The 288358-nt window shown below is 33.2% G+C and overlaps 2 protein-coding genes and 3 long non-coding RNA genes across 10 annotated transcripts; 2 read left to right on the top strand and 3 right to left on the bottom strand.

The window, feature by feature from the left end:
- Positions 1-22389: 22389 nt before the first annotated feature.
- On the top strand, positions 22390-36428 carry LOC140669759 (uncharacterized). Its single transcript, XR_012047400.1, has 3 exons — positions 22390-23048; positions 27360-27397; positions 27473-36428. It is a non-coding gene; the product is annotated as an uncharacterized lncRNA (long non-coding RNA).
- An 84309-nt stretch (positions 36429-120737) lies between these two features.
- Positions 120738-272095, top strand: LOC140669652 (protein gustavus-like). 5 transcript variants are annotated; one of them, XM_072899683.1, is made up of 8 exons: positions 208472-210878; positions 211602-211707; positions 220905-220943; positions 262798-263201; positions 268838-269070; positions 269821-270151; positions 270314-270472; positions 270548-272095. In XM_072899683.1, exons 2-8 carry the CDS (start codon positions 211679-211681, stop codon positions 270685-270687), a joined length of 1335 nt encoding a protein of 444 aa, XP_072755784.1. In that variant the 5' UTR covers positions 208472-210878; positions 211602-211678; the 3' UTR covers positions 270688-272095. The 5 variants fall into 5 exon arrangements, with proteins under 5 accessions (XP_072755772.1, XP_072755784.1, XP_072755795.1 ...); XM_072899694.1 differs by having other exon boundaries at positions 211575-211707; XM_072899671.1 differs by lacking the exons at positions 208472-210878; positions 211602-211707 and adding an exon at positions 120738-121931.
- On the bottom strand, positions 189967-244322 carry LOC140669755 (uncharacterized). The gene is made up of 4 exons (XR_012047397.1): positions 244136-244322; positions 242788-242889; positions 240413-240445; positions 189967-190571 (listed from the first exon to the last, which is right to left on the bottom strand). It is a non-coding gene; the product is annotated as an uncharacterized lncRNA (long non-coding RNA).
- LOC140669763 (uncharacterized) lies at positions 198823-204160 on the bottom strand. The gene is made up of 4 exons (XR_012047401.1): positions 203283-204160; positions 200746-200867; positions 200233-200339; positions 198823-200043 (listed from the first exon to the last, which is right to left on the bottom strand). It is a non-coding gene; the product is annotated as an uncharacterized lncRNA (long non-coding RNA).
- Positions 272096-283192: 11097 nt separating the features above from the next.
- LOC140669713 (uncharacterized) lies at positions 283193-285902 on the bottom strand. 2 transcript variants are annotated; one of them, XM_072899771.1, is made up of 4 exons: positions 285481-285902; positions 284295-284563; positions 283652-283782; positions 283193-283419 (listed from the first exon to the last, which is right to left on the bottom strand). In XM_072899771.1, the coding sequence occupies exons 1-4, from the start codon at positions 285719-285721 to the stop codon at positions 283218-283220; spliced, it is 843 nt and encodes a 280-aa protein (XP_072755872.1). In that variant the 5' UTR covers positions 285722-285902; the 3' UTR covers positions 283193-283217. The 2 variants fall into 2 exon arrangements, with proteins under 2 accessions (XP_072755872.1, XP_072755862.1); XM_072899761.1 differs by lacking the exon at positions 285481-285902 and adding an exon at positions 284881-285006.
- Between the last annotated feature and the right edge of the window lie 2456 nt (positions 285903-288358).

Genomic DNA, 288358 nt, shown 5'->3' with positions numbered 1-288358 from the left:
TATCACGCTTCAAATATTAAACAACTTGCAAAGATATTTATCCTATTCCTTCGTTTATCTTGAAATTTTAAAGAAATCCATCTGTATATTATTTAATAATAAAAATAACAAAATTACAATAAAATTAAACGTGACAATAATAATTATAGTTATTTCTTGTGTGAATATTTATACATTCAAGATCTTTTATTAATAATATTAAATATAAAATATTTGATATTTTCAAGTTACCATACATAAATATATAAATATTTATTCGCGTTTATATACTTATTTTCACAAAATTAACAAAAATAGATTTGCTCTATCTGTATATGTATCTCGATGATAAAACCAGAAATGGAATACCAACAATTTGATGGACATAACTTAGCCAATGATATCGAAGATATATCTTTTTGTCATATAAACAGGCTGTTGAGAGAGAGAGAGAGAGAGAGAGAGAGTGCAGTATGCATGTCGTGTGCAACTCGATGCGAATTCAGGCATACATACGTATATGCGGATCAGGTGTACACGGGTGTGCGTGTTTTCGCGCGTAAGTGGGTTGAGTAACTAAAAGCCAAGCCTGGGTCGAGTGCATGAGTGTATCATAGAGAGGTCATTCGAGCGGAAAAACGCAACTAAACACGAGTAATTGGAAGGTTAAAGAAGGTAGGTTGTTAAGTTTCAATCCGATTAGGTCTGTCGACACCCTTACCTATGCCAGGGACGCGCGCGCACCAAATTATATTTATTATATCATTTAAATATCTTATCTGTATTTTTCACGTTATCACGTATTACAACGAATATTTTATTTTTTTTTATTTATTTATAAAACGATATTTAAAAAAAATAAATAATTATATGTAATTTCATAATAAAAAGTATATGAATTATTAATTAAAAGCATATTAAATAATTAAAATTATATTAATAAAAAAAAATATATGTATGTATGTATATTAATAATATATTATATATAAAATACACATATATTAACAAGTATTTATTAATAAAATATTAATAAAACTTAAATAAATAAAAGAGAGGGTCAAGAGAGGGAATTCTCTCTTATCAAATTAAATAATTTATCAAAAATATAATTTTACGTGACTGTTTCTGAAATAGAGGAATTAATTAATAAATGTATATCAAACAAATTAATGTGAATACATAGATATATATCATAAAATTTGTTATTTAATTAATATTGCGAGCAAGTTTTCCTTACGATGCGTGCTGCCCTGGAAAAGCGTTCGAAAACTCGAGAAAAACAAGAAAAGAGTTTCATGTCAAACTTTCTCGCATACACATACACACATACACATGTTTTAGTTTAACGCGAGAAGTGGCAATCGTCGTTAACGCCGTTTTAAATTATTTTTTTCATCAGAGAAAATAGAAACTTTGCATACATCCATTCTCGCGATCTGTGTCCGAGTAATTAAACATGATGCGTGATGAATTATAAGAAGACAGCGCGCAAAATTGTACGTAAATAAGGTACGACTGTGTGACTTAATAAGCGTCTTAAATGTTCAAGTAAGAATTGAATTTTTCAAATTGCAGATCGTGTTTCTCTCGTGCTACTGCCCGACAGTATATTCGGAGCAATAAATCCAACACAAAGAGCACCCTTGTTCTTCGAAGAGCGTCCATGTAGGATAATAAAACAGAACGTTTCGAATTACATTGCGGCTGTTTTCAAAACAGAATTCAATCTTTCGAACAGTTGTCATTATCATAAGTATCACGAACCTTTCGTTACGCTAGACGAACAGTCATAAAAAGTCTTCACCCATTGATCCCTCTTGACCATTTTTTAAACTATATTTGAAAGAATATTTTTTAATATTTCGAGAGTGTCATGTTATGTTTCGTTTAATTATTGATATATTGATAACTTATATATTGATTCATATCTCTCTCTCTCTTTCTCTCTCTTTCTATATATATATATATATATATAAAATATGAGAATTAATATTTTAGTTATATATATTTCCATATTTTTTACATATTTTTTATATACTTTTCTAAATAAAGAAAAATTATATATTATACCAGTGTATAATTTAAGATTGTTACACAACGTTAAAGTTTTATACTTTAATCAATTATTGAAAGAATAATAAAAAGGCCATTTTGCTCTTACAAACTCGTTGAAAAGTTTAAAAATTCGCTGCAAACTGCAGCCTACAATTATCCTTTCTCCAAGAATCCAGGAGCGCAGTAGGGCAGGACACAATCCTTATAATAGAATTTGTAAACCGGAATCAACGCGCCCCCTCGGCGCAGCATCAGGGGTTGTTATTCGCGAAGTTCTACATTCGACGCGAAAGTGAGCGAGATGGAGCGGGAAGTGATTTAAGACGGTCTCTTGATCCTCTCCTAACCCCGCAGTTCCCGAGGCTTCCACCCTCGTCCCCCGCCCTCACCCCTCGCTCCTCTATCTTCATCCCTCCGTGCGTGCATCGTCCTCGAAAAGTGGCAGCGGGGGATTGCTTCGCGGCCGCCGTTGGCTTTTCGTTGCGGTTCGTGCGGGGGATGTTTCCTTCCCTTGTGAACATATCCGCCTTTCCCCTCATCCCCTTTCGCCTAGGCTGCCGCCGTCTGTCTCTTTCTCCCGTGAATCATGGCATATTACTGGTACGGCGGTGCCTTCAGCTCAGTCAATGTAAACCCTCGAAGGCATTTGCTGATTCAAATTAATCACAACCGAGGTAGCCTAAACCACCCCCTTACACCTCGTCTCTGCATCGTGAGTATCACCAAGCCCGCCAACAAAAGCAAATATCTTTAATCACTCGTCTCTTATACGCTATATTATTCTACAAAACTCATTATAATAAACGTCATAAATTTAACATAAACTATATAAGTCACTTTTCTAATTATTATAATGACAACTCTCTATCTTTTGCTCTAAAATTAGAAAATAGAAAAACTAGATTTTTTTAAAAAGTATTTAAATATAAATACATATTTTGTTATTAAAAAAATGTCTTTTTCTTTCGTAATGTTTTTCTAAAACTTGAAAATGGTTCTGTAAAGTAAATTAAACTTAATTCAATATTGCAAGAACAAAAGTGATTTAGAATTAATTAGACTTTCATATTCTAAATTTACAATCACAAAATTAGTATGTCATCAATTAAAATTAAGAATCGAACAACAATGCTCTTCTGGATTAAAGGCATCATTCTATCGATTCCGATGTTTAAATGAAAAAACGGAGAGAAATAGAGACAGATGAAGAGCGCAAGAAAAAAAAAAGAGCGTTTTTCATCCTCATGACACGGCTACCGGTGGCCTGCTAGACTTTCGTCGCGCTGCATCGCCCGTTTCATAGGGTTGGTAAGTAGAGAGGGAGGGAAAGAGAAAGAGAAAGAGAAAGAGAGAGAGAGAGAGAAAGAGAGAGAGACAAAAAAGAGAATGTAAAGGGTTGGCGGGGGAGGAAAGGTGCGAGTCCAACGAGAGTGCTCTTTAGAATTAGAGCAGAGCTAGCCTCGCTTCTCTCTCTCTCTCTCTCTCTCTCTCTCTCTCTCTCTCTCTCTCTCTCTCTTTTTCTCTCTTTTCTTCTCTCTCTCTCTCTCTCTTCATTCCACCGAGATTTCCTCTCTCCTTCCGTTCCCCTCTCTCCTCCTCCGCTCGATGAATCCGCGAGGCGTCTCATCACGCAACATTACCCACCGGGCTCCGCGACTCACAGCTTCCCTTTCACTCTTCTCCCCGCCGTCATCCCTCTGCACTACGGCGTTCGCCCCTCCCTCTCCCCCCGTCTACTCACAAGCCATCCCGCGGCCTCCGTTGGCAGCACTTGCATCCCAGCCACGCAACATTAAGCCCACTCTTCCGTATTTTTCCTCGGATTCTATGGAGTTTCCTCGGGGGTGGGGGGTAAATTTTTTTTTATTTTTATTTTTCGTATGTGGAAAATGTTGTCCGCGCGTATATTGAAGTTTCGCGACAATCTCAATACTCGGCTTCGTATAGATTTGATTCCAGTGGCAAAGCTAAGTATTAATTTCTCTTGACGTCTTATATACTTTTATTGTACAAGTAAAGTTATTTCAAGCATATACAAGGTTGTGGAATCAGACGATTTTCTGATTGCAATGAGGTCTTGTCGAAATTTTACAACTCATCTTACAAAAAAATTGATCGAATTTCAATAATAATGATTTGCAGTTTATGTGTATATTTTATATTTACTAAAAAGAAATAATCAATATTCTCTATATTATCTAGAATTTTTCTGCTGCATTACAACTTTTAATTAGCCTTTTGTCTATAAATAATGACATTATGGAACATGTATATTAATCGAAACTTAAAGGTAATAATATAATAAACTATATTTACTGCAAAATTATTTAGTAATCCGCCATTGCTATATATTTCGCTATCTCTATTTTCCATTTTATCAGCCGCGAGTATCGGGGCAACGCGAGAGGCGGAGAACGTGGAGAAGTAGCGGCAGAGGAGTCGGAGGAAGGGTCTCTCTAAAGGGTGCTGCTACCAACGGATGAGGGAGAAGAGAGAAGAGAGCAGCGAGGAGGAGCGCGGAGGGTGGGAAAGAGGTCTCGTCTCCCTGTCTCTATTGATCCTCCGAGGAGGAGCCGCGCGCACCTCGTCTTCCACCCCTCCTCGGTAGCAATCTCTCTCCACCAACGGGAACGAGAGAGATAGAACGAAGGGGGAGAAAAGGGGGAGAATGAGAATGAGAGATAGGCAGAAAGAGAACCGTCATACACCAGGTTGGCTGATGCTATTCCGGAAAATGCGGCAATAAAACGTAACGTCGGTTCTTTGTATCAGACTCGTGTTAGCCGCGTCTGTTTGTTTAATAAATCGAGAATGCGCTTTCATCTCTCCTGTTTTTTTTTTTTTTTTTTTATTTCTTTATTTTCTAGAGGTGTAGACGCGTCCAATTAAATACGACGAAATCGCGTGTAGATTTCCGCTTCTCCCTTTTTCACGAAATACGTTACACTCCCAGAAGGGTCTCTAAAACGAGAGTACCGTCAACTTTAATTCACGCGTCCGCTTTCTACGAGAGAGGTTCGCGATTTTTAAAAGTTTCTGCCAGAAATCGCAGATCGAGTAGATTTCTCTTACTTGTGACGTTACGTTTTAATGTTAAAGAGCAGAATAAATTATTAAGGTAAATTTTGCTTTTATAAAAGATGTCTTTCTACATTTTTATTTCACTTTGTGCGAATAATGAAAGGAAGGAAAATTTATAACAATACATATATCACTTTAATGACATTTAAGTACTCCCTTACTTTTCTTCACATGCCCAATGAAGTAAGTAGAAAAAATATTTTCTCTGTAAAACGTCACATTTAACAGATGATTTCTATCACACATGCGCTTCTTAAAATTATCGTCGTTAATTAAACGGTTCGTTAAATGCTCATTGCGTTTTCTGCGTAGGAATCACGTGGCTGCTATTGGCGCGATGTCAGTCACTATCTTCTCCCACTGCCTTCCCTTACTTTTCACATCCCTCTCTCCTATTCTCCTCACGCGCGCACAACTCGACCCATTGTTATCTCTGTCAAAAGGGGGGGACTTCCCATTGGTCGATGATCTTCCCACTCGTGGCGATGCTTCCCTCGCTCATCAGTACCGTCTTCCTGCGCGGGCTCCTGTGTCGCTCGGTTTCTCGGGACAGTAGTGTGCGTGCGTAGAGCCAGGATTGGGCCGAGAGAGCATCCTCCATTCCTGATTGGTTCGGCCGCGGGAGCATCTCTGCTCATCTCCGCGGTTGCGCGCGCTGCCACGATGATACTCTTGGCTTTCCATCTGTCAATGGAGATATTGCTCAAAATGGAGGCCTCCTTTGTTTCGAGAGAGAGTTCTTTGCTCTATTCACGTTTCGCAAAATAAGTATAATGATTTACGGAAAGTAAAAAATAAAATCGCAAATCTATGACATTGATCGATGAATTATCATGAACATTTATTAAATATATTTCAAATATTAAACTGGATTATATTGGAAAAGAGACTGTCAAAGTACTATCGGTATTGTATAATAATTTTGCAAACGGAAAGCGGACAGAATTCAACAATAATGTCACGTTTCCGCGACAAAGTGTCAAAACTCGCTCTTACCGCTCTGAACGAAATGAACATTCTCCTTTAACGTCGTCGGCACCGACGACGAACTCGTCTCCCAGAATAGCAGAAACTGTTAGTCATACATCCTGTCGTACATCGCGCTATAACCGGGCGCCGTGACGGTCTAACGCCATTATGGTAGACACGCTAGAAGAGAAACGGGAGGGTAGAGTAGAGAGACATCGGGAACAAGAGGGAGAGCGATATTACGTGGAGATGTGGCGTGAGAAAGAGGATGAAGGAGAAACGGAGACTGCATCGGCAGGAACGGTCGTTGCAGCGGCAGTAACACGGTGCTGCTGCATCTATTCATACACACCGTCGGCTTCATCGACGTCAACGGCATTGGCAGCGCAGCTTGCGCGTATCCAACGTGACGAGAGAGAAAAGAGAGAGAGAGAGAGAGAGAGAGAGAGAGAGAGAGAGAGAGAGAGAGAGAGAGAGAGAGAGCGAATGAGAGACGGGCTTGGCAACAGTGGCCACTTCTCGGTTGTTCCTCCTCTCTCTCTATCTCTTTTTCTGTGTCTCTCCTCCTTTCTTATCTCAGTCTCTCTATACGAAGGAACTCAAAGCCAAAGCGACAGAGAGAAGGAGAGAATGGGCGGGGGAGGAGATGCATGACATCTACGAAGGGTGCGACTGAGCAAGATGGTATGATAATTGGACGAGGAGACGAAGAGGAGAGAGAGAGAGAGAGGATCGCGCAGAGAGAAACCGACGCGCAGGTGGAGAACAGAGGGTGAGGGTTTGATGAGGAACAGAGGTAGCGGAGAGTCCCCTCAGGAGGCAGAGGAGGAGCAGGAAGAAGAGGAGGAGGACGCGAAAGGGGGAGGGAGGGGGTGGTTACCATGGCTACCAGAAACCGCAGTCGCCGCCGCCGCCGCCGACGATGCGAGAGGTGTCACTGACTCCTGGCAAAGCTACCGCGCACTAACACGTACGCGCGAGCGCATTTACACGCGTAGATCTGCAGCCTATACACATACACCCATACACGCGCACATACACACGCTCGGCCACGGACAGGTACGCGCGAAGGGGGGAAAGGGGGACGGGTGGCGAGCGTCACCACAAACACGCATTGCGAGACACTGCCTGCGAAGTACCTTTCCGGTCTATCGCTGCCGCTAAGCCGACACTCCGCTCGTGACGAATTTCGTCTTTTACGTCGCGGCCGTTTGATCTCAGGTTCAACATCCAGTTCGAGTCGTTAAGGATGTTGAGGAAGGCAACGCGATTGGAAACGGCACAGGCCTTACACATAGACATTTCGCGGTACTTTGACAATTAGAAAATGTAGTTCAAAGTGGAGAGGGTTGCATATTTTATCTATATAAAAATTTAATATAGATAGAATATGCAAGTTATATTAATATATACATATCAAAGTTTTATATATATATATATATATATATATATATATATATATATATACTAGAAATTTTTCCTATGATTTTTTTTGCTGTTAGGGTATTAACTTCGCGCTGTGATAAAGTTTGTATTTTCTTTCTCCGACTTATATTTCCTGTGGTGCATCTCTCTGTTCTTAATCAAAAGCGTCATTTATTAACACGCGTAAAAGCGATACGTCCACAGTTCTATTTTTGAAAATCAACAGCTCAAAGCGATCTTTTGGAAATTTTGAAATACGTATAAGCGAATGTGTTTCCAAAAATAGGAGACGTCAAATGACTGTAATAATTTTCGACATAAAAATAGGAAATGTGGTTTTTAAAATCTTTTCGCTGTTTCTTCAAATTCTCTATTCGGGTATGTATTGTATGAATGTTAAAGGTGGGAGATTTTTAGTATACATATATGTATATACAGTATAAAAATACTAACGTATAGTAATTAATCCGCGCGAACCTAATCGCTAGCCAATAATCATAGTCTCTCGATTCTCTATTTAACAGAAAATTCGGATTTCATCGACTACGAAACATCTCGTGTTTTATTAGGATTTCGAACTATCCTCTCGCATCTTTCTCGCATCCTTATCGCATTATCTTATTTCTAATTTCTAAAAAGGCACGCTTGAGCAAACATCGCTCGACTTTTTTGAACTCAATACGCAGATAAAAGCTATAATAACTAAAAATTGATATTTTTTCACAACTTTTAGTTATTTAGATATTGTATATATATTATATTGAAAGTGTAAAGTGATATGTTTATTTACATGCCCACGTGCCATCAACTTTTTATCGCGTATAAGTGATTTATATCTCAATTTAGTTACTCATACAAATGTATTTCATACATTTTAGTTATTCATACTTGCGATCATAACGTCGATATAATTTCAAGTGTTTTCTTGAAGGCATGCTTAATATATTTTTAATATATTATATTTGATTAAAACAATCAATGTCATTTGCATAAAAAGTAATTGTTTGCACATTATTTAGGTATACCCTTTTAAGCAGTAGCATATTAAATAGCTTATTTTTTTAATACATCTTTTATATGAATATATATCTTTAAGAAAATATTATTTGAAATTTTAACATATTTATATATCTCTATATAATTTGGAAATAATATTATAACATTTGAGATACAATATTCTCTTAAATAAAAGTCAATGATTTTAAAAACTTATGTCATTGTTTTAATCAGTGATACTTTTATTAATTCAATTTAAGACATCATTTTTTTATATTTAGATATATATTTCTTATCCAGACTGCTCTTATCTTTCGGTCGGCATTCGTTCTTACTTCGCGTGCACGTAGGGGAGCGAAAATAAATAATAAAAAAAAGAATTAACGGCAATTTATGTATTAATCAATGCCGATAGAAAATTTAAAATAACAGTAATTTTAGCAGTAATTATTTTATATCAATAATTTTCTCTGTATTTTATTGTTATTATTATTATTATTATTATTGTAACGTCTCCATAAATTAAAATCAATTTTTTATATTTTAATTTTACTCTTTCTGTCTAATCTACAACTACATTGAACGTACGATACACGTTATTTTTAATTTGCACGGATTTTCGTTAATCTTTCTCAAAAATATTTTATTTAAAAATCGCTGCTAATTTCGTCGACAAAGAAAACGGGATCATCTGATGCTATAACTCGTCGACAACACGACGCACGATTTGCTGCGTGTATTCGCTTCACTCAAAATGATATTTCTGAGAATTGGTGAAAGAGACACGTGGAAAACATGAGCGACAGACCACCCACATTTTTCAATAAATTCTATGCGAGCGTTTTAATATAAAATGAATTATAAAATTTATAATTAATAAAAAGAACTTTTATTAAATAAGAAAAATTTGCATCACACTACTACAACACTTAATTCAACAATTCTTCAATCTAGTAACAAAATATATTATATATAATTTCTATATAAAAGTCATCGGATTATATTGACGATTCTCTTGCTATAAAAATACCTATTATACCTATGTGAAATAATATATTATATAATATATTGTATGCGAATAATAATAATAATACATAATTCATGAAAGATATTTTTTAATTTGAATGAGATAAATTTTGTATTAAAGAAATTTTTGCTTCTTGGAGTTGACATACGTAACATTCGCACATGAAATGTATTTCTTCTCCTTAGAATGTAATTTGTACAATTTAATCGGACAAGTACTCTGTAGAGTGGACATCAGCGTCCTTTCTCCGGAAAGGTCGACGTGACTCAAAAAGACCATTGCAAGCAGAACCGCGCACGGCAGGAAACAAAAGATTCGTCTCTTAACTACAGTTCTCCTCCTCGCTCTCCTTTTCTATATACTTTTTCTCTCTTTCTCCGTTTGTCGGAGCGCGCGCGCGCGCGCGCTCGGGACGAGAATTAAATTAAGGCTTCCGAAAATAAACCCGGGGACATTCAATTGTTTCTCGCGCGGGGGCGAAACGACGACGAGGGCGGCGGTGTCGAACCTCGTAAAAGATGAGAAACGATCTTAGCAAAATGGCCGACCTGACGATGCCTCGAATACAATCGTACGTGGCCTGATGGTGATCGCGTCAAGTAAGGGTAGTTAAGAGAACCAATAATGTTGACGCGCACTCTGTTACGAGAGCGAAAAAAAGATCTGAAAGAAAAGAAGCCCTGCAGGTCCAGCGGGAGGAATTGACAGGTGATTTCCGCTGCAAAAATTCTTTTCCGAAGATTGCTGCGTGGCTGTCTCTTTTTGGAAATTTTCTTCATTCTTATTTCCACCGTGATATTAATTCAGTCAAAATAATAAAACGCATATATGTATATAAATAAGTATATTATATTTTTATTAGAAAATATGTATATATTTTCCGCGGAACAAATAAAAAATATATCGAATAGACTTGGATTGTCAACAGCTTAGATTAAATAATTAAAGAGAAAAAAATGTAAATGCGTTTTAGGGGAAAAGATTGACTAACCAAGCCGTCGATGAGCGATTTCTATATAAGTGAGTTACAGTTTTATTCGTTCGTTCATTCGCGGCATTACGTCTGTGACACGAAACGGTCCCATTGTGCGCGCACGGCGGGAACTTATGTAATCTCGCCGACAGGAAAAGGTAGCGGGAAACGTAAAAGGGGGATGGCGCTTACGCCACTGCGGCGATGCTCTTTCCACGTCTTCGTCGCTTATCGCGTGTACAGTCCGATTCGCCTCGCGGTCTCCATGGAAACCCGCGGAAAAACCTATCGATTCTCTCTTTGGAGAGACTCCTCTGAAAGAGAACTCTTTCAAGAATCCCTCGGTCCCTTTCCGTTCCTCTCTTATCCTCGCCGAATCTCTCTCGCGTCTTCGCCGAGAGGAGAAGCTTTTTCCACTTCCGCCGGCATACTCTGGCGCGTCTTTCGCGTCTTCGACCAGAAGAAGGCAAGAGAAGCGAGAGGAGAGAGGAGAGGACGAAGAAAAGGAGAAGCGAAAAGACGCCCAAGCGTGGCGGCGTCGTTAAAAGAGGTTTATTTCGCTAATAAGACTGGACCTGTGCCGTGCTTATTGAAACAATAAAGAATCACCCTCGCGCACAGGTGGAGTGAGAAAAACCCTTCAAGATGGCGCGCCTTCCTGGTCACGCCAAGTGGATATGCCAAGAGTACGTGCACTGGCTGCAGAGTGTCGCCTGATCAACTCCCGATGGATTTATCGCGGTGATATTGCGGTCCTCTCCCTCACCTTTCTCCCCCTTCTCTCGATACTCGCGTCGTAGTTTTCTACAATCTGTTTCTACAATCCCCGATCGACGTCTTCTTGTTATGAACAAGCGCTCGAAATTTATTTAGCGGTGATAAATACAAGCTTCAAGAAATGTAACACGTTTTAAATTTTTTTTTTATTTCGACAACATGTAAATATTTATAAATTTATCGTATACGTCATAACTGGAGCGCTATACAAATTATGTTTGTCGAATTACTTGTTGATGGAACATAGAACGTAGAAATTGAAGTTGACAAAAAATTGTAATAATTTATATAATAATGATATATTTTATGGAGATAGATTTCTTTCCGAAAAATTACGGATTAAAAAAAAAATAACGGATGGCCAATTTGTGATATTAACTTTGCGGTATTTGAGTGCCTCATGTAGTAAAGAGAAATTTATTGGTTATCGGTTACTCTCGCTTCTCCTTCGCGGCATACCGGTAGTTTTATTTTCGCGTCTACTTTTCCCTTACTTCTTCCGTCATTTTCGTAGATTATTTGATACGCCGCTTCCTTTTTCTAATGTTGGATATATATATCCGATATTAAAAATATGTATACTGTTGAAAAACTTTCTTATATAAAAGTGTTTTTTTTTTTTTTTTTTTTTTTGTGTAAAAATGTTTTTTTCTCCCCATAAAATTCCCCATATATCAAACAGCAAATTAAAATTTGCTATCGCAAACACATCGAAATTTTTTTTACAAAATTTAATAAATTTTCATTTCAATATTCTGAATGCCTAATTCGAAAATTTTGCGAGCCTCAGATGCAGAGGCATTTCTGTTATCTATTAAATGTTACATCTTGTTAAAGCTCCAATCATTCTTTCTTCTATAACTCTTTTGACACATAATTAATTATTCCGATAGTACCGAAACTCGTCAGATATATTATTCGCAACAACGAAACTTTTCCATACAGATAAGTTTTATACTCTGGGATCCCGCACGAGATATGCTCGCGGAGGATGGTGTGTCTGGTTGAGAATCGATAGAGCTCCTACCGAGACTACCCCGCGAGACACGAATTCCCGGATTCCATGTCGCCACCCCTAAAAACCCCATCTACTGAGCGCGATCTCTCTCCCCCCTCGATCCACCCCTTCGGCTCCTCGAGGCACCGTATTACCTCTGGACGAGAGGACTCTGAGCACGGAAAGAGAGGACGACCGAGAGGAGACGGAGCGGAGAGTATATAAAGAGCTGGGCGAGTTGAAGCGAGATAGATGAAGAAACGAGGGCGAGAGAGAGAGAGAGAGAAAGAGAGAGAGAAGGAGGACGGCAACAACCGGAGCACGAGAGAAGGGAAGGAAAGGGCTGGGAGAGCAACGTGAGGGCCGAGCACAATGGACCGCCTCGGAGATTCGGAAATGTCGAGACCCACGACCCTGAATGGGAGACGGATGAGGACCTTGCCCCAGCTGGATCGCAGGACAATGCATCCTGGAAGACGAATGTTAACGCTGGCGATAACGTGGTTTAATGTAGGAATAGATGGTTTCTCGGGTCTTTCCTGTCAGTATCCGAGCCTATCGTGGTGTTACCACTCTATAATCTTCCCGGAACTTCCATTAATTAACGATAATCTTATTAAAAAAAGATTCACTTGCGATGTGCTACGAGAGAAATTCAAATCAAATCGAAAGTAGATAAGGTCGAGAGAACGCAGTAATATAATAATACAACAAATTTTATAAAAAAAATGTTAAACATTGTTTTTATCAATATAAATAAAATTTAAATTTAAATTCTACGAACGATGACAAGCGTCGATGACATGCTCGATAATTTTCGTGTCGTGAAAATTGAAAGAATGCGCTTAATGGAAAGACACGTAATAGCGTAATTTGTCGTAAAAGGGATACCACCCTTATTTGTCTTCTTATTTTATCGTCACGGCCGGACGCAATGTGGAAGGTTACGCGCTAATGTGTTTGAATAAATATCATCGTTTTGAGCAAGAGCAGATGAGTCTCTTTTGCGACACGTGTAAACGTGCGGCCTTAATAAATGCCCTAATAAACTTACCAAACTTATGACATATAATTGTACGTAATAATAGTATATCAAGCAATGTCTCGTATATATCTGTAATTTTATCTACTATACGGTAAATATGGAACATGAGAATTATACGACCGTTACCGATATGGTTATTATCAAATGATCAATTTGATCTCGTGCAAAGTACGATTAACATTTGGGTTAATTTGATTTTTTATTTTACAGAGAAAAATTCATGATTAGAGTGTACAAGTAAAAACATATTATTTTCATATATACATTTGCAACATGAAAAATTGAATCAAAATCAAGTTAACATGATTTTGATTAACATTATCGCAATAATGTATATGCATATTGTTCAAGGTTTACAGAAAATTATGTTTATTTATTCGGATGTTCTATTTCGACTAAAACGACTAATTGCAAAACTATATGACATTATTTGAACATGCCAGACACGTACAAAATATTATAATTTCTCCGTACTTTTATACTCTGTCGTGGTCGAAGGTACTTGGGCTTAAGACGTAACTTATATCTGATCGTCTCTAAGTCTTCCGAAATTACCTTCGGCCTCAATCGATCCTTAAATTCACGATTCACGATTCGAGGCGCCTCTCGGCAATCTCGGTGCGGGCATACGCCGCGATATTATAGGGCGAAAACGGTAAATGGCTCTAATAATGCGAAATCTCGACGGCCATAAATACGAGCGGGCGATATCAGGCCGGTGATCTCGGTGGCATGTCCAGTAGCTGCGTTGCCGTGTCTCACGGCGTTGATACCGTCCTGTGTGCCCTACACGATACCCGCGTGAGTACCGCGGGTACTCACGGCAAGTATGTACATCGCTTATCATACCGCTCTTGCAAGGTGAACGGTATATGGTCTTCCTGCACTTTATATGATTATGTGGCAGTAGCGATGTATCCCGAATGAGAAACACAAGTGGATTCAATCAGACGACACGCCTTCGATATTAATTTTACATTCTTTTTTTCAGCTACTAACGTACAACACGCCCCATTCATGTCTTTCAACCGTTTTATTATTTTAGTCATTATTATGTGTATTATGTGTATTATATTATTATTATTAATATATTTCTATAAATAAATAGATATTTATATATATTTATATATAAATAAATAAAAATAAAATATAAATAATAAATACTATTTATATGGTTATTATTTAGATTTCATATAAGCAGTAACAGATTTATGACAACAAAATTTTATAAATAACATGTTTCAAGTAATGTTTATTTTTATAATACAATTTTTATTCAAGTAGCATTTTTATTTTTAAAAAGATTAGTTCTAATATTTTTGTTTAAATAATCTTTATGTATTTAATATACGTTATAGTATTGTAAATATTTTCAAAAACTAAAAATAGGTTATGAATTATATTTATTTGGAAACAATATAATCTACAATATCAAATATCAAAAATTAAGTAAATGCCTTTAAATATTATAGAAAATTAAAAAAATAATAAGAGATAATTAAAAAATAAAATATTCGTTTAGAGTTAATTAACTAGCTGACTTTGATTGTTATGCATTTGAGAGAGAAAGTAATACGTCTTAAACGGATTTGGTCGCTGTGTGTGTGCGCTTGAAAGAATGATCAAATTACCTCATTTTTGTGAGGACAATTTTACAACATATTTTTGTTCCAAGAAAAATAAATATATTATAATTTTCTCCATTCTTTAAGAGCGATGATATTAAAGAACTCATAAGCAAAAATAAAATTACTAATACATAATATTCGAGTTGTCAAATTATACAATCTTCACCAAATGACATTCTTCTTCATCGAAATGAGTCGATTAATATGAAATAAGATGTATTGAGATAATTTAGCATAATGAAAAAGAGATAACAAGAAATTTCGATATTTTTAAACAATGGATTTGTTTCTGTTGTCTTTTTAAAAGCAAATAAATTATCATTTTAATATCTTTATATATATATATATATATTATTAAAAATTTTTGTTGGGATAATTTACTATTCAAATCTTATTTCTATTTTTTAATATTTTATCTAACATTATTGATTTTCTATATCTTTATTTGATTTTTCTAAATGACATATTATAATGTGTATATTCTTTTACATTTAGGATATTAAATTTACAGTAGGATATTAAATTTTTATGACACGTTTCTTATTGCATTATTGCAACTTTTGTCAAATAAAAAAGTGTGATTACTGCGGAGACCGTGACGAGGCGCACACGCAGCTCTCTATTGTCGTGAAGACGACGAAAAACGAATATATTAACTTGAGCTTGACGGTAAGCTAGGTTGGCGAAGAGGCGGCGGAAGGGAAACATGAGGTAGACACACGATGTGAGACAGGAAGAAGTCGCGTGTCCGTCGCGCGTACAATCTCACACGCACCGCACATGCCTGTATGAACCTTCGACAAGACGTTATGACGCGTCAGCGCATGACCCTATCAAGGGTTGGAAAATAGCCCCAGAATATGCATTTTATTTTCTCGAGACGTCTACCCCCGTACAAACATATATCTTCTCAGAAAGAAGTGTGTTAATTTTATAGAAACGTAATTTTGTAAAAACAAATTAAAAATAAGGCTTGCTAGTTTTGAATTTTTTTTCAAGTATGAAATCAGAAATAGAGCAGCTATTAATAAAAAAGAAATATTAGATAGAAAAAACTTAAAACAGTGAGATTCTAACTTAATGTTATTATGCAATTATTTATTGTAAAATAAAATATATAAATATAATTTTACAAAGAATTTTTTTTATTTCTATTATTATTATTTTAATAAAAATAAACACATACGCAAATATATGATTCATCTTAATAGAAACATTATTTTATTCATAGACAGTAATGACTTTTTTTAAATATCTATTTCAAATATCATCATAAAAGTGCAGAAGTTTTAAAATTAACATCAAATAAATATTAATTAATTTGCAAAAATTGGTTGTCCATCACAAGGTATAGTTCGAACAACTAATTAAAGCAGTTAATATGACATTTCGCATTAACGTATTGCGATTCGTATTTAGCCAAGTCAATCTACATGATAATTTGTCAATTTGCCCGTTTGTTTTGTAAATCGCACATACACGATGTCACAAATAACATTAAACGCGACGTTATTTACGAGCGGCTCGCCGGTGTTCCTCTTCGTGAGGGACTGTCGGACTTCTTGCGTGTCAAGGCAATTCTTTCCGCGGTGTAGTAAAAATACACGCGTACGTTCTTTTGCGCGCACACCACCCCCTCGGAAGACAATCTCGGCGTCTTGGAAAGCGGGGATGGCGTGTCGCAGTGGACATCATTCGGAGGGTATTAAGGGGTAAAGGGGGCGGTAGAGCGTGTCCGGTATCTCGTCGTGGGATCGCGAGAGACATTTCGTTCCCTCTCGCACTCTTCCCCTCTCGCCGAAGAGCCTAAGGCTCAGCTCCCACAAATGACCATCGCCTGCGACCAGCACACATAGGTCGCTACAAACACAAAGTCGTCAACCCCACCCGCTGTTCCCATCATCCCTTTACTCTCTTCCCCCCCCCCTCCCTCCCTCACCCTTCTTCCCTCGCTACCACAATCCACCGACCGTCTACCACCTTGCTGTCGTTCTTCCGCCATCGCTCGTCTCTCTCTGTATCTTACAGCCACGTAATGCCACGTCCACGCAGATGGAATGATAAACGAATTTATTATAGCCGGACAGGAGAAGAGAAACCATGTTTCCCTGAATGTTAACTTTAAGCCGTTTAGATGCGATTAGTGAATGAAGTTGCCGATGATATGATACCGAGAAAAGGGATTAGGAAAAGACACGAGTTATATAAGCTACGATCTGGCCTGTGGGATTGTGTGGGCGAGATTTCCACAAATTTTTCCATCAACGTCGAGAAGCGATTATAATATTTACTGCCAATGATGCTTTTGCACAAGTTACAAGATATTGATGTTGATGTACAATTTTTTCGCCATGTTACGTTATCTCATGTTCTGTAAACGGGTCACTACGAAAGTTAACTTTCGCAAACTTGACTTGGGGCAATCGACTTTTTGAGGAGTGGAAGCAAAGAAAGAGCGAGAAAACCGAAATGTAAAGAGAAGACTTTAACAAAGAGCTCTCTCGTGACGCGAGATGTTATGTCTGAGGGACCCCAGAGGTTCTCCGGTTCGATTACGTTTTCGATACCTAAACAGCATTGACAAATACACCCCGCACGCTTTATTTTGTCAGCTGAGTCAACCAATATTGCAAACCGCAGTTATAATGTAAAACTAATTCAACATTGCGTCTATATTTCACGCGACAGAATACCAATAATATTAATTTAGTATCTTGACAGTTTTAATTTGTTTTCCTTCTTAACTTTTCTAAATATTCTTGCGTGTACGTATAAACTTTATAAGTACATATTAAACGTTTTAAAATGAATGTTTCTTATTTTAGAAATTCTATTATATACATAGAAATGTAAAGATTAAATTATAAAGAATTTGAAGAATTATCATTAATTTCAATGATGCAATTTTACAAAAACATTTAATATAATATTCTATATTAAAATCATGTATAAACTAATTTATTTAATTTTGTATATTATGTAAAGAAAAACTATTATATAAATCAAAACTACTTTATTTAAAATATAATAAGTTAAGTTAATTAATTATGTTTGTAACAATTACACAAGAATATAAGAAAAGATGAATTAAAATTGTCAAGACATTAATATAACGTTTGTATTTTGTCATGACAAGTGCAATAAATATGTGTGTATTATAAAATGCATGGTTGCATAAATGTAAAAAGCTAACAATTAGTGGCATCTGTTAGACGTGACGTGTATTAGTCAGCACTTAAAGCAACATATAATTATTTTCTAGAGAATTTATTAATTATATATCACAATTTCAACATCAGTGATATATTTTATCCTATTTTATTCGCATAATATTTAAAAGATAAAAAAATAATAAATTCTTACAAAAAGAATTAAAATTCGATCGATATATCATCCGCTCTGCAACAAATTTATTAGAGGAATATTATATGAAATGTATACATTTTGAATTAAAATTGAAATAAATAGTTTCTAAAAGAAGAATATTTCTATGTTATTATCTATCTATTTAAATTGCATTTTATAACGTGTTTTTTATCCATTATCGACACACAGAATGATATTATCAACACGCTTTCTGATACACCGACGAAGTAGTGTTAAAAACGATCAGCTATAGGTAAATTTTCATTACGATCAAGTAGGCTCGATAGGAGATAATTGAAGAACAATGACATTACCAACCCAAATATATATATTTATATACAGAGAACATTTTAAATAATATATTATTTTAATATATTATTTAAATAATATATAATATACTTGTTTTTGATGATACGAAAAAATATGCAGGAAAAAGTTATACCGTTCGAGAGAGTTATGACAGAAAAAGTTTCTTTCCAAGAACATTTAAATGTCAAAATCATTTTTTTAAAGGGTCATGCTCAGTCAGAAATTTTTGAAAAAAAATCAATTTTTGGATTTTCACATTTTTTGTAAATATAACATCTGCAGAATATTCCTTGTAAGTTTCAAGTTAATCCGAATAAAATTGACGGAGTTACAAGCATTCAAAGTATGCTCCGCGCTCGATTGTTAGGAGCAAGTATAGTGCAGCAGGGAAGAGTGCTTCGTTGGCAGCATCAAATTGATGTTGGCTTATTTTAGATATAAAAACTAGTCTTTGAACAAAGGATTTTTTCATGTATATATATGTACACGGTGCGTCCTAAAAGTTCCCAGACAGAATTTTTAAATTCAATACTAGTTATCGCGCACTCCGTGTAAAGTCGCATTCAAACCGGCTTTAAAACAAAATTTAATTGCAACACGTTGCTTCATATATAATAATTTGTTGTCTCTAAATATATGTAATCTTTGGGGTGTTATATATTTAAACTATTTTACAAAGGGGAATGAATATTAACAAATAATATTATTGAACATTCCAAAAGTAATATGTATATTTAAAAATATAAAAACAAAATATTGAAATTCTACATTCTACATTAACAAAAATTAAAGTTTTATAATTACAAATATATAAAAAAAATAATATAAACTAGTGCTATATAATGTAAAAATCAAAGGATGCTAATAAATGATTTTTAGTTTCATATCATTCATATTAATTTTTTTGATATTAATAATACATATTAATTTAATATAACATTATTAATATCATACTAATATATCCATGTACATACAATAATATAGTTAAAACATTGTTTTATAACGTTTATGTTTTAAATATATACGTATATATATATATATATATGTGTATATATATATATATACATGCGTGCGCATATATGAAATACATGTGTGTATATACAAATATATGTGTGTGTATATATATATATATATAAATATGTATAGATATTAATATAAAATAACTTAATTTATTTTTAATTATTAATATAGTGTTATTACTATAAAAATATTAAGAATAAATTAAAAGTGTTAAAAAGTTATAATTTCTTCAATGTATGTATGTGTTCTCTCTTTTAATAAAAGCATTTTAATTATAAATTCATAATATATTTAATTAGTAAATTAAAAACTATATATATTACACAACTAAAAAATTAGTTTAAAGCAGTTTTATATAAATATTACTTGAATCTTTAAGTGTATTAATGATATTTGACATATTTGATTTACAGCATTAATATGCATTATTAATATATTTAATTATGTATTAATAATAATATAATAAATTTAATAATATAATAATATAATATACTAAATAAAGCAATAACATAACAATAACATATAATATATAATAAAATAAATAAAACAATAGCACACATAATTAAAAATAAATTTGGATTATGTAGATAACATTTATAATATAAATATATATAAATAGATAGTGCACGTGCATTATAAGACACACGTCTGCGCTTTAGTTTTATTAAATATTTTTACCATTAGGTAAATATATTTTTGCAAATTCTTTCAAATTATTGATTTCTTTGAAACGTTTTTCGAATTTATATCGAACTAGGAAATTCATTTGGGCATTCTACAACAAAGTATGAAATTCATTAGTAATAATAAGTAACGTATGATGAAATATAGTTATGAAAGTAAAAAAACTTGAATAATAGTAAATTTTATTATGTGGATTGACAAGAAAAAATGATATACCTATGTTTCTACATAATATTATAATTTATAAATTCTCTTTCATTGCGTATCAAATCAAATTATCAAACTTTATACATACTGTAAATCCATCTTTATCCAAGTATTCCTTCTTCAACTTCATGATAGCTTTAAATATCTAAATATTATATATATAATTAAAATAGATTATTTTGATATTTATCGTCCATAAGTAGTAATTTAACTGTATCTCGCAAGAATCATATGTACATATAATTAGATATGAGTTTATAAAATCTTTACCTTCCCAAAACGGTATTCACAGTATGTGTGATTGATAATAATAACGATTTTTGCAGGTGCGGTTACTTGTCTATGTGAAAAGAAAATAGAAAATGTATATGTAGAGTGAAAAATTTTCTGTTTATTTAATTAAGAGTAGTGCATATATTTATAAAGAAAAATATCACTTTTTACCTAGGTATTATATTGTCCAAATTTTCTAATATGTAATTAAATACATCATCGTTTCCTATATGTTTTATAACAGTAAGAAGTTGTCTCTATTCTGATGAATTATCTGTCATACGCGTCTGATCTTATTACAATGTAAATTTTTTATTTTATATTATAATTTTTATATTTGAGTTACATAGAGAGAAAGAATAAGTTTTATTTTAAAATAGGACCAATTTTATTGCCACAAATTGTATTATGTGATCACCACTATCTATAAATGTATGTAATGTGGAAAATGTATATAACAACATTCACGATCTTATCACTTCGAAAGACTATTTAAAACTAACGATATTATAACGATACGTGACCTTACAATAAGTAATGTTATGTCAACGTTTTCGATCGTTCACAGATATTTTATTGGCCGATGTTATCAGCTGTTAGTACTGTCAGTCAAATAAAATCGTATTATGTTTGATTAAATTAAAATTGACTATTTTCAAAAACATTCACAAAAACAAATTAAAAAAGATATTTTATATTTATATTTTTTATATTCAAATCGCTTTTATCGCATCTATTACAATTAGCTGATTAATTTGAGTATGATTAAGAATATAATGTCACAAATCCAACAATTTTCAATATTAAGTTTTTCTAGTTTTGTAGTTTTCATGTATGTAATTATAATTTGAATTAAAAACGAAAAGCTTCTGTTAATTTATAGATATATGATATATAAACTCGCACGAAAAAATTTTACCAGCAGTGATGAAAAATAAATTTGATATACAACAAGTAATTCGAACATTTAAAAAGCAGATGTAATAGAACTATTCTCTATATGGGAAATTTAATATCTTTACTATAGATATAAATTTCATCGAATAGCCGCACCCTGCAAACTTTTCTCTATAATATTATATTTTATATATTATCTTGTATAATTTAATAAAATAATATGTTGCGATGTAGAAAAGAATAAAATTATGTATGTGAATTATATAATTTTTATATTCGATATCAAGCATTCTGGACAGAAAAGCTCTTGAATGACTAACAAAAAAGATATAATAGTCTATGTAGGCATAATATAATTTCAACACATTAATAAATACATTATGTGTGTAACACGTCTGGGAAAAGATTTACCGCTTTACATACTAATTGTAAGTATTTTTATCAAACGATCCGATTTTCTAAAAAAGCCTGTAATATTTAACAGGTTCTGTATGCAAGAGCTCTCTTTCTCAAATCATTCGAAGCAAGGAAATTCCGCAGCCGATCGAAGCGGTCGCTGCAATAACGGCAACTTGTCAACGTGACGTTGTCACGCGTCCTCATAAACTCCATCGCCATCTCGCGGCGACCGCGAGTAACTAGCTGGCCGTTCGGCGGTTTAGCTGCATACAGTGATGCCAACGGGATGCAGGGTCAATTGCAGAACGTACGCGGTGCCGCGTCGTAAACAACTACTCGCGCTTCCTTCCCCGAATTCAGCGTGGACTCGGCCCCCGTTAGTGCGCGATCGTTCCACGCGAATCCTCCTCGACCACCGGAAGTGAAGTCCGAGCGCGTCGCGGCCGTGCTAGGATACTCCGCGACTACGTTATTCCCGCGGTCGTCCTTGTTTGTTCGTGTCAGTGCGCGAGTTGGCAGCGTTGGCCTGCCCGCGAGTACAGTAGGGCTGCCATTTTCCGTGTGTTGTACGGTGATAAAGAAAGGTAGAGTGGGAGAGCGAGAGAGAGAGAGAGGAAGTCGTGGTGGAAGAGAGAACGCGCGGAGGGGTGGGGAAGAGAGCGTTTACCAAGAGGAAGATTCGCGGAATTTCGCGGTGCGAGAGACAGATTGTCCCCGTCTATCTTTATACGGGGTCGCGAGAAGAAAGGGCAGAACCCCTCTCGCGAGTGTCGATCTGTCATCGTGATAAGTCCTCGATAAGAGTCCCGACAACATCATTTACAGCTGCGTCTACGCCCGCTCGCAGGTGAAGAAGAAGGAGGAGGAGGAGGAGGAGGAGAAGGAGGTGGTGGCCCACGGTGACGCGGGGGTGTACATTCGAAACTGGACCGACGATCAAGGTTAGTGCATCAGCATCGGTCCTCCTCGCGACCAAATTCTTCTTTCAATCTTAAGCCGCGCGAAAGCCACGCGCGCGAGATCGCGTCGCGATTCTCCTCTCGGATGTTCCGCGTGAGTTTTCTTCCGCGACTACTAACGGTATTTTAAATTTTGTTTTACTTCTATCTCATCTATCGTTATCAATTTGTTCGAAGTTGTTGTTGCGAGCGGCTCGTGATACAGCAGTGTCGCATTTAGCCATCCTGACGTAATCCTATCTTGTTCTCCTGAGGTTTATCTCCTTCCGACACAATTCAGATTCTTGAAAGATCTGTGAATATTAAATGTCTTATGCATTTAACTCAGATGTATTAATCTTGTTAAATGAGTAGATCCCTCGATATAAAAGTTAAGGCTTTATTCCTTTAAAAATATATCAAATCTCACACAGATATTAATTAATCGATTTTACAAACCTGATAATTTATATTTACTTTTATAAACTCAATGATAATATTATCGGCTTCGTAAAATGTTTTCAGTTGACTAAAATAATATATGCAGAAGAAAGAGAAAAAGAGAAAGAGACGGTTTATATAATTTTTGCATACAAAAAAGTATAGATTAGATAATTTCTCTCTTCCTCTTTCGGACTTAATTACAATGAATTTATGTATTACGTGAATATGTAAAGGATCTTACATTATGTATTAGGTTTTTTTCACGGCCATTCTTTTATCGCGTTTTATACGTAGCAATATGACAATTGGCATACAATCAAATAATATGCATATTTATGCGTTGTTTTCCTCTCACGATATAGCTCGTGCAAGAGTTTGAGAAAATTATTAGAATCGCGAAATTGTTCGGTAAAAAAAAATGTCAAAGCGCATAAAATTTTGCACAAACTATAACGTATCCTCGGAACGCATATCACGAAGGATGTTTGCTTTACGATTATGCATAAAACGACCTACTTGCTACTATTTATTTTCAACCTAATCGTGCAAGACATGCATAAAAGAGATCTCATTCTTGATCGATGCGAGCAGACACATAGTATCTCGACACAGACAGATATACGAGTTTAAACTTAAAGATACATCGTAATGACTAACGTTCGGAATCGGTAAATCACATATGTTCCGTTATACACATATATACATATATATATATATATATACACATCTTATATATTTTATATAAATCGAACGATCTATATATATATACACCTAGTTTCGATTAAATGCGCCGCTTTTTCGTCTTACGCGACGATGACATACTTATCGCGTGGTGACTATTTTCATTTATTTTTAAGTACTGAAAAATTCAAAATACAGAGTGATAAGAACAAGTATTTTAAGACTATTATTCAATAATGTATTATTAAAATCTTAACAGAATATACGGTAATTTTTTATATGATTTTCGTGATATTTTTGCACAAGTTATTTGCGATAATTTTTTTTATAAAACTGATAAACGGGAAATAATATGTTCACTGTAAACATTCTATTTGTATAATACATGCGTTATTTTCGCGACTGATATTTTAAGTTTGATTAAATTAAAAATCTCCAGAGTGATGTATAATAATTCTGGAATAATAACTCTCGGAATAAATAATAGCGTATAAGATATTATTTACTTTCCCTATGTTTTTATTTAATTTAAATTAATCTATTTTAACGGAAATTAATCGGCATTGAAAGAGATGAACCGCGTTGCTTTCTATATGCGTATTGATTTCTTAAAATTCTGTGCGAATGGACGCTCGGATGTTTTTTCTCGATCAGCTGAGCGCCACACGCATCGCATTCCTTCCGCCGATTTATTAAATGCGTGCTGAACGTTCGCGTGTTTTGCCAGACCGATGTTAAGGAAGTTTCTTACGACTTCTACTTCTCACACTCGCGAAGGAGAAACTTCTTCGCGAATTAACAAGATTGTTATGACGGATAGTAAGGGATAGACGCTAGAATGGTGGAAATCATCATGAGAAGTATCTTCGCGTAACATTCATTGTGTTACATGTAAGTGACCAAAAAAGCAATTGAAAATGAGTCATTTTTTATTTGGACAAGAAATTAAATATAGAATAAAATAGTCAAATTTTTATAAGTTTTTTCTTTTATAATATATATATTATACATAATATATATTTAATTAAATTTTAAATTACAATTTTTTTAGTTTTTTGAAATTTAGAATTTATATATATATATATATATATATATATATATATATATATATATATATATATAATATTTTATTATAAACTATAAAATTATCGAATGTAAGTTTAAATATTTTTTAAATTAATGATTATAAAATTTTTAATAGTATTAGGAGGTATTTATAATATGTTATACCTATTATAGAACATTTTGGTATATTAGTTATAAAATTATACAATTTAATATTTTTATTCAGACATAATACTTTTAAATATAATTGTTTTAATTTTTTTATAACAAATTTTATTCAAGAAATCATAAAAATGATGGAATTGGTTTTTTTTGGAATTTGTTTAGTCGAAATAATTGCTACTTCAAGAAGAATAATTATTTTTTTCTGAATTAGAATTTTGCAATTTTTCTTAATTGATTTTTAATTAATTATTAATTAATTAAGTTTATAATTCAATAGTTACAAATCATGTAAGAATATGTTTATTATGTAATATGTATTTACTATTATAGGTATATATATCTATATATGTTTTCAGTTGCCTTTTATAATTGTTGCATTTCAAAACTTTCTTACTTCATTAACATTAGGATTTCCTAACATCAAATAAATAGAATTACAAATAAACAGAAGTACTACTTTCTTTTCTATAGTTTAAGTTCTTCTCGGATTAAAAAAGTACTCGTTATCAAATGTTTTTTATTCGATTTTATTCACGATATGTATTTTACTGGAAACATTTTATTGGAAACTAAGAAATTAAGAAAGGAAAGCATAATTTTATATAGGCATGAAAAAATATTGACATTAAAATAATCAGCTGCACGAATATCTTACAAAAATCTAACTTCGAGAATTAAGTATATACATATCAGTTTTCGAGAATAAATAAATCCATCAACATTTTCCTAGTTTATTTGCTGTTAACAAAGTAATCTTTGCATTTAGCTCAAGCTATTGTGAAAATCGCGGTGTACCTTCTAACAGATTAAGTATAAAGCAATTAACTCACGATAACGTAATAACGCTAGTTGTGCACTATACTCGTACACTGAGAAAAAAAGTCGTTAACTTAACTAAATGCGTTTAGTTGGTTATAATTTTTTCAATTCCAATATGTAGATATTTAAGTCAAATATAAAATATAAAATATATAGTTAAGTTAACGACTTTTTTTTCCCAGTGCATAATTGTAACAAATACATTTCGCAAGGATCGCGTATCTCGTGGATATTGCGAGTAACGTGACGGAGCGTGCATCTTTGCATTTTTAGAGCGATACTTATGCCGATAATCTCTTTCTCATCAAGAGGAATTCGCTATTCTCATCATGATGTCGCGATTGCAGATTTACGTAAGCGTGAACGTACCTATGTTTTGTCAGAATACTAATTGCGTTATTAACTCGCAACGATTTTCGCCGCTTTTCTCTCGCGAAAGAAATCTCTCAAGACGGTCGGTCAAACACCTTGTATTCGTATTTCTCGACTGAAGCGAGAACTGTGATATCCGAATTACAATATTATTCTCATAAGTATTAATTAAAATTTAGTTTAAAAAAGTTAAGGCTTATTCTTTCTCTCTTTTTAAAACTCTTTTCAAATCTGAATTGATATGAATCAATGGAACTATATATATATATATATATATATATATATATATATATATATATATATATATATATATATTTTATATTTTATCTTAAAACTCTATTTTTTTAAATATCAAATATATTACGCTTACCACGAGTGTTGTAATATCGCGAAGCGAAAGTTACAAGCTAAGACCAGGTTGAGCCGAGTTCCAAGAGGGTCTTCAGCTAAAAAGACCTATAATCATTATTTCGTAGTCTTCTCTGTGTGTGTAATTTCGTCCTTGAATCTTTAAACACCGTTTCCGTTCCTGTTCGAAGCAATGATCACCCGATACCCTCATCTTTCGTTGCCCTTAATTTCAACTTTAACTTTATCTGCAAAATATCTGAGCCACGAAAAGCAATTTTAGATATAACATTCTCGATAACGTGCGAATAAAACAAAAGTATAACGTACTATTCTTAAATGTGAGAAAAATCGTAAATGTCTTTTTCATTTTTTTTTTTTTTTTATTTTGTATTTTTTTATTTATTTTTCTTTTTTCAGAGAATCCGAGGGATACGTGGCCAATTTTTACATATAACGTACGATTCTTAAATGTAAGGAAAATCATAAATGTCTTTTTTTTTAATTTTTAATTTTTTAATTTTTTTTTTTAGAAAATCCAAGGGATACATAGTGAGTTTTTAAATAACTTGAGACATAATCACCTAATCAATTCGGTGTGGAGCGATTCTGCGAATTTTTTAAAATTATATTTTTATTTAAAAATACATTTTCTAAAGGTCATGTAACGTAATGAGATTCACGCTGAAACACGCACGTACATATGTGCGAAACATTGTTGGAAAAACGAGATCACTCTTCTCGTCTGCAATTACTTTTTCTGATTCAGCAGCGCGTCGCGTTAAAATAAATTACCAGTGCATCGTCAGACCACAAATTCAGGTAATGTCACCGCAGTGGTTGATTTCGCATAATTAGGCAGACAAGATTACTGTCCTCGACTAGTTCAGCTTGCGAATACCTGTCACCACAAACACGTGCTTTAAATTAAAATGCGAATGGAAAAGAACAAAAATATTTTTTTTAATTCTATCGAAAAAGTGTTTGGTAAATCAATTATATTTGTTGTTTGTATTGTATATTTGTCTACGATTATAAAATGTAACGATTTTATAATTTTATAAATTCATAATGAAACGAAAATTTCTATCTTGTAATGTTTTTAATTAGAATGTTACTATCTTGGTTACTATATTATAATTACTCTCATATCTAATAAGCGTTTGAATGTTTAAATGATTTAAGGGAGATAGAGTCTTCATAAAATATAATTAAATGATATAATTATATTATTACGAAGCTATTTAATAAAAGATTTTAATGAAAAATGTAAAATAGTTATACGAATGATACATATATTGCAAGTAGGTCAAATAAAAATTGTTTTTGTAATAATTTAAAATAAACATGTTTACATCTTTTTTTTACATTTTATTTTTATTTATTTAATTATATAAAATCACTTTCCTCTTGTACAATGCCGTCTACTATAAGACGACGTAATGTGACTTGGATCCCTTCCAGAGAGCTAAGCAGTAGCTCCTCTTGCTTCGCGTTATAATTCACGATTTAAAACTCATAAGAACCACGTTCGCAGAGCTTTTTACGAGTCTCCGCGGCGGCGCCTCTTCTATTCCCATGGAAAGTTTGTATGCGAGAACCCATGCACTCCCTTAAGCATTCTTTGGGGATAATATCGCGCTATAAACAAGATACGCTACTTCTTCCTTAAGTATCCTTGCTTATTTTCAACGATCCAACCCTGAATCGGAAAATTTCTGGAGATAGTTTAAACCGCGTGCGATAAAACTGCTCGAAAAGATAACAGGACGGCGATTTTCTCGAGGCTTCTCCATCAAAGTCGTCTACCGTGATGAAAAAAAAATTGAGACCGTCTTGTAAAATTTAGTTAGAAAAACGATGATTTTCGATGATTTTATTTCGAATTCACACGCAAGAAATCACAGGTAAACTAAACTTGTTTTTAATAATTTTTTGAAGATTTTTTTTTTTTTATTCTTTTTTCATAAAAATCCTTCTTGAATGATATGCGAAAGTTATATCTGTTACGACAGAGGCACAACGAATACAAAATTTTAAAGTTCCAAGATGTGGAAACGTTTCGTGACGCGAATAATGGTGATAGTACGTGGTCGTCGCCGAGTCATCGAAATAATGCTCAGTGATTCTTGACTCGACCCCGCAGGACAATCTGGAAGCAATCTTGTCGCGAGTAGAGTAACCCCTATTCGTACGGTATGGCGACGTCATTCGATATATACGTTCGAGGAGGCATAAAAGTCGCGTCATGGTCGTTGATGTCCTGCTTTACCGAGTTGACAGTTATTACGCTGTCCTAACGCGTTGTCCTTTACGGGAAGATCTCTCGTCCAACGCGCGTCTCCTGTGTTCCAGCCAGATATCTAGCCAGCACGCCCACGAACACGCACTATCGTCCGTCCGTCTTGGCGAGACACGCTGCTGTATCTATATACGCCTGCTTGTCCATCTTGTGCGTGCATGCGTGCGTATGGACATACGGTTCGTGTAGCCAGACCCCGGCGGGTCAACGGCTTCAGACTTGTGTCGGAGAACCGATAAGAATCGAATAGCTCGCGCTCTTGGAACGAAATTCCATGTCACGTGCCGACGACGTACCGTCCATGACATTCGCAGCCGAACCACGATGTCTGAGAACTTTATCCCGACGCTTCCGGCTCCCGGCTCCCGGCCGTTACCCATCCATTCCATTATTATGCGTTAAATAAGTTTTACAGTACGAACATATTATATAGCGATGACATTTTCATATTTTTAAAATTTCATATTAAGTTAATGCGACATACTTTTTTATGTTATTTTTTTTTTTTAAATATTGATACGTGGTGATGAGGAAAAAAATTCGTTATTATACATCCGAAATAAAAAGAAGAATTTAGTTGTAATATGTAAATTTTTAATTTTTAATTATAAAACTTTGTTTTATAAAGATATCTTTTATTTCTGTACTATTGTTAAAAAGTTATACGTATTTATTACGTCTTTTATAAAGGGTGAGAAATATTGTAAAAACTAAATAATGTGTTGTCGAGATTGGAGGAAGAACGAATTTGCAACAGTTTAATTAAAAATGACAAAAAATTTTCATGTTTATTAATAATACAGTGCCGATTCTTTCGCGACAATCTACGCATCTTGAAATTTATTACGTTTATCACGATCTATATTTATCGCGGATCTCGAGTTCATATTTTCCGAGCGGATATACAGTTTGCATTTTCCATCTATTTTTTTTTATATAGACCGTAATGATGTCGTAGGCTCCAAGATTTCTCACGTGTCATTGGAGCGCTGCGTCCTATGAAACAGCGATAAAATGATAAACCTTTGTTCTTTCATGCGTTACTTCGGTCACCGTACCAGCATAATGCACTATCCCCTCGTTTGTATCATAACGGAGACAATAAATCGCCCGGTATGCCACTTGGCATGCTACTGAGAATAAGCGAATCTCAGAATTCTATGTTGCTTTTAAAAAAGCGCAAATATCCTTCCCGAAACATCCGAAAACTTCAATAAAAACTTTTCCGCGGAAGTAGCAACATAAGTAGAACTACACACTCCACACATATGTCATCAAATGTTATTCAAGATTGATAATCTGATCCAGATCTCGCGCTACGAATATATTTTCCTTTGCCTACGTAATTTTTATCAATGTGGATTTATTGCGAGTTTGATCCAATTTATGATACGAGAAAGTCAAATTTAAATAAATTTATCGCGACGAAATTTATTAAACAGTTTACAACTCTGAATATATTGATGCAATGTGTATCGAATTTATTATGACATAATTTTGCTTCGAGTTTCTCTTGCGCCACGTGACAAAAAAAAAAAAAAAAAAAAAAAAAAAAAAAGAAAAAAAAAAAGAAAATGCCGATCCACTGTAGAACGCGAGGTCGTCGTAAATCGTATAAGGAACAACTCGCATAAATAATGATTCCGACTCCTGTACGTTCATCGTGGAAAAGCACAAGGTTGATAACATCTCGCCGAGGATTTTCCGCCGCGCGCAGCTAGAATTCGCCTCCGTCTCTCCCTTTTTCTGGACTTGAGCGAGCGAAGACGGGGTTGAGCGGAACCGACGTCGGGAAACGGGTAGCACTTTGTACAAAGGCCGCGGCCACTGTGTTGAAAATGACTGCTCCTTTTTCTCTGCAAAATGCACTCCTCGCCCGAGTGGAAGCGACGTGCGAGTTGTACTCACTGCAAACCGATGCGGAGCTCGGTACTTTAACGCCTTTCGCACTGGAGTTTCGATCAGGCGTTCAAATGCGCTCTCGATAACGCCGTAATTTCGCTCGAGTCTCACTTTCAGTTCGTTCTCTGCCCCTGTCTATCTATTTGATTTCGATTGATTGAAAACACCGATGAGGTCGAAATAAAAATTAAAAAAAAAAAAAAACTCCATCTCTTGACGAGCACGAGTATCGTCAAATTGCCGATGTTGGGTCAGTGATATCGAGGATATTTTTTTCCCTTTTTTTTTTTTTTTTTTTTTTTTAATGAAACGTTTAGAGAGAAAGATACGGATCCCCTGATTCAGTACATGTACATATGCGTCCTTCCTTTCACTGGCAGATACTGTAATAATATAACCGGTGTCTCAGAAATACTTTTCCTATTAGATAACAAAAGATACATTGTGAGAGGAAAAATAGTTGTTACTCTCTTCTATATATTATTTAATTTTTATTCGTCAACAGTGAAATTTTGTTCGCAAAGTTTTCTACCATAAAAATTATCGCTAATATTAATATTGACTAAATAATTAATATTAATGATAATTGAATTAATGTATTGTTATTATAATAGAAAGTGCTATTTAAATTCTCTATTTTATGAAGTTAGTATATGAATTGTTGATATTCCATCTCGAGTGGATTTCGCATATTTTTTCAAAGTATTTTACGCACGATGAGAGTTCGTAAATCCGTGAAAGTGCCAAGATATTTACGTTGGTCACGAGCGCTTTAACCCAATTGCCTTGACCAACATACGTATAACAAGTCTGCCATTACGCAAGTACGGCAACTCGGTCGCCGGCACAGGTATCGGCGGCAGAAGCTATAAGTCACGTCTCCACGTTGTGTCACAATAGAGAAACGACGGCGGTTGATACTTTATGCTCGGCTATCTGCCTGGTTTCGCTAGTTTGTTTCGCTCGGTACGTATTCATACGTGAAACTTTTATCCTGTCGATTTCATACTTTATTTATCGTACTATCGGAATGATAGATCACTTCGGTTGTTGCATATAATCGAAATAGAACGGTAATTGAATGTATTATATGATCTGCGCAAAATATTGAGCGTCGGTCAGTTGGAGCTAATCGTTTTTTTCACGCGAAACCAATGAGTATGAGCAGCTTGAAAAAAAAACTATCGGACCGCAAATAGGATGTTGCACACACTCGGGAGAGACACTATTCATTTGATGTGTTCAGTTATCGACCACTGCCAATACGATAATTACTTGGCAGAATGGAGTTTCCTGTCGTATGATTGCGAGAGAGAGAGAGAGAGAGGAGAGGATAGAAATTGACAAACGACGACGGTCAACAGAAGCGAACGGGTTGACACAACAGGCGCTTGGGAAACACCGGTTACCATTAGAATACCGGTGACGCGCGCCTGTAGAATGCACGATGCAGGTGCGCACAGTTTTCTTCGATGTATAGGATGTTCCACGTGCCCTTTACTTACATAAATTTGCGCTGGAACTCTTTAAATTGTTCAATAAAAAATTTTTTTTATAAAAATTTAATAAAAAAGAACAATACCAACCATTTTTTTTCGTTAAAATTCACTAAAAACGGAAAAATTAATTAATGTATACATATTTATGATATAAAATATAAGGAAATTTAATAAGTATGTCAAGTAAACGTTATTTTAATTCAGATCAATTCTCTCTATTTTTATATAGGGTATATATTTATTTATTTATCTATGAAAAAAAATTCAGCTAATTTTTTCTATGAAAAAAAGATTGACTTCAAATTAGAAAATGTTATATTTGTGGATGAAAGCAGGCGCGCGTTCTGAGACATTTTGTAGTTAAATTCAAATTGCACAGTGTATGACATGAAAATTCCCACGACGCGTACATTCCTCCTGATTTCATGGAAATAAAATAAAAGCGTCGAGAGCGAATGACCTAAGAAAGAAATGTGAGAGAGAAGGTACGGGTTGCAGTGGTTCATAGTAATAGCAACGAATCAGCTAAATTAGCCAATAAATATGACGTTTACGACATCGTTAATGCGTCCATAAAACTCATTGAAACACATACAATCATCGTGAGGGCTCAAAGGTCAGCAACGAATCTGACAATATTTTTCTCAATAAAAAATTCCGAAACAAAACCGCGTTGAAAGGCCATTCGAGGCCGTCTGTCTCTCTGTCCATCCATCTGCTATTCGAAATATCAAGCACTTGGAGTCATTATCATCGCAATTATCGCTACAGCGTGTCGAATTATTCTCAACGAAAGATATATAGTTTTTTATCCGCGAATGCTTGGGTTATGAGTGCTGCGCTCAGATAAAAATTGAAAGTCTACACGTGTACTTTTTTGCAATAAATCTGCATACTCGGAGAAAATATAAAAATTACAATATAATTTTTGTAATCGTGAAATATACATATCAGAGAAATCATACACGCGACGTTTTTGTTTAATAATAATAATATTATCTAAATAAAGAAGTATCTTAATTATTTAAATATTTTGATGCACAAAGAAATGTATAATTGATAAAAATAATGCATAATTTATAATTTTTATGGTATTAATATTCTAATGTCGTTATTCCAGTTTTACAATAAATGTTGTAGAAGAGAATATATTTTTCGTGTAATTTATATTGGAAAATTCTCCGTAAAAAATGGTCTATATAATAACTCTTACTCCGTATTGTTATTTTTGGCACCTTCTAACTGTACAGGTGGGTCAGCGTATTTTCGATAAGCTTATTAATATATAAAAGTGTTTTTAAAAATCCTGAAAAAATGTATATACCTTCTTTGAACTTCTTTTATTCTAAATAAAAACTAAAATAATAAATTTGAAAAATAATTTACTTAAATATATTATTTTATGATTATTTGTTTTCGAGAAATTGACGTTGCTAGAAAAATCACAGACAAAAATGATCCATCAGTACGGAATAAGGGATAAATATGTACTTACATTTTAAATATACATTTATAAATTCTTCATATCGATGAAAAGCGCATCTATATGAAATCCTAAACAATATTTTTTAAATTCGCTGCTTAAAATGGAACGCAGTGCGCATGAAATGAGTTTGAAATAAATTATGGTCCGCACCGAGTCAGTCATGTCAAATCGTTAAATCGATCACGGACAATTAGCGTCACGTTTGTGACGATTGTGTTTCTCAAACTACATGAACATATTCCCTTGTAGTATGGATTGTCTATTTTAGCTGCAATATAGGTCCATATGTTAAAATTTTTTTGTGTGTCACGTGTTTATTACTACTGTAATTGTATAAAATCAACAAACAGCTAATATGTTTTTATTTTTATTTTTACATTTTCATGTGTTCCATTTATGTCACCATCATAACTTAACACTTTGTGTGTGTCTGTTAGAAATGACATATTATTTTGAGCGTTTTCTATCTCATCATTAACAGTCATTTCAAACAATCAACATATTTTAAGTCAGTCTAACAATCTAGAAAAAGTTAAAATAACTCTTTGAATTATCATGAACTTTAAATTCGATCAACATTTTTTACGAGTTATTGTAACTATTCTTTTCTATAGGTTTTAATTAATTTGTGTGTTATATTTACATCACATTTAAAGTCACAGTAATAAAAAAAATATAAAGTTTTGCGTTAATTACTTAATTACTAGTTTATCAATAAGTAACAAGCGATAAATGAATTATTTTAACTTAAAATTTAGAATGGACTTTTTGGGATCTACAAACAATTTTAAAATTAGCGTTTTATTTTTTACTGTCTAATAGATTACAATTATTCATTATATACACTATATATACTCTATAATTGTTATTATATACATACATAAAAAAAGAATTATTCACTCTTATATCTCATCTAGACTTTTGTTTGTTCTCTTTCAATGTGATTTTATTCATTCAACAATTTTCTCAATCATTTTATAATGGTTTGAATTAATAATCTTCATTTTGCATGTGACATAAAAGTATTGTATTGGTTCTATTTCCGATACGTCCTCGTAATTTTCAAAGTTTTGTAGGTCACCGCATAAAACGAGCGTCGCGATAATTTTTTACTGACTAGTGTTTTTTTTTTAAAGGAGCTTGAATTAATTGTCTTGAATTTTTTCTGCATGTAACGCAATTTCTCTCATTTACATCGTATTCGATGATTGAAAGCAAAAGCTCACGAGAAGCTATCTTACTCGGGGAATCCAGTTTTATGACACAAATTTAATGACACCGCTAATAGCATTATGTTTTTGGATAATGACCTAACGGACGCGTCGTTATTATGGCCATTATCGTCGGAGCATCGCGTACGCGATTGCTTTATTAGCGCAAAACGGAAATCTCATTGCGACAAATCGCGGTACACGATTCGCTCTATTAGTTGGCCGGTCTGCAATTTGTTTTCCGTCGTCGCCCGATACAACCCTCTTTGACGAACATATCGATTCTCCAAATGAATCGATCAAGAAACTTACTTTCCGTCAGATAAACGCGCGTACTTTTGCAATGAATCGATCGCCTTTTTCTCTTTTCTGTGTTTTTTTTTTTTTTTTTTCTGGAGCGAAATCCGTAATTTCACTCTAAATTCGTAAGTTCTAAGGATATTCCAGCTCAAGCTAATTTAAATTTAATCGATAGACGACTACGTTTACCTTGATCAGCCTAAGTTATTGTGCGATTACACGCTAAGAATAGAATATATTTGTCGTAATTTATCTTCATATCGCTTTGTCTTTTCGATTTATTAACTCTGTTAATACGCTCTAATATGAATTTGTATCACTTATCGTTTTAATGCTTATTTTCGACACTCTTTTATTTTTTATCAATACAATTTATACATATATATTAGGATAATAATGCAACTCGAAATACGATTTAATTTTTTCTTGCAAATTATACATATAGGTTCTTCATTAAATTTCTTTATATTAAAGGATCTCGCACACTTCTTATGGAAAATGTCTCTCGGTAGATTTCATTCTAACTTTAAAATCTTGTAGTTTATGTGACGCTGAACAAAAGTCTCAGTGGGCACAACTCTTTAGTTTAGTTTGTAGAGAATGTTGAAAGTTGATAATTTTTCTTGAGAATATTATTATAAATTACTAGTATAAAATCTTAAAATTTGAACGAAATCCACCGAGAGACATTTTAAAGAGTGTGCGAGGTCTTTTCCTTTTAAAACATTTGCTATAATTATATAAAAAACACACTGAAAAAAAAATTTATTTAATCCAAAAAAATATTTAGTTCAATACGTTCAAATAAGTATTTATTTAAATTAAACAAAAACATATTTGAATTAATAAAATATATTGCTGAATAGTAAAATAGACAATATATTTTACTAATTCAAATATATTTTTGCTTAATTTAAATAAATACTTGTTTGAACGTATTGAACTAAATATTTTTTTAGATTAAGTAAATTTTTTTTCAGTGCAGTAATGCGATATTTTATTGTAATCAAAGATGTAGAAATTAATTTGGGTTTCTCGCAAAATTTCTTGTGACATAAAGACTCTTAAATAAACTATTTTTTTAGACATTACATATAAATCAGTTATACATACAACTAATTATATATATATATAAATTAATTAACAAGAATTAAGAAATTAGAAACTTAAACAATAATAACGTTGATGAAACTTCTATAACTGTGTAGCTATATCTCAACCGGATTATTATATAGTTACAATAACACGAGTTCTCCGACTGTTTGACCAGACTTTACGTTCATGCGTAAACGCGGCCAAAGGTAACCAGAACCAGCGAGCTCTGCACACTCTTACAAAGTAATAGAAGATCTACTGCGACTCGTATATTCATATATACGTCTGCACACTCGGTACACTCGTCCCTACACGACTGTACCTCACTGCACAAGTCTCGATGACACTTCACGGTTCGTTTACCCTGGCCCGAGCGAATACTGGCGCAATAGAAGCCCCGAAACTGCCTTTAAAAGGCCTTCGACCTTATCTTTAATCGAGACGCGCAGTCGAGTGTCTGACCAATCAATTTTTCGTCGAGCTTACTTCTCGTCTTTTTATTCACAATTACATTCTGCCTGTCGACGCAGAAGTCTTTACAAGGAAGATACGTGAAACTATATAAAAATTTTTTTTTTCTTTTTTAGTAAATAAAAATTTTAAACACGTGCCTCGGTGGTCTCTATAAAATTTGCGCTTGTATCATTTAAACACACGCGAGAAAGTTTCTAATTTCGTAGACCTTTGTAATTACACGCAAACATATAACGCGACTTTCACAGCACTTTTACAGCACTCTCGTTCAAAATGCATCGCGCTTATGTTTTTGTCACAGTTTGTAAAAGACAGGCTGATAATTGCGATCAACCCTGATCTGTCAATTAATTTTCATTACGGAATTCAGCGTTGAATGCACACAATTAGAATACTGTTGTAAGCGTTCATTAGCCTGCCCGGCAACGCCGGGCGAACTTCTCTCGGAGTGTAGTACATGAATAAACTTAACATAAAACCGGTTTTTAAAATATCTGCGGGCCTGATACGGAAAGGTCGATCGCGCGAATGTACAAGCCGACGTACTTTATATTCTGAATAGCTCAAAGCACTCGTGCCACTCGCGCGTTTGTCTTGCGAGAATTTTCGGAACGATACGTGCTCGCCGAAATCGAATTTAAAGTCGAATTCAAAGACATGTGCATATCAATATCTGAGTTAAGGTAAATTCGTATTCAGTGTGACTCGAATGTCCTCGTCTGCCTCACCGACAATTTTCGATGACAAATGTTTTTCTGCTGGCAAAAAGAAGGTAGTGAAATAATAATGAAACGATTTTTTCATTTAGCACTTAAATGTATTAAATAAATGGCTTTTATTGTGCCCCCCCCCCCTCTCTCTCTCTCTCTCTCTCTCTCTTTATGTGTTTCTCTATCATTTTTGTATATTGTATGATAAAAGTTATTGATTCAAAATTAAAATTAAAATATTCTTTTATACATACTTTATTAATTTAAACAGAAATCTATTGATTTTTCAGCATAATGCGAGGATATAAATTACGAAGAAATTAAAATTTAAATGTTAAATTAAATTATAAATATGAAAATTATTTTTCTTTTAATGTCTATTTGCGTTTAGATAAAATAATTTACTTCATTAAATTACAAAGTTCTGAGAAAAATTAAATTAAATTTAATAAAGATAACATCAGAGTGGTTCGCGCAAATCACAGAATATTCTCTATGAACTTTCGATGAGATGGACGGTTTGCTTAATTGGAAAATATGAAAGCTAAAGGTGCTGTATATCGATATTCGCATATTATCAGTCGACCGATGATCTCACGATCGTAAAGTAGCCGCGTACGACCTCGTAATAGTTGGTACTAGTCATCCTGGTGAATGCAACATTAATTTTCATTGCTTCGGGACCTTGACTGCCAAGTATCTTTTGTCGACGTCCCATTAACAACAATGTCGTCGGATATTACGATTCATTCTACGAATGAAAGCGCATACAAACAGTTGCATCACCTTTATCCGAAATTTCTTCCATTCCGAAAAATTAGATCATCTAGTATAACGAGCAATGTAAAATCTTTCCACAGAAAATGTACTTAATTTTTGTAAGATAAATCGAAACGTCAAAATAGATGACGTTTCTGTATATGTGCATATATAATTTTGAATTAATAAAGGATTTTTTATTATTTCTCTAACAATGAAAAAGTTTTCTTACTAAAATATTTCTACATTAAAATATTTTAAAATATTAAAAAATATCGGGTAATTATGAAATTAGATATTAAATTATTAATTTTCTTATACTTGACGTCATACGTAAATTAATAAAATTAACTATTCCAAGTGGCTTGAATCTTCTTCTTTAACATTTAAATAATAATCTAGACTTAGTCTTATTGTAAAAAAAAAAAAAAAGACTATTGTATTCCGTTTTATCGTCATATTAAACACATTCAAGTCTTTGAACCGATTAGAAGAAAGTGCATCTAAATTTGAAATGCAGAATATTCGTTAGAAACCAGATATAGCTTTCATTAACAAAGTGCGGCAAATCTCTTTACATGAATACGTTATGACCTAGGGCACTGTTTCTTATAACGTTGGATGGCTCTCTCGCAAAGATTTCCCTTTCTCTTTCTTTCCGACAGTCCAACGGTCAGCGAAAGCGCGTTCTCCCTTTCTCCTTATCTCAGAACAGAATAAGGTAAAACGTAAAAAAAATCTACAGTCAATGTCATATTATGCCATACATACGGGAGTCACATGTTGCGGACGCGCCTTAAAAACACGCTTAAGACTTATTTCACAACGCATGTTTTTCTCCGCCGCTTGACATTTGATGTATAAAATCCGATATAAAAAAAGAGATTGTTGCGTCCGGTACGAATAATCACTTAATAAATGCCACACGTCTTTACGCACCTGCGCGCCACTCGACATTTATTCGGCGCAGGTTTCGCCTGGCACGAGCAGGAAAACCGATTGTTACCGGCGTGCACGTACGTGTGTCTGTGCGTGTATTCATTTCTACGTGTATGTGAGATCCGGCAAGAGTTCACTTGTTAGACTTAGGATATACGGAGGTATACTTTGTGATAAACGTCACACGCCTAATCGCGGCTTCGTCGCCGTTTGAACAGCTGTTTACGAGATTTACGATTCCGCAAAAATTTTTAATATCGCATTGCATTGTTATGTCAGCGCTTTTTTAACGCGATTTTTGGGCGGCTAACACTTCCGGTCTTTCATTGTTCCGGTCATTCATTAATGAATGTTTGTTTATTCTCGCAGCAAATTAAATGGCACGCGCGATTAAATTACTTACGTTTGTTCCGCGTGTCTTCGATTATACGCGGCCTCGAAACTGCTCGGTTAAGGCTGACTTAACGGTGCGTGTGAGCGAGGGCCAAGAACCTTCGTATGCACGCGTGGAATATATTACCTTCTCGCAATTCGCGCCAGTCATCAAGCGATTGCTGACAGCTGACAGAGCTTGCGCGCATTGAGAGAGAGAATGCTATATATTGAAATCTTGCCATTTATTCGAAAGATTTTGGAAATTAAATATTGTATTATAAATATATTAAAAAATATATTATATAATTAAACAATTATATAATATTATGTCACGCGAGAGCTTTATTTATTTAACGCTGTCAATTCATAGTTATAAATTTGAATATATAATTTATTATATACGAAAGAATGAGAACACACACACATATATATATATATATGTATATTAAGAAAGATGGCATATTATTATGGTAAAAATATCGTTATATAAGAATTACATTTCTGATCCATTTTTTCTATTGTAGAGAAGTCGTGGGATTAAATTTTCTACCTTTTAAGTTACAGCTTATGAAATTAATATCAAGTCAAAAACGAAAAATACAAATTTCTGGGAAAATGTTTGCGATCCCTCTCTCGTAGATATTTCGCTCAATTTCGAATATATCTTGGAATGTTATCGAGAAGGATTCTGCTGTAACTTTGTGTCAACGCTCTTATCCTTCGAGTAGAGTCCGTGAATCGCGCGATTTCCTGGTGATTAAACCGCGCGCAGTACGTCGATTCACTTAATTCCATCTCCATGAATAGACCACGTAGTGACTTTAACTGCAGATTACAGGATTTAGACGCGGCGAATTACCAATGAAACAAACGAATTAGCTTCTCAATTTATTTCGCGTTTCGTTATGTAGCGAATTAACCGCTAATTACTCTCATCTGAAATCACTTTCCTCGAAACGATCTGTGAAGATAACAACTGGTCTCTGTTTTTTCAACGAACATACTTTCTCGTATAAAGAAGATAAGATTCTTAATGTCATTTACGCTTTTAAATATATTTGAAACATAGTAAAATTCCTCGGAGATACGCATTTATTAAATGTATAAATCTGAAACGAAAAACTTTCTGATTTCTTCTGACAAGATTGCACATACACTCGCTGCACGTATACTACGTATTGAAATTCAATATTTTTTCAGTTATTTCTACATTTTTGTTTATCGAGCGGTTAATCTGAAACCTGTATTAAAAAATCTGTTTCTATACTTTTCTGTTTATTTGAATTTTGTGAATATTGACATTTATTGATATATACATATATTCGTCTTTCCGCGTACACTGCAATATCCTTGCACAATATATTATATAGATGCAATTCAAATAACGTTTGCAGTTTCACGATACACTCCAGAATTCAGCCACGATCGCATCGGTAAGTGGTTCTTTTATCCCCGAAATAACCCTGTTCTCTCGAACCGGTGCAGGTGTGGCCGGATTATACATACATATATACATGTGTGTGCGTGTGTGTGCGCGCGCGAATATGTGTGTGTGTGTGTGTGTATATATATATATATATATTTTGAATCGATTTTATATCGATAAACAACCGTGCTCGACCAAGCGAGCCCGCGGGGAAGTTCCTATGAGAATAACGAAAACGCCTTCGGTTGTTGCTGGGTTTTATATCTCTGACTTTATCACAAGGGTCTTTTTTTTTTTAATTTATTTTACTTTGTTTCTTTCAGTACAGTTCCCCAATTTAATCTCGCTATAGGGAGATTCTCTGTTGGTTGCCTCTTTTTGGATTGTTTACGCAACACACAAACAGCGTTCGCGAGTATCGTAAATGCTGGGCCAGTTTTCCAAAATGAATATGTTTGATGTTTTTTTTTTGTTGATACGAATTCCAGAATATGATAATAGCGACATGATAATTTCTATCAGTAATATGCGCCGTCGCGCATTTGTTTAATGAATAAATTGCGATTTTATTGCAAGATAGAGCTCTTTTTATCATGATATCTCACAATAATCTTTTTTTTTTTTTTTTCTTTCGAGCAAATCCACATGTTATATCGTGAAAAAATACAACTCTTTCAATTAACATCAATAACCAGTATTATCTGTTAATAATGGTGACAAAATCTCTGGTTTATTGTAATGAAATAAATTATTAAATCGTGCAATATACTGAACGACGAATCGTTTGACAAGTAACGATTCGATATGACTTTTATAATACAATTTCGCTTAATTTTAACAGGATTATTAATTAAACTACAATTTATATTTTAATTCAAAGAGAGCTGCTATAAAACACAATATTAAAAATCCAAAATTGGAAAGCATCCATCCGTCGAATTTCCGTTTAAAACTCATTCGCACTATCTCGCACAATCACATTTCGGATCACGTCTCTCTCTCTCTCTCTCTCTCTCTCCCTCTCTCTCTTAGCACCATCATAGTAAACCGCCACATTTCCGATCGAGCGTAACTGCGGTTCTCGACCCGCACCTGCATCGAGCGAGCGTATTACCGCGAAATACGTATCGATAAACAACAGTAGCCGGTGGGAGCGAGCCTGCGGGGAAGTTTCCACGTTGCGGAGCCGGCGGAGGCGCCGCGGGCGGCGCCTCCGCCCACCCCGCGTACCCTCGAGCGGCAGTCAATCGGGCTCCGAGCGTAGCCTCGGCTGTAGCCGCCGAATTCAGTTCACGGTGTCGCTCCGTGCGTCGCGCGTAGCCTCTCCTCCGCTCGAGGTTTTTTCCCCCCCCCGAGGTGCGGTTTCGTTGTCACGTGGTCGGCGCTCAGGAGAAAAAGGAAGGAAGAAAAGGCACCAACCCTCCGCGGCGTGGCAGTTTTTCATCCGCGAGGAGCAAGACGTTGTCCATGCGTGCGTTGTCCTGAATGGAAAATATTTGACATGTGTGTCGGTCGGGCGTGAAAGACAAAAACACGCAGGCTCGTGTGTGTGTGTGTGTGTGTGTGAGACTTATTTATAATAAGATCACTCGCGAAGATTCGTTTGGAATAATTGTTATTGACTCGTGTGCGATGTAGTGAAGATGCCGCGATATTAATTGCGGAATTTACGAAATTACGTCTTTTGCTGAGAATCATCATTTCGACAGACTTGAGTGAGTGTCCTCAATATATACAGTATTTAGCAGCAGTACACATTATGTAAACCCTACTATGGTTATGAAAGTATGATTAAGTAATTAAATTATATTCATACTGTATGAAATGTAGTGATAGTAACAGATAATTAATTATTTAAAGCTGTAAAAATGTTTTTTACAATTTTATTAATATTTGAACAGATGAAAAAATAATTTAAAAATAAAAGAGTTTACTTGCGATTGAAAATAAGATAAAAATTGTGTAAAGTATCATCTTTTTTATTTGAAAAAGTAGATAATTTTTGGAATATTTTAGTTATATAAAATGGTTTTTGTCTAAATGTCTCAAAGAAATGTTGAATATATAAATAATGATGTCTAAACCTTTGTTTTGTAAAATCATGTTTTTCTATACTTTAATGCTAAACTTTTAAAAAATTTATTTTATTTATGTCACAATAAAAATTCAGAAAATACACAGCAAAAAGTATCTCGATCAAAGTGTAGTCAAACGAAATGAAAAAGAAAGTGAAAAAAATTATTCTATTATATATTAACTAAGTGTTGAGAAAAGAAACATAATGATAGATTATTCTGCTATATAATAATGTCGTACAATTTTCGATTTAATCTTCCCTTAGATTTAATCTAAATGACAAACACATTCACTTTCAAGAGAAATTGCTGAGAATACTTTTTTATTGTCTTTATATAATTATTTATATCATTATGTTCTTCAATTAGTTGATTAGTTGACGTATAAATGTTAGTGTTTTCTTTCAATGTATCTTGCGAAATTTTAAGCTCGATATTTACATGCACTAATTCTAACTAAATTTCATATGCTATTGCGCTTTAAAAAAATTTGACTTTAATAGATTGAATAAGCGAACTGTTGACAAGGTCATTATTGAAAAACGCTCGGTCTTCCTCCAGCTATATATTTTTGTCGACTTTCCGGCAGTGTCCAGCGAGAAAAATTTTTCTGATGAAAAAGTCCGCTTTCCCTTTGAAACGTTTTGTCTGATGTATTGTACATTTTGCTCTCGAAAAATGATGCAATTTTAAGCGTTTACATATCGTCGTTCATGGCATGTCTTGAAATTCGGTTTTTTAACCTATGATTGCTTATTAGAATAAAAACAATGCGATTGCAGAACAAATAATTATCACATGATTAACTCTAATAGGAAAATTATATTTTTTTCTCCATGAAGAATCTAAATAATCTGTTATTTCTTGATCACAATAGTATTATCCGAACAGCATAAATACAGTTTATATGAAAAAAAAAACCTCACAATGTAACAATCACTCTGATTATTTTAATAATATCTAGATATTTTTTTAAATTTTATTGATCACATTCTGTGCTACATTCAAGTTAACGTGGTAGAAAATTTTCTACATTTTTCACGAATATCGTTACCTACTTTTGAAGTAAAATCCCCTTATCTCTTTTTATTGCCGTGTCGCCAATATATTTTTTATCGTTCCTTACAAAAGAGCGACGGTATTTGTGAAACAGCTGTAATAGCAGTTTTCTGGCTTCTCAATAGGCAATGTTGATCGCGGCGTCATCGCTACCGAGTTTATTTATCCGCCTGCAAGATCGCAGTAACGTACTTGAGCGCGAATTCTCGAGTTCTTCTCGGAGTTCTAATGAGAATTTATCGGTGAATTCATGAAACGGCGGGTGGCAAACTCTAATGAATTGCTTCGTTATTAACAGCGACGCTACCGCGCAACGCGTCTGTTGACTTCGAGAGTACGAAGTTGCATACTTTCGTGCTCTTGCAGTGATGTAATTTTATATAAAAGAAAGGAAAAAAAAATAAAAATATTAAATTTCTGATATATTTATGACTGTCTAATTGACATATTATTTTCTCTCGGACCTTTCCAAAGGAAACACATTTTTTTTGCTAAAAAATAACTGTGTAAAACATGTTTAAAAAAATGGCAAAGATATTTTATAAAATGGTAAGGACATTTATTTTACTTGTAATAAATGTACTTTATTAAAATATATTATTAATCTGATATATTTTTCAGTCTAAGGTGTTATTTCTTTTATTATTACATTTTGTATGCACGTTAGTTTGAAAAATTGATTTTTATAAATTGGCAGTAATGAAAATTAGTTCAAAATTTCTTTGAATCAAACTTTTGCGAATTACGTTTCATTTATTTTCAGCCTTTGCGATTAGTGATACACCGAAGGTATACGTATGTGCGTATGTTTTTTTCTTAACAGTAGCGCATGTATGTACCTGACGCTCATGACTAATTACTCTGTATTCTCGCGTGAAGGTTTGTGGGCTTTGCCATGTATAATTAATCAGAAGCTTTCTTGCCGCAAGTGTATGCCATCTTGCATATATAGTACATATAATATATACTACAAGCAGTTGAAATTTTGCAAAATTTTTATGATATCAACAAAATATTGCAATATGATTTCAAAGAATATTTATATCGTATAATGATGTAATTGAAAAATTATTATAGAATTAATACTGAGGCTGGAGCAATATTTTATTTTTTATACTATTTAAGATTTCAATACCGATAATAATTTATATAAATAATATTCTTGAGTACTTTATAGCACAAAGATTTTTTTATTGTATTATCACTAAAAATAATAACTAACGATATTAATAATATATAAATTATTAATTAAGTACATAAAATTTATATTTTTAATGATTCTATAAATTTGTTATAACTGGATATTTACAACGTTATTATTTTATAAAAAATGTTTTGCACCGTGTTAATCATATACTTTGAGTGTCGTTATAATTTTAATATTTGATTTATCTTCTTTTTACATTTTAATTTCTTTGAATGACTTAGCATTTCTTTTTAGCGACTCTATTTACTTTGTTATCTTTATCTGTATATGTATATGATACCGTGTCACAATGTCAGCTATGAGTCATAAATATTAACGATACAAGTTACTAGAAAAATTGATGACGACATTATGGTACGAATATTGAAAAACTTATAGCATCTCAGGTCATGAATATAATGGACAAATGTTCGTCACGAGTGTCTTTTGAACTTTACTACATCGCGCATTAAATATCCACAATAACTTGAATCGCAAATGATGATGTATCACATGGGATTTTTGACATTGGACGTATACATATATATCTTACGTATAAAAACTATTTTTGAAATATCTCGGAAACGACGATACATCAAAAAACAATAGCGGTCTCATTTCAAGTATTGAATCGAACGGGACGAGCCATTTCGAAAATCAGTAGCATTGTAATAAGATCATACCTAACAGTATAATGAGATCATATTCAATAGTATAATGAGCTCAGCAGAGTAATTAGATCATGTTTCATTTACGTCGAAATGCAGCCAGCTCTAGAAGTAAAACATCGTTTATCGCTTACTTGTCTTATTAGTCACTCGCATTGTTTGGTACCTTTAATTTCACCCAACATTACTTCCGCCTCAATTTTGTGGTCGTTTCTTTTCAAACGCTTTGTTCGTTCCTGTTACACGCGTAATGGGCCGTGATACAGAACTACAGTGTGATTGTGAACTTTTTCAATGGTGATCAACAAATCTTATTCCGAAAGTTTGCTGGCGAGGCGTGTTACATAATAGAAATCTTTATTCTTTTTTTTTTTTTTTTTTTTTTTAGAGTTGCAATTTCGAAGCAAAACACTTGAACTAAGAGGTACCCTAGAGGGACTAGTAATGTTTTTGATTGAAATTGAACTGTGTCCGGAATCCAATCCGATTATCATAAATTTATGTTTGATTAAAAACGTATTTGACACGGACATATTGAGTAATTAATACGTAGTTTTAATTAGATATTTTATATTAAAATATTTAATTTTATATGTAATGTAAAGCCTCTCGAATATATTTTCTAATAAAATATGGGCTGAAAATCGAATTCAACTTCTCGTGTTTCAAATCACTTTAATCGAGAACGTTATTAAAACCATCTAATTAAAATTTCTCTTTTTCATTTTTTAATTTTCTCATTTTTATTATAGTAATGTATATGATATTTTAGAGATACAATTAACGATAATATATATGATAATATATCACGTAATATACATATATAACGTAAATAATGTAATTAAGATATATAAATAGGATAAAAATTGCTGTAATGATTTTACATCTCTTGAATCTAAATTTAAAAAATTTTTTTCAAACATTTACCGCATTCGACATATCGCAGAAGTATTAGTTTGTTTTCAGTATTATCACTCACTATATTTTTGATTCTGAAAAGTCGCATACCTTAGCCTATTGTTGCCTCATTATCTGTGATAATAAATAAAGAGGATAAGAGAAGAGAAAAATAAATACAGAGGAAACATTGATAACGAATGAAATTCGAACAAGTCGGGAATGCATCGTACACTGTCAACGGAAGAGGGATATATTACCTAACAGGTAATAATGTTTCTGTTTTTCCTGTCGGAAAACATGTCATCGATTATGGCCGGTCGTTCGGAGGAGGATATCGTTTCGAGGACGTTTCGAGGAAGTTACGCAGCGAGAGCCTTCGCATCGATCTCCCCCGCGTTGCACGTTTACGCACTTATCACGGCGTAGAAAATGAGCTGTTAGCGTCCTGTTAAAGCTATTAACGGTGTTCCGTGCCGTATACATATTGCACGGTGACATTATCGTCGAAGGTAACGCATTAACTATTACTGTCTCTAATCTCGTGTTATAATATCCGTTACGATCGTGACAAGTAATCCCGGCATCCAATACATCATTCGTCTGCATATTATTTAATCTTTGTTAAAGACAGTTAATTAAAGTTATCCCATATTAATATGTTTTTTTGCTATTTTCTGAAACAGTTAATATAGAAAATTATAAAGAAACATATAACGAATGTATGAAAAAATTCAGTTTATTTCGACAGCCATTAAGAATCGAAGCTGCGTTGGTTTTTTTTATTTAATAAAATTTTTGACTTTCTATTATTTTATAAAATTAATTTTAATACACTTTTTTTTTCCTTCTATCCTTCTATCCATATGACATATTATTTGTATTTTTATTTCGTGTACGGCATCTCGTATACGTATACATGTACCTCGAGTCGAACATGCAGCAAAAGCTATTTAACATCGCGTAATAATAATAAAAAGTCAGCGGCCGCGCGCAAAGTGCAACGGCGTGCAGCAAAATAGCGGTTATATATCAAGCGTGCGAGCGTTTACGCGCAAAGAAATCAGATACGAGCGGGCGGAACCACGAGGCCAAGTGTTAACAAAAAGAACGGAAGCGGATCCTAACGACCGCGGTGCCCCGCCGCCATTAATCACAAGTAACAAACGTTTTAACTCTCTTTCGTGCACTAAATCCTCGAGGAAGAAGCAGACGCACGCTTATTTTTCCTCTCTCTCTTGCGTCTCTTCTGTACCTTGCTGATGCTTTAAGATACGCGTTCCCATTGTAAAACTAATGCCCGGCAAGACGCGTACACGCGTGTACGCGTATATATTCGGGCAGAGACCCACATCGTGACCGCAAAGGTGATTCCGACCACTCGCGCCAGCCATTTTTCTCAAAAAATGGAACGTCACAGGAAGTTAAAGAAAAAAAATCTTCATTACTAAAACCACCTAAGTATTATTCATTGTGATGGTTCCATTTTTCGAGACAAACCGGAAGTGAGGTCAACTTTGACAACTCAAATGGGAACGAGTGGTGGGGTACTATTGAATAAAGCTTTGAAAAAAAAAACTTTTATTAAAAGTTAATTCAATTACTTCTTACAAATGTATGGATGCAATAATTTATAACATAAGTGCTCGAAATATAACGTAACAGGAAGTTAGGAAAAAAATTTCATTAATGGGCAAGTTTAATACTGACAAAGAATAATTTATAACACGACGTACCTATGAATATATATTTTTTTTTTTTTTTTTTAAGGAAACGAGAACGTTTATCTTACAATTAAATGAAGATTTACATACATATTTTTATGTAAATATATATTTTTTTTTTTTTGTATTATAAAGTGTATTGTAATGTTAACCACACACGGAGCATGAACTGGACCGCCGTGACCCTATTTATACAACTCGAACTTAATTTCGTCGTTCTTCAAAGCTGCCGCGATAATGATTCGACCAAGTCTTAGACCGAGGTTACGAAGACATTAACGTATATATTACACACACACACACACACACACACACACATACACACACATATACATAAACTCGTACTGTTTCCTTTAGCAGGAGATGCACTTCTCGCGCGTCGCCGGATTTTGTGTAAAATAACGTCTATCGCAGACACAATGACATGCCGTAAAAATGTTTTGCATAAACCAGCTTGAAATGACTCTCTTTCAACATTCTAAAGAATAATGCATTCTAAGAAGTGTCTAGGTTTTTTTTTTCAGGCGATAAACGTACATTGATATACATATATAGTTATTCTTTTATCATATAATCACATACATTACATGTGCTGTACATGTACGTGTGTATTAAATATTTAATTTTTTTCTACTTTCAACGTTTAAACACGTAGTCCCTAGGCGGATCGCAATTTTGGACAGAGCAGCAGGGACATATTACCTCTCATTAATTTCGGGACATCGGATAATAACGTTTGTGCTAATTCACATTTGCAGCCAAACGCCGACGGATATATGTAGGACTGGCTGCACCAACTAGGGTCGCTAACTGTGGTTAATTAAATTTTCCGTCTCTGTCTGCATTATGGATAGGATTATGATCTAGGTAGGGTATCGTATCATTAGATAGCGTATCATTACCTCATAATTAGACCTTTGCAATCCAGCCACAGTTAAATGCGTTTATATTTATCTAACCATTGTCGCGACTTTAAATAATCATAGCTAAACGTTAAATATATATGCGACATGTCACGAGATGTTTATAGAAAACTGCGGATATTAATGAGTGTTTTACTAATGAAACTTTTCATCTTATCAAAACAATAGTTTTATTTAATAATTTACTATAATCTATTGTAACAATAATATTATTTTTGCGTCCTCGATTCATTAAAAATTTTTTTGATTATTGTAGCGAAATATCTATCTCAAAATGATGATGATGTAAATTTGAAAGCAGATCTAATTAATCAATACATGTCGTAACTCTCATATTAATGGACATCATATGATGTAACAGCGACAAGGAGTTTATGACCAAATTATCTAATGAATTGGTAAATGATTATTAAACTAGAATGTGCCTTTTGAAGTAATGGAGACTAATTTTACGTTCAGTCACCTTGCGTTCGATAAGGAATCACTTTAAATTAATATTGTATATATATATTATATATATATATATATATATATATATATATATATATATATATATATATATTGGTTTCTATGTCGTTTCAAGAACAGTGTCGTGTGTCTAATGAGAAATTAAATTATCCGAGACACTTCATACGCTTGCGATTAATTCCCGCGAGTAAAATTGATTGTGGCAATTTCGAAGAGAGGTATATTGCCAAGGGAGTGTGAAAAGCCATTTATCGGGACGGGAAAATTCTTCCCGTTCGTCGTTCATTAATAATTAAATTATTGGATTCCTCTAGAGAGAATTTGCGCGACAACTGTGGATCGAGAGAAAAAGAGATAGAAGAGAGAAGATATTTTTATATACTTTATATTTTTCCTACATGTGATAGAAATATATTGATTTATATGTCATTAATGTCAAAATTACATATGTATATATATTGATATAAATTAAGAGAAAAATCTGTTTTTGACAAGAGAAGTATAAACGTCTAGCAAAGATTAAAGATCTTTTTATTATTGTTAGTCAATTTTTTGTTGTAAGTTAGAATACTTGTGAAGCTCTTCGCATCGTCATTACCGTTGAATTTCGACGAAGTTATTAGCACGTTTTATCGCAAAGCAAAGCTGCATCACGGTCGTCTTTAAGCGGAAATAACCCTGCTAGAGTAGTTGCACGTTGCATCTCAACCGTAATGACAAGAAGCGAGAGAGGAGAGATAGAAGGAAACGATGCGCATGCGCATTTTTACAGCCGAATAATTCGTGGATTACACCCGACATTTATATAGTGCATAAAAATATCCGTATTTACACTTGCTGATGTACAATGTGATTATACGTAATATTGTCGAAAAATATGTATAAACAGTGTTTTTATATATATATAGGGAGGAATTTAAATATACATCGCGTGAATTTTTAAAGTTGACTTTTGCTCTCTGAAAATAAAAAGATTAAATATCTATTATGTTGAAACTCTTTCGTTTCGGATGAATTAAAAAATATAAGTTATCTCTTATTTGCATTCTCGGAAGAAGCTTAATCCGCTATGATTTAATTTTTTTCGAGAATAAACAAGTTCGATGGTCTTTTTACTGATTTTACGCAAAAATATTCTCACACGTACATATATATATATATATATATATATATATATATAATATATACAGCGTGTTCCAACGCGGGAATCGTATAGATTACTGCATCTCTTGCCGCGTACCATTAGTTCGATCCCTTTCACATTCAATAACGATATGCGAGTTTGAACGCATGGTATTGCACAAGGATGGCCAATCTGAAAACTATTAGCCGTAGTGCTGTGCTACATTTCTAGTTTTCCAATCCGCCATCGGCGGCGTGTCGGTTTAATGGGCCTCGTTGGAAAATTCGCGGTTCGTTAGCGAAGATCGATAGTAACCGAGACTCTCGTAATATTGATAGCTGGACAAATTATTCCGCTCGCAAAGTAATAAGCTAATTTGTTAATTCATCGAATTATCCATTCGAGACTAATACAGTGAAATATTCTGCACATAGTATTGCATTTTGATATGATAACTATTGTATTGTAACAATGTCAAAATTTAACGTAAATCATAACTTTGACCATTTTAATCCTTTTACGAAATCGATGAGATAATATAATTACATTATTTAATTGAAATGTTACAACGAGAGTATTATTTTCTCAAATATTTTTAATTGATTGTATAATGATTATATACTTGATTATATTTGGATATATGATATAAAAAAAATGTCCTTATTACTATTTCTTTATCACACATCTTATTGTAACTTTAGAAATGTTCGAAGAAAAAGTATCAACTAGATATCGTCGTTTTTTCTATTAATGTGGAAACGGCAATCGATTGAAAACCTTTAACTTCTAGCAAGGAACGTTTCCATAAACTCATATATGTATACCGCGGACAGAGTGTATACACGAGTCAGCTGTTTAACCACGGAGGATCGTGCACCCGAGGGTCGAGGCAATTCGCTCGTAATAACGGAAGTGACGCCGGGTCGACGTCGGTTAATCGGATGTCGTCGGGAGTGCTCCATTGCTGCGATGGAAATGCCAACGATATATTGCGACCAACATTTATCGTTGCAGCAATTAAATCAGTTTTTGGGACATTTGACAAAAGAATAATACTCTGCGGTCAGCTGGAAAATAAATAGAAAGATCGATAGTTATCGTGCTAAAGAAAGATTTTTTTTTTTTTTTTTTTTTTTACATACCATAGTAATTTTTAATATAAAATTTTCTCCGTGAACTTTTACGTTTGTTTATTGCATCGTGGCTTTACAGTTTATGAAAATTGCATGACTTCCATTTCTTTTTGGCCCAATAAATATAATAGATTAGAACAAAACTTATACGTAAAAAAATTCCGATATTTTTATGCATTTATTCCTTTTAAAGAAAACTATTATTTAAAAAAAATCGTGCAAGGAGTTTTTTAATCGACTGTCGTTTACATTGAAAATAATTTACATAAATTCTTATAACTCAGTCTTATTACGTTGTGATCACGTGTGATAACAAAGTTATACTAATTTTGACTGTAAAAACTTTTAATCCTTTCCATTAAAATAAGATTAGAGTGTAATGAAAGTAATAAATGGTACTTTATATTCCGCACGTACTACGACTGTGAGATATAGAGATTACCAGTATTCCCCAAAGTTTACGCAAGTTCTGGTGCTAAATTATATCTAAAATAAGAGCGAGATTATGGATAAACGGATTACAAAGAGAAGATTGAATCTTCTCTATAAAACACAACAGTATTAGCCATCGGACGAAGTTTAATAAATATTATATTCGAAATATGTCTTTATTATTGATCACAATGTTCGATTATATATTTGTTACTCTTTTAATAGAGATTTTGCCTCCATTGTTCTACTTTCGAAAGAAATAAATAGAAATGTCGATGATTGGAACATTAATATAGATATCTTTAACAATTTATCGTCGATATTCACAGATAATAAAGGTGATTATTTGAATCCCAGTGAAATCAAAAATATTACCAATAACCAAGATTACATAATCATTTTATCGAATACGAATACTGAGCTTAATGAGCTAATTGCTATACATTATTGACACAATAACCTGCACTCATTACTTAATTGTATAAATTATTATATATATTATATCGTATAAATTAAACAGATATACTATTAATAATTACTCTTTAAATAGTGATCAGTTGGAATTTATTCGAAAAAGCTGTCGGTTATTCTAATAAATATCAATAGAAGAAAGAAATTTTTTATATTTCAGATAGCATAATATAAATTTTTTTTCGATTTATGCTGCCATTTATTATATATCACGCGCATGCACATTTCCAATCTATATTAATAATATAAAAATAGCGGCAAAAATGGAAAAAAAAATGGTATATTACATCGAATACAAAAATTATTTCATTTTTTCCCCGACATTTAGAATAAGCAATAACTTTTTTTTTAATAAAAATTTGACTTATGTCAAGTCAACGAGATGGAAGTACGATTTATATTTCGAATGAGAATTCATTCACATTACATAGGACACGGGATATATTAATAAAACAACGTTGTCGCGCGCCGAAGCATACATATACATTATCGTGCGTAGCGTCGTCATTATATCAAACGAAAACGATATCTATCTCATCTCTCACTGACACTGACACGTTCACGTAATCCGGCTTTTCATTCGGACGAACTCGAAGCGCGGAGGGGAGGAACTGTGTCGCACTACGCGCTACAGCAATGTAGACGATTTGTCGCATTTAATTGGCCGCTCTCGTCCGGGTAATTAATCGCCGCGAGGGGCCCATCCGCGGGATGGGGGAGAGGGGGGGGGGAATGCACTGCAATTAGCCGCGACGGCTAGGTAGATATTCACGGAATATCGTGTGGTCGTTCCGCGTTCGGCAAGAAAGCTCCCTCTCCCTCTTTTCCCTTTGCAATGAGACGACGCTCCTCGACAAGCGGCCCCCAGACAGGTTGCTCCTTCAGGGCGATTAATCTCACCTGCGAGCTGCCGAGCGACCCCCCTCGGAAATTGAATTGGCTTATCAGCAACGCAATGAATCAACCGCGCATTATTCGGCCGCAACCATTATTCAAACGCAGTCTCTGCGTTATGTACCTTGCGTGTCTAAGCGCGTCGCGAAAATTTCTTTCTTATTCCACGGATAAATAGAGCGAGCAAATTCATAACGTTCCGTATCATACGGTTCTCTTGCTCGATGCTAGTTGAATGAAACGTTGAAGAAAAAGAAGAATTATATTAATAGAAATATTAATAATATAAATATAAATTTAACATAAATTAAATAATAAATATTACTTTTTTAATTGAATCAATGTATGTGTATGTACTTGTCACTGACAAGCAGTTATAAGTATAGCATTGTAAACAGTGAAGATTTTTATACTGGAAAAATTCTAGTGGTAGTGACTGTTTTAATGAATTGATTTTATAAAATGCATTATATATATATATATATATATATATATATATATATATATTTATATATACATATAATATTATATATGAAATAAATTTATAGCGGTATATTTTGTTAAAGAAATATCTAAATTTTTGACCAAGAATCTTTATTTTTTCGATTTCACATCTTGAAGGTAAAGATGTAATGTACATATAATTCTGAATTTGGATACTATATGAAATTTTATTGCCAACACATAAGACAGAAAAGTGTAAATGTTTTCACTAAAAATTAATTAATATATTTACCGGTTTTTCACGAAATCTTACTCATTGACATTTTTACTAACTCACTTTAAGAACATATATTGTATATACGTATAATATAGTAAATTAAATATATATAATATAAATATAAATATAAATATAAATTAGAAATAGAAATATATATAAAAATAGAATGGAATTTTCTCGCGAAATTTGGGACATTCCAGCAAATACCAATCGATGTTCCACTCTTTGATCATCGATTCTATCTCACCCGTACCCACTACTCTCCAGTATTGGTTGATTGGTACGCCCGCGAGTTCCTTTGTTCTTTTGATTCCGGTGAGGGGCACGGCGTTTCGTACCCTTTAAAGAAATTGTTTCGTGTCGATGTGCATTTTTACCGCGAGAGCTGCGCCGCGGCATTTGGCGATTTGTATTGCTGTGTATACGCGCACATCTGTTCGCTTTCCAATTTACAGTTTATCGACAATAACGGTCAGACTATGGGAACTTTTGGGAATTTATACAATGCAGTAATTTCGTAAATAAAATACGAAAAGAAATTCCTTTTGCATTTACACGACGCGAGACACTTGAGATATCCAAAAGTTAAAATAAAAAATCCGTTCCGATGAGAAAGGATGCCACATTTTATTTCATGTGTGCAGCGCCAGTAAATATAACACACAAGATGAAAGGTTTAATATATCATTTATCAGGAATATATAAGAAATAATAAATGGAGATGGTCCATTTCCACTTTTTTTTTTCTATCGATAAACGTCGCTGACACGGCTGTCAGACACCTATGATAGTCTCGTTTAATTTTCGTCATCGAACCATTTATCCTGCTCTCCTAAATTTTTCGAATTATTGCGCACATAAAATGGAGAACACTCGTTTCTTCGAATAATTCGATTATCGATGTAGGGAAGCATCTCGTTGGCTTCATTAAAACGCCGATAAGAAAAAGGAAAGAGGATCGATTAAGGACCAAAGCCGTCCAAAGCCTGAAAGCTTTGTACTTCCCACGATAAATTCTTTTAGCGATAGATATTGTGTTATCTTTCTCGTGTACCCGAAAGGGACAGATCTCTTTCTTTCTCTCCCTCTCTCTCTTTCTCTCTCTGTGTTTAAACGACGTTCCATAAGATACACACTCTTGGTTAAGAGATAAGAGAACGAAAATTGCGTGAGTGTGTATATATTAAGTACAAGATAGATCAAAATAATTCGTTCTCTGTTATATATTTTATCTTTATTTTGTCCTTTTGTCCTTTGTTCTACAAAAAAAATTTTTATGGAAGAAACTTTTGACTTTTGACCTATCTTGTGGGCATATTAAAGGAAGATAATAATAATGTGGTTTGAATATTTAAGCGTAATGAGGAAAGTTTCATAGTATATAGCTCGGCGAATTTTGTAGATTATCGACAATGTTGAAGTTGAAAAGTAAGCAACGAGCAAAAAAATATACATAGTGATCATAAACTAATTTTTTTCCATAATTTTAAGAGCGTATTCATGAAACGAATACGCTCTTAAAAATCGATTAAATATCAGTTTGTGCTACATTATATGCAAATAAATTTAAAAATGAGCTGACGAGATTTATTGTTGCAATATTATAAAATTCAATTCAATTAAACGAATCTGGCTAACTCTAGTCTCACTCTGTATCGACGATACGCGATGATTTGCACAAATAACACCGTGCGCACTGTGTTTGTATAAACCATCGTCAAAATCTAAATGTTTTAATCAATCTGTTGAAGCATTACGCATCACCGGAATAGAATTATTTGCGCCTACTGCTAAATTGTGTTGTCATGGAACTGCATTGCGCGATTTGAATTGCCTTCACGTTGCACCGACTAGTATATGTATGTGCATACAACTTGCACAATTTACTACTTTAGGCTTCCATCAGATGACCTCTCGCGCTTGTGACGGAAGTGCTGCGTCATGGCAGTCGTTTTATTTTTTTTCTCGTTATTCAAAACTGCGATACATTTATATTTCGATAAATGTTATCGCTTTTTACATCGTCGAATGTCAATAGAAAAAAACGAACAGCAAAAAGCTGTGAGAGTACTATACATACACATATCTATAAATGTAAAAAAAAGCACAAAGTGTATAAATGGATCTTATCATCTAAATAAGAATTTTCTATAAATTAATTCTTTTAAGAATATTTGTGACATTTTCTTATATAACAAACATAATTATTATACTGTTAAATCTAACTCTTTAGACGCATATTATAATACTTTTAAATAGCTTTCTTCATCTGCTAAAAGATTTGTAGGAATAACATTTCCCTATAATAAAAGAATCGGACATGTTTCTTTATTTTTACCGTGAGATTTCTTCCTTCTTTTTATTTTATAATAAAAATTATCTTCAAACTTTTCGATAATTATTACTGTTTTTCTTCGAGCTTTCAAGGCGTACATTTATTTTGTGATTTCATTACTTTCGATCTATATTTTTTATCGTGCAGCACTACTGGTACATTAATACAAAAATACAATGCATCTTTTGTATAATCAAACTAACGCTATGTCACATTAATATTACGATGCGATTCTTTGCATAAATACAATGTGTATTTTTTAATAAAATCTGCATGTATCTACCTATAGTCCATTCAATATTAAAATTATAAATACGATATGCATCTATCGGATTATTCGCCGTATTATGCTTCTTTTTTACGTCGAAATCATCCTCCGAAGCTTGACACAAGTATTCGATCGGAATAATGAATAATTTAAATTTGTCATAACTCATCTAAATAATTACAGAGACGGTTTATGTGGACAACAATAGTCGACGAGCGAGTCTAATCGAATTACAAACAGAACTCTACTTCGATTCAGAAGCGACACGGGAAATCTCGCGGCAATAATATCGAATGATCGACGATTTACGATGCTCGATAAGTGAATCGTTTGTGCAGTAGCACGGTTATTACTCGCACAATCGAGACAATCCCGTTGATCGGATAGTATGTCCGGCCGCCTGCAATCCGCGTTAGCCCTTCAAGGGACGTGACGTGACGTGCGAGCTCGAACAGACGCGCGCCTCTTCGAGATTAAGGGCTATTCCAGTCTACTCTAGCAGTGTGAAAAATTGATGATTTAATTTTTTTTCTTTTTTTTTTCAGAAATATTAGAAATTGATCTTTTTATAGAATTTTACATATATTGATGTTTAAACAGTACGTCAGTATTTTTAAATTTTATTTATATTTATTATATATCAGCTTTTTTGTTCAATACCTACTAATTTTATTAGAAAAGTAAAAATAGTGTCATAAATATTAATTTTTTAAATTCTAATCATTAAATAAAATAAACAAATACATAATATAAGTCATATTAGATAAAAAAAAAATAAATTTCCAAAATTTATTAACGTGTTCAAACATCAATAAAATCATATGCAAAATACGAAAAGAAGATCAATTTCTAATATTCTTCAAAAAATTCAAAATCATCAATTTTTTTTTATATTGCTAAGGTAGACTGGGTCCTTAAGTAATCCGGTGTATTCGACATAGGTTTTCTCCCTCCCTCTCCCCTTTCTCGTGATTGGAGACCCGAGGGACGAGAATGTACGACTCGCCGAAGAAAACGGAAATGCACTCGCCAGGTTGGGAATACCAATGCGAAAATTTCTCCGCAGAAACTTCTCTCGAAAGCGCAGTCTCGCAAACACAAGTTGCTTCTTTTAAAGATCAAGTTTGAGGGCTCTCCTTGTGAACGAAACATCGTGTAAACAGGGACTGGCCTCAACTGCGTTGGCATGTGTTTGCGTATGAATGTAGGCGTACAGAGAATCGTGCAGTGACGTAGTTTCTCGGGCTTGGATTCAACACTTTCAAGGTTCCTCGCCGAGACCCAGATTGTATATTATTACGAAACATTATGACTTTCGCTAAAGGAATATTCCGTAATATTTAATCGGTAATTAAATTTCGAAATTTATTTTGTCATCATAATATATTTAAAAATGCTCCTCGGTGATTTATTATACAACTTTGTTTTTTTAGTTAAGCGATATATTGTCGGAATATATCTCGTTTATGATGTTATAATTTCAGTTTTTTCAGCACATGTGGGATTTATTTTCATATCGTGCGGATATTTTCTTAGAAAATATTTTGAATTAATTTGTTCACATAATATATTTTAATATCGCCATTCTGATTACTTTATATTTTTAACTGCTGTCCATCGTAAGTTAGTTATATCGTTAATAATGTCGTCATGCACACTTAATATGTTTTCTTGAGACCATTATTCTATTAAGATTTTATTTAGTTTTAATGTCTTGTCGATATACATTACATTTGATTATAAAACGATCATGCAGGCACGTCTGTTATTTGAAACGTGCTGAGTCTTAACATGATTAACGATCGTATCTAAAAAGCGAGTCATCATATTTTACTGCAGTTTTATTATACCGATTATGCATTTATAGCTTGTGCTATGAGACACGCAGAAGCAGTATCTATTTATGTGTAATCGTAGAAAGTCACTAAGCGCAAATCTATTTTGTTGTGTTTTGATGCAATATACAGTGTCTGTAAGTACATCTACGATATAAAGATCTCTTTCATCAAGTCAAGTTTCATCCATCTATTTACAAAATTACACTTACTCTTTTCCTATCTTTTTGCTAAAAAAAGATTACATCACTAACCTTTTCATCACTTTTGCGTGAATTTTTGGTCTATGGAATATACGCTATTCAGAGCTTATTACGAATGTAGTCCCGTGCATTCATCATTATTTCGCAACATTTGTCCGGTTATTACAGAGCGCTCGTGAAACAATTAAGAGGAATATTTGATGCGAATATCGTATTTTTCGCTGTATTTTTACTTTGAATGGAGAAGTCTTCTACGATAAAATATACAGATATTACTATATGCAATATATATATTTTCGTCTGTATGCGATATCTCGTACAGGATTTTCTTAAAATATTCGGGAAAATTATAGCGATCGCCGTTTGCAAATCAAATTATGCAGAGGAAATAATTCAGACAGATCTAGAAGATGCTTTGGATATTCTTTTTTTTTTTTTTTTTTTTTTTTTTTACGAACGTTTCATGAATTCATAACGGCATTCGCAGGATATATCAATCGCTGTAACTTAGCTTAATTATTTTGCTTTATTTATATGAATTTGTTCAAAAGAGCTAAAATATATAACGAACGAAAAGTGATTTTTTTAAAATTAGTTTGCAATTGCTAACATTTAACAGATGTAATATTTAATAAAATTTGAAATTTACTTTATTTTTTTTATGAAACAGTGTAAATATATTCTGCATTTAAATGTTCTATTCACACTTTTCAATGATGTATGAATAGAAATAAAAGCGTTTATTTATTGTTTCGCTGGATTTTTATACGCAATAAAAAATAATATATTATAAAAAAATATTTATATAACGAATTGGTCTTTTTTTTATGTAATAGGACATCATATATCGCTATTATTCAAACGCATAATCTTGTGCTCGAAAACGCGTTTCCATATCACTGTGTATATTATTTCCGCATATCGCACTGCCCTTAAATCCGAGGTGTATATATTGCAAATGGGAAACAAATGAAAATTGCTATTAATTCTACTGAATAAACCTCGTATTGTCTCGATATAATCGACGCGTTAAGCCACATTAAAAAGTGATGCAGCAAATCGATTAAAAATTTTCCGCGACATCGGCGCGGCATCGGAGCTGCTGTCCGATTTGTAGATAGCAGTTATCAGCGCATGAATTTAATTCTCTCACCAAATATTTATTGTTTACAAATATAATAGCACTACGTGCTCCGACGTTCCGCTTACATCACGTAAACAAACACGAATCCGGCAATTCTCGCGTGCAATCTCACATACGCTGCACAAAACAAGACCATCTCTTGTTTAAATGAACGAATAACAAAATTATATAATATTACACTGGAATACACTAGGTATAATTAACGGGATGAAGGAGCATTGACATTAATAATTCTGTAAAGACATAGATAATTCTACTACTTTGTCGCTTAAATATCTGTAAAATAATGTCACGCAATACCACACACATACACAAATTATTTAATATTATTACGGAATTTATTTTTTGTGGGATATTTAATGTCGAAAAATGGGAACGAGTTGGATTTTTCCGTTAACTGGATTTCTCTCCCGTGCAGAGATTTTAATCGAAAGTTAGCTTATAGTTTCACAAAGCGCTTTACGTTCCGCTCGACTTCAAAGGAACTTGGAGAAGAGTAAAAGTTTCCAAGCTTATGGCTTTTCCATCAGGAACTTACGCATATGTCGAGTATTTTGCGCAAGATACTTCCATAATTCTTCATCCTCTGAAACTGATAATCTCTCAAACATATTGTCGCTTTATTTCTTGAAAACTGCTTCTTCGTTTTCGTTGTAATTTTATTCTATTTTTGCAAGTTTGCAGATCGCTGAATAAAGAAATCTTTAATAAATAAATCTGGTTGATTTCTTTAAAAAAAAGGACGCATAAATTCTTCTTATTTTAATAGAGAAGAAGCGGAAACAGCGTTCTCTTTTCGCGGATCGTTCTTCTTCCGTTCCTCGGAACAGATCGGGATTTTATAGCTTTCGCAAGTCATCGATATTCTCGTAATTTTTTTATGAAACGACCTATATATGTTTTATTTTCGTGATTATCTTTTCGGTCATCACATTCGGAAAGTGTCCTACGGGAATTTATGTCATTGCACGACGGAGCGTATCTGACTTCACGTTTTCCGCACGCAAAGAAGAAAAAAAAGAGATATGAAGCACAACGTGCCGCCCCGGCCCGGGTATGAAAATTTTATTCGCGCTGTCTCTATTGTGCGAATACCTCCGGCACTATTTTGTTCCTCTATCTGCGAAAGCTCGCCCTACCTGTGCCGTGCTATTTTTCACGAGGAAAACTCCATTACGGCGTAATAGCGCACGATGAATCACCCCTTCCTCCCCGCTCTCTTTAAAAAGCGCCAACGTCGCCAACTCGGCGTCCGAGCTGTAAGAGACACCGGAAGTAAGAGGATAACGCTGAGAATGCAAGGAAAAACGAAACTCCCGTTACTTCTGTTCTCACGTTTTCGCGAATTAACGACAAAGCGACGTGTCCTGGTCCGAGTAGTAGTTTCTGCACTTTTAAGTTAGATATAGACATTCCAAAGTTATCTTTGTCACCTAGTGATTTTATAAGTGAATGAGAACAAAAATATTAACAAATACACAGATATCTATTTTTTTTTTTTTTTACTGAGGCTCGAAGTTATTTTTTTTATTAAATTTTATTTAATTTAATAATAATAATTATTAATAATAATAATTTATTATTAATAAATTATTAATTATACGTTAAAATTTATTATTAATAAATTATTAATAGTTAATAATTACTAATAAATAAATATTAATAATAATTATATAATTAATTTAAAAATTTTATTTTACTTAGAAAAATAATTACAGTTTTTTATTAGAAAATATTGCAAAATATGTGCTGTTAGACAATAAATAAAGAAATACGGCAACTTTTAAATATATATAAGAGAAAGGCTGATGAAAAATATAAAATATAAAAATGTTTCTAAAAAGAGTATTGTATATATTTCTTTTTTAAGGGATATTCGATCGCAAATTATTTAACATCTTAATTATTATGCACAGTTTGATTCGCGCGAAAACGGTTAACACGCTGAGTGTTACAAGAATAAATTTTCGCTCAATTAAGCAGCCCATATTGCAGCCCATATACCATTTCGTATTTGCCTCGTAGACATTGTTTACGACCTAACTTTGATGCTCTCATTAATGCCTTACGTTATGTTACGCTCTTGAATGTTTCTTAGAACATGTGCCACATTCCATTTTGCATAAGACGAGCATACTTTTGAGTTTGATCGTTATGTTCAACTCTACCCGTCCGTTCTACATAATTTCTCAACAATCTTCCACACCTATGAAACATTACAGCCATTTTGGGAGTCACAATCAAATTGTTCGTGAGGACAAATATTTGAATAGCTTGCACAAATATATGTAACTAATAAAGCACTTCGAGAAAATGAAGACTACAGGTATGAGTCAGTAATAATTCTCTAATTTTTGTCTTATTGTTAATTCAAAATGTTATAATTATTTTACATTGATGCATAATTTTCTGGAGTGCTTTACTTACGGCTATATTACATTAAATTTAATTTAATTACTTTTTATTTCTCTTTATTTTCCTCTTTACAATTATATTTCTAATTTAAAATTATCCCTTTATGTGCTAATTATAATTATTTTAATATATTTAATAACTTTACAAATCGATAAAATATTTTCATTCATTTTTCTTGAATAAATTTGAATTTGCATTTTGCTAATTAACATTTATATCTGAATTTATATTTAAGCAGATTTTATATTTTGATTTACATAATCTCTCTCTAGTTTATTATCGTTGCTTGATTTTTTTCTTTAAATATAAAAATTAATTTAAATATTTATTAGTAACTATTAGTCATTTTTTGTTTCATCTGGTTTATTCGACTTCGCTGCAGACATAACAGATATAATACAACGGAGTTTCTGTAAATACTTCTTTCTTTGTCGGAATTTTATACACAACCATAGTAAAATGTTTCTCGGTTAATATGCATTGAGCAAACATGAATAAGTACAAGTATATATAATATAAATATATATATCTTTTTTACTGCTCTTTTTTAATGTTCTTTTCGCGCCTCCCTTCAAAATCTTCTTGATCTTCTTTTCATTTTTTAGTATTGCTCCTGAAATTTTGAGAAATTTTGCTAGTCTTTTTCTTTGAATTTTTTCTACCGTTCTTACATTTTAAATATTCTTTTCCTTTGTCGCTATATTGCTTGGAATTGCGCACAAGACGTTGAAAGTCTCAAACCTAATGTGTGTGAGGGAGTTTTCTTTTGCAGAAGATTCGTAAAAAGACATAGGTTGGAAGATATAATAAAAATGAATGTTTAACGCGGACACGTATTGCATACAATTACATCATGAAAACGCGGCAATATTGCATTATCCTTTTATGAAAATATCTCCGGGCATTCTGGCCAAATATTAACCAACATTTGCCAGTATTAATCAAAATCTCGCAGTATATGTGATTTACTCTAATTAATATTGATTTAATATTTATAATTGTATTCAATCCCAACTATATGTATTTACATGTAATCACTATTCCGTTTGGTTGTGTGTATGTATTTATAGTATCGTGTATTTTTTTCTGCGATTCATATTCAGAACACATTTTTATCGATAAATACGCGCATTTAACATATACTATAGAATTTGAGAAATAAATACGCGCATTTTATCGATAACAGCGCGTTCTGAATACAAGTCTATATATTTTGTGAAATATTACATTCGAATCGACTCATCTAAATTTCCTTTACGCTCTAACACAGATATTAGATATGTATGGAGAAATTATTATCGATGTAATTACAATTATATATGCAATTTATTTACTTTTAAATTGCGAATATCAGAAAAATAATCATACGATATATAATCAACGTATGTTTGCCTTTTAGCATTTTTTTTTTTTTTTATCGCGTGTCTAGCGTTTCTAACAATCCCCCAAATGGCGAGAACGAATCGAACAAAATCCGACTCGTGAGCAATATTCCAGGATTGATACCTCAATTTTGCAAAGTCCTTTTAACTCTGGGTACTCGTCTGAAAACACCAAGCTGTAGAATCCAGTTCGCCGGACCATCGCGCAATGTCTACGTTTGAGATCGCCGAGAGAAAAGCCCTTCTCCTCCTCCTTCTTCGAGTGGTCCATTTGAAGCGGAGTAGAGTGCAGCGAGAAGAGCTACCGCGAGTTTTTCTTCTGTTCTTTCGCATTTTTCTCTCGACACCGGTATATCGACGAGAGAAAAAAAAAAAAAAAAAAAAAAAAAAAGAAACAATGCAAACATCGCGCACGAAGATGAGGAAAATATTCAAAACGTTATCAATGCGAGAGATGTTATATTTTTCTGCCGCTCAAATTTGATAAATTCCTGCTTGATCATTCCGGAGATTTTGAGACAGCGGCTTCTTCGGATTCTTCAGAGCTGAAAATTGAATTCTTCTCGTCGATTCGTCTGTGACGGCAGTTTCGTTTCGTTTCGCTTTCTCGTGCTTCTCCCTACATTCGACATATTCTCCTCGAATCTCTCGTCTCGTCGTCTGCTCTTCTTTTCTTTACCCTGTTTTTCTCTTCCTCCCCAAAGCCAAGACACGAAGGCAACTTGCCAGTTTGGAAAAAAAAAAGTTCTTAAGAAATCCTACGCGATTTTAGACTGCTTCGTGTAATTCCCGTAAGAAACTCCGATTTCTTGAACAGTTTCCAATCAGATTGGCCGCGTTTCATCTTGTAAGATCAATGATACTGTCTAAACTATGTCTAAACTGTCTAAACTGTGCTTCGTCTGAATTATATAAGTCGAAGACGCATGTATTTAGATTTTGGGCGTTCAAGTGTAACGGTTTGACTTCTATTTATTACCTGTCGTGTAATGTTACGATTCAAAGGAATAAATTTATAATCAGATAGCTACTTTAATATGGAACATGAATATGAATTTACATAACTTTAAAATTAAAAATAAAATTTATATTCTCTTATTGTAAATAATTTTTATATTGCAATACATTGCACTCTATATTTTTTAACAGTATTTATGAATTATATAAGGAAATTGCAAAAATGATTAATAATCAGATCTGTCTGTATTTTTTTCTAACGCAGACAACACATGCTACATACTTTTATCCTGTATTACACCGTTATTTACGATTGATTGATGGAAGTTTCTGAACATGCACGTGCTAAAGCGACAGCTCTCTAAGCGATCGGTAATACGTCAATTATGTAAATGATTGCGCAGTCCGGTCTACGTGCAACGATCTGCGGGACCATTAGTGACGCGTGGATTTTCTTTAACGTGCTCCAGGCAATCGTAGAACCGGCCACGATATATGACGTGTAGTATGGCTTTTTAAAATCGAGACGGTCTCCTGCTAAGTATATCTAACGATAAATACTATCTCGCGACAAAATCGCGGAGTCTTCGTCGCACGCGTTTCCATTACGTCAAAGTGAAACTATCCGATAGGCGAGGTAGCCTATCGAATATAACCTATCGATGAATTCGACCGCGCAGCAGGAAATTGTTTTACGACACACGTGCACTAGTCGTACGTGGCTTTCACTATCCTTGGCCATTGTCGGAGCACGTGTCGATGCGATATAACTGCCGGCCGTGAACATCGAACCTTGAACACGAATTTAAAGCGTTGCCGCTCGTCAAAAGCGCGCTCATCGAAAGCCCACGCGTGGTCGGGTCGTCGATCAGATCATGGTGCCGTCCGACCCATCCCGAAGGTCGTACTAATCGCGTTAACCAATTGATCCCCGACATGTCAACGCTCCAATATTGCACTCGACTAAACCTGTTTTTTCAACGACAAGGTTTGTCGCGACTCATCCGCGTTTACTCAACGAAAGGTCAAAAGCTATAGATAGAGGAAAGAAATTCTTATCTAATTTTATTATTAGTTACTAATATCTAATTTTTTTTATCAGTTACTTTCTATCGAATTAATTCTAAAACTGTAACGAAGGAATATGTAATTTTTATTTGACTGTCGCAAAATTGGCAAGTCCTGATTCGTCAGATTATTACGATTCTTACTTCAAATATGAATTTCTATTTTATCGCTACCTTTTTGTGATAAAAATTAACAGACGGACTTGGTTAAACGTACGTTGTTTGCAGTTCGCCGTGGTTGCATATGAAGCACGACTCGAGTTAGAATCATCCTGCCTTTGGTTTTATTACCGTAGAAACATAGTTAACGCAAAAGCAACCGAAATTACGTTGCAGTTCTCCGCAACGACACGAGTATTCTGAAGCGCTCTAGGCGAGAATATTTCCTTAATTAGTTCAGCTACATTTCCATACTTGTGCGACGAGCTTGCATTGCTGCAAGTCGGCCACATTTTCGTCGACGTGATACTTGTTGCTAACTTGGAACTTTGTAAACTCACAATCAGACGTGGTAAATTTCTTTCCGTCTCTTTCTACATGAATTTGTTAACACATCAACAGCAAAATATAGTAATTTTCATATTCCAAGAGTCTTAAAGTATTGCACAATTAATATGTAAAATTCATGTAAAGCAATCTATTATTAATTTAATAAACCTATTACTTTGTTACAAAAAAACACGTATTAATATTATACAACAATGACCGTGATCGATCCAGTTTTTATCACATCTTACAAATGATGCCTATAATAACATTGGATTACTTAGTTGTTTACTCGTGTTTTGTCGGCATGTAAAGAATTCGCGCTTGGTTTAACAACGATGCAAAATATCATGATTGTAACCTCCTTTTATGACATAAATTATACGTAGATAAATTATATTCTTAATTATTCTCTGTGCAATGTCAAGCAATTGGAAAATGCCGTTTATAACTCATTCCCGTTGAGCAAGATTTCAAGATGGCTTTAGGCATTTATTTCTCAACAATATTATTACTAATATTAATTTTTCAAGAATCACAATTAATATACACATTAAAGTCTTTAATTTCTTATATTACAGAATATAATTATATTTTAATTATTAGAATATAATTATTTTTTGTATTTTTTTATAACTATTTTTTATTATATTACAAAATAAAATCATTTTTTATATAAGTATATTACGTATGTTTATTATACATATATACATGTGTGTGTATATATATATATATTTTTTTTTTCTTATTATTATTATTTATCAATAATTAGTTTGCACTGCAGAATAATAAATTATATTTTTTTTCTTTCTCTCTCTCTCTCTCTCTCTTTCTTTCTGTGATGAAATGATACAGTTTAACTTGATATCGAAAATCTTTATTTAATCTTTATATTTAGAATTGAAATTTTTGTTTTTCAGACTCACACACACAAGAATCGAGAATGTTAAAATATGTAATATAACGATAATATAATGCCTCTTTTTCTTTCTCTCTTGTTTCTAGTATCAAGTTTGTATAATCAATAATCTAATATCTCATTAACGGCTTAATTGTGTACACTCAACTCTCTTATTGAAACGAATATGTATTACTTGGTGTTAGTGTTTGTTGTCTGATAGTTGAGTGATTAATAACAGGTTTTTCCAATTAATACCATGCCTGAAAACTTTATTAATTTCACATCCTGAAAAATTAGACTCTAGATGTTAATTTAATTAAGTGCTGCATTATTACTTATTTGTTGCTTTAATTCTTCATTTGATGATAGAAAAAGCTGTTTAATATTAGAAAAAGAAACCGAATAATGCTTGTTTGCTATAATGTATGTTAAAATAATTATATGCTTTTTTGAACCTCTTGTATTAAATCTTTGATATTAAAACATTTTCTAAAGTAATTGCTTTCAAGATATATTACTTTCGCAAACTTTATACTCCCGAAATAAGTTTTCGATTATCTTTTATACTCTTATATCGAAGGATTAAGGGGATCCTAAAGCTGTTCTATATTACCGACCAAAATCTAACTTAATGATATATTTACTTATAATATAAAAGTAATTTATACACCTAAAATAAAATAGGTTCTCAATTCTATAAGAATTGTACGAAGGAATATTTGTGAACTTTTAGAAATGAGTTTAGAAGCCTATAGTAAAAATATTTTTTTCAACGAAATGTTTTTTATCTAGACTTCTAAGCTAATATCTAAAAGTTCATTAATATTCCTTCATGCAATTTATATCTAGAACCTATCTCAATTTGTTGATACAAACTGCAAAACGTTTGTATCAACCAATTATTGTTACCATCTGGCTCTAAAAGCCGATAACAAAACTGTAATGTACATCTTGGTATAATAAAAATATATATCGATAATACAAGACGGTTTAGGATCCCCTTAAGATAAATAATTTAACATTTTCAAAATAATTTAACCAAATTATATACATATTGTGTATATATATATATATTTTAAAATATAAATTATTTTAGATATTAAATGTTTTATATAATTTAAATATATATTCCATGAATGTGTTCTTACAATTCTGTCGCTTCGTATTATATTACATGTATAATATATATATATATATATATATATATATATATATATATATATTATACATGTACGACAGAATTGTAAGAACACATTCATGGAATATATTTAAATTATATAAAACATTTAATATCTAAAATAATTTATATTTTAAAAAATAATTATAGAGCGTACAATCAAATTGGTAATTGCTTCTTAACAGATTAATTGCTTAAACAGATATTTTACAAAAGAAATTACAGAATTTACGACAAAAAATTGTTTTGATATAATCACTCTCTTGTATAAAATATGATAAATAAAAAGATATAATTCTTGTATAAATAATCTAAAGGGAATTATAAATTTTAAACAAAATTCTGAAATATATATATATGTATATATATATATATATATATATATATATATATATATATATAAATTATAATAATAATTAATGATAAATATTTTATTAGATATTTTAAGTATTTTTGAAAACAACTTCTGGAATATTTCATATAATCATATTTTATGTTAAACAGTGATGAAAAATTGATTATCTCCGCAAAAATAAATGAGCGATTAATTTTACACAAATAACAAATAATATATATAAATTGATAAAATTATTATATTAATCAAAATTATACTTACCTTATTATTTTGCTCCACCTAATGTTTTCCTTTCTCTGACTTTCCTTTCTTGATTGCTCGCTTCTTCTTTGTAGTCAATACTTTCTCGCGAAAATACTGCTGATTACAATTGCACAATCATCAGAATATAATGATCGTGCTGCACTTATTGTTAGATATAGTCTTTCAACGCAATTATAATCGCACACGACTTCAAGCATCACGTAAAGCATATGACTTTATTTTATATTGTAACTGAAGAATGCGAAAATTTTTGATAACACAAAACTGTCATTCGCTCGGTATTAGAAAATTACATGGTTGAAATTATAGAATGTTATTTCTGCTACTAATGAACAATATATGTACAAATTTTATTTGCAATTATACTATTTATCTCATTAGAACAGAATCAAATAAATTACATATAATACGTTTCAATTAATCATCGACGTATAAGCTTCAAACGTTCTGAATTATCTAAATATTACTAATTATTAATAAATATTATAATATATAGATGGGATCATAATAATGATTATATTGATTAATTAAACATAATGATACATCAAATCAATCTGTTGTATTCTCGCGATGTTTTTTTTTTAATGATTGAAAAATTGGAAAATAACCTTGGCAATTTTACTCTAATACTATGCGATAATACGCGATTTATGGCTACACGAGTTAATGGCTAGTTGAGAACTGATAATCGCGAAAGGTAATTTAACAGGTTGATAATTGCTAATTGTAATAATCATAGGAATAATCGCATTTCGAGAGATAATATGACGCAACGCCTCGCGTCGCTACCTGCTCGCTCGAATCTTGCAACGCGACTGACAAGCAGATAGCCGTAAACAATAATGTGCTGCTAACATACGTAATACACGATAACATACGATAACGTGAAAAGCAAAGATCAAAATATTATGTATGACAAATAATTTGTTGCTACCGCTACAGAGAATGTTTAACGCACTATAAAATAAATTTATATTCTATTCCTCGAATTTCAAATAATAATTTGTAAAAAATTAGATATATCTTGCCATGTGTCGCTACATTTTCTCAATACAAAAATAATTGATAGATTAATAAACATTTAAATCAAGGAAGAATTTAAAACACAAATTATTAACATCCGACTCTATTTAAAAAAATAATTATCATTATTATTATTGTCACAATAAAATTTGAACAAAAAAAATAGCGAAAAAGTGAGATTCGTGAGCCTATCGAAGCGATAATTATTTGTTGAACTATTTCGTATGATACATATAAATAAAAATATAAGGCTTATTAATTATCGTTTTATTGTGATTTCTATGAGCAATAATTGTTCTTCTTTAATAAACTTGATTTCGAACATTTTTCACCGCACGCTTTGAATTTTTCATCAATTTAAATGTAACTCTCATTAACAAAACATGGCGAATATACAACAGATTGATTCAAGAGTCATTGCGTTTAATTAATAAATACATACGCAATTATTATTGGCCGCGCATATATACACATATATATTTTTATATTTATCGATTACGTATAAATAAATTCAATGCCTATACATCAATGATAAATTAAATGAAACGCGTGTTTTATATAATTTATTTGATTGTGTTTTAATAAAAGAAAGATATTAATAAAATTATTACAAAATGCGTATGTATTTTATATATTATTAAATAAAATGCGCGTCATATACGATTAATCGCATCGGGGGTGCTATGTAAACTGTCATACGATAGTTGTGATAGTCTAATGATTAGAGTGCACCGATCGTAATTAACCGTATTTTTTGCGAGTGCATATTATGTGTGAGTGTTATAAAAAACAACAACAAATAACAAATAGAAAGAAAGACGTCCAAGAAAACATTGGGCGACAATGGAGCATAAATATTTATGCAAAATTTAGTCCAGATCGGTCAAAGGGTTTATAGAGAACATACAGACAGACTTCTATTTTATATATATTTATATAAGAATTTATTACACTTTTGTTTATATTTTATACAAGCTTTTTTATATCAAAACAAATTCTTTAATTTTTTTTTGCAAATTCTATTTCTTTTATTAAACAGTTAAAGAGACGAATAAAAATTTAATTGTACGTATTATTTATTTTTTGAGATATTAATTAATCTGGACATTAATTTTGCATAATTTAAATATGTTTGTATTTACATATCAACGTTCTGTTTTATTCCTCTCGTGCGGTGAATGGTTAAATTATTTTTTATTTTAATCCTGTTATAAATTTAAAAAATAACCAAAAACTTATTTGGCAAACATTAAATTGGCTTAAATTGACTCATATAAATATTTAAATATCAAAATATATAATGTAATTATTAACACATACACACACACACATGCATTTGTTAATCATATAATTATTAATACTTATACACGCATACACACACATTTATGCGTGAGATAGAATTTTTTTTGGACAAATACTATTCATATTTTTACATGAACACATTTTGCATAAATATCATAGGTCATATTTTACTTATTTAACGCTAAATATAATTTCTATCTCATGTTTGAATTTTAACATGATTATTATATTTATATAATAAATTATACGATGGAAAATTTGTGAGGGTTATCTCCAGGTTCAGTTTCTCAACGTTTTTTAAATTTATATTCTTGTCACGTGACTATCGAAATACTGTCTTTAAAGTTTTCGTGTCTGTCGTCGGACTTTGTTTGCTCAGCCGGAAGTTTGTCCTTTTTTTTTTTTTTTCTTCGTTCCACATATAAAACTTTTTTCATAGGCGCTTTCTTTCGTATCTTCCATAATCGTTACCGCGCTCGTTCCGACAATCGTTCTAGTCAAATTGACCGTTTTTACGCGGTGTTACGTCATGATTTGTGTTTATTTATGTGCTAGATGCGACGGCAAACCCCTGTCGTCACTCGGTAACTGTACACATGGCCACTCTCGAACCCGCCGAATCGATATCGCATAGCCTAGTTTTGAGATAGTGCCGAGGAGGTTTTAGAACTGCGCGATTCCACGGTTTCCAAGCCAACCATCTCCGTAGTACCAACGAACTTTCATTGCAATTGGTAGCCATCATGATTCATGGTATCTATTTGCTTCTGGGTATAGAGCATCGGTATAATGAGAGCGAGGTATAACGAGATGAGCTTCTATATTGAAAGAAAGCTGGCAATTATCTTTCTTTTTGATGATGAAAAAAGGATCCATTAACGACGCGAATTTTTATCTTATATTGATATTAATCGATATTAATAAATATTTCAAATTGTTAATTTAACTGCATTAGCGATAAATTTCTACATCTATTCTTGATATTAACGAGTCGAAAAATAATTATTAGAACTTTATAATGAAAAAATTTTATTCTTTCATTCATGTGCGAAGAAATAACATTTTGACAGAAATAACACATTACAATAAACGTTAAAAAATATAAGCATGTAAAGATTTAAAGCGAGATTCGATAGTGCTTCGATAGAGAGAGACTTTGAGTCGGCGTGCCAGACGAATCCGCCGAATCAGCGAAATCCTTTTCGCAGAAAGTACGTTCTTTCTAACGAAATAAACTGCGTCCTGCCAGCGGCATCTCGCGAGCTTTTGGAAGTTTGTGGCAAAAGAGCGTTCGCGCCAGACGGCGCGACGCTTTCTTACGATCCGGACTCGGCACACATCTGTTGTTCCGGTCAAATCGGCATCGAACAAGGCGCGTCATAAAAGAAGCATTCGGTAGAGAAACGATCGTGTAACTGTCGGTACGTTCAATTTAACGGGAAAGAGTCTGACGCTAAAAAGCAGAAACTTCCCTCGAAAGAGCGTAGAAAGGGATATGCAAAGTGCAAATTAATTATGCCATTATATTTTCTACCTTTTTCCAACATTTCATTATTCTTTCTTGATCGTGCGAGTAAAAAACGAAAGCGCATACAATATAGAGACATTTATTTTAAAAAGTTGTTCAAAATTTTAATTTTTTTTTTTCTTTACCTGTATAATACTTGACGTTCTTTTTTATTGCTAAATTTATCTTTATTTAAAATGTACATACATTACTAAATTTTTACTTTACATTTCTCTCTTAAGTTTTATTTATTCCTAAAAGCATGTAATAAATGTATTTTTATTTATGTTGTTTATAATTTTTCTTTAAACACGTAACTATCGACTTGACAATGAGAGCCATGCGCGAATGTTAATGTGTAAATTTAGAAATTAATTCTTTCTCGCGAAAATTGAACCGTGCACAGGGCGCATATTTTACTTGGTGTATTTACCAAGAAATAGATTCTCATTCGCCCCGATATTTCTTCTCGTCTACATCTCTTAGAGGGATAAAAAGGGGTTGTAGAATTCTCAAAAATGAGAATCTCTCATTGCCAAGTCGATAGTTACGTATTTGTAAATATTAAGAGCCTTATTTATTCGAATTATTAATGTTTCTTTATTTTTTTATTATTACATTTAAATTTACTTTTTTTAAATGTCATTTTACCCTCACACTTTTTTTAAAACGGAGTTTCTCGATTGATTACTAGCGTTCATTGTGTACGCTACGATTTGTTCTACTCGTACCACGAGCAGAACAGAGCAGTGGTTTCGCGGTGAAGCGGCCGGTGTTATCCATTAATTACGTATGCCCGTATTTGGGTTTAGCAATTAAATATTCCGGCAGGTTTATAACACTCCGCGATTACTTTTACAAATGCAAGGGCTATATTGTGTAACAGTTACTACGCGACATAAATCACGGGCGTGATACATCGTTACCAGGCATACGAATAATATGTATTTCGTATCACGCGTATTCCATCCTAAATATAACTCGACATTGAGTTTTATTCGTTTGTCATGAAAATTTTCTATTCATTGTCAGTGTATCGTGAGCTACAAGATCAAATATCTCACTCAACGTGTGTCGTCCGAATTCACATCTTCCCTACTACTGTCTTATCAAAGTAGTAGTATTTTATCATGATATTTCGAGGAATATAAATCAATATATATATATATATATATATATATATATATATATATATATATATATTGATTTATATTCCTCGAAATATATATATATATATATATATATAGGGTATTTTTTTAAAAATAACCTACTCGATCGAACAAATAGAAGATTATATTTAATTCCATGAATATATTTGTAAAAGAAACTATTTATAAAATAAATGTTTTTTTAGCAGTACTTTAATATTGATACAATTTTTTACTACATTTTAAAAGTAGACATTTAATTTATTTAATGCTATTTTTATATAATTAGCGAGGAGAGAGAAAAAGAAAGAGAGATGAGTAATTGTTCTTCTTATAGATATTTTTTAATAACCAATATACAATATTTATGTGCAATAGACTTAATATAAACAAAACATTAATGTAAAAAGTAATTTTAAACGATTACATAGAACATTCGTAGCTATAGATTATAAATTTTATATGTGAAATTTTGAGTCTATATATATAAAATATATATTTTTTATGTCTTATTTAATTAATTTTTTATTTATTTTTAATAATAACTTGCATGACATTATTATTGTTAAAGATGGCAAAGAATGGAGACAGAAACATTTGATTATTACATATTATCTTGATCTTATTAAATATATATTAAATATATAATATATATACTGTACACATTAAGCATGCTGACTCTTATAATCCTGTTTTCTTGATTTATAAAATGAGAAAATTTTTTCGCTATTACATCATTATTTATGTCGAATATTTTTAGGGATCTTTTATCGTTATAATTGTTCGTTTTATCGTTTAGGACGAAACGTGAACGATAATAATCAAGTGCTCACACTTTTGTTAAGATATTTTTTTCTGTTACCTGAAATTAGCTTCGTACTTTCTGAATTTCGTATTTTTATTGTGCTGGATTGTATTGCGTTTGTATCGATTTATGCTATAAATTGCAATAATTTAAACCATATTTCAGGAAATAAAATAAATAAGAAAATAAAACATATTTCAGAAAATAAAAAAAACTATGCTACTTTCTTTTATAAATTTGTTTCACTTGTACATTAATCGATTATTTTACACATTGGAAAATTGTTGTATACACTTATCCAATTGTAACCAGATTACCTAAAAAAATATTTACACGTTTGTTGCATACGATGATATATATATATATGTATATTTAAATGCAAATAATTTTTTATTTAATTTTTTATTTATATAAATATTCTTTGTAGTAAAATATCTTTATTGCACAGCGCGATCTATATAGAAATTCACATTTCCAAAATTGCGGAACACAAATTTCGTTGATTTTAATTTTCTAAAACATCGTTTATTATGTTATCGAGCTTGTAGTTTCGGTACAAATCGGTACAAACGTAGCACAATGCAGCATAATTAATAAAAATACAAAATTTAAAAAATGCGGGGTTAGCTTTACAAAGGTAAACAATTCGGTCAATCGAATATAAGCTACAATAAAAACAACTTTGGTGCGAGATTATCTGTATTACAAACGGAATCCTCAATATTTGGGCAGCTTTTAGTATCGACTTTCTCGTATACGTTAGTGTGTGGCAGAAAGCAGCACGTTTAAAAATAGCATTTCCATCGAGTTGTTGAAATTACACAATTGATTGACGAATGGAATCGTTTCTCGCCAGATATTCGTCGACACATTGGAATCGATTCTGGTATTATTATTCAATTAAACATGTACACATGAATTTTTAAAAGGTATTAGTTACAAATACACACAGATATAATATAATATGAATTTAGGATTATTTTGCAACGTATATGCATATGTATAGATCCATTCGCCTTACTGGTCGTCGTTATGTAAATCGCTATGCATCGGGACAACGCTCGCAGACTTCGCCGAGCATCTCGATGAATTTCAAACATTACGGAAAACGGCTTTGCCGAGGAAGGAAGCCATTGTGCGACTGTCGCGGAGCAGAGATAACAGTAAATGTCTTGGCAGCGACTTAAAGTCGCCCATCTCTTTTGGCCAACGTCTCGGGTAATCGCGCGTATAGTGTGAAGCGCACATATCTCTTCAAGGTCGGGTCGCATGTAATAAAGCAGGTGAACGTAGATTTGCGCAATCGCTCTGTCATGTGTCGCATCTGCGGTCGCGATGCACCACGGACCGACAGTTTTAGAACGCACGCTGAAATCTGCAAAATATGCACATGTGAATGCTGCGCATTCGGTTCTTCGTGAATATAATCCAGCGAAGGGAAATAAATGTCGCGATTTTTTGACGTTTCTCTTTCCCTCAATTTAAATAATCACGGCTCTCAATTTTATTCATTGTTAACTTTAGCTTATCGTCGATATGATATCTCATCTTCTAATAATTTTTTTTCGAAAAACTAAGAAAAAGCGACGAGTGAGTCTAGCTATTTAAATGCGATGAAAACACGAGTCTTAAAGATATAATATTAACAATAAAAACTATCACCGATATACAGGAAGATTTGCAATTTCGAACAGGTGATTTTCTTTTATCATTGATAAGCGTGTCCGGCATTCAATATAATAAAACGAAGAATTTGTTGGCCGTATCTAAAGATAGAATCAAACTGTGACGCATCATCATTCATCAATCTTGTGTAGGATGTATTCGTGCAATATTTCGTATGTGTCGGCCGCAGATTTTTTTTTACTCGTGACAATCACCAAATTATTTTATTTCGCGAAAACATACGGCGCTGTCTTTCATTCACACGTAACGATATTAATTAAACGGATCGGCAAAACGAATGTCGCCATCAAATTCAGCCAAAGTGCGGTGATTACATCGCCACATTCGCGTCGCGTTAAAAAATACGCGGCTGATGTTTCAGGTACGTAAAGTAAACCGCAAATACGCATGCAACGCGGTTTTTTATTTGCAATTACGATTTTCTGTTTGAATATTGTTTACAGCTTTTTATTATTCTATATTTGCAAATATCTTTTCTGCGAGATAAGAGTATAGTATCTAAATATATAAATGAGCAAGAAAAACAATTTATTATTTTATTATTTATTATATTAAAAAATACTCTGTTTATGAAAAATTTATGAGATTAGTTAATTAGGAACTTGTTACAAAAAGGTACTATTTATTTTTTTAAAAAGTTTTCTCTCTCTTTCTTTCAGTTAAAACGTTTAAATTACAACACATAATTTTCTGTAATCATTTCTAAAAAATGTTAATAAACTTTAATATAAACGCTTTGTAAATGCAATTATTTGAATAAACGACTGAAAACACGAATGCATATTATTCGCGCAATTTTCCATTGTGTGACAATCGTTTTGTTTTGGATACTTTCCAAAGGGTTCTCGCTCTAGCATCGGAATGACGTTACAGAGTGCTTTCACAAGCACTCGATAATGCACAATATCGATATCTTGATATATTCCGTATAAGCGTATATGAATATCCGGAATGAGATATCGAACAGATATGTCGATGTGACTTTTTGATATCTGCATCCCAATAGTTCGCTCACCCGAGGTGGGAATCCGCGCGTACAAGAAAAAGAGAGAGAGAGAGAGAGAGAGAGAGACTCTCTTCCTCCGTTTTCTCTTCCCCCCTACCATCACCGCGACAATGCCTTGCCTCTGCGATAATTATGCAATTCCTGCCGGAAGTTTCGAATTGGAATCACGAGGTCGCCGCGGAGAATCGGAATAAGTTTCTTGCATTTGTTCCGACGAGCGGTTCGATCTTTCCACCCCCGTACTTTATCGTATTTTACGTTGCCTTCCCTGTTTCTCGTATACGTTAAGTCTTCAGCGTGGAAAATGAACTAACCGGATCTCTCCTTTGCTGTACGATCAATAAACAGAAGGTAATCTGAAGAGGAAATACTCTTCTCGCTGGGGAAAGTTGCGAGTGTAGAAATTTCTTATAATTAGAATTAATAATAATCATAAGTAATAAAGTAGAAAAATAATAGAAAAAAAGAGTAGAGATTATTTAGATGGCCCGCATGTGGTTTTTAATTATGCGATTGAATATAACGAGAGTATTATCTTAATTAAATTTGTATTTATTTTTATCTGACACGATATTTGACAAATATTTAACATATTACAGAAAAAAAAGAGAAGAAGAGGATAAATAATCTTTGTTTATTAAAATTCTTTTACATGCTGCAAGAAATTATAAAATGTATACGTCAGATAACTGTTATATTTTTATAGAACTAAATATAATCAGAAAAATAAAAATAATTTTAATCAACTATGAGTTTACATTTATAATGATATTAAATTTTAACATACTTTTGCGTGTGATATAACACGAGAGAAAAAAAGAGAAAGAAACAAAATTATTGTTACAAAAATTTATATGATTAAGATGCAATTCAATTTTCTGTCTTCTAGTCTACCGTCTATGTTATACATATATATATATATCCATTTCTTACCTCTTTGAGTCGATAAGTCTAATAACGAATCGTGAAACAAAAAGAGAGCGAAAAAAATTATGTCGTCCGCCACGTTCCGGGATCTCTTTTATAACATTCTCCATTTTATCTTTTACTTTAATACCACGCCCGTGCAAGAATACGAGCAAGCGTAACGTTTCATTTGCATGGGAAGCACTTCCCGGCAATGAGGGAGCAAGAAGAGGAGAAACGGAAGTAAAGTTGCCGAGTGCGAAGGAGTCCCTGGCCGTCTGCCGGGGACTACATCCCCGTAATCGTGGATTTTGTCCAGCGATATATTTCGTCTCGTATATCGAGTATTTTTGTGCAATTAAAGCAGTTACATAATGCACGCGGTCGCTCATTTATGCATGCTCGGATTTCCGCTCGTAAACAACGCGTGACATAGAAATACGCACGTGCAGTTACACAAACGACATTCATCGCACACTGGTGCTCTCGTATCAGGAACATTTTTTTCGTATGCAGCTCGTTCCCGCCAATTTTTCCAATGGGTCAAGTCCCCTGACAAAACGCAGTTTTGCAGAAAAATATAATTTTAAAGACATAAACTTTATATTTTCTTATTAGTAATACACAGATTGTGTCAACAACAAATTTGCAATTATATAATAATATCGATCTTTTACATATATATATATACACATTATTAATATGTACATAAATTAATAATTAATCTACATTAATAAATAATTATATAATTATTAAATATATAATTAATAAATAATTTAAATAAATTGTTCCTTTTTTCTCACATTAGTGTTAAATTGTTGTGAGCAAAAAAAAACAATTTATTATTGCAACGTTAATACGAATTACAACTCGCTTCGTTTCACGTTTTTCGTTCGAAAAATCGATAAGAGGAAGAACTCGCGAAAAGTTATGACCGTTTAAATGCGCCGACTCAAACTTTTCTAATCTTCTCAGATGTCGTCTTCGCGAAAACTGCCTTGAGGACGGAATTTGATGCCACTCAAGTGCATCTGCCCACGCCGTCGCTCATAAACAAAACGGTGTTCCATAAATATTCAACGCCGCCCTCATCGTAGACATCTCGCGCCTTCGCGCGACAAAAGTTTGCGCTCGCAATCTGCTGCTCCTTTTCGCGATGTTAACGAAGCTTTCTCTCTCTCGAACGATATGCAAATCGTTACGGACCTCGATGAAGTTAGTTCATCGATATCAACGGCGGAGAAGTTTAAGCATGCCAGATAGATTAGCTGCGCTGTTTCATCGGCGCGTTTATTCGTCGTAAACGACGAATTATTTATTGAAATCAATACGTCTTGTGGAAGATATGCGATTAAAATTAATATTGATATAGTTTAATAAATGAGAAAGCTTTTATCACACGGATTAAAAATAATTATTCATTACTTGACGCATTTAAACGATATGAGTTTAGTTTGGCTTTCTGGCAACTACTCGATATTCATTAAATTAATGTTCAAACTGATCAATGATATTATTATATCATTATCGATAAATTATTATAAATAAATTAATAAATTTAATTAATAAATTATGGTATATATCTATTATAATTAAACTAATAAATTAATGTAAACTAATATATGTTAAAAAGCGAAAAATATTAACGCTCGATTTTAATCTGTTTATATATGATAACACAGTTTAATAAAAAAGAAACACGAGAAAAACAATAATTATTTTCCGTAGTTTTTTTTACACTAAAACATGATTTCGGCTTTCACATTGCTCTAGCATGTCAGAGTTTTGAGAAATTTGTGATAATTAAAGTTGCAAAAATAAACTATTTTAATGTTTTTAACATGTTATGATTTTAATATATCATGTGGAACAATTAGATTATTGCTGATTTATCAAATATAATAATTTTCATTTATATTTACTTAAACTTGAAAATAACTTATAAATATAAAATATCGTAAATTTAAATAAACATAATTAAAGATTATTTGATAAAGATAATTTATGGTAGATATTCAATGATATAATTTACACTAGCAAATATTTTAACATATGTATATAATACACTATATATGACAATTTAATTATAACAGAACTTCTTCAACATATTGTAGCTATAAAGTTAACAACAAACATTAAAATAATTCTTTTTTGGAGTTTTAATGGCAATTTTTAAAATTTTAACATGATAGAAGAATTTGAAGGTCGGGATCATATTTAACATAAAAAAAATTACAAGAAATAATTACTATCTATTTGTGTTTAAAAAATTGTTTTTTATTAAATTAATTAATTTTAATGGATACGAAAAAATCAAAAGAATATGACAATGATGAAGAACTAGAATTTGCATGAAAGAATTTAAAGATTTTACGGAGTTTCTCGAAAGAGGTGCGATGTAAAGCGTTTTGAGATGCAGCAGACCATTAGGATTTTGCTTTTTGGAACGTTGTTAACACGATATTTGTGTTTACTGCTATTTCGCGTTTAATTTCCTCCTAATATGCAGGCTATTATCGCGATAGAGCGAGTTCGTCTCTTTCCAACCGCAAAATTCGATAATGTCGGGAGATAATTTTTGTGCATTAGCCCGACCGTAACGATGGCGCTTTACGATGTTTTCCAGTCGATGTAAGTACATCAGCATGTACGCTTCGTGCGCACATCTACTTCTTGTATTTATACCCAATCTCGATATACCAGGGTTGATAACGAAATTAGATAGCTAACGCGATAAGTACGTTCCAGGTCGACCGTATTGTATATCGCGCACAACATTCGGGGACGTCTCATTAATATTATAGATTTAAAAAAATGATAAATCACGACACACCCATCATCTTATTAAATTTTGCTTACATCTTTTGGCGTAAAATTCAATTATTATAAATTAAAACTTGTTTAGCCGGTTATATATAGATTTAATTTTTAATGACTGTTAACGATTTCGTAAGAGATCTTGAAGTCAGTTTATATTTAAATATGTGTTATGAAAGAGAGAAAGATTAGACGTATATTACCATATTAAATTAATATTTATCAGAAAAAATATTTTAATAATCAGTTATTTTTAAGAAATGATTATATAAGAATATTTATATACGTAGCAGTATTTGCGTAAACTTATCTTATCGCATTTCGACGCAGAATGCTCCTCGAATGATTGCTATCGATAAGACTTCACAGCCATCTTTTGTTCGATGCACTTGCATTTCCATAAACCTCTATTTATCTTTCATGCGTTCGACGCAGCGTTCAATTTTGCATGTAATTTCTTATCTATGTTGATTAATTATTGGTTCGGTGATGTCAATCGGCGCGATTATGTCGTCCAGTCGTGATTGAAACGTTTGACATGCCGAGTCATTAATTAACCGTATAATACTAATGCGTGTGCGCGCGTATATTTTATAATAGTCTCGTGTGTGTTTGTACATGTGTATGTGTGTTGTAACACGTGTGTTTGATTTGTTCAAACCGAGAAGGAAAGAGAGAGAAAAAGAGATCTACAAAATAACTGATTGGAAACTAAGTAAAAGAAAGAATATGCGTACACGCATCGCACGTATATATGTGTTTACGAAGAGAGAGAGAGAGAGAGAGAGAGAGAGAGAGAGAGAGAGAGAGAGAGAGAGAGAGAAGGGCGCAGTCCCCGCATTATGCAACTCTCGCGCACGCACTATGCAACACGCATGCATAAAAGAATAATAAATAATTCCATCGCGCGGTAACTAACTATGTATTTCCAATACAAACTATTTGCGCATTTGAAGCGTGCAATGATTATCATCGCGCCATTTTCCTTCTCATGCTTTCGCCTCGACATCGAGCTTAATGATTAGCCGTCCGAGAGCATTTATAATTATGAATAAAAGTCATCCAAGGAAAAACTGCAGTTTTCAACCGACTTTGTTCTAGTGCGTTATGCGAAGTCTGGAAATGCGAAATCCCGAATAACGACATAGGAGAGAATGTTGCATCCTGGGCCACTTCTCGCAATTTATATATATTTCACTGCTAACCAGCCAGTCAACTATATATCTCCAACTCGCAACTTGAATTTTCATCACGTACACAGCTGATATTTTTCACTCGCGTTTGTTTCGAGCGATTTTAATGGTTTTATAACGGAATATTAATTTGGCAAATAATTCTTTCACTGTTATTTGACAGAGACATAAATATATATAAATGTGTGTACATAAATTTACATATATATTTTGATTAGTACTGAATATGAATAGTGTCTTACACGGTAAAAAATTTTGTGTTAAATTTAACACATTTCTCGTGTCCCAATTTATCCACTCTAATTTTAAAATGTTAATTTAACAAAAGGCAAATATGTAAACAAGTAACACAAATAATATGTAAAATATTAACACAAAAATGTGAATTTGTGTAAGATTTACTTGTTAACTGTGTTGTTTTAACCGTTGGAAACGGTAAATATTAACTCAATGCAGAAAAATTAAAACAACATAACGACAGTATATAATTTCTACGTAAGAAAATTTCAACAAAAAATACAAAATGTTTTTTATCCTGTATGCATATAGTATTTTTGCTAGACTTGTAGAGACTTTTGATAAAGGGTAAAAAAATATTCAAAATCAAATGTTAATGCGATCCAAGTTACAATATCCTCCCACTCACTTTAATGATATTCCTACAGGATTTAGATCCTCTGGCATTTAATTTTTCATGATCTGTTGCAGTGATCAGTGTTCGAAACAAAATTTTATTCACTTTATCTCTGTCACATTGCGCTTAAAACCCTAGCTCTATTATCATCTCGATTGAAATATTACGTAAATCCTTCGGATGAGGCGGAGAAGATTTTTTACCAGGATTATTCGGCTTTTAAAAAGCGTAAATAAATTTGATCTGTCGAGAATCCAGTGCCATCTCACACGCGGGCGATAACAATAAATTAAGGGGAATTATGGTGAAAGAGCTATCAGAATGCCACGTCCGCGTGATCAAAAAATCGAACAATAAATATATACGACGACGAATACGACGGATGGGGCCGGTGGTATATCGGCGCAGCCAGACGTATCGATGTTCATCGCTCTTTACCATTTTTTAATTCGACGATCACGTAAATATTTACCCGCGCCGCCGCGAGAGAAAATTGATTTTGAATTATTACGCGCCGCGGAAAAACAACGCGCAACAACTCGCGATGGGATGTGAGCGGAAGAATAAATTTACATTTAAAAAAGAAAAAGAAAACTCTGTGTTGTTACGCTGTCGTATCGAGCGGAATCGTTATAATGTAACACTGAAAGAAACATGTTAGTAGTTATCAATGAACAACGGTGGAACAAACCGTGTAAAAATGTACGACAGAGAAGTAGAACGAATTTTGCTTTATTTTAATTTTAATATATATATATATATATATATATATATATATATATACATGTGTGTGTGTGTGAAAAGAGCGTGTAATAAATAAAAATGTTTTTACAATCTCTAAAAGCGCGAATCGAAATAAACATTATCGTATTTATCCATTATTCAAATGCAAGAATATATGCGAGGAAATACTTTTTAGCATTTTTTTTCATTGTAAGGCAATGTAAATACATTCATACATTCACCTTTATTTACATCATTATATCGCGAAACTGACAAACACTTTACCAATCTCTCCGAAAAAGGCAAACGTAGAGGGTAAAGGTAATAAATTTAAACGATAATAATCTTTTATTGCGCTAAAAATTGTTTTGATCCTAAGAAAACGAAGAATATCAGCGGATCACAGTGACAGCATCAATAATGAGACTGACATTTAATGCAGAAGCAACAACGCGAGACGGGTGCGCACGCGCCTACATATCGTATACAGTATCATTAATAAAGTATTAGGCTTTTCATTGAATCATCGCGCAACCTTGCTTTCATAATTACGCAATCGCGCAATGATTGCATCGTCCTCGAGATGTGTGCGGAGAAAAGGATCGTAGGTGCACCCCCTATCCGATGTAATAATCACGTAGACACTATCACTAAACACGAATGGGCGTAATCACAATACACTGAACATTTATTTCTTTACATCTCTAAGTTTTTTTTATTTTTTTCCTTCAAGAGATTTCTTATAAACTTTCTTTCTAAGTAAGTAAAATTTGTAATTAATAAAAAAAAAAAAGGATTGATCAAATAAGAAAAGGAATTGATAAGGATGGAACTCGGAAAAATTTGCGTCTGATGTAAAGTAAAATTATTAGAACAGTTTAAGCGATATTTGATTTTTTCATTTATAGGAAAAGTTGCGAAAATTTTTGTTATTTTTTTACACAGACTGTGACGAAAGCCAATTTTTTTGAGTATAGGTATGCTTGATATATGCGTGAGATGAAACCTTTACTGTGTCAGCTTATAATTCCTTCTCTCCGATACACATAAATCATTTGTTTCGTGACATTACTGTGTAAAAGTTTACAAAATTAATTAATATGCACGATGTCGTGCAAAAGTATATTTAGAGGGCGGACTCTAATGTATTATATCGACTTGCCGCAAATTACGAATTCCTCGTAGCTACATCGATGTTTTTTTATTTGCCACGAATAAATATGGAACATTACGATATAAAATCACTCTTATCCATTACTCAAAGAGTGTAATATATAGATGCATACGACATGTTTAGCAACCGTCGAATCGATCTTTCGAAAGACTTACGATCATACATTTTTTATTCTTAGCTCTTGCGGTTCGAGAGAGAAGTTCTTCGTTTTATATAAAGTGACAACACTTTATTTTATTAGATTTACTTATTTAGTTTATTATTTTTATAAAGGAAGAAAGAAAGAGTGATATTTATTTAAAAAAAAAAATTATACGCGAAACCGATTTTAAATGTCAATATCGATATAATTATAAAATATTAAGTCTTTGCGAGACGCATATAATCAGTTGTATAAAAATGCAACTTAATTTTCTTTGTTCTGAAAGTACAGAGAAAGAGAAAGAAAGAGAGAGAGAGAGAGAGAGAGAGACAAGAATCACGAGACTTTCATGAGAAAGTTAGTCTCTTGCGGTTTGTCTAGAAGAGGATCACTCTCCTCTCTTTACTCGCTCTCCTCCTCGACCAATTCGTGTTTCTTCTCCTTCCTCACAAACGCTCGCGTACTTGCCGCTCCCAGGACAAAGTTACCTTGACAAGCACGAACGATTTGTGTGCATTGTTCTTCGTCAACGGCAACACGTTCCTCGAACGAAAAGGGTGGAGGAGGAGGAGGAGGAGAGTACTTCTCTCCAACCCCACGTATCGTCGCGTCCCTGGTAAGAACTCGTTCGTCCGAAAGTTTTATCTTCCGCTCGCGCTAACGCTTTTATCCTCTCGAGAAAGTACGCGTTTGCCGCCTTCCAGCCACTCGACTAACCCAAGAGATATAGAAAACGAGACAGTCCTGATAAAAACAATGACTTTTGCGTTAGCGTTTCATTATTATGTTAATCTGAGTTCTGTAAATGTTCCATTTATCTTTTCCCGCATTTTCCACTGTATTTTAGCACTTAGATTTGAAAGAAAAAATATTTATATTTTCAAATACCCCTGTATTATATATATCATTACATATCTAATACTAAATATGTCTACTGTGCGTAAATTATTTAAAATGAGTATAGAACTATTATTGATACTAAAGATTTTTTTATTAAGCAAATTAAATGTCAAACACGCGTGAATAATGGACAAATCGAATTACACAACTTGTTCTATCGCGTAAAAAAAAATTTTATCTCGCCAAACAATACATTGCTAAATAATTCCTTTGTTAGAGGAGAAGGCACGCTCTATTTTTTACATAAAACACACAGATGACGACAAATTGCAAAATCGTAGAATATTTTTAATTATAATAACTAAAGTAATAAATAATAATAAATTATAATAACTAAAGGAGGGGATAATTGCAATAAAAATAAATCGCAATGGGGTTGAATTCGTATCTCCGACTTCTCTCTTCTATTATACATATGTCAGCTGACAAAAGAGATTACTGTCAATGACTACTTCCCCTCGTTTGTTTTTCTACGACATCCATGATCGGAGGTCATTTTTCTTATACCCTCTTCGTATCCCAAGGCACACGGCGCTAATGACACTAAATGGCCGAACCTTGAATCGTGACACCCGAGAGCTATATATGTACATACATGTGCGCATCGGTAACGCGTAGGTCGAGGTGGTTGACCTGTGTCCACCCAGAAGTGGAACTCTCGAAGGTAGAGAAGAAACTAAAGAGAGAAAGACAGAGAAAAAAATAGATGGCCCCCAAGGTCGCTCGGCAAGACTAGCACGTCCTCCTCGTGTTATCGACGGATATCCGTTTTTCGTAATTCATCCGCGACGTGATCGATCGCGCTTGTTGATAACACACCGGCATTACATAACGATCGCATAACAGATGACACAGCTTTCAATTGCTCTCGATTCCAATTTAATTTCAATTCGATTATTCTATAATTTTATGATTTGCGATCACGTGGATGCGCGTTTTATATATTATAAAAATAGAATCTCTTTTTTCAACAAAGAGAATATTTTTATATACTTTTCGAAAATTAATTCTTTTAACAAATTTTTAATCAATTATACGGAAATATATCGTTTTTAATTTTTAATAAAAAATGCAATATTTTTTATTGCGTCTAGCAAATATAAAATACATTTGTTATTAAAATAAAATTTAGCTTAAGAAACTAGAGAGAAAACGAGAGAGATACAACTTTGTATAATCCGTTTAGAGTTTTTTTTTTTTTTTGCTATTTTTTGCTAATTTTCAAAAAGAATTTTACTTAGTTTTATCAACAAACTAGTTTTACTTTGAAAAATTTAATTCTGATCGATGAGAATATCGGTACAGAAAAAGCTTGCGGTCAAAAAAAGAATTACGTTTATTTCATGTTTGTATATCCTTTAAAAAATTTTTCCTACGAATATGGAAAAAAATGTAAAAGCGAAATGCGTACGTATTTAAACAATAAAAGAAAAAAGATAATCCTTATAGTATTAATATATATATATATATATATATATATTGAATAAAACTTTATTGTCATATTTTTCGAATGTATATTTTTTGTTTCATTTTTTTTACATATTCTCACAATTTAAAAGCTCGAATAGATAGACATTTACGTACACATTTATACATACATATCACATATCATAGGATTACTTCACGGAATGAGCGGGCAAAGAATGAAGGGGGTTGATGGCACGAACAATTCGAGGTGCAACCAGCCCTCGAGGGAGAGCAACACGAGTTTCTTCCAGCGATAGCTTCGGTAACTTGCGTGTATGTCGTTCTGCCTTTGCTCGCCTCATCCTCGGGTTCATCCTCCGCTTATCCGCAAATTGTGTTTTCAACGGACTATTACCCTCAATTTCCGACTTTCTCTTTCAATCCTCCGCGCTATTCTTCTTCAGGATCCTCGTCCGGAACAAGACGATATTGTATGCCGCACCATCATGCCGCTTCATTCCGTTCCCCCTTTAAGTTTTAGCCTTATTTTGCAAGACACGTTGCTATGTAAATTTCGTGTTATATCAAGTGTTATATATCACGATAAATATGCATATTAAGAGGATTCTTTTGAAACTCGGGCCATATGATAAAAATTTGATTAAAGAAAGATGCCGCTTTCGTCCTAATTCGAAAAAGATAAAACGTTATGAGAGAAACGTCGCACGTACATTGCACGATCCCAAAGTTTCTGCAATCTTTTTATTCGCGCAGCGTAGAAAAGTTAAGCCTGGGGAGGGGCAAAGAAAAAAGAGAAAAAAAAAAAGATAAATCAATGGCGTTCGAAAAATGGCTGTTGCACGGCGACCCAAAAGTGTACCTCTGTTTTCATTGGTAGGAATCGAACGATCCGATAACCGCGGTGGAAAATGTCACCGCACGTCCGTGCGATTCTTTTTACCGCGACAGTCTGCATCCACGCGTTTATCTATATAAAATGCCACTCGTTTTTCAACTGGCCACGTTCGTCACTCGCTGTGGATCGATTCCCGCTCCTCTCCTGTCATTGGTCTCTCTCGCGTCGAAGCGAACGCCGATGTGTGTTGCATCAGCACCGGCTGATTACACTCGTAATTAGGGATCGGCCAGAGATCTAGCACAAATGCAAATTCGCACGTAGTCAAATTAAACGATGCGATTTCGAATCGATGGGATTTATCGCGCACTGTGTGAAGGTTCAATATATTCCAAAATTAAACATAATGTTTAGCGTATTGACTGATGACATAGGTCTACAAAGATCAATTACAAAAAAACCAAGTATAAGTGATTCTTATAGAGATACATAATATGAAACTTCAGCAAATCGCTATTTTAGTTTTTATAAAAAATTGGTTCATTTGTTTATTTGGTTTTGTAAGTTTCAAAATTGTGTAAACTCGTGTAATTTATTCTTACAGATCTCTCAATTGAGAAATTCAATATAACTTTTATATCAACCTCTTTTATATTACTCTTAAATAATATAGGTTGTCTTTAATAATACAGCACATGGGTGTATAAAAATATATGTATAAACTACGATATATATAAAATTTTATTTTTGCGAAAAAGATAACTTGGCAATATAGCTCTACAAATAAAACGATAATATATTCAATGTACTTTTTTTAGAAAGATCAATTTTTTGAAAGCATTAGTTGCTTTATTTATTGAATGTTTTGATTACTTTATTTACAAAGCTATTTCTCTATAATGAGGAATAAATATCTGTCAATGCTGATCGATTATTGCTGCTTGTAAACAAAGTGGAATTAATTCAGTTTACGCTTGACATCTGGATAATTGTAGGTTAATTTTCGTTATTATGGAGACAAAATCGCTCATAATATTATTATGTTCGAAGAGCCGCATAATAACGATTAGCTTACTCAAACTCCAATAATTGTCATCTCAGTTGATATCTAGATTATATTGTATTGTACTTTTTTCACTGAGTCGCTAATTAAACGTCGTTGATTATAAATTAAAAATCCAAAAGTGTTTGACAATAAGTATTGGAAATATTTTCCGATACTTACTATTTTCCTTTTCATTTCCTCTCTCTCTTTCTCTCTCTTTATCTCTCTATCTCTTGTTTACGTAATTTGATATTTGTTTACAACATCCAAATGCATTTTTGTAATATTTATTTCTACCGTTATTTTATTTTATATTTGTATTTATATATCTATATTTATAACTGAAATGTGTTTCTCTGATTATACATGTAAAAGATAATCCTTTTTCTAGATATTATATATACATATGTATATGTATGTTTATATAAAGATATAAAATTTATATATACATATATAATTTTTTTATTATGAGATTATTATGGGATGTTAAGAATTTATGCTAATTATCAATAAACTTCTGTACGTACTAAAAAAGTGATATATAATACATTGATATATAATACAGATTATAATTATTCTATTATAAGCGTCGCTGATTAAAAATCACGATGTGAATTATGATACGACTGATCCGCAGATAAACGTGGGAAAATGATTAACGATAATGAGAAAACGATAATAATTGGGCATTTCGTTGTTGCAAAATGAAAATGAACGGGATCCGAGTGAAGCAAACGTTGATGGAACATCTAGCCAGAGTTTGCTTTTACTGACTCGCTAAAAATGCTCACTAATTACTCGAATAAATACGATGCACGTTGCACCTCGGCATATTGAGATTTCAAAATGGTTTAGTGCATTTTAACACACGAAGTTTCATAATTATTCAGAGATAATATATTTTTCTACAAACTATTTCGTCAAAAATATACGCGCGATTTATATATTATAATTATTTTTTTTTAATTCTCTCACAAAACATATTTTGAATATATGTATTATTATATACATCGAAAGTTATACGACGACATAAATTGCAACGCTTTTAGCAACTTCCTGACAATTTGATGAATTTCTTTTTATAATGTTTAATCGTGTTTAATTATAATAATTATAATATAATTATAATATAAAATATTTGACTTAAATATCTACATATTTAAATTTAAAAAATTATAACCAACTAAACGCATTTAGATAATGACTTTTTTTTCTCAGTGTAAGGGGGAGGCATATTGAGTAACTAGATTTATGTTCCAATCTCGTGCGATTATAGTAATTTTTCATTGTAGCCTCTCTCCCCTCACAATTATCAAGGAAAAATAATACTATCAATGCCGATAAATATTTACTAGTGCGTTTCGATCGTTTAATATTTTAATGTGATTTAATAATCTTCTGTGTAAGTTTATTACATTGTACTACAATTTCATACAAAAGGAATAAAAATATGTTAACAAAACCAATTAGAAAATTTATATAATAATTTCAAGTAATTTGGACCGAGGTTAACCGAATGATGAAATAAAGCAAAAAATTGTTGACTAAACAAATATTGTTAGACGTGAGTTTATGAATTAGCATTATTTTAACATGAATGTTAAACGACTAGAATAAACATACTTCATTTCTTCAAAACAAATATGAATATTTAATCGATTTACAAACAAAACCTTCTTTATATTCATGATTTCTATTTATTGTAAAATATTTATATTAACTAATATTTTTGTATAACAAATCGACTTTATAAAATTATCAGACTAAAGTAGCCGAAACAATTACATTTCAAAATTTATTCATTTGCGTTTGAAATACACGATTTATAGTTTTAGCTAGGTTTTTCGAAAAAACCTATATTAGTATCCTACATCTTTACGAACACTCTGTCTTCGATCGTGCTATTTCGCGACCTGTGATTACGCGGCTGCGCAAATAAATGTTCGGTTGCGTTGAACCGTGACCCGAGAACTCTCTCGGAGGTTGTCAAAACTGGCGCGTTGCCTTGTGCCTGGGAAATTGGGAGAATTCGTATTCGCCGCGGTCTCGTAATCGTGCCGTTTCTGCATAAACTCGGCTTCCGTTCGCGTTCGGATTCGTTCCCCGCCGAATACTACTTTCGCGCGAGTAAACAAAGCGAGGACGGTGTTTCAGTTTCCGCCGGTTACACGCCAAGTCCATTTGGGCGAATTTACTTATGCGCGAGCAACGAAACAACGGGAATCGATCGAAACGATCGGGCTTTCTCTCGACGGGAGGGGGTTTGATGACAATAGAAGATTTCGACACGATATTTTTCGATTACAAAGAGCACCCATTGCCGAAAACGAAACAGCCTGAAAGATTTAGAAACGCTTTGTATGTCGCGCCTCTTTTCCTTCCCCGTCTCTTACCCAAATAGGACGGGGCACGCAACAGAGGACAGATGTAATAATGAAAAGAGTGAAAGCTTATGAATAATATATATGTACACGGTATATATATATATATATATATATATATATATATATATCTACACGCGTAAATAATGTAGCAATGAAAACGTAGTTGTGAATAAATGAAAGCGTATGCAACGATATGAACAATACGTAAATTTCAAGCGAAATATTTAACTGTTTCGATGGAAATTCAAATCGCATATACGTCTTTGTAGATACACGAGCCGTTGTTTTCGGATAAATGAAATATTAATTCGTTTACACACTGCTTTGACATTTTATTTCATTTCAATCAATACCTTTTTATACAATGCAAGATTTCGATAAAATTTGACAAGCATCTCATGCATTCCATATTACCGATCAGAAAAAAATAAAACATAGAATCGAAAATTTAGACGATGCGATTTTTATTCGGAATATATGATGATAAATTTAATTTTTAAACATGACAATATGAAAAACTGAGCCGATTTTAGCAAAAAAAAGAAAAAAAACAATGACGAGATTCTTTCGCTGATACTTGATCCCTTCTGAATCAAGTAATTGTGCCATATAATAAGGCATCTTGTGGAAGTAGCCTTGACTTTTTTTCGTTGATTTTTGTAACAGAAAATGAAAGCCGTGAACGTTATTAATCATTATTCGGTATGGCAAAATCAGTCACTGTTTGGTATCGAACAACAGGCTCGCCGGTTGTACGGCTGTTGGAAATTTTGATGTCGAACGTGCCCTTCCGTCGCGGCGAGTAGAGTCCCTTTTTATCGACGTCAGTTATCCAACGGCTCGCCTTTGTTGCAAGGAACCTTGATCCGGCTTTGCCTTGCCCTTTCTAAATTATACGGCACGATATTAATTATGAATCACCGTTTCCTTTCTGTTACAGGTAAGAGCGCCGATCAAAAAAGTGTGTAAGGTGAATTGTCGCAACCTGACCTTGACAAGAAGGTAATACAAATCTTAAATTATCGGCTAATAATAGCACTAGACTTTTCTTCAAAGAATACTATTACTTTCATATGTACATACAATATATATAAAACACTAATAAAACACCATATCTATTATTTACAATGTATCTGTAACCGGGTTCGAAAAATATAAGCTTTGCAAATTAAATGACAGAACAACACGTGTTCATTTAAACTCTTTAATGAAATCTTTCCAAACGTGTTTTCTTTCATAATAACAAAGTAATTATATCTATAAATATTACCTTTCGTTATGTAACACTGATAAGAGATTTAGTAGCGGATGTAATTTTGCAATTTCGCAAAGTAGGTCGTGCATGTCGAGACGCTGTTTTCCAATCACATCGTCCGCTCGTTTGTTGCATTTATTTCTTTTTTTTTTTTTTTTTTTTAAACAATTTATATTTTCTTTTCGCGTTACCGACAGAGATCGGAGGGCGAGCTCTCCTTTGCGATTCGTCCGATGGCGCCACCAAATCCACTCGGGCCGGATTGTCGGTCGTTAGGTATCGACCTTCGTACAGTCCTTTTCATCTTCCTCGGGCGTGTTGCACGCACGCGCTCGCGTGTCGCGAAATAACGCGGACCGATACAAATTTCTCGATTGCATGCGAAGGACCGATTAACGATCGGCCAACGAGCACCATAATTCCCGCGAAGAAACTGTTACATTGCGTGCATACAATTTTACGCACAAGGTGACATCGTGATTTTGGTAAGAAGCTCTCTTGTAACGTTATTATATATGAAATATATAATTTTTTTTGATATGTGTGATTTTTGAATTATTGATTTTGTCCACTGCGAGATGTTTATCCAAAATGTAAAGAGCTCTTTAAAAAGGCTCGATGAGATGCATTTATAAAGAGAGAGTATCTCATATATTTTGCAAATATTAGAAATTAAAAAAGCGATGCGTATATAATATAATTGAAAATGAATATTTATTACGTGGAGATACATACATGTAGGTATATCGTTATCGCGTATAAAAGAGAATAAGTTATTTTCGCTTACAAACCGCTGCAATTTACATGAATGGTGTTACATGTGTACATAGTAACTGCGAGTGAATGGAAGTAGAAACCGAATCGGATTGCAGCTAAAAACTCGCGCTCTAGAGAAAGTATATAGCGATTGGACAAGAATAACTACTTCCTGGCGGCGAGGAGAGCAGCGAGTATGGCAAATCGGCGTCGAGCGATAGCGAATCAAAAGAACGAAAACGATTTAGTTTAAAATTCGAAACGTCCCCCGTTGGGTAAAATATTTTTTAGCGGAATATGAGATGAAGTTGAAATTTATTAAGAAACACTAGTTGCGTGTCTCCGAGTTGTCTTAATAATTTAATATCAACTTTATTTCATCTTTCGTTAAAAAACAGAAGCCACGTGACTTTGATAATTAATTTAATTGTAATAAGATGTCGGACCGCGTGCGCGCGATTTTTCAATCCGACCCTTCTGCCGTTACGCATTCGGCAGAATTAAACGTATTAAATTACTAATATCCTTCAGCGTGTATTAGAGAGCGGCGGGGGGGGGGCGAGGGGGAGGACGAGAGGGTTGTAGCGCTGTCCAATCCGGGAGTCGAATTTGCCCCCCCCCCTGGGGGAAAACGCGGTCGTTCCCCTTCAGCACCCTATTCTCTTTGACGACGAGAGGCAGCATGTGACGCTCAGCTGTATGTTAAATCCCGAAATTATTGCGGCTCGATGTACTACTCTCTCGAAGAGCGCTCGGGACAATTATATCCGGCGCATAAAGCGCGAAGCGACGACGATCCAGGGGACACGGGCGATTGACCCACGTGATGGGTTAACGGCCGGGTGGGGGGGGAAAAAAATTGAGGATCTCGAAAAAACAGGGGACGCAGGGGATCGCGGATTTATCAATCCGCGGCGAAGTAAGGGGAAAGGGGGGATCGAATTAGCGCGAATTCGGATATTGCGCGGGAGATAATGTGAGATTGGTCAATCTTACTCTATTTTACTTTTCGATTTCTATCTTCCAATTTTATTTTATTTTTATACATGTATATAACGTGAGGTACTTGAAATTCTCATAGTTATCGCAATTTTTATTATTATAAAAAAAATTTTGTTTCATCTATTTAATATTCCTTTCAAAACCGTGCAACTTTGATTTAATTCATGTTTCTCTATAAATAATAATATATTATAACACGTAACTTGACGTAATAATTTCAAGAGCTCCACCCTGTATATATACATGTATAAGGCTTTATATATATTTATGTATTTGTGTATATATATATAAATATATATATATATAAAAAATAGATGTAGATATAATATACAAATATATTCATATATTTGTATTTTATATGTACATATATTTTATATTTTTGTATAATATATATATATATATGTATATAAATAAGAATTTTTTTGTCGATTAAGTTATACCTTTAAGAATGTCTTTAAGAAGATAGTCGACAAGACTTGGTCCTTAATATTTACACTTTCATTTAACATATTATCCGCTTAGACGTTAAACGATTCTAGAGTTCGATAACTTTTTCTTTCTTATATTGCTAAAGTCAGCTCCATCGCTCTCACCCCAAGTCGTGGCATTAATATTGCGCGATGAATTTCTCTGGTTTACGCGCCACGCACGGGCTCTCGTCATGGTATTTGCTGTTAAAAATAGCCTTCGCATGCCATATGGGTCGGTAAAAGTGCATCGATTCATATGGCATCCATGTCCTCCTTTCGTGCGCTTTGCGGTGGTCGTTTCTTTTTTTTTTCTTTTTTTTTTTTCTTTTTTAAAAAAGACAAGAGAGGAGAGACTGCCCTCTTGGAATCGTATATTCGGCTCCGACTTCTCTAAACGGTTAAAACTTGCGATACACGCTAACGCTAAACGAGAAACGACTCATCGTCGGGATCATTACATCAGATTACCTAGTTATTACAGCTGTTTGTTGATTCAAGAGAATTACTCAAGCAATACGCGCGTCGGTGTGAAATATCATAAACCTCCTCCACACACGCGACGCATGATTGTTCACACGCGCGTTTCTCGCGAGGGTGAACATACACACCTGTGAAAAATAATCACTCGCACGTTTGTGTTATGGGAGGAGGAGGAGACCTTAAAAACGCCAGACACGAAACGCGTTCTTCGTACACAGGTTCGACACACAGTTGTTGCGCCAGCCAGTTCATTACGCAATGCATCGCACTTTCACGTTGTCATTCATTACGTCGCGATAGCTTCGCGGATGCGTATACGTATATTGCATATACGAGAGAACCGTGACGTGACAGTCGATATTAATAACGCGCTCGTCGATGTGTGGTGGAAGCCGAGTGAACACGAGTAGCGAAAACCCATTGACCGTGACCCTCTTCGTATTTCTAGTTTAAATGTAAACTATTCGAAGCTACACACACGTTAGTCGAATATACGGCTCGAATATATGAGGAAAATTTTACGATAAAATTATATCAGCGTGGAAAGAAGTTTTAAATTACTTATACGATTGACAACTTAAACTTTGCCCTGTTCTTTGTCTCGCGACACTTTTGTGCATTTATCGACGATTGTAACGTTCAAGGCTTGGCTCGAATTGTTTCGAATGTCGATCGTGCATTTATTAAATATTTCCATTGGCGCATATAAATTAACGAAACGGAAGCCGCGGCGACTTCGTGAATTCGTGAATTTTGCGAGCATTATAATGCGTATATACGCGCGACGTAAATAATCCAGCGAAATCGCATTGTCACGCGCGAGCCCGCCTGGCGGCAAGGAATGCCGCTCGACCGTGGTTAGGTCGTAGTGTCTGATAAATGATTGCACCCGCGGAATATTAAGACTCCCCGGCGGCCACGTACAACGATACGAGCTACGCAAACAAATGTTCTCGGCCGCGTAACTGCAAGAAGGAAAACCAGCGTGTTCCCTCGCGCAGACAAATCGCACGATCGAGAGAGGCGGTGACGTTCGTCCGTCATCATTTCTTACGACTCCTTAAACACGTGTAAATTCATTCTGTCTCGCGTATAAATTTCTTAAAGGCACGATTTTTAACGAGAATTCAATCCCACACGAAAATGTCGCGTCTTTAACTAGGGTATGATCACCATAGGCTGTAATTTTTTCAATAATCGCTACATAGTGCGCTTTTTTTAGTCATTATCAAAGATAATCGATATTTACAGTAGTTTATCTGCATACATTATTCGAAATAACAATATTGTGAATCTTTTATCATATTTTTACTTTTGACTACCTCTACAAAGTTTTTAATTTGTCCATTAAAAACTGTTATAACGTCGAATAAATTACAGTTAAGCTATCGTAATCGACGTTAAACATATTATAAGGATATGTAAATTGTTATATGACTTGTATAATTTTTATTTTTGTTTTTACTATTTTTTTATAAATATTAAGGATATCTTTCCGTCACTATATGGTCATCTTTTCCTTAAAAAGTTTAGTAAGATGGCCAATGCTTATGTTGTACTATTTGGATAATATAAAATTTCTATTAAATATTTTCCTTTTAATTTCAATAATATTACGTAATTTAAGCTTCAGTGAAGATAATATGCCAAACACTATTAAAAAATAACAAAAATAAAAGTATGTTTTCTGCATTTTAAAAAACTATAACCATCTTACCCGAGTTTACTCTACGTATTGCCATCCTTTCTCTTATAAGATAATTTCTCGAAAACTTGTTAAAGGAAGGGAGATGCCATTTGAACTTTCCAGACAATTATTACTATCGAGATTTTTAGATCGAAAATAGACGAGAGAGCCAGACAGCGAAGGAATGAAAATAGATGGGAGCGAGAGAGAGTCTGATCAAAAACGAAACTTGTCCTATTCATCTTTGTACATAATTGAAAGAAGTGAAGAATCTTATCAATACACGTTACACGAGTGGTATCAAAGGTGCGCTTGCGAATTTTCCGACTGAAAGATCGCTCTTCACGATAATTTCCTCGCGAATCATTTCTCAAGTACGCTGTCGACGAGATCTATCAAAGAAACACGTTAATTCCGACATGGTGATTTAAATAAGAAAATTAATGCTAGGAATATTTTGCCGATCCATATAATGTACTTTTCCGAGTTTGCACAAATAAAGATATTTCCAATATTTAATACTTTTTTCATACGATTATATTTTAAAAAATGATATATTTCAATATATCATTTCAATTTTTATTAAAAACATTGATTTTGCAAAATAATTTTCTGTATAACTAATAATATTTCTGCAATTTTGTATAAAATCTCTCTCTCTCTCTCTCTCGTGATCAATCATTGTTTTCAACCGCATTCATATAATTATATTTCTGATAATTTCAGATAATTGCTAATAATTTGTAATACAGCAATTAGTTCCTTCAATTATTTACGATGTCACCAGTGACGATACGCATATCCCCGATGATTCTTATAATTCCCTGGATGCTCACGGATGTTGAGATCACTCTCGTCCATTTGTTCTCGAGCAGTGTACACGCCCGTGCATGAAAGGCAGCCTTCAAAGTCCCAGGAGGTGGCGCGCCCGAGAGCTTTCCGGTTGAAAGATCACCCGTCCGCGGTAATTTTCCGGGACCGGTTCCTTCTTCGAGAGAAAGACGAGGAGAGGCGTTTGCGTCTAGCGTGGCATGCGGCAGAAGCGAAGCGAGAGAGGAGAAGAAAAGCGAGGAGAGAGAGAGGAGAGAGAGAGGAGAGAGAGAAGACCGGTCGTGGTGGTCAGCCGGATCGGGCCAGGCCGGGCCGGGCCGAGCCGAGCCGAGAGGCACGTCCAAGCGAACAGGAATCGCCTGAGCGACGATCGCTCGAAGCGTCTCCTTGGCTTCGGTCAGTGCCTGGCTGTACGGCCAACTTTTCTTCACCTTGCGGGCGAACGACCGTTACGTTTTTTCGTTCCAAGGTTGAACGTATTCCTTTCGTCCATGGAGGTCTCTCGACGCGTCGCGTCTACTAGGGACGCAGAATATACCCTGCAGAAAATATCGCAGAATCTATCAATTGTTTTTTAAATTTAGGAATTCAGAGAGAGAGAGAGAGAGAGAGAGAGAGATTTTTTTCAATGTACGATTCATAATTATTATATCTAAAGTCAGCAAATATTTATTTTATTCTTTGCCATCTACCTTTTTTTTTTTTTTTCTACATCTTGCTCGTGAAAATTGGTGCTTTTTTTCGGAAAAAAAATTCATTTTCTTGAGCAAATATCGTATATAATTAAACGGAAAATCAGAAATTAAATCTGCGAGTAATTTTATTAAATATGTTTTCTTACTAGCGACATTTTTGGATAAAATTTTTCTCAATGGCACTTGTCGCGTCGCGTCATCGGGTCGTTTTGCACGAAGCCAACGACAAAATCGCAAGTAGGTCCATCTTTTCCCACTATCGATTTATCTCTCTCTCTCTCTCTTTCAAGATTGTCATCCACGCAAGACGATATCGCATTCTCCGATCTGATTTATTCGAGGAAACAAGGTCGAGATGTCGCGACTGGAAAGAAACACGAATAACCGTGGAAAAAGATGTTTAGGGTCATGGAAACTTACGATTTAAAAGCTTGACACACAGGATTTGCGCAAGATTTCACGTCTGACTGAGTCGCATTCAATGTCTTCATCATCTATACACTCCCACATCAAAAATCCTTTTAATTACATACATATTGCTGTCTCCTGACAGAAGATCATAACGTCACGTTGAAAAATTATGAGCGGATCAGTTGCGTCAATATATGAAAAATCTTTTTACAAATTTATAGCCGTTATATACAATTATAAGGTATAATAGCGCTCAGTGCATAATATATACATAGTATAAAATTTATGACGCATCTCCATTATGACTAGCACAAATAGTAGAATATTCTGGAGTACCGCCAATTTTCATTTTTACTTCGAACTACTGCTAGCCAAATAAGATTTATATCGCAAAGATTTATATCGCGAATGATTTATCAAACTCAGCGACGTCGCCGGATATATCGATATCTTCCAATGTCTGCAGCTCTCAATTCGGATTCTAGGATATATTAAAGCATTGGCGGAAGCACATAAAAGTATCGTTATTTTATTGCTTCTTCTGCTAGAGAAATCTGAAGGCAAAACATTCTACTATTAATATTTATTACAAATATAAAAAATATTAATATTAATAATATTAAAATTAATAATATTAAAATATTAACGACTTGAAATACATAAATACGTTAAGAATTACATACACATATTTTGCAAAATATTTTACCTTTTATTTTAATCTATTTATTTGACGGACATTGATCTGAAATTTCTTTGCTGTTACGGCTCATATATTTTTAAAGTGACCTTCACCTGAAATTATGTAGAAAAAAATAGTGTTTTGCTATTTATCTCCTGCTCGAAACTTTAGCAGACTATTCACAGAAATTATATACATGTGCGTGGGTATTCAAGTTAGCTTTCTCTCTCCCTCTCTCTCTCTCTGCCGCGTGTGTTACAAAGCTTGCGATAAGTTCGTAGCAGTCTTGTATAATAGAGCTACCGTTACGTATGCGAAAAGTTCGGTAACAACCGACGATATGGAAATGTCCGGAGACAACTTTTCCGGGCCACGATGACGATGATCTGCATGTTTTATGAGTTGCATACCCCTCACGAGCGACCTCGCTGAGTGACCGACAGCTATCTGCGGCCCATCTTATGTACCTCGTAACAGCCCCGACGGCACGATCGTCAATTCCAGACGAATCTGTCGACGTCACGCGAACCCGCCGAGCTAAGAGCCCGTGCGCACGCGATTATACTTTTCCGAAAACTGCCGAAAATTACTAGTTCGACCAGCACGTGCTCTCTCCGAAGTCCGATATATATATATATATATACCGCCGGAACTTGAGTTTATGCGCTAAACTCGATATCGTTGAAAAGAGAAAATGTCGGAGTAATGTGATCAAAATAGTCATACGCAAGGATTAACTTGTGGGCTTAAAAATTTTGCAAATTACAGAATGTTTCTTTTAATTAAAATATATTAAATGAGATAGTGATGTTGTTACGAGAATGTGCTGTTTTTTTTTTTTTTTTTTTTTTTTTTTATATAAGACAACTATGTTTCGATTAAGCCGTATGTGCCGTGTGGTTGATGGCAAAGGCTTTGGTGTTTCTAGAATTTTGCTTTTTCCTTCTGGCATCCCGTTTTTTAACGAATTGGCGCTCAGGTCCAATCAGCTAATTGAAAAACGATGAATCGCGACGTGGCAAGAACGCAGGGAGCGTCATTAGTAAATGCGTTTCGTGATTGAATTTTTCATGTACCGCAATTTCATGAAACTTCACCGGCTGCCACTTCGTTTACATTCATACACGGCTTATCGATAGCATTCCAGCTCAGCTCCAATTAGCTGATTAAACTGCCAGTTAATACGCGAATGATGTTTGTTATTCCTAATTAATTCGCGGCTCTTGTCCTCTTCATTAATATCCATTCTCCCTTCATTAATGTCGCAACGTTGTTAAACAAAATGCAGACCCACTAATAACGATGCTTTAGTAACCGTAGTTCTTGTAAATTATCCGTAACATTTGTCAATTTACATCTGGGATCTGGGCTACACGCCCGCACAGAATGACGTATATCATGAATCATTGAATAGCGTCATCGAATACAATACAATATCTAACGAAGGACTGTCCATTCGTTTCAAAAACGCCCAATATTTTAACGTTTCAATGAGGGCGAATGTCGAAACATACAATATTTCTTATAACTATAGGTTTGTTCGTTTTAAAGATTTTGATAGGTATTTATTTAGCTTTTATTTTGTACTTCAAATAGGTAGCAAATGAACAATTTTTCATTTAGAGATTTAAAAGAAAGGCGCTTTCGACAAAACTATAGATTAAATAGTTTCAAAACTTAAGTACTTGAAATATCAAAGTAAATGTTAGATTGAAGTTAATAGTGAGAAAAAAATTTCGATTCGAATCATTTCATTAATTTAATTGATAAATTATCTGTTTTTATTAATATACTGCTATTTTAAAATAATGCATCATATAATAGTTATCTTCTTATTGTTTTGATTTATAATTTATGTTTATCAGAGATGAATATGGTAAAACAGGTCAATCCGGTTAATAGAGTTAGTAATAATTTATTATTTAATTATTTGTTTGATTTAATTGCAAATCATATTAGATTAAAATTATTATCCGGTGATAAACTAAACATAATATTACAATTTTATATCTTCCTTGAGGATGTAGATTTACCTGAATATTTCTCTTTTTTGAGTTTTAAGACTGATGTATGTGTGTGTATGTGCTTAAAAATTAATATTAAAAATTATAATTAAAAATTAATATTGAATCATTAGTTTTTTGTAAATGAAAAGTATACCCCTTCCGGGTATTCATTTGTTTATATAAAATTATAATATAGATTTTTGATTATATAAAGCTGTAAAATATTTTGCACATATTTGCATTTTTTATTAAACAGAAGAGTATGCTTTATATGTGAGAATACATAAAGTATAATTTAACAAAAGTTACGATTTTGTTGAAATTGTTCTAAAATAAAGTTAAAATAAAAATTTACAATTTAAAGCGTAATTATTAAAAAGTGCTTGTATGAACCCTGTCCTATAATTTTAATTTATGTTTGAAATATTTAAAATTGAAAGTAGAATATTTAAAGTACGTATTGTATTTAAACTTTTTTTTTTTTTTTTTAATTTTACTTTTGATTACGTTATTTGGAACTAATCTACTATATGTTGGAGAAAAAGAATCTAAGTGCATGCAAAATGAACAGGTCTTCTAACGCGAATGCATGATTTCGATAAATTTTCATTTAATTATTAAAATAAGTATGACATATACTAGTAAATAAAAATTGATGAAAAACGAACATCCATTCTACACGAATATCGAGATGTTTGCGGAGTATTTATGTCGACTGGATGTTTGGATGTATTTTATTTATATACTCGTGTCTCGCCCGCATTTTCATTCATCAATTGGCCTCAACGTGAACGATGAATCATCTTGTTCGTCGATAGACATACAGGTACAAATTTATTCGACCGTTTGCGCACGACACGATACATTTCGCTCAAAATACGGATACACATATTTCGTATATATTTATTAATTGTAAATGCACAGTTGTCGAAGAAAATCGAAAGCTAATTTTTGTTCTTGTGGATTTATGATTCTTTTTCGCAAAATTTAAATCAGGAACTATCAAGATACTAATATCTTCTTATTGCGATGGTATCTACTTTGTAATGTATACAACGTGTACCTACATCTTTGCTAAAATTTAAAAAAAAGATGAAGATTTGATAATATTTACAAATTTACAGTTTTTCAATTTTTAATAGCAATATTTTAACTGATTGAAAAGAAGATTTGAAACGCAAAATCATTATAGAACAACTATCAGTTTGACATTTTTTTTTTGTATATAACTGGAACTGCTATTTTTTCCAAAATTCTGCGGGAGATATTACAATCGGACATAAATACTAACGAAAAAGTGTGCTTCGGGCTTTCTGGATTGCAAACCGAGTTGCATGGAGTTGCTGAATGCGCGAAATTAAAGTATCCCAGCTGATGTAGGGTGATGTTGGGCTCGATAGAACAGAGAGCGGAAAGAGAAGGAGAAAGGAAGAGGGTGTTTTCGACGGGGGTGGCGCGGTCGACGAGGGTTCCACGGCTTTTTCATAACCGAGACAAGGGAAGGGTTGCGCCAGACAATGGGTCTTCATCTAAATTGTAAATTCTACATTGTAAAATTTTAAACGGCCGTTATTGCTCGCCGATATATGTGGCTATCGGTTCTCGTCGCGCAAGAGAGTTTTATTTGTATCAATACTCGTCGCTTTCAAATTTTTATCATTCCTTCACTTTACAATTTAACGCGACTTTAATTTGATAAATACTTGACAAAAAATTGAAACTTAATTATTATCTAGTTATTTTATAGAAAATAATATCTTGTGCAATCACAATCAATATACATTTGATTAAGCTCACTGTTGAAAAGATATGGAAACATTGTCTCCTTTTTATTCCTTAGAATATCTAACAATAAGATAGGAAATATACTTTAAACAACTATATTTTGCATTAACTTTTATGGACTAATTATGTAAAAGAGAGTAGTACACTTTTCGAGGCTAGAAGTTCGTCGTTCCTGAATATACTCCCAGAACGAAGAAGAGATATCGATGATCGCTGGGGTCTGGCTCGCGGACAGGATGCAGCGACGTGAAAATCAGATGAAGACGACTCGAAATGAAAGGAGAAAGCAGGATGAACGGCAGAGGAGCGTCAGAGAGCGGTCTAAACCGCGGTGTCACAGCGAAGCTGGGAAAACGACAGATCTATCGAAGCGAACATAGCGAGAGGGAAAAGAGAGAGAGAGAGAGAGAGAGAAAGATAGAGAAAATGCCAGAATGGCGAAGATGGAAGGAAGCCGAGTCGGGCGGAAGAAGATCGGGCTAGGTCGCTCTCTCGCCGGATTTGCATTTTGATAAGAAATCTCGCGGAAAGTTTTCCCCGATCTCCCGTCGTTTCCTATCTTATTCTGTACCATCCCCTTCCACCTCCGTCTAGTCTCCAAAGGATAAGAGAAGTCTTCTCGCCCTTCTGCTGCTCTACCTCTGCCCTCCTCCTCTTCCCATATCCCGCTCTTATTCTTACCTCATTACGCTGGATTAGCTTATCCCGGGCATCCCGTTCTGGACTCAGCTACCGCGACGGAAACTTGTATTCCCGTGGAAGATGTCAATTAAGGCGACGCGACGCGGCGCGGCGGAGGAAAACGCGAAAGGAAACGAACGAGAAAGTTAGAGGGAATCGGCGTGTCGCGGGACAAGATCGGGCTCCAATTTGAATTTTTCTCCGGCGGAAATCGCGCGCGACCTACTTCGCAAAGTGTCTTCTACGTACGCGATCGGATCGGAGAGACGATATTTACGTGTGTCTAAACATTTTCTTTGTGAAATCTGCCAATATCTCACTTGTTACTCTCGAGCAATATAAATACATATAATCCCAATCCGAATTTTTGCACCTACGCTTTGAAAGTTTTTTTTTTCTATTATGCAGATACTTGAGAACTAATAAACACTTTTTTCCTTTCAAGGTAATTATAACTTTACAAACTAATAAAAAATAGTTTAATATAGGGATATTGTCTCAAGTCACATTATGCACTTGCTATTATTGGAAACATATATAAAGAGGAGGGCATGCTAATTAGTTAAGATAGCGGAATATTCGTTGAGCCAACCGCCATTATCACTATAGCTATTAAATAAACGTACTGGCATGAACTTTTTGATATAAAAAATTCAGGTTACCGTATGTAAAAATCATAATTTCTCGTAGAAACTTCCAGGATGTACCAACTCGTGGTTCGTCTACGCTCTTTCTTTATTATAGCCGATTGGATTAGCTAGCATGCCATTGGACGCAATTTCCGTTATGGAAAATTTTCGATCTCCGGAAAGATGTCAATTAAAAATTGGAGGGAGGAAAAAACACTGACTAGACCGTCCGGAAGGAATAAAAGCTGGATTTCTAGTACATTCTCCCAATGACGAGCAGAAGAACAAAGAAAGAGAGGAGGAATATTAATTTCCCCTTCTGTCTCGAGCCTTCTTGATTTTATCTCTTCAGGGTCGAATCGCATGTTTATCTCGCAAAATTTTTTATTAGGAATGACTTGGATATAATCTCGATTAAATTAATTTTTAATTTAGATTATTTAGTTTTTTCACGTGACCATGGAAAATACAAAATGTATCATGAGTAAAATATTCCGAAATTATTTTTGTTTCCGCGTGCGTCATATTCGTATTCCAAAGCATCGGTTTCGATATCTTGGAAAATTTGCCGATGAAATTTTTAAATTATTCGTAATTATTTTAACGTCGATTTTCAACGAATCGCTTGACACCTTGCGTCATAGACGTCTCGTGACAACCGATCAGTATTATGGAAGACGTGGCATTATCATGTCGACGTCAGCTTTCGTTATTATCGCCGTTATCTATTGTCGGCAGCACGACAATCACACATCGTCTCGCTGTCTCATCAAATATAGCAGCAGCGATCTAATAGTGATCGAAATGAGAGAAACAATTTTCTAAAGGATGATGTCTGTTATATAAAATTATTTATTATTAAAATAAAACGTTTCGAAAAATACAAACAATCGTATCGATGAAATTCGTTCCAATTTCGTCGTCTGACCTCAGACATTCAAATTAAGAATCATGATATCCGCGTGGAAAATCACAATCGTCGCACGACTATAAATCATTAATTTACATAAATCTATCGCGATGGACGACAAATATAATACTCGTCGACTCCTGCGTGAATCCCGTCCACAAATCCTGTCGCTAATCTCCCTCCCTCTCGTGCCGATTGCGAAAAACCGAAGGGTTACTTACGAACGCCGCTCCCTCACCCCCGGTTGTTACGCTCTCTCCTGGAGCATTTTTTTCCCTGGACCATTTTGCGCGCACGCGTTTCGTTCCACGCACATACACACACCACATACACACACACACACACACACACACACACACACACACACATATGTACACACAAACGAAGCGTCCGTTCGTGCGATCGATGGTTGAAAAACGCAACCATGCCGTTGCTACCGTTGCCGCAGCAAACTACCCTCTCTTTTTTTCTCTTTCTCGCTCTCTCTTTCTCTCTTTTCTCCCCCCCCCCCTTCTCCCGTAGCATCCTCGTTGCTGGACACCCCGTCTCGCTCTCGGCGATCCGCCATTTGTATTAATGAACGAGATCGCTTGGTTTTGCCATGCATCCCTGGACGCATTGATAGGTCTCGTATCGGTTGCCCATGGGTGGGAAAAAAATAACGAGAGAAGCACAAGCGCGGTGTGTGCGACAAACCCGGCGTTCTCTCGGCTGTTTATTTAGCCAAAATGAGAAAGCGTCTCCGTAATCGTAACTGTGAGAGAGCTGCGTGCGAGCGGCGACTTTCGTTAAATGAAAGTAACCGTGCGTTGTTCGCGAGAAGAGGCCACGGCTTTGGTTCGGACATGAACTTTAAATCCGCAACGCGAAGAGAAAGAGAGCTGAGCTCTGTCACATCACGCCAGCGTATTAAAAAGTAATCGTCGCGTGGAGTGCAATAACGTAAGCCGTAAAGTAACGCTTTCGAGGGAAACGAATATGCACAGAGTTTTTAAAATAAATAAAGCTTGAATGAAAATACCAGACAAAAATGAAGTGCGCAGAAAGATGCGCTTAATAATTTGACAGTACATAATACTTGAATGTGCATATCTAAAGCGTTCGATTTTTTTTTTAATTTAAATTTAAAAAACAGATAATTAATATTATTAAATTTTTTTTTAACGAATTTGAAAATGAAAAACAAAATATTATACACACACATATATATATGAAAGTATGTATACATATGAAGGGACATACAATTTACTCTGTACTATTCAAATACTGTTATATGTATAGATTATATATATATATATATATATATATATATATATATATACATATGTACAATCGCAGCAATCTATGTCTGCGGTAACGATCTATCTAAATTGCGTGAATTTTCATTGCGGTTCAGCATCGTCAATGGCAATCTCGATGTCGCGATTCCATCAGACATAGTGTAACAGCAATATTGCTATCACGTATATTTCAAATAAAATAGCTTTTATTCAGAAACACATATTTGAACAACGCTGCCGGGTCAAAATTTTGAACGATTGCGATATATATGTGTATATATATATATATATATATATATATTCTGAACGTCTAACACTTTGAAAAATGACGATGCTTTCGACTTTCCTGCGCGGAAGGCAAGATGGGAGAAGAAAAAAGCAGAAGAGTGTGGAAACAATGCTTCGATGCGGAGAATGGATCAATGGAAGAAGAAAGAGGAAAGTACCCTATGTGAGAGGAATGAAGAGGGTGGAACTGTTTTACATGGAGCCATTCACCCTTGGTACTTTGTGTACACCCTCGTCTACCCTTCATCCCCGTAGCTTATTTTCGACGAAGAAATCCCCTTGCTTCGATACTCGCACTATCATGCTCTATAACTATGCAATATTCTTGACGCTCTTAAAAATATCGTCGAATAACGTCGCGGTAACAATTTGACTTATAAAATTAATTACTTAAATAAATAAATTCTTATTGCACGCATTTTGGTCATATACAGATAGAAATTCTCGAAATAAAACACAGATATTTTATTAACTGACATGTATCTATTAATTAACATCGGAACAAATATATTTATAATTTTGAATTTTAAATTTTGACATGATGAAACAATGGTTGACACAATCTAGTTTCTGCCACGGCAGATGTATGAGAATAGAGAGAATAGAGAGTGTATTGAAATCTTTCCATCTTATTGAAACTGGAAACATCAATCGTATGCGGATCACATTTTCCGCAAAATTCACTTTAGGCGATATGTTTGTTTCCTCGTCACGTTTGGATATTTCATCGGTCACAAGCTTGAATCATTCGTCGCGACAAAAAATGACCCAGAAACGTTACAGAAATGGACGACAGTGACGAATCATCATGTTGCATTTGTAATATTTTCGAAATAGTGAGAGAATATTTGCGGAAAACAGCTGATTACTCGTTTTTTTGCGAGATTAACTGTTTTATTACAGTAATATCATGCTTAAATAACTTAACGAGTTAGGCAAATTTTCATGTAGAATTATTTCCCGATAAAATTAACTAATTCAAATACTCTTACGTATCTCTGTACAAGCAAACGATTAAAAACTCTATTATGATGTTATTTCAAAAAAAATTTCACTTACCAATATATTGCGAAAGAAGTTAAATATAAATGGAAAGTATTTAAATATTTTGTTAAATATTTATTTTAAAACAATCTAAGAAACGGTTAAATACAGGAATCTGACAATAATTTACAACTTTGGAATGAAAGTATGCCATAAATAAGGGATAAAAGTTTAAGTCTTTCATTAAAGCACGGTGACTTTTCTATCGAGAAAATTAAGTTAATCTCTTGAGCGACTTTTTTTCATCTTCATCGTCTGATTTATCGCACAATAGATTTGATTAAACCTCATTCTATTTTAATCTCATCGTGACGCTTAGACACAGATCAAAACGTAAATAATTGAATAAGTCTCGATGAAATATTTTAATTCTTTATTTTTGAAAATAATGTTTTAAATTTTTTACTTATGTGTTTTATGTTATGGAAAAGCCATTTAAATAATATCTTTTTAACTCGCAAGAAGCGAATGTAAATGTTGCATTTTTATTGAATAATTTTAATTGAATTTAGAGAAGAGAAATTAATTAATAAACCAACAAATGTTCTCAAAAATTACTTTGCTTGCATTCTGACTCTATAAATGGATTGGGAACAGAAATATACCTGACACAGATATGTGCAATAAATAAAATTTATGTTATTCGTAAAATCGATGATGCAACGGTTTTGCTACATGAAGAAATTTCCACGCATCATCCAATATGCATTTACCTGATTCTGCTTTACGCAAAAAATTGTCTTGACTATTTATTTATTTTTTTTTATCATCTTCCGCTATTAACATCAGTTTTCATACTTTATGGAACACATGAAGCGAATGAAAGTTTGGCGCGTTGAGGTGCATTTTCCATTATCGGCAATCAAGGAACAACGGTACAGATTTAACCTTCGGGCGAAAATAAAAGGAAGATGGCGGGGGAGTCTTGCAAAAGGAATCATTCTTCTTTCTTATTCCTTGTTTTTCTTCGCATATATATATATATATATATACTTCGTCTCTTAATGGAGAAACAGCGTTCGATTTTCCACGCGGAAGAAGCATGGGACTTTTAAATATTCAATCTGCCAACTTCGTAGGTCTACTCATCCTTCGTCTTGAGAGAAAGAGAGACAGCCTTTCCTTTAAACTAAACGAGTCCTTTGATTCTTTCCTTTATCTTTCAGCGCAAAACTTCGCAGTTTCGCGTTTTCTTTACAATCAAATTACGAATTTAAAGAGCGAATTAAAGTCTACAATTCTCAGTAATTTTATTACTATTTAAATGTTATTACAATTCGTTGGATCGTACAACAAATTTGATAATGTCAAAAAAAATCTCACGCTCATTAAATGCGTTAAAAAGTTTCGCAACCATTGTATTGTCGAACTTCTCGGATTAATACTTTTATTATATTCTTTTTATTACAAAACACTCTCTGAATATTAACATTATTATCATATACTATTTTCATAATATGTTCTCGTGTATTACCGCAAATTGCCGTTGTACAAGTGCACTAGTTTTAGCATCTGTCAATTACGTTTTGAGACAAGCCGGTTCGGTTATCTAATCTATACCTATCGCTTGCTTCACGCAACCGACATGTCGAAGGTGCACTTAACGCTGCACTTACAGCAGCTGTATGAATCAATTCTTGCTGAAAATCCTGAAAATTTTGAATAGGAATAGTACATTCAATTATTTCACAAAATAACACTGTTTTCAACCTATCGCTATTTTTATGTGTACTCGCTGCGTAATTTTTTCCGTCGCATTTTAAATTGTGCAAGAAAACAATTGTAATAAGAGAAACGAGGATACTAAAGTGCGACATATTTAATAAAATTAGATTTTGAAATATCTTGAGAATTAATTTCTTACGAACATGTTCTACTAAAACGTATTCTAAAAAATTTTATTTATTCTAATTAAGCGCACACACAAACACACACATTTTAAAACGTTTTAAGAGATTATCATACAAAATCCAGTTTTTAGATGAATGTATTTTTTTAAGAGAGAGAGAGAGAGAGATATAGTATAGCATTAAATACATTTCAAAATTATCACAATTAAAGTAACTTCAACAATTGCAATAAACCGTAGCGATAAAAAAAGATAAATACATTTCATGTGCGAGTTCAAGCGGTAAAAATTATGCAACAGATAATATATATATTTTTTAAATTATGCGTGCGAAATGAATATTGAAAACTTTATTATGGAATTTCACGAACAAATTGAAACACGCGTGTGCGATGGCATAGCAAGAAGCATATTTTGCATGGCATTTTTAGAGATACTTAAAACACGCAGTTAGGCTCTTCGTATATCGACATATACGTATCGTGTTTGTAATGCATGATATAACTGGATTACGATATCGAGCGCGTCGCCTCTTCTCACATGTCCAAGCTCTAAAACGCAATTGGTGGCAGGTCGCTGTCCCGTTTTCTACTTTCCTACATTGAAGACGGAACAAACAAGCTTCGAAACTTGCCGCGCATTAAACAAGTTTCGCTCCTCCCCCTCCAATCGATATAATTTCCATGTGCAACAAAACAGACCAAAGTGGTAAAAGTGTTTATCTCTGTCTCCCACTCAAAATGTTGAAATAGAGAAATTTTAAAAATATTATTAAGAAACTTTACACACACAGTAAACGACCGTAAAATACGACACTGCTGTAAAAACAGTAAAAAAAAATTATGATATGTCATTACCTTGTAAACACGGTAAATTTCCGTATAACAAGCGACTGAAAGTTCCAAATTTTTTTATATTTAAATTTTATTTTGATGTTTATTTTTCGTCGGATTATATGATGGATAAATTATATAAAAGATTACATAATTTAAATTATAATGAACAAAATTCTGTTAAATCTTTCTCTGTTTTGTTTTAAAATAAAAAATATTTTATATAATATATGTATTGATACACAAAAAAATTTGTATGCTTCTATTGCATGTAATAAACAATGTATTTTTTTTTAACTTTATATAACGAATATCGTATAACGCGAAACGTTATATTAGAGATATTTAATATATGTACATAGATATACATTAGAACTTTACACCGCTTTTAATAAATTAAACTTTAATGATTTTTAGAATGCTAAGTTTGACGCGGTATAATTCATTAAATACTAAACGCAAAAAACAATTGAAGCGACCAGTGGATTTTAATGGGTTAAGGGTTAAGCACAGGAAACGAGGCGCACTTTGTCGTGACGGCGGCGTCGACGAAGGCCGTCGGCAACGGCGGCGCAGTTGCGGTCCACGTCGTATCATCGGGGATCTCGCGTGCGCGGGTGCGCGCCCCCGTCATGCGAAAGGGAACGAGGGCGCACGAATCGGGGGTAGAGGGCGAGGAGGGCGAAAAGGGTGGAGGAGAGCAGCGGCGTCGTCGTCGTCGCGCGACGGATCGATAGGATACTCTTTCCAGCGACGCGCATGCGAGCTCGTGAGCCAATGGTCGCGCGAGGGTTCTTTCCACGATGCGAGTCGCCCTTGACGGCCCGGAGAGGGTAGGCGGAAGGGGGGTTGAGAGTGGAGAACGGGGCGCGGGAGGAAGGCCTGGCGCCCCCAGGGCCGTCGGCCGGTGCCCCTCGACGAAAAATTTCGCGCACGGTGCAACCGACGCTTAATTTTTCGAAAGTTTTAACGAGCGCACCGCGCTATTGAAATCCGTGAATTCGCGAGTCGTGTCGAATTTGCCGACGTATATATCTGCCATAACACGTATCACCCCCATACGTGTCTGCTCCCCGGGAAACTCTGGATTTTTCCGGGATTTCTTTTTCGTGGAGAAAAACCAGAAAATTTTATTGGGATTCGGAGAATCTTTTAAAAATATTTTGTTATATTATTTTTCTCTTATATTGTAAGTATTTGTAAATAATCCGCCAAGTCGTGAATCATCATGTATTGTTTTATAAATATATGTTTTTTCTCTTTGTTTTTATATTTGCAAAATGCATTGTTTATTGCAATTTTTAATGTCAAAAATGAAAATATGCAAAAATAAAAAAACGTTTGTCTTATGAAAATCATTCGATTCTGTTCAGTACTTTTGTTTTTAAATATAACATTTAAAGTGACTATTTTTCTTTCATGTGAATGAAAATTATTAGAAAACGTAAAATTTCTAAAATGCTTATTTTAAAAAATTGCAAAATTATCTGATTTTATCTAGAATTTTGAACAAAAACATTTAGAAAATCAAGAAATTCTCAAAGAATTATATTTTATAAAATTTGAATAGATATCGTCTTTAATATTACAAATTTTATAAAACTCTTTTTTATTATAGATGATCTATGATTTGCTACAAGATTTAAAATAAAATTCTCTTTACAATTTTAAGTCCACTTTACACGCTCTATTATTATAAACATAATTATAATAGAAAATAATTATAATACTTAGAAAATATATCAGGGTACACACATAAAATATATTAAGAATCTTCTAAAGAAGTTTTAATGTTATTCTCAATAAAGTGAGAAATAAACGTAGTATATTAAAGTACTTTAATAAGGTATGAATACAAATTGTTGCAAATTTAATGTAACAACGTTGCTGATATTGGATTAACATTGTGAAAACACTATCTATAATTTTCAAACATGTAAGCGGAGAAGTTTAACGATAATAATTATAGTTTATAAACGTCATATCGATATACCCGTCCAGAATATCACGTTAACCGAGATTGACATAATCTTCATGACGAAAGCACGAATACCGCGTCACTGAAGGAAATGGACACGACGTCGCGAACAAAGGACAATTCAAACTCGATCTGTGCCGGATACATCGATATATGAAAACGTGTTTCGATATTAAAATCGTATTCGTGGAAGTAAACCGAAATTTAATAATCAATTATAATTTCCGCGCCGAAACATACTTCTGTATTCCACAATACAGGTTGCACGCGCGTGTTTATCAACAAATTTTATCTCAAACACCATTTCCAATGTCAGACAAGGATAACGATTGTTGTTTCTGTAAGGACATCACGTTTCGAGCGCAACGCCGGGCATGCAGATTTCTTGCATCCCTCCCTTCTTTGCTATTCGTGCTCACGCTCGCGTCGCAAATCTCGAGGTCGTTTTGCGCGAAAAGCGAACGGTGATTTTTATTTATCCTTTGTACAATTATTTTTCCTGCTCTTCCATTCGCGATATGTCTGACAAAGCGTTGCTGCTCGTATCGTCGATTTCGCTAAAATTTCGCGCGTACAAGAGAGAGATCGGTATATCTACACACTTTATCCTCACAATAAAATTAAAATAATCTTAAACCGTGATATTCTACAAGTGATTTGAAATAATCCCAGCATAATCGTATAACATGAGTGAAATATTAATAAGTGCTCTGTAATAAGCACTGTAACAAATGCAACGAGGCGTGATAATTATATTCCGCAAATGTTATATTACCTCCTGTCGGATACATCCACAGTTTATTCGGAAGCTCTCTTTAGTACTAAAAGTTTTCAAACAGTTGAATTCACCTGCTTTACATTGATACGGACCGCTGGGGGATTAGAGTAATTACGGAGCAACTTTATTTGAGAGAAAACTATAATTTTAATATTTTCCTAAGCGCTTTTATTTTTCTTTTTTTTTCGAAGAATCGCTCAAAGAGTCGCGAGAAAAACAGGGAACGGGATATGTTTGACGTGAGAGGTACGCGTTCGTTGACAGTATACGGGCTACATAATAAAGCCCTTGAATTTCGCCTCGGCCGGTGTGTATATTATACGTCGCAAAGGGATTGGGCCTGCGTAATAGAACATTTATCGTATTGCCGGCGTCGTTACCATGGCATCGGACGCACGCGTTTCTGACGGGGACCGCTTAGAAATCACGGGAACGCACGCTTCCATCACACGCGCGCTATATATGTATTCGCGTTATCTACCTGATCGAAATTTGGCTCGAACCGTAATTACATACGCTTATCTATATCCTATCTATACGGTAATTAACGTTAATATCGTTACTCGGAGCTAAAATAGAAATTAAGCAAGTTCATAAACACATCTTACGATTTATTTATTTATTTACTTTATATCTTGCGTTTTTTTATATCGTAATTTATTTCTTCAACATTATTTATAAATTAATACTAATTTCGAATGTTCTTAATTTGTAAGCAAGCGTTTTTTCGTTATTTTTTTGTACAATTTCCACGATTTTATCAATATATACGTCGTACAATGCACGAACTGCACCGGAGCGAAATGAATTGGTCAAATATAATTGGAAATATTTTTCGTGTACGTAAGAACTCTCGACTCGGGACGAGGTATTCTCTATGCATTAATAATGATTTGCTTCATAAAAAACTATACGAATTGTAACCGTATTATTTTCTGAACTCTCTTCGTTATCACAATGGCTTGGCACAATATAATCTGGATGTTATTTGCGTCCGTAGTTTTAGAAACGTAGCTATTTTGTAAAAAAAAAAAAAAAAAACAAACCGAAATATGCAAGATAAAATTCTTACTCGCGCGGAATAATTTTATTTAACGCTTCCGTGTTATATTTATTTAACGTTGTTTTTCCATGTTTATATCGCGCAATTTGTCAATGACATAATCAGTGTAAAACGATTCGGTGTCAACATGTCACTAACCGAACGCGAGGAAAACTCTACAGAGTTTTAACATCCCTCTTGTTGACAAATTACTCGCAACAACTCTATTACACTATGCGGACGGCCACTGAAAAATTGATTCGTTCCGATATCGAGACGTCGATTGATGCTGCCGTGTTAAGGTTCGGAGAAGCAAAAGTCGTGCGTGCATTGCATCCGGCTCTCTCGAAGGAGTGCGTGCAAATTAATCCGCGATAAGTTATCGGTATAATTATATTGCCTCATCACACCGCCACGACGACGCATTACCGGTTGCAATCGATAAATATTATTTGCACGCGAAGAATACAAGCTGCCCTGTCGAAAAAACTTGCGGTTTCCGTGGCAATAATTGAAAATCGGTATTGAAAAGAGCGTTCGCGTGCGTCGACTCGGGCTTGTTTATCGGCCGTCGCGATCTTTTCCTTACAAATTAGTCCTTGCCATAACCGATAATTATGCGAGATCGGATGATCGATCGATTTACCGATCACCGACCAAGGTCAGCGCGACTCGATCTGTTTGTAGCTCCTCCGAGTATCAATTTTTTTTTTTAGTGAAACACATTTTTTATATTATAATTATATATATATATATATATATATATATATATATATATATATATAAATTAAAAAAAATTATATAATAAATCCATACACAGAATAAAATCATTTTTCTAACTCGATATTGAAACAATTAGAATTTTGCTTTCATCTCTCAAGTATTAAATATGCTTTAGCATCGCGAGAAAGTTTTAATGAAGTACGTATTTTAAATAATGGTAGTAAACACACACAAATGTTAATCTCATTTTAGTTTGTTTCACAAGCATTTAAATGCTGACATTTTCTGAACTGATATAAACATCTATCATGTCTGAGGATTTGCAATAACAATAAAATTGATTGATTTACGAATGACGAAGAAGGTCAGTTTGACGTATTTCTTGGAAAGGAGAATCTCACTTCTTTTTTATTTAATATCCATGTGACCGAAGAATGCACGCGGATCTTTAACTATGGCTGGATATATTCTTGGTAAGGTAGAACGAAGGAGAATTTCTTTGCGCAGAACAGACGTGATATGTCACCGCCAACTTTGTTTTGGATCGATGATTATGGTTATTCATTTTTGCAGAGGATAATAAAGTTGAAACCTTTTTCAAGTCGTCCTCCAGGTCGTAAGTTTATCTATCGTCGCGCAGGAAAATATTTGTGCATCTAATTAACATGCTTGGCCGTGAAAAGTGATTAATTTCGATATTCTACAGAAATTGTAGGCGCGCATGACCTTAACAATCGATCGATCTACGTCTCTTTGCTAAAAAAAATTAAAGAAGCAAACATCCTTAAGATTCAGTACGAATGCCTCTGTCTTTTCTTCGCGAAGGAATATTATATCCAGAAATTAACAGTTGCATATGCATTGTTTCATTCGACCATGAGGTGTTTAATTTCATCGGGAATCTTATGTAACGGCTCAATGATTATTATTCGCGCATTATGCGAATGACTATTGCATTCATCAATGTTTAAGTTGGGTATGGATATTAACCGATGAAAACAAACAAGTAAATATTGCTTGACATGTATTACAATACAGCGTTTCGTGGGCGATGTAATTCTATCTTGATTAATACATTAATCAATTAAGCGGTTAATTAAACCAAATATATCTCTAATATTATCGAGGGCTGATTAATGGCACGATATTATGATACCTAACATGATAATCGCATTTAAGTTTAGTCAGCGTTATTACACAATGTAAATTCAACTGAAATTATAACTTAGGCGTACAAATGAGATATTTTGTGCGAAATAAAGAAATCGTATGCGGAAAAAAATTTATAAAAATTGAATAATTATTTTGAAAAAGAAAAAAATATATAAAAAATATACGATAATACAAATAATATATTTTGGCAATTTTTGATGAAAAACTGTGCTTCTTGTATAATGTTATAAAAATAAAGAACGGAAATAAATTATTGAGGTGACCTTGATTCGTAATTCGCCTTCGAAATGCACCTGCAAAATTGCACGGCATGCAAGGGGTTGATGCCAGTCGAGCAGGTGCAAACGACCTTCCTGACTTTGTTTAGTCTCTCTTCTCCTGCGGAATTTTTCAATATTTTGATCGCGATGGCGCCGATTCAGGTGCAATGTCATTCCGGATGGAACGATATCGGGTTAACGGCATCGCATAATCGGACACGCATAACCGTATTAATTGAGATTTCATGACTGAAATTTCGTGCTGTTTAACGATGTTACCGACGCTGATTAAACGGCCGATTGAAAATCATCGCGAAATTTAATAAACATACAATATATATAATTTTGATACTTTTGTAATAAAATGACTTTTATTGTTAATTATTATCGCTATTTTAATGTTTATATAGATGCTGGTTTCTTTGTACAATAAATTTCTAAGTCCTTAAATTTATTATATCAAATCATTTTATGTGACAATAAACAATTTTTGATAATGTTTCGTTTTATGATTTATTAAAAATTATTGGAAATAAAAGATTGAGATTTTCTAATCTTTTCTTTTTGTTAGATTTATAGTAAACCGAGATTTTTTTTTACTATCTGCATTATTTTACTATCTTAAATCAATTGCATTTGCATGACATCGATTGCAATCGACGGAAAGAAGTGATAAAGATAAAGGAAAGTTTGCCGCCTCTTATTTGCATGCATGTTTTATCTATCTTGCTGAAAGTCTCTCGTGTTAGAATGACTAACACGAAATTTCAATGCAACTTTTATCGTAAAAGATATCTGCGAATTCTGATGACTGACATTTAGACATTGCTAAGTGGACGTATACTACTAGCTATACGCAGTTTGTATCGTTTCTTGCAAGAGGTAGCTTTTCAAATAGACAGTCATTTAATTATCCTGTCGTTCAGCAATAAAGTATTTAAGTTTTATCTAAAGAAGACGGAATAACCACCGCGGCAACGTCGATTTCGCCAAGCTTTGTGGTATGTTATTTGAGTGTAGTCCATGCTATATAACAACTGCTAAATTAAAACTTTTTACTTGTGTTAATTTGAATTTTTGTATACATTTTAATTTTTTTATATTGTAATTTTTAATTTTCAATTTTAAATATTAATTTTTTATTTTATATTTTGTATTATCTTATAATTTTTATTAAATACTTCAAAATATGAAAACAACTATTTTGTACAAATTTTTTTTGTAAAAAATTAAAATATTTATATAAGTTTTTATTTTTAGTCGGCGCAACTCTTTTATATGTTACTATTATTTTTGTAGGATACATTTTGCAAAATAACTAAAATAATTGTAGAACAGTTTTTACAATATAAAATAATATTATTTTGTACAATATAATTAATAGTTTTTGATAACTGATGCGTGACTTGGCGTCTTTTTTATCTTTTTTTATGAAAAGATATTTTTAAGGATTTAAGTTATTTGCTTGAGATATGTTGGATATATTTGAGAATTATTATAATACATGGATTATACATTCAAATAACGTACTAAATATCTAAAAAAAAGTGGACCAAATTGGTGTTTCAGTGATCATGTCGTTTCTTGTTAGTCTGATTAATTCTAGCAAATTATTATTTTTTTTTTTCTTTAGTCATTCTACGTCATTTTTCCAAATCATCTATAATTTAAGAGTAAAGAAGACACGGCCATTAAGATTAAGTTAAGACAGTAAGATTGTAAGATGAAGTTAAATATATCTTTGAATAGCAAATTAGCTATCTTTTGTCAATGTTCACTGACGAATGTGTTTTCCTCTAAATTGCAAGCATAATTTATACTACTGATTCAATTCGCGAATCAATAGTGCTCGTTTGCGTAATCGCAATGATAAATAATAAACCCCATGGGATACCATTGTTTACACTGTGTAAATATAATCTAGAACTTGACATTGTTGAACACCAATACTTCCATTCGCTTTAGTGTAGCAAATAATTACGTAAATTGTAAAATTTGTAGAGGAGCTACAACAATGTTTATCTACAAATAAAATGTTACATCAATATTTTTGACATTTTTTATAACAAGTTTGATAGTATTTTATTAAAAAAATGAAAAATATAATATAAATATCATGCTGTTACTTATTATATATTAATTGTTATTATTCGTAGTAATTATTGAAGTGTCGTTAGAAATAATAATATGTCACCGATATATCTGTCATTCTTCTGAAAATGTACGAGCTTGTTCGCTTTTGTAGCTTCAACGTTCCCTGAATATTGATTGAAAAATTCAGCGTGCCAAAGGCAACCTGTGTGTCAAAGAACGCCGATGGCAGCATTTTGATTCTCGACATTTTCACAGTCCCGACCGAAACACCTTTCCTTTGAGACAGCCCTGAGGCACGTAAATTGCGCGCGCAGCCCGGTTTGAAATTCGTGGCGCGCAGCGGAGGATCCTTGGGGGCTGCGTTCCTCTCTCGCCTTTCGTTCCACGTCCGTTCGTACGTTCGTTCGTTCGCTCGTTCGTTCGTTCGTTCGTTCGCTCGCTCGCTCGCTCGTTCGCTCGTTCGTTCGTTCGTTCGTTCGTTCGTTCGTTCGTTCGTTGGGTTCGTTCGCTCTCTCCACCCGTTCGGCTCCGGTCGTGGAAGTCGATGCTAAGGTCGGAGTGCTCTGTCGCGCGAGAAGGGAGTGTCTCGGGCGCCTGTCTCGCCGCCCTCCTCCGGTCCTCCCAGTGATCCCGAATTTCCTCCGCGGGCACACGCGCTTCCCGCTGTTCGAGGATGACGCTCCCGAGTCGTCCGGTCTCGCCCGAGTCTGATACGCCCGGCATTATTCGCGAACGAACACGTTGGATTAAATGCGCAATTTAAGAAAGTAATAATAATAAATAATAATTATAGTAAATCGAAACTAATAATAATAACAATAAATCGAAGTTTGTTTTTGAGGAAAAACGAGAGAGAGAGAGAGAGAGAGAGAAAGAGAGAAGGGGAGGACCGTATTACGGATGTCCGCCAGGTATCTCTCAGTGGCAGCGAGTGCACCAAGACTATCGATTGCCAAGTGTATTTAAACGGCTGCGCGTGGAATCGCTAATAACTGCGTTCTCGCTCGAGAAGCGCTATCTTCTACCCTTAACGGTACATCACATCGTGACCGTTGACGACAGTCCGCCCTCTCTCGATTGATCGATCCATACGTCATCGTAACGCGCGTAACTCGATCTAGTTCGCTCGAGCGTCCCTCGAAGTGCGAAGGACAGTGCGGGATATCCTTGACACTATGACGAGACGCACAAGGAGGAGCCGGTAGTCCGCGGTTGGCAGGGATGTCCTCGTGACATGTTACCCCGTGACCTTGGCTGGCGCAACTACAACGTCCTCCGTGGAGAGGGTCGTCTTCTGGTGCGCGGATCCACGACAGGGAATACGAGCGGCCGATCTTTCAATCCGCGCGAGATCGAGTATCGCCTGCTACCGCTGGTGCAGGTCAAACCTGACTTTGTGATTCCATATGTGCTCTGCTGGAGGGTGCCGGGCGCGATTCACCGCATCCAAATTAATCCGTCGATTGTCCATCATCATCATCACCATCATCATCATCATCACCACCAACAGCAGCACCAGCAGCAGCAGCAGCAGCATCACTACCAACAACAGCACCGTCAGCGTCGACGACACTTTGAGGGAGCGTCGCGACCACGTCCACCACCTTCGACGGAGCATCGTCTCACGTACGGCGTGCAGCGTGACATCCTTGTTGAGTCTGGTATGGAAACAAGGTGAGTGATCCTGGAGATCGTCATCGAGGTCGCAGCGGATTGCGCGAGGTTCTGAGGTTCTGAGGTCTGTGGTTCTCGGGCGTGTCGTCTGCTCGGAGCCTGTCACGCTTACCACATCGATTTGTAAAATCATTTTTTTAAATTACTTCTAACCTGCTTCGGACACGACCCATCCTCTTCTCAGACGTATAATTGGTGATGTGTAATTAAAGGATGGAGTTTTATATTTTAGGAATCGCATTCCAGATTTTTTTTCATCGATGAAGTAAACGCGCTAGCTCTTCAAAATCTATTCAACTAATGAGTTTTATAAAATGATTAATTATTAATAGTGTCAATTTTTTATGTGAACAGTTTTTTATTAATTATTAATTATGTCAGTTATTTTATAACAAACAACAGTAATCAATCAGTATGATACTTGTATATACAATAATTTAATATAAAGATTTTCCACAATTTCACGTCATTGAACATATTTATATATAAATATATACATATTTATAGTACAATATAAATATATTTTTATATAAATATACATTTACAACAAGATGTGCGATAATGTTTGAATTTCGTTAAAAGAATATGATACTCTGATGCATTTTATAAAATATCGAATTAAATCTCTTTGCAAAAGGATACTTTTGGCGTTTTTTTTTTATTTTTTTATAATGGCCATTGATCAAACATGATTTTTTGTATAAAAGGATTTAAAACAAACAAAAATGGTTTATAATGCATATAATTTTCTAAATCTCTTTTCAGATATATAAAGCCTTATAATTCGTTTCCTAAATCTAGTTGCCTTATAAATTAAGTTATTTACAATAATGGTTTATAATATGATGTTTAAATCGATTTAAACTATTATTGTAAATAACTGGGCTCCAATGCAATTTAGGGTATTACGTATACAAAGCATTCTTATTTTAAACACCTTTAAGCAAAAAAAATCATGTTTAATCGATGACCGCTAAAAAAAATTAAAATGTACCTAATGTATCGCATATATCTCGACTTTTTATGCGATTAGGACATTACATGTCCTAATCATTTTTGTTTTCCGGCTCTTTATACAGAAAACCATGTTAGCTATTTTTTTTTTTTTTTTTTATAACGCCACCTTTCATAAAAGTAATCATATCCTTTTATCAGAAAATATATCTAGCATTTATTTTTTTTTTTAATTGTGAATATCTTTATGCATGCGTGAGCATAGATAGACATGCCACGCGCGGATAAACCCCGTCGTAATGCGGCCGTAAAGCTTTTCGGACACGCGACGCATCACAGTTCATTGCCCGTATCTCGTGCCTCTGTATGGGGCGCACCCTTGTCCGACAGCGAAATAGAAACATTTCGTCGTCACCTCGACTCGGCTCGGCTCGACTCGAAATCTGACACCGTGCCAGGTGTTCCTACAATAGCAAGAGAGTGCATCGTCGATTAACGTATCGCGCAGTCAACTCGCGACTCGCGGTCGTTATCGAATATTCATTGTGCAATTATGTTGCGTTCGATTCGATACACATGTTATTCAAGATATTAGAATCTATATTTATTTATATAAATACATGAAGAAAAGGCGAGTTGGAATTGCAATTGCACTAAAGGAGTTTTCAAGTGCGCCGATATCTCTCGGAAGAGATTTATAATGCGTGATATGATGCGATGTTAATACAATAGTGCACCATAATCTGATCTCTCATGTCGAGATATTCCTCTTTTTTTGCCCAAAGAGAGCGGCAAAAGCTCGTAAGCAGCTTCTTTCTGCTTGACGACCTCTCGCTGTCACTGACACCGGCTTTAGCCGACGGATTTTTCTACGAAAATCTAAAACCATACGCACAAAATAAGATTTATCTTTATGACACGTATTATATTATGAGAAGACAAGGAAGAAGAAACACGGATAATATAAATTATAAATTGTTTAAGATCTTATAATTTTATTAATTATTAATATATTTATGTATTATTAATATTATTAATATCTATATATATTATTAATATATCTATAAATGACTTTTTGCATAAATTCACTATTTTATCGCAAAATCGAAGCAGAAATATTGAAAATTTTATTCAGTCATTGGAGAAAACCAAAGACAATTATGCGACATTGACTCTCGCATGTGTGTAAAAGTCGTGTCACAGTGGACGGATCGATCCCTCGCAAGTGATATGTTCGTCACAATGCAAATGTACGTATCTCATTGGCCGAGGATATATACGTGTATGTAACGCGAGATTGCTCGTCAAATCCCAGAAGCATCGCGTATCTTCGGTTCGCCGCGGGGCCCTTTTTATAGCTTCGAAATAAAAAGGCCGATCGCTCATAAAAACGTACTCGCACGTTGGGGGAAAAAGGTTGTGTGAAAAGAGGAGGATTTTGTGCTGACCGTTCGTACGGGAAAGCCATTTCCGGCGGCTGAGAATGGCGGTTTCCCATTTTGCGTAGAGATGCCTTCGGAAAGCGCAAATACAACATCGAATAACATGACGTTCTTTAACCTTTTGCAATCATCCTCGTAATAGAGGCATAGAAAAGAAATGTCAATGACTCGCGTCGATCATTCTTTGACTTAAAGATGAATGTATAATATATTAAGAACATAAGAATTTTATAGATTTATTTTTTTATCTCTTCTGAATATGTTTCTAAAACCTGAACATATAATTATCTACTTGTCAGTTTAAAAAATATTTAATTTTTATATTTACATTAATTCTTGTGGGATTACGTATTGTAAAATTTATTGAAGATAAATTTGAAGAAAAAACATTAGTAGTCAGATTAAAATTTGTATATATGTACTGTGCAAAATTTCAGATTTATTTGAAAATTTTATTACATGTAAAACTGTGATGAAACATGATGCAATTATTGATCTACAATAATCGAAAAACTTTTGAGTTTCTTGCAAACTATATTCAGGTCTAAATATTTTCTACTATTAATTAGAAGAAAAATTAATTACAATTATGTTATTTAATAAAGATGTTAAAAATTATTTTGCGATGTATTTTTAATTTTTTAATTTAATTCTTTGCATAATTTCAGTCTATTTATGATTCAAAGAAAATCCTTAAAAAAATATATTGATTTAAAATAATATTTTACTATTAATTTTTGAATTACAACTGAACGAAACTTTATAAAAACAAAATGATGGCTGAATAAAGTTATTCTTTTAACTCACTGTATAATATTGTACGGCTTATACATTCTTAAGATTTCGCGAGAATCAAAAATCAAATCGTTTTACAGTCACGAGAGACCATTAAGAATATCCATGATTCATAACGTTATTACTGCTTAATAAATCTTTGATCACGTTACTATTATAAAGTATAAAGCAAAGAAATATTTATTGGTCGATGTATATTCTTTTCCAATGTCCGTTCATATGTATTAAGCCATAGATTTGCTCCCAAGTGACACAAATTGTTCACATTGATGTAGTAAAAAATGCAAAAAGCAAATGTCGTTCTGCAATGTATGGTCGACGAAAGAACCCGTTATTCGTTCATTAAAATTAATGCATTGTCATTGTACTTCAGGGAATAAATTATAAATACATTGTGCGACATTGAACGGTTTTTCTGCCTTCATTCATAATACTTTATAAAAAGGTAAATAAAAAAATTAAAATGTAGAGATTTATTGTTTTTCCAAATTTTTAAACACGGAAATTTAAATATTTAAGTGAAGTATATTTTTAAGGTAAAATATATCTTCTATAATATAGCATAAAAATGAACAAAAATGAACAAGAAGTCATTTTTATTTTATTTTTGAAAGGAAGTGGAATATTTAATGCAGCAAACCATTTTCTGGTGGTTTAAATTTTTTAAATCTTCTGCTCGCTTTTGTAATTTAAAATTTTCCTTTCCAAGTAGAATCTTGTTACTTTCACGCCATTGTAAAGCCGGAAGTTGCTTCAGAAAATTATCTACGGTTATATTGTAAATCAATCGTGTCTAACAAGTAGTAATTGTGACTTATAATAAAAGATACGTTTTCAGTTCAATCAATCAGTGCGAATACATTCGTATAAATGGATAGTGCTGTAAACATAATTCGGATCTAGGACGAGGCTGTAAGATCGAGGTTGATGGTGCAATGAGAAACAGTTGTAAGAAAACAAATAGAATCTACAAGATAAATAAAACGAAGAGATATCACTAACAACAAAATGAAAAATAATCAGTTAATGTTTGGCTTTTTTTGGGGCGAGGGGGGGTTACAGAAATGTCTCAAATTGTTAAAGAAATGAGTTATAAAACATGTGGCAAAATTATTTATCTTTATGTTTCCTTTCCATTAAAATTTCCATTAGAACATATCTGAATAATTTTTCTTTTGCTTTTTCTCTCATATATTTAGCTATATTTAAATCGATGTTTCTTGCTTAAGTTTAAATAAAGTTTTTAGATTTTAATGTTGATTATAATTTTTGATAAAATTACAAATTTCTTCCCGATCAACCGATCAAATATATTTGTTTATTTCTGAATAGCATAAAAAAGATAATTGAACCAATAATTTTCAGAAAAGATAAAAAATATAATTTTACAAAAGAGTATTTTACAAACGCTATTTTTATATAATGTATTTACACATTTTTTAAGTAATTAGATATATATTTAAAAACCATTTTATATAGCTCGAAATATATTGTGAGCGGCGAGATTATTTAAAAATAAATTCTGATATTTTAATAAATTTTTAAGTGTACTTGCTCCCTTAAGATATTAGGTTTTTTTCCAAGATTTATGGAAATGGACGATTTCGCGAAAAAATGTCATTATATAAAAAGCGATATAAAATTTAAATTTTTGCGAAGGCACACTCAACGACTCTCAGATATTAAAAGAAATGAGATCATCGAGTTCTCTGTTTACACAGTCATGGATGCTTGTGATTTATTGCAATTCGTAGAACTTTCAATATTTCGAATGTAAATCATTCATGTAAAAAAAAAAAAAACTCTGCATGCTTCTAAACAAAGTGTGTACAATTTACATAAAGATATAAAGTGTCGAGATAAAATCTTGTACACACTGTAATAAAATTGCTTTCATTTGCCACAGAAATAAAATCTGATAATAGCATATTACATCTACTCTTTGTGAATTTTATTAATATAAAAAAGTTTGCAATATCGCAAGATATTTCTTTGATTTTACATAATTTAAAAATTATTATAAAATTTAACAAATTATAATTATTATATATCTCAGTCATTCACTGTTTTACAAGTATAATTAATCAATTTTTTTTGTATGACATCAAGAATGTTTGTATTTGAAAGAATACATTTGGAAAGAATGCCAAATTCTTATAAGCATTTATAAGTAATAAATAATAATAAATCGTGTCAGAGATATTTCGTGATATGCAAAGTGAGGCATTTTGCTGTCACGTATAATTTTTCGCGGCGTTAAAATTAAGGAATGGGAATTCTAATTTTTACTTATCTTTTCAAGAGGATGCTTATTTCACAAAAGAAAATATCGACGTCGTCATTACAATTAAAGTTGCAATGTTCGAAAGTAACTGTCATCATTGTTCTGTCATGCATGCCTTAGACATGTGCAGTCGTTATCATTATTCTAAATTAATTACGTTTATCTAGATAAACGGGAGAGAGAAGGAAAGAAACGGTACGATAAAAAGAGGCATAAAAAGAGACAGATTGTTCAATTTTTTATTTCTTCGCAAGTAGAACAGTTTCTTGTCTTCGTTTTGAAAGAGAGATACGTTAATCCGTAAAGAGAAGACAAATCGATTTCATTGTAGAAAACAGATTATTCCTTCTATGCAATAATTAATAGCAAACCACGTTCAGAATATTTTTTATTTGCATCATCAGCACCACGTTCTCTCGGTGCAATAAAACACGCCTATCTGATGTCATTATATCTTAACGTTTCGCGTGAACTAGTTTAGTGCGTGTTATTAATTCACAGAAAGACCCGAGGAGGAGAGAAAGAGACAGGGAAAAGCAGTCCCGAGAAGGAAGCGAACTTTCTCGATCACGTAGCTCAGATCGTTGCACAACAATTAATATTTGCAATTTTCATTGAATTCCGTCGCGTGTAACCTTTTGCATAAATACATCGATCGTGAATTATTATCTTGCGATTAGAAATTCATTAAAGACGCTGTAAAATGGAGATGCCGTTCTTCCAGATGATTTTTATTAAAAGTCAAGGAGCTTTAATTACGGAACGACAGAATAATTTCCTTTTTTTTCACGCTTGCAATGTTGCAGGTGCAACGTGTAATTTGTTAAGCTAACGAGACTTAAAACGATGTAAGATACGATGTGAACTTTTTATAAAAGTTTCCTATTTTACACATCAATAGCAAAAGACATGGCAACTATTGAAATTACATATTATATAATGTGTATGTACATATGTATATGCAATATTCATTTAATGGAATATCAAGTGGAATTTCTGATGTCTGGGATTTTTATAAAATTTAATATGATTTTTACACATTGTAGTTTTTTTTCCCTACGATTTGCAATATTTATGACGAACCATAAGTTTACTCTCAATTAATCTTTACTTCAGCTACGGCAGTCTTTTTATAGACTGAAAGCTCCGACAAGTATTTTTTGTAATTTCACGCGCTATACATGCATTATTCGGCATAATAATGTAAAATATGTTTATAAATTTATAAATTTTGTAAAATCTGCGTCAATGAGAATATATAAAATTTTACATAATGTGTGTCAGCAAAACATAGGCAATATTTATCGAAACTTAATGCACGATGAGATTAAAATATACAAAATTTTGTGCTCGTTAATTTGTGTTTTTACATATCGCGTTACGTTCGCAATTTATATTTTAGATATATTGCTCTTTTTGTCAAAAACAATACAATTTGTACCAATAAGAAAAACTATCATACGTTGTCACATATCATCGGAATTCGTGAGCTTTTGCGGAAAGGGAGGATTTCTTCGTCAGTTTGAAAATCCTGACGAACGATCGCGGGGACAGAGAAAGCTCGCGAAAGAACAGCGAGGGGGGTGAAAAGTTTTCAAAGACGATTTTTCTAGAGCAAAAAAAAAAAGATGGCGCGTTGTTACAGCTCCCAAGATATCTTTTTCTCTTTCTTTGTCTTTCTCTCTCTCTCTTTCCCATTCTGACGTACACAGCGATAAAAACCCTCGGATTCCCCGGGACTTTCCTGGGTTACACGAGTCATCAAAAACTACCCCGTAAAAGAAAGTAACAGACATGTATGTGGAAAAAAAGAGAGCAAGAGAGAAAGAGAGATAGAGCTCGTCGACATGGCGCGTCGCGATGTTAGATTTAATTTAAGCATGTCGGTCCGAATCTTCAGCGTCTTTGCGATGCCGCATTGCTCACATTCCCGTCGACTTCTTCCGGGAGAGTTGATAGCAACAGCGACGCCGTGCGACGAATTTTAGGAGCGGAAACAGGCTCGGTATCGGTATCTCGGGCTCCAGTTTGTCTCCATTAAAGAGATATAAAATACTCGCCGACATTTTGTTCTCTCGACGAACAAAATTGCATTGAAAATGTACTTGAAATTAATTCCTTAGTTCCTTTTCACCCTGTTTTTCCGAAAAGTAATAACAGTTACTCTTTGCGATTTACACAAATCTTCCAGTGAACATTTTTGCCCCGATAGCTCTTGATGAGTTTCCTGAATAATGTATGCGCCCATGATTTATACAGGTTTACTTGAATGACAGCTCGACATTTTTTTATAAAAACTATTGTGTTTCACATACGTTAAAGATCTTGAAACGCCTTTTTGTTTTTACACGGTACGACCGCAAACACCTGCAAGGCTCATTTAGAATTATATGTTTCCTGCATACAAGTCGTGCATCGTGGTGTTTGCCTCCTTTTCAAACATACGTTTTCCGAGACATACGCTAGGTGCCGACAGTCGGCCATTTCTCACTCATAAATTATTAATTTCGCAGTGGAAGGGAAAAAAAAGTTTGTTCTGAATGACTATACGTATTACTAATTATACAGTTGAGCGTACTAAACACTGGATAAAAGATGTTGTAAAGAAATGAAAACAATTGGGGTACGGAAATAATTTATATCTATCCGCGATATATATGACAATAATTACTTAATATTTTATTATTGTGTTTGCAGTAAGCTATATTTATAAGTATATACACGATACTTTTCAAAATATACATATAAGATGTTAAAATGTACTTGCATAATTTTTAATAGCGTACAAAAAAATAATTTTTTTAATTATAATATAAATATTAATGTCAAATATTAAAAGAAAAATTCTAAGTTTGTTTTCACATTATTTCGCATGATGTTAAAAATTCGTACTTTATATAAAGAAATGTAGTTTAAAAATATATCATAAAAAATATATCGTTATTATAAATATTCTATTATTGTATTATTGTATTTATATATTATTCTATTATACATATAATAAACTTATTCTCAAATTATATAGAACAATTTTATACATAAAATTCTTCAATATTATAAATCGGTCGCAAGTGATGTGAGAATTATATCGGTATAAAGTCTTAAACATATAAGTAGTTTCTAATGTATATTAATAGATAAGATATATAAATATATGAGAACAATTTTGTGAAAATGAAAATTCTTTATTAACAGTCTAAATAATCATTTTTTAATTGAAAGATTTATATCTCTTTTCTTATTATTCCAATGTTACAAAAATTGAACAGTGAAGAAAAGGGGAAAAATAGTATAATTGAGTAGAATATACTGAAATATTTATTAAATTGAATGTATATATACATATAATACATATAATGGCTGTACATATTCGTTAGCTTGAGTCTTTATTAAACTAAAATTTCACAAATATTGTCAGCTTTAAATTACCATTATTATACAAAAAATTCGCACTCCGAATATCCGGAACTCAAAGCCGCGTGCCAATTGACGTCACGTGTGATTTAGCCATTTCGTGCAAAACGAGATATCGGACCAGCTGTGTAAAACAGATTATCCTCAAAGCCGCGCGGCATGTTGCCCCTGCCTCTCTCTCTCTCTCTCTTTTCTTTCTCTCTCTCTTTATAAATACATTTTTTTATTACATTCGCTTAATCATAATCGTTTAAAACAAATTATTGCACACATCGCCGTCAGGCTCGACCGCTGCCTTCTCTCCGCGTTAACCATCGTTCCTCCGCGTACGGAAAAGTTCGAGCCGCAATTCGCAAACCGGTTCGGTAAAAAAGATCCCGACTTGAGAGATCGCAACCTGATCGGTTTCCTAGAATATCTCTACATCTTGGAGCTTCTCGAAGCTCCAACAACGTCTGCGTACTTCAAAAGTTGAACTTTTTTCCATACAACTTTCATGCTACGTGCGGCTCCGCAAAAATAAATCCAGGAATGTGAGAAAAAGTTAGAAATCTTACTTCAGCAGACGTACAGCAAATATTTCGGTGCACTTGTGAAATTTGAAGTAATTTTCGAAATTCTTTTCGGACGAAAACTCGACAAAGTCTCGTATTATCTTCTTTCAGAATTTTGAAGAAAATTTCCAGTATTATAGAATAATATATAAATGTGTGTCTTAAATTTTAAATATAGAGTCTGCTGAAACCCATTCAAATTAAATTTTATTGAAAAAAAATGATAAAGTAATATTTTAATATTTAATTACAATTATAATTTTACAATCTTTCAATATTTTAACAACAAAATCTCTTTTCTCTTGGAAAAACTTTTTTACATTTGTAATACTTCTAATATGTAATAGAATGAAGAAAATATTTAATATATATATGTAATAGTAGTTTTTATCTTCTCTTCATGTGATATTAAATTTAAGAAAAAAATATAATCTTCTCTCTCTCTCTCTCTCTCTCTCTCTCTCTCTCTCTCTCTTTCTCCTCTTGATTATAACAACCAATTAGTACGAGATAGAGAAATCAATATTGAACTTAATTTTGATCACTTAATACGCTGAAATAAGCCGAAATTTACAAGACGCCCAACGCGAACAATTTGCACGATTTCGTGTAATGTTTTTTTCAAAGTACAAAATGTCAAATATTGTTTTACGAGTTTTTAAATATTGTAAAATCGTTTTTTAATGTTTAGATAAAAAGACAAATCTCACATTTGTCACTAAAATATTTTGTGAGTAGTATTTGTGTGTATATAAGACACGGCTTGAATGAAAATTTTCATGTAATCACGATAAGAGCAAAAGAATGTAGAAAAAATTCAAGCAGTGAAACTAAAGGAGAAATTCGGCCAATCTAGCAATCTCTTCCTTTTTCTCTTCTTCATTTAATCTATCATTCTCAAAAATACTCGACTGTTGGTTAATTAGCTTATATTTTTCGTTCTACTAGTTAAGTTCTTCTCGCATGCTGCAGAGTTCTAATTCCGGAAGCAACCATGTTTTCTCGCAATCTACTATATTCGACAAGAAAAATAATAATTCCCCTTCGCAATTCTCTCGAGATCCGAATGAGAGCCACTGCATTAAAGCAGACGCCTCGCGACGTTGCCGCACCTCGCAGATCTCACTCTTCTATCGACCGGGCGGCGTTGCCGCTCCTTTACCATGCCCCTTTATCGCCCCTTTCCAACGCAGCCCCCTTTCCTCCCCTTTCTCTCGCTCCCGCCCTGTCTGTCTTTTTCTCCTCGCCGATGGCTGTCCACATTTCTCTCTTTATCCACTTGGAAGTCGGAGCCCATCGCTAGATGGCTAGACCCTTCTCTCCCTTTTTCTCTCCCTTTTCTCTCTATCTAACTCTATCTGTATCTTCTTCTCCCATTTTCTTCCTTCTTTATTTCTCCTTTTCTCCTTCTCCTCCTCTTCTTCCTCTGTCTGCCCGCTTTACCTCCTTCTAATACAGCTGTTCCATCTTTTCCTAGGACAGATGCCGCAGCTAGGTGCAATGTCATCTTTATTATCCCTTTTTCTCTCTTTCCTCTCTTCATCTCTTCTTCCTGAACCTTCCTTCCTGCCCGACAATCATTCGATAAAAGCAAGCCAATCGCGAACAGCTCGTCTGTCGATGACGAGGTCAGTCTTCTTCTCCCTTTTTGGATCCGGCTCAATGTTGTTCGTTGTTTGGACGTAACCTCCTGATACTACACCGATATTTCGCGAGTAGTTTCAAACTATCGGAGTAGATCGAACAGCTCGAACTTTCTCGCTTGCACTAGTCGACCAAGTTCGACGTTTCCCCGACACTTTTCGACACGTCTCGCGAATGAAACATCGCAGGGAGCTCGGTTGGAAGTGCACGTACGTACGAAATGTACGTAGAACGAAATCGATTCTGATTAATATAAAACTCTAGACGAAAATTCCGAGGAAAGTAATATTATACCGATGTTTTATTCCGTAAAATATTGTTACTTTTTCATTTTGTACAATAATTAATTCCTTTCTCGATCGTTAAATGAGGATTTTATCGTATCAATTTCATATTACTCTCGTATATTGCTACGCTGAACGTATACTTTTCATAATTGAACATCTTTTTCATTTCGCGTTCATACCATTTCACAATTTCCAGCAGACTCACGAAATAAACTTGGAATCTGTGTAATCTGCGCGAGATATGTTTTTCATCAACCTGAATCTCCGTCTTCGAGCTAGTCCGTAGCCGCGGTGGTCTCTCCCAGAGGTCCGCACTTCTGACTGCTTCTCTTCCCTCGGATCGTCAAGTATTCGACTTCGTGACTCACCAACGTGGACATCATCCAACGGTCGGTGTAGGTCGAGGGGCATCCGAGATCTGGGTCGGTTTCCGTTGGAATTACAAAACGAAAAAAAGAGTCTACATGCTATATGAATTCCCTTCTTAACATTCCATTTGTAAAACCGCCGCTTTTATACGCACTCGCTATTATCTGCCTAACGTGATCTCAGATTTGTATCGAATACTTTGTTATAAAAAATTGAGTTACATATATATATATATAAACACTTTTAAATATTCAAATTAGTATTATTTTAATTTTGTTAGCTGATAATTTAGAATTTACAATTTAATACTCAATGTTGATAATATTTATATTTTTACGACTTATATTTTTTTAGATTAAATATTTCAAGACCCTACACGAAATGCGTGATATTTTTTTATTGAATGCTTTATCAACTATATCTTCCTCTTCTGCTTTCTTTTTTATTATGACCATTAAGATAAAAATTCTTTTATTATGACTATTAAGATAAAAATACGGGACAACTTAGTTTATAAAAAAACGACATCACAGGATTTGAAAATTTACATCTTTCACTGTCCATTTTTCTCGTGAAGCAAGTTAGCTTTGATGAAAGGAGATGATAATAAGAAGAAAGATACGATCTTTGTTCGTGAAACATGAATAAAAATCCACAGAATCTTGTTTTTTCATGAAATTTTATGAAACTTTCTGAATTGACAATGTTCAGAAAAGACAATTTTGAATACGATATCTCGCTATATCCGACTTGTCACTAAAAATACATAAAAAAAGCAAATACAAGGCTTTATTTATGCACTGAAAAAAAATAATAGCGAATCAACATTATCAATAAATACATGACATATTAATTTGATTAAGAAAGTTGTTGAATTAATAAAATAAATGTCAACTACTTGATTGATGTTTTTAAAATTCAACATTTTTTTTTCACTTTGTCAAAAATGACAATTTTTCATCGATCCTGCCTTATTAATCAATTTTTAAATTTGCAAAATAATATTGAATTTATAAATAAAGAAATAAAATAATATTGCAGATACACAATTGATTATTTTGCTATTTTTAACTAAATTTAATTTTAGAAGTTTTAGAACAAATTCTTCAATAACATGCTACTATGCTTATCTAAAAAAATATATGCAAGATATTTATCTATAAATAAGATGTTTATTTAAACATCACGAACATTTGTCACGAAAATTCGCGTGCTTATATTTGCAGCGTCTTGACGTCAGTGCACATATTAAACTAAATAATTTATAGATATGTATATTTTCACCCATCTCACAATCGCTTTCATATCAAACCTATTTTACTTATTATGTCTGATTATTATTAAAATAAAAAATATTACAAACATTAAAATCAAAGAAAATGCGTGTGGTTGTTTCAGAGAATCAAATGTGTAAGAAATTAAAAAAGAGGGCGAGAGACCCTCATTTATATTCTCATATTCCTCACGGCTTACGGATTCAAGTTCTTGAGAAGAATCCATTCCCGTGAATCTATGTTACTCAAGGATCGTTTCTCGAAAACGACCGGACTGATCTTAATAATGCGGCTACCTACCTACCTACCTACCTACCTACCTACCTACCTACCGCATACTACGATCCCTTTTGCACGACAGGGGCAGCAACCAGACGGGATAACGTAGTGTAATGAAGATTAATCTCGTCTAGCAGGCGCGCACCGACCGTCCCGCGCATTCATAAATCAATCATATCCATCCGATTATCATTCAAATCGGTCCTCGATCCTCTTCGTTGCTTGCCGAGACTATATACATACATCGTTGCGCGGAAACATCGACAAATCGGCCACGATCGGTTGGCCATGACGACCTAAGAACCTAAGAACGATCACAATTGATAGCGATTAAATCGAACAGATTGAAGTTACAAGAAGAGAGCGCTTCATATTCCATATTTATACTCTTTGTCATTTCAATAACTAGTCATCGCGAGAAAATTCGATCGTTTGCCTTATATCATTTAATTGCCAATGACAATTTATTGTACAATTACAAAAATAAGAAAATAAGGCTACATAATTATTCCTTATTTTTGTAATTTACATTACAACGAGCTTCGTCATTATATTTATATATTATAAATTTATTGTACAAATTATGGAAAATATATGCTCGCGCAAAAAATACTGTTGAAATAATGACGATTTAAGTGAAATATCGCAAGCCGAGAAAATCCACCAACCGTAAAATCCCTCTTAATTTCTTACTGTTGACGTTTATTCGCTATTATAAAGCTTATGATAATGAAGATGCCTCTATATCTTTGCGCATTCCCTTTGTAAAGGAGAGAGCTTACCGACATTTTACGCGAGGCGTCGCACGCTTATTGCAATCTTATACATTATGGAATCCCTAAAGAGAAAAAACATTTCAACTCCTCGGGAAAGCTCGATTAACATAAATCGAATCGGTCTAATCCTGCGATATCTGCGAAGGATACGATCGAATAGATATGAGGTTCATTTATGCAGAAATCGATTACCTTTTTCCGAGGAAAATTAATTATTGCGGTTGATACTGGAAAAAAAAAAAAAAAAAATACAAAAAAAAATAAACACTCGTCGCGAGAGTGAAAAAACGTTATCGTGTCCCCTGAATATGAGAGGACACCATCGCGACAGTTTCGAAAGGCCACGTGTCCCTTTCCCAGCGCAATCACGTTGCTTTCCCCTCGTTCGCCGACGACAATAACAGTAACGTTCGTGCGATTCGCGAACCTCGGAGTCGGACAACGCAAACGTGTACGCTTCTTTTCGCTGTGCACACAGATCGTGTGTGTGCCGTGTGCGCGCTCAATGTCTGCCCCTGAGATTCCCCGACCTATCATCATCGGGGCAAAGTAACCGCAGACCGATCGATTCGGGGAACTCTCTAATTTGCCTTTTCAAGTTCGCCCGTTGCAGCGAAAGAAGGGCCGAGTATGATGTATCAGGTAGCGGTCGTGTTAGAATTTATGGTACGCTTTGGAAATATTTCCACAAGCAATTACGATGTGTCCGTAAAGCTTGGGGCAGGTGCCGACGTAGCTTTTATCGTTCTTCTTCCCTCCTGAAGGTTCGGTATCTAATTTAGTATCTGCGTGTGTTGCAAAGTATTTCGTCAAATATTATAATAATGCTTTAGTTGCAAATCAATTATTTAAATGAAGCATTACATATGCATTTATATATCCATTTAAACGCATTTTTCTATGCGTCATATAATATTACACAAGTCTTATATTATTACATATTTTATAAAATTTAATATAATATTCTGATGCTAAAAACTTAAGAAATTTATAAAAAATGAAGTTTATTAGTTTGACTTCGGGAAATACTTAGAATAATCTTGTAAATATTTTTTTTTAACATGGTTATTTGTATAATAAATATTACACTCCGATTGCGCAGAGAATATATTAACAGCTTTAATTACAAGTTGATTCAAGATCGAGCGTTTGTTGGTCTAATGAAAAATAAAAGGATGCAACAGGATAAAGTCATCATCAATTATGCGACAGTCGCGCAATTCGAGGACCGAATGTAAATCCGGTATCTGTCCAATGACCACAAGCATACCGGTACATTTAATATGATAATCGACGGTGCACGCATATTAGATCAAGCTTCGGTCTGTCTGTGAACGGGAAGACCGGTTCCATGATGCGATGAAGACGGATTAAGGTTGATTCATATTATGCGACATGACGCGATGCATATGCTTGTAACAAGACGACGAAATGTTCGAAAGTGAAATAAAAAAATATCAGTGTCTTTATTTTCATCATAATACTATAGGGAAAGGCATTTTAATGAGTCGCGAGTGATGTATTATTCAAGGAAAATTAAAAAAGTTTTTTTTAATATTTTTTATATAAAATTCTGTATTTTATACATAATATATAACGGGTTACTTTATTCTTCTTGCATAACATCATATGTATAGTGATAAAAAAAGCTGATAAAAAAAGTATATCTACTTTTTAAAAATAGCAATATAAATATTAAAATATTAATTAATATTAATATATATATATATATATATATTTATATTTTATATGTATATATGAGTTGATTTTTACGCACTTTAAGAAAAGTAAAAATATAAAAAAAATTTACATAAAAATTACGAATTTATTATATTACACATTTCTTTAAACGTACTAAATAAAATGTATACGTATTAAAATGAAATTTAACATAAAAAAGTTTATAGTATAATATATATTAATAAAATTTAATAATGTATATAATAAAATTTAATATAAAAAGTTTATAGTATAATATTATATATTAATATATATAAAGTGGCTATAAATTCTAGTCTTTATTTCGATTTAAATTCGAAATATTTAAAATCGAAAGAATACTTAAACACGTGTCATACACGTTTTTTTTATTTTTAAATAAAAATTTTATGTAAAAAAAAAATTGCACAGCGGGATTGGCAGGATACTTTTCCCGCTGGCGAGGAAGAGGCGATCGAGATTCGTCGCCGGAAAATTACCAGGATGTAACGTCGTTGTACGCAGAGTCGACTCGTAAATTTAAATTTCTAGCCGATCGAACGATTCGCCCGTACAATGCACGGCAGCATTATGACAGTGCACGCCAACTTTGTGCCGATTCTCTGGCGAGCTTATGCACGGTAGATAAGTTATGGGTGAGCCGCGATCGATTGACCCGGGGAGGTGTGTTCGTATTGTGAGAGGACCGTCGTACTTAGATAAGAAGTTACGTAATTCTTAACGGTACAAAAGACACCGTTCGGTATCTGTCTTTTTTATCGAAAAAAAAAAAAAATATTGATAGGAATGACATAACTTTGAATGTGTGACACATAGGAAAAAAGAAAGGATAAATAAATTTTATAATCGTTCATTTTCATTAACGCACGTGGATTTTATCAGACCAGATATTCAATTGTGTTTCGCGAATAATCTCAGTCTATAGTGTGATTTTAGATAATGTTTTTCTGGGCATCAAGGTTAATTGGTATAATGCATGTTGGAGTTGCACACTTGTGCAAATGAAAGTTTTTCATGCGGGCGTATATTATCTCTCACTTTAACACCTTAATAACGACGTCGCAGCAGCGGTCGTTAATTAGGAAGTTAATTCACCGGCGGCGACTTTAACATGCGCTTCCACACGGCTATGCACGCCCATACATTTCCTAAGATTCGCATATTAATTAAGACTGAACGTCTGCAACAATCGTGATCACCGCAGTCACCTTGGCATTTGTGTCGAAATGGATACGCGCGTCGAACAATGGCTATCGTTAATGAGTCGCGCGTAATAGTCGGCAAGTATTAGCCTCGCTATCGTTAGGTGACGTTTCATCACAACGAATAACAATGATGCGTACTTCGGGTTATACGTGTGTATTCTTTTATCATTTGCAGATGAAGATTTTATATTCTCGATAAAAATTAACATTCTCGCACATCTCGATTAAATACTTGTAATAAAATGTATAGTTGAGGGAGAGAGAGAAAGAGAAAGTCAATAAACATTAAGCAGAAAACAAGTCCATTTTTAACCTACATTTTTTTTCTTCCATATATTTAAGTTAAATACTTTGAATCTTAATTAATTACATTTGTTTGTTCGTGAAGTCACTTTTTATTTTGCGCAAGACTTTAATTTTACTGAAATACAAATCTGGTAAACTTTTTTCTCTCTTTTTGCAATTTTATATATATCCTTTTTATATATTTATATAAATTAATATTAAATTAATATTAATTGAAATTATTATTTTACATTGTAGTAGAAATATTTTCGCTTTCTTTCTCTAATATCATTATTTAAAAAAATTTTCTTTTCTAAAACATCACATCTCGTTTATGAATTTCAAAGTTGACGGAAAAGAGAAAATGTTGGGCAACATCTATATAATCTCCACAAAGAATAAACTCCGGAAGCTACCGTTAGAAATTACTGAATCTGTAAGCCTTTTCAGTTACATATAACGTGTTACTGCTGTATATTTTTTTATTTTTTTACACGCATTTACGTGTAAAAAATGGCGATGTAAAGAAGATGAAGATGATATGTGGCGCGAATGTTTATTCTCAAAGAAAAGCAGTCACGTGGCACCGTATGACGATGGTTTGTTTGGAAAACGAGAAAGAGAGAGAGAGAGAGAGAGAGAGAAAGAGAGAGAGAGAGAGAGAGAGAGAGAGAGAGAGAGAGAGAGATAAATGAGAAAGAAAGGTAATGAGACTTGGTATCTTTTTCACTACCGCCCCGCCATGTTGAAAACCTCCCTCGGGGCTGTCGTTTACAAGGGCGTGGGCGTGCAAACCCGGGGAATTTAATTTTCTGAAATATCAGATGTCGAAGGTAAAATGTCCTCGTCGATGGCAATTGCAAGTGCGTTTTTTCTTTCATTTCGTTCCTCTACTTTATTCTCTCTTCCATCTCCTCCTCTAGTTCTCTTATTATTGAGTTTATTACCTTTCTTTTTTTCTTTTTTTATTTACAACCATTAAATTATTAAAATTGAAATAAAAGTTGTTAAAGGGACTTTATTACAACGTATTTTCCTTTGTCAAATATTATTTACAAAATCGTGTCTTAACAGAAGCGCTTTAATTGATATTGTTACTTTTAAATCGGTAACTCTGTACTCTTATAGTCAGTAAAATGCATTATTCTAGTATTAAATGTAGTCATTCGATAACTTGGATGTATTCTGTATGTACAGGAATGTAATAATATAATATTACAATCATATAGTGTGTCGGTCATATTATCGAGATCTAACAATTGTAAAATAATAACTGGTGCATACATTATATAAGGTGAAACTAGGATAATTTGCGCATTTTTAAATTCTGGTAAGTGGAATAAGATGTGAGCAGCAGTGAACATTATTTATAGAAGCTTCGATTAAATTCATATGTTGATTCACGTATTTATCAGTGCGTTATTGACAATTTTTTGTTTGGTTTGTTGAAGAGTACTTGGATTTTCAGGAATGTTTTGTATCTTTTTATTATAAATATTTTATCTCTAAATAATTGTAAATAAAATGATTTCTAGTTAATTCTTTGTTTAGACTATTTCATAAAATTTTGAATTATTTGTGAAAATTTCTATTCGCCGATTACGTGAATGCAATTTTTCCTACCTAATAAGGATAGTTTGCGCAGAGATTTCGTGTATTTTATCTTCAAGAAGAGAGATTAAAATGAATTTGTTTATTCAATTAATTTCAAAATCAAACATTTTTTTTGTTTTTATCTTATCTACTATATGTATTTAATTATATTTTACATAATGAATAAAATACATAAAATAAAATATGCAGTTTTTAGTTTTTTTTTCTTTTTCTTTTTTGGAACTATTTTTTTGTACAAGGTACCTTTTTATTTGTTTCTTTTCTGTAGTCTACTTAACTCTCTTAAAATAATAAAACAATTTCTATTATTTTTCAATCTATTATTATTACCTATTATTATTATCATTATTATTTATTATATTTGTAGAGTAATAAAACAAATTCTAATAAATTTTGATAGAACTAAGTAATTTACATTTCTATTCAATCAAAAAATTATCTTTCTTACACCGAAAAAATTGTATTCTCTATTTTAGAAGAATTCCTTCTAAAGCTTTCCTCCAATAAAATATTCTAAAAAATTCAGAATATTCTCCTCTAATGATCTTTTGTTAAAAATAGTATATGAAATAAAGAAAATATTCTTAAATTGTATCATACAAACCCTATTTGCGCTTACACCACTAGAGGGCATAACGGTATATTTTTCCCGTAGATAGAAAAACCTTTCGCAAAATATAAGAACCCCAATCCACAAGAGAGCTCAGTATCGGGGCTCAGCCCTGAAGATGCAAACTGCAACGTTTGCGAAACGTCATTGTGTGCATTACGCTGTTCAATCACGCGGCATCCATCCGAAAGTCCCCAGTTTAGACAATTCTAATGGCCACGAAAGCCTCAAGACTAGAAGTGTATATATATTCTTACATATTAAGAATATCTAATACTTTTCTATTTTTTAGAGGATTTCTGTCTTTAGTTAAGAAAATCCTCTTGGCGCTTATTTTAGAGGAAGATATTCTAAAAATAAGTGGTATATATTCTTAAAATGAGAATTTGATTTTTTTGGTGTATTCTAACGTAATTTCTCCTACCGCAAAATTGAATTTCTGAAAAACATTGCATTATCTAAAATTGCTTAACATACAAAGAACACATTTGTAAATATATTTTAAAAATTAATAAAGTTTCGATAATTATAATAATTAATAAACATTTTTAGTGATTTTTTTTCCGAAATATATCCTAACTTTACCTTATAGATATTAGCATATCGATGTGTACACGTGCAACGCGCATTCGACATTATTTATCGACGGATTATACGAGCAATTGATACGACACAGCTATACCATGTTCCCCGGGCTTTCGGCAAATATTTTCCGAAGCGATTCCATTGTTGAAGAGTATAGCCCCATCGCGTTATGAAAAAGCCAACGAATACAATCACGAGGTACTACTGCTACGCACGTGTTCTCGTTGGAATGCAATGTGGCATCGTCGTGAAAAAGATTACCACATGAAAATATTCGATGCCTCGAATTACTCGATCGCATTCATTCACTGATAAATCGAGTGTCGTAACATGAAATGAATTCTTCTCGTCATTATTATTTACCTAAACATCGCATATAGTTTGGTGCGCAGTTGTAGTATCTTGTGCTTTCTAGACTTATTTTTGTTCATTAATTACTACGAATTTGTAACTGATATCGATTATCTCTGTTGTTTCAGGTAAGAAGGATACTATTGGTGTTCTAATCAGATTTTCCTGGTTTCACGTAAGTAGCGCGTTATCGTGTTCCATTGCGATAATGTACGATCGATCGGCGACATAAAACGTCCACGGTTTAGAGGATAAAGATGACAAAGGGTTTCTAACGGGCTTGCAGAAGCAGGGAGAAGTCACAAAGGGAAGAACCCGCGACGCGTGTAAATTTAAGGGTTTCACTCAGCTTTTTCTCCATCGTCCTCCTTCGCGTCCCACAGTAATATTCCCGGTGCCTTCATCCGCCACGATTGTCATTGTAAAGATACATACGCGTGAAAGAAGGAGAGAGAAACCAACATCCCCTGGTGTTCTACGAGAGATCATTCACCTCACAACGAGTTTTCGCGCGAAACTTTGCGAACCCATTGTGAATGGAACATTTAATACGGCGTGCGATTATATATTTCTCCCTCTTTTCCGCGGTGAAATAAAAATTTTATGACGAGCAGCATTTTTTTTTTTTTTTTTTTTCGGTTAGATTGTCAACGTAAATGTAAAAGAAGAAGCGCGCACGAGATCGATGAGCGTCATGTAAGTTGCATTAAAATCCGTATATTTTTTCGACGGCAAGATTTTACGACTGATGAAAATAATGTTCGTCGCATCTTGGGAACGAAGTTTCTCATTAATGAGCTCTTATCGAGAAACTTTGGGATCTCATTGTCAGATGTGACATTTTTATCGCGATCGAAAAATTGCGAAAGAAAAATTCTGCAATAGCACTTTAGTTTAAGAGCACGTTGTATTTTATGCGTTTTTACCGGTTTTCGATAACGTAAAATGGTAGAACTATTTATATTACTGTTTTAATACACCCAAGAGAATTTTTGTCGCGAGGAAGCGGGTACTGTAAAAAAAAAAAAAAAATTACCGTATACGTTACTTTTATGCATGTTGCACGGGGAACTCTTCGGATACGCGCCTTCATTTGCAGTAAAGTCGCTACGTTTTTCAGGGCGAACGTCGCCATTTGCCTTAACCCATATCTCGTGAAACTTTTTGCATCATTTCTATACGCGAATGTATAAAACAATATTATAGCCAGCAAAGGAAATATTTTACGTGGATTTTGCCGCAGACAAGTCGTGCAGAGACGCGCAATTCCTTGGATATATAAATGGTGCCAAATCATCGTGAAAAATTTTGCGGAATCAGTACGCTATTCTTGCGCGCGATGGAAGCCAAGAAGGGGATTAATTGTACCCAAAGAGTAATTTATCAATTTCCCCGAGGTTCTTTGCTTCTTTTCGCGGAGATGATCCCCATCGGAGAAATCGTAGTTAGGATCTTTTGGGGTCGTACGTTAACCCCGACGGAGGGATGAGTAGTCGAGAGAAAGAGAGAGAAAGAGAGAGAGAGAGAGAGAGAGGGAGATAAGGGGGGAAGGAAACGAGAATGAGAGAGAAGGAGGGATGGAGGTAAATGCAATCTATGTATTTGAGTTGTATCGGCGGCTAGAATCGTTGCTGACGTCACGTATTACAGGCATGCGCTTACTACCAGCTGTTTTCGACATCTGCGCGTACACCATATTGAAAATTATGCGAAAAGTTGTGACAAATGTGTTCACGTTAGCGTGGCACGTGCTCATTAATTCGCGTACTTTGCTACGCTCAGGAAAGGATATCGACGAGAACATATTGTGACTTTACTCGAGTTAAGCAGCGCGTAAATTTAGATGTATAAACATACGTTTCGCGATGTCAAACAAACGTAGCGCGAAAGTTTCCGGTTATTTTTATTTAAATAATTATGGAAACAAAATTCTCTCTCTTTTAATCTTCCTAGGATTCTGTTTTTATAATGCATATTAAGTGAAAGCTGAAACAAACTTTTCTCGCTCAATTAAATCTCATTGCGTTTGCGCTTTTTACGAGATATTAGATATTTAAAGATATAAATTTATGTGGCGATATTTGATTTTTTTTTTACCTATAATAAAGCAAAGCGTGATCTTTTATGCGTCAATTAACGCAAGATCTGAGAGAGAGAGAGAGACGGAAACAATTAAATGGTTCGTAGATACGGAAGGTAAAGTTTTCCCATATGGCCTGTAAAAAATATCGAGCGTAACGTCACCGTGTTGCGTTCGTGCGAGTAATGATTATATTTTATCACGAGATAATTTTAAGGATGGTAGCCTTCATATAATAACAATGCGTTTGCTTATTCGCACGCTACTTTAATTCAATGTGCGTCAATTCTCACGCGCACCTGCCTCTGTACTTTAACCGTCAGATCGCTTACGATAATCACTTTACTTTCAATGCGATACAGATATTTTGAAAAAAAAGACACATAATTGCATTGCTTGCTTCGCATTATCTACGTTATATATTGTTGATGTAATTGTTATATCGAGTAGTTATTTAAATTAATTTTCCGTTGAAAAAATCATATTACGTCGCGTAAGAATAGGGTAAACTAGCGTATGATGGCCATACGGAAAAGATGGCCATAGTAATTTTTTCAATAATCGCTACATAGTGCGCTTTTTTAGTCATTATGAAAGATAATCGATATTTACAGTAGTTTATGTGCATACATTGTTCGAAATAACGACATTGTGAATCTTACATCATATTTTTACTTTTGACTACCTGCAAAGTTTTCCATTTGTTCACTAAAAACTGTTATAACGTCGAATAAATTACAGTTAAGCTATCGCAATCGACGTTAGACATATATTATAAAGATATGTAAATTGTTGATATGACCTATAATTTTTATTTTTGTTTTCACTATTTTTTTTATAAATATTATGGCCATCTTTCCGTCACTATGGTCATCTTTTCCTTAAAAGTTGAGTAAGATGGCCAATGCTTATGTTGTACTATTTGGATAATATCAAATTTCTATTAAATATTTTCCTTTTAATTTCGATAATATTACTAAAATTTAAGCTTCAGTGAAGATAATATGTCAAACATTATTAAAAAATAACAAAAATAAAGGTATGTTTTTTGCATTTTGAAAAACTATGGCCATCTTACCCGAGTTTACCCTATAAGAGCACTAATGGAGATTCTTGATAAATCTCGTAGAAGCCGTCGCCGACCGGGTCCATAATTTTGTCGCTCGACGCCCGCGCCGGCACGACTGTCCGGTCATAAATTGACTCTTCCGTTTCAATTATTTTCCGCGATTATTCAAACTGCATCCGGCAAAGACGGGCCGGAAAGTTTTTTCCCTTCCACGACGCGAAAATTCTGAGATTCGCGCTCTTTTTCCCGCGCCTTCGCCCGGGTTAACGAAGTGTCTTCGAAGTTTCCGCGGACGAGAAGTTGTCCCTCCGCCTCGAAGTGGAACGTGAACGTTTGCATTTTTCATCAAACGAGGTCGAGGAGAGCAGGAAGCGAAGGTAAAGACGCGACAAGACGTGCACGTGCGACAAAACGCGCGAAAGAATGCAGATCGGACATTTTAGCGGAGAGGAAGTCCCGTGATTCTTTTTATCGCGGCGGAACACGAATGTGTGTATGCACGCGTATCTTGCTCGATTGCGTTTTTTTTTTTTTTTTTTTTTTTTTTTCGAAACTACTGGCACGTGCGTCACGACGCATGCTGTCCGTTCTCGGTGATAGATCACGTGCCATCTTCCGCGCGTGTTTTCCGCCGCGCTACGCGCAACTAAACATGAAAGAAACGTCTCCGAATTCCTCCTTTTTATCGCTACGTGACCTTAAATCGATCGGCACGTATAATCGTAACGGCAGCGACTCAACGGTATCGCTTAAAGAATGTTTCTTCTCGGAAAACTCGTGGGGAAAGACAAATTGACTTTCATACGTTTACTTTCTGCAGCTTATTAATTTGTAAATTCATAAATTCAGTCCATTCAATGAAATAAAAAGTTTTTATTGCAAAATATGAGAGACGTCTTATCTAGATAAGCGTTCAAAATACAAGCAAAAGGATCTTATATATGGGTTACTTATAAACGTGATAACTGGCGAAAGAAATTTATTATCATCGCCTATACTTACAGTCGACAGCCATTATCGTGGATGTTAGAACTTGCGTCATGTTTTGTCGATGCTGCCAATTTCATGATATTGTCTGGGAAAAGCTTCTACCAAATTTACTATCAGCGTTTCCCATAGGTCCCTGTAGCATTATGCAGCCTCCATTCGATAGGAAACTTCCTATTCCGCGTGCCTCGGGATATTTAATCTCGAAGATGGAATATTTATATATGACTTGCTCTCCTAGGGGATCATCTGCCATCCTATAACTATACGCTCCGTCAAAAGTGTACAAATTTATGCGGCATTTAACATCGTCCAATTGCTTGCCATCACGTACGATTACAATCGTTCGGGGACGATTTCTTTTTTAATTTTAATCTCACGCGCAACGAAATACAAACTGATCGTTCGAAAATTGAACCAAGTTCGCGCGACGAATGGAGTGGCGAATAATCGGGAAAGATTAAAGACGAAGAGCGACGGTGCCTTTTTGGGCGGATAATTAATCGTCGGCCGGAATCATTGATTAATTTGCACGGCGAAGTTCTCTGAGCGAGACTGAAAAATTCAACGTCTCCGCATCGCGTATTCCTGAAGGGTTCTGTTCGTGTTCGTTCGATCGTGCACATTATATTATACATGCCTACCTACGTCGGATCGTTAAACTTTGAAACCCTTCTCTTGTTGGGAAAGTCATCCGTGTCGTTCGTGGAAAAGCCATGGGAACCCGTAAGCAAATAGCACTTCGTTAGCCAATCCTATTCCGCGATGCGTTATCGATCGCCGGGCCGATTCATGGCAACTTCGAATGCACTGCTGACCGCAGGATTTGTCCAACCTGGCGAAACAATTGTGCAAACAAGGTGTTTCGGGCATACATATTCTGTACAATTCGGAATACCAACCAAATTCGATTCAAGGTCCGTGCGATTTTCATCATGATTTCTGAATAATCTTTCTTTTTTTTTGTCTTGTTTTTAATTAATATTTTAATACTTAAAATTCTCTTATATATATAATTTTTAATAAGCAAGAGTATAAAACTATCGTATATTGTGAAACAGCTGTAATATATTGTAAAACGATGTAAATTAATTCGATATCCTTACATATTTATATTTTCATTTTGTAATCTCGTTTAATATCTCGCATATATAGGATATTTTTATTAAATTTAAATTACGACAAAATATTTTCTCTCAGCACTTTTATATCTCTAATAAATTGACTGTTAATAAAAATAAATTAAAAGATTAACATGTGCAAAACACGGTTTGTTCGTATCGAATACGACTAATTGAGTTTTTTTATCGATTAATCATTAATTACGTAATCAATCAGCTAGTTTTTAATTCTTTGGTTAATTATTGTAAGATAAATGTTGTTTATTGTTTTCTCAATTATATCTGTAAAGTAATGCAGATTAAAGCCGATAAAGTATTTAATAAAAGAGTGCGCAATCTTTTTGATTTGCGTTACTAGCACAGGGACAGTGTTTATAAATAATAATAAAAATAGTTAGGAACTACGACTTAGAAGTTACATTTTAGATCCTTGTAATTTGCGAGAGTTGCACTTTATAGACCACTAAATTATGAATTATATCGCGCATAGCAAGCAACTCTCCCTTTCATGAAGCGAAATCGCGTGAGAGAGTAAGTTTTAACTTTTAACATTGTATCAATGCAAAAATAGGTTCTTGATTAATTAAACGTATCTTACTAACGAATTATAAAATGCAAAAATTCCAATTTAGACGAAATCCTTACGCCAATTTCCGTCTTGAGTATCTTTTTGTTCGACGTACATCATGTAAAAAAACCGATATCGCGGAAAATGAGAGTATGGGTGTTTCTTAATTCTTATGTATAATTCATAAATTTCGTCATCGATAATCTTTCTTCATACCGTAATTCTATTATTTTATTATCGTTCACGATTTTATGAATGATAATTATAAGAATCATATAACATAACGTTTTTGTGTATTTATTCGAAATAAGCCCAACTCTCTACGCTCGCGATAAATTACGAGCTTTTTTTCTTCCTCGCAAAGTTGCTTTGTTACGATCGAGCATATTCGAAATGCGTCGTTAATTAAAATTTTTAATGAATTTCCCCTGACGCTTTATATTGTCGAGATAAAACAGTATTACTTTTTTTTTCTGCGGTATTCTGACAATGTATCGACGTGAATTTTACCATCGTGTAACTTTATTTTTGCATTAAGTTCGACTTTGGGGAAGGGTCATGCGCTCATTAAATTTTTTAATTGCATTACGATACTCGAGTTTTTCAGGAAAATTTAAAAATTGTTTTTATGATTCCTCTTTCATGGATAATAATTTAGTGACGCAATAATGGTACAAACATACTTATTATTTATTCAAGAACAAACGACAGAATAAACATTTACACAACATAAGTAAAAACACATTAAACCTCTAATGTTTTATTTATAATTGCTGGAGCTACAAAAATACAATTTTCTTTCATCAGAGTAGTTTTTATCTGCATATCTTTAAGATATAAAGAATAAAATAGTTTATCTGTTTATTCTTTACATAATAATTTATTAAGTTTATTATTGTTTGAAAAACAACCAACCCTCTCTACCAATTTCCGAAATCTTTTCAGCCGACAAGCACGGAGAGTATCGGTAACTACTGGTTCGTATTGATCCTCGCGGGGGTGTTCAGGGATTGAAAGAACCGAGAGCAAGAGGGATGAAGAGAGAGAGAGAGAGAGAGAGAGAGCTGCACACGCTCTCAGAGCGTATATATGCTTCACAATGTGTGAGGCGAAATAACAGAGAGAGAGAGAGAGAGAGAGAGAGAGAGAGAGAGAGAGAGAGAGAGAGAGAGAGAGCTCGAAGAGGGGAATAACGAAAGAGAGGAAGAGAGAGAAAGATAGTCAGGGAGGAAACTGTCGGGAGAAGAAGGGTGAGTTTAGCAGTGGAACATCCCCCAGTGACTGACACACACCCTAAAACCGAACCAACCCCGGATCTAGTTCTAGCCTAACCTATACGCCGACGAATATCCATGCACCATCGCTTGCATAAGAAGTCAACTTAAGCGAGTCCCGGGGGCCGCCTACCGCGGCAAACCCGACGAGAAAATTTGCTTAGTGTGCAAGCCCAAAATTTATCGAATTTCTCTCTCTCTCTCTTTCTCTCTCTCTCTCTCTCTTTCTCTCTCTCTCACTCTTTATTTTAATATATATTGAAATAAACATATTTATTTATTTATTTCTATCTCAATCGCAAAACCCATCGTAATTACAAAAATATATTTGTATTGGGACGGACGATCGCATCATGAACAGCCGCGCCGTGAAAGCATTTTAATCGCTTTTTGCGCGCTTTAGGAGGATGGTCAGGCTGTCGAATTTTATGCCGACACATTGGGGCGTCGAGTATGAATTTGTGTAACGTAACGCAATGGTTGATGTTGCGCATGTAGGAGATGCAACGATGTTTAATTTACAGAGACATAAAAAGGTTCTGGGATATTATGTTTCGTTATTATGTTGTTTCGTAATAAATGTTAATTATCCAAAATGTAATTGCTTGAAAAGAATCTTGTATACACAAATAACAATAAACATAGTTACACACGATGTAATATATGTACGTTTAATTGCGCATCGAAATATATTTCGATCGTATTTTTGACGTAAAAGAGTAACAAATATTATATATAAAAATGTATTTATCCCGCGGGAAATTTTTTTTCCGTTTGACAAAATGACGGTGTCCACCTCTCGTTTCGAATCGCACCACGAATCTCGCTTATCAAACGCCATATGGCGCGTTAATATGTCGTCCAACATCAGGCGTTTTTTTATGCAACTATGCAAACGACCGGCCAGAGTGCATTTCGGAGTCGGGATTGTCGGTCGTGTCGAAATGTCCCTCGGTAACGACAGCAAGAGGGTTCCGCCGAAAATACATGACGAGACTACCCCCTCTCCCTCCGTCCTTCCCCATCCCTCTCTCTTTCTCCCTCCCTTCTCTCTCTCTCTCTCTCTTTCTCTCTCTCTCTCTCTCTCTCTCTCTCTCTCGTCTGTATCTTTGTCTCATGGTGTCGATGAATCTCCTATCCTTTTCGCTCTTCTGTTTCGATACTATATCCGTCCAGCTTGCGTATCCTGTGATAACCATTGATTTCCCTGCCGCTTGAATCTGCCGACCAATGTCCGAACGTGTATGATCGAATGGTCATCGTAATCCTGCGATTTCCTAGTTTCGCGACATTGATTAATCGCGTCGATTAAGATCATCGATATTCGCTGACAGCGTCGACAATATCGTTTAAACAGTATTCAATAGGATCGTGCAAGGCATAGTTGAAGTTTCAGATACTTTTAAAGTAACGCATATATATTTGTTATACTTTTTTTCAAATAAGTTTGAAGAGATCGTGTATATGATTATTCTTAATTTTACTAAAATCCATTATTTTAATCTCCGTAATCTAGTTTCAATAAAAAAAAAAACGGAGTTTTTAACTTTTATCACAAAGATAGGAAAATTTCATCGAGGTGCGAAAAAAACTTTTAAATTATTTTATTGTACTTATTATACATATATATATATATATATATATATATATATATATATATATATATATATATATATATATATATATTACACATAATCCTTTATCCGTGAGGAAGAAAAAGAGAGATAATATTTGCTTTGAAATTTTCGTTAAAATTAATCTTTAACGTAATATACGGAATGTAATGGAGATACGTAGATGTATTATTTAGCATTCAAATTTAGAAATTTTTGAAATAACGCGCCTCATACAAGCACACCTGGCACATATGGCACCTGAAAATTCCGCTTTCCATTACATCACGATTAATTACATTTGGCCAACTAGCGGTACGCGATAAATTAGTTTTCCTGTCCTGTAACGTACGAATCGGCAGCTTTGTAACGAAGGACTAACAATATACGAGACGAATTATCGTCAAAGCGTGGAAATTCGCGTCGACGACGTTTATTAGATCATTTTACGCGCGTGTCCGGATAATTCCTCGATTGATTTTGAAAATCGCATTACAGCAGATTCCAGGGATCCAATTTGTATTTCCGACGAGCTATATGGGAGAATCAATTCTCTTCGAATGAATCAATCGTAGTATAGCGTAGTTCTGAAAATGGGACATAATCTGTCCCATCGCGAGACGTCACATTACGTCTCTACATCAGAATCGAACCGAGCAAAATTAACTCTATCTTTCATGAAAAGTAAAAGTACAATATGTAAAACGTTTCTCAAATTTTATTCTCTAATTTAATACCTTTTGAAATATTTTTTTCTTTTTTTTTTTTCTTTTCTTTTTTTTTCTTTTGTAGATCTCACATTGTTCGAATAATGCTGTGAAAGTGTCCAATATCGTATATATCCATCGTTGCCTGAAATTCTAAGATCTTTTGAAATTTTTCTCTTTTTGAACACCGACCACAGGTTTAGGCGATAGCATAACATCTTGAGTTACATATATATATACACCGCACATAATTTTCACAGCAAGACTGAGTAGTGACATTTGCAGGTTAACGTCGATGTCAGACTCAGTCGGGTCGTTCACCCTGGGTCGAGAGCCTCCGAAATAAGCGGCAAATGCAGACACACACACACACACACACACGCGCGCGCGCGCGCGCGCACGCGTATATGTGGGAGGAGATATTCGTAGCATCTTTTAGGCAGATTTTTCGAGGTACGCAGGCCAAAAATTTAATGAAGCTTATGATAAAAACGTTCTACATCCTGCGTTTCATCGGGTCAGTACCCTGCGTCGCAAAATTCCACTTTGAATCTCTGAACTGAACTAATCTCTGAACCGAACGTCTGAAAAGGCATTAATTCCATCCCTTCACAACGACGTTTTATTCAGGTACGTGTTTGCAGACAGGTACTTGCAAGCGAGCCCGACCGCCGCCCTATAAATAGCAGCTCGGTCGTCGTGCTCTCGCCGGTTATCAAGGAACGCTGCCCTCAGCGTACTGTCGACCGCGCTGGGACTACTTTCGTACGATGTCCTTTTTTCCTTTTTGCCTTCATCGTTCTTTTCTCACTCGCCGTGGATCTTGCGCGTTCGTTTTACTGGCTTACGAAGCTCGTTTCTCACCGAAACGCTTCTCCCGACGACTGTTTATCGATTTTTATAATTAACTCTACTACTTTCTCTGCACACTTTTTAAATTAATTATATTACGTTTTAATTGCACAATGATCACTTGCGACATTCCAAATTATTAAATTTTCTTTCTCAACGTATCACACAATTTATGTATTTTAATTATCTATAAATTATCTTTGTGATGGCTTATCTATTTATATAATTGCTATAATTATAAATCAATATTTTTGGCTGTATAATGATTAAAAATATAATATTACATATGCTATATAAATTTATATTACAGTAAATTTGATATATTTAGTGTTTCTTATTATACCGCGTTACTAAGGACAATTTTAGCCTCACTGTTATATCTTCGGGATGCCCTTTTTATCCTTAAATAAAGCACTAGATTACGTGCAACGCAAAAGATGTAGTTTCTCGAGTTCTCTTTTGTAGTTCGCGCCAAGATAAGGTCCCGCATGACGTACGCGCTCATTTTATCGCGACTCCCCCCCCCCCTCATTAAGTTTGTAATAATAATTATTCGTGTCAGAGCACACGCGCACGTGTTATCGCGAGCGTGTTTCGTTAGTACGCTCCGCCTTCGCCGTCATTGTCGTCGACGACCAATTATCGGTGTATGAATTACCAATTGCTGTTAATTAAAAGGGGCAGGTGCGATCACGGTGCAAGCAAGCGCAATCAGTCCCGTCGTGTTTGTTCTTCATTGATACGGAAGGAATGAGAGATAGAGGCGAGACCCTCGAAGAGCAATTGCAACTCCTTTGTTTCTTCCAGAAAAAAAAAAAAGCACCGGAAAATATCACGTTTAAGCGAATAATATCAGCATAATTTTCAAAAATAATATGTGTTCGATATAAATTCTGTGATAAAATATATATAGATATCAAAGACACGCACAATATTTATTATGAAATTTACTAAAAATGTCATACTATTTGTGTTTTAATAGTAAAATATCGGGTAATTTAGAAGTCGTGGGAATTTGTTTAACACACGCGGAAAGAGTCTCTCTATAATTTTAATTTTTCTTGCAATAGCGACTGCAACAACGGACAGACACAAGTTGTTGCATTAATTATGCATACGAGACATAATCGATTCGCAACAGTATGTGTGCTGCGACAGTATTTAATTTACATCTCTGCAATACTTTTTCTCATTTCTCGTAGTTCGTGATGTTAATAAGATTTAGTGTTATCGTTGCCTGTCCTTTTCATAGTGTTACACTGATAAATAAAATCGGACACACACACACACACACACATACATTGGAAGAGAGCATGCTCTACACGAAATGCTCTCTCCCCCGTCTGTCATTCTGTACGGAAGAACACTGTATTGCGCAATTTGTCTGATGACGCGATACTACTCTCCGTCCCTTCCATTATCGATCCCTAAGAGAAGTGTGACGTATCGTTCTCACCCTTTTTGTCCGCACAAAAATATGTACTCTCGCTCGATTCGAGCGAATATCCTGAGAGTAATAACATTTGCGAACGAATGTCCTATTCAAAGCTTTCTAATATTAGCTTAAATATGTTTTAATCTATATAATAATGTATCTTTTTTATAACAATATAAGAGCGCGAATAATACATGCAGTTATATATAAAAAAAACTAATAATTCACAAAATGTTTGTCAACGCCTTTAAAAGAGAATTTTTTTGAAAGGCTTTTTTAGGTATCTTTTTCACAAAATTTAAATCCAAACGGTATATATTGATAAAGTTATTCAACATTCACGATTATAACTTCATGTAATTCTCTTTGATATTTTAATTATATAATTATTATAGTAAGAAAAAAATATGTAAAGCATTGGCTGATACATTATTTCTTTTATAAAATTATTCACAAAATGTATATGTGTATATGTAAGTGTGTAAATTTTTAAGATAGTTTGACAAATAAAATTTTTATAAGATCTTTACGAAAAATTTCAATTTCGTTTTGAAAAAGACCTTGGGAATATAAAGTTGCAGATAAACCACGTGCCACGATAATTTCGCAGTGCAAGACGACTGACGCATAAGCCGTAATCGACCTCATTATTCGCTGAACAATGAACAATTGCGTATAAGAGTAGAAATAATCAGCAATGCACCGGCGAAACTCCGAGGACAGGCCGCAAGCTTTTTCATCGCCTTTCGCAAATACAAATCGCACGTACGTATGTTCTCGTGCTATACGGCTTTTCCATCACGTACTTTATATAACATCCGCGAAAGAAACCTAATTGTTATAGTTCATCGAGTGACGCATCCTATCAAAATGCACGGAACGAACAAAAAAAGACGCCAGTAAAAAGAGACGAGGAGAGAGAGAGAGAGAGGCGAAAGGAAGGATTCCTCATCCTTCCTTCTGAGGAATCCTTCCTTTCGCCTCACCCGCGCCCGAGAACCTCGGTGAATAAGCGGCGGAATATTTTTCTAACCCGCTCTCCTCTCTCTCGGTATTGCAACGAACGAGGTATTCAAATATTTAAACACGAAAATATAGTGGAAGGCACCATGCATGAATTATGCATAAGACGTGTCCACCGTCGTTGCGTCGCGTCTCTCTCCTCCTCCTCTCGGTCTCTGTCTCTCTCTCATTCCCACGTTCTTAAGTTCTTTCTTCAGTGTGTGACCCATGGCTTCCTTCTTCGATGCCACGCGAACTTCTGTCAGCATCGTTACCTCGTACTCCAGGGCATTACTTGAGGAAAGGTGACCCCTGAACATATATATTCCGCGTGCGAAACGCCACGATATTACGATGATCGGGAGATTAAATGGAGCAAGAAACATTGCAGTGTGCATTTAAATTTCTTACATATTTTTACGCGAGACCTTAACACACATTTAATAATTTAATTTATATTTAATATATAGGAAATTTCTTACTCACGAAGCTCTTGTCAAATGAATATTTTTAATTGCAACGGTTGTAATAAAAAATATTTTTTATCTTGATGAAAAAATAGAATATATGTTTGCCGGTAAGAATAAATAAATTGGCAGACGACTGAATGATTTATAAGAGAAACGTGACATTCTAGTATACGTATGTTAGATCATTTTTACCGTCAATATTGCGTGCAATAATGGATGAGAAAACATTCCCAGCGAGTGGAGGAAGGGCGTCGCGCGGTGAGAGGAGAGTCGGAAATCCTTGATCTTGATCGCGCATAAGAATGGTGGCGAGAATAATAGGATACCGCGACGTTGTCCGGCCACGCTTATGACTGCTTATTTTAACATCAATTCGCCATGTAATACCGACAATGTTTAGTCATGATTTCTACCGGAAACCAGTTTTCATTCCGTCATCGATTCACACGTATTGTTCGTTCGCAATCGACACGCGTAAATTAATAGGTTCGTACTGTTCTGCTAAGAGCAGAACAGTAGTAGTAATCATTTTTATCGAGAATAAAATAATCAAACGAATAAATTAATCGAGTGAAATTTTACGTGTATCTTCAAAGAGTTCAAATATATCGATAATTTTCACGTAATTTTTTATCAACTATTAATTATTAATGTTTAGCTTCAAGTGATTATATCGCGCGTACATTTAATTTGTTGTATAAAATCATTTGTAAATGTTTCACATTTTAAATATTAAATATTAAAATTTAAAAAAATTCTGATAATGTTTACACACGCTTATCATCGCGTATATCGCTCGTTCACGAAAAAATATTTTTTTTTTTTTTTTTTTAACCACGATAATTTCTATTAAAACGCCAGAAGAAACCGTTTCTAACTTTCAGAGACGACGTAATCAAATTCTGACTACATTACGTTAAAAACCATGAATATTGCATCATAAATGAAAAACGATATATCTAGAGTTAAATCCAGGCAGGAACGTGTGATCGCCTTTAATGATTATTTTCTCGTTTCTTCGTATTTCTCTTACATACGCATATGCATTTATAGACGGATATCAGGTAGCACAACAATAATTAACACGCAGAATTGAAATTACGTCAACGCGTCACGTTGAAAGACGTTAAAATTAATTGCCGAGATTTTAGCCGCGGGCTCTTGTATATTTACCACGAATTTACACTTCACTTGCGAATTGAAAGCGCGTTGTAACGCGCCGACGTAATGCGCGGTTACTCGGGAAGGGGAAAAAAAATGTCGCCGGTTTAAATGAGTTTAATTCTGGTAGTTTCCAACACTTACGCAAGTATGCGGTTTAAGCCGAGCGGGAACAGGAAGGCCGATTCTCCGCGAGTTTCGTCCGTTATATCTGAGCGTTTTAGCGCGCTCACCAAAGCGCAAGTGCATCGAGCATAGTTCCTAATTGTGAGAAATAACGCGAACGTCTTTTAATGATAGAGCTGTAGGTAGGTCTCGATGATGTAACTTTCACAAGGTTCTTTTCGCGCGCGCGCTTTGTTACTCGCCGATACGATCCAATTTTCCCTCTTCTTTCCGTTTGAGCGTCTTTCTCGCTTTATCATCTATTACAGCGAGTTACTCATCGATTGAGAGAAATCCTCCGTGTGAGTACGTATGTGTTTATATTTCTTTCTAACGCTCTTGAAAATCTCGTGCATTTTTCCTTTCTCCCTCCTTGTCTCACCTTCCTGTCGAGCATTCGATTAACCGCACCCACGCTTCCCTTCATTCATCCTATTGGCGCTTTCGACGCGCGCGTGTGCCGCTTAAGAAAGTTGCACGTTCATTCATGCGTGGTCGATATCTCGCTTCGAGATTTGATATAAGAATTTCACTGGACTTGTTTGAAATAATAATAGCATTATTTCGTACTTTTTTAGGAACTTGAATATCTTTCAAAATTTCTTTCCATACTTTCAGAATACATATTTGTAAATACATATACGTGTTTATTATGTGTTGTAAAAAAATAAATAGAAATAATAAACAAATAATGAAAATAATTAAAAAATAAAATAAAATGTAAATGTAAATAAATATTAAATGTTTTTCCGTATTATTATTGATTAACGATGTTCAAAGATGGTAAAATTAAAATCTAATCTTTATCATTAATTCTATTATTGTACGATTATATTCCTATTTTGAATATTTAAATGTTACACGTGTACATCCACGCTGTATTACAATATTTTCGCCGCTCCATGCCGTGACGGGCAAAACTTTTACTCGTCGTGAAAGACAGTGATATCCTCGAGCGTCCATCTATTTTCTCGCTGTCGGGTAATCAATCGCGAGTATCGATTTAATGCACCCACGGACACTTTGGTTGTCACCATCGTTTCAACATTGACGGGAGGATTTTTTCCTCCTATCTCTCTCTCTCTCTCTCTCTCTCTCTCTCTCTCTTTCTTTCTTTCTTACATCACATTTTTCTTAGAAAGATTTCCAAATACGTAGGTCGCTTTGTTGATCGGCGATACGACAAGATTGCTTTTTCTCTTTTGCCGAGTTCTTAGTCGATTACTAGCTGATTAAGTTCGCCCACACGTTACGACTCCTTTTTCGTCCTGTTTTCTTTCCTCGTGTAGCAACGCTGACACAATTCTACACGTCTAAGTGTCCTTATTGAATGTATCACAAGCCATCGTCCAACTTCTCGTCCCAAAGTTCTCGATGAAGCGTAAATGTCTACATTGTATGAAATTCACATATAGCTAAAAATTGCTTCTGCCTCTTCTTTTACTTCTATCTTTTCCTCCTCTAAAGCATTTTTCTTTACAGTTTAGCTTATTTCTAATCTATTTCAATATATTGAATTTTTTCTTTCGTTATCATAATTTTCATAATTTTTACCTTGTATTATTTTGACAAAATATTGACAAGTAATTTAACATTTCGATATTTTATAAATTAAAAGATTACAACAATATAACAGTATTGATTTAAAATTTATATTTTATCTTTTAGTTCGATGATTTCGATTTCGATCGATGGTTTCTATGGTTTGTTTCTATTAATTTGTATCTCTTAATACACACAAATGTGACATGATTTTTTTTACTTAGTTTATTTCATTAATCTCTTAATTTTTATTTTTTTGTAATTTGAAGTGGGGTTTCGAGAATTTATAATAATTGAAAAAATTAAAAGACATAATGCAGACAATATTAAAATACTCTTCACATTTATCCAAGTTTAATGTTGCAGCAATATTCATATCATAAAATTATGTTGTCTACAATTAAATATTATTGACTACTACTGTGAGCATGCAACACGACACTACGGTCCCATTTAATATTTGTTTAAGAGAAAGTTGTTTCTTGATTTAAGCATAAAATATTAATCTCGGGAATCTTCGCTAGGGAATTCCGTCGGCCAAGAATATTTAAAAGCAAACCGGAATGGCAATATCGACCCGTGATACAAATTCGGTGGGATCGCTCCGAACGTTGGCCTTCTCGTTCTTTTGTTAAGTCCCCGACAACTTCGCCGAAACGTACCGATTATTGGCGTTTTCTATAATTACGTGTATCAAGGATATTCGTGTTTTAAAGGAGCCTACCTGCAGACCATATAGTCGCCCTCAAAATATCTAACGCCAAATGCCAAGGTTGGGAAGTATAGGTATGTCCTTACGATTCCGCTCGACCGGCCGCGATCTACTTGGGCAACCAGAAGAGTTGCCGCGAGTACGTTTCTATCACATAATCGTATATAAAACAGCGAAAGGCTCGCTTTCTAATTGTTTTAAAAATTTAATTTGCAAAAATTGAAAGTAGACATAAGAATAGACACATTGCGTGAAATATTAATATTTCAGTATAACTGCGGATAACTGAAAGATCTATAAAAAATGTTGAAAGTATAAAAAAAAAACAAAGATTATATGAATAAGATTCTGAAAGGCTTCATTACAAAAATAACAGTTGTTTTAAAATGAATAACTGCATGACACTTTAATCATTATCGTAAACACAATAACAGCTTTAAACCTTAAAGAAGATGTATAAAGTGTTTCTTTCTTTATGAAAATGTATATTTTGTACGTCTACGTATGGATAGTCGTATGCAATGAAAAATAAGATTCTATCTAACAATTTTTCTATAAAATAATTAAAAAATTTAATTAAAAAATATAGGCAAGAAAGATATATATTTATAATTAATAATAAATCTCAATTTTAAAGAGCGGTATTTTTGTAACGTAAAGAGGATTCTTTCATAATTCTGATTTCTTTTTTTTTTTTTTTTTTTTTTTTTTATTTTGATGCGTAAAACTTATCTTCAAAGTTTGTATCTTTCACTTATATTTTGTATACAAGCCTTCATATTGAATATTTACTTAAAAATTTTTGGGACATTTGAACTAAATGTTAAATACATAATAATATATATTTATATTATATGTATTACATTATATTTATTTTCAGTTTTTCATATGATATTTATTTTTAAAAAATTGTGGAAAACTTTTATCGAATATAATTTGATACAAATTCTCTCCGTTTTTGGGACTATTCCATAATTTGTAATGTCAATGTATGACGGAGATATTTGCAGCATCTCCTTAGAGATACATTCGGAAAATTGACAGAAACGGGACGACCTGATTTCGTGCTGGCTATAAATATCATTCATATTGGCGCTAAAATCATCTTGATCGCATCTGAATTCTCGATGTACACAGGGCATAGAGAACTTCGCAAATTGCGATCGCATAACTCGGCCGATTAATTACACGAAACACGAGCAGATTGAATCGCGGATACGCGATTGCAAGAGAACTTTACGGAGAAAAACCTGTTTGCCACACTTACCCGCAGCTTGTCGAGTCTATACGTATCGACATAATGTGCGGTTAATTTTCGCGAAAAATCCGGAGAATAAAGTACACCGCGCCGACATATTGGATAATTGTCCTGAGCGGTGCTTTTTTTTCATTTGCCTGTCCGCAATTCCGTTGATTAACTCCGATAATTAGCCGCGACATATTTGCGGTCCGCGTCGCACCGGCCAAGAATTTCCAGCGATTTTCTTTTTCGTAACGTCCAGAAGCACGAGCTGCGGTTATTACAAGGGAAAGGCGCGAGTTATATTACAATTTTCGCGGAGAACGGTGCGCTAACTCGCCTCGGGTGAAAGAAAACTTCCGTACGTTCTATTTACGCCGGCAAACGTAAACAACTCGCGCGTAAGTATGGCGTATCGCATTGCGGATTTAAGTACCGCGATCCCTCTCGTTGGGTAATTGCTTTTATTTTTAGCACGATTACACACGATGTTCCAGAATCATACTTTCATGCAATTTTGGATTTTTTTTATTCCTCTCTGTCTCTCTCTCTCTCTTTTTTTTTTTTTTTTTTTTTTTTTAAGTCAATTCCTTTTATTTTATAATTTGCAAAATTAGAGAGCACTGCACAAAACTTATACTCGAATTATGTATTTCATGTATTTCTAGTCATTTATTTTATTTGTAATTGTATATTTTTAAAATATAAAATCGATGCTATTTGATGTTTGATGTTTCAAATTATCCTCGGTACATTTCGTTAATTTTTTGATATTGTCAAATTTTATATATGATATTATTACGGTTTAAATTCAAATAAGATATTAAATTTTTATAATAAAAAAAGGAAATTAAAAGCATTTAATGTTGAATAATTTGATCATGTATGTTTGATAAATAATTTTCAAAGGACTCATTTATTCCTTAAGAGAGTTAAATTAATTTTAATGAGATAGACGTACACAATTTTGAAAAGAAACGGAACCTTTTTTCTCAACCATTTATTTTTAAATAAAAAAGATTTTGAAAAATAAATCTAAATAGTAAAATAATAAAAACCTCAAAATATAGTTCGTTTCTATTGGTTTATTTATATTGGTTTTCTCTATTGGTTCATCTCATACCATACGGCTTCAATCGCATACTACAGCAATAAAAGAGAGATTGATCTTATTCTCTATATCTTTTTTTATTTCATATTGATAAAAAATTATATTAGTATACATAAATAAAGAATAAATTATAATGATATTTTAAGTGGATATTGAAGTACAATAGTTTTGAAATTTGAAATAAGCTTGTTTTTTTTCTATAACATTTTTTAAAAAAAACACGTGGTTTATCTCCAATCTTAAATTATACTATAATTTTACATTATTATTCTTTACTACTTTCTAATATTCAAAGTTAAATATCTTGACGATTAGGTTAATATTAACGATAATAAACGATAAGGTAAATACAGTTTAAAGTATCTAATATTCAAATTAATCAATTTATCGATAGATTAGAATTTAGCTACTCGTATTAACTATTTAACAAACTCAGTGATTGTAATGCTGATATCTTGTTCAATTATTACCTTTGGATAAACAGTTTCATGTGAAATTATACGTTGTCGTACTGTGACAACGCTATATATACTTAGTTATCTAGATAACAAGTTAGTTTGACGCTTTATATTAACTCTCCGTAACAGAGCATACCTATTATTATTTTTTTCTTTTTTGTTATCTCGTTTTATTGTCTTGATGCAATGCATACTAATGTTTACAGAATATTATACGTTTTAATGTTTACTTTGAATGCGCTATTTTCAGTTTGAGGTCCTTAAAAACGGCCTTAAAAATAATGAAGATGATTATAATATTTCCAGAACAATAAAATGCAAAGAAACTACTTTACAATGAAGTCCGAATTAGATTCCTAAGCAAGGAGGGGGGGAGAGGGGGGTAAGATTGCCATCTATGTCGAAAGTTTGGTCTTGGGAATGAACTTTGAATTAGGTTCCGAAGAAGGGGACAACTAGACTTCCGAGGGACGGTTGTACTTAAGCACAGCGGAGAGGCTTTTGTCGCGGGGCGAACAGACAATGCCGGCCGCCCTTATATCGCCCTTTGCTCGTCCCGACACCCTCCGTGCTTCATGGTCAAGTTGTCCCTCTAATAGTATTCTCGTCCTTCTCCGGCCGTCGTACTCTACCTGAGGGGCTTCTACCTCCGCGAACCCCTTTAAGGGAAACTCCCTTAAAGATCTTCCTCGCGTGCTGTATGTAAACCGTGCATATGTAAAGCGTAATCTTGTCCCTCTCTGCCCTTATTACGATGTAGTAGAAGGGGCTTTTACAGGCGTTGCACGTTAGTAAGTATTCATTACGGTGCGCTGCGTAACTTACGTAATAAAATCGTTTAAAGCGTAACCTTCAGTAACCTTTCACCGCGCGTCGAAGTGCTTTTGTCTGAAAAATAATATCGCCGTATGATGAAACGGCGAACGCGAGACAACGAGCGATTATTGGACACGACTTACGACGGCTAATTAATTCCTCGGTCCACGCCGCGCGTCGAATAAAACGGGAGATAGAATGTATATTCCTGCCGCACAGATGTTATTAAACCTGGAGCAATAAATAGAGTACCTAGTGGAATAATAACGACGATAATGACTGCGCGATAGTGACATCACAAGTACCACAATCGATCTCCATTCGCCGTTAGAGGAATCTTGATTGTAATTAAGAGAAGCGTAATTTGAGTGGCGACTTTATCAGCAAGTAAGACTTTTATCAGAGAAATAGCTGTCAAGATAACGGATAAAAAAAATGTGAAAACTTATCATTCAAGAGAATTCAATTGATCGAGCTTTGATGATCTATTTTTTGCAGCTCTATATTTTAGAAAAATCTGTATTTAACTCTCAATTCTATGAAACAATAAAAGTATTGTTTAATTGTTTTTAAAGTTATCTTAAGAATTTAATATTTCTTGTTACTAGTAAATTTATTTCCTATTTTATTAAACAATTTTCCTTTCTCTTATATTTTATTCCATGAGTTATTCAAAGGAAGTGAAATACACAAAATACATTTAATAATATTTGTATAGTTACATACAGTTGGTTGCGCAAAAGGATAATAATAATTCTGATCAAATGTTTTTCTTCTTTTTGGTAAAAAAAAAGTGAAGAAGCGAATGATCCAACAATAACATCTAACGGTATGCTGACTGTTGATACAGATAATAAAGTAAATTGAAAAGGAAACATGAAGGAAATTGAAGAAAATAAATGTAACAAAAAATAAGACACTAGAGGAGCGATAAATTTTATCGAATTGATATCTCAATTTGACATTGTGTTTGCTTAATTTTTTTTAAATAAAATTTCTACATTTCTTACTTTATAACTTTCTTCTTTTTTCTATAACAAAGTTTCTTTTGTCAAGATTCGCAAAAATGCAATTGTTTCGAAAAGTACTAGATTTACGATGATAAATACTTAATTTTAAATCATATCTAACCTTTCAAATTCCAAACATCAAAGAGAACGATTGCTTTCTGGCAGATACATTTAATTGATTTTTTCCATTAATTTTTTTTTTTTTTTTTTTTTTTTTTTTTTTTTTTGTGAAAAATTCTTAATGCGTCAATATTTTTTATCGGCGTTCGGTCTTGTCCATTCTCAAGGTAACACAATGGAGTAAACAAGCGGAACATGGAAAAACGTTTCGTGCACCTGCACGCTTGCAAGGACCAACTTCGCAATTTCCACGGTGTCCTAGTTTCCTTCGTGGAAGGCATTGCTATCGCGCAAGCTACGGCGCGCGGACGTGCGGTACTTTTGGCTCGGCTGAAAGTTGCTGGAAAACTCATCAACCTCGTTTGTGGATTTTTCTACAGCTGGCCCCGTTCTTCAATGAGCATTCAGCGCGCGCATAACCTTCGAACCGTCGCGCGATATTGTATACACAATGCCTGCCATTAAAACGATCTTGCGTTTCCTTCATTTCGCTTTTCTCTTTTCGCACGTCTCGCATGGTTTCATCACCGAATAATCTGATAAAAATATGCGTCTCAAAAATAACCAATGCTTCTTTTATAAAAAGTACATTATGCAATTTCTTGTTTTGTTTTTTTTTTTTTTGTGTTTTCTTCATTCTTATATTACTGATTTTGAAATAATAAAGTATTTGTATTTGTGTGATATATAAAGGAATATATGTTTTAGAAAATATCAAATGGAATAAATATTGTCTAATTTTTTAGAAATTTTTTATAATGGCAATTATCACTAAAAAAAATATTTTGCTAATGTAGATAGATTTCTAGATGTCTCGATTAAAATTTATCGCCACTTTTCGTATCTATTAGAATATTGTTTGTCACGTATAAAATTTATAGCAGCAATATTCTAGCAATACCTCTAGAAAATTTAGGTTCCATTGCCAAATATTAATCACAAATATAATTGTCCTTGACAATAGGTCTTAAAGGCAATAGGCATCACAGGAGAATTTTCTGTCTAAATTACACTAATAGTACAGATATAAATTCTGTCTCTATCATTTAAAATTAATTGATTAAGTGCAAAATATATGCAGTATCACAGTATTTGCTAATAATTTATCTGTTTAAGTTAATTTTTTACACCTAGACAATTTTTGTCAAAATTGCAAGATTATTTTTTTGAGTGTAACCTTTAATAATCGAGATATAAAATTGCTGAATAAATTTTTTGGATAAATTTATTCTTCAGAAATGTGTCAGGTAATCGCACACATATCGTCAGCCATTTTTATTACCAGTATCCACTAAGTGCTCCGAGTTGTGATTCTGTGAAAATTGCAAAATGTTTGCATTTATAAGTACATATCACATGGTAATATCGTACAATTTACATATACGTTCATTTAATAACTAGAATAGCTAGAATAACTGATTAGATTCGACAAACATGCTAATCAATAATTTCTATTTTAAAGTCTTTTTATCTCTCTTCGACTCTTATGTATTAAGTAGAAAAAAATTATATTAAAAAATTAATTGAACTTGTTAAGTATAGATACATTTGGAGAATGAAAAATTAATACGTAGTCGAGAAAATGTATTAATGAGAAAACTACTTTTAACTCTTTCTAAGAATTCAAGAAAATCAGTGAAAATTAGTACTTAAGTAAAATTTTCTGAATTATGAATAACATAGTAATATATACAAAGCTATATTAAAGCGTCAATTTTTATAAAGTATTATTATCAAAAATGAATAAAATAATTATCGAAATGTTTTTCTCAATGAAAATTAAAATGATAGAATAAAATAAAATAGAAATTACTTATATTTCATAAAAATTTGATTCATGAAAATTTATTTACATATGTGTATAGTTTTTCGTAACTTAAAAGATAATAAGATAGTCGTGATTTTTATTTATTGAAATTGAAGATTAATCCAAATTTCCAATCGTTAAAATTCTCACCTTCGAGAATATAACCTTCATAGAATCGACAGTCATAACCGAACCGATTGGGAAAGAGCGTGTTAGCTGTACTTCAAAGTGTTAGAGTCCTGTCGCAACTGTGAAGTCTCCTCGGTTCTTCGTTCGAAAGACGTGACCTCGTCGAAACAAAAGTTACCTTTCGCTGTTCGAGAGGACGAAGAGAAGAAGAAGGAGGAAGAGAGGGGAGCAAGGGGCAACGCGCTTGCGAAGAGGGCCCTGGGGCTTTTCTTCGGGAACTGAGAGAACCGGTTGAACCGGTTCCATCCGAAAACCACCCGGTTTTCGAACCGCCTTACCATCCACAGGGTAAAGCCCCGGATGGATGGGGTTGGGAGCGGGAGAAGGTTCATGGGAAACGCGGTTAACTGTCTTTACTTGGCGGGGCATCGTCCGTCGCCCTCGTCTGAGAATCGTCAAAGCGATTAATCCCGTCTCACTTTCTTGGTCTCCTTCTCGCCACAGAGTGCTTCGTTTCATGATCGTGGGCAGGGTCAGTTATGTTGTTTGCGTATAACTTATACGACGAGAAAATGATACCACATACTCGATTAAATTTGTCTCTCTTTCTCTCTGAAACGTAGGACGTAAAAATCTTTGAGTGATAATCACATAAATCATGTGTTTGCCTATAAAGATCAAAATGAATTAAAATAAAAAAAAAAAAAAATAAATAAATAAATATACTAAAACTTTAGCATTTTTATATTTGATTTTAATATACAATAATAAGGAAATAAAATAATATACATAAAAAAAATTAGTGGACGATTCAGTTTGCGTTCTCTTCGGGAAAAAGGCATCGGCAGTCGCCGATGGTTTTGTTACGATCTGCGAGGCCTTCATCGCAGAGCAATCACGCGTATTGCAATCGTCAACCTTTTGTCGTGGAGAGATCGGCAATGGGGAGAACCAATTGCTTCCCTTCCTCTGTTCACCTGCGCTTTATAGATTCTAGCGCCTTTCAAACGGGTTGTGACATTGGTCGGCTGGCCTTTCCTAAATACCAAACCGCCAACCATGTCACGTCGCATACTTAACTAGCCAGTCGGCGTCTACACCTTCCGTTTACCGGTCGTCGATCGAATGATTCGTAGGCGATCGGTGGCACAATCCTCCTCGATGACACGTTGACGTGGCGTGGTTCCGGGCCGTTGCAGCTCGAAAGATCACGCCTTAGCTGAAGAAAATTAACTCCTCTTTCACAGAAAGTGTTTATAAATTAAAGGATTCATGTGTCTTACAGATTTATCGTAGACGTATAATTATTTAATTATTGAAGCTTTGTATTTATTTCGACTAGGGTTTTTTTTTCAATGTTTATTCATTATTGAACTTTAATTAATGGCTATAATTTATTTCTATATCAAGTACTTTCTAATTATTTTACCTTATACTTGTACTATATTATTCCGTGTTTTATCTCTCTTAGATTTTTCTTTCTCGTTCGGGGTGTGCAAAAGTTATTAGCTTCAAGTTTCGTAGAGTCATCGTGCTCGTCTGCCGACAAAGCTCGCAACGCTTCCTACCTAATCTGCCACAGAAACAAATACTACGCGTACTCAAGACAAATATCCGTGACAGTTTGGAGCATGTGGCAAAGTCGCGTAACGCAAGACAGGTAATTAATACCAGTCATTTCTATCGACATGAAAGGTATAAGGACAAAATGGGTATTACTATCCACATTTCTCACGGTACTAAGACTACATTTCTAAAGTAGCCGTTTCTTTTATGGTTTTTAGTTATACAATATATCCTTTAATAAAATATCCTTAATGTTTTTAATTTTATTTTCATAAATATTATATTTTAATGGTTTATCATATTACCATTTTTTTCTGTTATAAAATGCTCTGATATTTTACATCTTATGAAGAGATTGAAAATTCGCTTAAATTAAAAAAATCGGTTTCAACCTGTGATTATCAGAGAAAAATAAAATTTATAAATACAATCATAATTATTTACATAGAATGAGAAATAATTTAAAAATTGTCTTGTATTTAGAGAGATTTGATATTTTGCATATTAACTTTTTTTTAATACAATATTTAAAAATAGCGACATAGCATTTTTTAAGAAAAAAAAACCATTTAGAAAATTTATAAAAATGTTTGCAATTTTTTTCTCCTATTTTATATTGTAAAATGATATAAATTTAAATAATTATAAATGTATTTTAAATAAAATCTTCTTGTATGTCTGTTTTTTTTTTCGCTCTTCATCTTCAGTTATGGTATTTAAAAAAGTACGTAATTTTTTTTGCATTTGTTAAATAAGAAATATACGAGAAAGTGCAACTATTACTTTCTTGAGTTAATCAACAAGAAGGAATTTCTCGAAAGAAATATTGAGAAGTCGATCGTTCACCCTTTCTCTCCGGCGCGTAAACACGTCCAAGTTTTGATACGAAGCGAGTAAGGAACAGCGAGAGCGCTTTAATTCGTAATTGAGGGGAAAGAGAGGGAAAGAAAGAGAGCGGAGAGTCTGGGGCACGTTCGATTTGTTGCAATCCGTGTCCTTGCACCGTAGCTCATTCATTGGCTGCGGGACTTGCGGCCGCGTGTGACACTGCAATCTGTCTCTCCGTGCGATGAAGTTAATCCTATAAATACGCCGCAAAAACGTGCACTGGATATATGTACTGTAATACGATTAGCATTTTTAGCGATCGGCGGTCTCTCCTTTTTTGATGATGATTTTTTTTTCCAATAATTTTTACAACTGAATATTTGTGGCTTTACAGTTGCTACGACTTGTCGTTTGCTGTTATTTATTGCATATATATATATATATATATATATATATATATATATATATATATATATATATATTACTTGAATTTGTTTTGGATTTTATAATTTTTATAATAGAGATTGTTTCATATTTTTTTATATATTATTTTCCGTATCTTTTTTTTTAATTATAGTGATAATTGTTAAAAATTTAAGTAATATATTTTGTTTTTTCTTGCAATAACAGCGATAGTAGGTATCACAAGAATTATAATAAATAGTGATAAACACGGGATTTTTTTATAATCGAAACATATCAATAAATAAATAAGTAATAAATATATAATTAAATAAAATAATCAGTTTTTAAATCTAAATAAATTTACTTACATTTATTTGACATGCTTACGTTTTATTATAATTTTTACTATTGATAATAGAACATTTATACTCGATATTTGATTAAGAAATATCTTAATTACGTCATTGTTTTTCAAAGATTTTTCTCGATTGATCAACACGATCCGGAAATCCAGAAATACTCGAAGATTCTTTGCGGTTATTTATGACGTCGTTTATGTGAAAGACTTTGAAAAATATATCTGCTTAGAAAGACGACCCCGAGAGATTGTGCGTTTCAGAAGCCCACACGCAACCCAGTTTTCTCGTAAAATTGGGCAACGCAAATTTGGCGCTACGCCCAGACAACGCAACCTTGCGCAATTTACCGTCACGTAAATTCAAGGTCGCTCGAACGCACATCCTTCCGTCAGTCTGCGCCCGCATTGTTGTTTCTTCCGTTAATTACACATTTTTCCAAGGTTACTTTCGCAAGGCGGCCCATATTGCGCGATTACGATGGTCAATTTGACGTATACAGTTCAAAGAATATATATATGAAACTAAAGATCTCAATTAAAGATTTCAGAATTTAAGTGCGAAAATAACTGTGAACAATGTTGTGTCATAAAATTTACATGAAATTTACATTTGCTTATTTTTTTTTACACTCTTGCCGATGATTTAATTTTCTTGCGATGTATCTTGACATTTAGACTTCAAGTCAACATCTTGGTAAAATTAAAACTTCCTCGCAGTTAAATGAAGAGTAAAAACTTGTTATTCGTGCCAAAATACTCTCTCAAGCTAAATTAAATAATAATGCAATTGAGGCTCTCGCGAATATGTTGTATTTGTTTCATGAAAATTGCAAGTTTAATTTGATGTGCGCGCTCGTTTCTTAATTTCGAAGTTTTATTCGATTTTTAAAACTAATCTCGCCTCGATAAGAGAGAGAGGAGAAGGGAGCGAAACGTACGGCCGATTGAGAATACGAAGCCGGGTGAATTTTTCGCGCGAAGGAACGTTTTCGCGAGAGGCTTTTTACGGAGGTGTAGGCTACGATTTTGCAAGCGGTGACTCGCCGACTTACTTGGCATCGCCGAGATAATGTAGGCACGCTCTCTCACACGCCGGCGTATCGCGTTGAGTAACGTCAAACCGTGTTAACGACACAAGGACACGCGTACGTCTCGACGGTTGTGTGCCGCGAGAATCACGGACTTTCCATTAAACGAGCACGCACCCGTTCCTCGCGTAAGCACGGTTTTCCGAACGATTGACGGGATCGACCTTTATAGCATTCGCTGCATCCAAGCGTTGTATCAAACTCGAGGAGAGAGAGAAAGAGAGAGAGAGAGAGAGAAATGTGTTTGTGTAATTTTGTTTAAAATATGTAAAATAAAAACTTTCCAATTTCCAAATCTCATTTAGAATTTTATGAAAATCCCATAATGTGATCTTTCTTCATCTCGAATATATTATATCTGACAGGATCATTATACGTATGCAAATTCAATATTGAGCGCGTTTAGCTAGAAATAGAAGTGAGGAAAAAATATTTTTGCAAAAAGCAAACCAGCTAATATCTTTGAAAGAAACATTCAATTGAATCGCACGATGAGTAATTTGCCAATTGTATTAAATTTACAACGGCTTGGCAAGATTTGCGCCGCGCGTGTGCAAATTTAATCGCGGGTCTGACCGTCTTCAGCCTGTGGGGAAAAAGCGCATAATAGCCGGTAGTTATAGAATGTATGTATATGTATATGTATATCTATTCGCGTTAACGATGCAAGGACGAATGTAACGTTTCTGATTCGCCGGTAATCGACGACTTTTGATCGCAGACACGTGCGACAGGAAACGACATATTAATATATGTTTTACGACTCGAAACATAAATCAACAATTAGTTACCTTTAATAAAATTATTTAATTATGAAATATTTTTAATAATTTTTTTAAGTATCAGAGCCTCCCTGAACTTTGATTGTATTCGATTTCTCATGATAAATCATATAAATATATTTGAAAATATGTAATTGTTAATTGCAAATTTGTTTTTCCTTAAAAACAACTATGCGTTTTCTTCACACTAAATAGTTGATTCCTCTCATTATTCTGTGCATAAAAATATTGACATAAGATAATTGAAAAATGAATATGGTACTTTACGAGATATTTCATTACTTATGTAAAATTATGTCAAATTAATTATGTTAAATTCTAAAATATCTCGTAAATTATTCGAGTTTTGGTCATCATGCTCTAATAATTTTTTACATAAAATATTGTGAGGAATTGATTTATATATATAAAAAAAAATCAGATTGGATCCATTAAAAAAAATTAAGTTGATCTTGAAAATCTCCTTAATGTCTTCACTTAAAAAAAAATTGTTTTCATACAGCGTCTTTCTTTATTTCAAACATTTTTGTATAAAGAATTTTTTTTTATATATTCTCAATTTTTGCAAATATTTATTGATCACTTTATATATGAATCATCTTGTATATCGATAAAAACTTGTAACAACAATATATTTTTTGTAAAAGAAATATTTTTTAGTTTGTTCGTTCAATTTTTCGTGGATTTATCGCAGCTTAAGAAGTTAAACACTCGCTGATCTTTCAAAGTCGCGATCAGGATTTACTATCGATCTCTAGCGCGATCGGTTTCCTTCTTTCGCCGATCGGCGAATCGACAGTCTTGCGCCGATTTCACGGCGCTCACGGTGCCCACGCACGAAATGCGCGAACGTAACCGCGAGGTGGATGTAATCACGGGCCCCGTCACGGGCCATTAAAGTTAGAAAACTGGCGTTAGATCGGCGGCTCTAACAAATCGCCACCACACCACGGCACGCCAAGCCGGCTCGGCAACCTGGTGATTGTTATTAACGTGTCGCCACCAAATCGATTTGCGTTCACGGCCCGTCGAGCAAGTCTCACAGTTTGTCTCAATTCCGCGCGCGGAATTCCGCGACGTGTATTATCCGTCAACGTGACATGACGACGACCAGCGATGTTGAACATGTTCTTTTCGAAAGCGAAAGACAGTGCTATTTAACATTAAATTCTTTAGTTTTCGCGAAAATTATTATAAACATCGTATTATTGAATTAGAAAATTTAAGCGTTTTGTAACAAGTGGGTTTTTTTTTTTTTTTTTTTTTTTTTTTTTTTTAGAAAAATTCAAAATTTTAAAAAATGTTTGAAATATTTCGAAATTATATACATAAAATGAATAGTTAATTGTAAATTTCTAAAAATATATATAAGATTGACATTAAAATATTTAAAATACTGTCTTGTAACATTATGTTTCTTGATCCTTAGCTACCTTTCTCTCGGAAACCACTAGTCTGATTCTTGATCATTTTTTAAATCTATTCAGAATAAAGTACGGTTTAATCATTCGATTTAAAAAAAAATTGTAATTTTATACTTTTATTTTATTTTACATGAAAATAAAATACATTAAAATTGTCATGGGAACTATTAATATGCAACATACATTTATACATATGTATTAATACCTTCTAGAAAAATATTTGTAGTCAAAGGTAACTTGGGGAGGCTTAAGTTTGCGCAAAACACCGTTCCCTCAAGGACACAATACGCCGAGCTCTCGTCATCAGTCGTTACAAATGACTGGCCGATTTTAATTTTAGAAGTGCGTAACGTCGAGAATGCGCGTGTTTACCGTCGTCGGCGATGGTTTCCTTTCACCTGACGAAAAAGAAGCCAGTAATGGGAAAGAGAGGATAATGCCGTCGTCCTCGAGCGAATTCGCGCGACGACAGGCGGATTCTTCGTCGCACGGGTATTTCGCAGGCTATCGAACCCACGTCCTTAACCTTTAACGTTAGTCCAGAATAACTCGGTGAGTTTGTTTATTTCCAGATTGTCTAGACGAGCTATCGCGATGCGCGTTGCATTAAGTTTTTCCTCATCGCATTATTCTGTCGCGTCAACGGAGAAATATATCTCTCTTTCTAACCCTGACAGATACTCTCGTCAGAAAGAAATACCGTAATACTTAACGTCATATAGTAAGATCAATCGATAAAAATGGGATAGGACGTGCAATAGTTTATGAATAATTATTTCGAAATGACATCGAACTTTCTCTCGATAATGAAGCTTAACTTGCATAATTTATCTTACAATTTGGAAAATTACATTGAGTATATCGTTTTATTTATAACGTTCGCGATGCCGAAACAAACATCGATGAACGATGATCTGTTGAACGAGCGACGTGCGTATTTCTGTTCGAAAAAAATAAGTGTCGATTCGAGGACCATCGGCCAGCGCTTTCCAATCTAATCGTCGTCGACCGTTCGCTCGCCGACATTTACAGCTGTTTCAAAATCCGCGCAATTCACTTTGCATAGCGGGCTCCAGCGAGTGCTTTGCTTTTATCGTGATTATGACAAAAGGTCAAAATGTGGCGACCGCTGACGTAATGGATACGCAACGAGAGAAACGGGGACTTTATATACTAAATTGTCACGTTGCAATTTCTTTCTCTTTAATACTTGTATAAGCACTTAATTGCCTCTATTATCAATTTAAGACACTAATGTAAGAGACTCGAAGTGGCTTACCGATAAATTACAGCGAAAACTCACACTAACATCGTCGAGTGACACGCATTTTCTTATTCAATTGCAATCTCCTATAGATTTTAAGTCTCAAATTCTTAATCTTCAATTTTCAATTTTTTTTTTTTTTTTTTTTTTTTTTTTTTTTTCGCAATCTATATAACAATGTCACATGAGAATTTCACCAATATCGCCACGATAATCGGAATTATAATTTATCGTGAGAAAAACAAGCACCTTCATTTCTCGGAGAAATGGCAAGGTAATTTTTAGTCGCATCGTGAAAATAAATTTGCTCGCGCCTCTCGTAATTCATCTCGAGCATTTCGAGATAATTGGATGCATAGAATCTAATTTGCATAGCGGAACATTCGTTTTTTATCGCACCGAGAGCGAGTGGCAATCACAAAAAAAAGGTCTCATTATCGTCGTAGAATCGTACGCTAAGTAAAGAATGGCTAAAAGCTTCGGGGGTTTGCTGTCGCGCGTCCTCCCCCCTCCCCCTCCCTCTCCTTTGCTTGAAAAAAATGAGACCTGTTTTCCCGTTTTCATTCCTACCGTTTTATTCTGACGAGAGCGAGAGATCAGCCTCACTCCCTTTCCCTTCGCCTGTGCCGTTCACATGCAAAAGTTTCGCAAGTACAAAAGGGCGCGCGGGGATAAAAAAAGGTGCGCGCGGGCAAAAGGAAAGACGGCGAGATGATCCTCTCCGTAGCTGCTCGTGACACGATGCGAGACGATCGGCGTCGACGCCGCACGACTGGCCGCGCTTTTTAATATTTTGCTCCGTTTCAATGGACGTTTTACCATCACATTGCGACGCAAATGCACCTCTCTCTTTAAGTCTCTCTCCGATCGTCCCGAGTTAGTCGTCTTATTAAGACTTCTGCCCATTGTATCGCGCATTATCTCACGCCGTAATTCTGCCACATTGTTTCCGCTCTTGCATTTTAATATCACTAAATACAGCTTTAGAGCAATGATCTCTATCTTGTATGTATGTTACTGTTCGGTAATCATTTTAAAAATCTTATTAGTGCATAAGAAATATACGAAAGCATTTTGGTATTACATTAACTAGCTAGCGATATCCTTTTTTTTAATTTATATACTTATCTTTCTATTTAAGATCACTCCTTCTTTAAAAAGCTTTTAGGAAAATGTTTATACCTTATTGTAAAATTACAACGTGATCTCTTGCGCGGATAATTCGCAAATCTGTACGATTTCCTTCTTGCGAATTATACTCGTGAGCCTGCATACGAATTGCATCTTGCAAGTATACAGGTTCTGATTCGTGTCGTTTAAATGCACCGACGAAAACGGAAATATGTATGTATGTACGTGTATTGTTTCTAAGATAACATCGAGACACGAAATTAATAGAGAAAATTTTATCAGACTGCGCGTTCTTGCTTTTGATTTATGGTACGGCATGAGTGATATATCATCCAATAAATCTGTTGCTAGTTAGATATGTCATTGCGAGTCCGAGATAAGTGATGTAATATAATATTAAAAAAAAACGAGAATTACATCTTTGAAAAAATTAAATTAATTATTTCAAAAATTTGTATATATATTTTTTTTCTGGTTACAGGTAAGCCCGCAAGAGGAATCTATGTATGTCGTTCTTACGAAACACGAGACTGAGATATCATCGACAGATTTGATAAACTAGTACCAAGGTATGCCTTATTTTAATTTGTTCCTCATTTCTGAAATAAATATTTTATGTTACAAAATTTAATTTGTTTTATTTTTTTTATTTTAAGGTAAGTTTTCTTAAAAATAGAATAAATAAATATGTATTTTTTCATCAGAAAGAGAGAGACCATATTTCTTGCAACGTAATCTTTTTAAATGAAATCAATACATATCATTGAAAAACAGTAATTATAACAAGTCAGTAAAACTTTACTTTGAAAAAAATCGTTGTTTTAATCTCACATTCAGTAATATTGTAAAATATGTCTTATATTATTATATTGAGATAAATTTCTAATAATATATTTTGTTAAATAAATATCTGAGTTTTTGATCAAGAATCTTGTTTATTTTTTATTACTTCTTATCACATCTTAAGAATAAGAAAGAATAATATATATATATATATATATGCATTTTTCTAAATTTTTCAAATGTATTCTAAATTTTAATATTAGTTACATGTATTTTATCCTAGATATGTGTTTGTATATAGGAGGGATTTTTCTTCTTCAGAAAATAACAATCTATAAAATAAATAGAAAAATTGTAAAAACTATGCAAATATGTTTATTATTATTACTTTTATTTTTGTAAAATTTTACTACCATAATTTGTAAGACATACATAAGACGGAACAGCAAAATATGAGCGTTTGAATAATCTTTTGTGAAATTTTGTATAACTGTTCTAATCAGTAATGTTTTCATTGATTCCATTTAACATAATGTTTTAATTTGTTTCTCATTTCTCTGAAATAAATATTTTATGTTTCAAAATTTTATTTTTTCTTTTTAATTTTTATCCTATTTATCCTTTACTTTTAAAACTGCAGCGAGTTTCTTAAAAATCAAACAGATAAATAAATATGTACTTCTTTACCAGAGAAAGAGAGAGAGAGAGAGAGAGAGAGAGAGAGAGAGAGAGAGAGAGAGAGAGAGAGAGAGAGAGAGAGAGAGAGAGATATGATATTACGTAGAGTACAAAATGAAGAATCTAATCATTGAATAAAGAATCTTAGAATCGCATTACAAACGCGCCGAGATAAAACATCGATAAAAGTTTCAAGCTGTGAAAGTGAGATGCGCGCTAATGAATACGCAAAGTTTCGTAAAGCAGATAAAAAAAAGAAAAGGAAAAACCGATTTCGCGTCGGATGTGACATCGTCGCCTCTGGCTCGTGACGGGTGAAGAGAATCGCGCCGCGCCGGTGGCCTCGCGGCTCCTTGACACGATACACCGCCCACGATATTAGCGAACGGTATAAAGCGCCGCTCCTCTCCCGCAGGAGGTCAAGAACAAAAAGAGAAAGAGATCTACGTCGGCGCGAGATCTCTCTCCCTGTTGTCGTCTGCGCTGGCGCTCTTGGTCGAGAATCGCGGCCAATCGATAGGCGACGACGCGAGTACCGCGCCCCGCCACATCGAATCCACCCTCGCGAAAGAAACGCGACGAAACGTGAATGAGGGAAATACATACGTTGTTATAAATGTAAGGCGACTCTCTGTCAAGCCACGTGCGTGACGCACACGCGCGTCCACCTTTCATCGTCTCTTTCTATCCTTCGCATGCGTCGCGAGCGTCAATCAGCTGATTCATCGCACGCGCGAAGCTTCCTAATAAAATTTGATTTATTCAAAGAGCTCTGAGAAGAAAAACGTCAATAATCACGTGGAGTCGACTCTTGGAATATTACGAATTTGTATTTTTGGATCTAATGCTGGTATTAGTTAATATCAGCATTGTATTAAATGTATAATAAAAATATTTATATATACATATACATATATAATTTTAAACAGCTGAAAATTCTCTGTCTGTCTCTCTTTCTCTCGAGTATATTTGTAGTCGATTTAAAATTCTGTTAAAACTATTTCTCTGAAATTGAATCTATATATTTCATTCATATATTCTATTCGTTCTATTAAATAATCTAACATTTATCTACTTGTTAATTTTAAAGCGACGTATTTAGTATACGTTTTTATTTACCGACAATAGATATCAATATTGATTGAGATATTTAAACTCTAAAAATCGATTTAGCCATAATATCGGAATTCGGGAATAATTTCAAGGATTAATATAGGTAAAGATTAAATTAACCAAGGTAGATCAACGATTATGAATGACTGACCTTTATACGAAAAGGAATCGCGTGCATTATAATGCTATACGAAAATACATATCTTCGATCACCGGTTATATGAAAATACATATACATTTCTCTCTCGCTAAGCAAACCAACGCTTATTCCGCTCCGAACGATAATTCGTTCCGATAATACTAGACTAATAATTATGTTATTAACCGGCCATGTTATAAAACCCAGATAAGAAGTGCCAGCAATTAAGCATACATATTATTATTTATTATTGTCACCTGTTTCACGAAGCAATTTTTCATTATCTTCTCGCGGTTAAGTATGTGATTTTAGAAAGGGAGAGGGAAGAGATATAAACACTGGAAAACTTGAAGTTTCTTGAAGAGCCAGCTAAGCCGCGGTAGAATTAAGTGTGCGAAAAAGAAAAAACGTAAGTTTACAGGATACACTTGGCTTTCATCGATAAGGCACGTGAAACGACGCGTTCCCGCTCAAAGAGCACACCCGGTAGAACGATCGGTGCGTGCTTCCGCGCGGTATGACCGTGCGCAGACCGCGTATATCCTCGCTCCATTATTAATTTCAGTGCGACTACGCGGGAGAAGGGAGGCGTACACGTGCACTCGCGTTCACGTGTGTGTGGGTGTGGACGAATGCGTGCACGCGCGTTAACCTCGTGCGAAATAGACGGTCTGTTCCCGTAGGACCAATCCTTAACAAATAGCCGATAAAAAAAAAAAACAAGCGGATTAGTATTGTGGGTTATATTAAAGCTGATAATATCATTTGTCGTTACGAGTCTTCCCGACAGTAATGGCAACTTTTTTTTCCAAGAAATTGAATTTTGAAAGAGCGAAAATATTTATTGCATAAGTAATAAACGTAGAAATTATAAATTATGAAATAAAAGATGGGGAATTTTTAAAAATCCTAAATGTTACTCAGGCTATTTTGCGAAGTAATTATAATCACGAGGCTAATGGCTAGAGACAGTGAAAGCTTATTCTATTATTTTTTAATAATCGCAAACAGAGATTACCCATTCATCTCGATCAACAGATTGTTCCTGCTTAATTAAATACATGTGAGAAAAAGTAGAAAATGTGAGAAAAAGTACCAACAGCGTTTCAACAGCACTTATCTAACACCACGTTCTAGAAAAGCCTTATACTTTTTGGATCCTTTCTTTAATTTACTCTTTGGAATAAAGCAAAATAATTGAGCAACATAATTTATTAGCGATAAGTTAAAAAAAGCATATTCCTTAGACAATAATTAAAGAAAAATATTCATATGCAAAATCTTGTACTTTAATATATAAATGAATATTTTTTATATGAATTTACTCTTTCTTGCAATCAAACGAAAACTTTATTGTTGCATATTAATTGGCGTGTAATAATAGATCGTTCCTCTTTTCCTTATTCGAATCGATCATCGAACAAAAAAAACTTTGCTACAGAATTATTACGATCAACTGTCCACGCCCAATACACCGTAAATGTCAACCGTAATTGCAATTACAATTAGATCAATTTTCATTGTTCTCTCAAGCTATCTATAGCTGCTCGAGTGCGACCGAATTATCTTATCACCCTCGGTAAGTATCGACTGCTTCGATCGCTCGAAATATTCGCATTCTACGCTGTAATAACCGACAGGAAGCTGTAGACCAGATCTTTATCAGCGTCATAAACGTACCATATAATAAATATAATTTAATTTAACATTTATTCATAAGGTTCGCTGATTCTTCTCAAGGCTATGATGTTTTTCTTACCCCAAAAATGAAACGTCTTAGGGTTCATCGTCCTCCAAAGTATTTTCAATTGTACATTTTCATTTGTGATCCCTCGTCTCACAATAGTCCCTTTTTCCTGCTCACTTCTCGCTTCTTGTTTGTGACCTCGGAAACGAGGTCGATGAACTTCGAAAGTCCTGCCGAAAACGATCCCGTACGATTTTTGTCTTTCCGTCAGCTGCAAATCTGCTCGCTTCTTTCTCCTCGTTTATTTCTCGTTAGGCCGATTTCTCACGAACGGGGAAATGTATCTGAAAAAAATCGCCACGCACTGATGAGAGACCAATCGTAATATTCGGAGCACCATCCCGAAAGTACATTAGAGAATAATAAAATCCATGGAGCCCGCGAAGCATCGATTTCTCTTTAATTACATAACATTACGTGATGTTATTGTCCGAAACACACAAACTGAGCAATGAGAAAGGCAAATTTTCATGAACCATCTTTTATCAAACATATAATACAAGCTGTGGCTGGCCTTTCGCGATCGCCTTTGGCAATTCGTATATACTATATATTAACCTACCACGGATAGCAAGTCTCATATCTTGAAGAATCTTTTATAAAACTCGTGCGAAAAAAATATTTTATGCATGCATTGTACAAAAATAATTTTTATTTTGAAATATTTTTTTTCTAATTATTACATACAAAGAATATTTTTAAGACAGAAAGATATTTATAAGAATATACACTACAAAATTAAAATTTATTATATATATATATATATATATATATATATATATATAAAATTTTATTCTGCGATCTGTATAAAAGAAATGTTGCTTCTGGGCCGAAATTTGAACCAGCCTCCACAATTGACTTACGTCATCCGCTATCCGAAAACGACTGAATAACAATATAAATAACGTAAAAAAGAATGAAAAGCGTAAGATTAATTTAAGCCTATTTCGTAAATCACTTTGTATCGTTTTTACCTTGAATTAACGTAATCCACTAGGTTCGAATGCGATATATGTAAGGTTCGTTAAAAATCGATGTAAAGTAAAAATGATGAAATGGAATAAAAAAAAGTTAACTCTCAGCACATTAATTTGATCTTTCTATCAAATCCCAAGGCTCACAAATGTGATTCCTTCGCATTACGGATTTAAAGGCTTACCGTTTTCCAATGTCAGCGATATTTCCTTCGCGTTTCAAACTTTGGTCAGCATCAAAAATTGATTAAACAATGGGACGATAGTAGAGTTCTTTCGATCGTGATTCGATATTTAAATTAGAAAAATGTATATAAGAAGAAGAGAGCTATAATTTTTTCATAACACATGTTGCGAAGCGGTAGAAAAATTTATACTAAAAATTACTAGAGTTGTCGAAATTATATAACATATATAAAAATTAGGGAGTAAGTATATTAATTTAAATTATATATATATTAATACTATATATAATGAGATTTTTATATATTATAAAACAGAAGGAGAAAGAGAGTATAAAAAAAAATTACAATTACTATAATATATAAAATATATAATATACGAGATATAAAAAATTACTATAATATGTAAAATAAATAAATAAATAAATAATAAAACATATATAAATTAAAAAATATTAAAACATGCTTTATATGCTATTATTGCTAACTATTCAACTATCTATATTTTTAAATTAATTACTAACAATAAAAAGATTATGATGCACAAAGTAAGTGCGTGTTTCTTATCTTATTCTTTTCTATTTCTATCATCTGTGCATTTAACTTATTTAGACTTTTTATAGCGATGTTATCATATCGCGTACGACGCTCGTTATTAACACTTATCAACGCACATGTCAGTAGAGAGACATTGGTACTGTTCATTTACGGTCGCGGAATGCGAGCAATGAAAGCAAGGTTGATCCCAAGGAGATTGCGAGATGATAATTTCTGATCGATTATACGCGCGTGCTCCAGTTTCCTCTGGCTCGCAAATTTTTCGACACTTCTTTCTTGCCGTCACCAGTCGAGTGAAAGTCCCCCTATACGCACGACATTTTTCATCAGATGCCGGATCCTGCTCGGACAATTCAATATTATACCATGACGTGATATTATCGCGAAAATCCTCTAATCGGATTAGCTTAATAATTCATACATATATAATTAATTCACGTTAACTTTTGTATTATTTTTTTATAATTTTTAATTAAAGTTTAAATTATGTAACACAAAATGTCATTTTTATTGTAATGTCGTTAAGCATCGTTAAATCTATATAAGTAAAATTTATTAAAAATTTTGAGTATATATCAGTTATCTATTTTTTATAAAGCCAATACGTACAATTTTACAAATCACTTGCCAAATTATAAATGGTTTAATAAGCTACAATTTAAGCTTTCACGCGGTAGTTTATGCAGAGGTTGCAATTAACGTACACTTGATAATAATTTAACCGGAGGTCAGTGAAGTCAGGAGCCAAGCATAGAGATCAGAAATATTATATCGTAAATCGATAGAGTTTATTGGACAATTTAGCCGAGGACTTAACGGTCACACAGGAGACAAGAAGATGAAAGGGGCGACATACAGCGGATTGTGTAATGATAAGAGCGCGATATTGAATCGAAGAAGAATCTTAAGGTCGCAGAAACACGCGAACGCGATGCGATCTTTGACTTGCGACTTGGCCTTAGGCTCTTTCAGGGATCATTAATTTCACGCGATTCGATTCCGACCGCATTTTTGCAACCCGCATTTTTGCGCTTATCGTAAAATCCTATTGAGCTCTTTCCCCGATCTTTCTCAGACACCGCTTTTGCGCAGAGATAATTATCGATTACCGTTTCGGCCGGATTCCGCAATCTCGAATCACGTGATACGCCTTTTTCGCTATCGTCGAGCATAAGTCAATCTGTGTGCGAATATTAATATACGTGATGTTATAGAGGCACGTCATGAAGCTGCTAAATTCCGTTTCGTTTGTCCAAAGGTGAGCAAGAAGAGTATTTCGAAATAATCCTTCTAATACTTCCATTATATTCAGCGTTATAAAACATCCGGAATATTAAGATTTAATTACGCACACATAGTATCTGATTTTAAATGAATTTTTGCAATTGTGTTTCTTTTTTAATTTCTTTTTTTATCATAAATATTTCCAAGTTTTTAATCGATTTCTAGGAAATAAATGATTTAATATCATTATTAATATATATTAATATTATTATTTAATATTATATATTATAAACATGAATATATTATTGTTAAAAAACATATACTTATTATTAGATACGTCTACAGATGAAATAATCGACCTACATTTTGTTCGTCGAGAAAATCAACTCTACGGCTGAAATAGCGAAAACGAAGGGCGCTGACCAGGAGACGACCGTCAAGAGTCCAGTCTCGCACGCTAAAAGGAAAAGGAGATGGAAAGCCAGGTCGGATAGAGAGCCCGGCTCCTTCGTATATGTACAAACGCGTAACGCGCGTTTCTCCACGCGCACACGCTTAAATAACGGTACAAAACACGGAAGCGATCGGCACGCGACTCGCCTTATCTTGGCGCACGATCCGCGCGTGTACTCGCGAAAGGAACACGCCCGGTGCATTCTCTCCCGCCGAACTTTGCTTAAGTCACCGTCCCGTTCTCCGAGATTCCAAGAGATCGCGCGCGATTTACGGCCTTCTTTTCTCCGACGCGACAGTCACGCGTGATTGCCATTAACAAAAATTATAATTGTCGAAAAAATTAAATAAAATAATATTTGTTGTTTAATTTCTTGTTAGCGATATATATCTCGGATGTATGTACTCATCTATATGTGTTAATCTCGCTTATGAGCTTTCTTCGAAAGTACACATCCTTTCACCATTTTGTCTAAACGTACATATAAAATTCCATCTATGTATTAACTTAGCGATCGCACGACACACACTTTCAACGCGTCTGTTTATGATTTATGAGCGGCTGACGTATGGAAAGGTAATGGGTGATAGTCGTTAAGGCTCGATCGTACCTGTCAATCTCCACTCTTGGACTTTAGAATCTTTCTAACGAAACTGAAATGTTCGAACCTTCATCATTAAAATGTGCCTGCAGTCGGTTTTCCTTTCATATTCTTAACGATTAGGCCGAGTATCGTGCATTAATATTATTTATGCCGAACATTATTATGAGGGTTTAATAGAGAAATTTTTACTGAAAATTATTAAAGATGTCGAAATTACTAATATATTACTTTACATTACATTAAAGAGAGAACATTAAGCTAGAAAACGGTCCCAACTGAGAGACCGTTTATCTGTTGAGATTCCAGATAGAAGGTTCCAAAAAAAGCAAAATCCTATATCAGACAGCTAGTTCTAGCATACGTTAAACATTCTTAGATGGCAGGAAGCTTGTTTTTTCCAGCGATTTTCCAACATCGGCAATTCGGCCTGTCGCTTAGGTCCAACTTATATAAGTTGCGAGGTTGAGAGCATCACGTCCAGTGAGTATTTGGTCATTAACCCCACGTTTGCAAATTGACCTGATGCAGGTAAGAAAGTCCTGCATCCATAAAGAGAGGACATTCCTAGATGGCAGGAGGCTTGATTTTTCCAACATTTACAATTCGGCCTGTCGCTTAGATCTATTTATATAAGTTGCAAGGTTGAGAGCACCGTGTCCAGTGAGTATTTGGGTCATTGACCGATTAGCAAAAGTTTCCTGATACAGGTAGCAATTTCTCACTTGACAAATCACCAGGCAGAGATCTGTTTGTACCCAGTCGCACTTTTCTTTCTTCTTCTTTCCATGACTAACAATAAGTGTTGGCCCTGCGGCCAATGACCGAGCAATAGAGAACCTTCACCGCAGACTTCTGTCCCGAAAGTTAGAATTGTGATCTTTTTCAACAAGGATATACTATTGTAATATACATATACATATATATTTACAATATATAATTATAATATACCTTATACTAATATATAAATATGACGTTTAAAATTCATCTTTGAAATTACAATACAGTGACTATTTTATTTATTTACAGTCTCTTATCATATACATTTCAAGAAATGTTATAATATTTATATGTAACTCTCACACTCTTTTTTATTGTTCACTTATATGTATACATACAATATAAACATCACGTTTCATTTGAATATAATATCTCAATTGAATAATATTATATTTATTTATAATAATAAATTTTTGCGTGTCTATCGTCGTCCTCAAGAAGAAAGAGATCAAAGAAAGACATTAAATTTATTAAAAACTTTATAATTTAATTATTGTATGTAAATATTGTGTACTTAAGATTACACTTTGATTAAACTCTGATTAATTTAATTCGTGCGATTAATTCAATTGGCAGAATTGTCCGTGAAATTTCTAACCGTATAATTCGTTATATTTAATCATCTAATCTTCCTTTCCATATGTCAAAGAAGTTGATAATTCTATTTATATTAACGGAGTACTGCACAAATATTATTGATAAGTTAATCACCATTTATCGGTAATAGAAGTCTCAGAAATAAAATGTTGTACGCATTAAACTCATTAATTATTCATGTTTAATAATTTTTTCTGTCATTTTGAAAATAATTATCACTCACTGTTTCTTAAATTTATAAAATTCCGTACACAAAAAAAGAAAATTGAAATTTCTATATGACAAGTCTAACAATAAAACGTGTGCATATGTGTGTATTTTAATGCTAATGCAAACGTAGTTGTATATATTATTCTTTAACCAGATAAGCGACGCGAGACACTCGGCTCTCATACAAGGGAATTAAATTCATCTTTTTCCCCACAGTATACTGAGCGAGACTCTCTGTCAAGGTTCGATGCAATTTTTTTTTTTTTTTTTTTCAATAACACCTCAGCGACCCTTACACTTTTTTACCTCGAACCCTTTCGTAGTATGACCCGCGTTATTACACCCGCGTAAGCGGCCAGTCTTTAATGGGTTTGCGCCTGCTGTACAAAGGTTCAATGACTTCTCTCGAGAACTTTAAAGGTGAGCGCTTCGTTTGGCGAATTGCATTTTTGCAAATGTCCACGCTGATGGATGAATCATCGTCGGAATGACGAAACCACTTTCCTGTCAAGTCAGATATACGATCATTAGTTAACGTACACTTATCATAAGTGCGTTTATAAATAAATCATTCATAGTTATATGTACTCTATTTTACGCGTAATTAGCAGCAATATTTATGTCTCATTGCATCTATCGTATAAAATATTTGAATTACAGATTGGTCGGAATTATTCAGTTCAATTATAAAAATCTGCCAATTACTATCTCTTGGAATATTTATTTCTGTAATGGCCTTGTAAGGCAGTGATTATTTTATCATAAAAAGTTCCGATGTAGATATTCCACTTTATATATATTCATTGTTCTTACTAATCGTTTCTACTAAAGATTATCTGAATCATTTAAATCTACTTTAAATCACTTCTCATTCGCAATAAAATTTAGATTTTATTTATCGTTTTATGTTTATTTTTTATGCGTATATATATATATATATATATATATATATATAAATTTAGATTTTATTTATCGTTTTATGTTTATTTTTTATGCGTATATATATATATATATATATATTTTTTTTTTTTTTATATGAATTCTATACGTGTGCATGCTGATTCTATAAATGTTCTTATTATAGATAGAAAATTCTTTCATATAACTATATAATCTTTTAAAGTCAAATTTATATAATAATGTAAATTGTGTAATAATATATTAATTATGTAATGAATATTATAATAAAATTTTTTAAAAAAATAAAGAATATGTAATATAATAAAACCGGTAATATATATGGTAGGCAAATGGTTATTTGTTTGAACACTATTTATGAAAATAGAAACAAAAATTATTTTGTAAAGCAAAAATAGTGGATATTTAAAAAAAACTGAAAAGTATACTTAAAAATATATATACTACTTTGATATTTTTACTCCTAACAATATATTAATACATAGTCTTGTTTTAAAATACATAATATATATTATATAAAAAAGAAAAATCTCAATACAAATTAATAACAAATTTAAAAAGCGGGTGACAGTTTATGATAAATATGTTTTATCGCAAACATTTTCTCTTTATGCTTTTTTAAATTAAGATTTTTTGTTTCATTAATTAACTGATTAGAAAGAATAATGTCCTTGAAAAATATAGAATTTCGCTTACAAAGATTCGTTTTGTACGTTTTGTACGTATGGAAAATCGAATATCTAGGTCGACGGGATTTTCCCGTGCGATCTACGTGTATTACATACGACACGTATATTTACTCAAGTCTACGAGAGACGACAATGGCCTTTACGTGGATGGGGATATTTCAAACGTACTACCTATCCATCCACCTATCTACCTATCTATCTATATCTACCTATGTATACAAGGTGCATCGTGAAATCCCAGAAAGCCTATCAAAACGCCGCAGCTGTGCGCCACGATTCTTTCGTATAAAACGAATTCGGCTTCGACAACGTCGGTTTGAAAAAGCGTGGGTGCCTTTTCTCTCACCTCCCGCATTTTATCCCCGCCTCGTTCGTGCCTCTTCTTCCTGGACCTGACAGATGTTCCCGACCATCGACCGCCCGTTCTGTGTAAGATCCCGGGGATTGACCTCTGTGAGCAACAATACTGCCTGAAATAGTCCCAGCGCACTGCGGTTCCTACGGCCCTGATGCCGTTTATCGTCGCCGTTGCGCGGTAGGTCATTGTACTCTCCTATTCTCTCTCTCTTTCTCTCTCTCTCTCTCTCTCTGTCTCTCATCTTTTTCCGTTTATCACCTTCCTTTGTTGAAGGAACGCACTTGGTTGCCGAGAGAAATTCTGGTAGGTAGGTAGGTAAGCGGGATAGCTCGTGATGCGTTCGGCATACTCTGAATCAACTTCTTTTGGGGATGAGAACTCGTGGGGAAGACACGTGCATTTTTTTTTTTTTTTTTTGTCATGTAGGGAGAAGCGTCTCATCGTTGATCGTCTCACTGTAGCCCGACCTAAGCGTAAAATATCGTCGAAAGTTAAGACTCTTTATCCGACAAGAATGATATAATAAAAATATATATTTCATATTGTACGACCTTCTTTTCTTTAATCAAAAATTTCTTAATTTCAGTAACTGTGTTTGTCAAGTTATAGATTTTTTACACGATATTGCAACAATACTTTATTTACTGTAAAATACCACTCTTATAAAGAATTTTGATATTTTTCATTTAAAAAAAAATTTGAAAAAATAAAATGGAATGCTGATAAATGTACGCATGATATCCAGATCTGCTATTCTGTTGCACGTGTAGCGCGGATTTGAAGGGAGCCTCGAAACGTCCCTCTTCGTTCCTGCAACAATGAGGCGGTAACATCGTTGTTGGTAGCGAGGCCATGTATCGTCGTTCCTATACGGCTGGGCGTTTGCTTCGCGGCGCTTTTTTTCGTCTCGCCTTATTTACACGTTCCTTCGCGCTTCCTCTTTTTTGTACTGAAAGAAAGAAAAACAGTCGAGTACAGAAGTTTGTACGCCGTTTTTACGTACGGTTCGAAAGCGCATACATACCCTCTCTGCACTTGGGAAAAATATCACGAGTGTGCAGGCGTGAAAATATAGCGAATTTTTATCTTTCCGTTTTGAACGAAAATACCTGACTCTGTAAAAATTATTATTTGTTTCATATATATATATATATATATATATGCTTGTTGTAGAAACTGTCTTATGCTTCTGTTTTTATCACAATCTTGCGTTAACTGCAACCTTTACTTTGAGACAATTTGTTCTTCGTTTTACCTCAGTTCTCTCGAGTCTAAAGTTAGACTGGAGAAATGACGTTGGTGTCGCGAAAAAGCTGCCATTAATAAATCTAATAAGCACATTCCCTCGCACGCCATCAGGTGAAATGACAGTCTCTTCCCTCCCTTCCCAGCCCTCCTCTTCGATCGCGTCGTAAACGCAAATCAAAACGAGCAGGTTCGCGATAGACGATATAACGTAATAACCAGCCGTTCTTTCTCCGATAACCGGCGGATACCCTAATCGAAACGAGCGTAACGTTTCGAGCTCATGCACGCCGATATCGCGGTCTTTAACGCCTCTCAACATTGTACACCGGAGATTTATGGACACCGTTAAACTCGCTACTTGTAATCAGTCGCAGTCACAAGCGACCGAGATAGGAGGCAGAGCGGTAGGCGGTAAGAAAGGAATTATGGCTTCTCGGGGCTGCGTTTTCTCGCGCAACGGCCACTCCTTTCGCGGCTCCCTAAGCTCGCCTAAGGACGCATTTACATAAGTAAACCTTCCAGCGCGCGCGCAATCAATGACAGGTGCGCGCGGTGCGACAAACGAGCGAGTGTCGAGAAAATGGTGGAACGTGGAACGCGCGACGTCGAACCTTGTACGGAGAATATGCCTTCCTCCCCTCCCCCCTCCCCTCTATACCCTTCTCTATCCTCTTCTCCGGGAATAAATTGCGGGAAATTGCAATCGAAATTCGTATCTCCTGTACCAGTCTCTTTTCGTCGAGCTTTAATAAAAACATCTTGGCGCCGGTAAAAATTATTCATTTTTTAACTCTGAAAAAAAAAGAAAAAATACGTCTGAATTAATATTAATTTTTTACGATGTGATTCGATTGCGCGATTTTATGGTACAAGACGACAGAAGATTTTAAGGCTGTTTTAAATTATAATTTAGAGAGCTTTATACTTGACAATAAAATTCCACCTCTCTCTTTGTGAGGCTTACTTACAAAGTTGAAACTAAATTGCGAAAAGTAATGGTATCTACTTATCTAACTTCCGCTTAAAGAAACGATCACTTCCGGATTGCGGTCGGAGGAATTTATAAACATAATATCTGCAGAAAATTGGGAATGGGTCCTTCGATACTTTCTCACTGATGTCTAAAGTACAGGGGTATAATTTACACCGCATACGAATATAATTCAAACCGCATTTCCTGGAATATGGATTAAAAGCGAGTTGACGATACGAATTACAAACGACAAACACGCATTATCGAGCCTACTTGACCTCCCGTCACGCAAACTTCGACCATTTTAGCTCCCGATTTACGTAAGCAAACCTTGCAGCGAATACAACAGTCGGCAGCAGGCGTAAAACAATGACGTGGTTGGTTTCCGCCCAATTACAACACACATCGACAAAGAAAAGTCTCTAGCAAAATATCGCTTTCCGAAAAATTCCTTGCAGATATTAAAATTCTAGAACATCAAGAGCAAAAACGATTTATCCAAACGTTTGTTCTTTGCGTTACGAGCAAACATTTTGAAAAAGTTCAAAAGATGCGACGAATGGAAGCTAAAGTTCGCTCGGAGCGACCGTAACCGCGTAAGATAGAGAACTTGCACAATCGGAGAACGAAAACGCTGAATGAGAATTATTCAGAACAGGGTTCTGTCTGAATAAAACACGTTTCTTTCATATGGCTAGTACTCAAAGAGCTGAACAGAAGGACCCGCGTCTTAAAAGAATGATATCCAGCTGACTTCAAACCTTACTTTGCTGCGTGTGTGTGATAATAAAATTATTTTAAAATATCTCGACATTAAATATTTCTCAAAAACATAAATGCTATATTGTATCATTTATTGATACATCAATCTTATATTTTATATTAACGTGCGCGTTAATATTATTACGTAAAATCAAATATCATATCTGATAAAATCTAATACAGCTTGAAAGTATAACTTTATATAATTCGTTCGAGTTTAAATTTACTTCGATTTTATATGGAATAAAAAAAAAAAAAAAAAAAAAAAAAGAAAGAAATAAATCCCGAGGTATTATTTTAATCTGCGCTTGTGGAAAATTATCAACGCCGATCTATGTATACGTGCGCGTGTCCTCGATTGCACCTTTCACCTCTGGTCTGTTACATAAAGTTACACTTTGACAAACGCATCGTATATACTTCTCTTCCGCCACACGTACAATATTTTCGCAACGTTTTCGCAAGAGACAAGCCGGACGAGCGTCTTCGTCCGTTGTTGAGAAGCGAAGGCACTCTCGCAACACTCGTTTCGTCGCTCGATAAGGCTGGCTGGCTCTCGATGAAAGGAAGGAGCCTGTTCCACGTCCCTGAAGGTCTTCCTCGTCGGCCTCGGCTTCGCGAAGCGAGTCAATCGACCGGTCCGTCTTTTTCTCACGGCCGTGGATCGGCCGTACGGCCGACATACCTAAAGCTTCCATCAACAGCTGGCCAATCCCTTTAGGGACCAGCTGCACTTCCCGTCCCGACGATACAAGTCATATATGTACACCGAAAACTCTCCTTGTCTCTTTTTTTCTTTTTCCATTTCTCTTTCGGCTGCTCTGTCACTCCCGAAGTCACGTTGGGATAGTCGTCAATTTTACATGAGGGATCAAGTGCAAGGAGACCTTTTTGAGTTTTTATCAGTGTCATTTATCTGTAAAAATTTTTCGAAGAATTAAAAATCGATTTTATTCAACAAGAAAAGGCATAATAACATTTTATTACATTCAATTATTGAAATATATATTAATAGTGAAAATTTTTTTAAATAACTTATTCCATTTTTGTGTATCGAGTTACAAGGAAAAAAGGTGTTTGAATATCCGTCTTTCTCTTGGAAAGCGACAGATTATTTTTCCATGCTTGTGCGAAATTTTTAGTTTTTAACTTGTTATGTAAGTAATTCTGTTTGCACAATCGACGCGGTCGGTACATTTTTAAATTCAATTTGCGCGTATCCGTAATTTACTTGCGTCTCGGCCGCGTAAACACTTCCGTAAAACATTCAGATCCGGTAAACGTTGCCGGACATTCACGCCGGCAGCGGCGGGTTAATAGAAAACTTCATCAGCGTTGCCACGTGGGGCGCAAGAGCGGGGTAATAATCGTAATTGCATCTACGAGAGTGCGACTGCGAGATTAGCCGGATTTCACTTTTTCAACGAAATGTACAACAGGAGATAGCCGTTCTCTCTTTCTCTCGCCCTCTCTCTCTTTCGCTCGCGCGCGGCTACTCTCTTTCGTAATTTTCGCCAGCTTTTGTCGGCGTCGTATTTTACCCATCGCGAAATTTATTAATTTTAAAAGTTGCAAGACGTTACGACGGCCGATACCGGCAAATTGCACTTCGGAATCGGTGTCGGCGCCTCTCCTCCATCGTCCGTCCGCCTTTTTGCACCTAGTCGTGCGAAAGTTCCAATTATCGGATAATGAACACATGTAATTTTGTTTATTCGGGAGAAAATCGTTACGTCAGCGATTCCTCGCGACACGAACGATTTTTCGGCGCCAAGTGGCCTCATAAAGTTATTTTCGATAATTAAAGCGCGAACGTAAAATATTGGATAATTAAATTGCTTTCAATAAGTTTCATTAAGTTATTACAAGGATGTTATCAAAGTTGTAAAAGAGGCCACTGATCTAGAATTATATATTCCTCGAGAACGAGTTCCGCGAACAAAAAGAGTAACAAGAAAATCAAAAACAACATGTTCTTTATATCACCAGAAATTTGATCTGATGTATCACACACGTATGTGCGTGCGTGTGTGTGTGTGTGCGTGTGTTGTAATTCATTATTATTATCCTGCAACTGTTGATCCCACAAACCCGATGGACTATCAAGCCGACGTTATGGCGTTTTGCGTGGCGGCGAGAGTGCGCGAGATGAAAATAGGAGCAAATTTCCGTTATATACGCAGTCCGTAAGCTTTACGATGATCGACGAAGTTCGGATATTGTGCGACGCCGAGGCATTTATCGAGGACCGTTATATAACGCAGGGAAACGTCATAAAGCCATCCGGGGATCTTTGCGATTAATGGCACGGATAAAACCCCCCTCGTCCCTCCGCCGAATTCACTCCATGTCCGTATCGTAAAACCGTGGAAATTCGACGGTGCGAAATTCCCGAAATGTCGTATCGTCCTTTCGCTCGACCGGCGATAGATGTCATGCGCTTTTCTCCAGAATTGGCGTTTATCTGACTGAGATGGAAGTTGCGAGATGCAGTTAAAAAAGCAGGAAAGAAGCGAGATGACATTCTAACATCGTGCATCTGGCGAGAATACGATTACGAATGGCAAACGATGTGTTTGGGTAAGCAACGGTGCTGTATATATTTCCCGGGAAATTACACGCGAACGATCCTTTGAAAGAAATCAAATTTCTTTCTTCAACATGATGTCTTTGTGCATATCGGGAGCGCGAAGAAAACCGATGTTTTTGCCATAAGTTGCGGTCAGTACGATCGTAGCCAAGCCGAGACATTTCTACAGTTTTTGCTGCACCGGAATTCGGCATTTGAAATTTTCTTTGCCTTTACATACGCGCGATATAATATTTTTGCTCAAATGACGAGAAGAAAACGCGTATTTTACGCAGTTGATTCAATGTTTCTCTATATTTGTGTCTTGATAATCTCCTACAGAAATTGAATAACAAGCGCCATACGTTAGTAGTACCGGACGCGGCTGAAGTAGTTTTTGTCTTCGGGGGATATACATATATGTATATCCTCTCGCGTGTAAAATTGTATAAATTATCGGCGGCACGTTCGTAACGTGTTCAAGTGTAACACATGTGTTTCGAATATATAGTATACGTTCTCTTATGTCAAGAGTTAATTCAGAATAAAGAAAACGCGTCCTTGAACTTTTTCTTTATACCACTATTTTTAGCATTTAATGACTACTAACAAGAATAAATAGAACAATTTTTGTATTTCTTAATAAAAAAAAAGAAAAAATCTAAGATATCTTAAAATATATATATTTATATAGTATTTGTATTTTTTTATATTTAAATTTTATTTCTTATTAAAATAATTAAAAAAAAATATATATATACATATGTATATACATATCTTAATAAATTCTTTTTTATATAATACTTATACATAAATAAAAATACGATATAATGATGTATATATAATTATCGTTCTTTTTTTTCAATAGATTTAGATTCCAAATTTCACCCAAACAAAATCATTCCCTACTTATTGCATGAAAATTATTCTTGTCGAAATTATCTCTGTTAACTTTAATCAAATTGTAATCAGTAAATATTATTGATACAATTATCGAATAAGCAGTCTGAAAAATATTAACGGATGACAAGAATTTGATTTCCTCTCATTTCTATTGGTATCAACGATAAAGAAATGTCAACAGTTCTAAAATTAAATCGGAAAAACATTTCTCTAGTTAGAAATATCGCGTTCTCAAAGTCTACCTGGAAAGGAAGATAAGTCTAGCGATAAAGAAGATGGAAATTTCATCTTAGAACTATTAATATTATCGACATGCTCAGAAATTGTATTTCGTAGGAGTATCTCGAAAGTTCCACATATTTGCGTGGTCTTTAATCGTTGTTAAGGGAATGCCGAATTATCAACTGAGTTCTAACCTAACAAAACAATATATTTATTATGCAGCACATTTTTTGCAGGCGAATACTTTTTATCTAGGGTTCTAAGCTCATTTCTAAAAGTTTACAAATATTCTTTCATGCAATTCTGAGAGGGGAAAATTTATTTTATTTTATGTGCATGAATTGCAATTTTTATATTAAGCAAATATATTGTTTTGTTAGGTTAAAACGTGGTCGGTAGTTCGGTATCCCCTTAAAGAGCGCGCAATTTATTTTCTAATTTAATAAAGTAAGATATTCGACTCTTATTTTAAAGGTCAATCACCACGGGCGTCGATTAAACTTGACTAACGACTTAATTAAACGTCGACAAGTCAATTGGACTGTAATTGGTAAAACGTGCAACTGAAAGAAACCGACTTAACTATCGCGTTCAAGAAAAATAACCAATTTTTTATATCCTCAGAGAAGGACAATTAAATTAAAAAGAAATATCCTTAACGAATAATAATTCTAACAGAGTAATAAATAATAATATGTAAGCTAAAAGAAAGCAATATATAATATATAAAATTGAAATAAAATTATTTTTCAATAACACTATTTTGCAAGACATTTTTTACACTTGGAGATGTCAAATGCAATCTTCTTTACACAATTTATAATTTCTGATAGAGCTTATATGTATATTACGTCACGCATCTTTTGAATCTTGAAGTTTACAAATAATCTCAATAATTTTCTTTTTTTCTTCTGCAAAATATCTATCTTTTTCCTGTATTTTATAATCTTTTGTTTTTTTCCCTCTATTTTCTTAACTTTTTCCTATATTTACTTCTATTTTCTTTAATTATCGCGAATATTTTTGAAGATTCCGCTTTAAGTAACCAACCATCCTAACTCTTTGCGTCGAAATCGTTCTGCATCTGTATAAAGGTCGTTAAAAATTAATAAATTACTTACTCAACAAATTCCTTATATCTTTTTGTATCATCTTGCAGATATATTTTTTAATCCCGCTCGAATCGAAATCGATAAATAATCAATTGACGTACTTCGAAGCTCTTCGTGACTAAACACTTTCCGCCATCTTACTCCTACCTAATCTAACCATGTGTTTTCCAAACTTTAGTGCCACCATGTTGTCATCTTTATATTTAACAACAATGAGGACAGGTCCTAACTTGGTAATGAAAACTTGGTTTGGAACACAGCCATGATCTCTCTCTTCCAACCGTCGATTCGAAATCTTTTGCCGGATGCAGGTATGAAGTTTTCCTCTGTATCTAGGTGAGCAGAATTGAAAGGGAAGAGTGCTGAAAAGGGCAGGTGCGTATCTATACGTACCTATTTACGCATTTACGGTCGCTGCACGCAGTTGCGGCCCCTCGGCGCTCGCGGAGAGAAAGAATCGAGGCTATATCCAATTATTAAAATTAGAGGCTCCGTCGCCTTCGGTGAAACACTCTGGTAACCGATCCCGCTGCAACTCGATTTCTCATCCTCATCCTCGTCGTCTCTTCTTCTGCTTCTCCTTTTTCTTTCTTTTGTTGCCGGTTTCTCTCTCTCTCTCTCTCTCTCTCTCTTCGCTCATCGTTTTTGTGGTTTTCTTTAGCTCAGCTTCTTTTCGCTTTTTTCTCTTGTCTCTTTTTTTATAAATTGATATCAATTTTTTCTTCATTATTTTTTCCTTCTGTGTTATCCTTTATTGATTTCATAATTAATAATCGAAATAATTTTCCATCAATTTCGAACTATCATCTTTTTACATGATTCATAATTCGGGATAAACCTCCATTAAAAATTTATCTAAATATATTTGAAGAATTGCATAAAATGCAATAAAATGCACATTAATGCGAAACATCAAAATACGCAAATATATATTTAGATTTCTGTCGCGAATAATAAATATTCAAAATGGGTTTGAGAAAATGTAGATCTACTAAAAGAGAACATACCCATATTCTCTGTTCTCGTCTATTTTGCTTCCCTCTCTCTCTATAATATCTCTGTAATCTTTAATTAAATCAAACTTGAACATGATAATATACAGCGATAGACATATTAGTGCCGCAGTCACTTATATCTTTCATACTTTCTTCAAGAGAGTCTAATTTCATGGTATTTAATAAAGGCTTTTTTCTTTTTTTTTTTTTTATTCCCTACACGTACCACGAATGGGAAGAGCCTTTGCAGGAAGCCGTCGTTTCATCCAGCCTTTCAAACTGCCATTTTTGTTCTACTTTTCCTCGGTCTTACTGGTTATCCGTAGGTATGATGATCGATACGTGAATAGACGCTTCGCCGATTCCCACCCCATTTTCTCACCCCACTTCACCTCACCTCACCTCATCAATCCAGCAATGTCCAGAACGATATCGACGCAATGAGAGACGGCAGTGATGCAGCAGTTCGCAATATGTATTTTCCGAGAGAATTGCAAATCCGCACTCTCCCCGAGTTGCATTCTCGCCTCCGCCAAATCCCGGTCATCCCCGGTAGACAGGTTGTTTTTTTAGCACGAATCATCACGCGTAGTGGCTTCTGAAATCGTGTCAGTTTGACGAAAACGCGACTATAAAATTCGATATGGAACAGAATGGTTGAAAAAAAGAGAGAGATAGGGGAAAATATTGTTAAAATAATTAGAGCTATCTAATATTACGTGTAATTTGACGCTTCGTCGAGATTCCGTTCGTATCGCGATATAGTTGTTCGTTATATGATCTGTTATATTTGCGCGATATTCGCATCAGTAGATTTAATATTTTCCGGAATGCACGCAAATATTATCTGCGGCATTGAATACGATAATACAACAGTTAAATGTATTTTTAAACGTATTCTTTTATGGGATAAAAGCTAATCGAATTTTTATTTATTGTTAATTATTTGGCATCAATATTAGATACATATTACGTATTTTTAATATACCAGTTGAATTTAAATTATATTTACTTGACACACATTATCACTTTTGTAATAAAACGAGAAAAAATGTCAAGCGTCATTAGATTTAATATTTTCTGAAATGCACAAATATTATGCGGTATCAAATATAATGATACAAGTTAAATCTATTCAAATATATGGGGTGTGAGAATGGAATTTAAGATTATTGTTATTTAAATAATATTATAGGATTTTCATAATTTTTGACAATTATTAGATTTAACAAGCAATAATTTGCTACATTTTTTTGCTATCTTTGTATATAATTAATTTTTGTTTTTAAAATTTTTTTTTCTTGATTTTTATCAATATCTCCTATACTTGTCGTAATTACAATATGGAAAGCACCAGAAGCTACGATTTGCGAGTTGTACGTATTCTGCAACAATATGTCATTTATATGCGTTATCTAACAAACATGGCTACAAATTTTCAAATTCTCTGACGTCCTACGCGAAAATAATCGATAGCCTGCTTTCAGATGCAATCGCAATTCGATGCAATCCAACGTGGTTTCCGCGATGGATGCGACTTGTTTATTTTGTTGACCATTTGTAAAGCCAATCCACAGAGATATTTGGCGCTCACACTCAAATTAAACATTTAGGGAACATTTAGTTTGTAAATTTGCAGTATTATTTCTGAAACATTAATCAGTTGTTTACGTTAAATACATTCTAAAGAAAGCTCGAAATTTTCTTATTAATTCAAATAACTTCTTTTTTGTCTATTTCTTCTCTTTTGCTTTTCTGCGAAAAGCTTTACTATCATATTATAACAAATTCAATTTTGTACAACTTCAATATGAGAAGCTTAAATATTTTATAACTGGATAAATATAAATTAAATTAAAATAAAATCTTAAAATAAAATTTACAATAAAGTTTAGATGAGGTATATTTTAATTGAAATGTAAAAATATTTTAGAAATATATAATATTATTATTAACATATATCGAGCAAATAATTAATAAATAAATTAATATAATTAATAGAATATTAATTAATATTAATAGAATAGATAATGATTAATAGAACTTGGCTTATATTTTACCAATTTTTCCTGAAAAATTCAGTAGAATCTAAATATATCAAATATATATAAAAAAAGCTCTAAAAACTAGGTATATTATATCAAAATAAAAGAGCATCTCCGAGAGAATTTAAAATTTAAAATGAAAAATGAAATTATATACTTTTTCTGAGATATATATATATATATATATATATATATATATATATATATATATTTATTTATTTATACAATATAATATCAAGATTTATAAAAAATTTAATGCTATTAACGGACACATTAAATAAAGTTATTAATCAAAAAGGATTCTCTAACATTATATTTTTTATAACACAAAAATTTTCTTTTATATCAAATATAAGCTTTTAAAAAAATAAACATTTATTACAATTAATTAATGGATGATATATGTTACATTTCTGAAATTATGATATTTATTTAAATAAACACATTTATTTAGCAATTATTAGTTTAATTATAAATTAGTTTTATTATAATTCTCTCTCTCTCTCTCTCTCTCTCTCCCTCCCTCCTTCCCTCCCTTTCCTTCCTTTCTCTCTCTCTTCCTCCCTCCCTCCCTTCCCCTCTCTCTCTATCTGTCTATCTATTTACCTAGTTCTGCATACAAATTTTACATGCTTTTGTTCTACTTCCAAGTAAGAGAAATTTTAAATTCTGAATCCTGCGAATGCACGAAACGAAAAATGTATATGACATATTAAAGATTGACTTTTGAAACTTGGAAAAATTCAGGTAACAAAAAACGAAGATATTTTATCATTCTATAAACAAACTGTATATATGTCGGAAATCATAATACAATCAAAAATACAATATTTCTTTAGATAAACATGAATTGAAAATGTAGAGAAAACTTATCTTATACGAGACTCTTTCGAAAAAAAATAACTTTAAAGATTGGAAAATAAATAACATGTTTTTTCTAGTTTAAATAACTTCAATCTTGCGTTATTTATTTTTTAATTTATCTTAATAATAACGATTGTTAAGATGATACATTTTCTTTACTAAAAAATTGAAAGTTATGTATTTTTTACATTTCGTTTATTTCTCTTTTTTTTTTTAGAAAACTTAAGATATTTTAAATCTTTTTACTAAATGAAACGTTACTTTTTTATCCATTAGTTCTGTCGAAACGAATTAGATGATATATGATATAAAATCTTTAGAAATCAATCAAGTTTTAAAAAGTGTAAATGTGTTTTCAATTTTCAATTTTCTCGAAAAGTCTCGTAAAAAAATTTTATTCTACATTTTCAACTTATTTTTCTTTAGAAAAATCATTTATTTTATCATACTATGACACAAATACGAGGAGACGCACTATTCTAAAAGAAGCCGAAGAACAAGGCAAGACTTGGACTGAACTAAAGGCGTTGGTTATGAATCACACGTGCTGGCAAAACTTTGCGAAGGGCCTGTATTCCTCGTAGGAGCTACAGCAACACTATATACACTATGACACTGATTCTATATTCATAAATTGTTAAAAACTGGAATCTCTTTTAGTTAATAAAATCAATTTTCGAAACGCTGTGATTGAGCACATGTTTTTGCATTTTACTCTTCCTTTTTCCTGTTTCATGTAGTGATGACTTTATGTATTTATCAACAAATATTTTGAATATCCAGGCCGCGATATAACAATAAAAAACATAATTTGTAAAACAATTGAAAAAGAAATAATTCTTCACTCATACTAAAAATAAAATAAATCAGAATAATATTTGATGAAATATTCTTTTCATTTATATTTTCAAGAATATTGTATGGAAAATTCAAGTCGAGTACGAGTAACTAACGCGTTCTGTATGTGTACAAATTATTTACTTTTTTGTTATTTCCATAGAAATGTTAAGTTATACAAAGTAAAAGAATTTTATTAGTTATATCAGATTAAGATAAAAAAAAAAAATAAAATAAAGTAGGTAAAATTTACACATGTACATTAGTCGAAGTAGACAAGTTTTTCAATTTATAAGAGATAACACCGCTTAAGAAGAATTCATTGTGAGTGTCGGACTTCAGACTAACTTGCGAAGATAATGTATTTTACAATTAGCGTGCGTCTAATGTAAGAGATAAGCAGCTGCTAATAGTAAGAGAAAAGAAGATAGAGGTATAGTATCTAAACCATCTCCTCTCTTTAATCCTTGCGGTCTGACCTTGAGACTTTTTTTTTGAGCTTTCTATACTTCTCCTTCTTCTTCTTCTTCTTCTTCTTCTCTGCGCGTTATCGTTTTCTGCGTTTTCTTATTTCTCCTGGACCGAGCTGACGCTTCATCTCGAAGATCGGATGGGCACAAAGACCCGTCAGTCCAGTCGATCCTTCTCTTTCCTTCTCTTCGTCATTACGTCGCGAAAGCAAAGCTCGCAAACTGCTGCGCTGCTTATATTGCAAAGGGCATACTCGTTCGTGAATAAAACACACTACTTGCTAGACAGAGCTGTCACATGTAGAGCTTTTAGCCAGGTACTCTTCGATCAGCGTCATCTTTGATAAATCCTTGACTGATATGCAGGGTTCCTAAATAAGTACAAAAAATTTTAAAGAATATTCCTTGGCTTATTTTATAAAGAAAATCTTATGAACGTATGTTCTAAAATAGCTATTTTCAAAATACAGAAAAAATTGAGAAAAAAAGAAATAAAAATTTCGAAAATTTAAGAAAATGTTTAAAGATATTTTAATGGACTTACTAACAAGTAAACCTACCCAAGTGTTACACTCCGATTTTGATAAGTTTTTCATATGCTGCAGTCTAGCTCAAAATAAGAGACACATATTTTTTTATACGTGCCCATATGGAGGTGAAACACCCTCTTGAAAAAAATCGGTTTTTTTAGTTCTTATATTTCTGAGCGAATTTTATTCAACATTAAAAACCATAAAATTTTTATTAGAAACTTTTTTTTATATCTCTTACCGTCGAAACGGTAAGAGATATAAAAAAAGTCTCTAATAAAAATTTTATGGTTTTTAATGTACTTTAAAATCATAATCAGATTTTTCGAAAATGGCATATTTTTCGAAATCCTCCTTCAATGTTTAAAAAATCTGATAAATCTGTAAAAAAAAAATAACAAAAATATGGGTAGGTTTATTTGTGAGAAACATCCTGCAAATGACTTTTAGACATTCCTTCCTTTTTTGTGGAAATAGGTCTCTTATTGTTAGTTTTTTCTTGCATTTTCTTTTCTTTACTGAAATCGTTTGGAATTTTGTTACCTAAGTTCTTAGTTTGCAAGTTTAATTCAAACTCTGCGTTCGAATTTCACTGCCAGTAATCTGCCAGTATACACTGCCAGTATACTACAGAAAGATAAACGTCCTTCTTGACACATTCGCTTCTGAAATATAAAAACACATTAAAAATTCTTTCAAGATCTTTTTAGAATATTTTTGCATTTATATGCATTGTAGAACGTTTAAAAATTGAAAGGCATAAAAGATATCTTTGTAAGCAAAACAATTTTTAAGTTATTTTTAATTATAGAAAAATGACTGCTTGAAGCACACATCGAGTTCCGGGAAGTTCATTGTTGCGCGAATTTGGTCCCAAGTTTTACCGCAATTGAACGCTGCCCGTCTTTAACGGACCGCACCTTGTGCAGATGCGTCAACAGCGAAAAGCAGATCTGGTTTCTAACGGTACCATCGGGTGCTCTCCTTTTTATCTTTCCCGTTTTAAAGGACTGTGACAACGAAAGGGAACATGTCTTCCTGTGTAGATATTTTTTTTATCGAAAAAAATCAATCAGAAACGAAATACACTCACAGGATCGTCAAAGATTGTTGGAAGTAAAGTTAAAATTAACGGTTAACACATCATGACGTTCTCGCAAACTTTACTCGAGGAAAATATTACATCTGCAAACTCAAAATGCGTGTCATCTAAAATCACTAAATGAGTGTACACACAAGTCGCGTCTCGTCGAGAAATGTCGGGAAGGAAATAAAGTAACGAGAGAATCGCGAAATTTAATACGCGCTTTAAAAAGAATTTTTGTAATTTTTATAATCAATTTGTATTTGCGAGTTCTCTTCATCATTTAAATCGAAGATTTATTTAATTAGATATCTAACGTAATGAATTTGCAAATAGATATCTAACATGAAATTTTCGCAATAATCGACACAAGCAAAGTTCTTTCGTCACAATCTTATGTGCGTAACAGCCTGTAAAGATGAATTTGTTGAAGATTCTCGAATTCGGCACATCCACATGTGTGCAAACTAGAAGAAGAAAATTTTTTTCTTCGCAATTCTTCTATCGCGGACAAAAAAATTATGGAAGTGAAATCCTGTCGTGCATTTAGTAATGCTATGACTTCTAGTAAAAAGTTTTCTGGAATTATTGTATTATTAAATGTACATCATTGTGTGCGTTTTATCTTTAAGATTTCCTGGTCATTACAAATTTCGACAATTTTCAAGTATGATATTCAACTATAATATAATATATAAAAAATATATAAAAAAGAATATCTCTAAAAAATTACCTTTTTAATAAAAAGGTAAAAAAAAGCGTTCAGTTCAGGGACGTACTATACAATTGTGCAAAATAGTTATATTAATTATATTAATTGTTTACAAAAACTAGTGATATATTATTATAAAGAATTGCGTTAAGTTGACAAACATAAAGTAAAATTTTACAAAATGTTATTTTAATTATAAAAAATGTAATTAGAACAATTCAACGCTACCAATTTTATTGTAATATAGCTTTGGCAGCGCTGAGTTGTTCTACATTTTTTATAATTAAAATAACATTTTGTAAAATTTTACTTTATGTTTGTTAACTTAATGCAATTCTTTATAGCAATATATATCACTAGTTTTTGTAAAGAATTAATATAACTATTTTGTACAATTGTACAACACACCCCTGAACTCAACGCTTTTTTTATCTTTTTAGTAAAAAGGCAATTTTTTATTAATTAAAACCCAGTACGCCGCCGACTAAAATCGTTATAGTTAGATAAAAAAATTGTTGCCCGCATGTATATGGTATTAAAATAATCTGTGGACAAATATACTATCGATGTTGGGGTCCAGCTTAATAGGGGATATGCAATAGCATCGATTGCGCACGTCTAGTACATATGAGGACCTGTGACGAGTTTGTTTTAATGGTAACCACTTTTAACACGTGGTAGATTTTTCGTGTATACGCCTAGAAACGCCAGACTTCTAGGTTTTAGTTTAAAAAATCCAGGAATCCAAAGAAAAAAATTCCGAATCTCTGAAGAAAAGAAAAAGAGTTATTTAATTTTACATAATTTATTCATGAAAATGATAATTAAAATGAAAAACTACCGTACTTCAAAAATAAAAAAAAGATTATTTATTTAAGATTTGTTTAAGATTTATTTAAGACTTTTTGATTGTAAAGATTCTAATAATTTTTCATTTTATTGTATTTACAAGTCGAAAAATTTCACAAGTGGTAATTAAAATAATTATTAATACTAAATTCCAGAATTCGAAATGACACTACGTTAGATTGTAACCGTACTTTCGTCCAACTCACAATGAAACCTTGCAAACTCGAAAATTCTAATTTTGATGAAACTTGATCACACCGTGTTATATATTGCGGCTAATTAACATACGCATGCATGTACACTGAGCAATAAAATTATCACAACAAAAATTAAATTAGTTGAAATTTTGGTATAAATTTTATTTAGAATCGCGTATTTTGTTTTATGATCACTTGTGATCTAACTACCGTCAACACCGTCCACGAGTAAAACTACCTTGAGTCAATTTATTATACACACGATGAGACTGTTCAAAAACGTAAGATAGTTTCGCAATCGTCTAGAATCTAGAAAGAACCATCTTAGAGCGCTCGCTGATCACAACTGAGGACCTAGTACTCGGTCGCGAATAGTTATTTAGCTCGTTGTTAGGTGACGGTTGCTAGGGGGGTCAAAAATATATCCCGAGATCCTTCTCGAAATTCTTTTTGAGATTTTTACAAATATACAGGGTGTTTGAAAAGTCGCTAAAGTCAGATCGAGATCATTGAATTTTTTAAATAAAACCACCTTTCATCGCATATTTTTGTAGCTCTCTTCGAAACCTTTTTAAAACATTATTATCTATTTTGGATCAGCCGTTTCAAAGTTATTCAATTATTCTTCCGACATATTTCGAACACTCTGTGTGCCATAGCGCTGTAACGACACGTTTCCTAGGTTCATTTGCGAAAAATAATCTTTTGTGTCCCCCTGACAACCTCTGAAAGTTTGTCGATTTAATTTCTAGGTTTTAGTTTAAAAAATCCAGGAATCCAAAGAAAAAAATTCCGAATCTCTGAAGAAAAGAAAAAATTTTCAGTTCATTCGGATTTTACAATAATTGTAAATATAAGCTGGCGTATCCAATATTCAAAATATTTTTTAAACCGCATTACAATTTATATATACTACATAAAACGTATAATGTTTCAGACAAAAGTTATAAGGTTGCAAGTAAGTGAAATTTTGGTATAAATTTTTGTTGTAATAATTTTGTCGCCCAGTGTATACAGAGTGGTACGATTTTTCTTTAATAAAAAATTTTGTCTGAAGCTTACTTTTAAATGACTAAAAAGACGCACTACGTAGCGGACTTAGTATCGAAAAACTTACAGCCTATAGTCATCTTTTCTGTATGATCATCATATCCAGTTTACCCTGGGTCATTTTGTAAAAAAACCAGTTCTTTCAAAACTTTGTCGTTGATATTAATCTTAATAGATTAGCCGAAGCTATTCTAGTAAAAAAACTTGTAAGAAACTGGTCAAATTTTTTACCTTTCTTTTATATTTCTTCTACTAAATTCTTTTTGACAATCGAAAAGGAGGATTTAGGATCAAGTGGAAAATTTTATATCAGGTTTCCTTTTCTTCTATCTATTAAACATGTCAGACACATGACTTATTAGTAATTTTAGGCATTTGAACCTATTTGTGTGTTTTTCTAGAAGTTTTCAAAAAGTTTTTAATCATATAAAAATTTAAATTGTTTTGAATCTTATTCGATAAGAGAAATTTTTAAAAGATTTTACAAAATTCTGAAAAAAAATTTTTAATTTGGAAAGCTTTAATATCTAAAAAATTTTATTTTTTATAATATGTATGTATATATAATAAAAAATTAAAATTATTTTAAATTTGAAGTTATAATATCGTGTTAACAATTCTGGCGAACGTTTCGATCAGATTTTTCTCATTCTTTTCAGCGCATAAAATAATTTACAATATGTATCGCATAGTGTTGTATTAGAAAAAATTCGACTTGCGCATGGAAAGATCTATGGTTTTTTGTGACTGTCACTATTATATGTATTAGTGAGTCTTTATGGTTTGTTGGCTAGTAGTTGTGTTTTATGATCAGTTATACCTAATGTTAAAACAAATTATAGCTCTAATGCCAAATATTTTATACTTATTATTATAATTTTATAGAGCCTTTACGTTACTAATGAATATTGAATATTTTTAAAGTATTTGCGAATTTTTGTAAATATTATACAATTATTATTTTGCATTTATATATAAAATAGAAAATTAATTAAAATAATAACGTAAGTTATAAAAGAAAAAAATACAATTTAGTTACGGAAACAAAATCTTGGATATATTACTACATCTACGTATCTTTTTATTAATATTTGCTAAAAGAAAATCTTTACACATACATTGAAGGCACTCAATTTTTATATCATTCTTGTTTTATTGTAATAATAATATTTTACTTTGTAAGAATATTTAAAACTTGCAAGACTTTCAAGATTTTCTTAGTTCGGTTAATGCGGACAAGGTATATAAGAATAAAAACATACGCTTTCGTAACCTTGAATTCGTTTAACTTTTAGATGTCCTTGGTTTAGCTTAATGATTATAAGGGTAAAAGAGAACGAAAAAGACAAAGATGAAGGATTTCTTTGGTTCGAAAAAAAATGTTTGGAAATTACGCAGGTAAATTTTACAACCTTTTCTGTTTCTACATGTTTGGTGGTTCTGCACACTGCGTATTTTTTACGCAAGAATTCTGCGTAAATTTTTTTATTTTTATTTCTTTATTTATCGGCAAAAATGTCTAGTGAAAAAGAGAAGAGAAAAATATGCGATATTAATTATAATTATTTTACATTTATATATAATTTTATGAATTTATTTTACATTATCTTATCGACAACTCGTTTCGTTATTAAAAAAAATTCAAAAAGTTCTAATGACCAATGAATATATATATATATATATATATATTTTTTTTTTTTTTTTTATTTACGATTGTTTTTCGTGTGAGAAAGATTCTGAGGGTGTCAATAAAGTATGGCACTGGTAAAATATCTCGAAAATTAGGCATTTGAACTCGAAAAATAGTTAATGGAAAAATATTTTATAGTATTTTTGAAAAGTTCTTGAAATGAGCTACAAGATTATTGAATAAAAATGGAGATTTTTCTGTTTAAAATTGACCTTGAGATCTCCTCCAGAACTGCGTTCAAGATCAAATAGATATCGCTATTTGATGTATTTTATTAAACCGTACAACTTTTGTATGGAACATTTTCTTTTCAAATGCCTAATTTTCGAGATATTTCACCGGTCTCATACTTTATTAACACTCTGAATGATGATCTTTCAAACAACGCGAGTTCAAGTGGAAGTTCTGTTCACATATGTATAAATAAATGGAACGGATACAAAGCAAGATTTTTAATCTTTTTAAAAAATAATACGCCGTTATTAATATAAAAAAATAATAGATCTTTAATTTATCTGTTCTCACATTGTGATTATTCTTATGCAGACAATAATCACATTTTCTCAAGAGTTTTTAACTCGTCGTTGTTGACGTAAATCTCACAGACCCAACTTTAAATTTTAATTAATTACAAAACTATACATAATGATTAGATTCAAATAAATAAAACACACATATAATGAAATTCAAGAATGTTATCATTTTTTTCACAAGGCAGCTAAGAAAAGTTACAAATATATAAATTTTTTTACACTTCTGATTCAAAACAACATAATAGTTCTTTTTCTTAAATCAAATTAAATAATATCTTTATAAATAAATACTAAATTAAAAAAAAAATAGTTTTTAGAAATGAATCGATTATTTTAGGCTTCTGTGTTTTCAGCTGCTTGTCACGGGCAGAGATGCGTACAAATTAAAAAATACCTAGCTTTGAAAATCGTCTCACGTCTCTCAGACCCGACATCAACGACGACAGGTTAAATATCTTTGAACTTCTGAAAATCTAAAGTTTCCAAGTTGCTTCAGAGTTATTTAATTTTACATAATTTATTCATGAAAATGATAATTAAAATGAAATATATATAAAAACTACCGTACTTCAAAAATAAAAAAAAGATTATTTAAGATCTGTTTAAGATTTATTTAAGACTTTTTGATTGTAAAGATTCTAATAATTTTTCATTTTATTGTATTTACAAGTCGAAAAATTTCACAAGTGGCAATTAAAATAATTATTAATACTAAATTCCAGAATTCGAAATGACACTACGTTAGATTGTGACCGTACTTTCGTCCAACTCACAATGAAACCTTGCAAACTCGAAAATTCTAATTTTGATGAAACTTGATCACACCGTGTTATATATTGCGGCTAATTAACATACGCATGCATGTACACTGAGCAATAAAATTATCACAACAAAAATTAAATTAGTTGAAATTTTGGTATAAATTTTATTTAGAATCGCGTATTTTGTTTTATGATCACTTGTGATCTAACTACCGTCAACACCGTCCACGAGTAAAACTACCTTGAGTCAATTTATTATACACACGATGAGACTGTTCAAAAACGTAAGATAGTTTCGCAATCGTCTAGAATCTAGAAAGAACCATCTTAGAGCGCTCGCTGATCACAACTGAGGACCTAGTACTCGGTCGCGAATAGTTATTTAGCTCGTTGTTAGGTGACGGTTGCTAGGGGGGTCAAAAATATATCCCGAGATCCTTCTCGAAATTCTTTTTGAGATTTTTACAAATATACAGGGTGTTTGAAAAGTCGCTAAAGTCAGATCGAGATCATTGAATTTTTTAAATAAAACCACCTTTCATCGCATATTTTTGTAGCTCTCTTCGAAACCTTTTTAAAACATTATTATCTATTTTGGATCAGCCGTTTCAAAGTTATTCAATTATTCTTCCGACATATTTCGAACACTCTGTGTGCCATAGCGCTGTAACGACACGTTTCCTAGGTTCATTTGCGAAAAATAATCTTTTGTGTCCCCCTGACAACCTCTGAAAGTTTGTCGATTTAATTTCCAAACACTCTATATATTTTTAAAAAATCTCAAGAATTTTAAGAAGGATCTCGGCAAACATGTTTAACCGCCACGATGACATTTCCTAACAACGCCCTATTATATTCTGTTGATTATTTCACCTACCAACGAACCTCTGAAAGTTTGTCGGTTTAATTTCCAAACATCCTGTATATAAGTAATAAAATATTTAAATAAATTTTTTTTTATATATTTTAAATAAATTAAATCAATTATTTTTAAATCCATTAAAATTAATTATTATTAAATTTAATTTAATATTTAAATAAATATTTTTTGTACAATTTAAATCCATAATATCATAGTATTAGATTGATTTATGATTGCTTTCTCATTTTCTCGTGCATGAGTGGTATGAGTTCTACACGCAACATTGTCTTGTATCAAAAATTCGATTATTTAAACTGTCGTTCCCATTGAATTTGGAATTCTACATTAACGTTTATATCACGATTAAAAACATACGTGAAGTATCGCGAACGCATATCGGTAAATATTCTACCCTAAATTCATCAAAGAATCTGTCATTCTTCTCCGGCAGAATTAAAATAGACATTTACACATTTGTCTTCGCCTAAGTATTTGCAATCAGATGCAACGAGAAGAGTTCGCTAAAAAAAAAAAAAAAAAAAAAAAAATATGGAATGAAATAAAACGTAACCAATCTAGTTGGACAAACAATACCAATATCGTCCAGAAATATTTCACGTTCTCGATGGAGTGACGTTTATTTGTCGCAAAATATTCGTGGCCAGAACAATATAGTCGTGTCTCTTGAAATAGCAAGGAATACTATACGAATTTCCATTGAAAAAAACTGCTTGTCACGGATGGTCTTTCCGGCGTTTACATCACTCTCTCGGGTTTTAGACGGAATTAATTATTAATCGGCCGACGGGCGCGCGCGGGTATATCGGCGCGGCGGCACATGTACATTTTTTCAGAGATAATTCGATGTGTCCGACCGGCTGGTAGATTCGAGAGAGGTCTGCGAAACCCCTCTGCAAAAGGGAGAACCCTCGTATTCCGTCTCAAACACGGTCTCCGTCCATCTCTATCCGTTTCGCTTGTCTTCATATTCGCTCTCTCTCTTTCTCTCTCTCGCTCTCTCTCTCTCTCTCTCCTCTCTTCCTCTATCTCTCTCTTTTATGCTCTCTCGCACTCTCTCGCGAATACAGTCCTCTCGATAAATGCTCAGTGCTAGGCAGACTTAGGCATAGGCGCAGGGTTTGAGGGAGACCCACTCTGTATTATTCGAGTAACACATTTTATCATAAAATAGACGCGTCGCGTTTATTTAAATGCAAAGAAACACATTCGTCAGATAAATTGCATTTTAACATACGTCCATATAATGGACGTTTATTTGCACATGTTATACTCCGTTGCAGCTAGCGAAATTATAATTCATCGATCGAGTGTTATGCACATACTATTCGTGAAAAAAGATGTATTATTATCGCGTTAGTTAGTTAGTTATATTGTATACTTATATGTTAGTTATATTGTATATACTTAAAAAGAGATTAAACAGGTTATAGAGTAACCGCTAATGTGCTACAATTACGCTAATATTTCTTCTGAGATACAAAAAAATTGCGGCATAAACTGATAACTTAAAATTCACGATGTGTGTCATTTAGTTAACGATGACAGCTGTAAACTAGAGCTGATTGGTTAATAGGTTGGCAAGATAGATATTTCCAGGTAATTTTTTTGGGCAATATCACGGCCTTCGGTCATTATTGTGTACAGTGTGCTTTAGATAATCGTTGATAACGCAACAATGACATGCACGAACAGAGAGCACGTGTTCTGTTACGAATATAGTAGTAATGGAGATTTATAATAATGATAACGTTTGTTTGCGCACTCGCAATATTTACTAAATACAGTCCTATATATATTTGCAGCAAAACTCTCGAAAGAAATTTAGATAAAAACCAAAGGAAGTCACACATATACATGATCCTTTGGTAGAATTGCCGTATAATATAATTTCTAAAATCTACATAAATCGCTATGAAAATCTGCTACCAATAAAGTATAAGAAACATTAAGTATATCAGAGATAAAAATATTTCTCCTTCTCTCGAGAAAATTTCTCCCCGGTTTCTCCGGGGAATTCTTCGTTTTCGCGAAAAAACAAATATTTCCTGAAAATCTGCATATTCGCGTTCATCACGCGCGTGTCACGGGTCGCGGGTCGCGGGTCGCGGGTCGCGGGTCGCGGCGTGTCTACGCCAATGCCGACTGCATCAGCGTTCACACGGGGTGTACCCCACACGATCCCCACATGACTACCCGGTTGCCTTCCCCCTCCATTCGTCCAGCCTACAATTCCCCTTCACCCATCGCGTCCCCTCACCCACCGCTCGATACATGTGAGCTGTTCGCTGTTTCAGTCGTCGTTGGAACGTCGCCGAGGTCGTACCTCCACCTTACCTGGTATATCGACGCGTTTTATCTACGTAAACGGGAGACCGCGCGCGCGCATACATATACTTATACATATACATATATATATATATATATATATATATATATATATATACATACACGCATACATACACACCCGGTAATTTATGTTATACGCACGCGTGCATAAACGGCCGGTGCTGGTGATACGAAGCGGATAAAGTTCCGAGGAGAGAATACGACGAAGACGACACGACAACGAACGCTGTGTGTTTCGCTCCTAAAGGCTGTTGCTAAAGTGTGTGTGCGCGAACAAGTGTGCAATATCGTTATTTCTTTTTATCCGCGCGCGCGCGTCGTTATCGTGGAGAAACGGCGGCGAGCAGTTTCCAAATCCCGCACAAAAACGGCCAAAATCGCGAAAGCCCTCTCTTTCCCCAGCTGCGATACTTACTCTAATGATCTCGTTGAATTATGTCGAGGGATCGTGAAAAGGATGAGAATCCTCGATTCTGTCAGTCCGGAAAGAGTAGTGAAAAATTGACAGCTTTTTCGTAACGTTACGTTTCGCGTAACGTAAACTTCCGAAATTTTCTTCTGACATTAGGCAGTAAGTAGTATAGACGTCACACTTTTTTATTTGAGTAAAATTTATAGCGATACAATAAAGCTCAGATTAAATAGGCGTGGAATATATATATCGTTGCATACAGTTTTTTGTCTTTTTTTTTTTCGGAGTCATCTATTCACTTCTTCATAAAAATCTACAAAAAATGCTTGATTATGCTCGATCGTGATATTTCTTAATAATTTTTTTAATCCTATCAAACGGGTTTTCTATATTCGGAACTTAGGACTAAAGCACGTCGCATCGGCTGTCACTCTTGAGAGTGACTCGCTTTTATCATAAGTTTGAATTCATTTTTATCTTTACGATACATTTATAATTTTAATTATTAGATCCGGTTTTAATCATTTTTATTAATAATGTTTACTTTTGTTCCTTAAAAAAAAGTTTCACTCATTCTTGCCTCTAGTTTCGATGTCTTAAAATTTTGTATCGAAAAAAAATTAATGTAATTTCGATTGTAATCGAACAGGAAGTTTAAAAAGACAAAATAGATAACGTATCTGAAAAAAAAAATAATCCGTGTTTGTTTTGATGAGTCCGATCAAATATTGATTATCAAACAAAAAGAATTTCGAAACGAGCTACGCAGAACAAAAAGAGCAAAAACTTAATATTTCGAATCATCATAAAATTTAAAATAATTAATACGAGTCACAATCTTGGCCAATTTTTGAGGGATTTGAAAAAAACTCGTTGACACAGTAGCCGAGCTGTCAGCCAGGAGGATACGAACCAGAACAAAGTACGAGAGACATCCTGCCGGATACGTCGCACGAGATATGGATTGGTCGCTAAAAGCTCGCCGAACGTAAGTTTCCGTTAGAAATTTCGCAATCCGGAAATCGTCCGACTAATTCATTCCTTCTGATTCGTCCCAGGAAACCGCTCGAATCTGTCGAATCGATTGTTCCGACGGAAAAATTTTTTAGTGAACCTAACCAGCAGTGCAATTTAAAATACATAACTCTTATAACAATACACCTTTCTCAGCGGTCGTTTTAGATCAGCTGTTTCTAAACATGAGATCTACTTAGCGTTCGAGGGCAAGACAAAGTGACGAAGTTAAGATAGGAAATAGTCACAATTGAGGAAGTGTTAGATGAATATACCTCATGCTGTGCAAAACAAATTTGTGCTTGTTTTTGTAATGTGACTTATCAACACATGTCGTCGCTTATCAATGTCAATCCTTAATATTGACACGATTATCAGTCGCTCATTTAATCGTTATTTATGATTCGTTGAAAAAAATTGCATTGTGTATTCAGACATGTAATATTTTAACAGTTTAAACTATCACAATATGTGCGTTCACTCTCGTTCATTCAGTGTTCATCGAGTCGGTGCTTACTGACGAAAATAATACGCGCGTCCGAAGCGCGTGATCGATAGATCGTGGGAATTGACAGAAGCGATGAGATCAGCACTAATTCGCGGTGCTGCGAAATTCTCGTGGACTGTCAGCCTCGCGCGTGTTCAAAAAATGTGTGTGAATTTTGTCAAACCCCCCACCCCCCTCCCGCCTTCCTTTTAGTGACGTCAGGATCTGTTAGTGGTTGTATGCAATAACATCGATTTAAAATAAATGATTACTGAATAATTTTCACACATAAAATTCCAGGAACTAGTCACGATTACGCTCGCAGTGCATATACAGATCCAAGTTACCTATCATATTCAATATTTGCTTTGCGGAAACTTTGGAAAGACGTTGACATTTATATGACATTGTATAAGCTCTTCTATCATGTCCTCTTATAATTTCCTTTCAAAAAACTTTTGAATCGTAACGTTTGTAATTTCGGTGAGATCGTGATTTTCGATGCTGTAAATACAGATACTGTATCTCGGGTATGTACATAAATACAAACACAGAGATCACTTTCACGTATTTTTAGCATCGAGATCGGAGTTCATCGGTACGTTTTACACGCCACTTTCGCGATATGTTTAAAGATTTTCAAAATTATACGTGACGCATATCGTGACATCTACGATGAGTTAGCAATGCGTGGGATTCACTAAGGCGGGTTTTTCGCCAAAAATTTGTGTCACCAAAAATACCGTAAAATTTTTAATCTCACGTCAATTTTTTTAGCTTCTGGCGATGAACGATTTTTATCGAGCAACATTGAGATTTCATGTTTTATTTTTTTTATTTTTTTTATCGGGTTTAAGTAATTGAAGGTACGATGCACGGAATGATGAGCAAAATATGACGATGCACGGAAGAACGTAATTTTGTCTGCGGAAGTCTTCGTATTACAATGAAGCGTCGAACACAATGACTACGATACGATTACTAGCACAAGGAGTTTCAGAAGAAATTTTTCTACCATTAACTAAATTATGTTTTCTTTTTACGTTTACGAAGCTAGTAACTCAATTTATTGTAAATTAAAATGAAGCTGCAAAATCTTTTCCTGCTTCTTTTTACTGTCAATTTGAAATAATTTTTTCTCCAATAAAACATAATAAATAAAAAAATTAAAACCGAATTTACTTCATACTTCTTACAAATGTTTACACTTTAAAAATAAAATGGCATTCTATATGTGAAATAATGCTGTTTTGCAATAAATAACTCGCAAAATTGACCTCAAAAATTTAATCTTCCATTATCAGGCACTTTAAAAAGATATAGTGAATAAAAAAAATTAGACAGAGAAAATTGAATATTTTTAATAAGAAAAAATTAATTATTAAATAATAAATAAATTTAACAAGAAAAAAATGTATTATTAAATAAGAAAACATACTTGTCGATGTAACTTTAATACATTGATATGGCAACTTGAAGATTAAAAAATTTCTAATCTATAATCTATATACGAAGTATAGACCTAAAATCGTATTATACGATTGTAAAGAGTTAATATTTTCCATTTCCCGCGACCTATTCTATAAGTGTGGATTATCTCGGTGGAGAGCCCTGGCAGAAGCATACAAGCTGGCCTTTCACTCATTCATTATTCGTGCCGATTCCTTGCGTTTACTTGAAGTTATGACCACGCTCTCAGTTGCATAATGAATCGTAAGCCAACAATGCTGTCGCGTAATCGAATGGCGCAGACATTTGTGTTCTATCTATGATCCATGGACGTGCATTCTCGCCTACAAAGTTTTCATAAAATGTAGAAAAATTACACGATATCACAGATAGTAATATTATCCGTATAATTTTTATTTTTAAAAATATAAATCTCTTAAAAATACACAAATAATTCTAGAGATAAGAGAAGACACGAAAAATTATTTGTTTTATTGTTAGTGCAACGGATATTACTAAGGATGCTAAGGATGTTAAAGATCGATTAATATTAATTAGATATTTTTCAATTGATTTTTTTTCTCTTTCTCTTTTTTTCTCTTAAAGTATGAATAAATTTTGAAGATTTGGTGATGCGTAGTTTTTCGTAGTATAAACAACTCATTATTAACTATAATCTTTTTATCTTAATTTCTTTAAAGTACCTATTTTTGAAAGCCTTAAGTTTATGCTAAAAACATTTTTCTTATGGCTCATACGTAGGTACACGACAACATCTTTGTTCTATCTCTACACTAGATCTTTCTGTCAATTTTATCAAAAATAGTAAATTGTAAAAAGTGGAATTTTTTGGGTTCTTTTTTGTTCGCAGCAGGCAAGCAGAAAGCTCTCGCTTTTCGAAATAATTAGAAAATAGGTGGCGAATACCAAAAGATTAACAAGCAGGAAAAAGATCTTAAAATTTAAAATTGTTAATAACCATGATAAAATACAACATATAAACTCGATATTAATAATAACTTTAATAATAATAATAATAATAATAATAATAGTAACATTGGTAGCGATGATAATAATTACAAAATCTGATATGTAAATCGAAATAATATTAGAACTATATGGATGCTCGCACGAATATATGCAATAATAACATTTTCACGGTAATGGCTAAAACAGAGATGTGTGTGGGAAATCAAATTAAAGAAAAGCCGGTTATTGGCGCGTGGTGTTTAATAACACAACAATCGCGGGCAGGCATTAACGTCAGGCGAGTTGGTGAATTGCAAACATAGCGGGCAAATTTCGTGACGGCTGATTTCACGATGCGTGTGTGTATGCATACGCGCGCGCAGTGAGTCGGGATAACAACGCGTTCTAAATATATTCCGCGTAAGATGGATATGTGCTGTTACGTATTTGAGCAAAATCGTGACGTGCGTCAGCTGACCAATCCGACCGACACGTATTATACGTAACATAGTCGCGATAATATCGACTGAATTAAATTGTCGTTGAATATTGGACGCTCGATATTACATATGGGATTAATTTCTCCAAAACTTTTCCATGCGATCCGTGTGAATATCATATTTTGATATTGATTTTATTTTCATTTTTTAACATATTTTGTAGCTCGTGCTTACAAGGGAAGGACTAGAATTTGCCCCCCCCCCCTGCGATTTCAATGAATCTAGAGTTTAAGGTAACCGACTACCACCATGCATGTTGCTGGTCCGAATCTTTTTTTTTTTTTTTTTTTTTTTTTTTTTTTTTTTATATAATCTGAGTTTTTATGGCTATTTTGTGATTGTGCGACTTATATTTTAACACATAAAAATATTATTTAATAAAATATTCAAAACACGTGGAAAATAATAATTTAATATATTATTAAATGATATTTTTCACGTGTTTTAAATATTTTATTAAATAATATTTTTCTATGTTAACCCTCTATGGGCCCGTGTAAGTATGTACCGTGTGACCCTTCAGGTCACATGCTAATATATCGACATTTTATCAAATAATTTTAGTTTTTTCATGAGATGGCGTATACGTCTTAATTCTATAATATCTCTGAGACAACCAATACCAGACAAAAACACAGATTATAAAAAAAAAAAGAACGGTCCAAAATCTAAATTATTTACTTCTTACCATTGCTGATTCCATCGTCTTGAGTACACAGAATTGTTTTTTGACGCTAGTGCTAAAGTTGTTATTAGCTATTCGCTTGATAAGAGTGGTAAAGTTACTCGAACATGTTTAACGTTTCTAGTGTCACAGTGATCACTAGACGCCAAAAAGTAAGTGTAGAACAGATTTAGAGCAGACATGTGCAACTGGCCATAACTAATTGCATAAAATTAATTGTACAAAATAAAAAAGAAAAAATTGAAATAACTCAACCATGATATTCTCCAACAAATATCTATCCTACACTTTTTTTCGCCCTTTTTATTTTTCGGATTTTTCTAAATATATATATTTAGAAAAATGAGCGAATGAGCGCGCGCTAGACCATGGGCAAAATTATCACAAAAAGTATGATTATTTTTCGTTGCCATGTAATCCACGTGACACTTACCGTTGGAATACCTTTTTTTACCCTACTATTGGCCCATCCCTTCTCCTTTCATCCCTCTACCTATTGCTACAGTATTTAAGTAAAAGCAGACACAGAATGGAACAGTTCTTTTTGATTATTTGTGTAGTAACAGTTCAGTTGAGCAATCTAAATTCAAGTGTCGAAATGCCAAGAACAATATTCAAAAAAAAGGAAGGGAAAGAAAAAAGGTATGTAAATCAAACATCCGTTCACGTATATATGTGATAAAAAGTAATTAAGACATAAAAAGTGAATTAATAATTTCTACAAATATGAAAATTGAAATAAAAAGAATGAAATAAATTATAAATAAAAAATTAAAAAATTTAATTTTTAAAAGATATTTTTCGGATTTTTCTAAAAATATGTATTACCACGTTTTCTTTTCCACGTGGTATAATAAAATTTGAATACGCTTTTGGATGAATGCCACGTGGAGAAAACATGATTTCGACCTGCACAAACAGTAAAATTGACCGAAAGTTTTTTTTCTTAGAGACTACAGAAAAATTATAGCATGCAAAAACTAAAAATTATGTGTTCAGAGTTCAGACTTTAGACCGTGTTATGTTATTATTTATCGATAATTTAACAATGGAAAATTTAAGAAACTAAAACTATCATACAAAGATTTTTAATTATTTTTCTTATAATTCATAACTAAATGATTTAAGAAAGAAAATAAGAAATGATGTGCATGCATAATACTAGTTGTTATATTACAGTTTCATCCTAATAAATTGAGTCTTTAATATACAATGGGCAACAAAAAATCGTAAGAAAAATTTATACATATATGCAATATAGTAGACCTAGTGTATTTTTAAATATAACTATATAATTTTAAATTAATTTTTGTATTTCTGATATACAGGATGTCCCGTAAAGATTGAATCAACGTTCGTGAGCAGGTAGAGCGCCTTAAACTGAACAGAAAAGTCCTTTACCATTTTGCAATTTTTGCAATATTTATTGAAGTATTAATTAAAAAAGATTGGCGAATGAGCGCGCGCTTTTCGCAGGTAGATCATGGGCCGTACTCTCTAGGTATTCCAACGGCGAGTGTCGCGTGGATTACACATGGCAACGAAAAATAATCATACTTTTTGTGATAATTTTGCCCATGGTCTAGCGCGCGCTCATTCGCTCATTTTTCTAAATATATATATTTAGAAAAATCCGAAAAATATCTCTTTTTAAAAATTAAATTTTGTAATTTTTTATTTATAATTTATTTCATTCTTTTTAATAATTATTGTGAAAATCGTAAAATGGTAAAGGACTTTTCTGTTTTGTTCACGAACATTGATTCAATCTTTACGGGTTACTTACGTAGTAATTTTCACATTAGAGAGTCGTATCAATATTTACTTTAAAAATAGTTTGAAAACTGAGTGATTTTTTTTTAGTGAAGTTTTCATTTAGATTCTTTATTTGTGATTGAAGAATTTGTCTGATCAAACATCTCAATCAGAAAATATGGTTTATTGTCGAATTTGAATATTAATGTTCTTTTCTGCTCATTATCAGTTATGAGTTATGACCGAATGAACGATGTCGATGAACATCCCGAAGGATCGACAATTTACTCACTGCAGCACTGATCTAAAAGTGGAAGTCATTACACTCTAGCTCTCATTACTTCTCGATCGAACGATCTCTTCTTCTTCCTCCTTTTTACCACAACTTGACCCTTTCGTATTCTTCGTCGAATCGTTCTCCTCCAAAAGCTGACTTTCTTGCAGTAATGCTACCAAAAATTTATCGCATCTCGCAGTTTTTAAAACAATTTGTTCAATTTTTCTCATTCTTATTTCTCTCTTTACTCTCCTATTTGGTGGGAATCTTCTAAAAACTTTTAATATCTCTTATCGATCGAAAAAAGCATCATTGGATAGAACAATCCAATTGAATACATTTATATCGACCTAAGTAGTGTATTTTTAAATAGATATAGCTGAGAATCTAGTGGAGGGTACAGCAAACGAATACAGAAACTTGAGAGAAGGTATCGTTTATATCAATGCGCATTAATACAGAATTGGAAGTTGTAACTTTTAAGTCAATTTTTATTAAGTCTCTATATTGTCGCTATCGTTTATGTACCTGACTTCTTACCGGCTTTTTCGCATTTTGTATGATTTTTCATTTTAGAGGTACAGTTAAACGAAAAACATTAGTCGCGCATGCACATAGCATCAACATTATTATTGGGCATGATTATTTTTTTCAATGAGTACAGATAGCCATTTTTTAATATATTTTTATCCGCTGAATAGCATATGGAGTAAAATATCTCACTTGAAGAATAACGATATAAGTTGTACTTACTGTTATGTATTATATGTACAAGAAAATTTCAGGAACGGTTGAGATCGAGGATTATCTATAAAGGTATAATACCATTGTCCATAAAATAACATCAACTATAATATTTTCGATATTTTATATGTATATATATATATACACATATATATAATAGTTTTATGTCAAAGATATTTTATTTAGAAAAAATATATATATATATATATATATATATATATATATATTATTAGTTAAGTTTGTGAAATCTATTAAATTTTTTAACAAAATGTAATATAAAATAAAAATGCATGTTATTATAAGATCGTTTATATAGAAACGCACAATTTCTTTATCCATTCAAGTCACAGTATATTTCCAAGAGAATTATCAAGAGCGATTGAAAAAAATGTAAATATCTATTTTACGCGGAAGTACATATGTTTGACACGTGCTTGATACACTCAACATACTTAAAATACTAAATGTTCTCATTGAGTTAAATTATTTTTATTACATTTATCATAAATATATATCTCTTATATAGCTCTTAAATAGCTTTTAATTTCTTTATATATGTTTTTTACATATAAAAAATTTTTTTATCAATACTTAATTGAATATCATATTTTTACACGCTTACATATCTTTACGCAATTATATTTCGAAAGCAAGAGAGAATATTTTGCTACTATGTTATCGCATTCAAAGTTAAAAACATTTTATTCATCGTTATTATAGAGAGATTATAAACTTTAAAAGTCCAAACACATTTTAAATGACATTCAAAATTATAATATGCTACTTTAATTTTGCAAAATCAACTATTCCGAAGATGCTACTTTATTCTTTGCCTATTGCATCATATCCTGAAATCATAACCATGTATTTAATACGATAAAATTAAATATAGTGAGTTAACATATAATGTACCTATATGTATAATTATACAGAATTGAAATAAAATTTATTTAACGCAAAATTCTCAAATGAATATAATTTTATCTCTGAAAATTTGAAATGCATTATTGCACATTAAATTTTTACACCCTACTTATCATGAAATTATTGACTTGAGTATTATTTGCTTTCTCTCTTTTTCTTTCTGATATGTTCTCTACATCATATTCGTCATAGCAGTCTATTATATTTATATGTAAACAACATATACACACATTGCGTGTGCGTCACATTCACGTCCATTCATGAACCAAACTTTGCAAACTTTATGTTTACAATGCATCTTTGTTTTTTGCTTGAGGGATGTATCCTGTAGTATTGAATAAATAACGAATAAATAATTCTTTTTTTCTCGCTTTCACCTTCCATTATTTCTCGATATATTTTGAAAACAATTTTTCCCGAAGTAATTCCCGAGTCATCGGCTTATTTTTTACTCGCAAAATATATTAGTTCTCATGAAGAGAAATAATGCATTTGAACAAAAATCGTCAAACAAGTTCTTGGAGTATAATTTATTTTTTCTATTGAAAAAATTATGACATATTAATGACATTCAATTATAAAAATAGAAATATTTTTTAATAAGCAAATATAAATTTTGTTATTCTTAATAATATTATTACTTAATTACGCATTAAGATTATTTCTATCAGAGAAAGAATATAATAGTTAGAACATAATTATTCGGAGAAACTTATGAGGAAAAATTAAGTATGTCTTTTTAAATTTTCGGCGAATTAATTGAACAAAAGGATTTTGAAAAAAAATATAATACTTCTACTATATTTCTAACACATCATGTGTAACCGAATAGCATATATGTTACATCACTGTTCGTGTCGATTCTTGGTAATGCAACACCCGACGAAAGAAAAAAGTCTTGTTTTTTTTCGGCATTCTACTGATTGTGAAGCTTTTTTAATAGACGCCAATCGGCATCTTTGAACTCGAGCGAACGCAGACAAGCAAGTGAATTAATTTCTTTAACGAACATTTTTGTTGACGGATGTACAAGACTTAGCACCTTATTTATGTTCAAGAAACGCGACATATGCAATAAAACTTTATACAGTCATGACATTTTTTTGAAGTGAAACACAACGTGGCAATATTAATATTATTTCGTAGTGAAGATGCATCTCTGTAAAAATTCTTGAAATGTTGAAGTAATATGTACGAAACATATATCAAAAATTTGGAAACTTTAAACATTGAGAACATTTTTATAAATATATATTTATAAAAAATATTTTAATATAATTTAATCTGCATACGTTGCGTGTAATAAATGTCTAAATTTTTCATCTAAATGCAATGTATTAAACATATGAAAAATGACTACTTTTTCATTTTTTTCTTTCAGAGTGGACCGTTTCGTACCGAACAGAAATGAGGACACGAGGTACATAATACGACATTTATAAAATTCAAACCTCTCTACGTACATTCCTATAACTTTTTAAAATTATCTGTAAGTCTCCCTTATCTGTATCTTTAATTGCAATTAATAACATTTAATAACAATTTTATTTAATATTAGACTTAAACATTTTTATCACAAATCTGCAAAGTGTATATTTGAATTATTTTTCTAATAACTTCAGAAAATGCCAGTTCGTAGGTAGTTTTCAATTCTCCCTTCTAATTTTTAAAGCTAATTCTTAATCTTAAAATTAATTCCTAAAGTTAATTCTTAAAATTTTTAGCTCTTTACTTGAAGATAGAGCATGTTTAATGTAATTGCTAGTTATACTGCTCGTTTGTTGATGTATTTTATATATTGCTTAGGTATATGTTTGTATGTGTACAAATTTTGAACATCAATAGATCAGCAAGATAGATTAATTTAATCAATAGATTAGTTATACAGATGAATTTACAAATTTATATTTTTTAAATGGAATAACTTTTTAAGAAATAGGTATTCTCTAATCATTTTGATTATCATATTTGAATCTTCATATCGTAAAATCGTTATAATTAAAAAAAAACAATTTAGTCGTATCTAATTTTGTTTTTAAAGCTATTTTAAAAATTTTTATTCTATTATTATCTAATTTAAATAAGAAACGAATATTAATTAAACTTACATTTGCATCAAAATTTTCGTCTAATTTGTCAAGAAATAAGTACATCTGATAAACACATTATTTGATTTATGCCTTAATCAATTATAGAAATTTGTTTTTCTTTATCAAACAGGCAGACAAGATTAATAGCAATAAAAAATCAATGGACGAAAAAATTTATATCAGAGAATTCTTGTTTGAAAGAGCATTACTATTTAAATTACTAAAGTTTAACGGTTCCAAAATCTTTGAAATTAACACTTTACAACTATTTAATTTATTATTTCTATACTATAAAATCAAGAAAAAAATCTTTTGAAATCTGAATCTGCCGAAAATACATTGATTTTATTAATTAAAATCTTTTCAGTTATTATTAAATTGTAGTTATTTGTATATCTAGGAGATTTTTCTTTTTAATAAAGAAAATCTGAATAACAACAAGTAATATTTAAAAAGTTTGATTAAAATTTTTTGGTTAAAAGAAAAAGTCATTATTGTTCTCTGTTAGATGGAGGCAACAGTATTTTTAATACATGCTCGTTAAAATAACGGCGGTAGCTTCAGTCCAGACTCAGCGCACTCTTAGACTGTGTCGTCATCGAGTAGCAGCTGTTTCCATTCAGTTCTTCTTAGTTAGCGACTTCCTCTGCAGCACTTTTAATTAACGCACACAAGACATACTAAATATACATCGCATGTATATTTGATTAACTTAAATATCCATAAAAAAAAATTTTTTAAAAAGTTCTTTGTTTTCTTTTTATTGGCAAAGTTATATTCATTAGTCGCTTCTTTAATAAAACTTGTCGATAAGAATAATTTTATAAAATAATCCAAGAATTTTCAACTTTTTCATTAAAAAATAATACTATAAATGCTGCAAATGCAAATTATGAAATATTTTGGAATCATATTTTACAAATATATTATATATGTATATAAAATTATAATTGTATTGTGTGTTCTTATGTATGCAGGTTATCCTATATAATTTTTACATATCTATGTATGTGTGTATATACACATTTCAATTCTTTTTCATTAAAAAGTAGCTATGTAAAAATTATAAATTCTACATACATAAGAATATTTTGCACACACAATACGATTACAATTTTATTATACATATATATATATGCTGGAGGTTGCAATTTTAAACAAAATATAAAAATTCAGATTATTAATATATACATATAGGGTGTACGGTAGTCAACGCTCGTGAGCAGGTAGAGCGCGATAATCTGAACAGAAAATTCTTTATCATGTTGCAATTTTCGCAATAATTAAAATATTAATTAAAAATGCTCAGCGTGTTTTGAATTAGCGGCCAGAGTATGGAAGGCGTTTTAGGCGTAACAACAACGAGTGTCGAGCGGATTGTGCGGCAACAAAAAGTATAGTTAGAAAAAGTAAAAGTAAAGCTAGAAAAAGCTTACTTCTCGTTGCTGCGTGACACGCGTGACCCTCGCCGCTGGGTATGTTTAGAGCGTACGTCCCAGGATCTAGCCGCGCAAACGTTGGCTCATTAGTTATCGAACACCCTGTATATAAATATATATATTAACAATAATCTTATATATAAATAAAGTTTTATATTTGGCTTAAAATTGAGGCCTCCAACAAGCTAGCCTACCCCGGGGGCTTTCAAAAATTGAGGGATATGCGCTTGTCAGCGCTGCGTTTGTCAACGCTTATCAGCGCTTGTCATGTACATCTACTGTACATTCCCTACTGTATGTGTATAATCATGCTGAGAATCCTCCTGATTTTATACTGAGTTTCGCGAATTTCACTTACGAGAAAGTGGATCAATATTATATCCATCTAGTCGCGATGATATAAATCCTTAAATTTATATATATATATATAATATAGTTAATATGCAGGACCGCTAGAGACAAATAGTAGGAGGCTGACAGTAATTTAAAGGAGGCTCTACTATTTAGTAATGTTTAATTGCAGTTTTTTTAATTACAAGACATTTGCTGTAAATTTAACAATAAAATAATAAACATAATAATCTTTTAACATAAGTAAATTTAAAGTAATAAACATAATAGTTGTACACGTTTAATATCAATAATGCATAACTACTATAATGCACAAGATTTTGTTCTATTTCCTATATTTCATTAATAATATAACACACACTATATTTTTTCATTAATTTACTAACACATACATATATTCTGCATATATGTACACTATGCATGTTCTGCAATAATTTGTAATTTTTTTAAATATTTTATTCGAAGTCGAACGGACAGACATTCCTGAGATAAATTTTGCATCTTTAGTTCTTAGGGGAGGTGCAAATTTTTACAAGGAAGGCTAAGCCTCCTCTAGCGTCTCTCTAGCTACGGCCTTGTGTCTTACCCTTGTGCTATTGACTATCAAAGTTTAAAACACAGTTCACTGTTTACACTTTCGAGTCGTTCGTATGATATATAGAAAGACGTATTTATCGATAGTCGAGATTTAACTCAATCGATAAAAGACCTAAGGCATTTCTTTTTCTATCAGTTATATTAATATAATAAAAATACTTTATATTTACATTTATTACATGTATTGAATTCTACAAGATTTTTGCCATAAATATGGAAAATACCAAAAATAATAGGGAAAAAGTATAAGCAGATTGATGAGAAATGTATAAAAAGAAAATAAATAATTTATTTGACTGAAGTTTTTTATAAATAAAGATATTTTTATTTATGCAAAATATTTAGTATAAAGGAAAAATAATTCTAATTGCCAAACATTATGCCGCTGCTAATCATAATTCAGATTTGCACAATATTGCATAGCATTTTGTTTTTATTATAAGATTAAAATTTTAATTTTGCTGATCGTCAGCAATTCAGCTCTTAAAAAATACTTATACGAACGAATAGAAAGAAAAATATAGTTTAAATTTTTAATTTTACAGTGTATTTCATCAGATACATGACATTTAAAATGTTAAATTTTTGAAAGATTTGGCCATAGACGTTTCTGTTTTTCAAAATTTTAATATCAATCATATGATTCAAACGAGAATTTCTCAGCAAAAAATTGGTATATGTATGTAAATATATATAGTGTATTATAATATTTTATAATTCCTTGAATCTGAATTCTTTCCCGTATGGGAAAGGTTGTAGATTGAAATTAAAATATTATAATGTGTTTTACATTTATATACATCAAGAAAAAGAGGTGTGACAAGCTATGGTTCCACATAATTAGATGTACCTATTATTATTTGCTCCGATATAAATTGTTATCTTTCATTGCGAAAAGATAACTGTCTACGATGAAGACAAGAATACTGATAAACTTATATGTTCGTACATATAGCCATATATATATAATTTCAGTATTTATACAATATTCATTGCAGAAAACTACTTTACAACAACTGATTACAATTTATAAGAGCAAACAAAAAAGAAATCTGGTTTCTAATGCTATATGTGATGATATATGTATATTACATAAATTTCTATTATGTTACATATATATATTTCTGCTGTTTCTAATGTTTCTAAATATTTTCATCTAGAAACAAATTTTTATCAATTAAATAGAAAATTAAATGCATATGATCATTTAGAAGAAAAAATAATTAAAATTTCAATTCTTAGAAGATCATTCTTGTTTCAATTACAAAATGCATTAATTGAATTATTAGAAAGGATATCTTTGCATTACTGATGATATGAATGTAAGCCTGATTGCCATTGACAAAAATTATTTAATTACATATACTTTATACATCATTAATTCAGAAACATTATGTTTAATATGCTTAGGAAGCAACATAAATTTACGCTAATATTCGAGTAGTGGCAATTTTGACAAGAGCTATCAAAACGCATTCGTAAGTATATGTCAATTGGATCTTATAATCGCTTATATTTAGAGATGATATTAATTAGATACAATAAATTACATAAATGATACAAATTTTATAAATGATTATGAATATGACTTGACTCAATTTATCGAACTGATTCTACGAATGAACTTTATAAAAGATATCTCAAAGATTGCCTCTTTAAAAAAATATAAGTCGATTTTTCTTCAGCGTTTTAGCTGAATCCTTTTTCCCATAGATAAATTACTATAAGTTAACATTAAATATATCTTGTTTAAAATTAATTAGCTTAAAATATTAATTACTCTGAGTTTATATTATTAATATATGTCTTTGTAAATATTTAGTGTTAATAATCTTAATTCGCCATCTCTGAATAAATAGTTTTATTTGTAATTACTTATGAAAAAAAATAGCCAAAACATCGAATGTATGATATTAATAAAAACTATTTTTCTTATTATCTATTATTAAAGATAAGTGTAAAAAATTATGTGATCTATAAAATATTTTGTATTGTATAATTTCTGGAGATGGATTTTGAATGTCTTATCTAATATGACACGAAGAAATTTATCGATTCATTGACGGTCGATATATTTCCGTCACTATCTAAAAACGAATGATAGCAATTTATAATGAATTTAAATACAATCACTCTGGGGGAAAAAACACGATTATAATCTACTTTACAGTCAACGGTTAGTAATCAAATTGTTTGAATTGCTCGTAATCTTAGTTTTGCGTAAACAATCTACCCTTAACCCCGCTCAACTAAACATTGCAATCTACTTTGGAAAAAATTTTGACCGGTTTTTTTTGTAATTAAGCAATTTAACATTTTGATTAGTGCCCTTTAAGTAAAAATTATTTTTACGTAACTGGATATCGACAGAACTAATTAAGAGAATTGACTAGTATAACTTAAAAATCTTTGAAATAAATAGAATAGCCAGAATTGAGAAAGTTACTTTATAAAAGTAATAATTTTGATAACAATAAATTATTTTAAATAAGAAACTTTTGAAAAAAAAGTGTAAACAAGCTTTCTTAAATACTTTTAGATTCTGTAAATGTAAATAAAATAATATTTTTATTGTTAGTTTGCCTTCAATGGATTTGTAAATATGGTCAAAATCGCTTTCTTCACCTTTCTTCAATTATTTTTATTTTAAAATTCTAACACGATACAATAATTTTGATAATATCTAGTTCTTGACAAATCATTAAATTATCTGTCTACTTAAATGTTTTTTTAAAAGGAGAAAGATACTAGAAAGAGATTCCAGCAGTTTCTATGTGATACTCTTATCAATCAATTAAGTTCCATTTCACGCATATACGCACATGTATCTATAGTATATGTTACATGTACTATATAAAATGTACGCATATGCATGAAACGAAAAATATCTACGTTTTTTTATTTGATACAATTATATTCGAAAAAAGTATAATATATTCAAGTATATTCGAAAAAAATCTCAGACAACGCAGAAAGAACAAAAGAAGAACAAAAGAAAGTAACTGTTAATTTTGTTACTCGTTATCGAAAAATGTAACGAAATTACTTTTTCCGAAATTACTTTTTCCGAATTTACAGTTACCGAAAAAAAGTAACTATAACGGTAACGACGTTACAAGCAACGCGTCACTTCCCAATCCTGAGAATAGCTAATTGCAAAATTTAGTTACGAGCAATCCAAATAATTTGATTGTTAATTGTGGGCCCCAAAGTTGTAACCGTATTTTTTTTCCCAGAGCACGCGTCGTCGATGCGAATGACACACACGGTTTGCGATAAGCCCGTTCGTTCTGCCGCATCAATTGAAGATCACCGATTTGAGTGCATCAACTGAGATTCCTTGTGGACAAGTCTTTCTTTGCATCAGATCTGCGTTTACAGACATCGCATGAAATTGAAGTGACCGCGATTTCGTTTCGGAATAGGTGGCAGTTAAAAAAAAACCATTCGTTCTGCCGCGACATATCAATTGAAAATCACCGAAGAATGTAAAATACGATACTATTAAATACATTTAATATCTTGCTTGTTATTTGAAAGATACGGTCCCAATTAAAATTTTACCGAAATTTGAGTAATTTATTTATAAGTAGACTATAATTTTAGGTTTTGTTACAAAAATATGATGCAAAAAATTAAGATTTTGAATAAATGACCTTTCTTTCCACACTAAGAAAAAATCGACTTCATCAAATGCATCTAAGAATCTGTCATTAAAAGAACTCTGATGAATTGCATGGCAATCTAATTTATGATGTTAATTAATGATCATGACATGACAAATAATAATATTATTAAAAAGCAATAAAGATCCTTGTAAAAGTTGTTATAAAAATATATTAAAATACAAAAATATATTGTCGAAAAAAAAAAAATATTTAAGGCAGCAACAGACAGATTCTCGCTTACACTCTCTCCTTGTAATCTTCACCGCGAGACGTTCACCTCCCACATTATTATATCACCGCGAGAAGGTATTTTTACGTCCAACACTTTCGACGACGCGACTCGTGCCTCGCATAGGCGGCGAAACGTCATGGCGGTTCGTAGAGAGTAGTCTGAGCACGTGCGCGCAAAAAGGGAGCGAGAAGATGACCCTCGCCGTATAACAGACGAGGGAAGGCTCTCTTTTTCGTAAGAGACCGACGAGAAATACTACATTGCCAAACGCAACATATACGTATATATTTACGAACCGGGTCCGAATACACGTTGCTATCCTCCTGTGCCCGCTGACCCATTTGTGAAACTCGCGCGTTGCCACACCATCTTCTGCTGTGTGCACCCGATTATTACGACACTTGACGAATTACGCGGTCCTCCGTGCCAGATTTCAAGATTCTACGAGGCTCGCTTTTCGTTGATTAATCGATAAAAAAAAAGATTGAGAAATTAAAAAATTATAAATTCGAAAAATTATGATAAAACTATAATTTAATATACTATTTGCAAATATAAAGTGAGCTGTAATTTACTGCTTTTCCACCGTTTCAATGCAATATATAATATTAAAATTTCCCTTATTTTACGTTATCGAAGATTACCTTCTTGACAGCCGCGCGTCAAAGAGCGGAGTGAAAGAGCAAAGATATTAAAAATTATAGTGCAATTGTAGGGGAACGAGAAGAAACGAATTGGATTTACGAGACGACACGACAAAGGCCTTTATACGGTTTCGAGGGAATAAGGAGTGCTGGGAAGGCCGTATCGGTCAGAGCCCCCTAGTATAAGCGGCTTTATCGGACACCGGTGCATACAACGATAAAACGGATATCAACGCGTGTAATTCGCTGCAATATGCTCTTTTTCTCTCGTCTTTTCTTTCATGCCGTTTGTTATAAGACCGCCTCTTTTGAGAGTGATCTTTTGAGGTTGGAAAAAAGAAGTCCACGACAGTTATAAATAATTTTCTTAGAGAAAGAACCACGCGTCCAAAGGTATCTCCTTGCTCGATCTCTTGCCCGCGTAATTTACTGTCCGTTAATTTTATTTAGTCGTAAACATTTTTATTTTTTCATCATTTGAGACAGTTAAAAGCAAAGATTCTTGTAGCGTTCGAATTAATTAAAGATACGTACATTACAAAGAGTGCATAGTATATTTTGCAAAGTATAATTCTCTGTAACGACGCATCACGCAACATTTTAATAATTAATAATAATTTCGCCAATAAAATATAATTCTCTTAACTTCTTATCTTTCTCTGAAATCATCCTAATTAAATATTCAATCTGCCAAAATTTGTTAATATCGACTTGCAAGCACACATTCGACAGATTTTAAAAATTGTTTCTCTTAAAAATAGAAGATTGTGATTACGCAAAAAAATTTTATTCTATATTTGATTTTTGTATAAAGGATCGTCTTTTTGCCAGATACTATGATTAGACATCTTGTGTAAAGTGTCGAGTCAATTATTCCATAATAATGAATGCGTATAATCAGGTGCACATTGAAAAAAAAGGGGCGAAACCTTTAGCACGCGAAAATTCAATTCGCTCTCGCTTGATCAAATTACATTCTACAAGATAGTTACAAGAGAAAATTAATTACTTGGCGTGAACATATTGCGAGGGTCCTTGCGTAATTGAGAAACGTCCGCTGCAGATTTTTTTGGGTCGGTATTGTGGAGCGGGAGGGGAATACACGCGTACACAGTTGAAAAATTTGTGTTAAATTTAACACAAATCGCATGTCCCAAACGGTCCACAGAAATTTTTCTATTAATTTAACATATTAGGCATACGTTAAATAGTAACAATAATATTATGTTATATTTTAACGTAAAAATAAATGTAAATTTCATAGTGTGACATAATTTTTGTGTGAAAATTTAATGAGAAAATAATGTTAATGTAACATATATAACATGTTACATTAATATTATTATAATGTTAAAGTTTGTAGTATTATATAGTATCTATTATTTGATGGTTAAAATCAAATATTAGAGATATTATATAATATTACAAATTAAATATAAAAATTAAGTTTTATAGCAATGTTCTGCATATAAATTGCGATTTTATTCTGCGTATGCATATAATACATATATAATAGTTTAATTCTTTTTGTAATTTTGTGTACGCGTAAACATGTTAAGTACTTCAGTTAAAATATAACAATAATTAATAATAATATACAAACTTTATAAGATAAAACAGATTTTTTAAATAATTTTGGATACAGTGGCATTTATGAGACACACGTCCAAACACGTCGAGAAGTGAGACGGTATTAACAGTCACTCTTATATTATAGAATAAACTCAACATTTTTTCTGTAAATTTTAACAGATAAATTTTATCACTAATAATTCGAAACATATTATAAATATAATGTAAAATTAAAAATACATGCACATTGTGTTATTTTTACACTATTTTTCAGTTATTTTAATAGTTTAACAGTTGACTTGAATTAACATAACAGCTATATGTTAAATTAACAAGTAAATGTGTTAAATTTTAACATGAAAATTTTTACCAGCAAAACACAAATTTTCCAACTGTGTATATACAAAATAATACATATATAAAGATATATGTATAATCGCGCCTTTGCAGAATGTAACATTCTTCGTGCATTGATATCGCGAGAGGAGGAATCGAGTTTTGCATGAAAGGGGAACGAGTGGGATAAGAGACTCTGACGGTGACGATGGGTAAATAAAGCATAAACGTGTATATGTATGTAAAATATATACACATGTGTGTATTGTATATTTGTCTGTATGCGTAAGAGCGAATCACGAAGGTCGTGAGTCGTGAGACCGGTGGCATCGTTATAAAAGGTAAGACTGGGGGGCTATATACACGATTCCAGAAAGGCAAAGCTTTGAAAAAGGCCTTTCCCCGTCGTGGGCAGAGACGCGCTCGTCCATCTAGAAGGGACCTCGTCAGTGAAAGACGAGTACATGAAGAGAGGAGAGAGTGAAAAGCTTCTCTTCGAGCTGTGTTTAGCTCTTTGAAGCGAAGAATCGTGTACTAATATTGTAAAAGCGCGGCGTAGAATAACGCAGTTTTTAGAGCTCTAAACCTAAACGAAAAGATATGCATTTCTAACCCTCTGCCTTAAATACATAAAATATTAATTATTATGTATATACACGTATATATTTTTATAGAAGATATCTCGAAATTCACGATTAAAAACTACTATGACTATGAAAAAATTCTTTAAAAATTGAGTAAAAAATTATTTACAATTTTTTTATTCCAAGTAGTAGTTGTGAGATATTAAGCTAGTCAATCACAAGATATATTTAGACGTCTGTTTATGAATCGTACGTGCGTCACTACCGTACGCGACTCACGAACAGACGACCGTCTAAACATCTGTTTATGATTGGCAAGCTTTGAACTTTTACATCTTAAACACTACTGCTTGAAATAAAAAATAACAAATAATTCTTTTACTTAATTTTTCGAGAATTTTATTATCACACTTTTTAGTAACTAGATACCTTATCGCAAATTTCGACATCCTTGTATATTTATGTATGTATATTCATATTATTTTACACGCAAGAAAATTCAAATTATAAATACAAGTGACAATGTTACAATGTAATATTGTTTTCTTATCGTCCATTATTGTGACTTATATTCTTGTCAATTTTGCTAATATTGTTATTAGAAATATAACACCATAAAATTCAAATGCGCAGCTACTACTTGAGAAATAAGTTTCTTATATAAATAATAAAATAATAGCTGATGATAAATATATCAGGCAACTTAAAAAATATTTCGTGCTGATAAATAAAATAGGAAAGATACAAGATAGATGAAAAGGTAGGAGATGAACTTATCATTCGAATTCATACCTCAAATCAATACCAAATTAATAGTTCGCATAATATACACATAATATATACATAATATATACACACAGTATAAAATACATAATATAACAATACGCAAGTATATGTCTGTATATTTTTTCTTTTATTAGTATTTCTATTAATACTATTGATAAAAATTTATCATTGTATTTCCTGGCCATGATTTTTCTCAAACTCCTTATTGATAATTTATTAATATTAATATTACGTCATTATAAATCAAACTTTTTAAATTATATTTAAACATAATGAATTTAAACATATGAAACAAGCGAGATATATAGAACCATAGATACGAATTAAACAGAAAGTTCGTTCGGAAGACGACGATTAAAGAGGTTATTATTCATCAGGCGATCTTCTTGACTGCTTAAGCTAACATGATCATTTTAGAGCGGAAAGATATGGTTCAACGTAAATACTGGACAGATATAGAGTAGGGTTATCTAGTCCTTCCAACTTTTAAGCAGAATCAATCTCGTTTAAGCTACGAGTCGGAATCGTATGATCGTAGTCTGAATCTCGTAATTAAGAAGTAAACCTTTCGATATAACAGAATTGCAGTGAAACTGTCATTATTTATTTCGCTAATAGTTCCTGATTTGCTACCAAGTTCAACATGACTATAGAAATTAAGAAAATTAAATTAACAATTTGCTCAACATGATAACCTTGTTAATTAAAAATCGCAGAAAGCGGATTAAGATAAATATCTGCAGAGAGATGCCGAGTGGAATTTTTTTCGGAGAAAAAAAATATTCTCCCAAAAACCAACGCCGGTTCTGGTTACCCGCGCGGCTTATCAGTATGTTTCGTCACCGGGCCAGCTTTTTTTCAATAGTGCACTATCAGCCTTAAGCAATGTTTTACCGCGATACACAACGCAGCAGTTGTGTCCGACGGCGTTATCGGAGCTGACTGTAGTAAAAAAAAAAATTGTAAAAGACGGCGCGCAAAAACGATTCCGCGGTTTATCTTCCTGCTCACGTATCAGCGAGTGATTTACGCAATCGGGGCGATTTACGTGTAGTAACGTTCGAAAAAAAAAAAGAGATTGAAAGAACTGACGTTTGGAAAGCGACGGCGAAACCTGAAAATATTTCCCTCATCTCGCATTTGAGGCAATCCATGCGAGGAATTGCGAGGTTTTGTTTTAACGTATCCAACGCAGTCGCGTACGATTTTATATGAAAGAGCGAAGAACCATGAATTTTCAACCCATGAGTACGGACGAATTCGTGAAACCTTTTGAAGAAAGTCGCCCCGTCCGAAACATTGAATTACATGAAAGAACATGAATGACGCGAATTTTAAAACGCGAACGTTTCAAATGTGCAATCAGTACGGTTTTGTACACTGAAAGAGCGATGGTTTGGAAACACCATGGTACTTTCAGACGAATAAACCCGGATCATGTTACATCGAAAGTTTGCATCGAATTATTCGTCGAAATAAAAGAGAACTGAATTTTCGAAATTTTATTGTAGTAATAACTTGTTTTGTAGTAATAATATTATAGTAATTTAAATATTAATTCGAATTAATATTTAAAAAATATTTGAGAATATTTTTTTTTTTTTTTTCTTCATACAAATCCCTTTTTAATTTTAATCGTTACTCCGGAGATATCGAATCGCCGAATCGGTATTTCATTTCTCATCTCTCCTATATATCTAATATATCTTATTTTTTATCCCCTTTATTCGGACAACGAAAGCTTACTTCACAATGGTCCCGCATGCGGGTTGCATTCCATTCTTCGAGTTCCCCGTTTCTTTTCTTCGCGAATCAGAACGAAAAATCGACAAGAGGGAGGCGAAATCTCGTCCTCCCTACGAAATCGTTTTTCTGCCGCCGCACACAGTGTTACGAGATCGAACCGATGCCTATCTCGCGCATTAGCATCGAGCGACCTTTCCCCGTCTGCTTCCACATTGCTAAAAAGATCACGACGACGATGGATCCGCGTCGTGAGCCGATTTTATTCGCGAGAGACCCGACGCGATCGATTATGGAATAAAATTGCGCTTCGCTTTCGCTCTTCACGCGAAAAGGTCGGCGACGATCAGAGCCGCGCTCTGATTTTCTTATTCTCACTTAAACACGTGTCTTATTGACGTGTCTGTCAAATCACCGCGACGCACAAGTAGCTATTATATTATCTCTAAAACTGGATTCAACAAGGTTCAAAATATCATACGTATAATTAATTTATCAAAATCTGTCATGTCAGAATTTTTTGGTTATTTAATTGGTATATAAAAAGTCAATGTCTCGAGAGATTATAAATTTCAATGAGATACAAATACACAAAAACTGTTCTAAGTAAATTGTCAGATTGTCAGATTAATTCAATTTGCGAAAGTGTGTGTGTGTGTGTGTGTGTGTCTCTTTTTATTTCTGTTTCCTTCGCAAGAATTTTCATAACATCAAGTTCGACGGTTCTTCGACAAGGTTTCCTTTTGAATTCTCGGTCAAAATCTTCTCTTTGCAGTTTCACCGTGTTTGTTATCGGGAGAACCGCGAACACTCCCTGAGTGAATACGCAAAGTTTCATAAATTACAGTCGCATATTCACAGTGGTCGGAGTCTTTACAATTAGTGAAAGGAGAACTCGGGGAAAAGAGAGAAACATATTTCGACATATTTCGACTACAAAATGTATACGGGCGTTGTACCCGGGGAGAGGGAGAACCGCCTGCCTTCATTTCGCCTCTCGACTCTCGACTCTCGACTCTCGACCGGAGTCGAGCTTCCGCACCGCAACCCGCTCGCCTTTCATATCGACTTTTACCAGTCGTAAAACCGTATCGCTCGAAACCGTCGGTCGACCATTCCGGCGTATTACGATCAACAAAAAGACAGCCTTTATACTCGACGTGTGTTGCGCTTTAAACCTTCATCTTTGAACGACGCCACAATCGGTACTATAAGATTGCAATTGGAAATTTTTACAAAAGAACTATCTTTATTTTCTCTCAATTCCAAAGCCCTCTTTATTATATAATAAAGGCTACTTCAACATATTTTAAATTATGACCAAATTAGACGTTAATTGAATATTAATTTACACTATACATATCTGTTTATTCTTTAGAAAATTTAAAAAAATAATAAATTATCATAAAAAGGGAGTTGAGACTCAATAAAATAAAATAAAATAAATATATAATATAATATATAATATAAATAATAATAAATGGATTCGATAGCTAAGAGAGTATGATCAAGTTCGAGAGGTCGAAGCTGAGGGAAAGGGGACGCGGTGAGATCGTAATGTTCATCCACCTCCATCGAGGCGAAAGATTGCGCTTCCATAAGGAGCGATATCTCGGCGAATCGTGCTTATTGCGCTTGATGATTGTCTTGACTCATCGTTAGCGAATGTCAGCGAGTGACGTTAAGAGCTTGTTGATGCCTCGTCGAGGAGAATGTCATATGACTTTAAAGATGCTTATCCGATACTATCGAAATATTGATACTCTCATATTACATATATTACATATTTCTCATTTTCTTTTTTTCCCCATAAAAATATATTCAATTCTATATCCTTGTGTTTATTATTATAATAATAAATAATAAATAATAATTCTTTTTGAGTTATTCTTTCTTTAAATTCGCATTAATTGTTTTTTTCCTTTATAATTATATAAATGAAGATAAAAAAATATTATCATATTAATATATTTAAATAAAATATTTTGCGAGACATCTCCATAAATGACGTAGATGTAACTTGTTCGGAAAATCGATCATGAACTCGTCATCGTGAAGTAACCCTAAATAACGAGTCGCTAATCAGCTGTATGATAACTTCTTGTATAAACTCGTTATCACTTAGCAGTGATTAACCAAAACTCCTTGAAAAGCTTCTGTATCGATTTTCGACACCGTTTATCGCGGTTGTACAAAGATAGGAGTATCATCTTCTATGCATACAAATATCAGAATCGACTTTTTTATGAATTTTTTTTTTTTTTTTTTTGTTAATTAGACAAACATTGAACGCGTATATCACTTTAATCCGCATTAAATGTGTCCTCGATCGCGAGGGAGCCAATAAAGTCTCTGCTGTAATATAATTCATTGCTAGCGGCGGATTATTATATCGAAAAGAAAAAAATTGTTTATCAATTGCACTTTGAATCTCGAGAAAAAATTTCAACGAGAAAAAGAACGCGATACGCTAATAAATCGTAAAATAAAACATTACATAAAACTCTCGCGGCCGCCATCTAATTCTCAATGCGTAAAAGTGTATGTATAAGTCGCGCGACTTATGTAATATTTTTTTATTCTCTGATATATTCTTTTCTCACATATATTACAACTTTGAACCTTCGCACACGCTACGAGATTTTTCCGTTATTGTTACCGTGTCGAATCTGCTGCGACTTTATTTCTGTTGTAACTCTGATTGAAATATATAAGATGATATACACTACTCCCGATAATGAACGGCCAATAATATTATACGCAGTATATCTTATCAAAAGTTCGAATAATTTTTTTTTTTTCTTTGACAAAAACATCGAAATTCTTTCTTTCTAATTTTTAAACGCGAAGAAATTTTAGTAAATTAAGAGAAATTATTTTTGAATTAATTTGAATAACATATGTGTTCTCTGCCAGTAGTTTGTTTACTTGCCGCTATGTGATGTAAGGACGCGTTACCTAATTCCGTGTGTGAATTATGGTTACGAGTTCTATATAAAACCTGCTAAGCGCGATTCTCTATAATTTTGCTCCAAATTCTGTCAGTGTAATTTTTGATCTCTCTATAGGAGATTCAAGATATTACACTGATTATTATTGGAAGATCAGACAAATAAATGTCTCTGAGATAAATACAAAATTAATTTAACGCTTAATTAGGTCGTTTAATATTTAAAATTTCAAGGAAAAAATATTTATTCGCTCTCTTATTAATTACTTATATTATATTATTATAACTTCTTTTGCAGAATTCGCGCAAAAAACGTATGTCGGGAAAATGTATTCTTGTATAGAAGACTATAGCGTTATTATTCTTCTCTTAATGCTAGGCATGACTGACGTTCGCGTCTGTTACGAGATCGCTGTTATGTGACCGTTCCTCCTCGTCATTCGAGTTTTACTCTGCATCGCGAGGTTGTATTTCCTCGACGATCCATCGCGACCACTGTGTTATGCCAGAATTGGAAACGCGGCTGAAGAGCTCGTCTCGCGGAGACCGGAGGAATGCGTCGAACGTGTATGCGTGTCCCGTCCTTTTCGTTCGACGAGACCATAAGGGTCCAACGCGACGCGCCGGTTCTCTCCAGACAAAGCGGACAAAGACCCAGTTCTGGACGCGCCTCCTCGACGATGGTCTCGAAAGAAGCCCAGCCGCCGCGTATATGAGGAGGACTGCGCGAAATGATATAGCCATGTAAGCGTGTGTAGCAAATACATATATATATATGTATGCGTGCGTGCCTCTGCCTCCGTCCATGAAATACTTTCACTGGTTTCACGGCCAGCAGACACGTTTACACGATGCTAATAATACACTTCACGGTGCTGTGGTACCATTTACTTCGCTGCCTCGCGGCCGTGCGGATCGAACAAGAAAGATATATATATATATATATATATATATATATATATATATATATATAGAGAGAGAGAGAGAGAGAGAGAGAGGGATAGGAGAGAAACAGAAGGAAATGAAGAGAGAAAGAGAGAAAGAGTAAGAGAGCTTGAGATCCGAGCTAGTCCCTCGTCCTGTCCGCCTTGCAATGTATTGTCGACGATCGGTCGACGAACCTCGCGAAACGTCATCGGTCGCATTCTATCGCAACCTTGACGCGTTTCGACAGATGGAATATTAAAGATCGTTTGTGCATGTAACATTTTGCTCGCGCTCTCTCGCGATCAAGGACAAATTTGATGCGATTGGTATATATCGCGGGCGTTGCAATATGTCACTCAGAAAGGAGTTCCTTGAAAGATATCGATTCTTCATCGTCGAAAAGAGTCCACGTGTTGTTAGATTTTAGATACGCGCGAATGCTTTCGAGAAGAAAACAAGGATCCTTTATCCGCCCCTTTCACCTCCGCGATTGCCCTTGACCTTCATATATTCGAGAAAACATCGGCGGAATTTCGTAGAATTTCCAATTGAATTTCAAATTGAAACGTCAGTGCACTCTCTTGCGTTTCTCCGTCTTTCTTACGAGCGCGGAGTAAGTAATTGGCACATGTAAAACAAGGAAGAGGAGGGTATCTACTATTGTTGTCTCACCGGCAGGATGCGTCGACGACACGTTTCTGCTGTACATCCGCCGGAAGAAGCTCCTCTTCGTCTTCGATGAACACCCTCATCAATGAAAATTTAATTGTCGGAAAAATTAATGAATCGAATCGCATATATAGGAATTTACATATTTGTAATATCTTAGATATCTTGAGAATGTGTTCCACGTCAAGACATTGCAAATATGTTAACTTGCGTAATACATATCGTTAGATAAATCAAATAATCATACATTGTATAATATACGGAGAAACTATACTGATTATGAGAGAAAAATGTGTGGTATTTGCGACTATAATTGCATAGGAGTAGCATATAATCACAGTTTAAAATCGTATCTTTATTATTATTACTATTTTGTAATGTTACTGTAATGTTGTATAGTTATATGTGTAATAATCTTATACATATAATATAATTTTGCCAATTAAAAATTCTATTATAAATAAATTAAACTAATAATAATTTTAAATGTAGAAAATAAAAAATACAGATACTAAATAAAATAATAATTAAATTTAATAATTTCATTATCTATTTAATAACTTTACATTATTTCTATTTATATTATGTATAATTGGGCCAATATTGTATAAGATCCAGTTACGATGTTGTTATGGTATAATATCAATTGTGTTCATAACAAATGTAATGGTATGTTTTACTTTACATTTTACAATATTTTTATAATATAATTTACGATACTTTAAATTTTAAACTATAATGATATGGTTGCATGTTAAGGCTATGATAATAATAAAGCAATGATAATTATAATTTGTATTATTAAAATAACTGTAAACATCTTTCTGGTTAACAGCAAAAATACTAAATTATAATGAAATTTTGATAACTACAATTATTTTATCTCTCAGTGTAGTTTCGATATAGAATAAATCATTATACAATATATAATTAAAAACTCAGACACGTTTTGTTACTAAATTCGCAGTTCAACATGGCGATTTGAACCGGCGAGAGAGAGAAAGAGAGTTTGTGACGGACGTAGGAACAAGGCGTCAATTGCGAGCTCGCAAACGACTTCTTACAACACGTTGCAACGTCGAAAGTCGATTAAAGGATGCGCCTTGCGAAGGAGGGTCTTCGTCTTTTCTCTCGCAATTTCGAAATCCGCACGATGCAACCCGAGAGAATCGCTATTTCTCGAAGCTCACGCGGCAGCAGCGTGAGCTTCGAGAGAGGATGAAGAACTTCTTTATTCAGCGTTTCTGACGTAAAGGATTTTTAAGTGGGACCTGTTCAAAACCTCTATTAATCTGAGGGTGGTGTTGGACTCGCCTGCCAGTCAGCACCGAAGTGCGCGGCAGGCCCTACTAACTAAATTTATTAATTCTACTATAACAGCAGGGTAAGTCCTGCTGTTATCCTTAATGTTCGGACTACGAGAACACGTTAATATACATGCACGACTTGGACGGATTTAGGGCCTGTTCGGCCGCCTATGTCGTCGTTTCAAATATATGACATAACTCAGTGGTAATTTATAACTCCACTGTCTTTCTCTAATTTATTGTTCCTCCTGATTAACAGGAAATTAATATTAAAAATGGAATACTAACTCTTTACATTATATTTAACATCCCTTTTCACTATAAATATTTCCGGAAAATATTTATAATAAAAATTGAAGAAATATAAATACAGAATTAATTGCTAATTATAATTGCTGAAATTGTACAGTTAAAAATTATTAATATTAAATTAATATTATTTATATTAATTTATTATAATTATATTAAATATTTAAAATTATTATAATAATTAATTAAAATTATTTAATAGTAACATTAATAAATATATAACAGTAAATAATTAGAAAAATAAATAATTACAATATCAGTGTGACATCATTTCCAGAATTAATTAATCGAAATATCCTAGTGTTGAATTTATCGGTTGTAAAATAAATTTTTAAAAATCGAAAACATTCCAAAATTCATATCACTACTAAAGTAAACTATGTTAATACAATTAAATTTAAATTTGATATTAAAATATTTCCCGAATTATTTTCTCTCGAGTTATATTAATGCTGAATTTATTGATTCTCTCGTTTAGTTTAAAATTAAATCTAAAAAAGGACCGATTATGGTATTAGCTTGCAAAACAAAAAGTGTGTTAAAATAATTATTTTGATGTTAAAACGTTTCCTGATTTAATAACTTTTAGACATATGTACCACTTATCGAATTTAATTCTCGCGAAATAAGTTTTGGATTGTTTTGTAAATTTATTTCATTAAAGACAAAATGATTTAACACTTACCAATATGATGTAGTTATAAAATACAGCATTGATCTAATAACTAAATACAAATATATTCAAGTTATATAAAGCGATTACATATATAAAATGATTAGATAGTCAAAAAATAATTGTTGCGTACAATTGAATTTTATCTCTTCAAACAAATATTTAATTTTAAAAATTACTAAATTTTCAAAGAAATCTATTTGAAATATAAGCTTGTAATATAAAATATAATTAAAAATAGAAATTTAATTCTTACATAAATAATATTAAAAAATTTTTTATCTCAAACATGATGTTAAAAAATTGTATATATATAAACTTGATCATACATATATGTGCATACATAAATATTTTAAGTATATTTAAGTATATTTAAGTATATTTCTAAATAAGATAATTAGAATATTTTATATTCATTATATTACATAATGATATAAAGTAAATTATTATCGAGAAAATAAACTCAATTAAAAACTTTTACAAATGACAAATAATAAATTAAAATTGATACACATATTATTTATTTAATAATTACTTTAACGGTTCTTTAACTTTTTCCAGATCTTTCCCTTTTTCTTTTGTTTGTTCTTTATTGTTCTCCGTAACACTCACATGATATTCACCCGCAAAAACACCATTAATAACGATTACACGTGCACTAATTAACAAAATAGGACAATTGTCTTGTATTTTACACAGTACTCGCGACATTAAATTGTACTTAATGCCTACTTTATTCTATAATGTAATAAGAGAGAATATGAAAATCATAATTATACAAAGTTATGATCCGTTTACTAAAAATATGGCGTAGCCGAAATCATACAATTAAGAAATAGTATGTATAGGTATTTAAAATGCGAATAATCGCGACTGATATTTTTTTAATACTTGTTCCAACAGAATCGCAAGAAATACGACACTTGCACATAAAAACAAACAATAGCGGACCATAACGTCACATAGTTCGGCGTTTGTTTTGCGAGGTATAGCGCTCTGTCATTTATACACATGTAGTCACCTTGTCATTCTCGCGACGAGACTCAAGAAGACAACGCGAATCCGTGTGCCGCTGTATTATTTCTCGAAGTATTATTACGACAAGTATTAAAAGATACGTTAATCACGATCATTCGCATTTATAAAATATATACATACTATTAATATTGTTTGTTAGCCACGGAACATTCAATCGCGTGATATCGCCTTGTACAATCGTGATATTGCATTCTTACATTAGTCGCAATATAAAATAAAATGCGCGATTAATATCAAGAGCGTTATATAAAGTATCGAATAATCATCAAATTCTGGTATTCAATACGTGAATAAAATTAATAGTGATTTTGCGAGTGAATATTATAAAAGTCATGAAAAACCAGCAAAGGACAAACAAAAGAAAAATGGTAGAACAAACGTCCGATAATGATAAAACAGCTGTGAGGTGAGCAGTTTATAATTTCGTTAATTTATTACTTGTAAAAAAAGTTAGTTATTGTTATCTTCGCAATAGCGATTTATTTTACATTATTGTATATTTTAGTAATACATAAAATATTCGATCTTATTTTGAGAAATATTATTAATATATTATATAATATTAAAAAAAATATTTAATAAAATATTATAAAATAAATAATTAAAAATTCATCGTTTAAACAATTTTCTTATATGTATATATGTTTCACAAATTGTGATAAAAAATTTTTTCCAATTAAATTCACTTTTTGATGAAAAAAGAAATAACTCTAAATTTTCTCAAAATACATCTCTATATCATTTTTTTTGGCCATCCGACATAAATGTCTTAATGGTCGTAGACAATAATGATATTGTATATAATATTGTTTGTCTTTTATAAGAATAGGCATAATAAAAATTATTATCAATAAGTTCACACGCATATTGTTTAAAAAATCGACTTTAAATCCATTATTTAAAATAAGCTTCTCACAGCTAACAGCTATGCATAAGACCATCGAGGGCATTTCCCTTGCTTAACCGCGAATATCATGACTTTGCTCTTGCTTAAATAAATAATAATCGCTGGGTTTACAGAGGAACATATAATAAAGTAATTGAAACGTCTATCTTTCTTCCCGTCTGACACTCATTTTGTACGACTTTTATCATATCGGTATTTTATCATGTGCTTAAAAGTATATATGCTTTTATATCGATCTAAAATTTTTTAATTAATTATGTTGTAATTTAACTTTGACTAACTATCTTCTTTAATTATACTAATTTAATATAGTATCAACTTTGGTGTTACACTGATTACGAATAGAACAAAGATTGCGTATTATAATAACAAAAGAAATTCGCATAATAAATTGAGTTTACAATGTGTAACACATAACGTAAATAATATGTACGACTCGTACCGTCAAAAGCAGAGATGGGAATGCTCGCCTGGTGTTATTGTGCAAGATGAAGGTACTCCAGACATCATATGCAAAACCTTGGCCGTCGAATTGGCAAAACGCCTAGAAAGCAAAGAGAGATTTAAGTTCAAGTCTTGGGTGACTCGTAATTGCGTTTTTTCCACCAATAATATAGGAATGATTTAATAAGTTTGAAAAAGAGAAAGGAGCAGAATTAAAATTTTATCGCAAGATTTGTCAGAAAAAATTCTTTTCAATTTATAGAGAAAAAAAGATTTCGGCTTTTGAAATTAACGACGTTGAAACCGACACAGCTGATTTCAAATACATATATATAAATAACATTAGATTGTCAATAATAATATTGACCAATTATTTATCTTTGACAACGACAGTCTTGCATGTCATTTATATTGTGCAATAAGAATTGCTATTACAAAATGTTATTTATAATTCAGTTTATAAATTCACTTTTTATCAACAGTGCCTCAGAAAATTTTATTATATATATATAATTTTTGCAAACAATTTTAAAATAAGAATTAAAAAGGAATTTTCTGAGGCACTGTTGATAAAAGGTGAATAACCAATTTAAATTTAGAATTAATTAATTTAAATCTTAAATGTTTTAAATCTCTAAATTTATTATTAAAGTATTCAAGTTTTTTTTTCAAAATTTTATTTGCTCTCTCTTTCTGTTGTTTTATAGAGAATATATATATATATATATATATATATATATATATATATATTCTAATAATAAAATTGAATACTTTAATAATAAATTTAGAGATTTAAAAAATTTAAGATTTAAATTAATTAATTCTAAATTTAAATTGGTTATTTTAAATTTTCGGTGCTAATTTTTCTATATAATCTACAATAATTATATCAATATGTATTCTTCAAGAAGCGTTGCATCATAATTTCTTTTTACGGTTCTAGTCAACGCAATGCCACGGCAGTTATCTCGCGCGAATTTCGTCGTAGTTTCAACTTGTCTGCCTCGGTTCACGAATTTCTCAAAATATATCCGCTCCGCTCCCCTTGTCGGTTTCGCCGTCGCGCGAATATATCCGCCTGCTTTGCTCTGCTCTGCTCGCGAGCAAGCGCATTCGTGATTTCACGCCGATGGACATGCTAACGAGCTTTAAGGTATTCACCGACACGTGCTCGGTAGTTTGCTCATTAAATTAGATAACAACGAATACACCCGCCACTTATGTATGTGTATTGCCTTCGAATTTCTTTCTCTCGTTTCCTTTCTCTCTATCTATCTCTCTCTCTCTCTCTCTCTCTCTCTCTCTCTTTCTCTCTCTCCCCCTCCTCCCACTCTCCCACCTCGTACCTCATATAGTGGGGTGCCAAGGATGTGTGTACAAGCCAAGGCGCACAGTGGGGTCGGGTATACCAGACAAGGTCACGGCTACCAAGTGCTAGTTTCTCTCTCTTCTCTTCCACGTTCATATTCTTTCCTTCTTCCTTCTTTCTATCTTTTCCTTTATCCTTTCCATTTTATCTTTCTCTTTTTCTCCCTCTCCTTCTCTTTCTCTCTCTATCGTGGCAGCCATCTTGGGGAATGCGTAGCGTCATCGAATGCATCTGGAATAATAATAAATTATCATCTCCGCTTTACCTCTCACCTTCTATCTCACCCCCTTCTTTTTGCAGCACAATCTACATGCTCAGCCCAATGTATGGCATTATACTGTGCGAGGAAAAACGATATGTTTTCATCGGCGTGAAATAGTTCCTTTCTTCATTTCGTCTCTTCTCCATGACTTCCTTATTACGTATGTCCGGCCATTTTTTCTTCACGAGTTGCAGTTTATAATTTAAGTTTGATCAAGAACTTTCGCAAAAGTTACATGAATAGCCGAAAACGATTCTCTCATTTATGGGTTCTTTGTCAATGTGGAAAGGAATCTATGTCGTGATTCTAAAAATATTAAAATGTTTCATTAATGATTTACAAAGTGTTCTAGGTTTTTTTTCTGCTAAACTGTGCCAGTGTGTTTTCACAAGTAGAAATAAAAAAAAAAAAAAAAATGTTATATAAACATAAGTTTACAAAAGTTTTATTAAAATTAACAAAAATGAAATGAAAAATGGTAACATATTTGTTTCTTATTATTAATACAATATTATGAGAGAATAGGTCGACAACCTATTTATCTAATTTGTTTACATGATTTGCGTTTACTATTATTGTATTTACTATTATTATTATTATTACTACTATTATTCTTTTTCGAAATTTCCACCGTTGTTTTCATTACAAGCTTAACATTGCTGGAAAATTGAATTTATCATCGTATGAATTTCGTGTCGATTTTTTTTTTATCTCCATAAATACAATATTAATTCTTTCTATTACGGACTTGAAGGACGGAGTATTAAGCCCAGATTTTAGGAAAGGCGAGTAAAGCTCCTGCGGGAAGGGATCGTCATCTTGGCAACATTATTAGTGCTGTCATCTTTCATGTTCAATATGTTCAATAATTTTATTTAAGGCTAAATAAATAAGTTATAAAACATATATGTAATTCCTCATTTTTATCGACTATTCTCCCAAATCAGCTAAAAAATATAGTTGAATACCAAAAGATGACAGCATTAGTGTCGCCAAGATAGCGATCCCTTCCCGCAAGATCTTCATCCCCTTACCATTTTGCTTCAAATCCGTGTTTCTATTAATTCAAGTCATCGACCTATTCTCACAGTACTGAATTAATAATAAGAACAAATCCGTTATCATTTATTTCATTTTTATCATCACTTTTTAATAAAGCATTTGTAAGTATTTTAATATTATAATATAATCCTTTTTTACAACGTATGAAATATTTTAAATAAAATTAATAATTTAATTTAATTAATTAGCAGTATATATTTTCTGCGTACATTTTAAGAATAGTTAGAAAATATTTCAATTGATTAGAGTACAAACGTAGGGTAAACAAAAGTATTCCGTTAAAAAAAGATTATACTACAACATTGTCAATTTTTCGCCCTCGCGTGATTAGCCTATAATAACTTGTATTTATATATGATCTACCGTAAAAAGCATGTAAGGTGATGGTGCCTCGCCCTCAGGATCACACCAAGATAAAAAATCCTTTTAGGAATCTGACTTGTAAGTTTAGTATGTCGTTATGCTCTCTCTTTCGCAGAACAAATGTATTTCCGTCGTTCTTTATCAATGTCTCGAAAGACGAAGAAAGATACGCATCGTGATATCACGACAAAAAATAAATTTTCAAAGAGGGACATTCTCCTGGGAAGAGATAAAGTCCGCGACAAACTTTGGAGCTGGTGGCAAAGATCTTTTGTCCTACCCATTGTGTTAGACATCTCGAGATGCGAGTTCTTCTCGGTTACCTGAATTTCAAAGTATCTCACTCTCTTTCTCGATTATACTACCTATCTCACAATCAGTATCCAAGCGAATTAATTGAGGATAAAATATTCGGAACTCAAGAGAGAAGAATTTAAATATTATATCAAAATATTATTAACAAAACAGGTTCTTTAAAGATTTTTTACGTTAATAAAAAATTGACTAAATTAATATGAGTAATGTAATTTAAAATTGTTTTTTTATTCATCGAATGACATTTTATTTGCCAACTAAATATATATATATATATATATATATATATATATATTTACACTCTTTTTTAATTAACATAATTTTTTAAAAATCCGCGAAAAAAATTTAATTTAAATAAATAATTTTCGTTGATAAAAGCGACTTTTCTTTCATTATTAATTGTCAAAATACACTGTGTTGTTGAAACTTATTTTTCAGATTGTGCGAGAGAGGCAGGTGGGAAACAATTTAGCATATACTTTACCATGTTTTTCTTATTATAGATTTTTTTTTTATACATCTTGTACATCTTGATCTATTCCTTTCGCGGAGTATCCGAGAAGTGCTCGCTTTACCGGCAAAAGACGACGACAACGGGGAACCTTAATCCGGGAGGGCAGAGACGGAAAACAATGGTGATTGTCTCGAAACGTTTACAGCCTAATTATGTGAACACGGGACCCGAGCTCGGTGGAGTAACAATGCTATAACTCGTAACAATGTACGATTGTTCATTGTCTGCCCGTGCCTCTCCGCTGCTTTTCTTCGCGTGCACGCGCAGGTTCGTAACCCTAATCGCGAGTAGGACCCTTAACCCTTCTCAAGAAATTAGGCTACTGAGGCCGATAAATATGTGGTGATTGTAGCAGAAATTTTCGCATTTTTATATCTTGTCGACGAAAATTTGCAAATTTCTCTGAGCGTGGATGTAAAATATGTTAAATCTATCTTATGTCGGGAAATCTTCTTTTAATCATGCTAATTGTTTCTATATGTCATAGTTAGCATTATCTAAAGAGAAAATAACTTATATAATCTTCACGATAAGATGTGTATTATATTCTTATCACCTATAAATGAATAATACATAATTTTTATATAAGCAACACGTTTGCAATAATTGTGATTTTTTCTTCTTTCTTTTTTTTTGTCGATTTTCAGATGTATATTTAAAAAAGTTAAATTTAATTCTAATATAATTCTAATATTATGTTCTTGTGATGATTTGTGATAAATTGATATATTATCGCTCATCTCTAGTATCATACAATCATATTTCGTTAAACATAATCATAAGATTTCATTCTTATGATTTGATAATTTATTATTCCATTTTGATTTGACAACAACATCAAGTGAAATTAAAACTTAATTTTGAGCATTATACTATATATTCGTTGAACTGTGTTTCGTCGAACATTTCCCTCCCAATCTTTTTAAAGCACGTACACTTGACGTTTTTTTTCTCACATATGACGTATACACTTGACGTTCTTTTTTCTCATATTGCAAAGATATTTCATTGTCCTATCTTTCCTAAGGTCTCGTATGATCAAAACACTACATATACTTAGTGTTTAAAAACATCATGTTTTCTAAAGTAAGTTGGCGTGAAGTTTGAAATAAATCATCACGAGAGTTATATTCAGCTATAGATTAAATATTAAAATATGATAAAAATTCCTGTGAAATAATGATTAATACACTTTTATTTTATATACACTTTGTTCGCGTACACTTTGTTGATTACAGTCTTACAAGTGAAATTATTTTGTCACTATCTTTCAAGATAATGTATATACTTTAACACACTAACAGAATTTATTTAAAAAGTAGAGAGAAACGAGAAAGGAAAAGAGAATGAGAGTCTCGAATCTTCGAATTGAGAAGAGCATCGAAATTCCATTCAAAGCACCATAGAACCGGCCCGTTCAGGTGTTGCACGAAGCCAATGGCAACCTCGAACTTTTCATGGGCTGCTCGTTCGTTGGCTGTCTCTCTCTCTCTCTTTCTCTCTCTTTCTTTCTCTCTCTCTCTTTCTCTCTCTCTCTCTCTCTCTCTCTCTCTCTCTCTCTCTCTCTTTCGTTGTGGTGCCAAACCTCTTTGTCAGTCTCGCAACATCCGGCCCGTTCCAAGGCCATGCAAGATCACATACAGAAATCGGGTCGTTGAACCGACGGCGCTCCACGATGCGCATTGCACTATAATAAAGCGAAAGGTGCCAGCTGAGATATAAACGCATAACGCACTTGATACACCACTACGACCGTCGTCGTGCTCGTCATTTGATAAGAAAATGATAAGAAAAATGATTTTTCTCTTTATAAGTTAGATTCCCTTCTTAACAAAGTTATTTCCTTTGAAAAACTTTCTCTCGAGTGGCGAATATTTTATTACGAATCTAAATTTACATTTATGTTTATATTTATATGATTATTATTATAAATATAATTCGTTTTTTGTATCTACGTGTATCTTTCAAGATAAGTTCCATTATTTTTTTGTTAAAATGTAAATTATCTTGGCATTTGTACATAGCAATTAGATAATGACAGAATAATTAGTAGTAATAGGCTGCATAATTACTGGACATGAAAATGTATAAACATTTATCGTTTAACGCGATCACATTTATCGTAGTTAATTATTTTAATGCTTAATGTATATTTGAATAATTCTTATACGATGGGTTTATTCCAGACTTCACGCTAGAATGCATCGAGCCATTAGCGCCAACAGCTCTAGTTAAATTGCATAAGATAATTGTAACTTTTCCTCTATATCAGTATTCAGTAATACTCGGTGTAAACGACTAACCGTCATTACGCACGCATACTCACTTATTCAGATTGTACATAGGATGTTTTTCAGGTAGCAACAGAGAGAACACAGTGCCTCAGACTGAACTCTGTTTCTACCTGAATTTGGAAAGTACCAATATCTTTATTCAACGTCCCTTTGGAATACCTAAACGCGCCCTCTTTTTCGACGTATAGTGAACAATAAAGATAGAATGATGCTTTCAGGAATGCAACCATAATTATACAGTAAAAGCTATAACAAATATTTTCGTTCCCTGCACTGAAAAAAAAAAAATCATATTTGAAAATATATATTTAATAAGCTTTCTTAATAGATATTTTTAACAACTTATGTTACGTTATATGAACGGATATTTTTATCTTACCGTGATAATTTTTTAGAATATCTTTTAAAATTTTAGAATATTTTCTAAGATTAAGAATATTCTTATATATTAAAAATATTTGATACTATTCTACTTTTGAGAGAATTGACGGCATTTCTATCTTAAGTAAAGGAAATCCTCTTGACGCTATATTTTATAGGAAGATAGGCGAAAGATAAGATATTGTATTTTCTTTCTTTTTCTTACTTGTTGCTCTAGATACATTAAATATATATTAAATATATTAAAAATTATTTAAAATTATTAAAAATATATTAAATATATATAGAGCTTTATGTACCTTATTGCGTATCAAGATGAAATATCTTACGGATTAGAAGAACAAATTTTTCTTTGTCTATTTATACATTTTTTATAGCGTTTTTTTAAACCATTTTTTATAACGTAAACAAATGAGTAATCTTGTGTATGTCTCATCTGTTTTCGTTTTATTTTTCTTCTTTTCACATTCGAACTTTTACACACGTTAAAGTTTCAAGGTTTGTACATTACTAATAGTAAACTGTATATCCCGTAAAGTAAATGGTCCTTTTTCCCCCTCTTTTTTTATGTTCTTTCTTTTTCTCGCTTTATCTTCGTCTTGCTCGTTGCCATAGATATATTAAATATATTAAAATTTATTTAATATATTAAAAATATATTAAATATAGAACTTTATTTATCGTACCGCGTGCTAAGATTAAATATCTTACGGTAAAGGAATACATTTTCTTCGCGTTAGAGTCCTAAGTACATAACGCGTAGTTTACAATGAGACTTTAAGCCTTAAGAAATTAACCAATTACAATTGACTTTAGAGAAGAATAATGAATATGATTGGTTCATTTCTTACGACTTAAGGCTTACTACAGCTATTGTAGACCCTGCCTAAGAGAAACGCCAACTACGTCCGTCTTTCTGATTGGTGCGATACCTAAATAGCGACTGCAGCGACATACCTATATTTCGTCTACTAAATAATACTCTATGACCGGTATTCATAGTCCGATCTTATATTTAAGATCGTCTTAAGATCCCGTTTAACCAAGGTAGCCGCATAGCATTATTTTATTGGTTGAATGAGATCTTAAGACGATCTTAAATATAAGATTGGACTATGAATACCGGCCTTTATCTGATATTAAGGGCTAGTACACAAAATGCATAAGCTGCATATGCATAGCATAAGATCGTATGGATCAATAATAATATGACTACGTTTACACGTCACCCTTAATCGGGTTTAATAACATCCGTAGTTCTAAGACTAACAATCATAGTTATTCCATTCTTCAGCGGAATAATTGTGATTGGGCAGTTTTAGAATTACCGATGTTATTAAATCTGATTGAGAGTGACGTGTAAACATAGTCATTATGTAAATCAATATGGCGACTTAATGCTCAATGCTTATTGGTAGCCTTAATTCTAATTTAAAGTAGAGTCCATGCGCACGCAGCGAGTACTTAAAACGATGGCAAGATGAGGGTAGAATCCCAAAATTGGGACTGTAGAGGGGGGTAAAGTTGGCGTTCCTCTACTATTTAGGACTCTACGTCGCGTCATGTGAAGTAGTCTTATACTTCTGAGGGAGCATGCCTTCCAAGGACGGTATCTCAGAACCAGTCCCCGAATGTCGAAAAACGCGAGATGCGCGTGCGCGCGCGAGCGCACACGGGAAAAAATGCACGTGCACGAGGGAGAAGGTGCGAGACGCGGATCTGCTGTTGTTGCTGCTGCTCCCGCCTTTCGTTTTTCCTCCGACTCGAGACTCGAGACTCGAGAGCCGCGCGATGAGACCTTGAGGAAATCTTCCCCGCCACCGTTCTCGATTTCGCCATCGGGCTCTAGCGACCGTCGTCAAGTCGTTTCGCGATCGCCCATTCGCGTGTAGTTGAAGGAAAGGATCGAAAAGCGCTCTTCCACTCGTGGCACTGATCTAGACCTTGACGATGAACAAAGCAAAGAATACAAGGAGACTGCCTGGCTTATCAGACACAAGCGTTCGCATTTATAGAGAGAGAACACACACATTTTTTTGAGGCATAGAAAAAAGCAGAAAGACAGAGAGAGAGAGAGAGAGAGAGAGATATGTATGCTAACGGAATCTTTCAGAATTTTTTACGAATGTAGATTAATTATCCTAATAATCAATTTCACTTTAAAATGATACAACATTAAACATATGTTTTAATTTAGAAAGGTACAAACAACTGAGTGTCATAAAATTGGAAAAAATTAAGCAGGAGAATTATATTTAAATATTTAATTATCGTGGCGATTATCTAGGCTGCACGCTCGGTTAGGCCGAAAGCTAAACAAAGACAGACATAATGCCTGTTGTGATCATTTAGCGGAACGCAGCCCTAGAAATTATTGTTACGATTTATGATCGGATATTCTTATAATATATTGTTATAAAAAAAAAAAATTATTAATGACAGGAAGTCCAAGATAAATGAAACGGAATTAAATTTAATATTCGCGTAATTTAATTTCGAAATCAACGTACAAGAACTTATTTTACGCACGAGTTACTCTTGAAATGATTGGTGCTTTTGTTTTCGACAATTAAATTGATCGCGTGAACGATCTTGCACAGAGGCTGGTCGCTATAAGAAATGCATCTCTCTATGCAGAATAAAGTCGTAACACTTCTCCGACTAATCCCGAGACGATACGTTACTCGGCGCTCGCTGCTCGCCGCGTACACATGCAGACGTCGTGAAATATCTTCTTCTAGCGAGTGTCGTTTATCTTCATACAACGCTTGTCGTTTATCTGCAACGCGAGCCCATCAACGCCGCGCATGCTACGATATACACGCACCTTGTATGTTACTTTATAATGAAAGAGAGAGAGAGAGAGAGAGAGAGAGAGAGAGAGAGACAGACTAGGTATTATCTCTAAATCACACGGTTATCTCACCCCCTCCCCCTTCCCCGAAGTTTTGAGTAGGACTCGGCGCGTCCTTGTTTACATAAATCAGCACGTGTAATTTTAACGAAGCTATTAAATTCCTGTCACCTTCCCTTCTCTCTGCTCCGCGAGCCATTATGCTAGACTCAACAAAGCTTAGGTTTCGTTTCACTGATGCTATTTATATAGATCGTGTGACAAATATGTTTATACTTGAAAGTGAGAATTTTTCTCACATTTAAAACAGCTGTTTTTTCTTTTTTTTTTTTTTTTCTTATTGCACTCTTCAGCTGCATTTGTATGTAAATAACATCCGAAAATACGTATGTATACAAACATTGTTAATTCTTCAATTTTTTTATTTCTTTTTCTCCAACTCTACATACATATATAAATAGCGAATGGACTAGGTACGTATGCGACGTAAAATGGTGCTCTACGACTGATATGGCCGCAATAAAATAAATGTGTTGCAACAATTGTCATTTGTCATCTCTGTCTGCGAACGCGACGCTTGAGGACGGAGAACAAGCGTGTAAATAAGACTCGTCTGACCCGCGTAACCCATCCTTAAAACGCGCCTCCCAAGACGGAGACAGATGCTCTCGTATAATTGACTTCGAGGAACTGCGGAAGCGATAATAAAACAGAGCATGTCTCTCATGGACCATTGAAAAGGCACATATAATGGACAAATGTGTGTAACATAACAGATTAACATGAATCGCATATTGTAAGATGACGTCGATTCGAATATTTTAATATTTATATCTAGAGACTTGTTTTTTTTATAATAAATGATGTAGAAAATAAATGCCAGTTTTTCAGCTTGAAAAATATTTTTAATATTACATGGATTATTTTTCCTGTATATTAACCGAGGCTTGCGTAAAGAAAGATTATCTGATGAAGAATAAATTTAAATTTACATTTAAACTGAAAAAAAAAACTATCAAGGACGAACAATAAAGACAATACTATCTTGAAATACTTTTCTGTAAGCTTACAACCAGAAAAAGAATAGAATTTAAGTATTAAATATTTTGTCCCAGTCATAAAAAAGTTTGCTATAGCACTTGCTCCTATAAATAGAACCGATAAATTTTTCAAGACGGAGAAAGACAACTTTCGAGCAAGGCAATAACTCGCGTCACGCTTACTATCGCAGCGTTAAAGAAGATGCGAGGTGCAGACACGAGAGTCTCATGCTTGACCCAAGCGACCCCAGTCCTAAATGCGTTGCCAAGCGAATCCGAGATGATCTCACCGACCGCGGAGAGCTAAGAGAATCGAGCTGAAAGGAGCCACCACAACGGCCGCCCCAATATTTGACTTCGATCAAACCGAGAACTGCCTATTATCTTGGAATTCAGGGACGGATCGTGGACCTTTAATAACCGACCAAATCGTAATACGACTCTGCTCGTCGTTGAAACGAAAGAGAGAATGGTCATTGTTGGGCGATAATTTCGTTATTGCATTATCGAATTTCGGCGGACTTGTGTACGAAATTACGAGTTTTCGATGCGATGATTGAACTTGGAGCAACTCATGTTTTTCTTAAGTATCTCAGAAAAATATTGGCAAACTTATGTGAAGAAAATTAATGTAATATATCGGAATTCCTGTCTTCTCTCTGATCTTTTTTATATTTATTACGTTATATTATTTATTAAATTTATATTTTTTATATTATATATTTTCCTCCGCAAAAATGATTGGATAATATTTTTCGCATTATATATCTTTGTATGAATAGATACTTCTCTTTCTCTCTCTTTATCTCGAACTAAAATTCAATTAAAATGCAATTTAATAAAGTTCTTTTTTTTATTATTTAATTTTCAAATTTTATTCATCTGATTTTTTATTCATCTGATTTTATTCAAATGATTTCATCGATGTCGCACACATGTCGAACGTTGCCTAACGTAATCAACGCACGAAACGGCAATAATATTTCGCAGCGTGAACAATCAATCGCAATACCCCCGGCACTTTTTTCGTCGTCTTTCGATAGCGGTTACATCACGCATGATCAAGACGTATACCCAGGCGAAGTCACACCGAGAAATTATTGTTCATCACAGTGGCCCGTTTTCGTGCTGGCCGAAATAAAGCAGCAACCGACCCGATTATAATATGTATATAGGATTTACAACCGTGTCGGGGAGCCATTGTTTCTCGGGTCGGGTTTGCGAATCGCCAGGGTGTGGCGGCACGCCAGGCGAAACTTGTAAAAAAAAAAAGCTGCGCCGCGAAAGCACGTCGGAGTAAAAGAAGGCCTAGGACAAAAGACTCCACTTTGTCGAGAAACTGTAGGTGCGTTGTGCCGACGCGAACGCCTCTATCGAACTTTTATCGTCGCAGCTGGCGAACAGGTGTTGACGACCGGCTAAGTCGTCAGCTGTACCGCTAAAATCGCCTGCTTCTAAGTGTAAAACGGCCGTTATTAGTTGCCGGTTGTGCTACGAACCGTCGTCAATCGAACACCGGTATATTATCCAGTTTGACATTTTTGTCGAGACTCTCGACAGAAAAATGAATATTTTACACGATAAGACCTGGTACTTAATCTCTGATATTTAATCTTGAGAAAGAGAAAACTTATCTATATGTAGAAAGATAAAATTATTATACATATATAGGATGCTACACAAAACCATCGGGCACAAATTCTTTAGCCAATTTAGAAATGACTTTCTCAGGGAAAATGTTAAGAGAGAGTGTTAAAGTCATTTTTTATTGCACCTTTTCGATTTTTCACCTCACATATCTTTATAATTAAAAACTCTTAAACTCGAAATTCTACAAAACTCCAGAAATTAATTAAGAATATAATTTTCACATCCGTTTGACTTCTCAAAGTGTTTTATTTGATTTCTTTAACTATTGATGCCTCAACATTTCACTATATAGAAAAATTGACTCTGACAAACGAATTTATTATTATAAAAATATCCGATGAGTTTTGACAGACTTTCTGATACATCTGATACTATAAAATTTTGAAACAATTTTCACACCGAATAACAAAAGCTTATCGTCCTATATGTAATTTTCGGATTGGATCCATGAACTGTCGCGATGAATTCTTGTTTTAACGCCGCCAACGAGGCAACGGCGACGCATTACGCATCGTTCCAGTATCATTGAACGCAATTGACATCTACATCGTTAGAGTTTATTAGTACCGGTTGGCAACTGGTTTGTCGATGGCTCTTGGCGGTGTCGTGCGTGATGAGGCAACGGACGATGGCGATGTTTGGTCGATCCATCCTGCCGTTTCCTCGACGTGCGCTTTCTTCGACGTCGGGATCGCTCTATCACCCGGGAAATAGAAAAAAATCACCCCGAGGGAGAATTCGGTTAAAAATCCATATTACGGAGCCGCGTATGCCGTGCGTCGTCGATAATCGTCGAAATATCCCGTCTCTCTTTCAACGCAACACCGTAATCACGGAAGATTACGTCGAGCCACGCAACGGTGGTTACAGCACACACGAACGTATGATTATGATTGCTCTAAATCCGTGTGCTCTCCTCGCGGGTGTGCTGACGCGCTTCCGGATATGTTTATTAATCAATGGCAATGCCGTAGGTTGCTATAATCGCTCGCAAAGGATGTTAATAAGATAAGTCTAACGATGACGGTCGCTAATATTACTGCAAAAATTTAGCAGAGCTCTGGGTGATTACTCTCTGGAAAAATATGGAAAATCTGGAATTCTCGTGGAATTTTATTGGGACTCGGGGAATTTTTATTAATTTACACTCTTTGAAAATTTTGCTCTTATATTGTAAACAATTGATATTCCGCCGGTCATGTGAATTGTACATGTGTTAAAATATATCTATATATTTCTGTTTATATATTCAATATTTTTAAAAAATATTAAAAATATGCAGTATATACCCTTTATTGTATTTCTTATTATTAGTGATTAGAAAAATGAAAATTTTATGCAAGTGAAAAATGTTTATCTTACGAAAGCTTTCAAAGAAACTGCATTTAAAATTTAACTGGCTTCATATATGAATTAAAAACGTCAGCAAACGTATACAATAAAACAATTTATTTTACAAATTGCACCAAAATCTTTAAAAAAATACTCTCTTTACCTGGAATTTTGAACAAAAATACCTGAAAAAACAAGGAATTATTGTACAAGATTTAAATAGATATCTCATTGTTGATCTGCTGTGAATATAAATATCACTATATTTTTATGACATTTGGATATTTTTATTTTCTTCAAAAGATCTAGCTAGATAAAACCCCGTACTTCAATTTAAAAATGTAAGATTATACTTTTATAAATTCAAAACGTGAAAAGGAAGGGAATTAAAGCGATAGAAGCGGAAACAGATTGTGCGTTAATATTTATAAACACGAGTAATATGTATATGTTTTGAAATAAATATTAATCGACAAATTAATCACTGTAAGCGTGCTCGCGAACCATTACGAATCATCTGCTGTGCGCGTGAAAATATGAATTTCACGATGCGCAGCGTTAAGCTAAACGCTGCATGAAACATCGACGTTGTGCACGCTAAATATTTACGCGACCGCGACGGAACGAGCGCGCGAGAATTTGTAAATTAACAATTAACGCGGCAACTCTCTTTCTCTCTCTCTCTCTCTCTCTCTCTCTCTCTCTCTCTCTCTCTATCTATCTTTTCGTCATCATGCACGCGTTTCTGGCAAATATTTATTCGCCGATATAGGCGTATAGATTACCTTGTAACAGTTGCAGTTGCGTACATAGAAAAATACATCTTTTCTTACATCGGCCAGATAGATTTCAGAAAAATATTACAATATATTGTCAGGATTTTTCGAAAAAAATATGATATATATATTGTCAAATTTTTGAAAATGAAAAATTATTTATGATGTGTAATCTCTATAATTATTTCTCAAGTATGTAACATATATGTCAAATTACGTATATTTCCTTGAATTCTCTTGGATCAATTTGAAGGAATTTCAGGAGGAAATATGTAAAGGTATCAAGCAATTAAAAATTAAAAAGCATTGTATTATTACGTTCTTTGTGCTCTATGTGAATCTACTTGAATAATCGGTTTAATTTAAAGTCGTTCTAAAGATTTTTTTTATTACGAGATACGAGAGAAGCCTGACGTAATTCGGATTTTTACCAGGAATATTTCGATGGTCTATTTTGCAGAAGGAGTTGGTGGTAACGCCTATCGGTCGTGAGGACTCGCGTGGCGCGGGGCTTTGAAGGGCAGGGCAGGGGTGGATTTGGAGGTTGGTCCCGTGTCGAGGTGGGGTAAAGGTGACCCCCGCGGATCAATACCGCCGCTGGTCGGGCGCCTCCATAGCGTTCGAACCGCCAAGCGTTCTCGTATTTCGTCTCGAAATCAAATGTCTCTCGGTCCAGATCGTTTGTAGAAGTTATTCTCAAACGAATCTCCGTGATCCGCGGATTAAATTGACCCTTTTGATAACGAGCAAATCTAAATTTGCATAAACTAATTTTGCGTAGATATTTTTCCAAGTCTTTGGAAACATTTGAATATTTCCAACTGTCTTTCTTGATAGTGAGTAAAACTAATTAAGAATTTATCTTTTAAAGAAAATGAAAAATTTTTAATAACACACACACGTAGGTCCCTTTTTTTTTTTTTTTAACAAAAATTTCAAAATAATTTCTAACTAAATATAGGCAAAACAGTTCCGTTCACTGAATCACAATCTATGATGAAAGCTAATTTCTTATTGTTTTTATTCATCTAATAGTTATGTAAAAACAATTTCAGCTTAAGATTTTATCAGAGGCATTAAAATCCGAAAAATAAACCAAGAAGAATACGACGATTGTTAATTATAAAGTAATCTTTGTTCATTGCTAATGTAATCTTCGATAGTGTTATCGAATCAATCTCACACAAGTACTTTTGTTTATTGTTCCGAATATTTTAATTGGCCAAGTCGATTCGCACAAGGGAGGGAGAAATCCCCTCCCACAATTTCAGTACTTTCTCTTCGTTTCACTCAAGGCAACATCGCTGCGTCCGTCGCGGTTAACAGAGAGACAAATGCCATTAATGGACAGCAAATGAAACGCTTTGCTATAGCGGTCAGCACTCGCTGACGACGATTTGCCATGAACGACTCGACGCATGGCTCAAAGGGCATCTTACTCATTTACTTTCCGCACGGCGGGAAATTAAATTCGCGGTTTCTCGACCGCGTTTCCTGTTCGCCATGCAGCAACAATCGTAATGATTTATTCATTTGCCATAGCGGTGATTAATTATGAATGTTTCACAATTATTTGGAAAGGCATTTCGAGGCCGAGGATTTCGAGCGTCCGTTTATTTTTACAAGGATGTACTTATATTACTTCGACATATGTATTAAAGATTTCTCGAACGTATCTATAAAATTTCTTTTTTCAATCATTTTTACAAATATTGATTTATCATTTCGATATAAAATCGCATTTGATTGAACATTGCATAATTTGATATATTTTTGCAATTGAAAAATGATACTACGTAAACACGGATTACATAAACGGTCAAGAATCCAATATTTTAGCTGTACATGTTTTTTTTTTTTTTTAATGTGCCAAGATGACACTTTGAAATATGCATCTCACATATATAATATTTCTATTTTCTATTCTTTGCAACCTGAAAATTTAATACCTCGAAAAATTAAAAGTTTAGCAAAATAAATCACAGTTTTTTGCGCGATTAAAGCGATCGAAGCAAAAGGAGAAATTATCTGAGAATTATATGTTACAGTATATTGAGAGGATGATACAGAAATAATAACTCACTGGTTTTGCTAATATATTTAGTAATGTTACATCAAACTTCATACTGACAATGAGAGTTCTGACGAGTAAACAGGTGTCGACGAGGCGCAACGAATTTATGGCGAAACATCGCGCTATCCGCTAAACGACCTTGTTAACAAACAACAACGATTAACCAACAGAAAGTTTCTTCGAGCCGTCCACATCGCGGCTGTCGTTGATATAATTATCGCTACCTATTATAGCTGCTAATGTGTTTATATTATCAAATCGCCGTCAAAAGACAATTAACTTGCGCAAATTCAATCTCGAAAGGCTTGTCGATCATCGTGAAATTTTGATATTCACATCTGCTCACGTGCTATCATAATTAATATATCGGAGCATGTAGGTGAATAAATATATATTGTATTAGAACACTTTAGATTTATTATAGTTTTTAGTTCTTAGCCATTTATATAAGCCCTATTAAACTACTTTTACTTGATTTATAATTTGCGACGGATTATATTCAGGACAGAATATTTATAAAATTCTATTTATAGTTTTATGTGTTACATAATACAGAGGAAACCTAGAAAATTGAAGAAATAGGACATATATATATAATACACACGCACATTGAATGAAATGAAATTATAGATAGATTTCTGTTTTGAATTTTATCGCGAATTATATAGATTGTCTAAAATCAGCTTCAAATGATCCAATTTAATTCACGATAGAATTCTATTTATAATTTCAATATATATCACGTATGATGTAGAAAATTCATTAAGAAAGCAAAATTAACACACATACAAAGTTAACACAAATGTTGTATAGATTAGACACACATACATTAAGATATATATATATATATATATATACGATGCATAAAATTGTGAACACATTTTGAATCTTATCTGGAATTATGTCGTGTAAAAAAAAAACAGCCTTTAATGCGTAAAAGCCAACTTTTTTATCCGAGGCACAAGCGAAATTTTTCACGGATTTCCGTAGTGGGGTCCTTTTTCCTGATGTTGATTATCGCGAATGAAACCGAATCGGCCGGATTCAGGATGCCAATGTCCGGTGTCCGCGACCGGAAGTCAGCACGACGACATGGATACGACGAGCGATCGAGTTACGGTCAGCGTACGTTATATTACATCACGAGCTTGAGGAAAGATTGTTGGATTGAAAAAAAATCATTACCCGGTAGAGTTCTTTTTATTTCTCTTTCTTTTTTTAATATTATTCTTTTATCCTCATTTAATATTGCATTGAGTACTGAATGCAAAAATAGGTGTGATTATTTTTAATTATACAATTAATCAGAAATTCAATTCATATAATAAATTCATCAAATTATTCCTCATTTATTTTTGATGAAAATGGAATAAAATTATAATTAAATAAATTTTAAAAGCATCGGACCAAAAGGACAAATAAAATTCTATAACCGTTGTATCTTTTTTCATTTTTTCTCAAGCTTAGATGTTACATTTTTTTCTGCAGAACGCAATAGAATTATTGATGAAAATATATATATATATATATATATATATATATATATATATATATATATATATATATATATATATATATATATATTTATCAAACCAAATATACATTTATCTCGCTGATCTAAAATCATTTATTACTGCGTTTCGTGGAGCCGTGCCGTCCAATCTTCATTTGTTTTCCGCGGTTTTCTTTTTCTCTCCTGGTAAATGAAAAATTATCATCATGTATACAACTAACCTTACTTGTGTTACAAGCACATCGTGCATCGTAATTCTGCCAAGAAAGTCGCTGTCACATTCTTATCTGCAGATCTCTACGTGTGCTCGTGAACTTTCGCTTCTCCGTTAATCACAGTTTGTTTACAGTCTGAAGTAATGATTATAGATATATTGCTGATTTTTGCGCTAATTTTCATAGAGAAACTGTGATACGCATATACAATATTCTTGAATGATTTTGATCTAAAAAAAATTTGGTGCTAATTTTTTGTATAAATTACGTAACATTTAAAAATAATAAAATAAAATAAATTTTTAAATCAGCTACATTGATTGACTTATATAAAATAATTACGTCACAACGTAGATTATTTACGATCATCATTATCAATCAAAAATCAATCTTTTACTGCTTTCAAGTTAAATAATTTAGGTAACACTACTCTTTGTTACATCTTGATACATATTTATCTTATCTAATAAAATAATATGTTAAGTGCATCTTAATATACACTTAATTTTTATACACGTGTTTTAAAAAGCGAGGAAAGCGTTATATTTAAGAAATCTTGGAATTATATATCGCACGTTCTAACATGACATAACATGATAAGGCAAGTTTCTTATCAACAGCAAAATGCGGTCATTCTTAGTACGCAACTCACTCACTTTTCTTGTATTCGTTTAACGTGTGGTTAAACGTTACACGTAATTTTAATTATATAAAGTATAATAAAAAAAACACGGAAAATATATTGAATGAAAAATGAAATTCTTTAGATACATTATTATTGCATTACAAAATCTTGACTTAAAGATTTTTATTTTAATATTCTTAATAAATAATATTTGAAAATCTTTTACTCATTTACGTTTTAATATAATATACGAAAGAATAACGTTGTATATCATAAAATTAAAATTATATAAGTAAAATTAAATATCACTGTTGAAATATAAGTCGTTGAATAATTAATCTCTTAATATGTTTTTCTTCTGAAGTATACGCTATATAGTTCTTTTTTGTGACAATACGTATGTCCTATCCTAGAAAATTCAAAATGAGCAAGCGACGTGCAAAGGCGGCGAGGTAGAACAAAAATCCGTGGTGGAAGAAACGCTACTCCGCATATATAATACTTTATTCGTTACAAAGAATTAATCGATTTCCATCCCACGCTTACGTACTATGTACATCGGTAATCCGTTCCGCAAAGTTCCGCAAATAGGAAAACGTGATTAATCGAGATTTGCTCGGACATCCTTTTTTTCTGAATCGTCCGCGTGACGAGACGCGTACTTTGGGATTATTCCGAATTCGGAGGCATGCTCTCGCCGGCATGATTTCCTGTATGAAAATTCAGTGGGGTTTTCTAGAATTTCGAAGATTTACCCGAAAGCGGAGTAAAAGCGGAGGAAAAGGAGAAATTAAGCGTGAATATACAAAATTTTTTTTTTTTTTTGTAATATACAAAAAAAAAATCCTTGATCTTTTTATCGAAACTGGTATAATCTCGCTCTATCAACAGAGAACAATCAGTAATAATTAACAAATTACGAATAATTTGTAATCCTTTGATTGTATATACGTTGACTTATCATATAAAAACAACTATCTCTAATATTTCACTTTCTCCTATATTATTACAGATTTATTTAGCAAAGATTCTGAGGATAAAATTAATGAAAATCAGAATCTTTATTTTTGTTTCCTTTTAATTTTTGTAAGTTTCAATTCAAACTCCAGGCCCAATTATAAAATAACGCGAGCATCCTCAGACAAGATAAGTATTTAACATAACGCTCTCGTGGGTTCGCCAACCGTGAAAATCAACCCCAGCCAAAATCACTTTCCCCCTTCCTCGCGTATCGATCCTGGCTCGCGTATCAATCTCTATCTCCCTTTATCTCTCTCTTTCTCTCTCTCTCACACACACACACACATACGTACACACCCCTCAAAACGCACACGGATTAACGTGCCCTCGTTCTGTTCTCGCATTGCAGGTACAAAGCGAATCGTTGCGTGAGCGGGGGTGGTAGCCGCGGAAACGGGGCGACTGGCGGTACCGGAGGCGGTTCAGGTACTGCAGGCGGCCGCGGCGGCGGCGGGGGCGGTGGTAGCCCCGGTAGGGGCGACGGCGGCGTCGGGGGAGGAATAGACGGTGGCGTGGTGCCTACTGCACCAACGACTACCGGCCATCACCACCACCACCATCACCATCATCATCACCTCACCACGACTACCACGACTACCACCACCACCACCACCTGCGGCAACAGACATCACAGGCACAAACTGCCTGCCAGCAAGCAGTGCACCGAACACCGTCACCACCCCCATCACCACCGGCATCACCCACACCATCGCTCCCATCACCGGGGCATGAACATGGGCCAAAAGATTTCAGGTCAGACTTCACGAAAGTACCGCGCTACATGCGCTCGAATATGATGATTGCACACATTCCTGCAATTGATGAAGGAATAAATGAATTTTTGTTCTAGTGAAATGGCAGAAAATTGTGATCATAATTTTATTTTTTTTTTCCAATATATAAATTGTCACGGTTAATTTTTTAAATTATTGTTTATGAAAAGTAATTAAATATTTTTATTTTAATATTAAATTGCAAAATTTTTATTTTAACGTTAAAATAAAAATTTTAAGACTCTGAGAAAAGAGAAAAACATAAAAGGTAAAAGGGACTTTTATTAGATGTGTAAATTAATTCAGTGCCCCCTTAATTTTACTCATTTCGAATGATTACTTTGAATTTACATTTATTTTCTTCCCTAATGCTTTGAAGTGTTGCCATTTATGTTCATAAAATTAATTTAATATAGCATTTAATAGCCATCTATAATATAGCAAAGTAAATGACAACTTCATAAATTAACAATGATTACCATGGCTACCGCGACAAAGAACATATATATTAAGCATTGTATATTTTTATCTACTAATTAAAAAAAAATGTTGCTGAAGCTACCAATAGGATTTATACGACTTTTAAAGGTATAATGAAACATGCAAAAAATATGCGAAACAAAGCTTGTTTGGAAACAACACTGCTATAAGGTTTAAAAAGATGTTACAAATATGATGTATGTAAAAAAGAGAAATATGTTTTCATGTTAAGTCCAGACGTAGAGATCAAATTAGAATCTGAACTACTCAACTAATTGGCAGAGATTTTTTTGTTAAAGTGGCAGAATTAATCCAAAATATTGAAAATGTCAATGTTGTATCTAGTCTGTTACATATAAAGTGCACTTTCTTTGATCACGATTTTATATTAAAATCAGAATAGTATCTAGACTTTAATTTTTGACGGTGTCTATTCAAATTGAACGAACGAGCATGAAAAAATACTTTAATTATTAATATTTTTTATGTTTTTAAATAATTATATTAAATTTTATATTTTTTATAAAATTATTAATTAAATAACGCTTCTTTACTAATATTTGTTTACTTTATCTGAAGCTGACTTTATGTAGACGTGTACCAATCGTTTTTTTCCGTGATTATATTTATGCATATATTGTTATAGCTTACAATTTAGTATGAAGTTCAGATGAAGGAGATAAAAATAAAAACAAAATATCTTTCTCATTTGCCTTAAAGAATCTTTGTCTTTCTTTCGTTAAAGATTCTGTCTAGAAACTTTTAAATTAGAATCTCGATTAACTTACTAATATCGCTATCTTTTTTGTTACGTAGTTGGACTCTTTTAAAAGTACATCTTATCTTATCTTATCTTTTCTTTCTGATCATAACTACATAGTTTATAAAAGCTATACATACATGTATAAAGTGCGCTTTTCTAATATTTATTTTCATTGTGTTATAAAAGGTCTTCTCGGCATATGTGTTAGGCAATTCTTCCTTATATATATATTTAAACGATTAAAGATGTCATGTGTATCATACATGTATCATGTACGTACATATTTTTTGACATTACATTGTAAAAAGTAACTGTGGACAATGGGTCTAAAGTTTTCCTACAGATACACTGTCCGAATTTTCAGAAGAGTGAATTTTGAAACATTCTGAATTTTCACAAAAATAACTCTAATAATTAAGACAAATTATCTGAAATTTCTCTCAGACCCAGATCTGAAAGTTCAGACAAAAATATGTTGAATTCTTAGCATCTTTATGCAGTGTATATTATCATGTGTCATACTATGTGTAGATTATACTCATAAACGGATTGAGATTATGTCCATACTTGCGTACGTGTATGTGTGTGTGTGTGTGTGTGTGTGTGTGTGTGTGTGTGTGTGTAGACTAGAAGGTTTTTCTAAAAGGATTAACTCACCTGAGGATTAACTCACCTTACTTGAAGCGTTCATCGAGGGTCAAGGTCCTTGACCGCGTATCATTTTACCTATTGTCAGGTAGAGCAGTTTGCACTCAGGTAAAACACCAAAACTTAGATCAGGTTCTTTAGCCGGGATATCTTGTTTTTTCAAGATAGATAAGACTTTCTTTTAGTGTGCTTTTTAAAATTTTGTTCTATTTAATATTTTTATAATAATATTTATATTTCTATCGATAATAAAGATAATGAAAATATTTAATATAACTGATAGAAAACAACAGTTAACTAGGAAAGATAATTTGACAGATAAGAAAATTTACATTCTGTTTGTTTAAAATAACTTGCGCGATAAATAAACATTATTTACATCTCATGATGAAACAAATTATTTTTATATACATATAATGAAACGTAATAAATAATTAATTTAATTCGTATTTACAATAAACTTAAAAAATAATATATCAAATATTTTTACTCTCTTTATATATGAAGAAAATTGGGGAACACGAATATCAATTGTCAATTAAATAATCAATTAAATAACTTTGCTTTTTTCCAAGAGCTGATTTATATTCTCAACGAGATGCCTTTATCATCAGAATTCATTCGTCATACTAAACGCAACCAATGTATAGACTTACGACTTACCTATGTATGCCGGGTAAACTTTTGAAGAATTTATTTTTCTTCAACAGTTCCATCCGGTTTCGTAAGAAACCCGCACCGGCTGAATGTCGTCATCCATCTATAGATGTGACTTTAAACAGTCGTTGATTGTAACTGAATATCGAATGTATGATAAAATAATTCGTAAAAAGAAATATTACGAAAATATTCGTCGGATAGTCAAATAAAAAATTTCAAATTCCGATTTGAGAAATTCTGTCCGTAGACACACATTGTTTTCTTACCCTTCGTAGGGACACTGAGGTCTTTGAACTTAGGATTTTCCTCGACTTAAAAATCAGAAATCTTTTCTGATTTTTCAGGCGTCTAGAAAGAAAAACCCTTAAGGGGTTTGAGGCGTCTAGAAGAAAAACCCTTAAGGGGTTTTCTTTCTAGACGCCTGAAAAATCAGGTAAGATTTCTGATTTTTAAGGTAAGAACTTAAGTTCCAAGACCTCAGTGTTCCAAAAAGGGTAAGAAAACAATGTGTGCCTACAGACAGAATTTATTCAATCGGAATTGGAAATTTTTTATTTGACTATCCGACGAATATTTTCAAAATATTTCTTTTTACGATTTATTTTATCTTACATTCGATATTCAGTTACAATCAACGACTGTTTAAAGTTAATACATATATAATATAAAAATATATGATTTCACTTAAAGTTGCAAATGCAATCGATAAAGAATTATTTCTCTTCGTTTCGTCGTGCGATCATTATTTGAATCGTCCATCTTTAATTTTTCAATGGTTAAATTATATCGTCGTCGGGGTTCAGCGCCTCTGCGAAGTAAAGACCATCCTTGCTAATTACTTACCGCATACAACGATTCTCATTAAGAGACTCACGGATCCGCGGACAATTCCCTCTCTAAGAATAATCGTTGCTTCCATCAACCTATTCCTCCTTTTCCTTTAACAAGGCACTTTTATCTCTTTCCTCAAAATTTTGAACTCAGATCAAATGGCAATGACCTTTTTTCTTGCAAAAGAATTTCCTCTCTACTGGCTTCCTTTAAAAATTTCTCAAAATTTTCACAAAAATCTCGACAACAAATAATGACACAAATATTCGTATTTGGAAAGTGGCTTTTGTCATCAATCATAAACCGTGACCAATTCTTCGGCTTCGCTATGATCGAAAATTTATGATTTGAGTTCACATTGTAGAGAGCACGAATTTAAACAACTTGAAATACTAAAGGCGACGACAAAAAGGAAGAATAAAAAAAAAGGACCTAATGCGGATATGTCTGGCAAGGGACCGTCCTGAAAGGGCCCTTTTCGTTGTTCCTCATGCCTCTCCAGACGCGACCCTTCAAGAATGACTGCTCCGATATCCTAGGAGGTCTCGAGACGCGGGAACAGCTGCCGAGGCAGATAAACCAGGGAGAGTTTGTGTCAGCCAAAGAATGTTGGAAACTACCGTCGACCTGACATTATTTCTCTTGGTCTTTCTCTCTTATCCTTCTCCCATTTTCCCTCCTTTCTCCCCCATATATCTGCTTTGTCGCTGAATCTTCATCGCATTCTAAGCAATATCTAACCATATCGCCTCGCAAACGATATCTGAATCTCGAATGAGTGTTTATCGAGAAAACGCCAGCATTATTTTCGTCCAGCAATATCGTTTTTCACGATATCGTTACTTTTCACATATGTTGGTAAAAATATCAATCTCTCCTTGAATCTATCAATGTATAATTCTCTTCGAAATATAGAGTATTCCAATAATTTTTTCTTTTTTGTGTATTCCACTATTTTTATTTTTATACTTAATATGATAGATGTATAAAAATTCCTTAAAATAACATTATATGGTTTGACGTATAACACATTATGCATGTGACTTTTTTCTTTAATAAAATATTTTCATCGAATAATTATTGGATTTTCTTTAAAACAAACTATATACATATATGTTTTGTTTATTTTTATCTGTAAAGCTCAATAAGATAAATTTAATGATGTAAGATAAAAAATATTTTAAGTATTATTTGCATTATTAAATTTTGACTTTTATATCTTGGATATGTTGCAAATATATACATATTTCATGAAAGAAATTCTTGGCATTTTTTAATAAAATATTTTTAAAATATAAAAAAAAAAAAAAAATCTTCAATGATCATTTTCCGAGATTTTGTACACCTGACAACAGTAAATCATATAGTTGATAACCAAAGAAGATTAGAAATTTTTGTATGAAAATAAGCTGGATCTCTGAAATGAATTTTTTCGTATTTATCAAGATTTAATTTTGGAGAAATTTATTTTTGATAATTCATCGAGCACATATACTTGATTTGATTTCCCCAAGTTATTATATTTATTGCATCATTATATCTATCTATTACAAAACACAGACTATCTTAAATCAATGTATATTGTTTTTTTATCATTATATTATATTCCGTTCCCCGAGATAAAGCATGATAAAAGAAAGAAATAACTGAAACAGGTTATAAATAAAGTTGCACAAATTGATAGAAGTCAAATTACTTTTCAAAAATAATATTTACAAACACGAGAGAGAGAGAGAGAGAGAGAGAGAGAGAGAGAATGCCATAGAGATAATAAAGTTAAGTTAAACAATGAAATCTTCAGTTCTACAACATGCGGGTTACCTGATCGACGTGTTTTTCAAAACAGAAGGTTTTCACGAAAATATTTTGTCATACGTTCTTTGTCTTCGGTATAAAAAAAAAATTGTCTCCTTTCCAATCTATCTACATGTGTATTTCTCTCTACAAGCGTTCCAAAGTCGCGAAAACACTCAGCGTCCAAAAAGAAAACGTGATCATATTCGATTTGTTCCACTCCTTACAAAAGGTTCCTATAATATAATTATATTCTGTATTAAAAAAAAAAAAAAAAAAAAAAAAAAAAGTACGCCATATGTATCTCACATGGACCAGGACGTTTACATTAGACTAGTATAACGTTTGGCTAGAACTTTGCCCGCAAATAATCGAGTCGATTAACGAAGATAATCGTGAAAAAGATGGTAAAAACTAATTTGATTTATTTTCTTGTACAGGCGGCGTGAAGAGCATGAGCCGGGAGAGCGGTGCCGGAGCCGGCGGCGGGGTCGGCGTCGGCGGTGGCAATAACACGACGTACACGCGGTCGGTGATACCACGGGAACTAGCGCAAGACTTTGCAAGACCGCCGCGTCTGGATGTACTTCTCGACATGCCGCCTGCCTCGCGAGACACCCAGGTTCATCACAGTTGGAACGCTGATGACCGTAGCCTAAATATATTCGTCAAGGTAAAGCGCTATGTTTATATATATATATATATATATATATATATATATATTTACAAGATGGTTAATTACGACTTATTATTAGTTATTATTACTCGGTATTTCTTATAAATGTAAGTCTTAATAGAGTCCAGTCTCTAGCAGTATGAAAAATTGATATTTTTTTAAGAATATTAGATATTGATGTTTTATTATATGTGTTTTTTTTTTATTGATGTATAAACAGTAATAATAGTCAATATTTTTAGATCTTGAATATTGAAGCTTTTTCTTTGTTCAATAAAGCCTGTGTGTTATAATATATTTTTGGGAATCTAGTTACATTAGAAAAAATCGAGAAATAACAAAGTAGTATCATTTAAAAATTAGATATCTCAATTTTGAATTTTTTTTATTTCAGAGAAATATTAAATATTAATTTTTTTAATTAATTCTAATTAAGTATCTCAAAAATTCTACAGAATAAAACTAGACTGAATTTTTTTAGTTAATTATAATTACGTTTAGAGGCTCGTATATCGAACAAAAAAGCTAAATATTTAAGATTGAAAAATACTGTTTAAATATCAATAAAAACCTATATAAACTGTCAAAAATATCAATTTCTAATATTTTTGAAGAAAAAAGTCTAAAAATCATATTTTTCATATTTTACTAAAATAGCTGAATCCTTAAAGTAAAGTGTGCTTCTGAAGGTAACATTTTCCTAAGTTGAATACTATTAATTCGCTCGATTTGCGTTATTATTCCTAGGAGGACGACAAGTTGACGTTTCATCGACATCCCGTTGCGCAAAGTACAGATTGCATACGAGGGAAGGTGGGATACACCAAGGGCATGCATGTATGGGAGCTTCAATGGAGCACGAGGCAACGAGGTACACACGCGGTGGTTGGAGTCGCTACGGCGGACGCCCCGTTGCATAGCGTTGGATACCAGAGTCTAGTGGGCAACAACGAACTTAGTTGGGGTTGGGATCTCGGTAGAAACAAACTCTATCATGATTCGAGGAACAATAATGGTGTAACGTATCCAGCCCTTCTGAAACCCGACGAGACGTTCATTGTTCCTGACAAATTTCTAGGTAAGCGATTTTTGCATGATTATCGTGTACAAAGTGTCTTACAGAAAGATTTTTGCTATATAAGATTAATTATAAAATTATGTACTTTATAATATGCTATATTAATAAGTACATCGTATAATATATACAAACATATATATAACTTGTATGATTTCTTCACAGTGGTCCTCGATATGGACGAAGGTACGTTAGCATTCGTAGTAGATGGTCAGTATCTTGGAGTAGCCTTCAAAGGGCTGAAAGGAAGGAAATTGCATCCTATTGTGTCTGCCGTTTGGGGACACTGCGAGATCACAATGAAATACATTGGTGGACTTGATCGTAAGCAAACGATTTATAAAGTAGCTAAATATTAAAAAAGTTTCATTTTTTAATTAGACATTTATTTTTCTGCAGCCGAGCCTCTGCCTCTCATGGATCTTTGTCGAAGAGTGATTCGACAGCAAATTGGAAAGTACAGACTAGAGGAAAAGATCAACGAGCTGAATTTACCGCAGACGATGAAAACTTATCTGCTCTACCGGGACAGAAGGTAACCACCGAGTGAATCTCTTCAAGATTCCACGATTATGATTGCGAATATCATCATGTTGCAACGTTGCCACTATTACGCGACCGTCCGTTATCTTCTCGCATGCCACCAAGAACAGCAAACTCTTAACCGCACGTCTCCATTATTAATTAAACGCACGACGATCAACAATCTGATGACACGGGTCATGCGACAACGCGCCGAGACACGTCTAGTACCTCGAGAAGACACGCTGAGACACCGACGCCGGAATACCACACTGATAACAACTCGTGGCGCCCTTATCAGGACAAGTCACGAGGAACAACATTCTCCTCATCATCGTTATTGTCATCGTCGATGACTTTACCTGGATACAGTTGGCAAACAGAAGAAAAGGAAGCGGCTTTAAAAGAAAACATTCTGAATTTAGATGATACTATTGTGTTTTATGTCGTATACAATTCTATATCGCGATAGAATTAAACATATTTATTGATAATTAGAATTATTCCGAGAAGCGGCGATTTCGATGGTACTCGCATCGACAGATGCGACACGCATGTGCATATTGTACGATCTTTTTCTTCAGTATCCACTTTGCCAACGTATGAAACGTTGATGAATAGAATCGCGATATAGCGATTTGATGTGGCAATTTATGCGAACTCGGAGACGCGCGGTCAGAGAAGGAAGACGAAAGGTTATGCAAAAACACGAAGAGAGACTACAAGCAAGCAGTTGACCAGTAATAAAAACTAGACTTAATCAAGCCTGGGAGGCTGATAGGGATATGTCATTTGCTTACAACGGATTGATCGACAGTGGACAGCAGGTTTGCTTTAGTCCGGTCGCAGCAGAAGAACTGGTGAAGCAACAAAAAAGCTAGAGAGACATGAAAGCTAGATAAGAAAGTTAGAAAAGAAAGCTGGAAAATATACATAAAAAAATGATGGAGGAAAAAGAAGAACAAGAAGAAGAGAAAAAAATTTTTTTACGATGAGGAACGATACTCAGCGAAAAATGTGACCTTGATCGCACGATTAAACGTGGAATGATTATTTGAATCAATTTGAAAAAGTGTGTATAGTGAGTATATCGGGCAGCCACCTTCCAATAGACTCATTTTTCAAGTATTTTCTAAGCATGCTAGGTCTAATAAAGTGGTGTGTGCGTGTATCATGGATGGATATAAAAGAAACAGAAAAGGACGACGAGGGAAAGAAATACGGAGAAAGGAGAACAAAAAAGTATAACCCTGCCATAATCTTTTCTTTAGCAGTGTTCGAAATGTTAGACATTACAATTGCGAATTCTGCGATGGAGGAATTTCAGTGATGGAACGCGACAAATAGAGGGTAAGCATCTGAAACTCGCGCTGTGGTGAATGAATGCTTAAAAAAGACGTCTCCAAATAAACTAAATAACAAAAAGTCTACTAAAAGTCTACTACTGATACTAAAAGATAATTATCTACACGTCTAATTGATTTTAATGCGCTGTAATGACTGGCGAAAAATAGTATGTATTTAACTAATATTTAAGAGAAAAGCGAGAGTGAACACGGGCATTGGCACAAATTATTCCAAACGCGCGAATTGATAAACTGTCATGGAGAGGGCCACTATGTAGTTAAATATAATCCGATGAGAGAAAAGGAAAGGTTATACGCAAGTGTAACGCTACATGATATATCGGATTATAATTGTCACGGATTATTCGTCATAACGATCATAATAGTTACAATGAGACGAGGGCGACGATGATGCTGATTATATCGCGAGTGTGTAACTATTATATTATTAGCATGACAAAAATCTTACGACTGGTCCCTAGTATCTTTTTAACTCTTACGTTTGTCGCTTAGATTAAAGACAATGCCACCCGTCATCGGCTACGTCAACATTTGTATATAGATATATATTGATAATATTGTATGACGTACGTGTATATTGTGGACAAAGATTGTATCTGTAACTGCGGAGCAGGCAGACCGAATGCGAGAGAGTGATTTATTATGAGTATTGTTCGCCATTTCGTGCAAACGAAACAATCATTTCGCGCCAACTCATTCGGTGTAAATTTTTTCTTTCGGAGCCTAATTTAGCAGTTCGCGAAAGCATCTCGTCTTGATTTTTAACATTATTGCGTTTGCACTTTTTGCTTGAGCTCGTCCGAGACTCGGATCGCGTCTTCCAAATTATCATCGACTGTTCGTCAGCCGATCTAAGTCTCGTTAGACGTTTCTCCCTTGAATGAGTTTATCTCGCTCGCTCGTTGAATCGCTCTATCCAACAATTATCGCGGTCTGCAAGGCGGTAACAAACGATTCCGCCACATGTTTTAAAACATGCACGATCTCGCACTCGGGAGCTTTGATCGCACTAGTTCTGTGGTCCTCAATACTACAGCGCACTACATTCGAGAGTGTGGTCTATCAGCGTGTAATTTGCCTTCGCTACCTCCCGTTTTGTTACGGAGGTACGCAAAGGATACACGAATCTGCAACGCGAACGGATCGAATGACAAGGACGTGTGCGAAGATAGTTTAATCTATTCGAGGGGCTTGTTATTTCTCTATCAGCAATCAGAGAGATGATTTTAGCGAAAAAAATGATGAAAAAAGTTCTCTTTGACGGAACTCTATCTTGCATACGAAAAGAACTTCATATTCTAAGTAAAGTACATGCGAGGGAGGTATAGAAGAAAACAAGCGTTCGCGATTCGATGTACATTCATTCATACGTGTCGTTCGCATACAGAGTATCATTGTATACACGCGCGAGAAAAAAAAATTGAGGAAGGAATAATACACGCGCGCACGCGCGCGCGCACTCTGGGTAGGCAAGATTTTTTCCGCAAGAGTATACTTATTGCTACCCATTTGAAACCGACACTGTTTTATATGAATTATTGCCTATAGGGACGCATGTCACGAGCCAAGCATGAAAGAGGATAAATAGCGAGCAAATATTGTACAAAATTATTATTAATGATCAATATTAATACATATTATTACTGTAACGATCCCAGATCCCACTAGTTTAATTAATTACTCGGTCGTCGTTATCGTGTTAGTCAAATATCTACGGACATTATGATATAATTTGTGTTTTTAGTTTTTCTACGGTAGGGAGAGAAAGATAGGAGTTTGTGTGCGATCGATCATTAAAGCAATTCTAATAAGGAAGAAAAAGAAAATTTTCTTTCGTAATCTTTTAGCTCATTTCACGAAAATTATTATCTATTAGGAGAATAAGTTATGATTTTAATTAATTTCACTGAAATAATGTTTTGTATATTGCTAGTATAAACAATGAAATGAGTTGAAACATTATATTTTGCCGCCATAACGTTTTGACTTATCTACGAACATTTAACGCATCCACTTAGATTTAAAAAGATCAATTTGTAATTTTACTTTTAATAATATTTTGATGGTTTTCAATTATGATTTAATTTCTGACGAGGATAAAATTATACATGTACAATATTATAATATGTGCATATATATTTTATTTTAACATTAATTATACAGGATGTCTCATAACTAACGAACCAACGCTCGTGAACGGATAGGATACAGTGAACTGAACAAAAAAGTATTAGGTTATTTTGCGATTTTCCCAATAATTATGAAAATATTAATTAAAAACGCTTAGCGAACAATATTATACATATGTACAAGATGTCCGGTAATAATCGCTCCACCTCTCTAGGGCTGATAGAGCAGGTCAAACTGAACATAAAAGTCCTGTAATTATTAGTCATTTTCGCAATAATTATTAAAATATTAATTAAAAACGCTCAGCGTATGAGCGCGCGCCGCATATAGCGCTCAGCATACCCTGAGCGTTTTTAATTAATAGTTCAATAATTGTGCTAATCGCAAAATGATACAGGACTTTTACGTTCAATTTGACCTGCTCTATCTGCCCTAGAGAGTTGGGGCGATTATTACCGGACATCTTGTAGATATGTATAATATTGTTTGCTAAGCGTTTTTAATTAATATTTTAATAATTATTGGGAAAATCGCAAAATAACCTAATACTTTTTTGTTCAGTTCACTGTACTCTATCCGTTCACGAGCGTTGGCTCGTTAGTTATGAGACACCCTATATATGTATATATATATATATATATATATGTATATATATGTATATATATATATATATATATATATATATATACATATATATATTTTAAAGTATGACTAATAGAGATTATTTTAAAATATTGTTTTTTTCAATCATTACTTTTATTTGTGATATATAAACATATTAATTCTTTAATGATTGTTATCCATCAATTAAAGTTCGATCTTCCAAAGTTTATATTTAATTGAAATATATTTTCTTAAAATATGGAAATCAGTGTCATCAAATCACTTGATCGGATAAAATTTTTTATTTTATTTGTTTTTAAAGTAATCGTTTATGATTTAATATGATTGAAAATATAATTAAATTATATGATATCACATCTCTAGAAAATGCGGCGAAGTAAAACAGTAAATTAAATTACTTTATCTTTAAAAAAATGTACATTTATATAGAAAAAATGTAATTTTCTTGTTTTGTATATAATTTTTTTCTATAAAAAAAAAAATAAATTTTGTACAAGTATTCTATTTTATACTTTTATGCAAGTAAGCTTCTCATCTGAAGCTTACTTGCATGAAAAAATCTATAAGGATAACGATATTGAATCATATCCTGATTTTAATTTACATCGATCGATCGCGCACAATAATAATTACAGGCGAAGTTTTAATAATGACATCGCGAGAGCATCCGATTCGTTCGCATGCGCTGCGGAAAGTGTTCCAACAAAATTCGCGTGGCTCTCGCGAAAAATTAATTTCCGCGAACTGCCTGCCCACCCTGCCCTTGCAAACTACGTTGCCTCGACAAATGTGTCTAATTTATTGATGATGCGATGTATAATGCGACGATAATTAGCATGTTATTAGTTTAATCTGACAGGATAAACAAATTAGTTTAATTGAGTGCGCTAGTAATCTAAAAGGAAGATATGTAAGAAAGAGTGAGAGAGAGAGAGAGAGAGAGAGAGCGAGAGAGAGAGGGGGGGGAGAGAGAGAGAGAGATAGAGAGAGAGAGAGAGAGAGAGAGAGAGAGAGAGAGAGAGAGAGAGAGAGAGAGAGAGAGAGAGAGAGAGAGAGAGAGAGAGAGAGAGAGAGAGAGAGAGAGAGAGAGAGAGAGAGAGAGAGAGAGAGAGAGAGAGAGAGAGAGAGAGAATGAGTGTGAGTGTGAGTGCGCATCTGTATGCGTGACATATATGATGTTCATTGCGTGCATGCGTGCATGTGTGAGTGCGCTTGGTGGATACCTTTGGTATCCGCGATTAATTTTTCCTTCCGCTCTTTCGTTCCGCATTGTTATTGCTTTAGTTTCGAATTTTATCGTATATATATTAGATAGTCCAGAAATCAATTTCGATTCTCATGATAATAGTTCGACATTTGCTGTAGAATACATTATTGTTTTATAATATGTAACAACATTTAATATTAGCAGCGGGAATAAACATCAACAGAAAAGATTTTCGTAGGAATTATTTTCTTATATATATTTTCTTATTACATAATTATATGTACATGTATATATATGTGTATATATATATATATATATATATATATATATATATATGTGTGTATATATATATATATATATACACACAAATGCTATGAAACTATTGCTATGCTATGAAATATTCGATCAGGGATTAATTATTCAATGCACAATTTAGTTTTCATTCAAAAAATCTTACAGTACCTACACATACATAGATAAAATTTTCTTAAAAGATCTTGAGGAATAATTAACCTTTTTACATAATCATTTCTTGGAACAGAAGAAAGAATGATTCTTCGAAATTGTAAACATCTCGTGATATACGTTATAGAACTTAAAAAATTCTAAAATTAAAATGTACCAAACGATTATGAAATTCTTAAATTTTTTCGGAGCTATGTTTTTAACATTGACTTTAAATGATATTTATAAAGTTGCTGAGAAGTAAATGATAGAAAGTTTTTGCTACTTTTTAAATAAAATATTAATACTTTTCTAAGAAATCAAAATTTTATAAAAATAATTATAATTTATAATTACTTTGTAAATAAATTGTATATTTTGTAAATAGCTTAAATTATAAATTCATGATTTTTTTTATAAGTAAGGAAACTTTGATTCTTTTTAAATAAGAATTAGAACAATAATTTAAAAATGATTTTTTTTATCTAGAACCTACGCATATTTTTTTTTTTTAATAAAAAATATTTAAATTTAATTTGAAATATATTTATAGGAAACAAATAGAGAAAAGTGATCGAAATAAAAAAATACACTTTATCGTATATAATAAATAGAAAATGCAGTTTTATGTCTGATATAATTTTTTATATTATACATAAAATAGCATTTTTTATTTATTAATATATGATAAATACTATAATACAGATGTAATATGAAAAATACTACATATGGTAAAATATATTTTACAATCTCAGTGTTCTATTTTTCTATTTATTTCCTATCAAAATGTTTAAATAAAACATGTATTTTGTATATTTAGAATTTAGTGGATTATGTCATAAAAAATAAACTATTTACGCGATAATTTAAAATTTCACGCATAATCACCGAAATGCTGAAGCGTCAGCGAAAAATTTTTATAATATAATATATTTGCTTCTTCTTGAACCAAATAATCTCATTTTACACATTTCCGAGTGTATCGATAGTAGCGGATGATATCAGTTAATTTGATTTTATGTTATCGTCATTGCTTTCGATAACATGGAAAATAAAAATACTAGAAATTATTTGATTCAGAAGAACACATATAATTTTTTAATCAAGATCAAGTTTTCGAAAATTCAGCGTTCTTTCAAATATAAAATTATTCTTAAGTAATTCTTAATCTATATACAAGTATTCGTATTCTTCTAGTCATTCTACGTAAAAAAATATTAAAGGATGAAAATATCAAAAAGTTTATAAGATACTTTGTATTTTATCTTTCAATTTACTCATAAGATATGAAATATCTTATATAGAATATTTAAGATTTACTTCTTGATAATTATTCATTTTTAATTTTTAATTTTTGTTTGATTATTGCGTATCGTTATTATAACATTAATACTATAATCTATAGAAATTATTATTGTGTAATACTTTAATTATTAATATTTTTATATTTAATGAATTATTTTTCTAGTGAATTTGATTATTCATTTTACACCGCACTAATGCATATTAAAAGCTGCTATACATGAAGTTATTAACAATAAATAAAAAGATATAATATATACATTTTAAGTAATTAAAGTATTTTAAATAATTTAATTACAAGAAATATTGTTATTTTTTAACAAAACATACATTATTATTTTGCTATTAAAATATTTATATATTATGTCATGACATTTAAACACTTCATATATCAGTCTTTAATATGTGTTATTGCTGTGTAATATGGATTGTTAGATTTAAAATGTAAAATGACATAACATAAATACTTTTGATGATGATAAAACTTATAATAATGATAATTATAATTAATGTTTTGCTAAATAACTTAATATACAATATAAATAGTGAATCAATTATTGGATTTTATTTATTAAAAATGTATATGTATATTATTAGATTTAAATAACTTCTTATATAACAGCTTTTAACGTCCTATCTTTCAGTGCGGTAACCGAATTCGTTATTAGATTTTTGTTAGACCTCTTTTTCCTTAATTCTCGTCACGCTTTTGATTCGTGACTTTATCAAACAAATTTATGCGCAATTACAGAATGCTTCAAGATTGTCGATAAATTCATCTTGTCTAATTTTAATTATTGATTGTATTGTCATTGTTTCGAATTCTTTAGATCTTTAATTATTTTGGAAAGTCATGGGGATTGCATTTACACGTACAGTGTTTTCTTCGAGAAGTATTGTGTTCAAAGTCGCATGTTTGTCGATATGATTGATTTTCATGCTCAAAGGCTGAGATTAAAGAATTCATGGTGGTTCCATCAAAATGGAGTGCCCAGTTGCGTCTACTGTAATTTTGTCATGTATAAAGATCCTTGATAACACTGTAGAATCTGGGATATCAGCGTCGTAGTGGCTCGTGCACTTATTAAAAGCCTCTATCTTAAGCAACTTCGACCTATATTCGTCCTTTACTACCATCTTAAACGTAGATAAGATTCCTTAGGCTCTAGAAAATATAGATTCTTTCCTTTTCGTTTTTCTATTTTAAATTCCAAAACATTAGTGATTTTCCATAACATTGTACGATTGCATATGATTTACACAGTTATGATTATAGTTAAATATTTGTATGATTATACAGATGGTTTAAATAGAATAGGGCTACATCGAAAGAAAAAAATTTAATATTCAGATATATAAATTTTCCAAGTTTACTCGTTTCGACAAATTTTGATCTTATTAAATCCTATTTAGGATCTTCCATTCAATAGACAGCCACTCTGCCACTGAGCTACCTCCAGAACACACTTCTCGCCTACATATTCTTTTGATTATTACATTATTATTATTTCTTGAATATTATCAGATTCATTCACAGAATAGGCAACATTTTGTGATACAGGACACCTTAAAAGATTGTCACGTCTCATATTTTTTCGTTATTATTATTACTATTTTTATCTCTTTACTACTATTAAATTTTAAACACTACTTTTACATTTATTTAAATGTATGTATTAATATTACGTATATACGTTTTGAGATTGCAATTTGCTTTTATTAATAAATTTGGGGATATTTAACTTTAACGATAATGTGAAAATATTTCTCGAAGATATTTTAAATAGATCGATAAAATCTGAAAAATTATTGCGCCTATTTCTTTTCGAATTATTAATAAATACGGCAATATAACAAGAAAATAAAAAAATCAAAATTAGCTAAATTGAATATAGTTTATTTTATTTATATTTTATATTATCGTGTGAGAAAAAAAAAATTTGACAAAATTGCGAAAGGCAAACAATTGCAGATAATAATCGAGATAGAAGGAACAACCATATATACATAGCCATTATTTTTCTTTAATCGTTTACATAAAACCTTAATTAACGGGCGGCGATATTTCCATAAGAGTTATCAGAGTTTTTAAGTTAGTTTAAATTTAACTGTAAATTATACATATATATGCATACTAATTGCATACTAAAAAAAGATAATTCTTATATATAAATATTAAGAATCTTATATATAGTAATTAATTTTTGTCTTTTTTATATAAAATTTTGATTTTTTACAAAGGTATATTGAAAGAAAAAAGGGCTTTTCATTGCTTACGATTTTGTAGACATGGATTTTTGACAAGTTTAATCTTTTAAAAAGTCAATGTTTAAAAGAGTATCTCCGAAAATATTATTTTTTAAACAAGAAAAAACCAGATAAATAGGTTTGGTACAAATTAACTGAAACATCAATCTGCACTTTTTTATGTTGATTAAAAAAATTTATTTTTCTACAGAGAAGAGTTAATTATTTAGCGTAAGAAATCGAAATTTATTTCTGGGCAAACATTCTTATGTAGAATCATCTCTTGGCTGAACATGACATAATAGTGGTTCAGTGATTCTCTCTTCAATTTGTGTTTTAATTATCTCAACGATACTTGATATGTAATGTACCAATTAATATCGCGAATCAAATATTGGGTCATTTGCCTTATGACTCGATTTCATTGTATTTTAAAATAACACTGTCAGACAAAATTTGACTTTTTTTTGTAACACGAGTGTAAATAATTATTTCAGACTATTTTTATACTCTCTAAGCACGAATCTGATTTCAAAATTTAGCTATCACGTTACAATTCTGAGAGAAACAACGTCAAAGAGGATAAAAACGATAATTTTGAGAGTTTTTATAGCATTATAGTACTATATTTTTCTATTTTATTTCATTATTTCCATGCAAAAGCATCAACTTTTAGCTGTAAAATTTACTTTGGTTCGATTCGATATAATTTTTCATATCTCGAGAATGAAAGCTAAATTTTAAAACCGGATTCGTGTTTGGCAGGCAAAAATATGTCAGAAATTACTATTCATACTTGTATTACAAAAATGATGCCGAACAGTGTAATCAGTTGTCATGCTGAAAAAGCAAAGTTTGAAACGTCATTTATCAATTTTGATTTAATCTCGGTTTAATTAAAAGATTTTTAAAAATTCTTTTTCTAAATTTTTCTTCTTAAGACGAAAGAACGGAAAATGATAAAATTCTTCGTTTGAAAATTTTTCGTCGATATTTCGAGATCACTTTGGAGATCAGCCACGTAAATGTCACCATATGTTCTATTGTTCTTGTGTTTTAAGGCAGTGGGCCTATTTTCTGCAAATAAAAATGGAATGTAAAGATTTAAAAAATGAGAATAAAAAGTTAAAAAAAAGCAGGAAATTGAGATAGAATACGTAAAATAACGATGTAAAACGACGATGTAAAGAACCTGTTATAGATAGTAACCCAATTTTATACTAAATGACTTATAAAATTAAAACGAATACGGAAAACTCGGCGACTACGAAATAAAACCGAAGCTAACGAGAAGCCAATTTTCGAGTCGAACGCATAACAGCGTCACGTACTGACAATTATGAGAAAACCTTTCGGCATTTCTCTCGTGAGTAATGTGTATAAGAAAGAAAGAAATGTTGCGGCTCTCTTCAGCCTGACTAACATATATGAGAGCAATAAAAATCGAAGTCAAGGAATTCACGTGATCTGAAGAAACGTCGAGATTTTTCACAAGGTAGGACCTCCAATCATAATGTATTCAAGTAATTCTCTCTTATTTTCCCAGTTACAATTTGTAACTGTTGTATCGCGCATTTTCTTGCTATTTCGTATGATTGTGTAAAATTCATTTTAATTTTTCCACCGTATATTGAGACGTGGGTATTTAAAGAGAATCGAGGCATCATAAGATGTTTATAATTGTCAAATGATTACGTGTACGCTTATTTTTCTCTATTATCCGCGAATTGGCTCGAATTGGCTCTTCTACCATTATATTTTATATCATAGAGTGTCTTTCAAAGAATATTTTTCTGTATTACGCAAGCACTCGTTATGAGCCTTCTAACGTGTACGTTATAACGCATGCGTTGAATAAGAATATCAAATTTTTACAAATTCTTTATTTGTCACTTTTCTGATTATTAAAATATACGTAAAATTTTCGCTTAATACCCTTTTTTATCTCGTTATTCTTGGAACAATTACAACGCATGCGTTAAATAAATTGTTATAATAAATAGCTCTGGGCTGCATTCCAAGATTCCACCTACGGTCGGTCAACGTTGTAGGAATAGTAGCGAAACAGAGTATAAAATCAGAGATTATGCTGCTTCGAATAAATTCGTAATGGGAAATAGTAGAAAAGCGTAATGAGGAATTCAGACTGCGTTTTATTTACGGACGTATCGAAATTGAAATAGCGGAATTTGCGTTTTATAAGAACTCTGGTTGGACGCATTCTAACAATAAGCTAAGACTAAAGGGATTTAGAGGGATAATAAATATTCCTCGCCAATCTGTCTCAAAAGCGGGGATTGTAAGAGTCACCTCTAACTTACACTCTACTTTTTTTGTTTTTTTTTTTTCCAACGAACCTGCTTCCACCCACACACGATATATTACTACGCGTTTTAAAACAACCGCGGGTCTTCTACTTTAGAGAGTAGGGTTTTGTAATACAACCCTCTGGACTATTATAACAAGCGATCTCACGTCTATTTAAATGTAAGTTTTACGCGTTCAGCGTATTATGACACATTAGCGTATCATATAACTGACACATAAACTGAGATACAAAACTTATAAGTATATAATGCCTTAATGTTAATGATAATATCGGAAGCGTTATTGTATAATTAGCTGACAGGAAGGGGCGATACTTGTGGGGGAAGGAAACCAGGCCAACACACAAAATGCCGAAGACGCGATCGATGTCTCCATTTTGTTCGCGATATTTGATATTTTCTTATAATTCCAATAAAGTGAGCGAGAGAGAGAGAGAGAGAGAGAGAAAAAGAAAGAGTGTGTAAGTGAAGTGTGTCCCATAGCGAATTGCTATCTAAAATAGTTCATGCTAGATGTCGATGTTTGTAGCAGATAAAGAACAATGCAACGCAGCATATTGTAATTAAAAAAATTAAAAAGTCATTAATATCACCAGCTTTTTTTATTCACCCAGGCTTTTATATAATAAAACTATTGTATATAATACAATATATAATATATTACAAGGAACGCACATATATTGCTAAAAACATGTATTATCAATTAGTTAATTTAGTCGATATTACATTACATTCTTGTCTACAGTAAAGAAGGACAAATATTAATTTTTAAATATTATTTTCCCATTTTTTGATATAAAACAATAAATATATATAAGTTAATTTACAGACATTTTGCGAAGTTTATACGAAAAGTGGAATTAGTATAAATAAATGATATTTTCTAGCTCTTTCGACAACTAACGAATTGAATTAAATTTATCACGATCTTTAATATCTATTAAGACGTTGTCTGAAACCTTATGCATTTTTCTCATTACTGGAATGTCGCAATCTCTATAAAGTACATCACAATCGTCTCCCCGAATTCCCGCTGCTCCTGCATCCCTCACAAGACGATCCCAACCTGAAGGTGACTTGAATGAATTTTCTATATCTTTCCTACACGAAAAATAATGATGTGAATTTTTAGCGAGTATCCACGCGGATATGATTACATACATTTTCATTAAACATCTTTATCGGATGCAATTATATGAAATTATAAATTACATTCAATTTTTTTATTAATATGTTTTTTCTTCAAATATTAAACTTTTCCAACAGCATTTTCAAAATGCAACGAGCAATGTTGAAAAATATATATATATATATATAAAACAACAAAACTTACGTCAAGTGCTTCGCCAACATTTTGCCCGGCGCACCTAAATCTCTAAAGAGCTTGCGGTTCTCAAGACAGATCGTCCTTTGTATGCATCGTATTCTAGCATCGTTATTAAGAATCTCCTCTTCTTCTGGTGTCTGAAAGTTTACGAAAAGTCTTAATCTATCGTCGACGCACGAAAATTTTTGCCGCCCAGTTTGGAATTCATAATTTATCCCAGCAATTTTACCCAACCAGCAGGAACGAAATGTTTCATCACGGTGAGTAAACTTTGAAGTCTTCGGCAAATTTACTCTGTTATATTCGCGATCGAATTAGTTTCAGACTCGTTTTCTTGATAAACCTCAAGAAAACTTGAGATTTACAACTTACAACGAGTTTTTTATTTTTTTAATTTAAACAATTCTTAAAGAACTCTTTTAAAGAAAAATATTTAATAAAAATTTTCCTTTATATATATATATATGTATATGTATATATAATTATTTTCAAAATATACTGTTGCAAAGATATACATGACTTTAACTCATTAACTTTTTATACAAGAATTTTTTTTTTAAATTACACATTAATTAAAAAATTCTTATTAAATTTTTAAAATCAAATTTTATTGGATTTAAATTAATAACATTAAATAAAAATGACGTACCACTGAATGAAAATCCTGCGTAGCATAAACATCCCGTTTTTGCCTGGATGATAACAGGTCCATTATCGCATCTTTTCGTTTAGTGGAGCTAAGCGTGTTTTGTATAATCGCCAAAAGCAGTAGGAGACCAATAAAACTGACTATTACAAGCTGTTTCGATGAAGGAACGACGGAGTGGTCAATCGAGTGCGCCATTGGATATCCAATGTTGGGATACTCGTAACCGTACGGCATATTTTCGCTTCTATGATGCGGAAACGTATGGGGCACTGAAACATTTTTTGAAACACATACTATGGAAGCTCCGAGAATACGACGAATCCAATTTTAAAAATGCTATATATACATATACTTATAATTTATAATATTACAATATGTTAAATGAACAATTTTACTAAAAAAAAAAGAAATAATTATTTTTCATCATTAAAAATGATGAAATTAATATAGCAAATGAATGTCCAAATTTTTGCCAAAAATAATATATACATTTTAAATTTTGACATCAGTATTGTTTTGTTTAGTGAATTTAAAAAATCTTTAAATGTAAATAAATCTAATTGAAATTTATTTAATAAATTCTCACAATGATCAATTTCTTGACAAAAGATCGCAGAGTTAAAAGTTCTTATATAATATATCACACACCATAAGTATAACATAATAAAATATACGAAAATAGGTTTTTTGTAACTTCAATTGCAATAATTTCTCAAAATTGTAATATGATTAATTTGATAATTTCAGAGTCATGTTTATAAAAAAATATAGGAAATTATAGGAAATTACTCTCTTAAGTTCGGAAAAAAAAAATTTTTATATCGAATTATGTAATTCTATCAAATGTTTTTCAACTGCTTTCATAATATCACTTCCTAAATAGCTACTCTTCAATCAATTACTTTCATACAAATCGGACGGTTTGGGATGTGTATCCTTATTTTCTAAATGAACTCCAATTTTCCAAGAAACTACAGACAAATGTTGTGCTTGAAACGCACGTTATTTTCCTCGCATCTATAAGCAGTACGAACAACACACACTCCAATTCCAAAATGATGTCTCGGCTTTGTAGCGCTAACGCGACGACCGAAGCGCGACACGTTGTGCTCGATTATAGCCTCGCACAAAGGATAAGTGATCAAACGACACCGTCTTAGCGTAACTAAAATAGAAAAATCTTTACTAGGGAAAAAGTAATCCGAGGGCATGATCGGCTGCGGCTGCGGCTGCGGCGGCACCATGAGGGTCGTAGGGACTGCCCGCGTCATCATATCCGGTTGATGGGCCGGCTCGATGGGCTTGCTCCCCATGGACATCTCCAAAGACGTGCCATTTCCGTTAGGCGGGAACATCATGGTTTTCGTTGTATCCTGGGCGGCGATTAAAACCGCGAACGTGCCGAATAATACCGGAAGTATCGTCATCCTTCGGGGGGGACACTCTCGGCTCGAGACGCGGAAACAAACTTGCGAACGATTCTGGGAACGCCGCTAGGATCGTCAATCGACCTTTTATCCGAGAGTACTTCTGAATGTATCGTCGGAATACTCGGTCGTGTATATGCGAACAACGACATAAATGGAGTCGGGGATCTAAACGGTAAAAGAGCCGCTCGGGGTCGCGAGCGGATTCCTTTTTCGTGACCGCACCGAATTCGACACAGTCGAGACAACGAAAAAAATAGCGCAAATGATTTCGGGAGAAACGACCGGGGCGATCATTCGGCCCGTTGAACTGTCTGATGAGTTTACGGAGTCGCGACCGTCGCAATGAGCTAAAATACACTTCGTTCTATTGTGCCAGGAGGATGGCGTTTTTCAGAAATAGCCTTTTTCTTTCTTGTCGAGGGAATAGCTCACAATTGTATGGATATTTTCAAGGCCCGAGGTTCATTCTCAGGGCGATTTTTCGAGGAGTAATAATTGTTGACTATCTCTAGCAAAGAGGGAAAGTTAGTACTACTAACAAAAAACTTGTTTTAAACTATATTAAGTAAAATATATTTTACTTAATATTTTTCTTAAAAATTGACCAATATTTTTGAATTAAAAAAATATGTTTTTAGATCGTTTGATCACTCAACGTTCATATTTCATTAAATTCATATATTTTCGCGTCCTAAATTCGTTTGCTTCGGAAAAGTGATGTGCTCGTAAGATTGTTAAATCCTTTCGCGATGTTTTCACTGAGCGCGCAATCCAACCTTTATCCACGACAATTTCTATTTGAATAATTTCGAGAAACTTGAATGCTGCGATCGAGAACGTTTTGTAGCGATTATGAGAAATCCAGAAATGACAAGGAAAAAGTATTTTGACCTCGTTGTGAAATGGATGATGGAACTTTCGCGTCAATTTACTACTGAATTATTAAAGCCCTTGCTACTGATCTAAATTAAAATGCTACAAGAAAGAGAGAGAAAGAATGTGTATGTGGAACTATGTTGCATACAGATATTCTAGTAACGAGAGAAGCGACACGAGAGAGGCGATACGAAGGGTAAATCGGCTGGTTCGGCTAGCTGTTAGAATGCAAGGGGTTGCTATGGCGATGGGACAGCAGGAGGTGGGGTAAAGGGAACCTGGGAGAGTTTGTCTGTCTGCAGCCCTTCTAAAGGGGATGACGTCCTTCGTTCTATAGCTTCTACTCGTATAATCACTCGTCAGATATAACGCAACTTTAAATGTCTATAAAGCAATATTTTTCTTATGGCATGTTTTATCTTTCTTTGCTTCCCATTCAATAAATACTATACATATACGCAGAATATTTCGTAAAGGGTTGACTGTATGTAATCATGTCCTTCTCATCAAAATCACAAACAAAATAGTTTCTATAAAACATATTCTTAACAAACTTTGTTAAAAAGTTAATGTAAATTAAGATTAAAAAAATAAATTTCGATGTTAATGTAATACATGATACTTATTTAATAGAATTTTCAAAAAAAACATTAAGTGAATTTAAGTAATAATCTAACTTAGAAGGTACTACTTTCATTGCAATTTAGGGCCATGACACACGGATCCTTCTTTTAATCTTAACTTGGAATTAACTTTTTAATGAAGTATTTTAGAAACATATTTTAAAGAAGGGAACTTTTTTGTTTGCCTTGGAAAGAACATAATAACAACACATAGCCAGCTTAATCTTTACGAAATATCTTATATATATATGTGTATATTACGTTAACGTCAAAATTTATTTTTTAAATCTTAAATTACATTAATTTTTTAACAAAGTTTGTTAAAAATATGTTTTATAGGAACTTTTTTGTTTGTGATTTTAATGAGAAAAACATGATTACATACAGTCAACCCTTTACGAAACATTAATGTTATGCATATATATATATATATATATATATATATATATATATATATGCATGCATAACATTAAATTACATTATTCTTGCCATGTAATTGTATTTATACATATATGTAATATTTATTAGAATTACTGAATTTTTTTTTCAAAAAAAGATTTTATTCCACAAATCAGAGAAAAGATTTGCAATACATCTATCAGCATATATGTTTAAAAGATGTTTATAAGAAATTCGCAGGATATTAAAATATGTTTTAACATTCTATGGATTTCTTATAAACATTTTTTGAATATGTGTGCTGTTAGAGATTATTTCAGATTAATATGTTTTTTAGTAACAATAACACTTTGAGATAATGTAGTTCCAAAGACAAGAATACTTTTGCAGATGAGCATCTAAAGCAGACGGATTTTTTATTATCTTGTACAGCTCGGTTAATTTTGCAGATAATACAAAAGAAAATAATTCACGCTCTAGAGGTATATCATACCACCCACTTATACTTGTCCACCGTCGCGACATGGTACTTTGTCCATTATTTACACCTAAGATTCTCACAGAGATTTTCATCTTGCTAACTTGTAAGAAGAGCTTAGTTTTTTTTAACCGTTAGAGGGCAAAAAATAATTACGATGAAAAATGATGAATATTATAAAGCAACATAAATGCAACTTGCAATAATCTTAAAAGATCAAAAATATGATTGTAGAATAAATAATAACAAAACAACAAA

This window comes from Anoplolepis gracilipes, chromosome 1, assembly GCF_047496725.1.
Source record: "Anoplolepis gracilipes chromosome 1, ASM4749672v1, whole genome shotgun sequence".
In the NCBI taxonomy this organism is placed as follows: domain Eukaryota; kingdom Metazoa; phylum Arthropoda; class Insecta; order Hymenoptera; family Formicidae; genus Anoplolepis; species Anoplolepis gracilipes.
Note: the sequence above shows the minus strand (reverse complement) of the source record. Positions and strands in the feature narration are given on the sequence as shown.

Bases quoted from the DNA above. Each gene is read 5' to 3' on its own strand.
- LOC140669713 (XM_072899771.1), bottom strand. From the start codon at position 285,721: ATGACGATACTTCCGGTATTATTCGGCACGTTCGCGGTTTTAATCGCC. The intron at 283,783-284,294 runs GTACGTCATTTT...GTAAACTTTCAG, and splicing joins CGCAGGATTTTCATTCAGTG to ACACCAGAAGAAGAGGAGAT. The intron at 283,420-283,651 runs GTAAGTTTTGTT...TTTTTCGTGTAG, and splicing joins ATGTTGGCGAAGCACTTGAC to GAAAGATATAGAAAATTCAT.
- LOC140669652 (XM_072899671.1), top strand. From the start codon at position 121,492: ATGTTACCCCGTGACCTTGGCTGGCGCAACTACAACGTCCTCCGTGGA. The intron at 269,071-269,820 runs GTAAAGCGCTAT...TATTATTCCTAG, and splicing joins GCCTAAATATATTCGTCAAG to GAGGACGACAAGTTGACGTT. The intron at 270,152-270,313 runs GTAAGCGATTTT...ATTTCTTCACAG, and splicing joins TGTTCCTGACAAATTTCTAG to TGGTCCTCGATATGGACGAA.